This window comes from Mobula hypostoma, chromosome 21 (assembly GCF_963921235.1).
Source record: "Mobula hypostoma chromosome 21, sMobHyp1.1, whole genome shotgun sequence".
Lineage (NCBI taxonomy): Eukaryota > Metazoa > Chordata > Chondrichthyes > Myliobatiformes > Myliobatidae > Mobula > Mobula hypostoma.
The window spans coordinates 19,217,708-19,502,500 of NC_086117.1; the positions used below are offsets into that span (position 1 = coordinate 19,217,708).

General features: G+C 42.7%; 2 protein-coding genes and 2 long non-coding RNA genes across 7 annotated transcripts in view; 3 read left to right on the plus strand and 1 right to left on the minus strand.

The window, feature by feature from the left end:
* The first annotated feature begins 7,038 nt into the window (after nt 1-7,038).
* LOC134359840 (ral guanine nucleotide dissociation stimulator-like) lies at nt 7,039-164,607 on the plus strand. Of its 4 annotated transcripts, none has more exons than XM_063073568.1 (18): nt 7,039-7,722; nt 137,516-137,626; nt 138,960-139,153; nt 139,933-140,004; nt 141,979-142,172; nt 143,997-144,112; nt 145,212-145,427; nt 145,941-146,044; nt 147,065-147,149; nt 153,114-153,191; nt 154,681-154,767; nt 155,201-155,233; nt 156,035-156,156; nt 156,555-156,650; nt 158,765-158,963; nt 160,360-160,605; nt 162,266-162,380; nt 163,196-164,607. In XM_063073568.1, exons 1-18 carry the CDS (start codon nt 7,702-7,704, stop codon nt 163,369-163,371), a joined length of 2,265 nt encoding a protein of 754 aa, XP_062929638.1. In that variant the 5' UTR covers nt 7,039-7,701; the 3' UTR covers nt 163,372-164,607. The 4 variants fall into 4 exon arrangements, with proteins under 4 accessions (XP_062929638.1, XP_062929637.1, XP_062929636.1 ...); XM_063073567.1 differs by lacking the exon at nt 7,039-7,722 and adding an exon at nt 63,456-63,774; XM_063073566.1 differs by lacking the exon at nt 7,039-7,722 and adding an exon at nt 116,719-117,023.
* A 15,210-nt stretch (nt 164,608-179,817) lies between these two features.
* On the minus strand, nt 179,818-214,504 carry cfap157 (cilia and flagella associated protein 157). The gene is made up of 9 exons (XM_063073118.1): nt 214,267-214,504; nt 201,977-202,248; nt 199,753-199,906; nt 198,198-198,465; nt 196,582-196,712; nt 195,231-195,381; nt 183,886-184,100; nt 181,524-181,731; nt 179,818-180,070 (listed from the first exon to the last, which is right to left on the minus strand). Exons 1-9 carry the CDS (start codon nt 214,392-214,394, stop codon nt 179,972-179,974), a joined length of 1,626 nt encoding a protein of 541 aa, XP_062929188.1. The 5' UTR covers nt 214,395-214,504; the 3' UTR covers nt 179,818-179,971.
* A 31,099-nt stretch (nt 214,505-245,603) lies between these two features.
* LOC134359843 (uncharacterized) overlaps nt 245,604-284,793 on the plus strand; it is a 57,060-nt gene continuing 17,870 nt past the window's right edge. The window contains exon 1 of the long non-coding RNA XR_010021216.1: nt 245,604-245,674. This is a non-coding gene — a long non-coding RNA (uncharacterized LOC134359843). The remainder of the gene's footprint in view (nt 245,675-284,793) is intronic.
* Nucleotides 280,072-284,793, plus strand: part of LOC134359842 (uncharacterized) — a 6,361-nt gene continuing 1,639 nt past the window's right edge. Inside the window, exons 1-2 of the long non-coding RNA XR_010021215.1 lie at nt 280,072-280,120; nt 284,042-284,263. This is a non-coding gene — a long non-coding RNA (uncharacterized LOC134359842). The remainder of the gene's footprint in view (nt 280,121-284,041; nt 284,264-284,793) is intronic.

Genomic DNA, 284,793 nt, shown 5'->3' on the forward strand with positions numbered 1-284,793 from the left:
TCCAGCATTTCGTGTGTTGCTCTGGATTTGCAGCATCTGCAGAACCTCTTGTGTTTATATTTATGATATATTTGTGGTCATTCTCCTCTGAATATTTGGTGCTCCTTGACTGCCATCTGTTCTGTTGTATCCTACCTAAACAATTTTTTCCTTATTCTCAGAACTTGACAGAAAGGATTAGCTCATGATTCACCCACACTGATCATCACCACTTGATACCATTTCCCTTTTTGGAGAGAAACAAGCAGTTTTTAATTTTTAAAAAAACACAGGATGGCGATCAGGAGCAGCCATCAATTTAAGGGTCTTTCAGAGAAATTGTAAACAGGAACTTGCATTTCTAGAGCACTTGAGCACAAGTGACTAGTGAATTGTTGGGGCATTGGACTGGTGCGTCAGGGCTTTGGTGTTATGGTTTTTGAACCATGGGTTCAATTCTAATTTAATTACATAAATCTAAACGTAGGCAACTGCTGGATTGTGTTAAAAGTCTCATCAGGTTCACATGCGATATTTGGGGAAGGAAGGCTGCCCTCCTGTGAGATTAAAGACCCACAACAATGATAGCTATTCTCTGAAATACCCAATATGCCGCTCTGTTCAGGGAGAAGAATTAAATGCTGGTCTTCAAAATAAACAGATAACCCGAAGTGTGGTGCATCCAGCGAAGGTATAGCTATTGTTCTAACATAGGAGTGTTATGGCAGTGCTGGGCTAAAGCTTCTGGTCTGTATGATTTGAAAATGTGCACTCTGAGAAGAAAAATATCACAAACAGATTCAATTCCGAAACAGGTCAGTGATCTGATATTCAAAGCTGCCTTAACTGTTGACAGACCTGCTGTGTACTTCCAGTTATTTGTTGTTATTTCCCGATTACCAGTATCCATTTTCTTCATAGAGATGAAAGAATCTGTTCTTGTGCCATTACCTTGTTACAAAGCGACCTTCAGTTTTATTTCCCAGGTTCCCCACAGTGCTTATTCCCTGGAGGAGTTCATTACTGGGGATGCCCCAGAAGGGCCTGACGAAGATCCCTGGTGTGCAAGGAGCTGCAAGCATTATGCCTGGAAAAGCAACAATAATTCTCCCTTTTGCCAACCCCCCCTCCCAGCGTGGTGCAGCTACAGTCCTTTGTTGCCATGGTGACAGACGGCTAAAAGGGTTGTGACACATTTCCATGTCATCTCCTTGCCAGATGCAAACGCCAACGTGAACAAAGCAGTATCAGGGGTCGCTGACTGCTCCTGGAGATTTCTGAGCAATGTCTGATGGAAAGAATAAATTATTAAGAAGTCTGTTTACATTTGACCTACATTGCCGACTATTCAGTTTGATTGAAGACATCGTGACTGTCCATATCCTGCCCCTGCATGCAGACTTCAATCATGGGAAATGGAGTGTGTAAGGTAGATAAGGTATTTGGTTAACAAGGTTAAGTAAAATCAAGAGGTTATTAATTCCTGATGTGATAAGGGCTTATGTGTGTTTATAATACAAACAGAAAACTATCATTGCCTTCAATGTTTTTGAAAACATTCTCAGAATACGTCCACTACAAACATGTTGAGATTTATTGCCTACCCTTCCTTGCCCTTAGTGGTGATACCTGCACAGAAAGCTGTCAGCTGGGACGCTCACTCCCAAGGTCAAAGTTCGGGCCCCATTTCAGAGATATGAATATCAGGACTAGAGGCAAGAGCTCTCAGGGCCAGTTCTGCTCCGCGATGCTTACCCTGCTCTCCTTGGCACTGAGGCTGTGCCCTGCTCCTGCTGCTCTGGGCTTAGTGTCTGCGAGCTTGGCACTGATTGGCTCCGCTGTGTAATGAACTGAGACTGAGGCTGTGGGCCTGCTTCGGGGCAAGGGACTCAATTTCATTCTGAATGTTGTTGCTTGCTTTTATTGTTTGCATGATTTGTATTTTTTTTCTCTCTCTACACATTGGGTGTTGGTCTTTGTTTAAATTGGGTTCTTTCAGGTTTCTTGTTTTGTGGCTGCCTGTAAGCAAACAAATCTCAAGGTTTTATAATTGATACATACTTTTGATAATAAATGTACTTTAAACTTTGAACTAAATCTGGGGCTTTGATAAATAGTTATCAGTGTGTGGATTGACTGTTGTTTCTCCGTACATGTTGTCTGATATGCTGACTATTACTAATATTCAGTGCCATTTGCACTGGCTTCTGGTCTTACCAGGTTTGGGTAAGGCTTTGTCAACATTAATGAGCTAAGCTGCCAAGTTAAATACTAATATGATCCTGAAATGCCACAAATATGACAGATCAGAGCACTGCTCCCCCTACCATCGCTCAGTAACCGAAACGTTCCCGCGCACATAGCCCTTGTTGCTGCACAGTTGAAGTTTCCTTTTGTATAATGTTAATATAAAGTGCCGTGCAGTTTTCAGGCCTTGTAAAAATTTCCTGCTCAGAGCAATGGTTGGTCCATGCAGCTGTAAAACAAACTTAGAGGGAATGTTGGACCAGAGCTCAATGTAAGGTCTTTACTGCCACGTCCCTGTCAAGCTGCCTTGTGAGGTGACCCATTTCTTCCCCTATGTGTACCCAGTTTTCTTCCTGTATTAAGGCCCTCTTCATGTATCTGGATTACTGGACTTATTTCCCTACCCTGAGCCCAGTTATCAGGAAGATCTGCCAGATGTAATGGGAATTACCATTGAACGCCCATTGAAACCAGTACCTTACTGAAAGTCAACATGTTATTCTGAGACTCAAACTCAGATTTCCTGTTTATGGAGTCCGTAATTGGAGAGGAAGGAGTGCATTCCATTGCTATCAGACACATGAAAGGCAACCTAGTGCTCAGAGATTGGAATAACTAGACCCTAAATGACATTCAAACCAAAAGCTGTGAGCTCAGAGGTATGAATAGCACCACAAAACCTTGCTTGTGGTAAAAGGTACAGTGGAAAATGCATCACTCTGAATGAACAATGTTAAAATCCACACCAATCTAATCTTATTGAAATTGCTCGATTATGACCAGCCACTTTCCAAATGAAGACAGCTCTGATCCAAACTACATTGTACATATCAACATACTTCCATGCTCAAGGTTCCAAGTAAATTTATTATCAATGTACATGCACATCACCAAATGCAACCCTGAGGTTTGTTTTCCTGCAGGCATTCACAGTAAATACAAGAATCCAGTAGAACCAATGAAAGACTGTCCCCAACAGGACAAACAATCAATGTGCAAAAGATACCAAACTTGTTCAAATACATAAATAAATAAGCAATAAATATCAAGAACATGAGATGAAGAGTCCCTGAAAGTGAGTACAGAGGTTGTGGGTACAGTTCAGTGCTGATAAATCAGAATCAGAATCCTTTATTATCGCCAAGTATGTGGACACATACAGGGAATTTGATGCCGGTTTCCCTGAGCTCTCGCTGTACAGAATCAAAAAGCAAACAAAACAGTGCAAATAATGGTGAACTATATACAATGAGGTATACCTGTGTATGTACAGGTGGACTTGGTTTATAATAGACTAAAATTCAAGCGTTCATAAGACTGATGGCATATGGAAAGAAACTGTTCTTGTACCTATTTGTCCTGGCATCACACATCAAAGTTGCTGGTGAACGCAGCAGGCCAGGCAGCATCTCTAGGAAGAGGTACAGTCGACGTTTCGGGCCGAGACCCTTCGTTAGGACTAACTGAAGGAACAGCTAGTAAGAGTTTGAAAGTGGGAGGGGGAGGGGAGATCCAAAATGATAGGAGAAGACGGGAGGGTGAGGGATGGAGCCAAGAGCTGGACAGGTGATTGGCAAAAGGGATATGAGAGGGTCATGGGACAGGAGGCCCAGGGAGAAGGAAAAGGGGGAGGGGGGGAAAAACCCAGAGGATGGGCAAGGGGTATATTCAGAGGGACAGAGGGAGAAAAAGGAGAGTGAGAGAAAGAATGTGTGCATCAAAATGAGTAACAGATGGGGTACGAGGGGGAGGTGGGGCATTAGCGGAAGTTAGAGAAGTCAATGTTCATGCCATCAGGTTGGAGGCTACCCAGACGGAATATAAGGTGTTGTTCCTCCAAGTTGAGTGCGGCTTCATCTTTATAGTAGAGGAGGCCATGGATAGACATATCAGAATGGGAATGGGATGTGGAATTAAAATGTGTGGCCACTGGGAGATCATGCTTTCTCTGGAGGACAGAGAGTAGGTGTTCAGCAAAACGATCTCCCAGTCTGCGTCGGGTCTCGCCAATATATAAAAGGCCACATCGGGAGCACCGGACGCAGTATATCACCCCAGCCGACTCACAGGTGAAGTGTCGCCTCACCTGGAAGGACTGTCTGGGGCCCTGAATGGTGGTAAGGGAGGAAGTGTAAAGGTATGTGTAGCACTTCTTCCGCTTACAAGGATAAGTGCCAGGAGGGAGAACAGTGGGGAGGGATGGGGGGGACGAATGGACAAGGGAGTCGCGTAGGGAGCGACCCCTGTGGAAGGTGGGGGGGGAGGGAAAGATGTGCTTAGTGGTGGGATCCCGTTGGAGGTGGCGGAAGTTACGGAGAATAATATGTTGGACCTGGAGGCTGGTGGGGTGGTAGGTGAGGACCAGGGGAACCCTATTCCTAGTGGGGTGGCGGGAGGATGGAGTGAGAGCAGATGTGCGTGAAATGGGGCAGATGCATTTCAGAGCAGAGTTGATGGTGGAGGAAGGGAAGCCCCTTTCTTTAAAAAAGGAGGACATCTCCCTCGTCCTGGAACGAAAAGCCTCATCCTGGCATACAGTGATCTAAAGCGCCTACCAGAAGGAAGGAGTTGGAACAGGTGATGCCCAGTGTGTGATGGGTCTACAATGATGCTGCTTGCATCTTTGATGCATTTTTAACACAGAGCAGAGTACTAGAATACCCAATACCCACTAGGCTGAATACTGTACTAGAGGCACTGTCACACTTATCTGATCTTTACTTGGAGAAGCCGTTCACATCAGTGTTAATTTTGTTACTTCGATTGCAAAGATATTAATAAAGTCTGGGTGTAAGATCAAATGCAAAGCCTTGCTTGCCTGCCAATTCCACGTTCATGGCTGAGGATTTTGGAGAATGTTAACAATTTGAGGGACTTTTGCATCATTTTATGTACAAAGCTGTTTACTTTTATTTTTGCAAAATTGGACACTTGAAATTTAGAACGTTTTTCTGAAACCTTGTTTACCTAATGACAGCCATCAGTTTTCTCCAGTCTTTGTCTTTTGCCATTCCCTGATTTCTTTCATTCCACTATTGATGGATATGCTTTCACCGTGAAATTCTGCCCAGTATTCTGCACTACAACGGCTCACCCACGGTTATTCGGCAGCAACCCTCAAACTCTCATCTTCATCCATCTAGGAGGACTAGGACTGCATCTGTGTGGGAACACCCATTTTTAGCCATTCCTTTAGTTCTGGAAATTCCTAGATAAGACCACAGTGGGAGCTCCTTCACCATGTGTTTGCAGCCATTGAAGGAACCCTTGCCTAATATTTCCAAAGCAAAATCTTTGGACTGGTCTGGAGGCTTTCTGTGAGATCCCTTTGTAAGCACAGTATGTGTTCTAAAAGGGTAAATTGAGTCAACATTCTTTGTTCGCTGATAAACTTTAACTACTTTGCATGCTTCATTTATGAACACCGATCAATATCCATAGGCCCCCCACACCCCGAACTCCATCCCTGCCAATCTGAGAACCAATATGCCAGAAACACTTGGTACATTCTGTGGTGCCATTAATTCAGAATTAAACATCAAATTGCTTTCCATGCCATTCTGGAAGTCAAAAAAGGAAAATTCACCAAGCCAGTGATCATGATCAAAACAATAAAACCTTGAGTTAAAAAGAATTATCACCAAAAAGCCAAAGAGTGAGACACGAATTCCAACTTTGCCATGGCAACTGGAAAATTTATATCAATCAACTTGTGTAAATCAAACCCGAATAAAAAGACAATACAATCTCCAAATGGTGACTGAATTGTTCAAAACTAATCTGGTTCAGTAATATCTTGCAGAGCTAAAAATTTGCGGCATTAACCCAGTCTGACCAACGTAATAGTCTGAAATGGCTTAGCAAACTACTCATACACAGGGTAGTGAAAGATGGGTTCTAAATTGAGGGCTCAACAATGAAGCCCATATCCAGTAAGTGAATATCAAATATGACAATACTTTTTACAGGGCTAATTTCAGCAGCAATCCCCTTAATAAAATGTGGTTAAAATGCTCCGAGTGCATATTTGAAATTGCAACCATTACTATTCAGTAACCATGGAAATCGTACATTCACCATGATCATGAATGCAATTACATTCTCTGCTTTCCCATTTTACCAACCAGCGCACAACATGATTAAGCTCCACAGGCATACACGATGGGGACGCCGGTATTGAGATCACATGGCTATTACACATTAACAGTGCAATTAACCACATCTAGTTTCTGAATTGGCTACATATGGTTAATAGCTAATGGACTGGAGAGACAAATCCAATGCTGCCTGCGATGCCCTCATTGTCTAATAGCAGCTGATACTCACAGTTTGCCCACACATGAAGAGTGTTGATTGGCTTTGGAACTGTGGGACCCAAGGAATATTTGGACACATTGAGGTTGGATCTGGGAGAAATTACATACAAGTATATTTTTATTGAGTCAGAGAGTGAACAGTTCCTGGTTTTTAGAATCGGGACTACTTGAATTATCTTCCTCTAAATCCATTAGAGCCCAGTATTAATTTGAGATACAAGAGAGACACACAACATTAATTTATTAGTAAGGTTGAGTGGCCAGTAGCAGATTACATCTATTAATAGTGTTAATGGCGAGAGAGTACAAACAAAGACATTACATCGGATGAAATGTTTACTTTAAGGATTAGAGGAGCGGTTGTGCCTTGATTCGTTTTGCTACTCCCCTCCCCACGGGAGAACTGTGATGCGCTTGTTCGGCGTCAACCGACGTGGGATTATTTTGTATTGTTAAAACAAAACAGGAGCAAGAGGAGGGAGATTATGTGATGGTCGGAGGGATTGAGAGGGGGAGGGATGTGAAGGAGCCTCTGCGAATTTAATCTGAAACCGAGGACGCCGAGAATTTGCAATGTGAATGGTGAAACATTACAGAGCATCGCTGTACCTGCGGGAGAGGGAGAGAGAGCAAAAAATATATACAAGAGCCTTTGAAGAAACTCGACGCGTCAGGCAGAGGGAGAGAACAACGCCGAAACTAGGGGGCAACCCTCGATGAAACGGGGAAGGGGCCCGCACTCATTTGTACAACAGATTACCATTCCTTTGGATTTATCCGTATTGGGTTATTAGCGCATCCATTTTTAATCGCCTCCTCTTTCTTGTCCCTTTTAATGACTTAGGAAATTGTTCCTGAAGGCTGGATTTCTCCGCCCGACCTTCCTCAGTTGACAAACTGAAATTGTCGGCTTATTCCGCTCGTTTTAAAGATACATTGCACTGGCGCTAGATAACTCGTGGCTTGCATTCATTATTGTAGGTGCCTGCTTCATTCCTGGGACAGAAGTAATTTCGCCCAGGATGGAAAAGGCAGGGAAGACAAAGCGGGGGAAGAGCCTGTAGGACCAGCATCCCACACAGAGACCGTGGGTCCCAATCGTTCAGCGCTGGGGAGACAGAGGGCTGCAGAGGGACCCTGGAGAGACTATGATTCGGAGATGATGAGGTGGAATGCCCAGGTAAGGTGATCACCGGTCTTCCCCGGTTCCCACTGCGTCCAGAGGCTGGAAATCACACCCAGAGTGGGGAGGTTTGTTTACAAGTGATGTTAGTGGACGGTGCTAAACAACTGGTTTCAAGTGTCAGCTCTTTTATCGTTTCAGTAATTAATGTATTTAATTATAATTAGTATTTGTAGCCGTGTTTCCGTAAACGGATGCACAAATAAAAAGCCCGACTGGTTTGCTTCCCTACTCCTTCATGGTACAAGTCCGAGAAACAACCCTCCGAAGCCGAGAATGAAAAACAAAATCAAAGCCTCCGTGTTTGTTGCTGAGCGCCGCCCACTCTGCAATCGTGACGAAAGATTTTGCATGATGTAATGCTAATGAGCACAGTCGCGGCTGTTTCATCAAGTGGCAGTTCTTAAAACTCGGGAGCACGGCGGCATCTCTTTATCGCTCGCAATGGTAACGTTGGCTCTGAATGAACTCCATGCACAGAGTCGTTTTGGCTGTAATCTGGAGTATAGGCGTGGAATTCATTTGAATGTAAGCACAAGCAGATAGCGCCGGTAGTCATACTTTATTCAAGCCTCCCTCCTATCCTTAATAGCTCTCTATACCTGTCCCCACCCACACGCATTCACAAATCACTTTCTCTTCGCAATCGGAAGTTTCTTCTGAATTCCGATTTTATTGTTTTCTTTTTCCATTTATATTGACAGCCTTTTGCTCTTTCCCCCTAAGTGTATGTGCCCAAAACTTTATTTTATTTTATTGGTACGTCAGGCTTCACTTCTCATTGGACGTTATATCAAGCAGGTTCAGTAGATGTAACCTCCCATTTTTGTTCTCGTCCACTCTGTAACTTTCCTGAGCCCTTCTAACATTTCCGTGTTGTGCCCACAAATCTATTCCTTGGTCCAACTGAGGTGCAACCGAGATTAAAATCAAGCTTCAGTTTAACTTCTGAGTTTCAAAAGTCTTATTTAAAATCTAACAGTGGGGAAATATGAAAAATTCAGAAAACATTTAATTGGGTTTCCAGTAGAATTTGATAAGGACATCCCCTGAATAAAGTCTGTCTCGCTGTATGAAAATAAAATCCTAGTACTACACTTATTTGAAAGGCCCAGTTGACCTGCTTTTCTAGTTTTTTTTTCCCCATTGTAATTCCCAGATGCCACCTTCCTTGTTTAAACAAGACAATAAGGAGCAGAATTAAGCCACTTCCATTTGAGTCTGCTCCACCATTCCATGTCTGATTTTATTATTCCTCTCAACCCCATTCTCCAGCCTTCTCCCCATAACCTTTAATACCCTTATTAATCAAAAACCTATCGCCCTCCAGTTTAAATATACCCAATGAATTCCACAGATTCACCACCCTCTTGCAGAAGAAATTCTTCCTCATCCCTGTTCTAACGGATGTCCTTGTACTCTGACGCTGTTCCCTCTGGTACTAGACTCTCCCAATATAGGAAACATCCTAAAATAAGACCACTTGTAATTGGAGGCCTTATTTTATACCACTCTGTAATCTGTAAATTCACTCATTTTTCCACCTTGAAAATTGAAAGCAGCCTCATTGTCATCAGCCCTGCTAATCTGGTGCCATCTGCAAATTGAGACGTATTTTTGATTCCTAAGTTTAAATTGTAATTGTAAAATATGATTACTAGTGGGTACAGTTCCAATCCTGTGGACCACATCTCCACCATCTCTGCTCTTCGTCTTCAGCTATCCCTTTTATAGTTTACTCCCAACCTTGACCTTATTCAGGTAAATTACTTGCTGTTTTATCAAAGCATTATAGAAATCCAGATAAATTTCATCTTCTGAATTACTTTTATATGCTCTCCTTGTTTGAAGAATTGAATGAAGTTGAACAAACAAGACTTAGCTTGTGGTGTTGGAATGTGGTTCCAATGTCAACTGTAAGGAGTTTGTACGTCCTCCCCGTGACCATATGGATTTCATCCTGCAGTCCAAAGGCATACCAGTTGGAAGATTTATTGGTTATTGTAAATTGTCCTGTGATTAGGCTGCGGTTAATTTGGTGGGTTGCCGACACTGTGGCTAGAAGGGGGCTATTCCGCCTGTATTGCTGGAAAAAACTCACACTAACTATTCATTACTACGATTTAGTAAGGAGGCTATTATTATTGCTATGCCCAATTGTTCCAATTGGTGAGCTGTTTCTTTAACATCTTTTATCTCATTCCTAAATATGTAAATATTTATTATCTTTCAATGCTGCACCTTTCTTTAGCAATTTTTAAAAAAGTGTAACCATGTCTCTGCTGTCACTACTCAAGATTCTCCTAAACTGCAATCTGACAAACCCAAGGATTTTATTATTTTCAGTTTATTTAATATTTTGTTTTCAAATTCAGCTATATCCTCTCTAAACCCTGTTTCAGATGCATCTCCCCACCCAATCAGCTGTCCCTGTCGATAATGAAACAGTTGTTATTTAGTTTTTCTCCCATTTCATTGTGTGTTAAAGCAAAGCATTTACTCAAACCCATTACTACTTGTTCACTTTTAACTGTTGAAGTCCATTTCCTTTGTTCTTGGTGGGTCTGGAGTATGTTCACCTTCTTAGGCTAGGGTTGACATTAGTTGTAGATAATCAGATGGTGGACCGGTAGTTGTTTTAAATATATGCATTTTGGAAAATTGTTATGCAGAAGCAGAATATTTCAATGGACATAGATAAATATTGTATAGAGTAAAGTGTTACTCAGAGTAGACAGGAATGTGAAATTGAATTTACAATTAGAGCAGCCACACTCGTATTAAATGATCTAGGAAGCTTGAGGGATTGAGCAATCCACATGTTTGTATGTTTATCTAATCAAGTAACTCCTGCCGTGTGAGTCCTCGCTGAAAGATGAGCTACAATGTTGTCAATGGAAAACCAAGAAGTAGATTAAAGAAAGCAACGGTTTCCCTACGGTATGTAGGGTCTCGGTGGGGAGTTCATCCGATCAGGCTGTTTGGAGATTATTAAATAGCCCTTACTCAGAAAGCCTAGCTTTAGTTTGAGAAGACACGTCTGACCACTATTGTTTAAGTTAACCCTGTGGTGGACACAGAGCAGCCAACACTGATTCCATGCCTTGCAGCAATAGTTGTGCCATTGAAGTTAGAGTAGCACTGTAAGACTGCAGCTGTCTATAGAGTTGAGATCTATCAGGTGTGAAGTTAATCAAATCAGCCTCTGGACAGGGCAAGCCAAGTTGTTCGTCTCGTCTGTATAACTTCCTCCTGGGGTTTAAATATAAAAGGGAATGAGCTGACTATTCTCAATCCTACCACAGAAAGTGACCAGGACACCATGTCAATGGCTGGACATACAACCTCATCGCCTGTATGTTATTGAATGCTCTTACAAGTCTGACATGTGAAGGAAGTATCACAGATTGTACTTTTAGATACAACATGGTTCCTGGCATAAACATGAGGCAAAAGTACATCACTTGATGATTTACCTGATGGATGTGAGCAGTTCCTTTGATGCGTTGTTGATATTTTTTTCCACCAACAGATACATCCTGAGGTTCCCTGAAATTTCCAATCACTTCTTCCTTGCAGAACCCTTCACAGAATACAGTCACGATCTTCTTAATCCCTTGCTCCAAGCTGAAATTTTTCTGCAGTAGCAGAGCTTTTACAGTATGTCCTGAGCCTGGTGTAGATGCCACATGCCTGATAGTAAAAGAGCCTCAGTAACAAAGCATATGGGTATATTAGAGTCCATCTGTCCTGTGGAATTGCGGACCACAATCTCTTCAGTTCCTGGGCATGGGCACCTTTAGCGTCAAGCCAGGCTTGCTCATAATACACCTACGCCCATTGTAAATATTGGCCTTCCTTGTGGGGCATGATATTTGTGCTGTTAAACTGAAATATAAAGGGCAGGGCCTTAATATATTAATAAATGGCAAAGTAAAACAATGAGAGATTGTAATTGGACTTTGTGTGCAAGTGTGAGCAGGAGAGAGTTTGTGATGACCTGCTATTGCGAAGAGAAAATGAATTTGGACAATGCAACTTTAACTGTTGGTGTCAATTGATGTCCAAAATTAATGTCCATTGCAGAGAATGATAGCTGAACTATTGCCATTCACTTCAGGTCAGCTGGGTGGCCCTCTCCCTGCCTGGCTAACATGTATTCCCCTATTTACTGAAGCAACCAATCTGCTGAGGATCACTTTGCTGTTTATGGAATCTTGTAGTCAATTTCTTGCCTTTCTTACAGTGCAATGGCAATGCACCTTCTGCAACATCCTGACATGGTGAAATAATTCATCTCGTCCTCCTGCCATATTTGGTACAAGGAACACCGTGGCACACAATACCTCCTTTTTTTTTAATTAAAAAAAAGCACAAATGATGCTGTATCTTCTCCATGTCAGTTAAGCATCTTGATCTCCTTGTGTTCCTTGCCTTCTCTGGGGAGACCTGCTTTCTGGTGTCCAGTGTGGGGCCCTTCTGGGTGGCGTGTCTGTCAAATGGTTCTGGGCACAGCCACGTCTGAGCCACCTCCAACTCCCCTGTCACAGTTTTACAGAAGGTTCTGCCTCTGACCCCCTCTCTTCACCTGATGTTCTCAGCCACAAGATTCTGCCCCATGCAGTTGCTTTGGAAGGTCTCAAGCTCCTCTGCTGTTCTCATTTGTCAGCTTCCTCTACTGAGTCACAATTTTAAAAATGCACCAAGGATATCACAAACAAGGGATCTGCAGGTGCTGGAAAACTCAGCAACACATACAAAATGTTGGAGGAACTCAGCAGGTCAGGCAGCATCTATGGAAAAGGGTAAACAGTCGATGTTTCAGGTTGAGACCCTTCATCAGGACATCAAGAATATCGCTGTTGAAGATTGTAGCTTCACCTGCAGTCTTCCTCATATGTTACATCAAAGTCAAATCTCCCCCATTCTCCTCACCCCCTCTCTCTCCCCTCTCCCCTATAGAATTGACAGGATCATGGCACAGCCAGTACTCACTGCAACACAGCTCCAGTGACCTGGGTTCTACTCTTGCCTCTAATGCTGTCTGTGTGAAACTCGCACATTGTGACTCGGTGAGTTTTCTGCGAATGCTCCAGTTTCCTCCCACCTCCCAAAGATAAAGGGGGTCGTACATTGACTGCACACTGGGTCCTGCAGAAGGGTCTCGGCCCGAAACGTCATCTGTACTTTTTTCCATAGATGCTGCCTGGCCTGCTGAGTTCCTCTGACATTTTGTGGAAGTTGCTTATAGTGAGTAACAGAATTTATGAGACGTGGGAAGAACAAAAGTGGGATTAGTTTAGGACTAGTATAAATGGATGCTTGATGATCTGTGTCAAAGGTCCTGCTTACATATGTCCCTACGACTGGCTCCATGAAAAAGAATAATAACCTTAACTTTGAGCTTGATGTATCAAGTTACTGCTTAATTACACTTTGTCAGGCTGCTACAGATTGAATCAGGTTCCACTGCTTATTGTCTTAAAAGGTGCAATGTAAGGAGTGTATCTGCTGTTAGCAGTATGTTTTGATAATGAGATTAGACATGCCAACTTCCAGCTGATGTGGCAGCAGTTTTTAATAGCAGTCACAGATAGCTGTGGCTGTGGGGAGGAGTTCCTGAACCTAGGGTGGGGAATCAATGAGCACACTGATCTGAGCAGGAGCCTTTAGGAACTGCAGTCAACTACTGGTGATTGCATGGATTGTTCTCTGGCACTACGTTGTATCAGCTGGAACTGAATGAACACCATAAGACAGATGAGCAGAATTGGGCCATTCAACCCATCGAGTTTGTTCCACTATTCCTTCATGGTTGATTAGGTACCCCTCTCAACCCCATTCTCCTGCCTTATCCCAGCAACCTTTGGCACCCATGCTATCAATCTGCACTTTAAGTGTACCCATTGACTTGGCCTCCATAGCTGTCATTGGATTCCACAGATTCACCACCAACTGGCTAAGGAAATTCCTCCTTATCTCTGTTCTAAAGGAACATCCCTCTATTCTGAGGCTGAGCCCTCTAGTCCCAGACTTCCCCCATTATAGGAAACATCCACTCAAGGTCCACTCTGTCTAGGCCTTTCAATATTCAATAGGTTTTAATGAAACTCCCCCCTCAATCTTCTGAACTCCAGTCAGTACAGATCTACAGCCACCAAATGCTCCTCACACATTAACCCTTTCATTCCCAGAATCATTCTCATGTACCTTCTCTGTGATCTCTCCAATGCCAGAATGTCCTTTCTTTGATAAGGAGCCTAAAACTGCTCACTGTATCCTCAGTGAAGTTTGACCAATGCCTCATAAAGCCTCAGCATTACTACCATTCGAGCATCATTTTCCTGCCCGATATCCACTTTCATGTCTCTTTTTCTCTTTATAAGTCTGAAAAAAAAACTTGGTACCCTCTTGTGTTATTCACTATCTTGCCTTCATAATTTCATCTTTTCTCTCCAATGGCTTTTGATTTTTTTTAGTTAACTTTTGTTGGTTTTAAAGATTTCCAATCCTCTTAACTTTCCACTAATTTTGACTATATTATTTGCCTCCCTTTCTGCTTTAATGCTGACATTGACTTCTCTTGTCTGACCTCCCCTTCCTCCTGGGGATGTACTATCCTGTCTCCCAAACTGCTCCCAGATACTCGAGCCATTGTTGTTCTGCCATCATCCCTGCTAGTGTCCAATTTCAATCAACTTTGGACAACTCTCTCAAGCTTCTGTAATTCCCTTTACTCCACTGTAATACTGATACATCTGACTTCAGCTTCTTCCTCTCAAATTGCAGGGAGAATTCTATCATATTTTGATCACTGCCTTTTCAAGGTTCCTTTACGTTAAGCTCCCTGTTTCATTATGCCACATGTAATCCAGAATTGTCTTTCTCCTAGTGGGCTGAAGCACAAGCTGCTCTTAAAAAGCCATCTTGTGGGCATTCTGTGAATTCCCTCTCTTGGGACACAGCACCAACATGATTTTCCCAATCTACTTGCATATTAAACTTTCCCCCATGACTATCGTAACATTGCCCTTTTACCTGCCTTTTCTATCTTCCATTGTAATTTGTAGCCCTCATCCGGGCTACTGTTTGGAAGCCTGTATATATAATAACTCCCATCAAGGTCTTTTTAACCTTGAAGTTTCTTAACTCTACCGACAAGGTATCTATATATTCAGATTCTAGGTCACCTCTTTCTAAGAATTTGATTTCACCTTTTTTAACCCACAGACCTACCCTACCCTCTCTGCCTACCTGCCTGTCTTCTCAATATAACGAGTATCCTTAAGTGTTAAGCTCCCAGCCATGATCTTCTTTCAGCCACAGCTCAGTGATGCCCACAGCATCATGACTCTTCTCCAAGATCATCCACTTTATTCTGTTTACTGTGTGCTTTCAAAATAACACCTTCAGCCCTGTATTCATCTCTCTTCCAAATGAGCCACCCGCATGCCCAGGTAAGGGCAGCAGGCTCACAGGAATGTTGCCAGGGGTATAGCAAGTTCCTGGGAACACACATTCCCATGAACACAGCTGGTGAAGTAGGAATCAGTAAGCTCCCAGGAATGTCACAGAGACAGGTGTCAGTATGTTTTCAGGAATTCTGCTAGATGGTAACATTTTGGGAACATCACCAAGAGGGCACTGTATTGGATGGTGGCAAGGTCTTGGAGCTGTGTAGGATCTCTTTGAGACCTCATCAGGGATCTGATGGGATCGACCGTGCTCTCCATAGGAAAAAAAAAAGCAGTGATTCTGACTTCCCCATCGCTACTGTTACACAGATTGAGTCTGAGGAAAGTCTACATGAAGACGAGCCAGGCAAAAGAAACCAAGCAAGGTGAGGGTTGGTAAGGAGAAGGCAACACAGAATTTCACCCAATGCAACCCTCAACCCTGAGTACTTAACTGTGCGTGGCACCAATCTCGGCCTTTGCCTACTCCTGAAGCCAAATCTCCTTCTCCTGATCCCAGTCTCTGGATGCACAAAGCCAGAGTTTGCTCCCTCCAGTTCGGGCTGCTTCTGTCTCCACCCCGTCCTTCCCAATCCATGAGCCCTCTCCTACTTCCACAGTTACAAAATTACGAAACAGCATTGGAGACCATGCAGCTGAAGCTGACTCTCAAAGCAAGCCTGTTTTCCCATTTATTTCCCACAACCCTTCAATTCTCTCGTTCATGCAGCCAATAACCCATATATCCTGAACTCCTGAACTCCTCACTAATTGTCCTACAATATTGATTCCTGGGATGGCAGGACTTTCATATGATGAAAGACTGGATCGACTTGGCTTACACTCACTGGAATCTGGAAGATTGAGGGGGGATCTTATTGAGACGAATAAAATCCTAAAGGGATTGGACAGGCTAGATGCAGGAAGATTGTTCCCGATGTTGGGGAAGTCCAGAACGAGGAGTCACAGTTTGAGGATAAAGGGAAAGCCTTTTGGGACCGAGATGAGGAAAAACTTCTTCACACAAAGAGTGATGAATCTGTGGAATTCTCTGCCACAGGAAACAGTTGAGGCCAGTTCATTGGCTATATTTAAGAGGGAGTTAGATATGGCCCTTGTGGCTAGAGGGATCAGGGGGTATGGAGAGAAGGCAGGTACAGGGTTCTGAGTTGGATGATCAGCCATGATCATACTGAATGGCGGTGCAGGCTCAAAGGGCCGAATGGCCTACTCCTGCACCTATTTTCTATATTTCTAATATGGGTGATTTATACTAACAAAGTAATCTACCAATCAGCTCATCTTTGGTATGGGGAAGAGACCAGAATAAGTAGAATGAAAACACACAAACTGAACGTGCTAATCTCCATATAGAGGTCAGCAGCAGGTATAACATTACTTATTCCATTTAAAAACAATACTTAGAACACACAGACAGCACTGTTAAAGCTGATAAAGATCAGTATCTAGAATCAGGACATGTCCGAATGTCATTAGAAAATGTAGTTAGTGCTCAACAAGTTGAGCAGCATTTTGGAAAGCTGACATTTCAAGTCGATGGCTCTTCATCTGATGAGAAAGTCTGATCCTTTTTCCACAGATGTTGCCTGATCTGAGTGTGAAGAATGTGTTTTGTTTATTTTTAATTTCAGTTTTCCAATTGTCTGCAGTTTTTTTTATTATTATTATGATGTTTGAATGCCACTTGTACAAAACAACAAAGTTCTGTGTCATTTAGCTGAATGGACAAATTATTTCAAGCTGCTTCAGATGAAACAGAAAACCAGAAGTCCCACCTCCCAGACACACAAATAGATCCTGATGATGTGGCCTCAACCTGTCAGGGCACATCTGTGTCTGAGTCGTGTGTACACTTGTGGTTTGAGTCAGCACCAAATATCACTGAGGCCAGCCCTGCTAGCTGCTCTCCTGGGCTGTGTAGCAATCTGAAGATTCGATTTCCCTGTCCGCCCCCAACCTCCTGATCAGGTTGTGGTCGCACGATCCTGTGATCCCACGACGTGACTCATGTCATTTTATTTGGATAAAGGTGCTAAATAATTTCCAGTTGTTATGTAAAGCTTTAGAAAGTCAGCTTAATGAGTGATGTAAACACGAGGAATTCTGCAGATGCTGGAATTTCAAGCAACACACATACAAGTCGCTGGTGAATGCAGCAGGCCAGGCAGCATCTCTAGGAAGAGACACAGTCGACGTTTCGGGCCGAGACCCTTCGTCAGGACTAACTGAAGGAAGAGCTAGTAAGAGATATGAAAGTGGGAGGGGGAGATCCAAAATGATAGGAGAAGACAGGAGGGGGAGGGATGGAGCCAAGAGCTGGACAGGTGATTGGCAAAAGGGATATGAGAGGATCATGGGACAGGAGGCCCAGGGAGAAGGAAAAGGGGGAGGAGGGGGGAAAACCCCAGAGGTTGGGTTACTAGCTCTTACTAGCTCTTCCTTCAGTTAGTCCTGATGAAGGGTCTCGGCCCAAGAGATGCTGCCTGGCCTGCTGCGTTCACCAGCAACTTTGACGTGTGTTGCTTTAATGAGTGATGACTCTGAGCCTCAGTAGGTGGGAACCATCAAGGTGGCCTGCTTCTAATCCTGATCTAGGTCCTTCTGAATTGGGGGTCTTATATTCCATGAACTTGGTACCAGCTGAAAATGTGTAAGGGTGGGTGGGATGTTGGAAAATGGATGGCCTGGAGAATGTGTAATGTCTCAGCATGGTTTAATGTGCCCTGTAATTGGCCAATGCAAAGCAGGGGTGACTGTCCTGCAGAAATGACCCTGTAATGAACAGACCAGGTTTGGGGGTGGGGGGAGGGGAGGAGGGCTGAATTAGGGTCCACTTTATTCAAACAATCTGAGGGAACATATTTCAAAGCCTTCACTTGCCTTTTCCTCTCTCTATAGCCAGCCCTGATCGATCTCCTCCTTGGATCTCTGGGAAAGCCTAATCCTGATTTTACTTGTCCTTGGCATTTTGTACAGACACCTCTGCCGAACTGAGGCAGGTTCTGGGAAATGGTTGCAGTTCGATTGGTGTCTCTGGTCTGGGCTCTTCCTCAACTTTAGCTGGAGCAGAAAGTGAGCTCAATTCTTCTCTCCCCTCCAGACTCCAATCTGACTGAAAGACAATTTCCCTGATCACCTTGGTATGACAGATAATGGACATGCTGTATATAATTTAAGTATGGACATGTGGAACGAGTGGTTGAATAGCCTACCCTCCTCCCTACATCCTTTCAAGCCACTTCTCCCAGAACAGTTAACAAATTTCATGTCACATGTCGGTAATAATACATCTGATTCTGACACCCCAGGCTGCTGTGAGTACACTGAGCTGCTTCGAGATGTGATTCTTAGAGGCAAATATCCTGTGCTTGACCCTGCAGCTTCAGCTTGACAGTGCAATCTAGTGGTGTAATGAGGCACAAAGCCACAATCTTCTGACTCATAACCCTGGATGGGGCAATGAAAATAAGCAGATAACATGTTTGTCCTATGGATTTTCCCGTTCCTGTGTTGAAGTCAAAACATATTGCACAAACTTTTGCTTTGTTCTGCCACACACACACACACACACACACACACACACACACACACACACACGCACACACACACACACCCCTCTTCCTAGGAACTCAGTTCCTTCATCACTCCTATCTCTAAACTTAATCCGACTGTTGCTAAGCAACAGTGTGATTTTTGTTTGTTTGGTGCAGTTTGCCTTCTGCCCACCAGATGGAGACATCAATTCGCTCCCAAAACAACAAACCTCGGGCTATGAGTTCGCTCACATGACTCTGGAGTGGTGGAATGTGGTTAAGAACTGCATCAAGCATATCAGAGCAATATTTTACACCCGTCCTGAGTGTTCTAGCTGAGATACATCGCACTTTTTTGATTGATCTTCATTCTTGTTTTCCGGTGTAAAACTTTCTCCAAATTACATCAGTGTTGGTGCATCATGTACACTTCATCCAAAGTGAGATTTTTGACCTTGTGTGACAATTGATGGTTACTTATTCATAGGACAATCTGGTTTTACTAACTCAATTTTCCCTGAAATCAAAATATTGTAAAGATCAATGATCAATTGGCTTTCTCTGTCCTGGCTGAGATCTGTGACCTGCTGTAACTTCAAACAGTCTCCCACTTCTCTGAACTGGTTGTCAAGGAAACTCAAGGTTATGGTCTCATAGCAGCCTAACCCAAAGAGCATTCCAGGCTGTTGATGACCTTGGCTATGTTTTGGTATGCTCCTCGTGTCTGAGGCTGTTTGTTCAAACTTTCTCCTCACGGAGTGAGACTTCATTTATCTTTCCTTCAGCTACAGGAGCAGGAAGGAAGGCCACCGGGAACTGCCTGCATTGTAAGGATCTCCTGTGTGCAGGTATTCAGAGACTGCACTAGTGTTCTTACAGAAACGGCCGGTGAGGAGAACCAACCTATAGCCCTTCATGTGTAAAGAATGTTCTGCGGGTGGCACTGTTCATTAGAAATCTCATTATGGATGAAGTTTGAATTTCACTGGCATTTCTGGGCACCGTGCCCCCAGCCCTAACTTCGGTGTGGTGTTCATTCATCCAACTGTACTCTCCAGTGTTAAGAGTGCCGCTTGTATTGTGGTTCCTTTCAGAGCTGCCTGCGCAGATTACACTTGCTGATCTACATGTTGACAATTATAAGAACTTGCCGCACATCGATAGGGGATTGCACGGTAACTGCAATGCCTATCAGTCTCAGCACAGCAATTCACAGGGGAACCTGACCATGCTGTCCAACTGAAGTTTTCACTTTGTGCAACTTTCACTATCAGTGATGGGGAGACTCCAAAACAGACCTAACAACAGAAGAACTAGCATGGCACCATCTTGCCTTTTCTTTCTTCGCTCACATCTCAACAATTTGAACATGTATTCCCCTTTAGCCAAATCCCATAAAAACAATAAGGCAAGAAGGAAAAAAAACTTTGGTCAAAGAAATCATTTTTAAGGAGTAGCTGTGAACTTCTGGTTTAAGATGGCACTGCTGAGGACAAGTGACAACTTACTGGTGGTTCCCAAAACAAGAAATACAACTAAGTACTTTATTATTAACACTAAATCTGTTTTTTTTTTAAATTATGGTAAACAATCACCATGAACAACGAAGAGGAGAACAAAAGCAAGGCCGAGTCGAGGGTCAAAGTGTGTGGGTGCAAGGTGAAGCCAGAGTCAGGTCGAAGCATGTTTGAGATGGAATCAAGGCAAGCGGAGCAGAGAGAAGTTGGAGCATGGGAGAAGTAGATTCGAGGTCTGCCCACCTAAACGGGGAGCGAGGTTTGATCGATCTAAGCTCTGGGCCGATTTGGAAACATCAGGCTCGGGGCCAAAATGTGGTGGTGGAGTCCAGGCCCAGAGTATATCAATGAAACAGAGCCCAGGTCTTGCAGGGAGGAGCTACCCAATGGTTGTACGATTTAATCACCAAGCCAGATGGATTGAAATGGCAGGGTGTCGGGCCAGGACAAGAGGCAAGGGTTGGGCGGTTGTGCTTGCTGATCCATGATATTTACTATGCTCTTTGCTGTGCTGAGGCCGAGAGCCTACTCTGGTTCTGTGACGTTTACTCCACTAGGTGCTGAACTGAGGCTGTGGGCCAGCGCTGGGCTTCGTGTCTGAGAACTCATTTGCATTCTGAATGCTATTTGCTTGCACTATGAGTTTTTTTTTCCACTCTCTCCGCACCTTGGGAGTTTGTCAGTCTCTTTTTTTTAATGGGTTCTTTTGGGTTTCTTGTGTGGCTGCCTGTAAGGCGATGAGTCTCAAGATTGTATCATGTATACATACTTTGAAGAAGGGTTAAGAGTTATAGAAAGGACAGTTAGTATGTTGGATACTGTCAAAATTGGGATGACTTCTTGAATTAGAACTCAGCTGAGCAAGATCATGCTCATGCAAAAGGGAACTCTCATTCTGGGAATGAACAGACTGGTCATTTGACTGCTTCCAAGATGCTGTCCGAAATCTATTGATAAGGTAATAAAAGAACAAAACCATAATCATTCAAGCTTAAACTACATCCTAAACCAGTCCAACCCTCAAGATTGTGAGGAAACATGATGGGTTTTGATGAAATTCTTTCGTCTATAAAAGGTCCGTAACCAGAGGACATAGTTTTAAATGATTGGCAAAAGAAATGGAAGATGATGAGGATTTTTTAACTCTATGATCTATTTTGATCTGGAAAGCATTGCTGAAAGAGTTGGTGATGATAGAACCACGTAGCAAGCAGAAAGGTGGGGCTAATTGGATAGCTCTTTGAAAGTGAATTGATGGGGGATTTGATTGCTCCTGTGCTGAATCATGTTATGATTCCGTCCTAAAACACTTTTCTAAAATACCTTCTGATATCATCTTCTGTAATCATTTTGATGACAATCTGCAAACAGCTTACTCACTACTTTGAGGTGCTGTAGAATAAGGCGGTTTCTTGTGTGTCATAGTGTTTTATAAGGACTTTATCAGAATGCTGGGCCCACTGCTAATCACTATCTACGTATTTGTGATGCAAAACCATTTGTACTCATACATTTTTGGAAGGGATGGACAGCCGAGTGTTTTCTTCCTACTTCCTTAACATTAGCTTAAAAGGTCAATCCGGGTCAATCCGTGTACCCAGGCCTCTAAAATAAATGTTGGATTTCCAAAGCACCATTCTTAACTTTGGGACATCAAGTTCCCAGCCACTGATGTGCTTCTTGTGATGGTGTCACTGTTGTAATACACAAGGTATCCAGCAGTGGGCAGCAGTTGGTTTGTCAAAGGGACAAATCCTGAAACCCCAATGATTTAGAAGGCATTCCAAGAGTAATGGCGTTTATTTTATATATTCCCAGCCCATCAATTAAGGTTCAAAATAATTTTATTATTGGTGTACACGTATGTCACGTTGCAGAACCTTGACATTCACTTTCTTGTAGGCATTCACACTAAATACAAAGAGAAACAAGAGAATCAATGGAAACCTGCATAGAAGACAAACTACCAATGTGCAAAAGACAACAAGCTGTGTAAATACAAAAAAGAAAAATAAACACCCAAAATAATAATTAATAAATAAATAAATAAGCAATAAATATCAAGGACATGAGATAAAGAGTCCTTGAAAGTGAGTCCATAGGCTGTGGGAACCTGTGTTGGAATGAGTGAAGTTAACCCCTCTGGTTCAAGAATCTGATGGCTGAGGGGTAATAACTGTTCCTTTAAACTGGTGGTGTGGGCCCTGAGGCTCCGGTACCTCCTCCTGGTTTGTAGGAGCAAGAAGAAAGCATGGCCTGGATGAGGGTCCCTGGTGACGAATTCTGCTGTCTTGCAACAACAGTCCTTGTACATGAGTTCAGTGGTAGGGAGGACCTTCCCTGTGATGGACTGGGCAGTATCTGCTACTTTTTGCAGGCTTTTCCATTCAAGGGCATTGGTGTTTCCATACCAGACTGTGATGCAACTATTGGGTATACTCTCCACCACACACCTACAGTATATAGGTTTGTCAAAGTTTTAGATGACGTGCCGCATCTTCGCAAGGTTCTAAGAAAGGAAAGGCACTTCTGTGCCTTCTTTGTAATGGCGCACTTACCTGCTGGACTCCGCAGGTCTCCTGAAATGACAACAGGGAGGAACTTAAAGCTGCTGACCCTCTCCACCTCACATTCCCCTGATGACGACTGCCTCAAGGACCTTCAGTTTCCTCCTCTAGTAATTAATAATCAGCTGTTTGGTTTTGGTGACATTGAGTGAGAGGTGGTAGTTGTGGCACCATTCACCAGATTTTCAATCTCCCTCCGAGAGGCTGATTCATCACCACCTTTGATCACTGGTAATACATCCTGAATTGCCTATGATCTCTGAGGCAGTCAGGGTCAACTACTCTGGTAGGTCTGAAGTCACATATAGACTATATCAGGTGAGGGATGGCAGATTTCTTCCTCAAAAAAAAATTAGTGAACTCAATGTGTTTTACAACCATTTGATTTTTTTAAAAATTAAAATGCTTTGTTGTGGCTCGATCTGTGGCTTTTGGGCCAATTAATTAACTACTTGTAAATGTACCCAAATGCCATTTATTAGCTTATTGAGAACAAGATTGTCCTTGGGAGTGACGATTGTGGCTTTCCCTGATGCTCTACAATGCAGTTAATGGGTAGAGCTGTTATGATTGAACCAGAGCATCTCTGACTCAGGGGTGGCTGAGTGGAAAAGCACAGGGTTCTCCTGACTGCACTTGGCATTGTTCGCTCAGCCTGTAATAGAAGAGCTGATTTGTCATACTGTCTTTGTGGGATCTTCCTGTGCACATACCCCACTCTTTTAAACAAAAAGAGGCAGCTGTAATTAATGGAGATTTGACAGGCTTCCTTGTCAAATACATTCTGTTCTCAGTGTCACCCAAGTTCCTGCAAAAGGTCCATGAGCAACTGAGCCATGCCCACTGGGTTTGATCCTCATGACCTGCGCTGGAGGAAGTGTTAAACACATAACTCACTGTCTGCTGAAGTAACCGTAAACAGTCTCATGGTTATAAGTTAGATATCATTACCGAGGTTTCTCCTTTCGAACAGTTTGTTGATCCTTTCTGTGGGAACTTGCTGGGCAAATTTGGCTAGTGTGTTCGTGTATTACTAGACTTCAAAATTCTTGTGCTATGAATCATTTTGAGAGGTCCATAGGATATGAATGGCACAATTTAAACACCATATTCCCCTTTTATTATGTTTCCATTTCCCTTTCTCTGTCACAGTCACAGCCTCATTTTCCCCTCAGCCTTCCGAATGGAATGTAAGACTTTGTAGTCAAAGGGCTGAAATAAAAAGCAAATTTAGCTCCAGCAAAGCTCTGGTTGGAGCACATCTGGAATACTGTGGGCAGTTCTGACCTCAGGACGGATGTATATATTGGCTTTAGAATGAGATCAGCTGAAATTGACTGTAATGTTACCAGAGCTTTTGATAACAAAGCACTAAGAAAGTAGTTGAGGATATTCAGAAAATCATTATATGATCATGCAGAGTAAAGCGTGGTTTTGTGAAAGAAAACATGTCTGTGAACTTAGTAAAGTTCCTTGGGATATAATAAGCAAGGCAGATAAAATTCCTCTTTATCCACCCTGCTTATTACCAGAAAGTATTTGATAACCTACCATGTAGAAGATTACTGTTGAGGCAAGAGCTCAGGACATTGGGGGGGGGGGGTAGTATATTATTATGGCTAGAGGATTGGCAAAACAAGAAAAGAGAATCAGGATAAACATGTCATTTTCAGATTGGCATGTAGCTAGTGGAGACTGGAGCCCCAACTATTGAGAATCCATGTTAATGACTTGGATCATAATTATGTGACTGAATGTATTATTGCCTTAAAATGACATGCAAAGACAAGTGGAGGACATCATGTATGGAGGACGAAGTCTACAAGGATACCGTTAAGTGAACAAAAATGGATTGAAATTAATGTCAGACTGTGAGAACACCTACTCTTTGGTAGGAAGGATGGAAAGCCAGAATGAACTTTTACCTTACTGAAATGTAAAATTCTGAAATGTCTTTAGTCTGTGAATGCTCAGAGGATGTTAACCCTCATTTAGGAATCAAAAACAGTTTTAAAATAAGGTGTTGCCAATTTAATATGGGAACAAGAAGGTATTTATTTCTTCTTTTTGAGTGTAAATTGCTGCTAATTTCTTCCTGCCATAGAAAGTTGCGGAGGCAGAATCATTGAATATTAATCATGGCTGAGGAAACTTTTTGGTCTATGAGGAATTGGGAGTTATTGGGAGTTGGTAACAATACTTGCTTTTTTTTTGCTGGTGGGGGGAGGGGGGATTGTTTGCTCGCTGCCGCTTACAATGGGAGGGGGGAGCTGGGGGGGGCAACTTGGTTCTCATGTTTAACTTCTGTTTTCGTGGATGTTTTGCGAGGAAAAAGCATTTCAGGGTGTATATTGTATACATTTCTCTGACATTAAACTTGACCTTTTAACCTTTAGACCTAAATTAGCCCGGCTGGCTGGTGGTGCCATGACACCAGCGCTGCACTCGGGAAGGAAGGTTCCCGGGTTCGAATCCAGTCGGAGCCGCTCCCGAGTATGCTTTCCATCCGTACCGGTTTGAGTGTCAAGATCGCAACTCGACCTCGTTAAATAAGGGGAAAATACTGCGAAAATATCTGTGTGAGGAGTGACATGCCACACAGTCTCTCTCCCGCTCCGCGCCTTGTAACGGCATGGAAAAAAGACACTGTCCCGCCAACAACGCAGACGCACACGGCAAAAAAAAATCTAAATTAGCCAAAATCATATTGAATGGTAGAGCAGGCTGAGGAACAATTTGATAAATTTTCTTTCTATTCCTATGTCTACTGCTTAACGGATTAGGTTAGCTAGTCCTTCTGGCCCCAGAATTTTTCAACTTTGAGGCTTTTGTAGAATAGATTAAAAGGGACCTTTAGGAAAATCTAGAGCAACTTAATGTCAGAGCCCAGCTGTTAAGAAGGGAAAGTACAAAGTTGCAATCTGTAACTGTCTTCCACATAAAGCATCAGGGCGCTTGCTCAGTGAACAAATATTAATCCCCAGGGTGATGGTCTGTTGGTCTGTAATTGTTCTGTGAAATTGAACCAGTTCATTTAATTGGAATTGGTATTCTGATCAGGAGTGATCTCACTGAGTGGTGGGAAAGCCTCAAGGAATTGAATGGCCTCCACCTGTTCCCATAGTAACCCTTTCACAGGTGAACAGTCATACTGTTCATAGTTCTATGAGTTACCTGAATTTATAAGGTATCATTAATATTGTGAAATGGGCAGAGGCAATTACCAGAAACATTTTCAGACAAAAATTGATGGGAAAGAAATATTAGAACAGGTGAGGTAGGAGACGGGTTTTATAGTGGGTCTTAAAGGGAATGACGGGGGGAGAGAGAGAGAGATGGAAGGAATTATGGTACCCAAGCTGCTCTCTGTCTTTCTCCATCGATCTCTCCACACATTGCTAATACTTCATGTATGTAAGAAGAGCAATTGGTAGGTCAGGCAGCGTCTCTGAGAAGAGAAACAAAGTTAATATTTCTGTCAAAGACAAACATCCATTAAAAGCCCACATATACTTTCACTTCCTCCTACGCTGCCTAGTGTAAAAACATTGTGGTTACAAGGATAGGCTGGGTTTATTCTCACAGAAAAGCAGAAGGCTCAGGGGTGACTTTATACAGGTGTACAAAATTTAGAAGGGTCATAGATGGTTTAGATAGAATCTTTTTTACTCCCCCCCCCCACCAAGACAGGGAAGTTTAAAACTAGAGGGCACAAGTTTAAGGTGAGAGGGGAGAAATTTAAAGGAGATCTGAGGAATAAGTTCTACCATAGATGACAGAACCCTTGACTGTAACTCAGTTATTCCCCACACCTCTGCCTCACTTGCTTTCTTCCAGAATTGAGCAAGAGTTGACTTTCCCTAGTCAGCACCTTCCATCCCACCAGCCTTTATTTACATCTATAGAAGCTTCTTCCAATTTCAACTGTCTTCATCAAGGTTCCGCCACCAGACACTTTTTCCTCTTCACTCCTTTCATCGTTTCAAAGGAACTGTTTTCTTCATGGTTCTCTGGTTTGTTCTTCTATCCCCACCTACCACAACTCATCTATGACACTATTCTATGCAACAGCAGGAGGTAGAACACGTCCTTTTGTCTCCAGTGATTTGTTTGCACTTCTTCCAATCTGATTTACAGAATTTGATCTTCACAAGGGGAATTTTCCCCATACTGCAACGCCAAAATGCAGATTGGGTTACTATCTTGGGTACCTTGAGCTTCCTGTTGCTTGCTACTTTAGTTCTCCATTCGACACCCACTCTGTCTCATCTTACCCGTGATCTCCTACTCTGCTATACAAGGTTCAGCATAAGCCTGAGGAACTGTACCTCATTTTCTGATTGACACTTTGCAACCTTCCAGACCCAAAATATAAATTCTACAATTCAGTCTCTTTCCTAGAATATATCAGAATTAGTCAGTTCAGCAGCATCTCATCATTTGTAACATTGACCCAGTTTCTCTCTCTCCACTAGTATGGGTTGAACTTTTGTGCATCTTTTCTACACTCCTGTATAGAACAGCTTTCACGTTCCTTTGTTCTTTGTCTGTCTTCATTTAATAACTTTTATTTTCTTTTGAGCTCTCTCTGTCTCGCTCTTCCCTCATTAATGCATTAACCAATGCAATAATTCTCTTTATTCTATCCACCCTCCCTTGGCACTTTGCCAGTTCTTACCAAATGTTTTTGACCTGAAATATTAACATTCTGTCTCTTTCCACACTTGCAGCCTGAATGCTGTGGATTTTCAACATTATCTGTTCTTTTCATCTCAAACTTCCAGCAGCTACAGGTCCTTTTAATTTTCAATTATCACTGTTGTCTGGTGATAATGAAACTGTAACTCCACATGAGATACCTCCCTCAGGGGGAGAGTGGGTATGAACTATGCTTTGGTGCAACCTACAGCAACATTGGCTTGATTTGGAACTGTGCTTCGACTTTTGTACTCCTAATTGTGCACACATGTTGGTATTTTGAATATGTAGGTGTATAGAATTCTGGGTTGGGCCTGTTGTTGGAGGAGGGTCAGGAAACACAGTATATAATTGTTGTTCTTGTGTAACATGATCTAGGCTGTCCTGAGTGTCTGAAAAGAATTTAGAATGAGAAAGTAGTCATCAAACTTGCATCAGTTCAGGGCAATCTGTGTCAACGTATGAGCAAGCTCGAAAGATTGTAGCAACAAAGTGTGTTTATTTTATAAAGAGCCAGTTGGATGGTGGCATCAGTGACAGACAGATGTTTACCACTGTGTTAGCAAGTTCCAGAATCTATTTTTAAGAAATTCCCTCAAAAAAAAATTACTGTACAAATGATACCACCATTACCTTCAGCCTGGATCCCTCCAGCAACTATTTCTGAGAGGTTATAAGTGTGAACCTGGACAGCAAGTGTCGGCAACTGTTTTGACATCAGAGCTCAATGCATGTCTAGCCATCCAGCTTGAAAGTTGGCAAATGTTTGGTGAGGGTAGAGAGGGTTTTGGAGAGAATTATGTCACTCTGCTGATCAGAGAGGAGAAGCTAGGTATTTCTTTTTATTTCACCACCACCCCAGTCAAACCCTTTAGATTGTAGTCCCAGTATCAGTATGCTAGAGATTCACATCCTACCCCAGTCTTGGAAACTTGATCTCCAATGACACTAACAGTGGAGTGCTGAAAGAAGGTTTCACAATCAAATGTGCTATTGTTTAGATGAGAAATGAGCTCAGTCACCACTTACCCCTTGAATTTGCAAGTAAAAGATCCCATGGCATGACTTTGAAATTGAGCAGTGAGGTTTCCCCTGGCTTCGTATCAACATTTACATATTAATGTACAGTATTGAAATTTGACAATTAATTCCATAAGACCATAAAGAGTAGAATTAGGCCATTCAGCCCATTCAGTCTGCTCCATTATTCGATCATGGTTGATATATTATCCCTCTCAACCCCATTCTCCTGCCTCCCCCATAACCTTTGCCATAACTAATCAAAACCCTATCAACCTCCGCTTTAAATATATACCCAATGACTTGGCCTCCAAAGCCATACGTGGCAATGAATTCCACAGATTTACCATTTTCTGGGCCACCAGGCAACCAGTTCATATGTGGCAGGACTGCACGAACACAAAATGACGATCTCACGTGAGTAGCCCGCCGCTTTGGAAATGGTGGTTGGAGCTAGGTCGGTTGTTTTCCAGCAGTGAGTCAGCGCCCAGTGGTGGCGGTGTCTCCATCTTTTTTTTTGTCCCACCCCTTACTTTTAGTAACAACGTTGTGAAGAGGTGGGATTATTATAGTGCAAGCCGTTTCTGAGCTTCACCAGGCAGCATCCTGGTGAAGCCCCTTTTGGAAATGCAGCTCGTTAGCCCCTCTCTGACAGCCACTGGACTCCATGGTGAGAAACCCACCTTTCTCAAGCTTTGTCCGTCTCGGGTGTTTTCCGAATTTGGTCCTGCCAAATTCGTGAAGTTGGGATGTCTCGCCCACCCAAACCCCAGTTTGTTTGAAAGCTGTGTGATTTACTGCCCTCAGCAATTGCCCATCAGCAAGAAATAGCAGATCATAGACTGCATACAATTATAAAGAAGTATATTTTAGAAGTTAACTGAAGCAAATAGTTACTGAAGGAAAGAAGAAAAAATGAAAAAGGGCCCATTATTCAGAAACAGTCAAATGTGCATTTAAGTTGGAGCTCATCTTGAACTTGTCTGTAACTCACGCACTGGAGCCTCGGTCTGCTTGAAACTACACACCACTTTCCCAATGTTGCTCAAAAACCAACTTGAACAAATGGGTCTCCCATAGGAATATTGGTCCTGCTCCTTGAAGCTATTCATCTGCACAAAGCACCTTGTGCAACAGGGATGACATCCTCAGCCGTCTTCCCTCCCAGCTCCTGCCAAATGAGACTTCAGCCCGCACTAGTGTCCCTCACAAAAACTCCGCCCAGCGTTCTCAGAACCTTCTCCCAGTTCCACCATCCTGATTGGCTGACAGCACATTCCTAAATTGAACAACAAAGCCTCTATCTCAGTTCAAACCCAAACAGGCTGAAATCTTTGATGGTGACAAATAGGTGTACAGGAGTGAGACAGATTGGCTAGTTGAGTGGTGTTTCATCAATACCCTTGTACTTAATGTCCAAAAGACCAAGAACTTGACTGTGGACTTCAGGAAGGGGAAATTGGTAGAACAGAGTTCTCCTAAAGGGATCAGCAGTGGAAATGGTGAGTAACTTCAAGTTCCTGGCTGTTAACATCTTAAAAGATCTATCCTGGGCCCAATGCATTGATGCAAATACAAAAAAAGGCACCATTTTTCATAAGGCTATATTTATTAAGAGTTTCAGATTTGGTATATCATCAAAGACACTCTAGTTACATCACCATCTGGCATGGAGGTGCTTCTGCACAGGGTCAGAAAAAACAGCAGAGGGTTGAAAACTCAGCTAGCTCCATCATGGGCACTAGACTCGCTACCATCAAGGACATCTTCATGAGGTGGTGCCTCAAGAAAGTGGCATCCAGCATGAAGAACTCTCACCATCTGGCAAATGCAGCACTTCTCATTACTACCATCGGGAAGGAGGATCAGGAGCCTGAAGATACACACTCAACATTTTAGGAGCAGCTTCTTCCCTTCCACCTCCAGATTTCTGAACAGTCTATGAACTCATAAACACCACCTCACAAAAAAAAGGGTCTCGGCCTGAAACGTCAACTGCACCTCTTCCTACAGATGCTGCCTGGCCTGCTGCATTCACCGGCAACTGTGATGTGTGTTGCTTGAATTTCCAGCATCTGCAGAATTCCTGTTGTTTACCTCACAAATTTGTTCTCTTTGTACACTTTATTTTTTAATATCATATTGTAATGTATAGTAATTGTTATGTACTGTTCTGCTGCAGCAAAACCAGTTTCAGGACATCTGTAATAATAAATCTGATCCTGATTATCAACATTTCCTGTTTAAAATGAAAAAGCAAGCAAACAAGACTGCGATCTTCCCATTATACGTCTTTGTAAATCGTATCTGCGCAAACCTGTCCAACCACAAATATGAGGATCGTACAAAGGTTGCAGCTCCTTTGGGAATCGCAGTTGCAGTCAAAGGGTCAAATTGGCCCTGTTAACAGCTCTCCAACCCAAAGGCAAGTGCGGGTCAGTGCAGCCAGAGCAGAGTCCAGGACTTCAGCACGTACCCCGAGTTGGTGCAGGGGCAGTCCTGAACTTAAGACGTCGTTATCTTTTAGATGTACGTCAAGCCAAGACTAAGTTTGTTTGTTCAGATGGATGGTCTGTGAGACATCGTTCTTGGCGAACAGGGCAGGTCCCTCGCCCGCATCGGTGATGTAACATACTGATTTCATTTTGTGTTCGTGCAGTCCTGCCACATATGAACTGGTTGCCTGGTGACCCAGAACAATGAGCCAGAACCCCACCGTGACGCCAAACCCGTCCGCGCTTATCGCTCAACTCCGAGCCCGCCTAAACAGACTCAACCGGACGGCAGGGCACTCGACCAATCACTGGAGCGCGGGGCTGTCACCTGACCCTCCCGCGCGTGTACCGTGACGTAAGCAACCCCCAGCGGCTGACGATCTCACGTGAGTAGCCCGCCGCTTTGGAAATGGTGGTTGGAGCTAGGTCGGTTGTTTTCCAGCAGCGAGTCAGCGCCCAGTGGTGGCGGTGTCTCCATCTTTTTTTTTGTCCCACCCCTTACTTTTAGTAACAACGTTGTGAAGAGGTGGGATTATTATAGTGCAAGCCGTTTCTGAGCTTCATAATTCCTAAGCGCATAGGAGCAGTCCCTTCAATCTTCCATGTCTATATTGACCTTAAATCGCTCAATTTAAATTTAATCTCATCTGCTTACTCATATTAGCCCAGTCCCAGTCTGTTCATGTGTCTGCTTAAATAAGAATATAAGAAATAGAAGCTTGAGTAGGCCATCTGGCCATGGACTCAGTTCCATGTTACCTGCCTTATCCCTATAACCCTTAATTCCCCAGTTAGGTAAAAATCTATCTAAATGCCTTAAATGTATTTAATGAGGTGACCTCCAATGTTCCCCTGGGCAGAGAATGCCACAGATTAGCTACTCTGCAGAACCAAGTTAACACTAAGTTAGTTATCCAGTAATCAATGCATACAGGAAAAAAAAATGCTGCATTAGTCAGTCCTGATGAAGGTTCTCAGCCTGAAAGGTGGACTGTTTACTCTTTTCCATAGATGCTGCTTGCCCTACTGAGCTCCTCCAGTATTTTGTGTGTGTTGCTTTGGATTTCCAGCATCTGCAGATTTTCTTGTGTTTGCATTTATATAGGGCATTTTACTATCTTAGATCAGCTCAGAGCTTTTCAAGTCACTGAACCTTCCAACAGGAAACATGCACTTCTGTCCTCTGAGTCAATACTGGCCATCACTGATTTATTTTTTTTTACAAATACTTCTATTCTCCCCACATTCCCATCCACTACCTCCAGATTCTGCCATTCAACCACAATAGAGATAATATACAGTGACAAAATTAACAAACCCGTGGGATAGGAGAGGAAACTGAAGCTCCTACCCATCTCCATGAGATCACAGTGACAATGAGCAACTCCACACCGAGGGCATCAGAGGTCAGGAATGAACCAGTCACTGGAGGTGAAGACAGCAACTTTACTACTGTTCTATGGTGTGACCCATTTGTAGCCATCTCATAAAGGTGGGAAATTCAACTGTCAATTTATCCATAGCCAGTTCCCAAAACAAAACAAATGAAGTACATGGATAACTCACCAGCTTTTCTACAAAGTAGTACCATAAAATATTTTACATTTATACAAGGTAATGGACAAGAGGTTGCTTTAATGCACCTTTTGAAAAATGATATCTCCTTGACAGCAGCACTTCTCCCAGCATGGCATGGGATCATGTGTCCTAATATCTGGTACATGGAGCTTAGAAAAATAGAGGGCTATGGGTAACCCTAGGTAATTTCTAAGGTAAGTACATGTTCGGCACAGCATTGTGGGCCGAAGGGCCTGTAAACAACAGGAATTCTGCAGATGCTGGAAATTCAAGCAACATACATCAAAGTTGCCGGTGAACGCAGCAGGCCAGGCAGCATCTCTAGGAAGGGGTACAGTCGACGTTTCAGGCCAAGACCCTTCGTCAGGACTAACGAAGTCCTGATGTTAGTCCTGACGAAGGGTCTCGGCCTGAAACGTCAACTGTACCTCTTCCTAGCAATGCTGCCGAAGGGCCTGTATTGTGTTGTAGGTTTTCTATCTTTCTATCTAAAGTAGGATTTGAATGCACAGTGCTGAGTAACAAGTAGGCTCTGGCCTCACACAAAGAGGAATTGCTGTGGCGAGGATCTCTGGAATTGGCAATTTTCAGAAAGTCGTCACAACCCAAATATAGTCAGAAGATAGTGAGAATGCAAGAAGGCTCTGTTTTGAGCTCCTGTTTGAAATTTAGTATTTTCTTCGTCCCAGTCAACTATCCAATGAGCAATGCCATTTGTATAATGTCTTTACTTTTATCTGCTGACTGTGCAATTCCCAAAGCCCCTGTCCTTGGTCTCAGGAAATTGTAACTTCACTTTAAGGCATCTCTGTCCTAGGTCCTTGGATATTGGGATGGGAACAGTTCTTGGTTTCAGTTAGTCACTTTCCACGGTTCTGGGAGCATTGCTGCTGTGTACTATCAGCATTTTGAGGACATACCAGGGACTTCAGAACATAATGCTGACAAACAACAACTAATGTGGCTGAATCTGTCACACACATACACCACATGGCTTTCTTTTTATGGACAGTGTTTTACTTGTATGTGCATAGCAATAACAGGTTCAAAGGCAAAACCAAAAAATACTGGAAATACAAGTCTGGTGACATCCGGGGAAAGAGAAACTGAACTAATATTTCAGAATCATGACCATTTGTTCATTCAAAACTTGAATAGAAAACTGAAAAAAGTATATTCTTAATATTTCTTTTCCAACAGAACTAATACACACAGCTTTGACATTGTTGTCACCACTTGTAACATAATTAGAGTGAACTGGGAAACAGACTTGTAGTTCTGGTATGTATTATCTCCAATCACCTCTGGAGACACATGACTGTATATGGCTGTAATTTTATTACAGACTAACATCAATTAATGCACGCATATATCATATGGAAAATTGTCATTACATCACATGTACAAATAACTCACATATCCACACTACCTCTGCCAAAGTCTTTGATCAACAGCCTTAATGTCTACTTTTGATGGTCAGTGTCAATTTTTTTTAAACTTGTGAAGCACTTTGGGAAATTTTACTACTTTAAAGATACTATATATTTGCAGATTGTTACTGATTTGGATCTTGTTACATCTGAGTGTACAGAATGTTTGCTAACAGATGATTCTTCCTGTTGATTCTCCACAGTTTATTTCTTCCCATAATAGATGCGTACACATGAGATTAGCACATTGACATTATGATTGAAAGCCCCATTTGGGTTAAAAATTCCTTCCCTGACATGATGGGGGTGGGTGGGTGCGTATGTGGGGACAGTAATGAAGGCCAGCTATGTCTCTGCAATATGCTGTGAACAAAACAGTCAGTATTTAAGATGAAGGCACATTTCCCATCTGATTGAGATATACTTAGAAGATGGTGATGCAACTGGTTTTTAAACAAACAAAGGGGCAGGGTGTGTTGAGGGAGGAGAAAAAGTAATTGCAGGAAGATTTGTGATAAGTGGATACAAGACTGAGGAATTAAAGTAAATTAAAAACAAGCTGAAGCATGGGCAGAGAGTAGAACAAAGGAGAGTGGATCAAGATTTTGAACATAACCAAAATATGAAATTATTGAACTCAATGTTGAAGGTGAACCTCTGACTTTCAGCATATAAATCCACCTCATTGAGTAAATTTAAGAGTGTTTATTCACAGAATGCTGTGTGTGCTCTTCCATAGAGTAACATTGAAAGTAGCACAACATATGTTCCCATTCAAGAGCCCAGTTCAAGCATTCTTCATGGCTCTTCTGTCTTCTCTATGTGGTGGAAATTTGCAAAGGACAATTGGCGAATGTGAATGCTGCCATTTCTCTTCTGTGACCCTGGTCCCAATGTGGTCTGTTCTGGATTAGCCTGAAATAAATCACCCGGATTGGGAAGACCTAACAGCAATAAAATACAAATGGCACACAGGAACACCATAATTCTATCAATTGCAAAGAGTAATATTGCGCCCAAGGATTTTGGGATGAATTGGAATGGGAAACACAAACTTCTCCCTGCCCCTGACACAGCTATACTCAGATCACATCCAGACTAAGAATGAAGAGTATCATGAAGACCCATTGGCATGTGGTGCTGTTGGGTCTCAGGACACTGACATGTAGAGGTAGTTGTGTAACTGTGTGTAATCATAGTCTATGGAGCAGCAGTGATTCTGGCCCTCCAATATGCTTCTGAAACTTCACAGCCTTCAACACTTCATTCTTTCTAGCAGAAATATACAACGACATTATTTCCACAAAATCCTCAAAATTAGATGAACAGATTTGCGGAGTGATCCTATGCAATAAATTTTAAAACTAGTTCATGGGCTGTCAGTCCACCTGCTATTTCTACTTGCCTATATGGAATGAGAGCTGTCATACCTCTTGCTTGAACATTTGAAGAATCTGCTCCTCATGTTCTGGTTCACTTTAGCCCCACGCTTCCGATCTTCAAAGGTACATTTAATGTCAGAGAAATGTGAACAATATACATCCTGAAATGCTTTTTCTTCACAACCATCCCCAAAAACAGGAGTGCCCCAAAGAGTGAATGATAGTTAAATGTTAGAACCCCCAAAATCCCCCCCCACCAGCTCCCCCTCCTCCCGCACATAAGAGGCAGCAAGCAGCATCCTCCCTCCCCCCACCGGCAAAAAGAAAAGCATCAGCACCCGCCACCAAACACTCAAGCGTAAGCAAAGGCACAGACTTGTAGTACTCCAAAGATTACACGTTCACCTAGTGTTCAACATGCCACAGGTTCTCTCCCTAATAAGGGAGAAAGAAATGTCTCCTTTTCACAGTGAGAGGGGAGACATAACAAATAACTTGCTGGTTTACGATGTTAAAAGTCCATTGCATTGCTTTTTGAGCTCGGTGCCCAAAGGTCTCGGGTCTCTGGGCAGACAGCCAAAGATCTTCCAGCTCCCACGCCACAACATCCGGGGCACCAACTTTCAATCCGCCTGCCTCCAGAGTCCCTAGACCCTAGGCCTCCAAAGGTGAGCCGAACTCTTGGTTCGGACCCTTGACATGTCGGATAATGGCCAATCGTGACACCCCGAGAGTGGGTCCCATTCCCGGCACAGAAGGATGGGTGCAGGTTGATTTACTTTGAACTTAAACTTTGTGCATCTGCTCGTGGGCCTGGGCAAAGTGGCCATTCACAGATACAAATAGTGGGCAGTTCAGGGGATTCTCCAGGCAGACTATCTGCTCCTTTTCCAGTTAGATTTTGTGCCCAAGTACTGATGGAATAGAGGTAAGCAGCACCTGCTGGTTCGCTGGAGGCCTTTTTAGTCAATCAGTACTTCTGGAGCCGAACAACACGGATAACACTTCAAAAGTTATTTTAAATCAAATATTAACACCCACAAAATGGGGACCTGGAGTTAAAAGCCAAAAGAATGTCACAATGGTCACAGGGCACCATCTGTAGCATTGGAGCTCCTGTTACATTAAATCATATTTTTGTGGTCAGGTCACGTCACTCGCGTGCTTGACACCAAATTCCAGAAATGGACACTCTTCGAAATTCCATCTTTCAGAAAAATTGTCAGTACAGTGAGGAAAAGGCTCAAGGATGTGATCAAAGACCCCTGATATCATCCATCAGGTACATGCAGAAGGCCTACATTTCAGTGGAAAAAGTGTATCACCTCACAAAACTCACAATATCAGCCACTTTTTGCCTCATCGTTGGGAAAAGATAGTTTATGCACTACCCTCATGAGCCATTTCACATCCAACAAAACCAGAATGGAACCAATCATCCATAATCTTACGGACTGCCTAAGAAGAAAAAGAAAATATGTAGAAACCTAGTGGGAATGGAGGTGTTCAAAGAACAAGGAAACAATGCAGGGGAAGGGTATCGCTTCTTCACGGGAGTATTTTTGGGAAAAGTTAATCCTCCTTTACGGAGGTTGATAGTTCTGGAGCTTAGATGCTTAATGCAAGCTTGACCTATTTGTCTTGGATCAGCTCGCAGTTAAAACAAAAATCCTGGTATTCTTCAGGTTTGGATGGTGATGGTAAGATTTTGTTTTAATTTTATAGCTGAGTAGTTGTGTATCTTGTTCTATGAAGTTAATAACAACTTGCTGAGTGACTGTGAACTTTGTGAGAGCTACATATTAGTATGTGTTAGGTGTGCTCTGGGAATCCTGCGTTGCCAAACCTGACAGAATAATTGACAGTCTATGACAGCATTTGGAAAACTCATTGTTTCAATATTCCGACAATATAGTTTGATAACTACCTGCAGCTTCTTGGAGATTATAGTGGAGGTTAAAACTGGTACTACCTCCTGTCATTGCTTCCTAGTACCTGCAAACCTAGAAACAAACCCATTCCAGCCACATTTCTGTAGGACTTTGACCTTGTCATGTTCACTTGACCTCTAGTTATCGGAACATTGTTTACAGTGAGAGAAATACTTTGTGAAATAGAAAGCATGGCTGCCTTCAGACACATAGGAAACTTCCACAAACAGAAACAATACAAGTTCAAAGTAAATTAACTATCAAAGTCACCATATGTAACCCTAAGATTCATTTTCTTGCAGGCATTCATAGTAATACAAGAAACACAGTAGATTCAGTGAAAGACTGCACCCAACAGGCCAGACAAACAACCAATGACCAAAAAGCATCTGTGCAAATACAAAAATAAATAGTAATAATAAATAAACAATAAATATTGAGGACATAAGATGAAGAGTTGATTGAAAGTGAGTCTGTAGGTTGGGAGGAACAGTTCAGTGATGGGACGAGTGAAGTAGCTTGTATGATATTAGCCAGGAATCTACAGACAATAATCTACCAAGAGATTCTGTACCAAATGATATTGTTCCTGTTTAGTAAAGGCCTGAAGAGTTGAGAATTTAACCCTCACTATCCCCAACCAACAGTTATAACCGTTGTCCTCAGCTTTAGGATCTGGACAGTTCTAATTCCTTATGAGGTGTTTGTTGGGGCTGGAACCAAGACTTCCTTATGATGTTAGTATAAAACCACTGATCTAGATGTTTGTCTTCTGACAGAAATGCACAGTCAGTGACTTTAGGGGGATGGATTCCATACATGTGTCCCAGTACAGTAATAAAAACAGAAAGTGCAGGAAGGGCACTGTCTTCTGTTGTGTTACGTCAGTATTTGAAGTTTTAATGTAAGTCAGAATATCTGTGAATTTAGCATTAATGTTTGGAGTGTCTTGACTTTGCTGACCCAAGGGACTTCTCTGACAGCTTGCCAGATCAAAATTATTCTTGGCTGCATTTACTCAGTTTTTAGTGTGATTCTCTGTCTCATAATATTTTACATCCCACTGTAAATTTCCTCCAAGTTTAGATCTCATCCTTTGGAAAGTTATGACAACTTGCTGCTGCAATTAGCAGTACTTAACAAGTACGTGTCCTTTCTTCTCCCTCTTCTTTTACTGCCTTTTAGTACAATGTGTTCTTTTCAGAAGATTTTAACGGTAACTTCCTACTTCTGAACCACTCAAACTTGGCTTTGTGACCAAGTTTGCAGATGATATGAGGATAGGTGGAAGGCAGGTAGTGTTGAGGAAGCAAGGTGTCTGCAGAAGGACTTAGATTGGGGAAATGGGCAAAAAGTGGCAGATGGAATATAATGTAGGGAAGTACATGGTCATGCACTTTGGAAGAAAGAACAAAGGTATGGGCTATTTTGTAAATAGGGAGAAAATTTAAAAAATCAGAGGTGCAGATGGACTTAGGAGTTCTCATGCAGTATTCCCTAAGGTTAACTTGCAGGTTGAGTTGGTGGTAAGGAAGGCAAATGCAATGTTAGCATTTATTTCAAGAAGACTAGAATACAAAAGCAAGGATGTAATGCTGAGGCTTTATAAGATATTGGTCAGACTGCACTTGGAGTATTGTGAGCAGTTTTGGCCCCCTTATCTAAAAAAAGGTTATGCTAGCATTGGAGAAAGTCCCGAGGAAGTTCACAGAAATGATCCTAGAAATTCAAGGGTTAACATAAGAGGACTATTTGATGGCTCTGGACCATTTGCTGGTTTAGAAGAATGAAGGGGGGTTCTCATTGAAACCTAGTGAATATTGAAAGGTCTGGATAGAGTGGATGTGGAAACTTGTTTCCTATAGTGGGCGAGTCTAGGACCAGAGGGCACAGTCTCAGAATTGAGGGATGTCCATTTGGAATAGAGATGAGGAAAATTTTCTTTAGCTAGAAGGTGGTAAATCTGTGGAATTCTTTGTGATGGACATCTATACAAGACAAGTCATTGGGTATATTTAAGGCTGAGATTGATAGGTTCTTTACTAATCAGGGCATCAAAGGTTACAGGGAGAAGGCAGGAGAATGGAATTGAGAGAGATAATAAATCAGCCATAATGGCATAATGGAGCAGGAATGGTGGGCTGAATGGCCTAATTCTGCTCCTAAGTCTTATGATCTAAAATTACATCCTTTATCCCCTCAGTTTTGGTTCTTCCTACACATGTTGTGTCTTCTTGACAGCCAGTCTTGGCTTTGCTCTTCAAGTTCTGGGTTTTCCAGCTGTGTCTAAGTCTAGACTCTTCCTGATGGATGTTTTGTGGTTGACTTAGAGGTTGTGCACTGGAAATCTTTCCCAAATATTATAGAGGGTAGCAACTTGGTAGGAATCAGTGTCAGAAAACTAGGAAAGTGGAGAATGGAGGAGGTAAAAAGAATGGGCAAGAAATGGTCATCCCCTCTGTCCTTATTTTGGTTCCAATATCTTTGTGTAAACATTATTCTGCATAATTTTTATTTAAGAGGAAGATGTATAAAGAGAAGAAGGAATACTATCAAAATGTGCTTGACAGCTTCTGAGGCACTCTAGCATCAGACTGGGAATGCTCAGATTTAATGTCATTCCATCATGTCTTTTTCCACTTCTGCCTTTAAATGGGCCAGAAGCATTTCTCTGCCAGTTAACTGGGAGTCACTACCTGTATCACCCTGTAGTTCCTTTAGACTGCAGAGCCTTTCCATCACTCATCTGCTTCAGTATTTTCATCCTTCCTCAAGAGCTGTCCCACTTACAATACCAAGATAGGCAACAGGACACCCTTTAAATAAGAGTACTGTAAAGGCACATAATGGACATAATGATTCAGTATCCTGGATCTGGGCCATCCCACCCCAATCTATGGTAAATCCCTCTTTGCGATGCAACATATCAAAGTGTCATAATACCCTCATCTACGGTGTGCCAAGGTGCATCCAGTTGTTCCCAATCTACTGAAGAGGGATAACCCCTCAATACCGTATGTTGGACTTGCACAAACAAGTCTGTGGGCTTGTCATTCTCATTTTCATCTGCTGTATTAATATTACCTTTATGTAGCATGAGGAAACAAGTCATTAGCATCCTCCATAGTTAGATGCATTGTGCCGGAATCCATTTCCCCACAAAACAAAAGTTAACCCTCCATCAAGGGATTCCCCAGTCCTCCGCGTATATTAATCCTGCCTAGCCTTCCATCCGCTGGTCACTCTTTCCTCTTGTACTGTTTGTTCACCATCCAGAGCAGTTGTAGTTTTATGATTATGGACTGTCAGCGGACAGGCCTCTGCTCTCAGGTTCTCGTATGAAAATCTGCTCATACCCTGGTGGACATTCCTTCATTTCAAGCTAACATCATTTTGTCTTACAACCTCCATTTTGTGTTATACTTTTGCACATACCAAGGAGGAATCAAATATGCCTTCTGGCAGATAACAGATAGTGATGGGCTATATTTTTAAAATCAATATACACTCAATATACACAGGGGGGTGGGAACCGGAGTGAAGGGACTCGGGAAAGGATTGATGGTAAAAAAAGTAAAGATAGCATGCAGTCAGATAGTCAGGAAGGGCAGTCAGGTGTTGGGACTTAGTTGCAGCCAACAGGTTGAGTATCAAATCATTAGAGTTGCAGAGTCAGAAAGGACAGCAATACGGTACTCAAGGTGTTGTATCTAAATGCATGTAGTATAAAAAATAAGGTGGATGATCTTGTTGCAATATTACAGATTGCCAGGTATGATGTTGTGACCGTCCCTGAATGTGGCCGAAGGATGGTTGTAGTTGGGAGCTGAATGTCTAAGGTTATACGTTATATCAGAGAGATAGTAAGGTAGGCTGATGGAGTGGTGTGGCTCTACTGGTAAAGAATGGCATCAAATCAGTAGAAAGATGTGACATAGGATCAGAAGATGTTGAATCCTTGTGGGTTGAGTTAAGAAACTGCAAGGGTAAAAGGATGTTGGTGGCAGTTATATACAGGCCTCCCAACAGTGGCTGGAAGGTGGACCACAGGTTACAACAGGAAATAGAAAAGGTGAAGTCAAAAGGGCAGAGTTATGGTAGTCATGGGAGATTTTAACATGCAGGTTGATTGGGCAAATCAGGTTGGTAATGAATCTCAAGAGAGTGAGTTTGTTGAATGCCTAAGAGATGGCTTTCTAGAGCAGTTTGTCGTTGAGCCTACTAGGGATCAGCTATACTGGATTGGGTGTTATATGATGAACCGGAGCTTAAGGTAAAAGAGCCCTTAGGAACCAGTAATCACAATGATTGTGTTCAAATTAAAATTTAATAGGGAGAAAGTAAAGTCTGATGTAGCAGTATTTCAGTGGAGTAAGGGAAATTACAGTGGTATGAGAGAGGAGGTGGCCAAAGTTAATTGGAAGGAGCTGCTGGCAGGGATGTCAGCAGAGCAGCAATGCCGTGCGTTTCTGGGGTAAATGAGAAAGGTGCAGGAAATGTGTATTCCAAAAATGAAGAAATACTCAAATGGTAGAATAGTACAACTGTGGCTGACAAGGGAGGTCAAAGCTATTGTAAAAGCAAAAGAAAGGGCATACAACAAAGCAAAAATTAGTGAGAAGATAGAGGATTGGGAAGTTTTTAAAAACCTACAGGGAGCAACTAAAAAATTATTAGAAGGGAAAAGATGAAATATGATAGCAAGCTAGCAAATGATATCAAAGTAGATAGTAAAAGTTTTTTCAAGTGTATTTAAAAATAAAAGAAGAATGAGAGTGGCTATAGGACCGCGAGAAAATGAGGCAGGAGAAATGATAACGAGGGGGGGAGGGGAAAGAGATGGCTGATGAACTGAGTATTTTGCATCAGTCTTCACTGTGGAAGACACTAGCAGTATGCCTGATGATATAGTGTGTGTGAAGGAAAAGAAGTGGGTGCACTTACTGTTACAAGAGAGAAGGTGCTCAAAAAATGAAAGACCTAAAGGTACATAAGTCACCCAGATCAGAGAAACTGCACCCTAGGGTTCTGAAAGAGGTAGCGTTAGAGATTGTAGCATTAGAAATGATTTTTCAAAAATCATTGGACTTTGGCATGGTGCCAGAGGACTGGAAAACTGCAAATGTCACTCCACTCTTTCAGAAAGGAGGAAGGCAGCAGAAAGGAAATTATAGACCAGTTAGCCTGACCTCAACGGTAGGGAAGATGTTAGAGTCAATTATCAAGGATGAGGTGATGGAGTACTTGGTGACACAGGATAAGATAGTACGAAGTCAGCCTGGTTTCCTTCAGGGAAAATCCTGCCTGACAAACCTGGTGGAATTCTTTGAGGAGATTACAAGTAGGATAGATAAAGAGGATGTGGTGGATGTTATATATTTGGACTTTCAGCAGACCTTTGACAAGGTGCCACACATGAGGTTGCTTACCAAGTTAAGAGCCTATGGTATTACAGGAAAGTTACTAGCATGGTTAGAGCATTGGCTGATTGGTAGCAGGCAGCGAGTGGGAATAAAAGGATCCTTTTCTCATTGGCTGCCAGTGACTAGTGGTGTTCTGCAGGAGTCGGTGTTGGGATCACTTCTTTTTATGCTGTATATAAATAATTTAGATGATGGAATAGATGGCTTTGTTGCCAAGTTTGCAGATAATTCAAAGACTGGTGGAGGGGCAGATAGTGTTGAGGAAACAGGTAGGATGCAGGAGGACTTAGACAGATTAGGAGAATGGGCAAGAAATGAAATACAATGTTGGAAAATGCATGGTCATGCACTTTGGTAGTAGAAATAAATGTGCGGACTATTTTCTAAACGGGGAGAAAATCCAGAAATCTGAGATGCAGAGGGACTTGAGAGTCCTTGTGCAGAACACCCTGCGGGTTAACTTGCAGGTTGAGTCGGTGGAGAGGAAGGCAAATGCATTGTTAGAATTCATTTCAAGAGGTCTAGAATACAAGAGCAGGGGTGTGATGCTGAGGCTTTATAAGGCACTGGTGAGATCTCACTTTGCGTATTGTGAACAGTTTTGGGCCCCTCATCTTAGAAAGGATGTGCTGGCATTCGAAAGGGTTCAGGGGAGGTTCACAAGGGTGATTCCAGGAATGAGAGGGTTATTATACAAGGAATGTTTGATGGCTCTGGGTCTGTACTCACTGGAATTCAGAAGGATGGGGCGGGGGGGGTGGGGGTTGATCTCATTGAAACCTTTTGAATGTTGAAAGGCCTAGACAAAGTAGATGTGGAAAGGATGTTTCCCATGGTGGGAGAGTCTAGGACAAGAGGGAGTTGAATTTGTGGAACTTGTTGCCACATGCTGCTGTGAAGGCCAGGTCGTTGGGTGCATTTAAGGCAGAGATTGATAGGTCCTTGATTGGACATGGCATCAAAGGTTATGGGGAGAAGGCCAGGAACTGGGGTTGAGGAGGAGATAGAAAAAAGGATCAACCATGATTGAATGGCAGAGCAGGCTTGATGGGCCAGATGGCCTAATTCTGTTATGTCTTGTGGTCTAATATTATATAAGCCATATAAACGGTTTGTATGGCCAAAAGGGGCCATTAAGAGTCTTTGGCAAGTAGATGTAAAAAGAACCTAAGGCATTCTATACATATGTCAAGAGCAAAAGGATAATTGAGGAGCGAGTAAGATCACTTGAGGATAAAGGAGAGAATACTTTGCTGTCTACAAGAAGGGTCAGAGCCGTCTCTATTTCCTGAGAAGACTGAGGTCCTTTAACATCTGCTGGACGATGCTGAGGATGTTCTACGAGTCTGTGGTGGCCAGTGCTATCATGTTTGCTGTTGTATGCTGGGGCAGCAGGCTGAGGGTAGCAGACACCAACAGAATCAACAAACTCATTTGTAAGGCCAGTGATGTTGTGGGGATGGAACTGGACTCTCTCACGGTGGTGTCTGAAAAGAGAATGCTGTCTAAGTTGCATGCCATCTTGGACAATGTCTCCCATCCACTACATAATGTACTGGGTGGGCACAGGAGTACATTCAGCCAGAGACTCATTCCACCGAGATGCAACACAGAGCGTCATAGGAAGTCATTCCTGCCCGTGGCCATCAAACTTTACAACTCCTCCCTTGGAGGGTCAGACACCCTGAGCCAATAGGCTGGTCCTGGACTTATTTCATAATTTACTGGCATAATTTACATATTACTATTTAACTATTTATAGTTTTATTACTATTTATTATTTATGGTGCAACTGTAACAAAAACCAATTTCCCCCAGGATCAATAAAGTATGGCTATGAAAACCATGAAACTATATGCTTGGAGGCAGAGGATACAGGTGAGGTGCTAAATGATTACTTCACATCATTACTTACTAAGGAGGAAGAATAGGTATGGAGTATACTGATTTTCTAGGGCATTTGAGATAAAGAAGGAGGTGTCTCCACCTCTTTTTATCAAGTAAGCCTGTTCAGTGCATCAAATAGCCTTTCTGATCCTCTGATATGAGAAGCCCTATCATGCTCTGAGCTTGTATGATTCTGGTGTAGTGATGGAGTTAATCAAGTTATCATTGTCTGTATTTAGTGTCAGTCTGATCTGGGCTTTAACATCACTGTTGATCCAGTGCAAAGTGGTGGCAGATCTTTAGTACCCTTGTGGTAGTTGTTTACTACCTTCAGTTTTCTTGCTTACTACACTTTTTTTGCACTTATGATTAGAGTAACCTTTCTGTCACTCTGTCAAGTTCTAGTATAACTGCATTGTTCAACCTTTGAGCTGCTGGGTTGTGAAAGGTTAGCATGCCCAGTCAGTGTGAGTGCCAGTGATGATTTATCCTTTATCTTCACCATTTTCTGTGTCTTTCCTGTGCTATATGGAAAGTGAGATGATATTGTCCAGCAATCCCACTGCCAATCCTTTGAGAAGCTCTACGAACTTGCTATGAACTGTGGCCCCTTATCTGTGATGAGATCTTAGTTAGTTAGAGCTTTATTATCATTGCTGAGGACAATGAGATTGCAGTGTCTGACAAACTGTACCTTTTTGCTTCTGATCATGGATGATGGTGTGTTCTCTCAAAATCTATTCTCCAAAAAATGTATCCACCATCATGAGATACATTTTCCTAGTTAAGTATGTTGTGACTATGAACAAAGTCACCAGGGAGAAACTGAAACCAATCGATATAGAAGTCTTTTCAGCAAAGTGAGTGGCTGGCATCTTACTCAAGACACTCTTGGAGGAAGAGGCCTGCCTCAACCAATATTACATGACATTTTTAGATGCCAAAGATCAAAGGTAACAGCAGGACAATCCTATAGTCACAATGAATCCACAATACTTCCTTTGAATTACATATAATTTTCAAACACCTCCAACACTTCAGACACCCAAAGTGAGTGTTAATCCCCTTTGTGTGTGTGTGTGTGTGTCTCTCTCCCTCCCTCCCTCCCTCTCTCCCTCTCTCCCCCTCCCTCCCTCCCTCTCTCCCTCTCTCTCACCCTCCCCCTCCCTCCCTCGCTCCCTCCCTCCATTTATGCATATACAGACATCTCAGGCGATCGATCCCAGTTTGCCGCTCCAGGAAGACCATTGCTCGGAGCTGCATTTTAAATTCATCCTGCAATCCACATTCAAATCTGAAGACTGGCTGCTGTTCAAATTAATATTTGCTATACACCCTAACTCCAGAATACGTCTTAACAAGGTGAACCAGACCTGACCCATTTTGTTTTACTTGGAGTGTGTTTATAACATGATAAGAATGAAATGTTTACTTTAATTGGCACCTTTACAAAGTTCTGCAAGACTTACATTTCTATACATGGTCTGATCTCCCTGTTCATCCTCAGTCAGTACATACCGTCCTGGGGAGGCAACCTTTTGCCCCCAGATGTGAGGAGCAAAGGTGTTCAATCATGTCATTTTTTAAAAATGTTACTTGGAAACAGTTACTCCTCTAAAATTGACTGCTCAGCTTATCTTTCATGTGGAAAGATAGTCTGAAAACCAATTCAACTTCTCTTTCTGCTTGCTTCAGGTGCTCTATTGCCCCGACATTGCATCCTCAGAAGCATTCTCTTCAACATCATTGATGCGCCATGGAGGTGCTTAATACGGATCTCAGGTGTCAAATGATCACTATACACACATATAGTTCCCCTACATGTGCATTGTGAAACCTTTCCAGACCAAAGACTGGAATAACTCCTCAGTTCATTCCTCAGTAAATAGCTCCTCAGTTTATGCATCTTGAGATTCATAATATTATACACATGGAATTCTCTTTCTACAGAACTGTCTTCCTCTAGCATGTGGTATTGTGCTCAGGTGGAGCATTGAATGTGAATCTGACCCTGTCTTTGTCCCTGCACTGCTCAACCTGTCCACCCATGTACTTTGGATATCCTCTTCATTGTGCTTTGTTTGTAAAGTTGATTCTCCAATCTCCATTGCACCCATGTTTTACCTCATTCAGCCACTTACACAACTGTCAGAATCAGAATCTGGTTTAATATCACTGGCATATCTCATGAAATTTGTCTTTGTAATGCATAATAGAAAAAAAACTGAATTACTCTGTGTGTGTGTGTGTGTGTGTGTGTGTGTGTGTGTGTGTGTATTAGTTAAATAAGTCGTGCAAAAATAGAAGTAAAAAAGTAGTGAGGTAGTGTCCATGGGTTCAATGTCCAATCAGAAATCAGGTGGCAGAGCGGAAGAAGCTATTTCTGGATAGTTAAGTGTGTGTGCCTTCGGGCTCTGTACCTCTTTCCTGATGGTAGCAATGAGAACAAGGCATGACCTGGGCAGTGGGGATCCTTAATAATGGACGCCACCTTTTTGTGGCATCGCTCCTTGAAGATGTCCTGTGTACTATGGAGGCTAGTGCCCATGATGGCACTGTTTACAACTCTGCAGCTTAATTTGATCTTGCAACATCTAGACCACTTTAGCGTACTTTTCCCATTCGGCCTCTTGTATGTCACACCAAGCACTTCCAACATGTCCAGCCTAGCTTTAGATAGCTTCCTTGCTTGCATGTATAAATACACTTCTCGAATTAACCCGTCTCATTGTAATTGTTTCCACATAATCCTATCTCTGAGAACAAGTTCTATAAAATAGTGATATTACTATTATCTGCCAATAATCCATGAGGAAAATATCAAAGGATTTCCCCAAAGAGTGGTTACTAGCTAAAAGCAATTGTTTCACTTCTACAGTAATGAAAACCAAAAAAAACTGCAGAAGATGGAAATAAGAAATTGAGGAAATGAGAAAAACAAGTTGATTTTCAGTAACAGAGAATTGGGGAAAGTATGAGTAGAACAAACAATATTTCTGATTGTGTATCTTGAAGAGACCCAGCAATAATGAAGAATCATTGATATATTTCTAAGTTAGGATGGTCTATGACGTGGAAATAAATTTGCATCTGTTGGCATTTTCATGCCCCCACTTTCCATGTCCTTTCTGAAACCTGGAAATGCCAACATTTTAATCTCTTATGAGTGGAGATCTGTTTATTGTTTCAAAATTGGAAGTGTGGCAGCAATGATCAGATGCCAGACCATCAGCATGAGCCAATGTGGAAAAAAACTAATGATAATAACCAGGGCTGGCGCAGGGTGAATGGAAATAAGTGAATAGAGTGCGTCAGTGGTGTGCCGGCTGATTTCTATAGAAAACACAAGAAATGATTTAAGTTCCTATATTTGAGATACTGTTTCAGAACTGGAGAGATTGACAGAAGATTTCACAGTGTTCCTTATGAATAAAAATTTGTTGAGGAAGAGAAGCTTTCTCAGAGCTTTCTCTTACTTGTTATTCAGTTAAATGCAATAAACAATTAATTAATTTACTAACACTTGATGAATAATCTTTGGGGTTCCATTCTGACAAAGGGTCACAGCTTGATATGTTGGGGAAACTGGAAAAATGACCACAGGGAAGGACTGGCATAATGCAGCAATCAGCAGTAGTGTGGAGGTCCAATTACTATGCTGTTAGCTCTGTGTTACAGAAAATTCTGTTTCGGGAATTGTCCTTATTTTCCATTGGCCACGCAGCATGTGACATTAGGTTTTAAAGCTTGTTGTTTAAAGGGAGGAATGTCCTGTGGTAGGAGTTACTAGGGAAGTGTGCTTAAGGAGAATGCTTATTGTGTGCCTTCAGGCTTCTGTACCTCCTTCCTGATGGTAACAATGAGAACAAGGCATGACCTGGGTGATGGGGGTCCATAATGATGGACACTGCCTTTTTGAGATATCAGTCCTTGTAGATGACCTGGATCCTACGGAGGCTACTGCTCATGATGGAACTGATTAAGCTTACATCTCTCTGCAGCTTACTTCGATCCTGTGCAATAGCACCCCCCCCCCGCCATCTTCATACCAAACCGTAATGCAGCCAGTTGGAATGCTCTCCACGGAATATCTGCAGAAATTTTCAAGTGATTTTGGTGACATACCAAATCTTGTCAAACTTCTAATGAAGTACAGCCACTGCCATGCCTTCTTTGTTGCTGCATTGATATTAGGATGAAATCAAGCATTGGGGCAGAGATTAGCACTTTAGTTTCTAAAGATATTTCATTCAAGTTCCAGTTTAAATATTTCAGCACAAAATCCAGGCTGCCATTGCTGAGGGAGTGCTGCATTGTAGCAGTTGATGTCTTCTGGTGGGATTTGAAGTGTACTCCTGTCCAGCTGTCAGTGAGTTCTGTTTATCTTTGAAGATTGAGAAGTTGTCTTTGCAATTTTTAGCATTCTGTACTTTGCTATGTCATTAATGCTGAAGTGCTTCAGGGCATCCTGAAGTCATAAAGTGTACTTTAAGTTTAAATCTATAAAAATTATAGGGGATTGTCAGATGTTGCTGTGTTTTCATGGCAATATCACAACATGGAGCTCCTGTTTTTTAAGTTGTGTTCCTCTTACTAAAGTACCAAGATCTGCCACATCTTTGCTGAACATGTTTAGCATGATTTTTTAATATATGTATACTTTATACTTTATTGTCGCCAAACAATTGATACTAGAGCGTACAATCATCACAGCAATATTTGATTGTGCTCTTCGTGCTCCCTGGAGTACAAATCGCTAGTAAATATTAAATTTTTAAATTATAAATCATAATTAGAAAATAGAAAAGGGAAAGTAAGGTAGTGCAAAAAAAAATGAGCGGCAGGTCCGGATATTTGGAGGGTACGGCCCAGATCCGGGTCAGGATCCATTCAGCAGTCTTACCACAGTTGGAAAGAAGCTGTTCCCAAATCTGGCCATACGAGTCTTCAAACTCCTGAGCCTTCTCCTGGAGGGAAGAGGGACGAAATATACATGGTCCCATTAACACTGCAACTGTTGACTTGATTGCAAAACAAAGTAGTCAATATTGTAACGTTGGAAATGGACGAGCCAATCTGCACACATTTCCACCAACAGCAATGAGATTGGGGGATGGACATAGATTAGGGATCTTGTGTGGGTTTGTCATATCTATTCAGGAGAACAGACAGGCATAAGTACATGGAGTAGGACTCGTGTACACAGCTTTTAAAGCTGAACCCACTGAGCTAAAACTCAGAATCAGATCCAAGTATCTAGCCAATTATCTTTCATTGCTTTTAGGAATTAAGTATTTTTGTGAAAAAGTTTTTTGGTTTCCATATTGCAAAAGAAGCTTAATACCATTTTCAGTCAGGCATCTGTGTTTTCTGCAGCAGCAGCTAAAGAATGCTTCTGAGCTTTAACCTCAAATGTATCAGTCTACAATAAGGAAATGAGAGAACAAGCTGACATTTGTCATGAACAATTACTTTAATCAAGTGTTAACTGAATTAAATCTGCTTGTCCATTGATAAAAATCTGTGGTAAAAATCTTCGCTGGAATCCATGGCATTTTAAAGGGACAGTATTTCTCAGTTGTGGAATTAGGTTAATTCTTTAGTTTTTGAAAGAGACTGAGCTAAGAAGCACATTGCTAAGCTTCTAATCTTTTATTTATGTTACAGATATGTCATCTTTCACAATACTTGGCCTTATATGGTAACTCTCACATGATTTTCTTGGAACAGGAATTGCTCGTGGTGAATGCAAAGCACATTGTTTACCTGATTCAAACTCATCAGGACTCGGGTCAGGTCTGGTTTTTATATCATGTATATTTTGATAAAACATTTGGAGTTGGGTCAGAGCATACTATGCTATCCCAGCTAAACCTGTTATCCAGATCAAGATGGTAACACTCAACAGTAGATGTTTTGCCCTTAAACAAACCAAATAGCATGTTTCAAATTGCTGTATTTATTTAGCAAGGGGGGAGGGAAATCCTCAGAACTAAGTCGTGTTTTAAATTTTTCCCTGAGCAGACCTGCAGGTGACTGGGTTTACATTACCTTCCCAACTGTAGAGATGAGTATTTGCCATTGACTTCAAAAGTGAGAGGCTAAAACCTTGCAGGGAAAAATGGAGGTGGCTGAGTCTCCTTCCCCATGAAAGAAAGCCCTGCGCTCACTTAGCACCTTTCACATTCTCAGGACATCTGCTTTAAAGAGAAGACACAGAAGATGACAGAGGTTTTTAAATTGTGATTGGTAGATGCAGAGCTACCTGGACAGAAGGGACCCAAGAGAGGTCAGTGTTTCAATTAGTTTAATTTGAACTTTTTTACTGTGTCCATGGCCTGTTCTTCATCAAGTTATGGTATTGTTGCACTGTTGTAACTATATGTTATAATTATGTGGTTTTTGTTAGTTTTTCAGTCTTAGTCTGTCCTGTGTTTCTGTGATATCACACCGGAGGAATATTGAATAATTTCTTAATGCATGCATTACTAAATGACAATAAAAAAGGACTGCATGTCCTCATAATCTAATCTAATTAAAATTAATTAGTTGAAGAAATGGATGAGAGCTGGGGGGGGGATTAATTCACTCTAAAAGTATGAGGGTCTGGAACTCTGCCATGGCTTGTCGCAGCTGCAGAAAGGGAGGACTTCGTGGAGAGATTGCCCACTGAATCAGTATGTGTGTAAATTAGGAACAGGAAGAGAGCAGTCACTCTAATGGGAGAATTCTATAGGCCCCCAATAGCCACTGGGACACTGAAAGCAGATAAATAAGCAGATTCTCCGGACACACTATGTGGACAGGCCGACTAGAGGAGGGGCCATACTAAATCTAGCACTAGCCAGTGACTAGGCAGGTGACAGAACTCTTGACGGGTGAGCATTTTGGAGATAATGACCACAACTTTCAGACGCTTAGCATGGCCATGGACAAGGATAGGAGCAAATGAAGTGGGAAGGTATTTAACTGGGGGAAAGCTAATTACAGTGGTATTCGGCAGGAACTTCGGAGCACAGATTGTGAACCGATGTTCTCAGGGAAATTCCTAGCAGAAATGTAGGTGTTCTTTCGAGACCACATGCATGGGTTTCTAAATAGGTTTATCACAGGGAAACGGAAAAGATGGTAGAATAAAGAAACCATGGTTGAAGAGAGAGTTGATCATTTAGTTAAGGGGAAAAAGGAAGTGTACTTAATGTTTAGGAAACAAAAAACATGAGAAGTAAGATTAAGGAAAACCACCAAGTGTTCTGCATGAATGTAAAGAATAGAAGAATGATTAGAATGAGGAAGGACTGCCCAGGGGTAAAGGGGGAAATGTGCTGGAAGAGGAGGAAGGAGACCTTAATGAATGCTTCAGTGTTCACCAGGGAGAGGACTTTGACGAATGTGAGGTCAGCATATAGACTGGTTAAGCAAGAGATAGTATTGGAGCTTCTAAAAAACATTAAGATAGATAAGTCCTCCAGGACAGACATGATATAACCAGGTTACTACGGGAAGTGAGAGAAGAAATTGCTGGGGCATTGGCGATCATTTTTGCGTCCTCACTGGCCCCAAAGGCTGTGTGCTTAGCCTCCTGCATGACTTGCTCTATACTTACGTCTGTGACGTTAAGTACGGCGCTAATGCCATTTGTAAGTTTGCTGATGACACCATTGTCATTGGCCAAATCAAAGCTGGTGATGAATCAGCAAATAGGAGACAGATTGAAAATCTGGCTGAGTGTGCCACAACCACAATCTCTTACTTAATGTCAGCAAGACCAAGGAGCTGATGATTGACTTCAGTCGGAGGAAACCAGAGGTCCGTGAGCCGGTTCTCACTGGGGATCAGAGGTGATGAGGATCAGCAGCTTTACATTACCCAGTAGTATCATTTCAGAGGATCTGTCCTGAGCACAGTACACACTATTACACAAAAAGCACAGCAGCACCTCTACTTTCCGAGCGTGTCTCTAAAACTTTGACAAATTTCTATAGATGTGTGGTGGACAGTACATTGACTGGTTGCATTACAACTTGGTATGAAACACCAATACTCTTGACTGGGAAAGCCTACTAAAAGTAATGGATAGTGCCCAGTCCATCATGGGTAAAGACCTCCTCCCAAGTGAGCACATCTACATGGAACACTGTCACAGGAAAGCAGCATCCATTTATCAAGGAGCCTCACCATCCAGGCCATACTGTCTTCTTGCTGTGCCATCAGGAAGGAGATACAAGAGCCTCAAGACCCCCACCACCAGTTTCAGGAACAGTTATTACCCCAACCATCATGCTCTTGAACCAGAGAGGATAACTTCACTCACCCCAACACTGAACTGTTCCCACAACCTGTGGATTCACTTTCAATGATATATATATATATATATGTGTGTGTGTGTGTATATATATATATCTCTTATATCATGCTCTTGATATTTATTGTTTATTTATTGACTATTATTATTTTGTGTTTTTTATCATTTAGTATTTGTGCAGTTTGCTGTCCTTTGCACATTGGTTGTTTGTCTTATTGGGTGCAGTCTTTCATTGATTCTATTGTGCTTTTATGTATTTACTGTAAACACCCACAAGAAAATGAATCTCAGGGTTGTATGTGGTGACATATATATACTTTGGTAATAAATTTAGTTTGAACTTTGGAAGGATTGGAGGATGGCAAATGTCATTCTATTGTACAAGAAAGATCATGGGTATAATCTTGGAAATTATAGATCAGAAGGATTTGTAGCAGTGGTGAGCAAATTATTGGAGAGGATTCTTAGGGACAGGATTTATGAGCATTTGGAGATGCATTATCTTATTAGAGATGGTCAGCATGGCTTTGTGAGGGGCAGATCGTGCCTCACAAGCCTAATTGGGTTTCTCGAGGAGGTGACAAAACAAATCATTGAAGGTGAGCAACGCACACAAAATGCCGGAGGAATTCAGCAGGCCAGGCAGCATCTATGGAAAAGAGTATGGTTGATGTTTCAGGTTGAGACCCTTTGGCAGGACTGGAGCAAAAAAGCTGAGAAGTAGATTTTAAAAGGTGGGGGGAGGGCAGAGAGAAACGCCAGGTGATAGGTGAAACCTGGAGGGGGAGAGATGAAGTAAAGAGCTGGAAAGTTGATTGGTGAAAGAGACAGAAGGCCATGGAAGAAAGAAAAAGGGAGAAGGAGCATCAGAGGGAGGCAATGGGCATGCAAGGAAATAAGGTGAGAGAGGGAAAAGGGGATGGGAAATGGTGAAGGAGGTGGGGGCGGGAGCCATTACCAGAAGTTTGAGAAATAGATGTTCACTCCATCAGGTTGGAGGCTACCCAAATGGAATATAAGGTGTTGTTCCTCCTGCCCATGTCTGGCCTCGTCACGACAGGGGAGGAGGCCATGGATGGACGTATCAGAATGGGATTGGGAAGTGGAAGTAAAATGGGTGGCCACTGGGAGATCCCACTTGTTCTGGTGGATGGAGCATAGATGCTCGGCGAAGCAGTCTCCCAATCTACATTGGGTCTCATTGATATACAGGAGGCCACATCGGGAGCAACAAACACTGTAACTATCCCCAACATACTCACAGGTGAAGTGTCGCCTCACCTGGAAGGACTGTTTGGGGCTCTGAATGGTTGTGAGGGAGCCGGTGTAGGGGTGAGTGTAGCACTTGTTCTGCTTGTGAGGATAAGTGCCAGGCGGGAGGTCATTGGGAAGGGACAAATGGACAAGGGAGTTGCATAGGGAGCGATCCCTGTGGAAAGCAGAAAGTCAGGGGGAGGGAAAGATGTGCTTGGTGATGGGATCCCGTTGAAGGTAGCAGAAGTTTTGGAGAATTATGTGCTGGACACGGAGGCTGGTGGGGTGGTAGGTGTAGACGAGAGGAACCCTATTTCTAGTAGGTGGTGGGAGGATGGGGTAAAGACAGACATGTGTAAAGTGCAAGAGATGCAGTTGAGGGCAGCATTGATGGTGGAGGAAGGGAAGCTCCTTTCTTTGAAAAAGGAGGATCTCTCCTTCACTCTAGAATGAAAAGCCTCATCAAAAACAAGAGAAAATCTACAGATTCTGGAGATCCGAGCAACACACACCAACAAGAGAAAATCTGCAGATGCTTCTCCCAATTCCTCCGTCTCCGCCACATCTGTTCTCTGGATGAGTCTTTCATTCTAGAACGAAGGAGATGTCCTCCTTTTTCAAAGAAAGGGGCTTCCCTTCCTCCACCATCAACGCGGCCCTCAACTGCATCTCCTCCATTTTATGCACGTCTGCCTCTACTCCCATCCTCCCACCACCAAGCACATCTTTTCCTCTCTTCCCCGCCCCCCCCCCCACTTTCTGCTTTCCGCAGGGATCGCTCCTTACGCAATTCCCTTGGCCATTCATTCCTCCCCACTGATCTCCCTCCTGGCACTTATCCTTGCAAGCGAAATAGTGCTACACTTGCCCCTACGCCTCCTCCCTCACTACCGTTCAGGGCCCCAAACAGTTGTTCCAGGTGAGGCGACACTTCACCTGTGAGTCCGTTGGGGTCATTTACTGTGTTTGGTGTTCCCGGTGTGGGCTCCTGTATATCGGTGAGGTCCGATATAGATTGGGAGACCGTTTCACCGAGCATCTACTCTACATCCTCCAGAACAAGTTGGATCTCCCAGTGGCCACTTATTTTAATTCCACTTCCTATTCCGATATGTCGATCCATGGCCTCCTCCACTGTTGTGATGAGGCCACACTTAGGTTGGAGGAACAATACCTTTTATTCCGTTTGGGTAGCCTCCAATCAGATGGCATGAGCACTGATTTCTCTAACTTCTGGTAATGTCTTCTGCCCCCAACCCCAACTCCTTCACCATTTCCCATCCCCTTTTCCCTCTCTCACCTTATCTCCTTGCCTGTCCATCACCTCCCTCTGGTGCTCCTCCCCCTTTTTCTTTCTTCCATGGCCTTCTGTCTCTTTCACCAATCAACTTTCCAGCTCTTCATCCCTCCCCCTCCCGGTTTCACCTATCACCTTGTGTTTCTCTCTCTTCCCTCTTCCCATCTTTTAAAATCTATTCCTCAGCTTTTTTTCTCCAGTGCTCCGTAAGGTTTCAGCATGAAATGTCGACTGTACTTTTTTCCATGGATGCCGCCTGGCCTGCTGAGTTCCTCCAGCATTTTGTGTGTGTTGCTGGGATTTTCAGCATCTGCAGATTTTCTCTTTATTTGTAAATTAATTAAAGTAAAGCATTAGTACACGTGGATTTTAGTAGGTGGTAGTAGATGGAGCATCTTCTGTTCTTCCAGGATCTGTTCTGGGACCCCCTACTCTTTATGATGTTTATAAAATGAAGTTAAAGGGGTGGTTTCACAAGTTTGCAAAGACACAAAGATCGGAAGTGTTGTGGAAAGTGTAGATTGCAATAGGATATGGTTTGAGTACAAAGCTGGGTGGAGAAATGGCAGATGGAGTTCAATCCAATAAAATGTGGAGAGAGAATGACTTTGAAAGATCCAACTTGAAGGCGGAGTACAAGGTTATTGGCGGAATTCTTAGCAGTGTGGAGGAAAGAGAGACATTGGGGTCCAAGTCCATAAATTCCTCAAAGTTGCCATGCAATTTGATAGGGTGGTTGGCAAGGTATATTGTGTGCTAGCCTTCATCAGTCTGTGGATTTACTTCAAGAGCCATGTGGTAATATTGCAACTCGGTAAAATTCTGTCTAGTCCACACCTAGAGTATCGTACTCAGTTCTGGTCTCCTCACTATAGGAAGGCTGTGGACGCATTTGAAAGGGTGCCGAGGAGATTTACCAGAATCAGAAAACATATTTTACTTGATCCAGAGAGTGGTGAATCTCTGGAATTCATTGCCACAGATGGCTGTAGAGGCTAAGTCATTAGGTACATTTGAAAAGTTGGTAGGTTCTTGATTAGTAAGGGCACCAAAGTCTACGAGGAGGAGGCAGGAGAATGAGTTTGAGAAGGATAATAAATCAGCGATGATTGATTGTGGAGCAGACTTGATGGATCAAATGGCTTAATTCTGCTCCAATGTCTTATGCAGGGCCGGATTAAGCTAGTGCAGGGCCTGTAGCATATGTTATAAAGGGGACCTAAATTTTAAAAATGCACATAAGTATTAAAACATAAATTATTTACTTGCATAGTAAAGTAATTCAATTTTTTCATTTGCTATACAGCCAGATAATATGACAAATGTCTGACACTTCAGTAATAGTATTACTTACATGTAGGTATCAATTTCAAATGTCAAAAGTAATAAAACTACAATTTAAAAGTTAGATTTTCTAGATTTAGCATGAGCAAATTTGTTGATGATACTGGAAATGTCTATTTCACACAGAAGTTCATGTTCAATGCTCATTCGAGTGAGATTGTTCAATCTGTTTTGACCCATAGTGTTCCTTAGTTCATTTTTAATCCTTTTCAGTTTTGAAAATGAGCGTTCTCCACTGCAGTTGGTAACCATGAGTGACAAATAGATGCGCAAGGCATTTTCTACATTTAGAAAACATAACTCCAAAGAATTGTCAGTTATCAAAAGGTACAACTGTAACTCTACAAGGTCTTGTTTGGTGCCAATATGAGAAGCAAGATCAGTTTTCAACAGTTCAGTAAACTGCACAAATTCTTCATTAAGACTTTCTTCCAGATCTTCTGGATATGACTTAATAAGATTTGATGACCTCTTTACGATCTCTTCAGGTGTAAACGACTGTAACTGATGAAGGAATCCAAAAACACCATTCACCTTTAGATAAGCTTTCTGCCTTGTTGACAGGGCGGAAAGCAAGCTGTCAATAATGGCAGAAATGTTCCGCTTTTAAACTTCTGAGAAGGCGTTTGAGATTCAACAAGTGGATCAAGAGTGCTGGAACCACTGATATCATCATACACGTGATTTTGCCTGTGTTTGCTGCTGATAATCTTCACACTTAGTCAGATCCTTGGCTTTTTGCTCAATGTCTGAAAAAGTAGACCGTGTAGCTTGAATATATCCATGCAAGGATTCATAGAGTGCAGAAGCTGTGTTCAAGTCTTGACCAGAAGATTGCAAAGAAGCACTGGTCATTTGAAAACACTGTAATACTTGATCCCATAATATGACCATTATTCCTGTTTCCAACTTCATGGTTGAAAGTAGTCCATAAGCCTGTTGTCGACACTCTGCCTTCTAATCATTGTTAATTGAAATGTCATCCAAGACTTGTTTTATTGCAGAAAATTTGCAATAGAAGTGCTTTTGTTGCATATGCATGAGCTGACCACCTGGTATCTGACATTCTTTTCATAATGGGCAATTGAGCACCACCATCAGATAATGCAGCAGATAGGAGATCCCACTGATAAGTAGAAGCAGAAAAAAATGTGTACGGACTTTCTACAAATTGAAAGAAAATTAATGCTCCTTGACAACATTCAGCAGCACATTTTCCAGCCAAATTTAGTGAATGTGCAAAACATGGAATGTAATCTGCAAACTCATTCAGCTCTTTAATTCATGCTTGTAAGCCACTATACTTGCCACTCATGTTACTGGCATTATCATAACTTTGACCACGGCAGTCTTTTATATCAATGTAATTTTCCTTTAAAAAGTCAAGTAAACTTTGAGCAAGCTGTTCAGCACTATGACCTTCCATATCCAAAAACTTCACAAATCTTTCAACTGGTCCAGACGGCAAAACAAAGTCAGCTGGTCCATATTAGATATATCTGGAGTAGAATCCAATGAAACAGAATAATACTTGTATTTCTTCACTTCACCAATAATGTGATCCAGTATGTTGGATCCAATCAGACTGATGAATTCCTCACAAGTTGTTTTAGATGGGTATGATTTATGTCCCCTTCCTTGGTTTGCATGAGCGTTTATACTACGACACAGCAAAGAGCCAACACATGCCTGCACACACATACTGTACCATGCAGCATGCAGCTCCCCTGAGATGAAAACAACAGCATTGCCAAATCGTCGTTGTTGTGGCGTTGATGAAATCACAGAGCGTTGCGTTACTGGTAGGTACAAGGCAGCTTCTTTATTCGACAAAACAAGGTTACAGCACGCAGAGCAGGTCTAACCGCCTTGTGATTGAGGCTCGATATTTATTTGCTAAACACAAAGGACAGTTCATAGTTACAAGTAAAGACAATTCTTTGAAGTTTTCACATCTTTTGATTAAATTCATTCTACCGGCGCCAGTATGCCTAAGCCGGCATTCATGGCCTTTAGGAATGGAAGTTAAAATTCCATAATACATTATTTGGTATGTTACGTGCTAACATAGAGGACCATTCATATTCAAAAAGCATAGATATCGTGTCTTCGCAACTACCTGTAAATTTAGCATTCCTGTCTCAGAGGTGCCAGAGGTGCATTGTTACAAATGAAACTGGGTTCACAGCTTTTAGGAAATGCATTGTTATGAACTCAATCCACAGTACTTTGTCAAAGAACAGAAGACTGATGGCTGAAGTCATTTATTTAAGTGTAAATGAATCGTCTACCCAAAACTCACTGTAACAGTCGTGAGAATACGGTGAGATGCTGATTTCACCAGACTGCAGCTTGCAAGCATTTAGTGTGGGCAGGGCCCGTAGCATATGCTACTTTTGCTACTGGGTTAACCCAGCCCTGGTCTTGTGAGGAAAGCTTGAGCAAGCTAAGGCTTTCCTCTTTTGGGAGATGTCAGATATAGATTTTTACCCAGAGTGGCTGGTGCCTGGAGCACACTACTAGGGATAGTAGTAGAAGCTAATACAACAGGGACATTTAAAAGGCATGTGGATGTATGAAAAATGAAGGGTTATATGCCATGAAGGAGTGAAGGGGTCAATTGATCGTAGAGTAGGTTGGTATTGGTTGGAAACATTGTGGGCCAAAGGGACGGTAGTTTGCTATAGTGTTCTAGAAGTGAAGCAAGAGGTCAAGGTCCTCTCTTCGTTTAAAAAGTATTTTGACATGTACCTGAAGAGCTGTAATCTGCATGCAGGGCTGTTGACCAACAGTTGGGAAGTGAGACCAACATAAGCTCCATTTTTGGCCAGAATGGATGCAATTGTCTGAATGACTGCCTCCTGGGCTGTAGATCTCTGACTGTATGATTTAGGGAGTCCAGAACTAAGGGACATGAATAGAATAAAAGATTAATATTGCCTAAATGGATTTAGGAAGCACCTCCTCACCTTCCTACCTTTGGAATGATGCACTGCTGCAAGGAATAGATGATACAAATAGTACAGATGAATTTAATGATTTTAGTGAGATAAGCACAGGAGGAAGAAAAGATGAGAGGATATTCAAGAGGAGCATAAACATAGCAGTTATAGTCAGGCTAAATTGCCTTTTTATGTGGACTAATTCTATCCAGTAACCTGAGATTCAGATCTAAAGGGTTACACTAAATCTGTGAGGATTTTTCCTTCAGTGGGAATTTATTGAGCTAGGGGGCTGGTGCCAGCTGAGAATTTGGCAATTTGGATTCATGATGATGAGGAAGTGACTGTGAATATACTTGGGTGAGATTTATGAAAGATGAGTCATTAAATATAGTGGAATGTTTTGGGGGCCCAAGGTCAGATTTCTTGTTAGCATGTTCAGTGGCAGAATATGACCTACTCCTGCTCTTGTTTCTTATGTTCTAAGATGCATTCCAACAAGCCAGATGAATAGTAATAAAAAGAGGCCAGGGAAGTGCTGAGTATCCTGGAGGACTGTCACCTTTAGTGTTTCAGATGCATAGTAGTACACTAAATGTTAACCAGTCACTTCCTTTACAAATCCTGATACATTGGCTGCATTTTTTTGATCACTGACTATAGCTCTTCACCTTGTCTTAACCCACCCTGATACCAGTTACTGCCTGTGTCAATCCACTGCACTACTGCCTGGAGTAAACTATTTAATTCTCCTGACCATTGGAGCTGTTTTTCCCAGCCCAGTGAAGACACAAGGAGACACATCGTCAATACTGGATCGAAAATGTCTTGCAGTCAGGGTGAATTACATCACAGAGATGCACTGCTGTACCCATCAGCTGCTCATCCACATCCAGTCTGAACCTTGGCTTGGTTAAATTAATCAAAGACTACTTGTTAATCATCCAGTATTTTTATTTCTCAACTTTCTGGTGGTGTCCTTTAAAATGCCCAAGTACCATATGTATGTGTTACATCATATTTAAAACATCAATCTATGTGTCCTGACTTTGTTTGCTGTAAATCAACATGAATTAATTCCCCTGCAGCTGTCAAATCAAGTATATATTGCAATTATTCTGGATCTTTAATTTTGTTTCTTTTTCTTTCTTCTAAAACCAAAAGCAGAAAACATTGGAAATGCTATTTAATTTGAGGGAAATCAAAAGCTATATGAAAAAACCTGCCAATATATGTATTAGGTGTGTGATTGGCCAAAGTTAATTTATGACACGGGCTAAAATCTATCTCCCTGAAGTTTTTGTAAAGACCAATCCACTTACGCATCTGCTCTGCACTTACTAACATGCCTAGAATGGTGATGCATTGAGATATAATATCAGACAAGAAAAAAAGCACTGTTCAGTTGAAACACTGCCAAATGTTACTGACAGTGTAAGCCATTGTATTCTAGTTGTAAATAAAGGCAATTTTGATGGTTTGCTGGAAGCTCAATCAGCTTCCCTTGCAAATAAATTAACTGATTCAAGACACTTACAGAATCGTTTTATGGAATAAAAGGCTACAGTGCAAGATGGAATGTTGTGAAGGAAAATTCAGATTTTCTATTTGGAATGATGGACACGTATATTTCTAGGATTTTGTTTTGGGTGTTGAACTATTCAAAAAAAGTACAAGAGATATTGGGGAATGTTTGGTAAACTGGCATTTGCTTATTTGTTCTTCCAAAGAGTAGACATAGCCATGATGGATTGAATTCTGTCCTGTGCTCATTGTGATCTTGCATTACCTTTTTACTCAGTTTTCTGCTGTATGATGAGCAATGTTCTGTGGCCTAGCTGATGGCTGAAATTGGCCTGAATACCATTAGTTCATTAGCTCCTGCATGAAACAGGCATCACATGGAGGTTTGATACAAATTGGATTGAATTGTGATGGCCTATGAAACTGGATAGCTGACCAACACTCTAAGGTCAAATCTTGTCTGCAGCTCAGTCAAAGAAGAATGTCTTGCTTCTTTAATAAGCGACAATCTTGAAGCCACTGTTCACTGAGCATGAATACAGGCCTCAGATGAAACAAACCAAAAACCTGTTTGAGAACCTGTTGAATGCCTGCATAGTAATAATTCACTTTGTCCTTCCAAGTCTGACAGCTAGCTGTGTGGATCTTTTTAGTGTAAGTCAAACTCACTGAAAAGTGCCCTAATTATACACCTCACCTAGTGATTTTCATTGTAGTTGCAAATAGGAATGCTGCTTTGAAACATGGAATCCCAAAAGTAAGTCTTCTTGTCACCTAATTGTTTATTTCTGGTAGGAGTAAGTAGTTACCTGATTTCAGGCTCTTCTCCACCCATCTTAAGAACTAAGAGCAATAACAGTCTGTCCACTGAGACCAATTTAACACAGTCAGACCAAGGAATCTACACTCAGTGGCCATTTTATTAGGTACACCAGTAGAACTAAGTCTGGCCTTGTGCTGCTATAGCCCATCCACTTCAAGGTTCAACGTGTTGGGTGTTCAGAGATGCTCTTCAGCTTGAACTAGTCTGGTTATTCTCCTCTGACCTCTCTCATTAACAAGGTGTTTTCATCCAGAGAACTCACTGGATTTTTTTCTTTATTTTGCACCATTTTCTGTAAACTCTAGAGATGGTTGTGCATGAAAATTCCAAGAAATCAGTAGTTTCTGAGATGGTCAAAGCACTCTATCTGGCACCAGCTATCATTTCACAGTCAAAGTCACTTAGATCACATTTCTTCCCCATTCTGATGTTTGGTCTGAACAACAACTGAATCTCTAGACCATGCTTTTATGCATTGAGGTGCAGCTGCATGGTTGGCTGATTAGATATTTGCATTAACAAACAGCTGTACAGGGATGCCTAATAAAGTGGCCACTGAGTGTTTATGACCTTAATGATATGTGTGGCTCTATAACCAAGAGGAAAAAGGAGCTAGAGAGCTCAGCTCTGAAGTCCCAGAGGAATTTTCCCAGGCTCCTGCTGAAAGGAGATCACTGCAGCCTTGGGGACCCACAACAGACAGCTGCCATTTCCCCTTTGGCAAGCTGTAGCAGAGAACTGGGAAAAGCACCAGGAATTACAGGATTACTTTTTACGAGCACCCTCCAGTGCCAACACACTCAATGCAGTATTCAGGGAGATTGGCACAGCCAGAGATTCATTTTTAAGGATGGGATGTGAATCTGAGGCTCATCCACTGTCAGTTAATTGTAACAAATCCCATGACACTGTTCTGAAGAAAGTGTGAGCAGTTGGCAGAATCTTGTCCCGAGTCTCATCGACTAACCAAAACAGATAGCCTATGGGATCTTGCTGCCACTTTCCCTTATTGGGACAATGATTTCCCTTCCATAATACTAACACTGTTTGGACTGGCATGAGGCAATGAAAGGCGCTACAGAAATGCTGTTATTTTCTTTAGAGCCATGCTCGCAGGCATTGATCTTGCGGGGAACGCGTCATTTTACACAAATGCGATTGATCAGATCCGATTTTTGAGTTACAGAGAAATAAAGGGACGAGGCTGTGATGACTCCACAGCGGCGGTAGACTGCAGGCTGTTTGACTATCACATCTGGTGTGCCCTGACAATTAAATGCAAATCCAGGAGCGTGTTGCCGCACGTTGAGGGAGGGCGATACTCGCCACTGAGGATTTGAGGGAGGGCGATACTCGCTCGAGGACTGCGGAGGAAGGAAGCTTTGTTACAGCATCCTGTCATATATCGATAGAAAATAAAACCGAAGGGGAGTTTCCTAGTCTGTCCACGTCTGCAAGCCCCCCCCCCCCCCATATCTGAATGTGGTGCGGAGACAGCATGTGAAAGGTCCACTGTTTACAATACCACGAGAGGGGAGAAATGGAGACGAAATCGTTGTTTAATCTTCAGAAAGCTCTCGCACAGCCCGTCAAAGTCTGCATGCTTGACCTGCTGGACGATGCGGTAAGTCAGATGCCAAGATCTACCCATTGGCATTCGTTTGAAATTAGTGGCCCGCTGTGCAGCACCGCCCAGTGCAAACCTGCCTCGTGAGGAGAGGGGGGCAGGCGTGGAGCAGTTCTCCTTCGAGTTTATTTACTGATCGCTGCAAATTGGTGGTGGGGGGGCGGGGGTGGCGAGGAGGAAAAGAGCTGATCTGTACAATACTGTAAATAGCGCTGAACAACAGTTTACTTAACAGTTGCTCGCTTCAGTGGACCACGCGGTAGTTTACATTTATCACATCCTTGCAGTCAAATGGGGATTTACATAAAACTAAATAAATGCAGATACCAGAAATCTGAAGTGAAACATGAAATGCAGGAAATAGTGGGTCCACTTTGGCTCGCTCTTGGTCCATGGAAGCGGCCTGAACCACTCAGTATTACCAGAATCTCTTTTGTTTAAGGACTTGTCTAATCGCCATTCAGGCAGGAACTACGGTGACATCAGAGCAAAAGTTATTCATCATGATTATACTGTGTTTGATTTTCTCTGAGGTGCCTTGGGGGCATTTAATTAAAGGTGCTACAGAAATAAGCGCTGTAAATTCTATCACTGGAGAAGGTGAACTTTTCTGGGAGTCTGCTGTCTGTAGTTCTTGAGCATTGCCCTGTTTAGACCTTGTGAACCAGTGTCTGGCTTTCAGCCTAGCAGTTAAAAAGGAAGAGCAAATATTGTCCTCCACCCCCTGCCCTTTATAAACTGACCGCTAAAGCAACGAGGAACCACTCAAACTATTGTTATTTGAGCACCTCACTACCGTAGTTCCACGAGAAAGGAATGAACACTTTCTTTCCTGGTTCCTGGGATTTTTCCCTTCCTAAACTTCGCCAACTCTTCCACTTTAACACCAACCTCTTTCAACAAGTCTTTGGTCACCTGCTTACCTGCCCCGTCTGAACACAACCACGTGTGCACAAATACATGCAAAACTGGTTCTCCCAACAGATAAAAAGTGACCTAAAAGTTAGTTGGCAACACTTCTTCAGTGGAAAAATCCCTTGGGGCACAGCTCTCTGTTAAAGGTAGAATATCCATGCAAGCATACAGTTGTTTTAGACGAGGGAATGAAGAAACATGGCAATTCCACTGATTTTAAACAAAAGATTATATGAGTCAGTGCCAAATGTTCCCTTGAAATGCATTCAGGACAGTGTTTCTGTGACTTGCATCAGAGTTCTTGCTGGAATTCCATGCAAGGTTTTATTTTATTCATAAAGAATGCAATACTGTATCAACAATAAATCTATGTTACCTCTTGACTTTGCCACACATCAGCAGTTAGAAAAAAAAGCCTCCAATGCACGAGCATTGTTTTCCTCTTTTCCTCTTCCTCGGGGTATAATGGGGTATTAGGAATACAGTCTTAACCTATTCACATTTTCCTTTCACTTTTAACTCAGATCCTCCAGACCCGGCAACATCCTTGTAAATTTTCTCTGTACTTGGGGAAAGGCTGTTTTGGATTGGGTATTGTGTAATAACCCAGGTCTTATTAGGAAACTTAATGTAAAGGAACCCTTAGGAGGCAGTGATCTTAATATGGCTGAGTTCATACTGCAGTTTGAGAGGGAAAAGCAGAGGTCATGAGTATGATTCCAGGAGTGAAGAGATTGAGGAGCGTTTGACAGCTTTGGGCCTGTACTCACTGGAAATTGTAAAAATGAGGGAGGGATCTCACTGAAACCTACTGAATGTTGAAAGGACTTGATAGGGTGGATCTGGAGAGGATGTTTCCTGTGGTAGGGGTATCCAGAACTAGAGGACACAGCCTTAAAATCGAGGGGTGTCCTTTTAGAACAGAGATAAGGAAGAATTTTTTTAGCCAGAGTAGTGAACCTGTGGAATGTTCTGCCACAGACTGCGGTGGAGGCCAAGTCTGTGAGTATGGTTAAGACGGAAGTTGATAGTTTCCTGACCAGTCAGGGCATCAAAGAATACAGTGAGAAGGCAGGTGTATAGGGAGAGTGGAATCCAGGATCAGCCATGATGGAATGGCGGAGCGACTTGATGGGCTGAATGGCCTAATTCTGCTCCTATATCTTATGGTCTTATGAAGAACAGATTACATTCAGAATTGGGTCCTTAAAATGCTGACCATTTGCCTGCAGGCTCCTGTGTCGCCTCCCTGATGGTAGTGCATCTGGGTGATGGGGATTCTTTGTGCTGGATGCTGCCTTTCTGAGGCATCACCTTTTGAAGATGTCTTCAGTGCTGGGCTAGAAGGATTTTCAGGTCACTCAACACCCAGTACTCTTCTCATTCAATGACACTGTCTTTATGCCAATTGATAGGGTGGTTAGCTCTGTGGTGAAGAGTTTATTTGAAGTCATGCAGCTTTTGCAAGGAGGAGCATTATTTTGCCATGTGTTAACCAATAATTTAACTTTGGTGTTTCAGGATTCACAGATATATACATTGACTATTGTCACAATCTATATATTATACACTAAGTGCCGCTGATATTAAAATCATCACATTTGCATCCACTTGTGATGTCATGTTATAGCTTCTCTTGTCCGCTTGCTTGCTTGCTGCACCCCTTTACTATTTCCTTCAGAGAATGTTCTCCAGCTAACTTCTCAAGAAAAAATAAATCCCAGAGTACAGGGTAGTTTGATTTTGTAGAATCCATCCAATTGAATTTTGCACTGGCACATAACCGATAAGAAGGTGCCAATGAAAACGAACCTTCTGTAAGTGAATCAACTTCATAAGCCCTTCACTGTGGCATTTATTCAGCCAAACCACAATACCTACAGGTAAAGCAGTCCCTGGTACTTGCCTTTCTCCTGCCCCTCAGTTAATGTTCCAGTTTTTCCTCATTTAGAGATACAAAAAGTGGCACCACCCAATAATCCATTTACACTAGCCTAATCACAGGGCAATTTACAATGGCCAATTAACCTACTAACCGGTATGTCTTTGGACTGTGGGAGGAAACCAGAGCACTTGGAGGAAACCCATGTGGTTGCTGTGAGAATGTACAAATTCATTACAGACTGCACCGGAACTGAACAACGAACTCCGACGCCCTGAGCTATAATAACATCATGCTAACTGCAATGCTAATGTGGCAAACTTTTCTTCTACTTTTTCTTAGCCTGACATCGGTGGTGGGGAAAATGCTAGAGTTAGTTATCAAAGATATGATAACAGCACATTTGGAAAGCGGTGAAATCATCGGACAAAGTCAGCATGGATTTGTGAAAGCAAAATCATGTCTGATGAATGTCATAGAATTTTTTGAGGATGTAACTAGTAGAGTGGATAGGGGAGAACCAGTGGATGTGGTATATTTGGATTTTCAAAAGGCTTTTGACAAGGTCCCACACAGGAGATTAGTGTGCAAACTTAAAGCACACGGTATTGGGGGTAAGGTATTGATGTGGATAGAGAATTGGTTGGCAGACAAGAAGCAAAGCGTGGGAATAAACGGGACCTTTTCAGAATGGCAGGCAGTGACTAGTGGGGTACCGCAAGGCTCAGTGCTGGGACCCCAGTTGTTTACAATATATATTAATGACTTAGATGAGGGAATTAAATGCAGCATCTCCAAGTTTGCGGATGACACGAAGCTGGGCGGCAGTGTTAGCTGTGAGGAGGATGCTAAGAGGATGCAGGGTGACTTGGATAGGTTAGGTGAGTGGGCAAATTCATGGCAGATGCAATTTAATGTGGATAAATGTGAGGTTATCCACTTTGGTGGCAAAAACAGGAAAACAGATTATTATCTGAATGGTGGCCGATTAGGAAAAGGGGAGGTGCAACGAGACCTGGGTGTCATTATACACCAGTCATTGAAAGTGGGCATGCAAGTAACAGCAGGCGGTGAAAAAGGCAAATGGTATGCTGGCATTCATAGCAAGAGGATTCGAGTACAGGAGCAGGGAGGTACTACTGCAGTTGTACAAGGCCTTGGTGAGACCACACCTGGAGTATTGTGTGCAGTTTTGGTCCCCTAATCTGAGGAAAGACATCCTTGCCATAGAGGGAGTACAAAGAAGGTTCACCAGATTGATTCCTGGGATGGCAGGGGTGGCAGGACTTTCATATGATGAAAGACTGGATCGACTAGGCTTATACTCGTTGGAATTTAGAAGATTGAGGGGGGATCTTATTGAAACATATAAAATCCTAAAGGGATTGGACAGGCTAGATGCAGGAAGATTGTTCCCGATGTTGGGGAAGTCCAGAACGAGGGGTCACAGTTTGAGGATAAAGGGGAAGCCTTTTAGGACTGAGATTAGGAAAAACTTCTTCACACAGAGAGTGGTGAATCTGTGGAATTTTCTGCCACAGGAAACAGTTGAGGCCAGTTCATTGGCTATATTTAAGGGGGAGTTAGATATGGCCCTTGTGGCTACGGGGATCAGGGGGTATGGGGGGAAGGCTGGTACAGGGTTCTGAGTTGGATGATCAGCCATGATCATACTGAATGGCGGTGCAGGCACAAAGGGCCGAATGGCCTACTCCTGCACCTATTTTCTATGTTTCTATGTTTACTACTGCTTCTGTCTTTTTACATCCATTCCACAAATAGAATTCCTGCTCCTCCTCCATTTCCTGTCTCTGACCTCTGTTGAGTGGCATATACTGACTTGCACTATTGCTGTATTGAAATTGGTTTATTATTCTCACACTTACTGAGATACAGTGAATTGCTCGTCTTGCATACTATTTATACAGATCAAATACACAGTGCGTTGAGGCAGAACAAGGTAGAACAATAACAAAAGTTCAAAGTAAGCTTATTATCAAAGTACATATCACCATGTACAACCCCAAGATTCCTCCTCTTATGTAAATCCTAGGAACACAATGAAAGACTGCACCCAGCAGGACGGATAAACACCAATGTGCAAAAGACAACAATGTGTGAATGCTAAATAATAAATGACTAGTAAGTAAGCAAGCAATAAATATCGAGAACATTGAGATGAAAAGTCTTTGAAAGTGAGTCCATTGGTTGTGGGAACAGCTCAGTGATGTGGCAAGTGAGGTTGGGGAAATGTCCCCTCTGGTTCAAGAGCTTAATGGTTGAGGGCTAATAACCGTGCCTGAACCTGGTAGTGTGGGTTCTGAGGCTCCGGTACTGTCTTCCTGATGGCAGCAGAGAGAAGAGAGAATGGCCTGGGTGATGGGGATCCTTGCGACAGCGCTCCATGTAGATGTGCTCGATAGTGGGGAGGGCTTTACTTGTGATGGGCTAAGCTGTATGCAGTAATTTTTGTAGAATTTTCTGCTGAAGGGCATTGGTGTTTCCATACCAGGCCATGATTAAAAAAAAAGTCAATATACTCTCCACCACACATTTATAGAAGTTTGTCAATTTTAGATGTCATTCTGAATTTTCACAAACTTCTAGGGAAGTAGAGCGCGGCTGTGATTTCTTCATAATTGTACTTGCGTGCTGGGCCCAGGACAGGTCTTCTGAAATAATAACACTCAGGAAGTTAAAGTTGCTGACCCTGTCCACCTCTGATCCCCTGATGAGAACTGGCTCATGGTCCTCCGGTTTCCTCCGCCTGAAGTCAATAATCAGCTCCTTGGTTTTGCTGACAATGAGAGAGAGGTTGTTGTTGTGGCACCGCTCAGCCAGATTTTCAATCTCAATGTTGATTTGTCACCACTTTTGAATTGGTGTCATCAGCAAATTTAAATACGGCTGTACAGTCATAAGTCTAAACTGAGTAGAGTAAAGGACCTAAGCACATAGACTCGCGGTGCACCTCTGCTGATGGAGATTGTGGAGATGTTGGTGCCAATCCGAACTGACTGGGGACTGTAAGTGAGGAAATTGAGGATCCAATTGCACTAAGGAGATATTGAGGTCAAGGTTTTGAAGCTTATTGATTAGTTTTGGGGGGATGGTGGAATTGAGTGCCAAGCTGTTGACAATAAAGATCATCCTGATGTATGCATCTTTGCTGTCCAGATGTTGAGTGAAGAGCCAATGAAATACCATCTGCTGTGGACTTGTTGTGATGATAGGCAAATTGGAGTGAATTCAAGCCACTTCTCAGGCAGGATTTGGTATGTTTCATCATCAACCTCTCAAAACACTTCATCACTTGGATGTAAGTGCTACTGGACAATAAAATGCAGATAAATTATTACAGCTACGGAAAAAATGTGGTGCTGCTGGACGACAAGGTGCATGATCATAACACGGTAGTTTGTGAGATTAAGAGACTATCTTATCATACTACAGAACTATTTAATAGTCTAACAGTGCGGAAGGTGTCCTTGAACCTGGTGGTATGTGCTTTCACGGTTTTGTATCTTTGATGCAATGGAAGAGGGGAGTTCACATTATGTTTGCGGGGGGATCTTGGATTTTATTTGCTGATTTACTGAGGCAGTGATAAGTATAGACAGTGTCCATGGAGGGGAGGCTAGTTTGCGTAATGTCTACAATTCCCTGTGGTTTCTGCTGGTCACATGCAGAGAAGTTGCCATACCACACTGTTATGCATCCAGATAGGATGCTTTCTACTGAAGATTGTGGATTTGATGATGGTTCAGGGTTGTGTGGTGATTCTTGCAGCCTGCTCTCAGCACATCCTTGGATTGTGTTGCCCGTTAACACAAATAACACATTTATTTTGTTGTATATTTTGTACATGTGATAAATAAACTAATCTAAATCTGAATCTATGGTGCATCAATAAAAATTGGTAAGGGTTGATAGTGACATGCCAAATTTCTTTAGCCTCCTGAGGAGGTAGAGGCATTGGTGAGCTTCTTGGGCATGGACAAGCAGCTGGTGATGTTCACTCCTCGGAACTTGAGGCTCACAAACCTCTCAACCTCAACACCATTGATGTAGACAGAAGCATGTGCACTGCCTCTTCCTCCCCTCCACCCAAGAAAAAACGATAACCAACTCTTTGGCTTTGCTAACATCGAGGGAAATTTTGTTCTCATGACATGTTTAATTCTGTCTCTGCTTCTCTGCAAACTGGCTTAAATAAGCAATTTCCAAGCAAGAAGTGCCTGGCCATTCAGGAACACAAGTGTAAATATTTTTCCAAAGCATCTCCAATGGGGATGGCTGGCATAAATGTTGAAAGGATATGTGAGATTTCCAAGGAAATGAATGTTAACAGAGCTCAAGGGAGAAACTTTTGATGTTCCAGAAAAAGGAGATTTTTTTTTCATTCTCATCTCTTCAGTGTATTCTGTTGGACAGGAACAGAATGCAGTGGAAGGATTAGCATGCTCATTCAAGCACACAACCGTTCTGCCTAACCACTGGGCTAGTGCCACAAAGCATAAAGAAGCTCCTGCAATGAGAGGTTCCCTCAACTTATACAAGAATATTAGTGATTATCAGCCCCGCATTCTGGACTGGAATTACCGTTCTCTGATTGGGACTGAACAGAAGGGGTTTGAACTTTCAGCTGCTGGTTTAGGAACCAGAAGGCAATTAGAGGTTATATATTAAAATGGGAGCAGTGGATAATTTGTACAGTTGAATGTCATTTTGATCTTTTTATCCTGGAAGCCTATTAGCAGAGAGTAGAGAGGACATTTCATGTGAATATAATGGAAAAAGAAAAGGAGAGAACATCATTAGAAGTCAGTTCATTCTGGGTAGCATGTTTATACTCTGTTATCAAGGGGATTTTTCACTTACAACAGATTTGCATGTGCCATTGGTCCGTGTGGGTTTTATTTTCCAGTCTATCTACAGTATACCTGTTATGACTGCACCATAGTAATAGTGATATCGAAAGCTGCTTTTGGCACCATGTCTAAATTTATGCATTTTTTTTTCCCTTTGGCACATGTCTCTTCTAAAGAAATGCTGCTTACTGGCAGGTTTTTTTTCCATTTGTGAGGTAAATGCCAGTAAAAGATGAACTTCTGAATAGAGGCAGGAGCAGAATTGATGAACGAGAGGGCTGGAATTCTACAAACATAGTGGGATAGAAGAGCAGTTAGGAGTTTGTCTGAACCGCAGCTCCTTCTGAACTGAGAAAAGCGATTTGTTAAAAGGATGTATTGAAATCCTGAACACGAGGAGTTCGGCAGATGCTGGAAATTCAAGCAACACACATCGAAGTTGCTGGTGAATGCAGCAGTTGTAATGAAAGCCTGGGCTGGAATGTTCTGATGTCAACTCCTGGTGGGGAGAGATCACAAGCTTGTGTATGGGAGAGAAAATGAATGCAAGGGTGAAGGTGAGAAGCGCAAGTACTCTGTTTGGATAAATAGCATTGGTTCCTTTGTCTTTCGTACCCCTGAATGATGGTAGATGCCCAAAGATACAGCTTTTCAAGGGCTTGGCCGCCAGACAAAAGAGGAGAATTTCTTCCCTTGAAGCATAGTGAATCTTTGGAATTCTTTAGAGGAATGTGATGTTGAATCATCAGGCATAATCAAGGATTAGATAATTAGATTCTGGGAGAATAAAGTGTTATGAGAATTGGACATAAAAATGAATTTAAAATGAAATTTCTGTTCAGCCATGGTCTTATTGAATCACAGAGTTGGCTCGAGGAGCTGCCCAGTCAACTTCTACTCTTTCGTGGCAGCAGAACACAACACCTGACCTAAAGCAACCTCAACAGTCAAATGTTGCAGGCCACACCACTAGAGCTTTGTCAGATAGAATTTGTCACCAAGCCAAATAAGGTTAAATTAGGCTGGATTAATTTTAAAGAGAATCTTAAAGGAGGAGAGAGAGAGAAGTTTGGTGATTAAATTCTAGAGCTGCTGGTTCAGATTGCAGGAGCGATTGACAGCACTGAGCGATGAGGTCTGGACAGTAAGAATGCAGAGCTGTTTCCCAAGAAAGGTCTGTTTCTCTGAATAAGTCATAAATAAAATATGTTATACCAAAGGCATTGTAAAGAATGATAGGTGTGTTGAAGCTCTAAATAGCACACATTGTGCCAAAAGATCGGGACTAATATGCTAAATCAGGGAATTCCAGCGTTTTGACCCAACTAGAAAAAAATAGTTATGCATTCCTTGGCATGCATCACCATGAAGTGGATTTTGTAAACAAATGTACAACATCACCACTGTAATGTGGCACTGAGTTCTTAAAAAAAGACATGACTCCTTTTGTTTTAGCAAGCTTATCCATTTAACTGACAATCCAAACTGATACAGTTTTAGATTCAATTCCTGATGTGTGCTGTTAGTTGGTAAAGGAAGGACCAGCATATCTAAATAACATCTTTCAACATTGCTGAACATGCCAAAATGTTTTATAATCAAAACACTCTATCGTGTACAACCGATTTGTGAAAAGCAAGCTTCCAAAAATAAAGCTGAAATTAATGATAGGATCATCCAATTTTAATGCTGCTTGAGTCAGAGTCATACAAAAAAAGGGTCAGCCAGCCCCCAGAATCCACATAAACCATCGAGTACCCATTTATACAAATTCCATTTTTCTCCTTACATCTTTCAATTCCCACTGAGAGTTTAGCACTCAATACACTAACGGCAATTTACAATGCCTATAAAAATTCTTCAAACCCCCCCCCAGAAGTTTTCATGATTTAATTTGGCTTTTTTGACACTGATCAACAGAATAAGACTCTCAAGTCAAGGTGAAAACATCTCTACAAAGTGATCTAAATTAATTACAAATATAAAACAGAAAATAATTGATTGCATAAGTATTCACCCCCTTTAATATGATACAGCAAATCATCACTGGTGCAGCCAATTGGTTTTAAAAGTCACATAATTAGTTCAGTGGAGATCACCTGTGTGCAGTCAAGGTGTTTCAAAGGATTGTAGTAAAAATACACCTGTATCTGGAAGGTCCAACTGCTGGTGAGTCAGTACAGTATCCTGGTAAAAACTACACCATGAAGACAGAAGAACACTCTAAGCAACCTTACGAAAAGGTTATTGAAAAGCACAAGGCAGGAGTTTGATACAAGAAAATTTCCAAGTCACTGAATATCCATTGGAATACAGTTAAGTCAATCATCAAGAAATGGAAATAATATGGCACAGGTGTAAATCTGCCTAGAGCAGGCCGTCCTCAAAAACAGAGTGACTGTGCAAGAAGGGGACTAGTGAGGGAGGCCACCAAGAGACCTATGACAACTCTGGAGGTGTCACAAGCTTCAGTGGCTGAGATGGGAGAGACTGCGTATACAGCAACTGTTGTCCAGGTGCTTCACCAGTCACAGCTTTATGGGAGTCGCAAAGGGAAAGCCACTGTTGGGGGAAAGAAAAACCTGCATGAAATCTCGGCTGGAGTTTGCCAGAAGGCATGTGGGAGACTCTGAAATCATCTGGAAGAAGGTGAAACTAAAATTGAGCTTTTTGGGCACTAGACTAAATTTACATTTGGCATAAGGCAAACACCACACATCATCAAAAACACACCATCCCTACCATGAAGCGTGGTTGGTGGCTGCAACATGCTGTGGGAATGCTTCACTGCAGCAAGCCCTGGAAGGCTTGTGAAGGTAGAGGGTAAAATGAATGCAGCAAAATACAGGGACATCCTGGAGGTAAACCTGATGCAGTCTGCAAGAGAACTGTATCTTTGGAGAAGATTTGTTCTCCAGCAAGACAATGACCCCAAGCATAAAGCCAAAGCTACGCTGGAATGGCTTAAAAACAGCAAAGTTAATGTCCTGGAGCGGCCAAGTCAGAGTACAGACCTCAATCCAATTGAGAATTTGTGGCTGGACTTGAAAAGGGCTGTTCACTCCCAATCCCCATGCAATCTGACAGAGTTTGAGCAGTTTTGCTCAGAAGAATGAGGGAAATAAAACTGAAGTGCCCAGATGTGCAAAACTGATTGAGACCTATCCACACAGACTCAAGGCTGTTATTGTTGCCAGAAGTGCATCTACTAAATACTGGCTTGAAATGGGTGAGTAATTATGCAATCAATTATTTTGTGTTTAATAATTGTAATAAATTTAGACCAACTTGTAGAAATTTGTTTTCACTTTGACACGAAAGTCTCTTCCTATTGATCAATGTCAAAACCAAATTAAATCCACTGTGATTAAATGTTGTAAAACAATAGAACATGAAATCTTCGCCAGGGGGTGGGGAGTGGGTGAATACTTTTAATAGACACTGTATAGAAGCCAGTTATCCGAACTGCTTGCAGGGATGTGGAGGGAGAATGGAGCAGTCAGAATAAACCCACGTGGTCACAGGAAGAACATCAAAACTCTGTGCAGACAGCACCAAAGGTCAGGATTTGGAACAGTGAAACTTGGTACTCCACCATGCCACAGGGCCAGCTGCAGGAAAATGGGCTTAGTATGATGTTCAGCACAGACATAGTGGGCTGATAGTTGTGTTTTCATGCAGACTAGCCTGTTGTATTTGAAAAAATCCTTTTTACTCACTCCATGAGATGGAGACTCTGCCCGTTACACCAGTGTCATTTGGGGCAGGAATGAAGGTCCTCCATCTCTGGCAGTGTTCAGGGTTTCCTCTAAGTTTTCACAATTGTCAGTCCTGGGTGGAGTCTCAGGAGTACAGTTGCACTCAGATGTAGAAGGATTGTTCATTGTTGCTTCTGTAACAATTTTGTTTTTATCAGTTAGCGTTGTTAGCCCTGAGCCGAACACCTCATCCTGGAGGACCAGTGGACCACTCTTGGTATGTCCTCTACCTTTTACCCTGTTTGGCATGGGCGACACTGCCAAGAGCCAAAGCGTAAAGCCCTGACTCCAGCACGCAGACCTGCAGGCTATGACAAGATTGTGGTCCTCTTGGAGGTCCACTATTTGGATTTCGCTGATATTTGTTGCCTTTCTATAAATCGTCGTCGTGGCTATCCTTTGAGGTCGAGGATGATGGTCTTCGTTCTGTTGAGCTACTTATGGGCTCTCAAGTGGGCAATAATAGTTGGCTGCGTGACTATGCAGGAAATGGGTCATACTTGGGGAGAAGAGATTTAGTTTATTTTGGTCTTTAGCTTGGCTCAGACTTCCTGGACTGAAGGTCCTGTCCCTGTGCTATACTGTTCTGTGTTCCATCTACACTCTAACAATGAAGGGCCAAATATACATTTTCCCCAAGACTGAGTGGTGTGTGACTTGAAGGACCCCTGCCAACAGAACTGTTGACATGTGACTGTTATCCTTGAATTTCTAGGAAGAAAATGTCTTGAGTTTGGAAAGGACTCTTGAAGAAACCCAGTATCTTGCAGATTGCATCGTCTGCAGCAGCAGAGGCTCTGTCTCTTGCCCCTCTATTGTAGGGAGCAGATAATCAAACTATTCCTCTAACTAATTTAGAGCTTATTATTTATTTAGTGCATTATATCCCTCTGAAAATTAGCTAGATTAACTTCCAACCACGAGCTTTATAGGCAGCTGTTTCTGAGCTGAATTGGAGTCTTTTACAAACAGTGGGAGTGCTTTCCATATTACAGTGACTTAAATCTCTCATTTTCAATTCCTTTCTGTGTTGTTTTTGCCGATTCTCTTGAATCATTGTCCTCTCGTTCCTGACTCTCATGCTGAAAACAATTTCCCCATCAACACCCGCTATGATTTTAAATACAGTCGGCTCTCCATATCCACAGGGGTTTGGTTCCAGGACCCCCCTCGGATGCTCAAGTCCCATATATAAAATGGCGCAGTATTTGCATATAACCTACGCACATCCTCCCGTATACTTTAAGTCATCTCTAGATTACTTATAATACCTAATACAATGTAAATGCTATGTAAATAGTTGTTATACTGGATTGTTTCGGGAATAATGACAAGAAAAAAAAGTCTGTACATGTTCAGTACAGACGCAACCATCGTAGCTCTTCTGGGAACGCTGATGCTGCCTCGGCATCAGCCGATGCTGATTCTCCGGTGATCTTTAAGTTCTTGAGGCTGTAGTGCTTTACATAGCTAGCCAGCCATCCCTTACTAGCCTTAAACTCCTTTCTCTCGCTCACGACACAAGTAGCGAACGAACGAGACGCGAGGCGAACAATGCTCAAACAACGAGTAATACTCTTAATCATCTCTAGATTACAGTAGTTATAATACCTAGTACAATGGAAATGCTATGTAAATAGTTGTTACACTGTATTGTTCAGGGAATAAGGAGGCTTTGGAGGAGGCTCAATAATACTAATGCCAGGATCTGTGCTGAAACAACAAGTGCTGGAGGGAGAACTTACGGGTTTTTTTCTCAATCCTGATGTGCTGTTGGATGAATCCGCGGATATGGAGGGCCGACTGTACTTCCTTTAAAATCATCAGTTAAATGCCCTTGTCTGAGAGGATGAGTCTTAACATCTGTTGTCTCTACACACATCTGACAGCCCTCTACCCAAGGAGAACTCTTGTTAAATATCAGTAACCTCTGCAAGGTCTTGACATTCTAAGGCCTTAGATTACCATAACTCACTTAGTGTTTATTTATTTATTGACATACAGCGCAAAATAGGCCCATCCGGCCCTTCGAGCCACGCCACCCAGAGGACAATTTACAATGACCAGTTAACCTACCCAACCGGTATGTCTTTGGACTGTGGGAGGAAACAGGAGCATTAGGGTCACGGGGAGAACGTACAAACTCCTTACAGGCAGTAGCGGGGATCGTGAAGCTTCATGCTAACCATTACACTACTCTGCATCCTTGTTGAACTTAATGCTTTTATTTATAAACTCAATAGGGAAAATTAAAAACCGAGACACTGACAAACACAACATTCTCCTGTGGTGTATTTATGGCTCACAGATATTCCCATTAAATAACCTAAACAGGTTATTTTTTCCTTCCTGTCCACTTACCCCTCTTGTCCTGCATTGCAGTGACAAGGACAGCTGGTACAAGAGGTAAGCACAAAGAATTGGACTGATTGTACTTAGACAATGCCAAGTTTCACAGAGATACGGTGACTCATACTCACAGCACTGGGTTGCTTGCGTTGAGTTGAGGTTGTTTTGAAACAAGACAGTTTATCATAGACCAGAGAAAATCTGCAGGTGCTGGAAATCTAAGCAACATACACAGGATGCTGGAGGTCTCGGCCTGAAACGTCATCTGTACTCTTTTCCATAGGTGCTGCCTGGCCTCCTGAGCTCCCCCATCATTTTGTGTGTGTTGCTCAGTTTATCGTAGATATTGCTTTTCCGTAATGAAGCTTCTAAAATACCAAAAGAAATATTGATTCTGAACTGAGCATAATTTCACTTTAATGGACACTAGATTGATAACATAACTCTGGTGAAGCTGTGCAGCTAAGAAGTACACTATCAGCTCTGTTCAGTTGTTAACTCTCGACTGACAAGCCAAGTGTGGTACTGAGAGACAGAGCTGCACTGTTGGTGGTGACATCTTTGAGATGAAACTTTAAAATGAAGTAAACACGAGGAATTCTGCAGATGCTGGAAATTCAAGCAACACACATCAAATTTGCTGGTGAACGCAGCAGGCCAGACAGCATCTCTAGGAAGAGGTACAGTGGGCGTTTCGTGCCGAGACCCTTCGTCAGGACTAACTGAAGGAAGAGCTAGTAAGAGATTTGAAAGTGGGAGGGGGAGATCTAAAATAGCTAGTAAGAGATTTGAAAGGGGACGGGGGAGATCTAAAATAGCTAGTAAGAGATTTGAAAGTGGGAGGGTAGCTAGTAAGAGATTTGAAAGTGGGAGGTTTCTCCCCCTCCCCCTTCCACTTTCAAATCTCTTACTAGCTCTTCCTTCAGTTAGTCCTGACGAAGGGTTTCGGCCCGAAACGTCGACTGTACCTCTTCCTAGAGATGCTGCCTGGCCTGCTGCGTTCACCAGCAAATTTGATGTGTGTTGCATTAAAATGAAGGATTGTTTGTCTCTCAAATCATCAGAAAATATCCTATGATTCTATTTGAAATCTTATATGTAAGAAGAGCAGGTTTCTGGTGCATGCTATACAGTATATATTATATAGAGCAGCTCAATTTGTATAATTATAGAAAGTAGCACACTTACAGTATAATAGAAAGTGTACATCCCACACATTATAAATATCATTCCCTTTATAAACTGTTATAGGGAAGAGTGTAGGGAATAGCCCTTCAGCCCACAATGTTGTGCCAGCCTTTTAATCTACTCCATTAATCAACCCCTCTGTCCCACATAGCCTTCCATTTTTTTTTCTTTCATCCGTATACCTATCTAAGAGCACTGGCTGTACACTCTATCTATGCCTCCTATCATCTTATACACCTCTATCAAGTCACCTCACATGGTTCTTAGCTGCAAAGAGAAAAGCCCTATTTTGCTCAACCTTTCCTTGTAAGACATGCTCCCTAAAACAGACAGCATCCTTGTAAATTTCTTCTGTACCTTCTCTAAGGCTTCCGCATCATTCTTGTAATGAGGTGACCAAAACTGAACGTAAAAACGTTCCAGAGTTTTGCAGCACTGCAACACTATCTTGTGGCTCTTGAACTTAATCTCCCGACTAATAAAGACCAACACGCGATACATCTTCTTAGCCACCCTAATAAACTTGCACAGTAACTTTGAGGGACCTACGGACATGGACCCAAGATCCCTCTGCTCCTCCACGCTATTAAGAGTTCTGCCAGTAACCTTGTACTCTGTCTCCAAGTTTGACCTGCCAAAGAGAATCGCCACACTTTCCTGGATTGAACACCATTCGCCACTTCTCAGCCCAGCTCTGCATCCTATCAATGTCTCATTGTAACCAACAGCAACCTTCTGCACTACCCACAACACCACTGACCTTTGTATTTATAAAAATCCACAGAGGTCACAGAACAGGTCCAGGCAAAATACGCTGCATATACTACCACCCTCTATTAGCAAGCCAACTCTGAATCCACACAGCCAAGTTTCTCTGGATCCCATGCCTTCTGACTTTCCGAATGAGCCGACCATGCGGAATATTGTTGAATAATTTACGAAAATCCATATACTTGATAAGTATTTTGGGTTTCAAATGACACATACCCTGATCGAACTTCATTGATATCCTTAATCAGGCTGCTATTTTATCCCTGTTGTTTCATAATCCTGGCCTCATGTCCCATGGTTGCTTGTGATGCTCAGTTTGGGAGGAAAACAAAGAGAAAGAAACACCTCTTTAACAGCAGAATGTAGAATTCCCCCAGGAAATCAAACTGCCTTTTGCAATATGCAGTCATGGCTGTTACTCTTGACTTTAGCTCAGAAGAAGATCCATCATTTTTTAAAAAACATGCTGAATAATCTACTTGAAGTTATCCAATAGATGAAAATAACCACACAGTTAAACTAAATGCCTGTATTCTTTAGCGGTCTAAGCTATTTTCAGGGTTTGTGTTTCTATGTGTCATTATGGTAATTAGTACATCAGTATGAAAATTGCTTTTGGATATTGTATCGTTGCTCTGGTTCAAGCCTTCTGAAAATATAACATTGCCTGCAAATTTTCTCCTCCTTATCCGCTCATCCCCACTTCCTGTGCACCATCAAATCCCATGACACTGGGCAATGATAGTCATTACTGTGTAGCCCATAGGATCAGTGCAAATATTTTGGCCATAATTAGGCATTTCACGAGGCACAATTTAATTATTAATTTAAAAAACTAGAGAGAGGACTCTTGGAATTTAAAAGATTGGTTTCTACAGAAATATTACACCAACATATGGTAATGCATTGGAAAATATCCTGTTGTGTTTCAGGAAATGGACATATATTGGAAGGAAAATGAATAACTGGGAAATGGAAAAATTGGATGGGGATTAGAAAGAGTTAGCAAAGGCATGGTAGGTCAAATGGCCTTTTCCTTTGCATTATAATGAATAATAGAGCAGCGTTGTAGCATTTTGTCATAAGCTTGGCTGTCCTGTCATGAAGCAAAGTTACTGAAGATGCAACAAACTTCCGAGGCTAAGCATCATTCCCAGCCCTCAACCCTGGAGCCAAATCCTGTCTCTTTCACGCTGTGTCTAGAGCAGGAAATTGATTGTTGCTTCGAGGTCGATGGGACAAAGACAAAAATAAATTTCCAGAGCCTAAGTGGCACCTGTGAAATTGAAAGATGACTGCAAGCTGGCGGTGGGGAGAAGCCCCAGCAATCCTACAGAGCGGCGTCATTGTCATATCTCATTCCTTTGAAGTCTGATTGCGAGGCATACGCTTTTTTTCTGATAGCACAGCATAAAAGTCAACCAAGAGATGTCAGAGCAAGGAAAACGGAACAGGCTTTGACAGGAGGTGAGAATGGAATGCTTCTCTGTTCTGTCACAGTGCCGTTTCCTACAGCAACACGTCCAAGGTTGGAGCAGTAAAATGCAGTGCAACTGTATTGTGAAATAGATGGTGAGGCTTGCACCTGGCAAATTAGAGTATGACTTCTATAAATACAATGTTGTGATTCCACTGGTAATGTTTTCCTGAGTACGAAGTTATTGTGGGTTGTAAGTTTCACGTCAGGAACCTGAGCACAAAATGAGTGTGGGCCTTTCAGTGTAGTACTGAGAAACCAGGGCATGGTTGGAGGTATTGTACTGTCTTACAGATAAACTGTGAAACGAAGCCTTTGTCTGAACTTTCAGGTAAATGGACAAGACACCTAGAAGCACCAGGAGTTGTCCTTGGCGTCTGGCCAATATTTATCTCTCTGTCTATAAGCATAAAACAGATCATTTTTATATCATCCTGTTACTGTTTTGTGGGAGCTGGCTGTGCTCAAGTTTCGTGCTTCCTTTATTACGAATTGTCAATGCTGCAAATGTGTTTGATTGAATGTTAAACACTTTGAGCTGTTGTGGGTTTTCTTTCTTGGGACTGATGTATTACTATTTTGATCCTACACAAAAGGAGACATTAGATTTCATCAGGTTTGAGTTGCTACCGTGAAGGTGTTATGAGCCACCGTGGGCTTCTTGAACAAGATTTTGTGTGGAAGTACCTCAGTATTGATGTACTACTAGCTTCTTGCTCAATCTGGTGCTCCAGGTGATGGCATATAGGGAGAGGTGGGAGGAAAGGCTGAGGCTTTGACAGCCAGGTGCCATATATAAAAGATGAACCTGGATAATGTTTGGGCTTTGCCAGGACACTCGCTCTCCCCTCCCATAGTTGACCAGGATTTATGTTAACCATTGGACAAGTTACCTGGTGCTGCCATTGGTATTGTCATAGGACAGCACAATAAGTACACGGGGCTACTGTTTCTAGTCTAGAAAAGCCTTCAATTTATGAACTGGAAAATGAAAATTCTTGCCCAAGGACCAACCAAGCAAAATGAGATGGTATTTCCATAACATTGGCTGTGTAGGAGCACTCTTTCCAGTGGTCTACCTCAGTCTGGAGAACAAGTGGACACGCCAAGTGTCTTTCATGATTCTGGAGGCAGCATTGTGAACTCTGCCAGCGTTGCTTTCAGACATTACTGGCTTTGTACATTTATGAAATGCTCTTGGCTCACAACCCACGGGTCCCAGCTGCAGTTCAAAATTAATCAAGCTGATCAGTTGCCCCATGAGCAGGATACAGATGCTTTCCATGAGCAGAAAAATGCTAGGATTAACTGGGGTGAGAGGGGTGTTGGACTGACAGGGCAGTGTCTCGCCTGATCTGTTAATCAGCTGGCTTATAACCACAGTGAGTTATGGCTAATCTCTTTAACCAGCTCATTTACCTTCATCAGTCTGCAGCAGCCCTGGACATCTTCCTTTGGAATACACCCTCCCAATCTTGAGCACACTGATATCCTAACCACAATCTAGAACTATGTAACACTGTTTGCCAGTAGCTTGTCTTTTCTTAAGTAATGCACTTCTTATAAATTGTGTGGGCTCCTGATAACCCAGATTATAAAATTATTTCAGAACTACTTAAAAGACCATAGTGTGGTTGTCCTCCATCTTGCTAATACTCTCTGACCTGGAAATGCTAGCATTTGCTTAATTGTTTACGTCCTTTTAATATTTATTTAAGAGTGCTCCAGTAAACTGCAGTCAATTTACATGCATCACTTAATGTAGACACCCAAACTTTTATCTTAAGATTTTTCTAAGAAATTAATCTAATATGTATCTAACCTTGCATTATGTTCAGAAGATGTTTTATTTCTTTTGGCCATCACTGGTTGTTATTCTTTGTGGACTGATTGAGGTATAGTGTTCTTCCTCTGCAGGAAGAATTGAGGTGCATTCTCTATTGGCTGGCTATCAACTCTGGTTTCCTACATCTTCCTCAATGATACCTATTTCTCTAGTATGTAATACCTTCTTCATAAGATCTAAATTGTAGTGGAGTGTTCTGCATTATCTCCAATGTAGAGGAGATCACCGCACGAGCACTGAATTCAATACACTAAAATGAGGAAAAATTGTTTTACCTGGTAGTAGGCTTGGGAAGAAGTAAAAAGGTGGGTGTTGCATCCCATACTGTTACATAAAAAAGTGCCAAGAAGAGAAGTGTTGTGGTGGAATTGGAAGGCAAAGCCATGTTGCAGAAGGGATGGTTGCTTAAGATCATGAAAGAGGAGGGTAGGGGAAAACGTTTATGATGAGGCAATTCTGTTGGAGCTGGTGAAAATTACAGACCATGTTCTGTTGAAAGTGGAGGTAGGTGGGACGGAAGATGAACTTGAGAACTTTTTCCTCAATTGTTCCTTTTAAGGAGTCCTCCTCTTGCCTTAATCATGCCTTTCCCTCTTCCAATGTTGTTAGAGCTCTAGACATCATCTCCCCTAATTCCTGCTCTTCTTTTCTCACTCCTTTTCAATCCAACCAGAACGAGGAGCAACTCTTTCCCTTGCAATGATGCTGTCAAACATGATGAGTTCCACTGGCATATTTTGTTGATACTAGTATTAATATTGCACGTGAGTTACTTCCCTCTGTGCTTCATTTATCCATGTGTTAGTAATCCCAGTGTCTGCTCTAATGATCAAGAGTTCAAACCTACTGCAGTAGGTGGATAATTTGATTTAATTGATAAGGAAAATCTGTCCCTATTGATCTACCTTGGCTCTTAACAACCCTCTGAGATAACCTAACAAGCAATATATTCAAAGTAGTTTCGTTTTGGGCCATTTGTAATACCTAATAAATTTTGGTCTGGCTGGTGATGTCCTATATGGAGTTTTCTTCATGACCTAGAACTTGAGAAGTAAAATCTCACATGGCTATCCATTGCAGTGCACTGCTGAGAGGAGTACTGCATCTTTCTGATGAAATATTAAGCTGATACCCTGTTTGTTCTCTCAGTTATTAGTTTAAAAAAATCTCTCAGCGCTATGTCAAGTAATGAAATGTTCATCTTCCTGACTTTTATTTGTCCTTCTAACAACATTTACAAACAAAAAAACAGATTGTCCAATCATTATTGTATTGTTGTTTATGGCATCTTGCCTGCCATAGTGGCTGCTTCATTTCCTAGGTTACAGCAGCAATTATGCTTCAAATGCTCTTTAGACAGTGAGGAGTTTTGGAACATTCTGGAAGGAATGGGAAAGGTGCTATATTGAGCATCCAATGCATGAATTCCCAGTTTTCATTAAATGAGTCAGCACTGCTTTCTTTAAAACACTGTGTGGTGGTGTCTCCCACATGAACCTCACCAACTCAGTACATCTGTTGCACAAAGAGGAGAGATCTCTGCAGAGGACTTTAGGGTCCCAACCCAGACCAACTTACTGTATAACCATGTACTGAGTGCAGCTTACTTGAGTTTAAGTGACTTCAAAGGGTTAATAATAGTAGTTGTGAGTGGAATTGCCAATTTGATACTTGATGCTTTCATTACCGGAAGTTCACAACTTGCAGAATGAATGTAATGTTTTGTGGTTAACAAACTCTATATCCTACATTTGTGTTTGCAAATGCCCTTAAAGGTCAGTAATACACAATATGTGGAAAATCTGAGCTGCAGGAATTAATGGAGTGGATCACAAAATATCCTGTGCAGTCAGGGCAAGGAAGCTTCTACACAGTTTTATTACCATTAGCAATGTCAGAGCAGGAGACCCTGACCAGGATCAGAATTGATCTCACAGGAGGTTAAGCAAGACATCACCAGAACAAGGCAGAGAATGTAGGAGTTGAGCAACAGTTTGCTCACTGGATTAGGTTGACACCAAGCAAATAAAGTGAGTTTGGATGAAGATGCATCTTCTGGGGACAAGGCAAGGTCAAGCCAACTTGTGATGGGAGAGATAGAGAAATCTCACAAATTATTGTGGAGAATTGTTGCCCAAATGGTAAAAACCTGATGCACTAATGCTGTCTCACATGACTTAAGCATCAACATGGACACCATTGCAGAATAACATCACTGGCATGGTCTTTCTGCTCCTTGTTTTTCCCAAGCAATTTTCTATTATGCTTACATTGAAGCCAGTGTATTCTGAGACCAGTGAGTGACCCTCCTCAAGGACCCTCCTCAGAGCAGAGGCTGGTGTCAAAGGGATCTTCAGAGTAGCTCCAAAGTGACCACTCTTGGCAATGGAAGATCAGCAGTTTGTAAGTCTTTGCTGCTTGGCTAAGTAATCTGAAGATGGAATCAGAGAGCACTCCAGGGTTGATAACAACAATGTCCATTTAAACAGTATTTTTAATGTAGCAGAAATATTCCAAGGTGTTTCACAGAAGTGTGAACAAACAGGTCATTGACTATTAAGATGTGACGTTGCTTCAGGCCAAGTCCCTGACAAATTGGTTACAAATAGACGGATTGATGATTAGTGCTGTTCTATGTGTGGTTTGGTGTATGAAATCAGCAAAATATCAGTGGATCTGCTGTCTGGTACCAGGCAAATCAGTACAGCCATTGTAGGGTGACTAAACAACCCCAACCCAGGCTAGCTTAGGTGTAAAGGGTGTGCACGGTCCCAGTAGGTTTGACACCATCCTGTCAAAGTAAAATTGAGTGTCCCGTGAGTCCGAGACCATCTGTACCTGGAGAGAAAATGGGTGCTGATGAATCACAGCAGCTCAGAATTATTCATGCTGGGTCATTTGAGGAAGTAGTTGGTAAAACAAGAACTGGCATGGGTGGAGGAAGGTTATAACAGCATCCAACATATTCAGCGGTCACAGTGGCATCATGTTTTAGACACAGTAACATTGGCAATAGTCAGCTATCAACCTTCACACTTTGCACATTTCACCTGGTGTGAATGAAGTGGGTGCTTTTCTAACCCTTCAGTGACACCTCCAAAATCAGTGTGTCTGTGAAAGTTGAGAGTGTAACTCAGATAGATAAGAAAGGCAGTATATAATGGGCAGTGGTCAAACTGCTAACAAGCGTGTTCTGGAAGATTGGTCAAATAGAAGGGGAATGTTGGCATGGAAATTGCTGGCACTGCACAGCAGCCCATCCCTTTGAAGAGGAATGACACATCACAATGTGTCACCCAACAGATCTTCTATCCTAAACGAATGGGGTTCACCCACAGTACTGAGATGCTGAGCATTAGGTCCTGTCATTCCTCTTCCCGATTTGTCTACAAAGTCAAGTATTGTTCCTTAGGCTACACTCAGTGGCGACTTCATTAGGTGCCTCCTGTACTTAAAGTGGCCACTGAGCATTTGTTTGTGGTCTTCTGCTGCTGTAGCCCATCCACTTCAAGGTTTGAGATGTTGTTCATTCAGAGATGCTCTTCTCAACACCACTGTTGTAACATGTGGTTATTTGAATAACCATTGCCTTCCTGTCAGCTTGAACCAGTCTGGCCATTCTCCTCTAATCTCTCTCATTAACAAGGCAATTTCACTCAACTGCCACTCACTGGATGTTTGTATTTTTTGCACCATCCTCTGTAAACTCTAGACACTGTTGTGTGTGAAGATCCCAGGAGATCAGCATTTTCTGAGATACTCAAACCACCCCATCTGGCACCAATAATCATTCCACAGTCAAAATCGCTTAGGCCACATCTCTTCCCCCATTCTGATGTTTGGTCTGAATGACAACTGAACTTTTTGACTGGTCTGCATGGTTTTATGCACTGAGTTGCTGCCACATGATTGGCTGATTAGATATTTGCATTAACGAGCAGGAGTACAGCTGTACCTAATAAAGTGGCCACTGAGTGTAGGTCCATTCAGGATCACTGTGTACTTCATAGCCAGCAAATTAAAGCAGAGTTGTTGGTATCACACTAAAAGCATGGCCACCCCCACACCCGACAGCAGCAAGCAGACCAACTATTGGTTGGGGAATAAACATTGGACCAGAGAACACTGCAATCTAGAGAGACATGAGATTTTATATCCTGGGATCAGGGTCAGATTTATTATAACTGAAGTGTGTTGTTTTGCAACAGCAGTACTGTGCAAAGGTGTACAGTTACTGTAAATTCCAAACATGGTTAGTGCTGAAAAAAATAATAAGATAGTGTTCATGGATTTCACAGACCGTTCAAATGTTTGGTGAAGGAGATGATGTTGGAAAGCACTCCGAGGTCCTCTGAAGAGGATTCGGAAGACAAATTGCATTGCAGTGACAACCAAGATTACATCTTCAAATCCTGGACCAATGAATTTCTAGTTTTAAGCTGAGAATGCTACTTACTAATCCCTGTGTGATAAAGTACATAGAACTGGACAGGCCCTTCGGTCCACAATGTTGTGCCAACCTTTTAACCTAGTCTCAGCTCAATCTAATGCTTCCCTCCCACATAGACCTCCACTTTTGTTATATCCATGTACCTATCTAAGAGTCTCTTAAATATCCCTCATGCCTCTACCACCACCCTGGCAGTGCATTCCATGCACCTATCTCTATCTGTAATTTAAAAACAAACACCTCTGAGAACCCCCTATATTATCCACCAGTCACCTTAAAATTATGCCCTCTAGTATCAGCCGTTACAACCCTGGGAAGAGTCTTTGGCTGTCTACTCTCGTCATCTTGTACCAGAATATGATCCAATGACAAAGCTGGTGAAACGTCAACTAAAAATATTTAAAAAATACTTAACTTGCTGTAAATCTGAAATAAAAACAGAAACTACTGGAAATATTCAGCAGGTCAGGTGGCATATGTGGAAAGAGGAGCAGATTTAACATTCCAGCAGACCCTTCATCAGAACCTAAGAGTGTGATGGTAACCAAAACCAGGTAAGACTGGCATGTGAGCCTATGGAGCCAAGGTAAATTGCACGTCTTAGAATTAGGCAATGCGGAAGGACAGCCCATTATTCCTGGACTGTCTCTCAGAAGTACCTAAGCAATATGAGTTCCCACAAAAAGTAATGCTTTTTGAACAAAAGTAACGTTCAAATAATTTATTTTTAAATGTTGGTTGATAGATAAATATTTGGTCTAGTCTCCCACTTGATCACATTTTCTCCCCTCCAATTGAGATAGCTATGACTCAGTTGCTCACACTCTTGTTTCTGTGTCAGCGGGTTAAGGGCTCAGTACCTCTCTAGAGACTTGATTATAAAGGAATCTTGTCTGAATGAGGGAACGCTGCACTACCACTGAAGAAAGAATTTCAGGTGAAATGTTAATCTGAGGCTCTAGCGGCGTTTTCAAGTGGATGTGAAAGATCCCAAGGCACTGTTTCAAAGAAGAGCTGCAGAGCTGTCCCTTGGCCAGTATTTGCCCCTCACTTTAAAAAAACAGTTTATCCTTTTTTTTATCACGTTGTTTTTTGTAGAAACTTGTTCATTAATTTCCAAGAATACAGCCGTGATTACATTTCAGAAACAAGCCATTGACTATAAAGTGCTTAGGATATCCCTAGGGCATAAAATGCAATTCTTTCATTTTATTTCTGCCATATAATTCCAATCCTCCTCCACCCTTCCTCATAACACTTGCCAGATCATTACAATGCTTAATTTTTTAAAAAAGCTTTCATCTTGTCTTCTTCCCACCTCTTTAGGAAATTAATGTTTATTTTACTTCTGATTTACTAGTGTGAGAGAGCTTGTCTTGTTTGAGTGCTTATAGTGTTGAGAGGGGTAGTTCTGTGAAAATTACTGATAGATAAATTCCAGAGCAAAATTAATTAAAATTGTTGACGTTTGCTGATGGTGTTAATTAATAGGTGTGCACCTTTCAGAGGCATCATAATGCGCAGTTTGTTACACTATAGGCATGAATGTCCTGAGGGTAGTTTTTGAAGTGCGTTGTTGGATATGCCAACTTCTTAAACACCCAAATGCCCTTAGTTGGATGTCACTTAGCACCTGATCTTCTCATGCATTTGTTAATGAGTCAAGGAAGCTGGTAAATGGTAACCATGCGGGCTCAGATGATGAACACCAACAAGTACTTTTGCCAATATAACATGGCTGTATTAGTAGTCCTGAGATTTGCCATAATGATCTAAAGTCAAATCCCGTCACTTCATCATCCCTCTTTCTTAGGTGTATAAGATGATGAGAGGCATTGATCGTGTGGATAGTCAGAGGGTTTTTTTTCCCAGGGCTGAAATTGCTAACATGAGAGGGCACAGTTTTAAGGTGCTTGGAAGTAGGTACAGAGATGTCAGGGTAAGTTTTTTACGAAGAGAGTGGTGACTGCGTGGAATGGGCTGCCGGCGATGGTGGTGGAGGTGGATACAATAGGGTCTTTTAAGAGACTCTTGGATAGGTACATGGAGCTTAGAAAAATAGAGAGCTATGTGTAACTAGGTAATTTCTAAAGTAAGTACATGTTCAGCACAGCATGGCAGGCCGAAGGGCCTGTATTGTGCTGTAGGTTTTCTATGTTTCTATTTCAGTTGAGGAACTTCCATTCAGTTAATCTGGAATAATTTAGAGGTAAAGTGTTTATATGAACAATTACAACAATGAAACCATGGCTCTGTTAAGAGTAACCTCATCTATTTCATTTTAGAGAAGGAGGTCCTGACTATTTTGAAAAACTCAAAACTCAAAAACTTGACTTGTGTTCCAGTTGGCAAAAGAATTTTGGGAGTGGAAGAAATGCTGAAAGACCGTAAAACAAAACATTTGAAAGTGTCTGACATTTTACATCATATTTTTAAAAATGATTACAGATGAGAATTGGGTGTATATTTACTTAGAGCATTGGTTCAAAAAATTCCCAATAATAAAAACAGAACTTCTTCATGAGTTACAGCTGTGATTATAAACAGATGGGACAGCAGGATAGGATCCAAACAAAATACTGGTTTTAAAACAAAAAAAAAATTGTAATCTCCTATTCAAAACCAGAAATTGACTAATTCTTCATCCCTGCTGCATCTGATTCCAGCTGCCCTGCTGTAGTTCTTTCATTAAGATCCATTGGGTCATAACCTCCTTGAAAAGGATTCTGCCCTTTTGGTCAACTGTCCTAATAACTAGCTTTGAGTCAAGTTCTATTTGATGTTGCTCCTGCAAAGGTCCTTGGATTGTGTCACTGTTTTGGTGGTTACAGTGCAAGCGCTGTAAGCCAGTAGCTTCCCCTTCGGGATGTCAATGCACAGACAGGCCCTATCAAGACTTTTCTTACAAATAACAGTGTCCTTGTCAACAAAAATAATTCTTGCAAGTTGCCACATTTCTGTCTTGCCTATTAGTGGTGTTATGTAATTAGAGTTACTGCAAGCACTTCAGTACATTTGGAGTTGTTAATTGTTGCTCATTAGACAGAAATCTCAGAGTGCTGAATGAAAATGGTTAACAGGAGGTTAGTAATGCATTGAGTGTGGCTCCTGTTTGAGGAAAACAACACCAGCTTCTACCACACTATCTTCACCTCCCCCTGCCCTCTGCTAGTCACCTGCTCCCCCAGCCTTCCTTTGGTTTTCTGTCTTGCTTCTCTAAAGACAGGGGCTTTTGAGGGGGAACGTGACTCCTGAACCTGCTCCATTTATATGCAAGCAACACACATCAAAGTTGCTGGTGAACGCAACAGGCCAGGCAGCATTTCTAGGAAGAGGTACGATCGACGTTTCAGGCTGAGACCCTTCGTCAGGACTAACTGAAGGAAGAGCTAGTAAGAGATATGAAAGTGGGAGGGGGAGATCCAAAATGATAGGAGAAGACAGGAGGGGGAGGGATGGAGCCAAGAGCTGGACAGTTGATTGGCAAAAGGGATATGAGAGGATCATGGGACAGGAGGCCCAGGAAGAAGGAAGGGGGGGGGGAACCCAGAGGATGGGCAAGGGGTATAGTGAGAGGGACAGAGGGAGAAAAAGGAGAGAGAGAGAAAGAAAGAATATGTGTATATAAATAAATAACGGATGGGGTACGAGGGGGAGGTGGGGCATTAGCGGAAGTTAGAGAAGTCAATGTTCATGGCATCAGGTTGGAGGCTACCCAGACGGAATATAAGGTGTTGTTCCTCCAACCTGAGTGTCTAGAGAAAAATTACTCATGTTTACCATTTACATGCATCACGCTCTGAATCTGCAGTGCAAGCAGCTTATTCAGCCGTGATGGCTGCCCAGTCCAACAGTGTACCGTCCCTACTCCTCCCAACCCCCAAGCAAGCCCATAGCATTGAGGCTTACCAATGACATTGAGTTCAATTATAACGTGCAGTGTTTGTACACAATTTACAACAATATCGGGACATCCACGGCACCTCTCAGTGTTTTGATCCTGAGAGTACACTCCTTCCATCAATAAATACTTGGACATGTCTGATCAAGGTTAAATGAGTTAAGGGGCAATTGGTGAGTGGATTCAAAAGGCAGCACAGCAACAAGATACTATACATTACCTCAGTCTCCAGTCTTGTTATTGATATGAGACGTCATTGCAGGAACACATCTAATACTGATTTATCCTCCTGTTATACTTCCTTCATCAGATTTATTCCTGATATGGTGGATTAGTCAGGTGAGGAGAAATTTTTAGATTTTAGAGGTGATCGTGACACACACAATTCTAAAGAAGCTTGACAGGTTAAATGCAGGAATGCTCTTTTCCTGGCTTGACTTATGTAGAGCACAGTCTCGAGAAGACGGGCTCAGATTCAAGACAGGGTTAGGGAGGAGTTTGTTTGCTGAAGGGATAGTGACTTTTTGGAATTCTCTTCTCAAGCAGACAGCAGAGGCACATTTGCTGGGTAAGTTAAAGAAGAGATAATAGGTTTTTGGATATTGATGGAATATGGGGTTAGTGGAAGAGAGTGGCACAAATATAAAAGGTCAACCATGATTTTATTGATTGGCAGAGCAGGTGTGAGGAGCTCCTGTTTCTGTACCTTGGGTTTTTCTGATGAATGCAAAATGGAACAGAAGGCATAGTGAGCAGCTGAGCCAATACTACATGATGTTCCAAGTGGAAAATAAAACCCTTTCTCTCTTTGGGACATCCACTTTTGGCCTCGTACGATCCTCATGATTTAATGTACAGCTTGACTGAAGAAAGAATCATTCACCATTTATATCCCCTTTCAACAATGTTAATCTTTACGGGAGGATAGTACAGTGACTGAGGATAAGAAACAGATGAGGATAAAGGGGACGAATTGTGTAACCAAATTCTTTTTAAAAAGCAAAGGCCCAAATGGCCACCTGCTGTACTGTAAGTTTTATAATCTTGCAGCTCCAACATTTGACTTTATTGCCAATGCCACTTGACAGAATTTGACTGTGAAGTGAGGGCCATTTTTAACGACTAGCTGTGCTTATTACTTGATTCTTGATGTGGTGCTGGGATTTTGTGAATCACGTCACCTCTTGAATAGGGTACAAGAAAAATAATTGTAGTGAGCATTTTCCATTGTCTCACTTGGCTGAGATCACGCAAGATGTTTGGATGTAAAATGGTTGTCGATCAATTTTATTTAATTCTTCCAGAATGCCAACTCTTTGCTCCTGCCCTGATATAGCACTGAGCTGTTTCCCTAATGAGATCAGCGTTCTAGTCCTGACTACCCTTCCCGACAAAGAACTTCAGCTGTTGATTACTCTCTCTGTAAAATACTTACTGGCATCTGTCCCGTACTTGGCTTATCATAGTCATATGGTTTGTGCATCACCTCTTATTAAGGCAGTTCAGTGAGAGAAGTGCCACTAAACTACAGAAACCAAGCAGTGTTGGAGCTGCCAGTACAAAAGACAGTTTGAAGTAAACAAGCCATTTATAATCACAAGAGGGAAAGAAACGGCATATTGTGAAGAAACACATCTTTTTTAAGTCCATGAGGATGTTCAGGAAAAGCTGTGGTAATTTCTTTATCAAGCTTCCTTCAGACTGAGAGTTTGGATAAGGAATCAAGCTACAGTGTCATACAGCAGAGAAACAAGCCCACAGCCTAACATGTCCACACCAACCAAAAAGCATCCATTTTACTAACTATGCCTTCTGTGGATGACAGGCCACTGCTTTAATTTTTTTCATGGAACGTAGAAACCTACAGCACATTACAGGCCCTTCGGCCCACAAAACTGTGCCGACCATCTAACCTACTCTAGAAACTGCCTAGAATTATCCTGCCACATAGTCCTCTATTTTTCTAAGCTCCATGTACCTATCTTAGAATCTCTTAAAAGACCCTATTGTATCCGCCTCCACCACCGTTGCCAGCAGTGCATTCCACGCACTCACCACTCTCTGTGTGGAAAAACTTACCCGACATCCCCTCTGTACCTACCTCCAAGGACTTAAAACCATGCCCCCTCATGTTAGCCATTTCAGCCCTGGGAAAAAGACTTTGGCTATCCCCACGATCAATGCCTCTCATCTTGTACACCTCTATCAGGTCACCCTTCATCCTCTGTTGCTCCAAGGAGAAAAGGCCAAGTTCACTCAACCTATTCTCATAAGGCACTCTCTCCAATTTAGGCAACATCTTTGTAAATTTCCTCTGCACTCTTTCTGTAGTATCCACATCCTTCCTGTAGTGAGGTGATCAGAACTGAACACCGTACTCCAAGTGGGCTCTAAATAAGGTCTTGTATAGCTTTAACATTACCTCATACTCTTGAACTCAATCCCACGGTTGATGAATACCTTCTTAACAACATTATCAACCTGCGCAGCAGCTTTGAGTATCCTATGGACACGGACCCCACGATCTCTCTGATCCTCCATACTGCCAAGAGTCTTACCATTAATACTAAATTCTGTCTTTAAATTTGACCTATCAAAATGAACCACTTCACACTTACCTGGGTTGAACTCCATCTGCCACTCTCAGCCCAGTTTTGCACCCTAACGAAGTCCTGCTATAACCTCTGACAGCCCTCCACACTATCCACAACACCCCCAACCTTTGTGTCATCAGCAAACTTACTAACCCACCCTTCTACTTCTTCATCCAGGTCATTTATAAAGATCACAAGGAGAAGGGGTCACAGAATAGATCCCTGGGGAAGTGCCACTGGTCACCGACCTCCATGCAGAATATGAACTATCTACACCCTTTACCTTCTGTGGGCAAACCAATTCTGGATCCACAAAACAAGATCTCCTTAGATCCCATGCCTCCTTACTTGCAAAGGGAACCTTATCAAATGCCTTACCAAAATCCATATACACTACATCCACTGCTCTCCCTTCATCAATGTGTTTAGTCACATCCTCAAAAAATTCAATCTGGCTTGTAAGGCATGACCTGCCCCTGACAAAGCCATGCTGACTATCCCTAATCAGATTATGTCTCCCCAAATGTACATAAATGTTACCTGTCAGGATCTTCTCCAACAATTTGCCCAGCACAGAAAACATTTGCAACCTACCAGTCCTCTGGTACTTCTCCCATCCCTACTGATGATGCACAGATCATCACCAGAGGCTCAGCAATCTCCTCCCTCACTTCCCACTGTAGCCTGGGGTATATCTCATCTCATCCTGGCATCTTATCTAACTTAATGCTTTTCAAAACCTCCTGCATATCCTCTTTCTTAATGTCTATATGCTCAACCATTTCAGTCTGCTGTAAGTTATCCCCACAATTGCCAAGGTTCTTTTACCTGGGGAATTCTCTGCCCAGGGAAGCAGTTGAGGCTTCTTCACTAAATATATTTAAGATACAGTTTGATAGGTTTTTACATAGTAAGGGAATTAAGAGTTATGGGGAAAAGGCAAGTAGATGGAGTTGAGTTTACAGAGAGATCAGCCATTATCTTATTGAATGTCAGGGCAGACTCGATGGGCCGGATGGCCTGCTCCTGCTCCTATTTCTTATGTTCTTATGAATACTAAAGCAAAGTATTCATTAAGTACCACCTCTATCTCCTCTGTCTCCATGCACTCATTTCCACAATCACACCTGATTGGTCCTATTCTCACACGGCTCATCTTCTTGCTCTTTACATACTTGTAGAATGCCTTGGGGTTTTCCTTAATCCTGCTCAGTAAGGCCTTCTCATGGCCCCTTCTGGCTCTTCTAATTCTATTCTTAAGCTCCTTCCTGGCAACCTTGTAATTTTCTAGAGCTCTAACAGTACCTTGTTCTTTGAACCTTTCCCTGCCTTAATGGAACATACCTATACAGAACTCCATGCAAATGTTCCCTGTACATTTGCCACATTTCTGCCATGCATTTCCCTGAGAACATTTGCTCCCAATTTATGTTCCCAAGTTCCTGCCTAATAGCATCATATTTCCCCCTACCCCAATTAAATGTTTTCCCAAATTGTCTGCTCCTATCTCTCTCCAGTGCTATGGTGAAGGAGATAGAGTTGTGATCAGTACCTCCAAAATGCTCTTCCACAGAGAGATCTGGCACCTGACCAGGTTCATTTCCCAATATCAGATAAAGTACAGTCTCTCCTCTTTCCACAATCCTGGGCAATGATCAAATTGGTGATGTTTCTATTAACTGAGATAATTTCATTAACACTGTCCATGAAACTATAATAACTTCTGTATAAAAGGGAGGAGAGGAAAGAAATATCTATTACCATGTGCTCACAGACCCACCCTGTTCCGTGTTGAGTATTGTTTTTTCCCTGTTTTTCTGCTCTCCAACTCTCTTGGGTTTCTCCACGCCTCCATTTCTTATCTCCTGCTCTTCCCCTGGATTTAATCACAGTGGAAAGTCTGGAATTCTCTCCCTACAATGTTCCATCCCTGCCTGAAGATAGTCCTTAAAACCACCCTCCTTGATCAGGCTTCTGTTCCAATAATATCTCCAAATGGAGCTTTAATTTGATAAAAAAAACTCCTTTGAAATACCTTGGGGATGTTCACTGCAATAATGGCATATTGTTACCTATCTGTGTAAGATCTCACAGCTAGCGTGCTGTGGGAGGGAATCATTGTGGAGGTCATTTTGTCCAGAACACACAGTAAATGAATATGTATCTGGCTCCTCGCTTTATTTTACAGCTCAGGGCAGGCGTTAATCAGGATACCAGATAAAGATGCCAGCCTTCTTTCCATGCCATGCAGCACTTCCTCAATACTACACAAAGCAAAATTATACAAGCCCCATGTCAAGTTCAAGTTTATTGTCATTCAACCATACATATACAGCTAAATGAAACAGGCGCACTATGTTAAAACACTGTACACAGAGTCACACACAGCATATATGGGTATGACCCAGCACATGCTGTCACGAAATAACATTAGCACACGGCCCTGAGTGGAATGGCCTGAAGATTGCCAGGTTTATATAAAGTACAAAGTACATGTTTTTGTAAGGCGGTCTAATGTTACTAACACTTGTAGGCTCAAAGGTCAGTGTGCTACTAATATTAACCAGCTCACCTGACAATGCTGGATGAGCATGGGATGGAGCTTGGCCAAGATGCTACTGTGGTAACATGGCCCACATTTTTGTTGCCTCGTCTAAGCTATTGGAAGATGAATTTGGGACTGTACCTGTTACTTCATAGTTCAAGAACTAGGGTATCCAGGTATAACCTACAAGGCTGAATGTAAGGATAGACTTATTATTAACTCCAAACATATTAGTTATGATCTATAATTCACTTCCCGTTCAGAAATGGAAATTAACTCAATCAGAGCCTTCCAAAAGGGAATCATAAGCACAAGAGATTCTGCAGGTGCTGAAAACCCAAGTAATATACAAAATGCTGGAGGAACTCAGCAGGTCAGGCAGCATCTATGTAGAGGAATGAGGAGTCTACATTTTGGGCTGAGACCTTTTATCAGGAAGGTCTCGGCCCAAAACGTCGATTCTATACCTCTGTATAGATGCTGCCTGATCTGTCGAGTTCCTCCAGCATTTTATGTGACACTTTGTATTCCATCTGGGTAGCCTCCAACCTGATGGCATGAACATTGACTTCTCAAACTTCCGCTAATGCCCCACCTCCCCCTCGTACCCCATCCGTTATTTATTTATATACACATATTCTTTCTTTCTCTCTCTCTCCTTTTTCTCCCTCTGTCCCTCTCACTATACCCCTTGCCCATCCTCTGGGTTTCCCCCCCTTCCCCCTTTTCTTTCTCCTTGGGCCTTCTGTCCCATGATCCTCTCATATCCCTTTTGCCAATCAACCATCCAGCTCTTGGCTCCATCCCTCCCCTTCCTGTCTTCTCCTATCATTTTGGATCTTCCCCCTCCCCCTCCCACTTTCAAATCTCTTACTAGCTCTTCTTTGAGTTAGTCCTGACGAAGGGTCTCGGCTGGAAACGTCGACTGTACCTCTTCCTAGAGATGCTGCCTGGCCTGCTGCGTTCACCAGAAACTTTGATGTGTGTTGCTTGAATTTCCAGCATCTGCAGAATTCCTCGTGTTTGCCCCTTCAAAAGGGTTTTGATTTGGCAATCTGGAGAGAAGGATTTGCAGGGCTGTGGGGAAAGAGTAAAGCAATGGGATCAGTGGCATTTTTGAATGAGCCAGTATGAACTCAGTGGGCAGAATGGCTTCCTCCTTAATAAAAACGTTTCAATAAATATATGATTTTATACCTTTCTCGAACTTTATATTAAATCAGGTGAAACGTGTTCAACAGAGGAACAAAATGAAGTATGAAGAAAAGGTTCAATGGAGTTACAGAAGAAGACTAGATGACAAATGATTGTTATTTTCTCCTTGGTGAAAGTATGTGGAGCTTCTGATGTAATGCTGGTTCTCACCTTGTGGTCAAATAGTTTGCTGGACCAGACTCAAAGTATCATTCCTCTTCACAGATGCTGCCTGTGTGTGTTGTTTTACCCCTGGCAGCAGATTGCCCTGGGACTGCATTCAGCAATTCTCCAAGACTATCAGGATTGAGAGAGGAAAGGTAGAACAGAAAGAATTAATAATTTATTTTAGAAAAGAATGGGCCTAGATTGGGAACTTCTTAGTTGGGAATTGAAATTGTTAAACAGATTTTTTGGAGAGAGATTACATAGCCTAGGAGATTGTGCTATTTGTGAGAGTGAAATCTCCTTAACTGTTCAGTCCAAATCTTTGTTTCTCGTCTTGTTATACGCTGTTGAGTATTAATTCTACTGACAGGACTAGAAAGGATGTCTCTGAGACAGCATGCAAAGAAACAGGGCATCTGAACAGGAAAAAAGTGAAAAAGCACACAGAACAGAGCATGTAGCAGGGGTAGAGATGTTTGTTTTGCCTCCAGCTCACCTCTTATCAGCTGAGTGCTGACCATGTTTCAGTGGTTAGCCCTGTTGCCTCTGAATCAGAGGCCTGGGCGTTAAGCCACAATTCAACCATTTAAACACAAAATATAAGTGAAACACCCTGATTTCCTTGGCTGTGTAAGCCTAGGGAAGTAACCTCCGGCCTCGCCAAACTCATGAGATTGAAGCACGCTCAATCCCACCCCAAACCCCGGTTTGTGTGGATGCTGTCACTTGTTACCCTGTTACAAATTAATGCCACGAGATAACAGACAGTACACTGCATACGATTAAAGGAATTATATTTATGATTCTTAACTGAAGGGTCAGTGAAGAATAACAAAAAGAAAAGGGCCCATTCTAATTAAACAGTCAAATGTGCACAAGTTGGAGCTGATCTTGAACTTCTCTGTCACTCACGCGCTAGGCCTTCGGTCAACGTGAAAGCACACCCCACCTTCAGAACATCGCTGGCAATCCATCTCGCACAAACGGGTCTCCCACCGGATCGTATGTTACGACCAGCTCTCCCCAGCGTCTTCTCTCTTCATCTCCTCTCGAACAAAAGTCCCAAGCCCAACCTTGGTGCCCCTCACCAGAGTAACCTCCCCTTAATCCGACTATCCTAACTGGATGGCACACATTTCTCCTATTCTTATCTTCAACAGTAACCCAAACAAGCATGAAAACCGAACAGACTGCTCTTACAGAGCTGCCAAAGTGAAATCCATACAGCAGAACAGTAAAAATGTGAACCAGGGCATTACCTAAGTTAATTCTGTCACCAGAACAATATTGTAGATAACCTAAGTTGTCCTTTGTCTGAGAGGTTAAACTGATGCCTTCCCTGTTCTTTACAGTGAACGCATAGATACTTAAGCACCACAAGCCATATCTCTGTCTGAAGAGGAGCAGGATTGGGGGAACTGTTATAACCTGCCGGAATGTTTCCCTATTGATCCTCCTACACCCCACCTTGCCCCACCCCATAACACTGGTGTATATTTTAAGAGACGAGACCATATCACAAAGCTTTGAATAGTAAAGTTCAATTCCCCTTCTCTACCAAGTCAAGTCAAGTCATTTTTCATTGCCATTTCGACCATAACTGGTACAGTACACAGTAAAAACGAGACAATGTTTTTCAGGACCATGGTGCTACATGAACAATACAAAAACTACACTGAACTACGTAAAACAACACAAAAACTACACTAGACTACAGACCTATCGAGGACTGCATAAAGTGCACAAAACAGTGCTGGCATTACAATAAATAATAAACAAGACAACAGGCACAGTAGAGAGCAGTAGGTTGGTGTCAGTCCAGGCTCTGGGTATTGAGGAGTCTGATGGCTTGGGGGCAGAAACTGTTACATAGTCTGGTCGTGAGAGCCTGAATACTTCGGTGCCTTTTGCCAGATGGCAGGAGGGAGAAGAGTTTGTATGAGGGGTGCGTGGGGTCTTTCATAATGCTGTTTGCTTTACGGATGCAGTGTGTAGTGTAAATGTCTGTAATGGCAGGAAGAGAGATCCCGATGATCTTCTCAAATATTTCTCAAAAATTCACGTTGGATGTATGTGGAAAAATTGAGAAAGAACTTGTATTTACATAGTGTCTTTCAGTACCCTGAACCTCCCAAAGCTCACTGCTTATGAAAAACAGTTACCATGGTAATATGGGAAACTTGGAAATCATAGCAAGCTTCCAATCATGACTGATGATGACCAAGGAGTAAATATTGACTAGGACATCAGCTAATTCTATTAAGTATGATCTTTAAATCTAAGCAGGAGATGTTCTTTATAGAGCAAAGATGGTTGAGAAGAGATTTAATTTAAATGCTCAAAAACTGTGAGTAAATTTGAGAGTTGTTTATGAAAAATTGTTTCCAGGAGGAGTCACAGATTTTGGAAACTTGGCAAAAGAATCAGAAAATAGATCAGGATTCTTTTTTGCAGAGAAGTTGGTGAGCTAGATAAAATGTCTCAAAGAGTGGTGCAAATAAAATTGATTGTAAATTTCATAAAGAAATGGGATATAGTGTTATAAAATAAAAAATCATTGCAAGAGCAAGAGGTTCTTCAACACAAAAGGGATGAGTGCAAGCTAATGTGCTGGTTCTGTGATTCTTGACTGGTCTAGCTTTGGGCCAAGATAAGCAGGAAGTCAACTTTCTCTTCTGTTTGGCTGGAATTTGCCTAGTTCTTCTGCCTCTGCAACAGAATGATTTCAGTTTCCAGTAACTCATGATAGGAGATCTGAAAACCCCTTCACTGGAACCTCCCTAGAATTACTCGTTAATGTGTGTGCTGAAATGGCCCATAGCAATTATAATTGGCACAACATCTCAGTAAGAAAGCTGATTTAACACAGACATTTTGGGGAATTCCATTTAATCCTTGAGCATAACACACAAATGCTGGAAGAACCCAGCAGGCTTCAGTTCTGATGAAGGTTCTCTGCCTGAAACGTTGACTGTCTATTCTTTTCCATAGATACCTGGCCTGCTGAGTTCCTCTAGTATGTTATGTGTATTGCTTGGATTTCCGGCATTTGCAGATTTTCCCTTGTTTGTAATCCTTAAACATGAGATTTATGCAACATAGGAGGAGGGCAGGGTTCATTGTAGCAGAAAACAATTGGTATGTCTTGCTAAAGTGATCCAAAGGCAGTGGGTCATTGAAAAGAAGAGACTGGTGCAAAATTGGACGTAGTAGAACAGAAGGTAAGTCTCAGGTAAAATAAGTAAGCTCACAGCCTAAAGAATCGAATGCTGCAAGGAAGAGAGGGATTGCTTTCTGATGTTGATTTCCACAACCTTTGAATTTCAATCCTCTGAGGGTTGCTGTAGGTGCTGTCACTGGACATTGTCGACGTAAGAGAAGCTTCTGAACTATCGATGAGCTGAATGTTACAGGGCAAGACAGTGGAGCAAAGGCTAGTAGATCAACCATCTTATTGAATTACAAAGGGTTCAGGGTCGTTGTCTGCTCCATATTCTTTTATGTTATGATTCTGATTCTGATTATGAAGACACGTAGTCCTCTTTTATTGTCATTTAGTACTGCATGCATTAAGAAATGATATATTATTTCCTCCGGTGTGATATCACAAAACACAGGACAAACCAAGACTGAAAAAACTGACAAAACCACATAATTATAACATATAGTTACAACAGTGCACAATACCATAACTTGATGAAGAAGTCCGTGAGCGCAGTAAAGTTCAAAGTTTCTCAAAGCAGACAGGAGAAGGAAGAAAAACTCTCCCTGCCATGCTGACCACAATCCGACTCTGAGTCATCTGAAAACTTTGAGCTCTGATCAGCTCTCCGACACCGAGTACTGAGCGCCATCTCTGTCCGAACGATTCAACCTCCTTCTCGGTTGCCAAAAGCAGGCAAGGCCAGGGATTTTGAGGCCTACCCTCCAAAAGATTCACAACCACACAGTAACGACAACAGCGAACGGGCGTTTCAGAAATTTCTCCAGATGTTCCTCTGTGCTTTCATGTCCATTCTCCATCAAATCAGAATTGTCCACAGCCCCTATTTAACAGATACAATATCATTTTCACCGGAGAGCTGCGCACACGCGGCGCGTTGCCATCTTCTCCTCCCGCCAATTTTCTTATGCACGGAGTGATAGAATTATACTGCACACAAAACAGGTCATTTGGCCCATCAAGTATCCATTATACTGATTCTACAAATATTCCGTTTAATCCACCACACCCTCTGCATACCCATTAATAATCCCCAGATTCTACCACTGTCATAGAAAAGTACCACCCCCACTCCATACTCATTAATAATCCCTGGATTCTACCGCTGTCATAGTGTCATAGAAAAGTACTGCACGGAAACAGGCCTTTGGCCCATCTTCTCCATTTTGAAACCTTTTAAACTGCCTATTCCCATCGACCTGCACCGGGGCTATAGCACTCTATAGCCCTACCATCCATGTACCTATTCAAGCTTTGCTTAAACATTGAAATCAAGTTGAAATGCACCACTTTCGCCTGCTGCTCATTCCACTCTCTCACGATCCCCTAAGGGAAGAAGTTTCTCCTCATGGTCCCCTTAACTTTCACCCTTAACCCATGACCTCTAGTTGTAGTCCCACCCAACTGCAATGGAAAAAGCCTGCCTGTATTGACCCTGTCTATACCCCTTATAATTTTGTATACCTCTATCAAATTTCCTCTCAATCTTCGTTCCAAGGAATAAAGTCCTAACCTATTCAATCTTTCCTTATAACTCCGGTCCTCCAGTCCTGGCAACATCTTTGTAAATTTTCTGTGCACTCTTTCAACCTTATTTACATTTTTCCTTTAGGTAGGTGACCAAAACTGCCCACAATTCTTCTTCAGATTTGGCCTCACCAACATTTTATACCACTGTCTTAAATACCTAAATACCAAGGGCAATACAGCGGCTAACCTGCAAATGTTTGGGCTCTGGGAAGAAAGCTGAGCAATTGGGAGAAAATAATCAGAAGGAACACGGAGAATGTGTAACCACCACACTGATCCCAGGAGGCATGATTCTGCCGTTTTAACGTTTAGTTTTCAGTTATCCGAGAGAAACGACAGAACACTGTAGCTGTAAGGCAGCAGTCACCGTGGCGCTCTAAAGTGTTTTTATTAAATCAAAGATTTTCTCCAAAGGCTCTGAGAGAATAACAGGAAACCCTTCAGACCTTAAAGACTTCCAGTTTCATCAGTTACTCCTTACAGAGAAAGTGTTATGCTCCTGGCCCTCAGCCAAGCCCTTGCAGTATTTTTTCTATGCCTGACTTATTTGTCATTCACCGAGGGGCTGGCTTTCTCTAATGTCTAACGTGAGGTCGTGTGGCTGCCACACACTGAAGTTATTTTCCCCTGCACAGCAATAAACAAGCCACTTGGTTTAGCCAGCGTGTCAGAGGAGTATCCTCCTTTTCTCTTTGGAAACTTGCCTGTGCCCAACGAGCTGTTTCCTAGGTCGTATCTTATCTTGTAGCAAATATGAAGTTAGCAAGAATAATTGTGCTGTTTATCGCAGACTGTGGTGAGCCAGCTAAGCTCTTTGATATTCTTTCTGCCTCACACAGATACTTGTAAATATAGCAGTGGGGGAGGGGTGATGAAGCTGAACAATAACATCTGACTTGACGCCCCCACATCCTTCCAATCCTGAGCTCAGGAACCCCCAGAACCCCACCCTTTTCTAACTATGATAAGAAGAAGTAACAGATTGTGGAGAGCCTGTAATGACGGCATTTGTTGTGATATTTTCAGAGGATTCCGTTTATAATTGTGTAGATCCCGGAGGAATGGTTGTACTGGGTGAATGTTTAGTTTCCTGCTATCAGTGAGAGAGTCTACAGAACACTAAAGAGATGATAAGGCACAGCATGGTCATTCCTCCTGGGCACTGACTCTAAAGAGGGCTCCCACGCGCATGTTTCTGTCTCCCACTGTTTGTAGATATCAGCTGCAGGGTATCAAATATGGATATAGTTTCAATCACACCTTCAGAACACCTCAAAGCCAGAATGAAATACTTGTGGAGCAACAAAAGGGTAATTGCCAACTCTGGTGCTTAGAACATGCAAATAAGAAAAGAATAATTGACCGAGATACCAGGGAGTGTAGCAGCTTCCACTGAATTGCACTGTAGTGTCAGACTGCATTTGTAACTCTAGTCTCTCGGGAAGGATTTGGACACTTGGCTAACATTTGAGTGACACCACTGGTGCTTTGGAAGGGTTCAGAAACAATGTATGGCCATGGGCAGCTTATCAGAATAGAATAGCCCTTCTTCTTTTAGGACCCATATCAATGAAACATTAGAGCTAGGAGACAACATCAGTGATTAATGTCGGAATCTAATTACATTTATTGCACTTAAAGTAGGAAGTTTAATGGAAGAGCAACAGTTAAATCAGGGGTTTCCAACCTTTTTTATGCCATGGACCCCTGCCATTAACCGAGAGGTTCCATGGACCCCAGGTTGAGAACCCCTGAGTTAAAGGGAAGTGCCATAGTAGGTGGGAGAATGCCTGTGTGTTTTGTAAAGGTCCAAAAGACACCTCTGCCAATTAACAGACATTTCCAAGTGTGCTACGGGAGAACCCAATGAAAAGACTTGAGGGCCTTGTATAAGGCAGAATTTGAACAGTGATGCCATCCAGTAACTGGGAGTCAAAACCACAGTGGTACTGGCTGAATAAGGCGGCTGAGAGCAAGCGAGCCATCCTTAAACCTTGCCTGCAATATGCAGTTGGATGCCTGTAAGGTTGTGGAAGTAGGTTGGGAGCTGCCTCTGGCCACCTGTGATATGTTCATTAAGACAAGATAGAATGCCTCTGCCCCTCGCTCCTCACCCCTCATGCTGGCTCTTGTGGAAGTAATCCCAATGGTGCCATTCCCACTCTCTTTGATTTTTGTACTCATAAAATTTAAATATTTGTGAACCATCAACTCCCTTTTTGATTCTTTTGGCAGTAACCTACACCAACGGGTAATGTACTGTGGCCCAATGAACCTATCAGCATGTCTTTGGGACACGAAGTGAAAAAACTTAAAGTACCTGAAGAAAACTTGTGCAATCAAAGAGGGAATGTGCGAACAAGCAGAGACACTTAAAGTCCATATCGAACACATTAACAGCCCATCATGCCACCATCTTAAGTACAAAAACTTGAGAGAAGACAGCTTTTTGATGCTTTTATTTTGCCATCAGTGAATACAGTTTCAGCATGGCAGCCAAGGAGGATTTGTCTAATGGCTATTCAGGAGTATAGATTGAAATATTCAGACTATGGTTGCACCAGAGTCTCAATAGCTTCAAAGCAAAATCAATATCATGTCCATGAAGCCAATCCTCATTGGGTTCGGCTGAACCACAGACGATTCCAGCCTAAGTAATGAAAAAGTACCTTACAGGAATCTGTCTCAATATCTTGCTTGCATCCACTGACCCAAGACACTATAGGATAGCTGGTTATTTGAAATAATAAACAAAGACACTTTATTTATAGAAAATCTTAAGTAAAACAATATTTGAGTTCTCTGTTTCTCCCACATCCAAGAATTTTGGGGATTTTTTGTTAGCTGCTAAATTGCTTGGACTAGTAATCCATTGTGTATTCAACTCCCACCATGCTAATTATATTTGGTTTTATAAATCCAGTACTAGAAATAGTGACCATAAAACTTTGTGTACTTTTGAAAATTGTAGTATTTCCAAACATCCTTTAAGGAATGAAATTTGTTGGCTGTATCCAGTCCTCTACCTTAATTCAAGAGTCCATTTTTAGGTAAAAATGCTCTCAGTAGTTGGCTTGGTCACTTTAATAGGGCTAGTAAGATTACAGATGTTTGAATCTAGAGAGAGAGAAAAAAAGAAGTTGATTGCTAGAAGAATTCAGCAGGTCAAGCAGCATATGATGAGGCAAAGGTGTATGTTGATGTTTTGGATCAATACCCTGCTTCAGGGTTTCAACCTTAAACATCTCCATGCACCTTATGCCACCACAGATGCCGCTTGACCTACTGATTTCATCCAGTGTTCAGGTCTTTTTTCTGCCATTTTATGGTTTTGGAGTCGCACAAAATCTGTACTGGGCTAGACTGAAGATTTTCTCCAAAGGATTACTAGTGAACCAGATGGGTATTTATAAAGTTCTGTGCTTTCACAGTTTTAAACTTCTGAGATTACCCTTTTTCTTTTAAAATAAGATCTATTAAATTAATTGAATTAAATTCCCAAGTTGCCATTAGTAGGATTTGAATTTGTGACCCCAGATGAATTGTCCAAACCACCAGACATTAGGTTCATGATTTAACATCATACACCAACCACCATTGACCTTCGCATGTTGCTTCTTGTCATTAGCTCAATCTGCCACCATTGCTGACTCATCAAGATTATTTTCTAAAACAGTAATTAAGATTGCATTTTCAGAGAGAGGGCTAGTGCCAAGGGTGAATACAATGCTACTTCTCCTTGGGCTTGGATTGAATTCAGCCCAGAAAAAGTTGGGTATAAGAGTCCTGTGTGAAATGAGTTTCAGAAGCCTTAACTCATTAATTGCCAGCCAACAATGGAAAATTGCCCTAAATTTGAAAGTAAAGTCATGCAGTAGTGTTTGCCATTTTGTGCTAGTGGCCAAGGCATGTTGTTGGGTGAGAGCAGAAGGTTGACACTGAACTGATTACTCCTAATGATGTTGACACTGAATTTATGGAACAGAAATAGCTTTCATTCCCTAATAGAACATAGAACACTCCAGCACGATATTGTGCCAAACCTCTGATAGATTGACATGGAAGTATTTCAAGAGTTATCATATCACAGGATGGGTGTTTAACAAATTAAACTTTAATTTTTTACTTCATGTAAATCACTCCAGAGCAGAGTTCCCTACCTGGAGTCCATGGACCCCTCAGTTAATTGTAGGTGTCCATGGCATAAAAAAGGTTGGGAACCCCTGCTCTAGAGCTTGGGGTTACCTGCTACCTTTTTATTGGTCTCAGTGCAACATACACCCACATTTCTGTTGCCCTGCACATTACACATTGCCACCCTTGTCTTGCCTTGCTTATAACATAGTCCCATCATTTTAACCTACAAGGGACATATTTCCATCTATGTTGGCCACTATGTAATGTGTTGCCACTTCTGTGTTGTCCTGTCTGTAACATTACCCCTCAAATGTTGTCCTTTTGCATTACCATCGTGTTCAAAGTTCAAAGTAAATTTATTATCAAAGTACATGTATAAGATTCACGTTCTTACAGGCATACTCAATAAATCCATTAACCATAATAGAATCAATGAAAGACCACACCAACGGGGTGGACAACCAGTGTGCAAAAGACAACAAACTGCAAATACAGAAAGAAAAAAACAGAAATAATAATAATAGTAATAAATAAGTAACAAATATAGAGAACATGAGATGAAGATTCTTTGTAAGTGAGTCCATAGGTTGTGGGAACAGTTCAGTGACTGGGCAAGTGAAATGGAGTGAAATTATCATCTCTGGTTCAAGAACCTGGTAGTTGAGGCTGAAACTAGTGGTGTGAGTCCTGAGGCTCATGTATCACCTTCCTGATGACAGCAATGAGAAGAGAGCATAACCTTGGTGATGGGGTTCCTGATGATGGGTACTGCTTTCCTGCAATAAAGCTCCATGTCAATGCACTCAATGGTGAGGAGGGCTTTACCCATGATGGACTGGGCGGTATCCACTACTTTTTGTAGCATTTTCCATTCAAGGGTATTGGTGTCTCCATAACAGGCCATGATGCAACCAGTTAATATACTCTTCACCTATACTCTCTATTGAAATTTGTCAAAGTCTTAGAGGTCATGCTGAATCTTCGCAAACTTCTAAGTAGAGGTGCTGCTGTGCTTCGTTCGTAATTGCACTTACATGCTGGGAGGAGGACAGATCCTCTGAAATGGTAACGCTGAGGAATTTAAAATGCTGAAACCCTCCACCTCTGATCCCCCGATGAAGACTGGCCGATGAACCACCGGTTTCCTCCTCCTCGGCAATAATCAGCTTCTTGGTCTTGCTGACCTTGAGTGAGATGTTGTAGTTGTGGCACCACTCAGACAGATTTTCAATCCTTCCTGTAAGCTGATTCGTCACCACCTTTGATTCAGCCTAAAGATCAGCAAACTTGAATAAGGCATTGGAATTGTGCTTAGCCGTACAGTCATAAGTGCGAAGCAAGTCGAGCTGACAGTTCTAGGCATGCATTATCCTGTATTTTAGACATTAACACCAGCAGTGGTTTTACCACCACCGGTCTTTACCACCAGTCTCTTATATAACAACCTCCCGCCAATAGGTTTTCCTGATGTTGAATCGTCCCCAATATGTATGATCACTGATTTAGTGGTGTTTTTTAGTTCTAATCTCTTTTCATCAAGAATAAAGTAGGGAAGAGATGGCAAGCTGCTATGCTGTCAAATTGTTTATTTTATGTTCACAGACTGTTCGCTGGGAACTAATGCAGACCGAGCTGCCAAAGTCTCTTTCTGTGGTGATTGTTAACAATGTCCAAATGACCTTCTCTGTAATATCAATCAGAACACTTAAAGAGGCTGCAAAGGTGCACAAACCGTTTGTATCAACGTATTACTGTACAGGGAATTACAAATGGAACTTCAGATTTTGAATTAATGCCTCTAGGAAAAGTCATTATGAGAATCTTGGCTTTTTCTTGGTATTGCTGATGTATTTCTATTTAATCAGGAAAGTGCATGTGTTCTGCCGTGCATTATCTCAGGATATCAGAAGAGTATTGTTTTAAGTGTAATTACTGCAATAGCAGCAACATGTGATCATTATTGACCATATAGAAGGACTACACCTCCTGCATTATCACACTAATTTAATTCTTTCTTGGGATTTGAACCCTTAAGTGTTGGCCTGGCCTGGGGTGTTGGTGGGTGGGGGGTAGGGGAAGGGTTCTGTTTTGCTTACTCAGCTATCGTCGATACCCACTGCAGGACTAGGAAGTTCAAAGTAATGTCTTTTTATATCAAAGTCTTTATAAGTGACCATTTACAAACTTGAGATTCAATTTCTTGCAGCCATTCACAGTAGAACAAAGAAATGCAATAGAATCAATGAAAAAATTACACACTGACAAGCAACCAATGTGCAAGTAAAACAAACTGTGTAAACAAAAAAAACTAACAAATATATAGATAGTACCAGAAGCATGAAATGTACAGTTCATGAAACTGAGTTCATAGGTTGTGTTGGGGTGAGTGAAGTTACCCATGCTGAACTTTTAGCAAGGAATTGCAGTTGGCTTCTAGCTAGTGATCTCCTGCAAGGGTTACTGTACTGTACAGAGATCTATGTGGTCCCTGGCTGGCTTCCCATCTGGCTCAGGAAGGCTATGGCCATTTGTAGCACTTCCCGTAATTTCTCCATGTGATGTTATTGAAGGCATTATGTGTTAAACCTGAGACTGTTCCTGATTCTTCAGTTAGTTGGTTAGGGGAATCTTTGTGTTATTTTTTCTAATCTCTTGGGTTTATGGGAATCCCCTTCCTCTGCTTAGGGGATTTACTCATTGAAAATATCCCTAAAACATAATGCTAAGACTTCCTCCTGAATTGTAAAGTAGTTTATTGGAAAACTACTTAGTTGCGTTTTAGTTTTGCTCAGAATGAACTGAGGGAAATGATGCGTAAGCATCCAATCTTGTTTGTATCTCAAATGTTATATAGGCTTCCTTTGGAACGGCCCCAAGCAGCTAGTCTGTGGCCTGCTTGAGACTCAGTCATATGTCTTCATCTCCTTCTATTCTTCACCTTTTTTCCTGGGGATGATTCCTCCCTGATGTGTTGTGTTCTAAGCAGTGCAGCTGATAAAAATGGATCAGCCGTAATGGAATGGCGGAGCAGATTCGCTGGGCCAATGGCCTAATTCTGCTCGTATGTCTTATAGTCTTATGTTGTTGTCACAGCTGTTCCTTCATACCATTTTTATCTTTAATCCAACCCTAATTTTTGAGATTTTTCTCAGCCAGGAAATTCTGAGCTCCTCCTTGTACACTTGTTTTGGAAGATCTCAAACCTGTCAGCTTTTCCCATTTTGAGCAACATTTACAACACATTGAGAGCATTGCTGTGGAGGATCCATATCTTTTAGTACAGAACATATTTAGTCACCCAGCTGATGTTCAGCATGGCATACAACAGATTGGATTTTCCTGATTCTGAACATATCTCTCTTTGTCTTGGCCTCTTGCCATTTTGCATCCCAGGTAGATAATAGCTGTCAGGGTATTGTTGTCAAAGTTGGTCAGTCTTTCGACTTGTCTTTGATTCGTTGTCATCAACCATGTTTTGCTGGGACACTCTCTCAGCGTGATTAACTTTCCTTGTAACTTGTAATAGTTCTTGACAATTATCAATGCCAGTAACTAGCAAAGCATGGTCAATTTTGTCATCTGTCAATACACAGTAACCAGCCAAAACATTGCAAACACTTATAGGTTGCTAATAACCATAACTAGCAAAACATTATAAGTTTCTCTTAGAGATTGTAGCCAGATGAGCTGAGCACCAGCACCATCTCTCAGGTGAGTGAACATCAGCATGAGAAACAGGTGAACTACTGCTTCATCCCCTGTAATGAAGGTGCATGAGGAGTCTCCTAGTCAACTGTGAAGAGGTGCCGAATATTTGTAACATATTAGGAAACAATTCAGTCCCCTGCCTGTAGTAACTCTGTGTAAGAGAAATCCATCTGGTTCCCTCCTCCCTCTCCTCCATAGCTCCATAAATTATTAACCACTTAACGCAACAACTCAACCTGTCTTCATTACTATCCTGGCTCTAGAGGGGGGAAGAAATGGTTCCTCGTGTCACTTTTGACTCTGTTGACAATAACCTTCATTCTCTGATTCTTGACCCCTCTGCCAATGGGAACAGTTTCTCTCTGTCACGATTACATAAGGCTTTCCTTCCATCGCTGCCATTTACAGCATTTTCTGTTCACTCAGTTGATAGCTGGCCACAGGCCACAGTGATAGCACACTGGTGATTGATGATATGTGCTTGTAATAGAGGAGTGCTGCAGAGTGGTATTAGTCAAACACTTGTTCGAACTCACAGTTCCCCACGGATTAAAACTGATCGTGGCAGCTGTGGTAGGGGGAGGGGCTGGAAGCAGGCCAGTTACTGAGTTAGACCACAGAAGGAAGGTCATCAAGTCCCTGGGCCACTCTATACCCAGCTGACTCTTCAGCATAGTCTTTGCTGATCGGCTCCTCCTCAGGGCGGAGAAAGAGCGAGCGGGACAGAGATCAAAAATAATAAGGCGACTATTTTATATTTTAAACAGCATCGAAAGGGGGTCAAACAAAGTCATCCAGTCAGCATAATTCTGTGTAGGCGTATCAGCCACGACCATTTGACCCACTGCAACACACTCAGATTTATTGACTAAGCTTCAGATTTTAAGAGGGCAGTTGTTAGCATGGTGGTTCATAGTGAAAAGAGCAGCTCTGCTGTACAGTGAACCTGAGTGAAGCGTACTGAAACAAAGTGAACCACATTGAACCCTCATGAGCAGCACAGCACTGGCCCATACTGAACAGCTGTGAAAAATGATCAACAGTACTGGGAAATTCTGACTTGCGGTGGACACAGACCGTACTAGACCATTGTGAATCAGAGTGGGGGAAAAAAGAATTAAGTAGTTCCGGTCTACAGAAAACCATAGGAACCACACTGAACCATAGTGAAAAATAGTGAATCATCAATAGAGCAGCAGTGAAAACGGTGAACAGCAGTAGTTCCATCCGAAGCATCACAGACAAAATGCTGGAGGAACTCAGCAGGTCCCTGGACCGATCTGCACCAGCTGAGCTCGACGCCTCGGGCGGAGACCCTTCTCCAGGACTGGAAAGGAAGGGGGGGAAGAGGCCGGAATAAAAAGGTGAGGGAGGAGGAGGAGATAGCGAGAAGGCAATGGGCGAAGCGAGGTGGGTAGGAAATGCTGGAGAGGTAGGAAGTTAACTACTAAACTTCACTCACCCCCATCACTGAACTGTTCCCACAATCTATGGACTCAGTTTCAAGGATTCTACATCTCATCTTCTCAATACTAATTTCATTAATATCTGTCTCTACCCCCCTCCCCCTCCCCGAATGAGTCAGGCAGGATGCAGGTTCTGTTGGAGCTGTTGGTTGATCTTATTTAGTTGGCAGCAAAGGTGTCTCAGCATTCCCAGCTTCTGAAGGGTTATCTCACTGTACATTATTGTTCAGGGCATGTGCATCAAGTGATGACAGGACTGTATTTGTAACTGTGTACTAATAGCCTGCTGATGCTATTTTGACACCAATGAAAAATGACCACTTGAATGAAGTGCTTCAAGTTTTTTTTCCCTCCAACTGATGCTGCTCATCCCATTGAGTTCCTCCGGCAGACTGGGTGTTGTTCCAGATTCCAGCATCTCTAGTCTCTTACGTATCCAAGAAAGATATTGCTTTCGGCATTGTTGAGTCAGGTGATGTTACCAGTTGGGTGTTGCCCTTCCAGTCTGTCCTTTAGTCGTAGCATCACATAGCACTAAAGATTATTTGCCTCTTTCAGCGATGCCTGCTCTTTGAAAGAATTGGTCAAGCTAATTCCAGTTCCCCATCAAGTTCATTATGAATTCTTGATCGAAAATTGCCATTCAATTACTTACGTCACTCTCTCACACCACGCTTCCCAGATAATACACTCTGGCCACTTTATTAGATTCACTAGTACACATCGTTAATGCAAATATCTTATCAGCCAATCATGTGGCAGCAATTCCATGTATTAAAGCATACAGACATGATCATGGGGTTCAGACCAAGCATCAGAATGGGGAAGAAATATGATCTAAGTGACTTTGACTGTAGAAAGATCGTTGATGCCTGACCGAATGATGAGTTATCACAGAAGCTGCTGATCACCTGGGGTTTTCATGCACTACAGTCTCTAGAGTTTACAGAGAATGGTACAACAAACAAAACAGCCAGTGAGTGGATGAAAACGCATTGTAAATGGGAGAGGTCAGAGGAGAATGGCCAGAATGGTTCAAGCAAACTGGAAGTCGACAGTAACTCAAATAACAGTGGTGTGCAGAAGAGCGTCTCTGAACACACAACGCACCGAGCCTTGAGGTGGATGGGCATCCTCAGCTGAAGACCACACCACGTCCCACTCCTGTGCCAAATAGAGTGGCCACTGAGAGTAACTCAGCTCATGTAAAACATTTTGGATTTTACCACTTATCTGAGATCATTTTTCTGTGAATACAGACCTTCCTCCTTGTGAAAACAGCCCCAGTGCAAGCTATCCCCGATAAGCCTGAGGTTATCATTTGGCAGGGTCTTACACTGCACACTGCTGCAATTCCCTTCCTGCAGTGTACTGCTACTGCCAACTGCGACAGAAAACAATGTTAATCATTAAAAAACCTGCTGGACTGATGAGTGAATCTAATTAAGGACAGTCATCGCCAGGCTTCCATCGGAGGGCAGGCCATTTAGTGAACAAGGCAATGAAAAGCTGCCAGGTCTGAATTGGAAACATTCCAGAGCTTCCGATCACATGACTTCAGGGTAGGGCTAAATAGAGGGAGACCATTCTGATGATCTGATATTGTCATAATCTTGCACTTTAGCGTGTGCTGTAGCTGGCAGTCACACTTCTAGCTTGTCAGAATGTCAAAACACGTGGATTCCCACTCATTATTGAGTTTGACAGTTCCCTGTGAATCTGGTACACGCAGGAGAATTTACATTCTACCTAAAAATGCATACATCCTCAATGAGGCTCATGATTATTCAGGGTAAAAAATTGGTATCAGTCTCCCACCTTCTCAAAACACACGCCACTGCCATTGGCGATTTGCAGCAGGTCTGGGGTGATCAATCTTGCGTTACTGGAGGCTGCAGGGTAATACAGCAAGTTTGAAAATCCTGGCAACACATGAGGGGTTTGTGCTGCACTTGTGATTCCTCTGACTTGGTCCTCATGAGAACGGATGCAGGCTCCAACAATTCTAACTGCCTGTTTCACGTCCTTGTGCCCCAGCAGTGTTGGGGTTATGAGCAAACCAAGTGTGGAGAGTCTGGCCACACCAACTGATTGAATTTAGAGATAGAGGGAAGGAAAATAAAAGGGAGAAGAATTCTTACAGCACCTTCCCTGGCCCAGGATATTCCAGTACAACTTGGAGAATGTGACAACCAATTAATATACGTGTGGTGACAAACCAGATCTTTCATTTGAAGTCTCAACCAAAGATTAGCACCCCAACAGTGTGGCACTCCCTTGTTATTGCAGTGGAGTGCCAACCGATACCATGAAACTATTCCAGGATTCCTTGGGTTCCTTATCTCCTGTATCTCTTAAAGAAAGCTCAAGGTTCATCTGGTTTATAACACAATGCCTTTTTGGAGAGTTTTCTGGATGCATTTGGCTGTTGTGTCTTCAAAGAAAATTTATTATCAAAGTACGTATGTCAACATATGAGATTTGTTTTCTTGCGGGGCATACTCAGTAATTCCAGGAACCATAACAGAAACAATGAAAGACCCCACCCAACGGGGTGGACAAACAACCAATGTGCAGAAGACAGTAAACCGTGCAAATACAAAAGAAAAAATAATAACAATAAATAAGCAATAAATATCAAGTACATGAGATGAAGAGTCCTTGAAAGTGAGTCCATAGGTTGTGGGAACAGTTCAGTGATGGGTCAAGTGAAGTTGAATGGGGTTATCCCACTGGTTCAAGAACCTGATGGTTCCTGAGCCTGGTGGTGTGAGTCCTGAGGCTCCTCTACCACCTTCCTGATGGCAGCAGTGAGAAGAGAACATGGCCTGGGTGGTGGGGGTCCCCCATGCTGCTGTTCTGCAATGGGGAGGGCTTTACCTGTGATGGACTGGGCCTGTATCCACAACCTTCGGTAGGATTTTCCATTCAAGGGTATTGGTGTTTCCATACCAGGCTGTGATGTAACCTGTCAATATACTCTCCACCAGACATCCACAGAAGTTTGTCAAAGTACTAGATGCTAAGCCGAATCTTCATAAACTTTAAGGAAGCGGAGGCTTTGTAGTTGTACTTAAGTGCCGAGCCGAGAACAGGCCCTCTGAAATGATAACACCGAGGAATTTAAGGTCGCTGACCCTCTTCACCTTTAATTCCCCCGACAAGGACTGGCTCATGGGCCTCTGGTCTCCTCCACCTGAAGCCAATAATCAGCTCCTTGGTCTTGCTGATATTGAGTGTTGTGGCACCACTTTTTTTTTTCAGATTTTCAATCACCCTGTTAAGAGTTTCAATCTTCATATCAAAAGCACTTTATTGGATGGTATCCTTTTTATCTTTGCTTTGGATAATCAGACTATACAATACTACATGGGCTACACTAGCAACAAATTACCCAGTCAAAAAACTTAAAAGTTGCTGGTGAATGCAGCAGGCCAGGCAGCATCTCTAGGAAGGGGTATGGTCGATGTTTTGGGCCGAGACCCTGAGACCCTTTGTCAGGGTCCTGACCCGAAGCGTCAGCTGTACCTCTTCCTCGAGATGCTGCCTGGTTTGCTGCATTCACCAACAACTTTTATGTGTGTTGCTTGAAATTCCAGCATCTGCAGTTTTCCTCGTGTTTGCGAGACAAAAAACTTAATCTAGTCTGTGTCTCTGGATATCCACCATCTGCAGAATCTCGTTTCTTAATTTTAACTGCCACATTATTTAAAGCGTCAGAGAAATTTCCTTTGTTTCATGTATTAAATGTCTCCATATCGTCTCTGCTACTTTGATAGATTTGTTTCTTTCTTGAGTCTTTGTTTATATATTTCTCTGTTCTGGACCTGAAACGTTCATTCTTTCTACAGATGCTGTTTGACCTGCTCAGTTTTTTTTCCTGGTAGTTTCTGTTTTTATTTCAGTTTTCCAGCATCTACATGATGCGTTTCGTTTATTCTTCATTTAAAGTTGGAGCAATGCAGAGCAGAGCTCACATGGCAACATGGTCTCTGCTCTTGGGTTCCTCCTAGAGGCGTGGCACTGGCTGGAAGCTTCCTTTAACCCAGTCTGTATTTGCGTCGAAGACGGGGGGGGGGGGGTGCACTCATTGAGTCACAATGTTTTGCAGCATAGAAACAAGCCCAGAAGCAAATTAGTTTTTATTCCAAAAATATTTCAATAAGTATATTCAGGAAATATATAGCGACCAGTAAATATGCTTTTCAGCAATTGTGTCATCAAAACAGTACATTCTATTACCAAGGCTTTGAACAGCAGATATTTGCAGATCCGTTTCACTGGACCAGTCACTCATTGTCCATCGTCGGCAGCACCTTAAGATTGCATTCGTTTCCTACAAAGGCTTAATGATCTGCGGCTCCAGCTGGTGGCCCAAATGTTATCAAGCCTTTGTACTTGCCTGTTTGCAGCATTTAATTGCGATGCGGCACCAGATCATTCGGCCCTGACTTTACTATCTGTTTTTTATATCTGGCACTGGGACAACGGGCCAGTTGTATTGCTGGTTTGCCTAGTTCTGCAAACTACCTAAATTCTTCTCCCCGCCCCCCCTCCCCCCCCCCAGCTGCCCACTAAGATGAGGGGTTCACAGGAAAGTTTCGGAATTTCTTTAGGATATCACGTAGAGCTGTAGTTTGAATTCCACGGCCACTGAAGCTGCGATGGAAACGGAGTCTATGCTTGATTCAACTATTCGTAGCAGCTTATAGACAATTCATTATGTTTTCCAAATGAGAACTTTCCACTTTATTTGAATAGAACGGCTACTCTACTTTTATTCAATCAACATTAATTTTCATGTAAATTCTATTGTTAAATGTCTGATCCAATCCAATGTTGAGTAATCCAGTCCACTTTTGGAAGGCTGCAGAACAACGGTGACATCATGGCCTGCCCGAGTGGGCGGGTTCCATTGCCGTGACTGGCTGCCGCGTCCCATTTATGGTTTAGCCGCAGATTGGCATCGTCAGTGAGTGGAGAGAGTGCGGAAGGACCCTCGAGCCGTCGTGTTTACATTCGCCTCAGACACGCGAAGGGGGATGGCGTGTTTCTTGTCATGTTAAAAGGAGACGACACCAGCCTTTCCCATGGTTTACCTAATGTGGCCAGAGTTGCAAAATGACTATGCAGTCAGCGGGCAGAAGATGTTTGACAGTTCGAGGCGTCTGAAGAATATCTGGGATGCCGTGAGGTTGGAAGTGACTGGAGACCCTAGCTCCGTGGTCCTCAGCAGCTTCACACAGCTGGATCCCGATCTCCCACTGACCGAGGTAGGCTGGGTGGTTACTCCCCAGTACTCTTCCCATTAGTCGGTAGTTCAAGGTATTGCTGAGGCAGATGTAAAATCGGGGCAAAAAAGTCTAGAGAAAATACAACGACTTTTATTTTATTTGATATAATTATGATCAGGAATTCACTGGAATTGGTCTTGAGAGCGCTGGAAACAATTTCTCAGTGCGTCCAGAAAGGAATTGTTCGGGCATTTGAGAGAAGAATTTATAAGGAAAATCGAAGGAATGGGATTGAGCAGTTTGCTGTAACTAAAGTTGTTATAAAATCTACGGGCTGTGTGGCCCCCGCGCCTTAACAGCTCCGTGATCCCGGGAAAACTTTCCACTTGTTAACTCGCACATTCCAAACCATCTTCGCAGTTGCTATGAAGCTCTAAGTAATTTCTGCAATGTGTTTGTTTATGTAGTGGTATCCTGCTTGTGTCATGAGGTACTGTACTGCTACTTAGCACCATCCAGTCAGATGTTTAACTCTCTTTGCTGTAAACCGGTGTGCATTCGCAGGTGGGGGAAGGAAAGGGGGATTATCAACCGTGATCTCTGGTTTAGCGGGACGTGTATTTTCCCCCATCCTCGGACTTTGAACGGTTACTGATGAGAAAGTCAGATTTCTGAAGCGTTAACATCTCGAACACAATGAACTCGTAAATCGTACTGGGCAATTGGTTGTAACTAAATCAAATGCTACGTGTAATTATCCAGCTGTCCACTTACTGCATTTTCACACAGTAATTTAGTTCCGGAGCTCCGCGATTCTTATAGAGAAGATTCTCTTCTTATGAATTGTAGGTTCAATTTTCAGGGATAGTTTGGGATCAATTTAGATATAATGGCTGTTTTCAGTCATGAGTTTTATCCACATAGTTCACTGAGGATTTCTGACACTATAGGCAACTAGTTGAATGAGGGGAGAAAATGTAAGGATGTGGATGACCCATGTTCACATCTAGGGGTGAAATCAGCCACTGGTGTATGGCTACCTTAAGACCAGATGGAACATTATTAATTTTTGAGATGTGCTGAGTCCCCCAGCAGGAAAATCTAGCTGCACTCTCTGCAGTCTTGGCAGTGGGAGCAGTTGAAATGTAATCCCCTCTGCATTGTCTGTGTGTTTTCTTTTGAAAAGCTCAAGGACACTTGAATTAAAAATAAAAATGTGCATGAGGAAACCACAATGCACTGGAAATCAGCAGTCTTCAACAATACTGCTAGAGCAGCAGAGACAGTTTCTCCCTTTTCTAAAGATGTCCCTGGTTTTACTAGGAGGAAGGATTACTTGTCTGCTCTGTGCATTTAGCAGTAATAGTTGCCCCAAATTTGTGGGCTTTTTCTTTACTTTTCCCTTCTGCAGCCTTGAGTAGGAGTGGGTTTTGCCCACACTGCTGTTCATCGTGTGTGTCACTGGGTATTTGAGGCTTGGCACCTCTTCAGCCATGGTGGAGGGGCACAGCAAGGTGCTGCTGCTGGCCTTGGCCAGCAAACAGACACACTTGTTTCTTTTAGCTATTGGTCGAGGGAGCTCAAACCAGGGCATTGGAAGGATTGCAACCTCCACCTAGACTATTAATCTCCTTGCACTGGATGTTCAAACCTGAATCCCTCCTGGTTCAAAATTGTAAAAAGGAGATGAAAGCAAGTTTTGTATTTCATTTACTACCAAAAAAATACCCCAAAGTGCTTCAAAGCTAATGGAGTACTTTGAAGTACACTCACTGTCACACTCTAAGAAAGAGAGTAGCTAATTTGTGAACTAAAGCTCCCTTAAAGAACAATGGAGCATTGTCTTTCTGGTGTTGCTGGGTGATGGAGAAATCTTCATAGTTGGATATCTTGAAAATTGTGTCAATGGCATTTTCTTTTATATCTACCTGCAAGGAAATCTGTCTTACCGACAAAGGTAGTTGGTTCCATTGGAACTGACAGCCAGAAACTGTGTCCTGACGAAGGGTCTCGGCCTGAAACGTCGACTGTACCTCTTCCTAGAGATGCTGCCTGGCCTGCTGCGTTCACCAGCAACTCTGATGTGTGTTGCTTGAACTATCTCTTGGGTGGTATTGGATCCCATGACCTACAGAACTGTGGAGAACACTTCAGGGAAAGATAATGGAGGAAGGAAGTCTGAAAACATGTAAGAAACAACTGAGTTTGGTAGTGAGGGGTTAACTTTGTCCATATTTTGGGATTGTAGTTGATAGTTATCACTTAACCATTTGCATTGATTTGAAACCTTATAAATAATTTAGAAGCTCCCCTTCTCCCATTAACTCATAATTATTGCCAAAGGCAAGGAAGCATAGCCAATCACAGACACTGTAAAGGAAATGAATTATCTTGAATTTGTGAATTGACTATCTACCTCTAGCTATCACATTCAATATTGATGAGCTGGAACAGATTATAAATACAATAGCAAGATACTAATGAAAATGTGAAAACAGAAAATGCTGGAAACAGTCAGCAGATTGGGCAGCGTTGGTGGAGAGAAAAATAGAATCTCGTCAGATCGAGAACGTTTCGTCAGAATGTGCTTTAAATGAGAAGGAAAGCCAGTAAGGTAAATCAAAAGGAATGACATGAAAAGTGGAATGCAAGAGAAATGATAGGAGCACAAAGTCTAAATTTAGTGTTAGGAGCATGTATATGGAAATAGCCAAATCACTATCATCTGTTTCTGGATAGAAAAATGAGGTGATGGTCTGAAAAGTTGGAACTCAGTGTTGAACCAGTCACAATTGTATCTGTGCTCCATCTCCCATCTATGCTCACTTTTGGTCACTAGGCAAGAGATAAAACACACACTGGCTTCCAACAGGACCGCTGTCTCCAGGAGTCCAAGCACTGAGATAATATAGGCCTATTGCTGTTTCTTGGGAGCGGTTGTGTTTATTGTCAGCCAACACCCCTAATTCATATTGTTTTAACATTTGCTGATAGGGAGTATTTACTGTATGTAAATTATTTGCTATGCTTCTCTAAATTACAGGACTTCTGGAGTGTAAAGTTCTTTGGTGTATCCAAGGTCATGAAAGATGCTAATAAATACAAATTGTTTTCACATACCATAAATAATATTGAGATGAGGGATGTAAAACTACGCCGTCCAGGTCTCTGGTGGTGAGATCCATTATCAATCTATTGGACAATTTCCTTACACACTCCACGCCGTGCCCTGAGACAAGCCATGAAGAGCATCCATGCTCTGCCAGTGTGACATCTCCACACTTCTAAATCTAGCTGTCTTGGCTGAGTAATATTGCTAATTAGAACTTGCATTGCAGAACGAGCCCTAGAGTGCTGGAAGATGGAATGGGCTGTACAATTTCACACTACTGTAGACAAAGGGAGAGGGAAAAGTCTTGCCGAGGGCATTATCTATGAGGTTGTTTGTCTGTTAATAAGCCAATAAACTTGAGTTCACACTCAGTTGAACAATTCTTTATAATTGGGTGGAGAAGGACCACGGTGTAAGGTTCTTCCGCTACTGACAGGGAGGAGCTGGGTTGAGTGAGGAAGCCCCTCGATTACTGTAGTGGAGTACCACTTCGTGGGGCCACGTGTGCAGCAATAGTGCTATCGGTTTTAGGAAATATAATTGAACTCTATATAATCCATTGTCTAGGAGTATTAAAATGAAAGGGCTTATTCTTGTAATTTATTCTTGTAATTTTTAAAAATTATGAATAAAGTTTAAAAAATGTTTTTTAAAAAGTTCTTTAATGGGATATTTATGGGACTTGCACTCATTTAAGGTTTTGAATGTCTGACTGTGGAGATTAGCATTGATCCCTCTGATCATGGAGAATTTGCATTGCTCCTCCCTGCTCTTTGATCCGTGTAACAACAGCAACTGCTACACTCTGCTCCCCTTTTGTTTCCTGCCACATCAGCTGGAAAGAGAACAAGTAGAATCTTCACAGAAAAGAGGCTCAGCAAATGAACTGCCTCACCTCAACACAACATCTGAAATTGTTGGTTGCAATGGTATAGAGTGTGAAGGCAAGTCACCCATAGTGCAGGGTAGGGTGAGCCTTTAATAGCTTCGGTTCTACTGCTGTCACCTTAGAATGTGTAAAGAAGGCTGTGGTCCATTTTGAAATGAATTCGGCTGCCAGGAGGCTGTGTACTTTAATCTGCAGAGACATAATATAATGCGAGCATTTAGGCAGTGAATTAGGTTGGAGCAATCTAAAATCTGGGTGGGGCAATTTGGGCTTGGTTCTGATTCACAAGCCCACAGAAATGTGTACACAAGGCACCTAGAGACAACACAAATACAAAGCTGTTACTTACAGATACACATAATACAATTAATCTTGGATGACTTTTGATTAAGGTTATGTGCTTGCTTACCTCATTATCTCAGTCATCTATTCCAGTCCTCCAATAATCTTTTCCAATTCTGGTCTCAGGGAATTATGTCACCGTTTCTGAGGAGGCCATGACTTTAGCAGCTGGGGTCCTGAAAATTTCTGTCCTTAATCACATTATTTTCCTGTTCTTGTGTAAGGGGTTCCTTAAAGCCTACCTCTGTGATCACCTGCCCTCATCACATTGTGTTCGATACTTCTGTGAGGTAGATGAGAAAGGATGATTATTTCTGGACAGTAATGAAGGATGTGCACGTGTACGAGGGTATGACTGATGTGGATTGGTTAAGTGGAGGGAAACTGCTCCCATTAGAGTGATAGAACACTACAGCACAGGCCAGGCTTTTCGGCCTACCTAGTCTATGTCAAACTATGATTCTGCCTAGTCCCATCAACCTTACCTAGACCATACCCCTTCTGTCCCTGTACTTATCCAACCTTCTCTTAAATGTTAAAATTGAACCTGCAGCTACCACTTCCACTGGCAGCTCATTCCACATTCTCACCTCCCTCTGAGTGAAGAAGTTCCTCATCTTGTTCCGATTAAACATTTAACCTCTCACCCTTCAACCATGACCTTTGGTTGTAGTCTCACCCTGCCTCTGAGGGGAAAAAAGCCTGCTTGTATTTACCCTATCTATGCCCCTCATAATTTTGTATACCTCCATCAAATCTCTCATTCTTGTACGCTCCAGGGCATGAAGTCCTAATCTAGCTCCCTATAACTCCGGTCCTCAAGTCCTGGCAACGTGCTTGTAAATTTTCTCGATACTCTGTATTTTCTGTACTCTATATTAACGGTTCGGGGACCAGGCAACACAGAGAGCGCAAGGAAGAACTTTTTACACAGAGGTGGAACTTGTGATCTGCAAAGATGGTGGAAACAGAATTAATCAGGGAACTGATTTAATTGAAAGGCAGTTGAAGGGAAAGAACAAGGAAAAGACCCGGGGGAGTGGGGATAGTGATACTGTTCCTAAAGGGGGCGGCACTGATTCAGTTGCTGAATGGAGCACCGGTATCATAACAGTTCCATTTTCTGTTCTGGGGGGAGTATTAAGATAAAATGTTGTTGTTAAACAATCTCCAATATCATAGATCAGGAATATACAGGCACTGTCATTACTATTATGCACATTCATGGTGGGGGGAAAAAGGCAGATCTGTTCCTCCTAACACTGCAGTATTTATTGATAAATGGGCCACATTGTGGAAGCATTCCTTTCTTTCTCCTATCGTGCCTGTTCCATAGTGACCCAGGACTGCACCCCCGGTGGAGTGAGAATGGATAAAAACTGCAGCCCGTTTGTATTTCTTTCTATGTCGCTGCATTCATTTGAAACCTTCAACCTATTTGCCTGGCCTGTTCTGAGCAAGATAACAATACATTATTGAACAAAATGTGTTGCTGAAATTAGTTTTCATAGACCCAGCATTGTGCAAGGCTGCAATTGTTGGGACTGATGAATGCTGCTAGTCATACAGCCTGAGCAGGGAATATTGTAAGGTCTCTTGCCAGGCATTAACAGTGCAATTATGGCTGTGGCTCTGACTTGAAATAATTTAAGATTGAGCAACGGGAGGGGGTTCTCTGACTCTTCACAGCAATGCAGATGCATTTAGTTCTCAGTAAACGGTGCCCATCTCGAATCAGATGGAGTCAAAGTTACCTTTCAGTCATTTCAGGGTCTGTTATCTTGAAGGCAGCTGCAAGCATCATATTCTCCTCCTGTCTGCGGGATCCCAGAGCACAAACCCTCCTGTCTGCTGGTTTCCAGTGCATAGACAATCTAGGAGAATGAAGCATGAAGTTTTGACTCGGTGAGCTCACTGAGAGTTTAAAAAGCTCGATTTTGTAAAATCAGCTTTTTATTTTCTGTATTGTTTGGATGTCCTGCTCCAATAGAGGAGTGAAACTAGCATCTGACTTTAACAAGGCCAGGATGAGGTTGGGATATGGTGAATGAAGATTAGAGGTATCCCAGGTCTGCTAACAGTTCAGCCATACCATGTGTGGAACTGAGTTAGACTGATCACCAGGAGCAGTTAGCTGGAGAGGGAGGGAAGGTGCTCTAAGAAGTGGGTTCAACACTACCAGGTAAGTGGGTGATCTTGCTGAAGGTCTGGAGTTTGAATTGTGATCTGTCTTTTTGTTTGTGAGGATGGGTTTATGCATGGCTTTGAGTCTCGCCACCAAATAGCCCTTGAAGGTAATCAACTAATGGAGGAGTTTATTTGCTACAGGGCTCTTCACAAATTTACGATGTCTCCAGCACTGTACAAAATTGGTTGAAGTGTTGTATACACATAGCAAGATCCAACAGAGCAACATGGTAATGTAGGAGATGTAGGAGAGATAAATCACGGGCAGGACTCCCAGGGATGAGCCCTCTGCACAGCTTCAAGATAGTGACATGGGATCTTTTCCATTAGGTTAAGGCTTGGAGGCACTTCCTCCATACAGTGCCAAAATGTCTCCTTTGAGGTGCACACTCAGCTGTCAAAGACAGGAGTGTTACCCACTCTGCCAACGGGTGCCCAAATGAAAACTGTCTCATTATTAATACTGATCAAAATGTACTCCAACAGAACTAAATCATCTTGAGAGACACTAGACAGGAAATAAGAACCAAAATGTATTCAACAATGCACACACATTTGACTGGAGATAAGTGATACTTTAGATTTACTTGAGAGGATTCTTGAGGTGGTAACAGTTTCAACATACATAGTTTCTGCAAAGTTGTTGATCTGTTTGTCTGATGAATGTTGGGCAGCTCTTCCGTTTCGAGACTGGCCAGCTTCTTGTAACCAGGTATGCTGAGAATTCTCTGGTACCGAAACTCTGTTGTTTCTGTTTATTGTGCATTCCACAAATATTCAGAACTAAAATGATAGTGAACTAAATCAACATACACAGAATACTGGAGGAACTCAGCCTGTCAGGCAGTATCTATGGAAATGAATAAGCGGTTGATGTTTTGGGCAGAGACCCTTCCTCAGGACTAGAAATGAAGGGGGAAGATGTAAGAGTAAAAAAAGTAGAGGGAGGGGAAGGAGGCTAGCTGAAAGGTGATAGGAAAGGTCAAGGGCTGGAGAAGAAGGAATCTGACAAGGAGAGGAGAGTGGATCATAGGAGAAAGGGAAGAAGGAGGGGACCCCGAGAAGTAACAGACAGGTAAAAGGTCAGAGTGGGGAATAGAGGAAGGAAGAGTGGGGGGGGGGGATTTTTTTTTTACCAGGAGAAGAAATCAATGTTCATGCCATCAGGTTGGAGACTACCCAGACAGAATATAAGGTGTTGCTCCCCACCCTGAGTGTGGCTTCATCGTGGCACAAGAGGAGGCCATGAACGGACACGTTGGATGTCGGAATGGGAATCAGAAAGCTACTACCATAATGGAATACTTTGGTTCTTTGAATGACTCTTCGAAAAAGAGCCCTGTCTCAGCTGTCATAGGCACATATGCGTCAGCAGATGGGTTATCTGGCACACTGCACACGCTCTCATGAACCTGTTCTACTCCCTTTAATTTTTATTCCTAGCCCTCACCAGAGTGAAAGATTGCTTCTTTCCTTTGAGGCTCTTGCCTGTTATTCTCTGCCCTGAGAAGTTGGTCACCGGATTGAAATGGATTTGCTTCCCACTTCCCAACAGTGGGGGCATAATCATCCAAATTCAGATTGCCTCCAGTGCCATGGGTGGGGTGGATAGGTATGTGTGCATGTATGGGGTAGTTGGAAGCCTATGTGCATTCTTCGGCAGTCTAGTACCCCATCATGCTCACTGTTGAAACTCGCCAATCAAGATTGGATAATTGAGGGTTTCGGGGAGTAGCTGTATGACTGAGTCATCAACTTGAGGAAGGAAAAAAATCTGGTAGTGCAAGAAGGAGGTGTTCTAAGAATACCACTTGTATTTAGTTATCAATTCATATTGTAGCCAGCAGCTTTGACATTATAGTTATTCTGAGATGGGGAACAAAGCAGAGAAGGTTCCCTTTATGTTGCTAAAAGTCTTTTAGATCGCTAGCTTTGAAAATGACCTTGTAACTTCTGAAAAATTTATTTCTTAGTATTAATAATGCTGTGGGACACACAAACACTCTGTCCTGATAGTGTACTCTGAACGTATTATCTTAAAAAAATTAGTTCAACACTTTGACAGCTACAGTTGAATATGATGTTAAAGGGCGACAGTGCTTTCTTACATTTCTGACTGTGTCCTGAGTCAAAAACCCGACTTGCTGAATTTCTTGAGGTCCCCACTTTCATGATGTGACCTTGAACGTGAATCAGAAATGCACGGAGAACCTCGGCTGACAAAGGGGGGATCAGCTCATTTTTTTTATTCCAGTCTGTCCACCTCCTAGATTTCATTTTGACAAGAATTTTAAAACTAAATCATTAACTCAGTAATAAGGGTTGCCTTGTATCAGTGATAGCAGGATATGTGATCTCAATAAAATCCTTCGTTATCCAAATTGAACTTGGGAACAACTAGGTAACAAAGTTCATAACTTTGTGTCTCATTTGCAAGCATCCTTGAGTTGAAGTAGAAGGAAACATCCAGCAGGTCAGGCAGCAACAGTGGAAAGAGAACTACTTTCTGAAGATCTTACTTCAGAACTGAAACACTTAAGCAGAACCTGCGGAGCTAGGAATAGAATTAATGCTCAAATCTGAACAAGGATCTTTAACCTCAAATATTAACACTGGTTCCCCTTCCAAAGATGTAGCCTGATCTGAGCATTTCCAACATTTTTTGCCTTTTATTTCAGACTTGTAGCATTAGCACATTGTTAAAATTAGTTCTGGTGCAGTACTGTTGGAGTAGTGTATTGTTGTAGGTGATTTCTGGTTGGGTATGAAAGATCTTAAGATTATGTATTTTGACGAAGAGTAGCAGAGTTCTTTCTGCTGTCACTAAAATAATTTTTACGTGATTGCACGTTGGGAGCTTGCTGAGTGAAAATTGACACTGACTTCCTGCATCACACCAGGGTTCTGATCTGAAGTGTGTCATGCTCTGTAAGGCTCTTTAGAACAGCCTTGCATAATAAAGGGTGTGTTTGATCTGCCAATTTCTCTTGCTTAGCCAACCTGTTATGATGAACTGTGATGAAGTGGAAGATATGTGAAGGTCTTCCATTCTGGATAGAGTAGACGTGGAAGAGGACGTTTCCCATAGTGGGTGAGTCTAGGACCAGAGGACACAGCCTCAGAATGAAGGGCATCTATTTAGAATAGAGATGAGGAGGAATTTCTTTAGCCAACTGGGAGTGGAGCTGTAAAATTAAGTGCTGCAGCCATCTGTGGCACAGTTATTGGGTATATTTAAAGTGGAGGTTGATAGGTTGAGAGAAGGCAGGAGATTGGGGTTGAGAGGGATAATAAATCAATCATGTTGGAATGGCCGAGCAGACTCAATGGGCCTAATGGCCTAATTCTGCTCCTTTGTCTTATGATTGTATAGTCTGTTTATTGTTGAATGAATGAAGTAGGTCTTGGGTGTGGTCTGAATGATGCCTATTTTGGGTAAGTTCATCTCTGTGTTTCAGTACCTAATTTGTGAATGGTAGATGGGTTAACAGGCGGTTTGGGTGAGTGAGAAGTAACGCAGCTGATCTTGGCGTCATTGGGCAATAGAGGGGAAGTGCGTGACGGGGTTTCTGTTTCTCTCTTTTTTTTAAAACATTGAACTCATCTCCGGAGAAGCTCATAGTTGAAAATGTGTCCATGTTCGGGTAGAGGATATCGCTCACATTCTGTCACCCTGCCCATTCTCCCGACCCAGGTTTGCACACACAACTTGGATAAAATCCCCAAGACAGCTGGCACCCCAGATAACCAGAGTTACACTTGTCAGTTGATCTGGTTGCAACTCCTTGTCTCCATGTGTGCAAGCATTCAGTATAATGTTGTTGGAAAGGAGAACGTGTGGAAGTAAACGTGTGAGGGAGCATTTCTGAGTAATACTTTTCAATATGAATTCAGTAAATATTTATTGTAACCATGGTACTTTATCTGGCATGGCCTCTACAGGTACTAAGAGATGGGGAGCTTTAGAAGGAGATCCAATAAAGCTCCAAAGGAAAATAAGTCCAAAGTTTCCTTTTCACTGGTGTGGGATTAAAGTCATCAAGTGTGCAATGTGTTTGTATGTGTGTTTGCACTGTGCTGAACTGCACCATTGATGGAAATTCTCACCACAGGAACACTTCCATAAATCTGTGCGGGAAAAAATTCAGTAAATATAATCACAGACAATTTTTTCCAGGAAAAAAAAATGGGACAGTGATCACAGCTGACATCCACACAAAAAAAAACTCTTTTTGGTTGAGGGGAGAAAGTGCCCAGGCTCGTTGGAGTGTGTTAGTATGACCCTGGACAGACAAAGAACTGAGTTGCAACTCTGTGTCCATGTGTGCAAATATTCAGTGTGATGTTGTTGGAGAGGAGAATCCTGTAGTGTAATAATGACGTCAAACAATATATAGTCTCAATGCTCAATGTGGGAATGATGTGGCTTGTAGATAAAAATGTTGTAAACACGAGATTCTGCAGATGCTGGAAGTCCAGAGCAATACACACACTTGCTGGAGGACACTGCAGGTCAGGCAGCATCTATGGAGAAGAATAACCAGTCAACATTTTGGGCCGAGACCCTTCATCAGGACTGTAAAGGAAGGGGAAAGAAGCCAGAGTAAGAAGGTGTGGGAGAGGATGGAGCACAAGTTGGCAGGTGATAAGTGAGTGAAGGGGAATGAAGTGAGAAACTGGGAGGTAATAGATGGAACAGATAAAGGGCTGGAGGAGGAATCTGATGGAGAATAGTGGACCATGAGAGAAAGGGGAGGAAGAGGTTCAGTAGAGGGAGGTGAGGAGAAGAGAAATGGTAAGGGGGGGGTGCCAGAATGGGGAATGGATAAAGAGATTACTGGAAGTTAGTGAACCTCAAACTCTGGAATCATAGGTTAGATTCCTGTTTTGTAGTCTCCAGGTATTCGGGCAACATTTATGTCCCAGCTGCACTTTGCGACAAACAGGATGCTCTGCTTCTGTCCCAAGAAGCCAGCTTTGTCTGATATGTTTAGTTGACTATCTGCTCATCCATAAACGACTTTCAAAGTCTGGAACTGGAAGTCATCTGAACCATTGCTGTTCTCATCCAAACTCCAGATGCATTAGGGGGTAAGGTCAGTGGATTTTGTTTACTGACCATCGCTCACAGCTCCCGTGACACTCCAGCAACATGGACTCTCTTCAGTGGTAATCATCAATGACTTGGTTTGCAAGATCAAAACCTGCTCTCTGCAATGTAACATCTGGTCCTACCAGCAATGTAGAACCATTCCAACAGTATGTCACTCACTTGGTACTGCACTGGGAAGGTCGTTCTGGATTATGCGCATAATCAGTTTATCCATTGACGTTTTTAGATTAACCACTGTCTCATTCTCCCAGCCCATGTTATGTGGGTATTTGTGGAGAAATCAGTTTTTGTCTAAGCATCCTTGTGGCGCAAATGTCATTGTTTTACAGCGTGAAAGCCAATATATAAATGCAGTTTGTGGTTGGAGCTATCTTTGGGTTTAACCTAGATGCATCCTGAGCTAAACGTTGGGTAACATTTCTCAAAGTGGTGACAGCAGCTGCTGAGGGAGAACCAGTGTGATGTCACAGCAGGGAAACTCTAGCCACATGTGACTCAAGGGATTTTTTTTTAAAGCTAGGTGCACTAACTGCAAGTTGGTCAGAGTTGGGGAGGACTGTATTTGCATTGCTCCATCAACTCACCATGAAACAATTTGCAGAAGTTCTGCGGTTGTGGGTTCTTCAGAATTTACCCAAACACGAGAGACTCAGCAGACCTTAAATTAGTAACCACTCCCTTCTGAGTCATGGAAGATAGATTTTGTGGAACTGTTCTAAAACTGGCTGACATTGTAAAAACACAGGCATCACAAAGCGTGATATGAAAGTGTAAGTCTGGGTAGCCTCCAACCTGATGGCATGAACATCGACTTCTCTAACTTCCGCTAGGCCCCACCTCCCCCTCGTACCCCATCTGTTACTTATTTTTATGCACACATTCTTTCTCTCACTCTCCTTTTTCTCCCTCTGTCCCTCTGAATATACCGCTTGCCCATCCTCTGGGTCCCCCCCCCACCCGTCTTTCTTCCCGGACCTCCTGTCCCATGATCCTCTCGTATCCCCTTTTGCCTATTACCTGTCCAGCTCTTGGCTCTATCCCTCCCGCTCCTGTCTTCTCCTATCATTTTGGATCTCCCCCTCCCCCTCCAACTTTCAAATTCCTTACTCACTCTTCCTTCAGTTAGTCCTGACGAAGGGTCTCGGCCTGAAACATCGACTGCACCTCTTCCTACAGATGCTGCTTGGCCTGCTGCGTTCACCAGCAACTTTGATGTGTATTGCTTGAATTTCCAGCATCTGCAGAATTCCTATTGTTTGAGCTGAATAATTGGTCAGTTCTTTTTCTCACTTTCTACTAGAGATGTCCATAGGGGCTATTCCAAGCTCATTTCTTAAAAGGTGACCTATTTAAACTGAAACAAAAGTTAAAGTCCTGCACTTTCACTGCTTCTCATCAAAATGTCTCTCATTTTAATGTCAAACTTGTTCATTGTAAACCTAGCTTTCTTCACTCCCTCATCGATGGCTAGCCCGAACACCTTCCCTTTCTTGAGCCCTTTTAATATAGTGCTTCAAACCTGTACCTTTGCCAAACTTTTGGCTATCTTTCCCAATAGCTTTTGTTCCTGGAGGTCAAATTTCTTGATAGTGTTTTGGTTTGGTTATGCATTGAAACTATAAACACAGATGTTTAGTTTATATTGCGCTGTATGCTATCTACAGGGCCTTGCAAAACAATCCTTTGTTCATATAAATGAGTATTACAATTAGGGATTTTGATCAATTTAACCGAGAATTTTTATTTGAGAATCACATGCTCCCTTTTTCACAGTAGAGCCCAAAAAACAGGGAAAATTGTAAAGTATGAAAAATAAAAAATCAAATACTGAAATGCTAGCAGTTCAAAAGTATTCATCTCCCTTTGCTCAGTACTTAGTTGAACCACCTCTCATAGCTGTTACAGCCAGTAATCTTTTAGTATAGGTCACTATTAGCTTTGCACAATGCTATGGAGCAAGATTTGCCCATTCCTCCTTGCAAAATTGCTCACGCGGTGCCTGGTTAGTTGGGGAGCAGCGGTGGACAGCAATCCTGAGGTATTTCCAGAAGTGTTCAGGTTAAGGTCAGGACTCTGACTGGGCTACTCAAGGACATCAATTTTCTTCATTTGAAGCCACGCCATGGTTGCTCTGGCAGTGTGCTTTGGGTCGTTGTCCTGCTGAAAAGACAAACTTCCTCTCCAGTTTAAACTTCCTAGCAGAAACTAGCAGATTTTTATCCAGGATCTCTCTGTATTTAGCAGCATCCATCTTCCCATCAATCCTGACCAGATTAACCTCCACCATACATTACAGTAGGAATGGTGTTACCTGGCTAATGTGCAGTATTAGATTTGTGTGGCTGTAGTTTTATATTTTTTCACTTTTCCACAGTGGACTGCACTGAGCTCCAAGGTATATTCAGTGCCTTTGAGATGCTCTTGTACCCTGCCCCAGATTTGGGCTTCTCTGGTATCATTTCCCTGCTTGTTTTGAATGCTCTTTTGTCTTCATTTTGGTTTGGTCTGTTGAAAATTTACCACACTGTTGGACCTTACAGAGAGAGGGCGTATTTACTCTTATGAATTCATTGAAAACAGCTGATCCTTCAATTTTCTACATCAACAAATCAGGTGAATTGGTAAGGTGATGTACAGCAGGTTGCACATGAGGAAAGTTAGCGTAGTAATTGCAAAGGGGATGAATACTATTTCAGCCTTACAATTTGGCTTTTAATTTTTAGTAAATCATTGATAGGTTTTGTAATCCTTCTTTTGATTGGATATGATGCACAATGTTTTGTGGATTAGCTCAAAGATCCTACTTCAATATATTTTAAATTTAGAAACTGAGACAGTAAAATGTGAAAATAGTTGTGAGGGCTGAATACTTTTCAAGGCTGTGTATCTGATGTATCCCAGAGCAATGATAAAGCAAATTTAGACTCTGGTGGCAATAGATGAGGGACACTGTGACCTTCAGCAGGTTTGGGTTTTCCTTCAGTGGAAAAAAAAACTGCAGATGCCAAAATTCTGAAATAAATGCTGGAAATACTCAGCAGCTCAGGCAGCATCTGAGAAGAGAGGACAGTCATATTTTAGATTGACCCTTTCATGTTATTTAAGGGTTTCTTTTCAAGACGACGCGAGTACCGCAGTCAAGTCAAAATAAGGGAAGGATTTTTTCTGCTAATGCCTGACACAGATTCATCTCAGTGCTTGGAACGCAAGGGTGAAACCGTGCTTGACTCCATTGGACCCCAGTGGAGTCATGTTCAGTCCTGGGTGCTGCTCTTCACAAAGATAACATGGCCTTCAGAGTGCACCAGGATAGTTCTGTGGCCTAAAGGGTTAAACTCTGAGATCCAGATGCGTATATTTGGCTTGTACTCCCTTAGAAGGTGGACAGCAACAAGCAAATAGCTTGTGTATTGTAAGGAGTTGTTCGGAAATTTTAAATATGTTTATTTATACAATGCAGTAAACTGCAACAGTACAATTGCTGCTTTATCGAAAGTAACATCTGCTTCTTCCCCCACCAAGCAAATAAAACAAAAAAATCCATTGGCTGTTTCATCATGAGATTGAGCAGTTTTCTTTTCAACAGGAAGTTAAAACAAAGCCATATCTAGTTACTTGTTTTGATCTTCAGTAGTTGGAGCCGGAATTGGAACCTCAAAACTGCACCTGCATAGGGTCGTCAGGCCAGACAGAGGACCTGGGAATGGGAAGTGGAATCATCTCATTATCCCAACTGCTTTTTCTGATCAATGGATATGATGCTGGGTCAAATGTAGAATCTCACACTGTAGAAGGAGGTTCTTCCACCCGTCTGACTTGTGATGATTCATTGACAGAGCCACCTAACTAGTCCAAATGTTTCCCATTTCCGTGTAAATTATATCACTCCAGATAGTTATCTAATTCCTTCGTGGAGCTTAAGAGTAAATTTATTCTCAAAGTAACCATACACCACCGAGATTCATTGTCTTGTGGCTATTCACAGTCGAAGGAAGAAATACAACAGAATCGTTGAAAAATCACATACAAGCCAAATATGCACAAACAACTAATGAGCAAAAGATGACAAACTGTGCAAATACAAAAATAAATAATACCCAGAACATGAGCTGTAGAGTCCTTGAAAATGAGTGCATAGGTTGTGGAGGCAGTTCGGAGCTGAGATGAGTGAAGTTATCCACACTGGTTCAGGAGTCTGATGGTTGAAGGGTAATGATTGCTTCTATTACCCTTTCAAGAGGTATAGTCAAGGTCATATGAGCTCAAGGCAAATAACTATGGTTGCTTTGCCAATGTGATATTTAATAGCAATAGCTGGTTAGATGTTTATGGATCCAAAGGTTTCCCAGAGGCAAACAGAATAAGGGAGTTTTTTCTTGATTCCTTCCTTGGGTTAAGACGGAACGTTTATCTCATTCCTGATTGCGGTAAGCACTGGGCACAGAATGCCTGCCCTGTCTGCACATGCAATAGTCGTTGAACTTTAAACGTGAAGCACCTGCAGCAGTGTTGATATTGCAAATTAACGCAGTCTACAGTATGTGGTTCACCTCCTGCATAAATCCAGTTCTGGTTTTGTTATATACCTCCCAGAGATTGCATGGTAAGCTTTTTATTGTGTTGGGACAAAGCCAAACTAAAAAAGACATTGGTCTCAATACTGCATGGACGCTGTAATTCTCAAGGAACCAGTCTATTTAATTATTGACAGATTTCACGCACAACCTCCATTTTAATTAGAAGTTGGTCAGAACACTGATCGTAAGAGGTCACACCCTCACCAGGCTCTATCTGTGGATAGATCATTTCTACAAGGTAACATTAAGCACGGCACATGTATATATTTGCCTTCTGTAACACAATGAATCATCTCAGGAACAACTTCTTGGAGACATTTTTTAGTTAGAGGTGCATGGCCCAGCAGCCCCCAACAACCCAAACTTAACCCTAACCTAGAACAAGAGGAAATCTGCCAATGCTGGAAATCCAAACGACACACACAAAATGCTGGAGGAACTCAGCAGGCCAGGCAGCATCTATGGAAAAGAGTACAGTCAACGTTTCACACTGAGACCCTTCAGCAGGACTGGAGAAAAGGCTGAGGAGTAGATTTAAAAGGTAGGGGGGAGGGGTGAGAGAAACACATGGAGATAGGTGAAACCGGGAGGGGGAGGGATGAAGTAAAGAGCTGGGAAGTTGATTGATGAAAGAGATACAGGGCTGGAGAAGAGAGAGTCTGATAGGTGCGGATAGGAGGCCATGGAAGAAAGGAAAAGGGGGGCAAACCCCCCTTCTCCAGCCTTTTATCTCTTTCATCAATCAACTTCCCAGCTATTCATCCCTCCCCCTCCCACTTCACCTATCACCTGTTTTTTCTCTCTCCCTTCTCCACCTTTTAAAACTACTCATCTTTTTTCACTCCAGTCCTACCGCAGGGTCTCGCCCTGAAAAATCAGCTGTACCTTTTTCCATAGATGCTGCCTGGGCTGCTGAGTTCCTCCAGCATTTTGTGTGTGTGCGTGTGTTGCTTAACCCTAATCTAATCATGCGACTATCTACAATGACCAGTTCACCCACCAGGTACGTCTTTGAACAGTGCGAGGAAACTGGAGCACCCAGAGAAAACCCACACATGCCATGTTACCAAGCAAAATTGAACCTGGGCAACATGAGGGAGTTTGGGATAAATGATCACAAAGCAGTGAATTTTAAGTAGTTTAAAAAGTAGGAAGGAGAGTCGGAGGCTAGAGGAAGGTAAAGTCTGTAGTGCCGCAGGGGTATGCAGTCTAGAAATAGGCTCTTTGGCCCATTGAGTCCATGTTGACTATAAATACATTAAACTTCTTTTATTCTTTCTAAATTCCTGACAGCTTCTCTCTAGATTCTACCACGTACTACATGCTAGTGGGAATTTACAGTGGCAGGTTAACTTGCTAACTCAGAAGGTGAGGCTGCCAGTGATGGAGCGGAGAAACTCTGGGGTTTACAATGCCAACTTGAGGGGGCTTCTAAGACCTCTGAAGGTCTCTTGCAATCCAGTTCCACTTGTGGCAGAAAGTAATATTTTGTCCTCCAATCAATTATTAATTTTAGGAAGTGAATGGAAATTGATTTCAACCCAAGCCCAGCAAAGCAAGGATTTTAATGATTAATTGAGTGCATGCGTAAGAGAGCACCCACTGAGGGGGAAGCCATGTGCACAATAATGGGTTGTTAATATTTGACGAGTATTCACTCCTTCACTTCCAGCACCTTCCAGGCATGATTCAGGCACGTGACAGTAAACTCCCTGTGTTCAGCTCTAACAACAATCAAGCAGTCCTTTGCCGTCCAGGACTAAGCAATCATTTGATTGGGACTCCCATCAACCACCCTAATCATTAATGCCCTCCACATTCAGTTCAGTAACTTGATGGTGTCCTCCAAACCTGCAGTCTCTACATCCCCGGGGTGCAGGTAGAAGGGCCCACAGTAATGTGGTAACTGAGCTATGGGGCAGGCAGTAACCCCGATTTAGCATGGATAAAACAGCAGAAAAGTTCTCTTGCTGTGTTAAGGATTATCTCTAAATTTGATCTTTCCACCATAGATGTTGAGAGTCACACAACTTTTTACTTCCCTGGAATAAATTTCATAACAGCCTAAATGGGAAAATTGATCATTTGATATAACAAAGCAGGTGGAATGTGGTTGCCTTTTGAAGGGTCATCTTTGGATTCTTAGCTGGTCCCTTTTTAATGCAACCAGGTGCATGAAATGCGAGATGAGAGAGTAATTCATTATAGTTTATTTGAATAGGTTTCGGTACCCATTGATTGACACCGGCATATTGGTCACAGCTCTGTTCCTGCTGTTTGATAATGATACCTCAGGATTAGGTCCTCCTGAGAGCTGAGCACCCTTTGATTTGGTGTGGGTTTGAGGAAACAATGAGTCTCCTGGGAAGAGATCTCCAAAAAAACGGAGCAGTCTGTATCCAAGGGTTGCAAATGGCTCATTCTGAAGACTAGATGTGCTGCAGAAGCACTGGAGGGTTGTCTATGCAGAGCACCAGTGGGTAAGGTCACCTCCCCCACACTGAGGAAAAGGAAAGTTCCGGTGTCGCTGTTTCATGATAAAATGCTTGATATATGACTAACTGATTACTTCAACCTCCGGACGTTGGCCACTTTTCCTCTCACTGGTATATTGCTTCACGGTGGGCCCTCGAGCGCCATCCAGATAGCTAGTCTGTCAGTAGACTTTGTATTGTGAAAACCTGTCAGTAATTGCCAGTCCTGAGATCACCCTTTTCTCTGCAATCACCGTAACAAGTACCTGACTGAGATCTGCTCATTGTGTCCTAACATTGAACCAGCACTGAGGAATTGTCCTCTATACTGAGGACATGAAATGTCAGTAGTCCAACCCGATTATGGAACAGCCCTCTCTGCCATTTTAAAGCCATTGCCAGAGCAACTAATTTGCTTGGGCCAATTTTTATCAGTTTCTTCAGTATCCTTTTGAAATTTCAAGAAGGTCACTTCTTTCAGCAGCATATTATAGATGAGATGTCAAACTCAATTTGTCTGCAACAGCAAGCTTTTAATGGGTTGTCCAGAGAAATATTGTGCTTATATCACCATGGCAATGGCCTCTGTACTTTCCCGTGGCTGCCTCTCTGTTTGTTAATATTTAGGACGAGTCAAACTGCAGGCGACACGCTAATTATCCAGAAATCACTTTACTAAGCCAGTGGGAGAGGTGATGCTGAACACAATTGTTATGGAGGTTTTTATTTACTGGCTGTCTTTGTTACTGCTCCTTCCTTTTCTAAACTGGTGCATAGAACAAACTGTCAGACTGCAGTTTTCATTGTTAGCCACACTGACGTTGCTGCAGTACTCCTAGTTTTTCCTGAAAGTTCTAGGCCCGGATGCTAGCACAACGTTCAGTACCACGGTCACCCACCTTGTTGCTGTTCCACAGACTAGCGTGGTGGTCGTCCGTCATGTCCAACGATAACAGGAAACCTGCGCAGGAGAGTTGTGAAAGTCGAAAAGCCATTGTACTGGGGTAGTTCCACTCTCCCAACCTCGGACGTCCAGGTCCAGGGTTATGAACAAGTTAGGTCCAATTTGGTTGCAGTCGATGACCATGACGTCTTCTGTGCCTTGTCATGCCCTTCGCCCTCCGTGGAACGTCACAGTACCGCCTTTCTAGCCGTTGGACCTCGCTGCAGATCTCATCCACCTAGTCTGCCAGAGCTGACAGGCGTACCCCTATCTCATCGAGGTATGAGGCCACCAGCTACCCTCACCTGGTTTAGCCCACCTATCAAAGCGGTGTATTGGGGTGCACCAAGAATCTCCTTGAGAATATCCAGTATTGTCTCAATGTCTTTCTGTTGTATTGAAAAGCCTGAGAGATAGATGGCTGTGAAGTTTTAACCAAGGTGCCACTAATTTACCTTTAACTCAAGTTGAGAGTAGGTATTAAATCCTGTGGTGTTGAATTGAGGTCCAGTTTCAGAAAACGGCTCTCTCCAAGATGTTCAGAGCAAGGCACTAAGTAGAAAAATAGCTTGGCACAAATCTAACTCAGCTGCCTGGGTCTTGAGGGCCACTGTGTCCCAGTATTGGTCCACACTCTGTCCCGTTAACAGGTACACAGTCTACTTGGGGCTTAGCAGACTTAAAAATGAAATATGTGCAGGTGCTGGAAATCTGAAATGAAAACGGAGCTCAGTAGATCGAGTAGCCTGTCCAAAGAGCTTATCAACCTGAAATGCTGCATTTGCTGATACTGCCTGAGCCGCCGTGTGTTTGTAACCCGCTCTGTTTTTATTTACATGAGCAGATCCATTGGCTATTTGAGGCACCGTACTCACAGGTTACTTTCATTTACAGAGCACAGCGCAGGAGATTGGCGAGGAGACGGAAGATGGCGCCATCTATACGATAACGCTGAGGAGAGTGCAGGTGCACCACACGGCGAGCAAAGGACAGCGATGGCTCGGGGTAAGCAGTAATCCGACACATCAGTGCCCGAATTCCTACACCGCCAGGGGCACACTCCTCCATTCCCCTCAGTACCTTCTCAAGGCTGCTGTTAATCCCTTTTTGAAATAAGTCATCATTAACAATAAAGTCATCAAGAATAATGTTCTGAGCCATCATTAAGGTTAAAGCTGTGGAAAGAAAAGGAATATATTTGCATATCTAAAACAAGAGAAAATCTGCCAATGTTGGAAATCCAAGCAACACACACAAAATGCTGGAGGAACTCAGCAGGTCAGAGGCAGCATTTATGGAAAAGAGCGATAGATTATTGCATATCTATCACACATTTCATAACCTCTGGGCATCCCACAGCGTCCAACTACAATTGAGTAATTTTGAAGCCAGGGCAACTGGTGTGTATAGGAAACACAGCAGCTGGCTCTGGATTTTAGGTGTAGGCTGAAGAGTGATGGTCCCCACTTTCTGTGCAGTGTTATGAATTCCTTTATGCTCACCCGAGCAGGGAGCTGGGGCCCCGGTACAACATGGGGATTGGCAGCCATGTACCATTCAGGGGTGGGGTGGGGGCAGAGATTGATGTGGACCCACAGCTCCTGGCGTTCTTGAGCATGCACGTTCCCATCCACGCCCGTCTTTCTTCCCACATCGTAAGGATATGCAGGTAGATTAATTGGTTACTGTAAACGAGTATAAATTACTGAATTAATGATGCGTGGATGGGCATGTCTGTGAGTGAGTAAGGACTGGGATCAGGAGTAATGGATTGTTGACATTGCCGGGCTGAAGAGGAAGGGGGCTGAAAGGGCAACTGTTTATTTTTCTCCGTAGATGCTGCCTGACTTTCTGAATTCCTCCCGGCGTTTTGTCAATGCTGTTTATTTTCATGTTGTTTGTCAGGCTTTCGTGTTGCCTTGTGTGGGGTTTTACAGTGTACAAGTTGGCAGTCGCGTTCTGGCATTGCGATAATGGCTACACACCACAGGCACTGGCGCAGCGTGAGACGCCCTTTTCCCTTACCACTGACCCATGTGAGCCGAGCTTTGCCTGAACAGTCACTGGCTCATGTTACTCAGCCCCTCCCTTAATAACTTTGCCTGAGTCATTGAGGGAGCTGTATTTCGGGTTTTAATGGTGTGTTGCTGTTGTTAACGGAGTACCAAGCAGCAAAGAATAACAAGTTTACGTTGCCCTAACCTAAACAATATCCACAGCAGTGATAACTGAGGTCTCAATTTGCTTTACAGAGCTAGGAAGTCCTGTCCACAGTCTAATGTTTCTCACCCTAGCAGCTTTGCAGGCCAACATGACATGCCCGTCCTCTTCTCAACAGGTGGAGAGTGAGTCTGCCATGAACCTGTATGAAACGTGCAAAGTGCGAACCATCAAGGCCGGGACCCTGGAGAAACTTGTGGAATACCTGGTATCGGCCTTTAAAGGCAATGACTCCACCTACGTCACCATCTTCCTCTGCACCTACCGGGCCTTTGCATCAACCAAACAAGTGTTGGACCTACTGCTCAACAGGTAACTGCAGTGACAAGTGGTTGGAGCCGTTGAACAGGCTGAGGTTCTATTCATTGGAACCGGGAGGCTGGGGGTGGTGACCCGATAGAAGCTTTTAAGCTGCATAAAGACTTGATTGGTTCAATGTAAAAGATGTCTTTCTGCGTGAAAGAGACCAGACATCGAGGGCCCTAAATGTAAGCAGGAAATAACAGGAAAGCTCCTCTCCCATGGAGTAAATTTGATGTGGAACTCACTGTTATGAGTTGTAGCTGAAGCAAGTTCTTCATATGCAGTGAGGAGAAAGCAAAAGGTGTCGCAGGTTAATATGAGGAAAGGTGTGGAGCCCCAGTGTGAGTAGCACTGCCATATTTTTTTCATTGACAGATTCCATCAAGCTTTTCTTTGGCAAAAAGAAAACTAACAAAAGTCTCACTGGTGGGGTACAGGTGCCCTTTGGTATCCTTGAAGTGAAGAAGGTTGAATAAGAGGCCAGTGTTTTCATTCTGATAGTCTTAGTAACTCTACTAAAGCTGAAACCTGGCTTTTTTGCATGGCAAAAGTGTACCCCAGACTGAGTGATTTACCATTTGCCCTAGTCCAGCTAATCCAGATGAGACCTCTAGCCAAATTCTGCAACCCCTTGGGATCTGAATTGTACATCACCACACTGACCCAGCAGAGAGTTACAGATCAAATCTGATGAAGAAGACATTCTACCCAGACCTTAAAGCTTTCAAATCCTTCTCTCTCCCATAATCCTAACTCATTTGTTACAATCTCACTCATTTTTCTCACAGGTACGGAAACTTGCACCAAATGAATGGAGACGTTTCCAAGCTTACACCAGATGACAGGGTGGAACTGAAAAAGTAAGGTCTTTTGGTGCCTCTTACTGCATTGTGTTCTGACTGATTAATACATACCCGGATTGCGGAGAAATGTGCTTGCTAAAACATGTTGTATTCCTATGACAAGGATGCTGACAATTTTTTTAAAATTTCGCCATTTTATTTTAATGAAACAGGCCGTTCATTGTGGTTCACTTCAGGTCCTGTATTTTGTTGCTCTACACAATTGAGAGTGCTGAGGGGATTTCCATCTATTTGATGTAGGCTGCAAGTTCTCTGGAAGCCATTTTTATCTCATTGACCTTTGCTGATTAATAAAAGTAAACAGATGCTCTTAAGACTGGGGAACAAAAACATTTTCTCTGGTGGTATTTAGCCATGAATTTAATGCTAGAGAAATTACTTGTTGAAAAGGACCAAGTAAATTAGCTTGCTTTTCTTTTATCCTGTGCGCGTTCTGCTTGGCTACCCATGAGTGTTTACATTATTTATTCATCAGATGTGGGCATCATTGCCAGCATTTTTTCCACATCTCTCATTGCCCCTGAACCAAGAGACCTGTTCTGCTATTAGAATGTAATTGAGAGTAAGCCTCTTTAGTGGGTTAGAGTCGGGCATGGCTTCATGGCAACATTTATTCCACTTGAAGGACGTCAGTGAATCAGTTCGATTTTTACTTTATTGTTTTTATTATTTTAACTTTATGATTATTGTTGCTGATTAATCTCAAATATATTCAATTACTTGAATTTAAATTCTCTCCAGCTACCATGTGTTGTAGCGTGGATGAAATCACTGGAGAGACAGAGTTATTGGTAGATACAAAGCAGCTTCTTTATTCGATACAACAAGGTACTGCAGGCATCTTATGGACGGAGACATTTTCGGTAGAAAGGTCTGCTAGCCCAATGTGGGATTGATATTTATATGCTAAACACAAAGGCAATCGCTGCTTAAAAAGTTATAGACAATGCTTCCTATTGAAACTACATACAAAATATCACACCACCTAACTCCATCCTTCCGACGCCAACATGTCTGGGTTGGTATCCACAGCCTTTAGGAATGCAATTAAATCCAGAATACATTTATTTGGTATTTTACGTGCTAACATAGAAGACAATTAATATTTATAATGTATAGATAATACTGACTTCAAAACTACAGCATCTGGTCAAACTACGGTGCCAGAAGCATCTGGTATTCACACCTTTTTAGGAAGTGCATTGTTGTGGACTCAATCTACAGTACTTTGTCAAATAGTCAAATAGAGATCTGGTGGCCAAAGTCACTTAAGTGTAAACAAATCATTTTCCCAGAAAAACTCACTCTAACACCATGGTGGGACTTGAAGTCATGCCTCGGGGCAGCACTTTCCTAAACCCTTGAAGGCACCGGATTATTCCTGCCTGAAGCATCTATAAGTCTACATCGTTCAGATATCCCAAACATGAGAGCATCTGCAGATGCTGGAAATCCAAAGCAACACACAAAAGCTGGAGAAACTCAGCAGGCCAGGCAGCATCTATGGAAAAGAGTAAGCAGTCAACCTCACAGGCCAAGACCCTTCACAAGGGTCATAAAGATGTTTTCCAGTCCGTATGAAGGGTTCCAGCCTGAAACGTCGACTGTTTACTCTTTTCCGTGGATGTTGCCTGGCTTGCTGAGTTCCTCCTGTACGTGTGTGTGTGTGTGTGTTATATCCAATATTTCCAGATTTGGATCTGCAATACTGCACTCATGTCCTCCTTGTAATACTCCAAGAGGGAATTGAAGTCATGCCTTCGGATCAGTGATTCCAGTCTCTGGATGCTGATGCAGCACTCTTACCACATCTCCTCTGGAACAGGAGTCATGATACTCCGACTGTGTTGTTTGGCAGAGAGCATTGGTCATTCATTACCATGTGATTAGATTAGATTAGATTCAACTTTATTGTCATTGTGCCGAGTACAGATACAAAGCCTTTACATGCCTTTTGTTCTCTTCTTTCAGCACCATTTCATCCATTCTTGGAGCCTGGCTTGATCAGTATTCCGAAGACTTCAGGAAGCCACCAGATTATTCCTGTCTGAAGCATCTATACTCTTACATCCATCAGATGTTTCCGGGTTCGGATCTGCAACGCCGCGCTCATGTCCTCCTCGGTACATTCCAAAGACACAAAGAGCTGGACCTTGTTGAAGATGGTAGGTTCTTTCAGCACCGTGCCCGCAACTCTAAATCTGGCCCACCACATCGTCTCTGAGTCTTCATTCATCCTAGAGAAAGCTGTCACCGCCTATCCAATTCCTCTTTAATTAAAGCTTCTCACTTTTATTACGTCCCGTCAGTGAAGTATAAGATGGCCTCTGGCAGCTTCCACACTCATTCTTACAAGGCAGCCCCACCAGATGAAGAGAACTAACTGCGGGAAGTGTCGCTGCCTCACAGCTTCACCGGTCCCGGTTTGATCCTCGTCTCTGGTGCTGTCTGTGGAGTTTGAGTGTTCTCGCTAGGAGTTTCTTCCAGTTGCTCTGGTTTCCTCCTGCGTGCAGAGATTTGTTGGTTGGTGGATTCCTTACTACTTTAAATTACCACTGCTGTAGGTAAGTGGGGAGTTGATGGACGTAGGAAAGAATAGGTTACAGAATAAAGTTGGCAATTGGGATGATGAGATTGCCTGCAAGCCAGCACAAACTCATTAGGCTAATCAGCCTGGTTCAATGTCATAAGGAAATATGAAAATATGAAATAGAAGAGCTGGAGAGAGCAGGAGATGCAAATAATGATAAAAGTTATATTATTACTTCCCTTAATTTAAATAGTTTAAACATGAACCAACTATTGTGTGTTCCTATGATTCTAGTGCCCCACTGTAATGTGTTTGAACACAGTGGATCCATGCGGGTTGTGTTAGCAGTTAATGGTGACACAGTCTGTTTCCATCTTGTTTGCTTGTAATGGGTTGTAAAAATGTGAGTAACTACACCTGGTGTTTATGAAGTGCTTTTAACTTCCCAGGAATGGTATCAAACCAATTACACTGAGCAGTGTAAAGTAGATTTTAATGAAAAAAGATGCTGGACATCTGAAATAAAAACAGGAAAGGTTGGAGATACTCAGCAGGCCAGGCAGCTTCTGTGGAGTGTTTCTCATTCATGGTCTTTCCTGCCAAATCCAATGAAAGGTCTTCAATCATATTTACTCTGGGGTTCTATCTATGGATACTGCCTGAGCTGTATGGAATTGTGAAGAGTTTCAGTAGATATTTAAGAAGATTTCAAAGCATGCAAAGGCTATAAGGCTATAGTTGGCTAGCCGATGGTGCAATGGCATCTGCACTGGACTTTGAGGCGAATGGTGCTGGGTTCAAATCCAGCCGGCCCCTTGCATGCTTTCCATCCTTGCTTGGTTAAGCAACTCGACCTTGTTAAAAAATGGACAAAAGTGCTAAAGAAATGGTAAGGTTGCCGCCCGATGTGCCACAAGGTGCAGAAAGGAACAACAACAAAGGAGACGGTTCTCAAAGACTGTTTTAATGGAGGACAAATGGGAGATCCAGGAAGGATTGTGGAATGAATTCTAGAGTTGAGCAGCTGTAGGAATAGTGTCCAATGGTAGAGTGGTTAGAAGAAGAAGAGGCAGTTGACGACCTTGCATGTAATCCCAGATCTGACTGAGCTGTAGATAACTTTGATCATCAGACTCTTGAACCAGAGGGGATAACTTCACTCACCGCAACAATGAACTAATCCCACAATTTACTTTTAGGGACTCTACAACTTGTGTTCTCAACATTTATTGCTTATTTATTTTTATTATTATTATTATTTCTTTTTGTATTTGCACCGTTTGTTGTTTTTTGCATATTCGTTGTTGCCCATCTCTGTCGTGTGCAGTTTTTCATTGATTCTATTGAGTTTCTTTGTAGTTACTGTGAATGCCTGCAAGATCAATCTCAGGATAGTATAGGGTGACATATATGTACTTAGATAATAAACTTATTTTGACCTTTGATTGTGCGTTTACAGCGGCCGATCACTGCAGCTTCGCGATGGTCGAGGAGAACGGGTTTGAAGAGCCAAAGCCTGACTTCCTGTCCTTTCTCGCCAATGTGGTGGCTGAGCAGTTCACGTTAATGGACGCGGTGAGTGCGCTCAAGAGTGACAGCACATAAACACTTGGGTGACCTGTGACAAGAAATCAGCCCCATTTCCTCCTCTTCACTTAGGGGAACTTGTTGGTCTGAGTTTTAGTTTCATTATAGTGCACTGCCTTTCTATTCAGCGTCAGTATTTTTCCTCAGAAGCTAAGTGAATATTATTTAGACAGGCAGAAGGGTTGAATATCTTACAAATTAGAACTCTCTGGTTGATTTATTGAGATACAGTGCCATGTAGGCCCTTCTGGCCCATCCAGCCGTGCTACCCAGCAATTCCCCAATTTAATCCCAGCCTAATCGTGGGGCAATTTCCAATGACCAATTAACCTACCAGCTGGGAGGAAACCAGAGCACCCAGAGGAAACCCACGCGGTCACAGGGAGAACGTACACTTACAGGCAGCGGCAGGATTTGAACCCAGGCCGCCTGTACTGTAAAGCATTGTGCTGACCACTGTGCCACCATGCCACCTGTGGGTAGGTGCGTGTAACTCAAGGACCACACTTTAATTCCGAGGGCCCGGCTGGGCCTGTAGTTTAGGTGGTGTTATACATGTCCTCATCCATATCAAGTGCACCAAGTTGCGGCCTGTAGTGTGAATTCGATCGCTCGGGGTGGAACACGGAAGGCAGAGTCTGCCTCTCTGGTGTGCACTGACATTTAGTCAGAATGTTCATCATAATGACAATTACAGATCTAAAAGATTAGCTTTATTTGTCACACAAACATCGAAACGTACAGTGAAATAAGTCGTTCGCAACGACGAACACATCCAAGCGTGTGTTATGGTTAACCCCACAAGCGTTGCCGTACTTCAAAGAGGTGCCAACAGAGAATGTCCACAACTTACTAAACTTACCTTGCACATATTTTGAATGTGGGAGGAAACAGGAGCACCCAAGGAAGCTAATGCAGTCACTGGGAGAACGTACACACTCCCTACAGACAACGATGGGGATTGTACTCCGATCAATTTTACAGCTGCCGCTACTCTACCGTTCATCTGTACGGAGCACAGTCCGCTTTGTATAATTGTTCTGTTTTCCAGAGGTGCTGGTTATGAGATTCTATTTCTTTTCTCCAGGAGTTGTTCAAGAAAGTAGTCCCATATCATTGCCTAGGAAGCATCTGGTCGCAGAGGGATAAGAAGGGGAAGGAGCATGTGGCACCAACAATACGCGCCACTGTCACGCAGTTTAACAGGGTTACGAACTGTGTCATTGCAACTTGTTTGAGCGACAAGACCTTGAAGCCTCAACAGAGAGCCAAGATCATAGAACGATGGATTGAGGTGGCTCGGGTAAGTAAGAAAGAAGCTAAAGAGGTGTATTGAATAACATTACCTTTAGGATCTGAGGCCAAGTATAGCACTAGGATTATGTCAAAAAAGCACAGATTTGCCAACTCTGGGTGGGTATGTTCTTGGAGTTTTAGCCACATAACCTTCTGTCTCCAGTGTCACCTTCTCAGCCCTCATTTGCACTTTTCCATTGACTGGCCTTTACAGTAAACATTGGCTCTCTAAGAGAATGGGTTGAGGGCCGACGTGGCCAGTCCTGGCAGTCTGACTCCAGCAGGAGCTGAATACCTTCTGAACAGCTGGGGTGGAGAGCTACAATTTTGAAAACATAAAATGAGAGTTGGAAATCGGTGCTCTTCAGTCACCAGATGTGCTGATGTAGATAGAGGCAATTTTTGGGAGCAGAACATAACATACAGCTGTTACTAACCATGTATACTTGGAACAGCTGGCTGAGTCTTAAAAATAATTACTGCTTTATAAACCTTCTTCAATCCTTTCTCTTTACCACAGGAGTGCAGAATCTTCAAAAATTTCTCCTCACTACGAGCCATCCTCTCTGCTTTACAATGCAACTCTGTCCACAGACTCAAGAAAACTTGGGATGAAGTCTCGAGGTAAGATCAGGAGAAACAATATGTTTGTTTTATTTAATAGCCTGTTTATGATGGTTTTCTAATTCTTCCTTTGTTGTGGATTCAACTCATCTGTAGTTTTTTTTTACCTTTTAAACTTGATTCTCCAGCTTAATTTTCCATCTTTCCCCTCCTCAAACGTGTGGTCAGAACTCTCACTGCGCACGTCTAATTCCCAGTCATCCAGCACTTCCACTAGTCGATATTGATTTTGGGGCTGATGATAAACCTGTATATAAGTCTTCATCCTTTAAACCTCTCTTTGATATCATCCCTCCATAATTATCTTCAGCTCAAAGCATCATGTCTGTGCTTCTCCAAATCTGTCAGGTCAGGCAGCATCTATGGAAAAGAGGAAATAGTTGATGTTTCAGGCTGAGACCCTTCATCCGGACTGGGGAAAAAAAAGACGAGAAGTCAGAGGAAGAAGGCAGGGGGCAGGGAGGAAGAATTACAAGATGGTAGGTGAAACCAGGAGGGGGAGGGATGAAGTAAAGAGCTGGGAAATTGATAGGTGAAGTAGATAAAGAACTGGAGGAGGGGGAAATATGATTGGAGAGGGTAGAAGACCATGGAAGAAAGGGAAGGGGGAGGAGCACAGGAGGGAGGTGATGGGCAAGTAAGGAGATGCCATGTAAGCTGCCTGGCCTGCCGAGTTCCTCCAGTATTTTGTTTGTGCTGCTTGGATTTCCAGCATCTGCAGATTTTCTCATGCAGTGAACAGGATTGATAATGTCGTCTGCTTGCTTCTCAATAACACACACTCAATGAGCTCAGCAAGTTCATTGTCAGGAAAACCTTGCAGGCTAGGTTTCCTGGAATTGTGCACAGGTCAATTCTCACTCCAGTTTTTAGTTTCCCCTCATTCTGCCTGCAGTGGGATCCTGGTGTTCTGAATTATGGGTGTTATTCAATATGCTGTGGTTATCAGTTTTCCTGTGGATATCAAATAGTGTTGTATTAACATTCTAACATTCTACACCTTTGGTTGGAATTTTTCAGAGAGAACTTTCGGATATTCCAAGAACTATCAGAAATATTCTCTGACGATAATAACCACTCCCTGAGTCGTGAGCTGCTCATCAAGGTAAGTGTTTGCTGCTACTTTTTAAAAAAAAACCTTAAAGGTTTCCCTGTCCTCCTCTTGGCGATGTCTAATTGTCTGGTCACACTTTCCACAAATGTGAGCTAAGTTGAATGGAAGGACACTGCTTGGACTTAGACCATAAAGCATAGGAGTAGAATTAAACTGTTCGGCCCATCAAGTCTGTTCTGTCATTCGAACATGGCTGATTTATTAACCACCTTACCCCCCCCATTCTCATGCATTCTTCCTATAATCTTTGACACCCTCACTAATCAAGATCCTGTCAACCTCCGGTTTAAATATACCCAAATACTTGGCCTACACAGCCAAATTCCACAGATTCATCACCCTCTCGCAAAAGAAATTCTTCCTTATCTTTGTTCTAAAGAGACATTCTTGTATTCTGAGACTGTGCCCTCTGGTCCTAGACTTACCCCATAGTAGAAAACATCCCTTCCACATCCATTCTATCTTTCAATATACTTGATCACTGTCCATACTGTTTCACCTCCCAGCAAAGCTGGACCGAGCTTGGATATGGCAATCCTGGCCAAACTGCTCCACTCCTCGACCCAGGACAATGAGATCAGTTGAGTTATCCTGGTCAACTCTCAATTACCTCAGCTAGTGGACCATGCAGTGGATCAGAGTTCTGGTACTCCAGTGCCTTTAATGCTGCACCATCAGCTCTCCTATTGTTGATAGCTGTTGTGTTTGGGGATTGTTAGCACGTAACACTTAAGAGAAATATCTGCCACCAAGCTTTATATAAAATTAGGGTCTCTGAGCTGATGGCTGTTTGAAACACAGCTGACTGGGCTTCCCTCAAAGGCTCTCAACAATAAGTCATTATAATGGTGCTTTGGTAATCCATACCTGCTGACCTCTGCTAGACAGTGGTTCTGGACCCTTCCAGGGTTATTAATAGCATGAAGAAAATCAGAGCTTTTTCACACTGAACGATGCAAGGAATAATTGATGTAAGAATGTCGTCAAATCCTATTTGGGATTTTTCTGGGTTCTAGCAGCAGCCTCTGGTAATGGATGAAACTGTGTACCTGGCCGCACTTTGTAGAGAGGGAACCTGTGACCTTGAGGTCACTTCCCCAGAAACATTCCAGAACGCAAGAAATAGCGAGTCACTGTAACTTGCTCTGTTCAGATTGGAGGAAACATTGTGGATATGCCCTGCGTTTGTTATTCTCTTGTTCTATCAGCAAATTTGGTCTTAAGTCTACATCCCTGTGCTGTGAAGTACCACAGTTTGTCGATTCAAATCAAGCTTGGTCCCTGCAAATTCTTGCTCTTAACTTCCTTGGAGGTTGGAGAAACAACCTTACATACAATATGAATATCCAATTCAAATTACTATTAACCTAAAAATAATTCTGGGAATCAGCAATAAAAGCAGGCCATGCTTAAACCACTCAGCAGGGCAGGAAGATGTGGGAAGTTAAAAAGAGTTAACATTTTAGGTCAGTTTTTTTGAAGAGTCTTGGACCTGAATCATTTCTACAAATGCTGCCTGATCTACTGAGTGCTTCCAGCAAAGTCTGTTTTTAATCATCTTTCATTATGATGTCTATTGAAACGGAAGCAGACCAGGTCAGGTAAATGATGTTTATGGGACTGGCAGACTCTACTCATATCTGACAGTAGCCAAGCCCATCCCAATCCCTGTTAATGACAGAGTCCAAAATCTCTGTCCATCCTCCATTTCCACTACGACCGACAGTGCTTTGGGCTGAACAGGCCTGAAGTTTTGTGTTTTCCCTCTCTGAACCTCCCCGCCTCCTCCTCCCCTACGCAATGTACATCTATGGCCAATTCTGTTCTTAGGACGTTCTTCTGTGTTAAAGGGACTATATAGAAGCAAGTTTTCATTATTGTTGGACCCTACATGGTTTTTCAAGCAGAACCAAATTCATAACAATGTGATTTGTTATAACCCTGTATTACTGATTTGGTGCGAAAGGGGAAAAAAATAACAGCATTCGGCACTCTTAACACCAAAAGAATCTTGCAGAAAGTGTGAATCTATGAGCTGCTCGATTACCCTATTGTACAAGACCCGCATTGTGGTTAGAGTAAAGGTTGTAACCTTCAGGCTTCCTGGAAGCTGCTGTAGGGTCAACTTTTTTCAGGCGTGTAGTAGATGCAGTGGTGATCTTCTGGCAGGATGTGGTTTTATAACCAGTAATTGGTGAGCAGGGCTTACAGTTCTGTCACCATGTTCTTGCAGGAGTCCTGGACTCTGCTCTCTGAACCTAGCTAGCAGATCGGTCGTCAAGTTTTTAAATGGGTTTGCCACCAGTAGCGGAGTCTACAACAGGACCTGATCTGTGATAAAGCCCTGGTGGCTCGATGAAGGGAAAGTTCACACCACAGCACTTCTGTTTTAAGTAGTGACTGGGTCTGAGCTTCCATTCCATTCCTAGCAACCCACAGTTCTCTCCCTCCCTCGATTAGCTTCTCTTACAGTAAGTGTGTAAAGTCCTCGGCAGGAGGGTGTGCAGCTGCCGCGTCTGACTCACTGGGTTGGTGAATCACTTGGAGCTGCCTGCTGATTCAGGATGGAGGATGGCAGCTGGTGGGTCTTTCACACTCTCATCCTATAACTGAAATGAATCCAAAGTTCAGCATACAGAAAGCGCTTTCAGCAGCGTCTGAAGAAAGGGAAGCTGAATAAGCATCCAAAACTGACGCTATGTTTCACTTTCCACAGATGCTGCGTGACCTGCTGAGCCAGCAGCTTTTATTTTTGTTTCGGACTTTCAGGGTCCACTCAGTCCCTTCTGTAGGCTGATGCCGGTAGGATGTGGCGGCACAGTAATGTAGCAGTTAGTGCAAACATTTTACAGTGCCAGCAACCCCCATCAGGGCTTTGATTCCTACGGCCATCTGTAAGGAGTTTGTACCTTCTCCCTGTGACCACGTGGATTTCCTCCAGATGCTCTGGTTTCCTCCCAAATTCCAAATTTGTACAGTTAGGGTTAGCGAAATGCTATATTAGTGCCGGAAGTGTGGCCTCCAGCACAATCCTTGAGATGTGTTGGTCGTTTAAGCACACGTTTCACTGCATGTTTCGATGTACATGTGACAAATAAAGCTAATCTTTAAACTTTATAAAAGGTAGTCATATTTGTATGGCTAAGGAATGTGGCCCTCAGTTGGACAACTCTTTCAAAGAGACGGGAGAGAATGGATGGGCTGACAGGCCACCTTCCAGACTGGAAAGTTCCTGGACACGATGATGGTGTCCATGTCAGTTTCAGTATCCAGGACTGGGAACAAATTAAAAACAATTAGCGGAGTTTCCCAATCCAGTGAGTGATGTCTCCCGAAAAGGATTAACTATCCTGTGTCCTGCTATCATCCTCTGCATTCAGTAGAGGAAATTTGGGGAAGGGAAGATTGAAAATGGAACAAGGCGAAATTATTCTTGTTGGAAAGACTTTTTTTTAAAGGCTGCTGCCCCCTGGGAGGGACGTAGTACTGTATTGCGAAGGTCCAAATAGCTCAGTGACATGATGTGTAGCCAAAGGTCCGGAGCACAATGAAGAGCTGGTGCAATGAAGGTTTTGTATGGTTCCCCAGAGCGGAAGGGACAGAGGAAAGGAAGTGTGACACAGTGCAGAGGAATAAATTAAATTGATTGCACAGTAAAACAAACTTTACCCCGGGAAATGGCAGGAGGGCACCTTGTGTGTAGGAATCTCTCAAGCAGATGTGGAAGGTTACTCCTGGTTGCCATCTGCAACTCTGTGTTTCGGTATCTGTATGGACAAGAAACGACTCTGTTTCAGCATCTGTACGGACAAGATAGAAAGACTGAGGGATGTACCAGAGTTATTGGTCTATCTTCCTTGACTGACATATGAATGGTCATCAATAAGCATTCAATTCATTTTTGACCTTTAATTCAGGTCAGTCACTTAGATCAGCGGTCCCCAACCACTGGGCCATGGACCGGTGCCGGGCCGCAAAGCATGTGCTACTGGGCTGCGAGGAAACGATATGATTTGGCAATATGAGTCAGCTGCACCTTTCCTCATTCCCTGTCACGCCCACTGTTGAGCTTGAATGCACGCGTCATCCATGTCAGTGCGGGAAGGAGATCAACTCCTCGAGCTTACAAATGACGGTGGGCTGAAAAATATGTTTTACATAACATCTCTGCCGGCATTCTGGATCAAAGTCGAGGCTAATTATCCTGAGACAGCCACGAAAGCACTGAAAACGTTGCTTCCATTTCCAACATACCTGCAATGAATGCAACAAAAACTAAATTGCAGAATAGACTGGACACAAGGAACCCCCTTCGAGTATCGATGTCTCCCATCACCCCTCGATAGGACCGTGTTGTTGCAGGAAAACAAGCCCAGGGCTCCCACTATTTAGCGATATTGGTGTGTTGCAATGATTTTATATGTTCATACAGGGAAAATTTATGCTGTGTGTTTAATATCCAGACGTTACTTAAAATGTTATGATGCTATTGACTTATATAACCATATAACAATTACAGCATGGAAACGGGCGATCTCGGCCCTTCTAGTCTGTGCCAAACGCCACTCTCACCTAGTTCCACCGACCTGTACTCAGCCCACAACCCTCCATTCCTTTCCTGTCCATATACCTATCCAATTTTTTGTTAAATGATAATATTGAACCTGTCTCTACCACTTCCACTGGAAGTTCTTTCAGCACTTACTTCAAGCTCCCCTGTCCTCCCCTGATAATTGACTTATCACTATATTCATGTGAGGAAAATGTGTGCTGTGTGTTTAATATTAAATTCGTTAGATAAACCCTTTTAGAAACAAAATTAGTGTATTAGCCACTTATCACCCATATTCTGGTCGTGATTAACACCCCCGCTGCGCCCCCCCCAAATAGAATAGCCAAAAACTATTTGGAGAAAAAAAATCGGCATGTACACACATGCGCACTGGTGCCCACGCAAGGCTTCATGGTCATTGTAGTCTTTCTCTGGGTAAACTCAAGGTACTTGACTGCTACTCTTGTCCGTTGGCAACCCTACCACCACCCCCCCCCCCCCCCCCCCCCCGGGTCGGCTGGTCCGCAAGAATATTGTCAATATTAAACCAGTCTGCAGTGCAAAAAAAGGTTGGGGACCCCTGACCTAGATACTGTAACTGAGTGGAGGACTCCTAGTGAAGAGAGGGGATCCCTCCTCCTAGTAATGACCACCTATTTGCTAACGTTGGCAAGAGACTGTGTGTGTGTGTGTGTGTGTGTGGTGAAGTCTGCATCATAGATTGGATATTGTGCTCAGATGGGCTTTGTCATGTGCTGGAATTGGTCAGAACTTCCTCTTAGCTAAATGCCGCACCCAGCATGGGCCGCTGAAAAGGGATCAGCAACAGGAACCTAGGCCATTACTCCCTCTGAAGCACTAACAACGGCTTCCAGCTAGTGCACAGGTGATGCCTTTGCAAAACTGTAAAAGCACACAGTGGGTTAACACAAAACCCATCTTGGCCCTCTTGCTTTTGGCACCGTCTTCTGTGGTCTATTTTCCCTGAGCAGCCCATGAAATAGATCAGGCCCTCTTTTCAGGTGTGGCTCCCAGAGATCCAAAGAACTGTAGGGGAGCTATCCCCAGCAGCCCAAGCAATACCCACCCCACACTCAACACCACCACCAAGACTGCCTGGTCATTATCACATTGCTGTCTCGGTTCATGGGATCTTGCTTTGTTCAAAATGCCAGGTAAAGTCACTTCACTTTAAAAAGAAACTACCTCGGCTCACCTTCTCTCCGGAGGATGTTTGCTTTATGTCTTTGTCAAGCGCAGAGTCACCACCTGCTGGAAAGACAGGGTTTAGCACCCAGTTTATGCTGAAGTCTGAATCTTAACACGTGTTCTTTGGCCTGTTGTGAGATACTCACTCTGTGTCTGTTTATGTCTCTTTTTCTTTTCCATTTCTGGAACTCCAGGAGGGGACCTCAAAGTTTGCTACACTTGACATCAATCCAAAACGGGCTCAGAAAAGACAACAGCAACAAAAGGACCTGGTAGGTTTGCTCTTGAGATCTGTTTGATGTACTCTAATAAACAGGTGGTTTTAATTTATCCACTATAATCAAGCCCTTGGACAATAAAATCTGAGGAAAGAGTCCATTCCCTCTTATGATTCTGTGCTGCTGTCCCGTATCTTTGCCATCGACATGGATTCGAGCCTCTCCTACCAACTCTTGGAAATTGGAGGATATCTAGATAGTTAATGTTAGCAATAAAAAGAAATCAAGAAGTTTGAATCAAACAAAGTGCTGTAGTGATTGGGAAAGACAAATTTGTTTTGAGCAGCTTTGAGTTCAGAGGAAATGGTTATAATTTGGAGAGGAGAATGTGACCATAGCTAATCAAGAGTCTGTTAATCTAATATATCTCCGCACATCTTTATTGTATTGGGTCCCTGCAGCAGTTTTTTTTTCTCTATAACTCCATGTGCTGTGGATGGGAGCAGCAGTCCATCTCCTGAAATAACTGGACTGCAGGGAATAAGATGAGGTTTAAAGTGGAAGATGGGTTCTTGAGTAGTAAGCTTCCGATGTTATGGGGAGATGACAGGAGAATGGAGTTGAGGGGAATATGAATCAGCCATGATGGAATGGGTGGAAATACGTCTCTACCAAAGAAGGTATAAAGTGCTCCTTCCCTCCACTAGCCTGCAGGTCACCCTTGGGCAAGGTGTAATACCTGCTTAGTACTCCCCCCCCCCCCACCTGATCAGGGTCACATGAAGCCATGGGAGCAGCTGGTGCATATCACAGGTCCCGGCTATGCAACCATTGGCGCCAGCCATACAATCTCTGAAGAATGCTGATAATGGCTGGGGTCACCTGCCTTAGAAAGAGCACTGCCCAGAAAAAGGCGATGGCAAACCACTGCTGACCATGATCACCTACGTCATACGACACGGCACGTAACGAACGAGAGAACGGCGATGGAAAGGTGGAACAGACTCGATGGGCCACGTGGCCTAATTCTGCTCCTGTGTCCTGATGGTCTTGTGTTAGATTTTGAGCTAGCGTCCATCCGTTGAAAGGGAAAAAGAGAACCGGCGAATGGGAAGAGAAATAAGAGAAAAAGAATTAAAGTAATTTTGTGGATTCCATCCTAATCTATTAACTGCACTGTTCTGCTGGCCTGTAATGGCACACCCCCTCTGAGGCTGCGGCTCTCGTTCTGCATTCCCCGGCCTCCAGACTGTCGCTCCTGGATCTTGCCTGTCCAGTTCGCTTGGGATTACTGAGCTGCCTGAGAATCTTTCCCCCCTAGATAGCCTTGCCGATGCAGCTAGAAACCTATAACTAACACAGGAATGTGAGTGAGATTGGGAATGTTCGCAACAACATGTGAATTGTTAATGGTGACAAGCCCATCTATTGTCATATTCTTTTCTGCTCTGACACACTGCTTTACTGTTACTGCAGTCCAGGCTGCTTATTAGTCATTTATTCCAGTGACTAACCCTAACCAGTAATATTGTTTTTCCTCCAGGGAGTCATGCAAGGCACAATCCCATACTTGGGAACTTTTTTGACTGACCTGGTTATGTTGGACACTGCAGTGAAAGACCACTTAGACGTAAGTGAGAAATAGTCTGGGGTCTGCTTCCAGATAGAGCATTCACTTGACTTCAGTCCAGAAAGCACTGTTTGCGATGTTTGATTGTCACGGCAAATGTGTTCTTCACTGGGGGAAGCAAGTAGTTAAGTGGTGATCTTCAAAGAGTGGGTTTCTCTGTTCATGCGTCATCTAACTGTGTGAAGTCACAAGTCTCAGTCGCAGGTTGCTCTGGTCTGTGGTGGTGATATGGTATCCGGCTCTGTTCTTCGGGAGATTAGCACGGTCCATCCACAGCCTGCGCTGTTAGTTGATCCCACTTTGCGGTGGAGACACTGCAATAGCTTCTCTGTCCCTGCGCAAGAGAGAGAGCGAAGGGCCGTTTCATTGAAGGGGGAGCAAATGTAGCCCAGCTGTTTGACCTTGGTTAAATCTGTTCCTTTCCAATCCACAGGGCGGTCTGATCAACTTTGAAAAAAGGAGAAAGGTAAGACATTTTAATGGCTTCTTTCATAACTGCGGGTCACTTTCAGAATCTGCCTGAGAAAGTGAGTCTCCCATGAAGGACCTCTGTGCCTATTCGCAGGGAGAGCTCGTATCCCAGATGGCACCCAGAGCTGATCACCCACTTCCAGACACTCTGGCCCCTTAACCTCATAACTGAGCCCACACTCACATAGTTTACTTTACTGGACTTGTATTCAGAGACCTGGACTTGTTGGCCCTGGTAGTATGGGTTTGAATCCCGCTGGGAGAGCGAGATTTCAGTGATAGGACATACTGTACTCAGGGGTCCTTATCCTAACGGCCTGTAGGCAGTTAGGGATGGACAAAAAGTAGTGGTATCACCAGTGCATTCCTATCTGGGCACAAATATTAAAGCAGAATCTTTAATTATAAATATAATGGCAGCACGCCAGCTGACAGGCTGGGTTCTACCTGCCCTCAGATACAGAGTGATGGCCACAGATAATAGCAGATGGAGTTAGGGGGCTTCTGTCTGTTTAGCTAGACTACAGTGGGATGTTCAGATTGCATTCAGTGCTCTAATGCTGCTGCTTCCAGGATTCAGGGATCGCCCCCTCACCCCACAGTGTGAATTAGCCTTCCATACACACATTTGCTTCCAAAGTGTTGAGTAGCTCCCGTGTGTGGCTAATAGTGCAGACTGAGGACAAAGTCTGGATTGGGAGCACAACAGACAGGAAAAGAGTCATTGAGAAGAGTGTGATATGGCTGTATCTTGTCCTGCATGCTCCATTAACACCAATGAATGTTTCTCTGTCAGGAGTTCGAAGTGATTGCCCAGATCAAGTTGCTGCAGTCTGCCTGCAACAATTACTCGTTCACACCGGACCGTCGGTTTGTGGAGTGGTTTCGGAGCGTGGGCAGGCTGACGGAGGCAGAAAGGTGAGTGGTCTCTTGTGCTGATGGGGGAAGGATTAAGTGTGGATTGGTAAATAGTGCTGTCAGTCCACGCCCCAGAGAGAAAACCAGGTGTTTCACTGACCTGGGTAAAGCCCATATCCCTGCTTGGTGCTCACATCTTGTACCCACCTGACCAACAGAGCAAACATTTCTCTAGATTAGCTTTAATAAAATTGCTCTCGGTGGTTGATTTTGATGTCTTTTCAACTGAGGTTGTGGACTACCCTATCCCAGTAAGAAGCAAGAGCCGAGACCCAGTGACTGGGTGAGGCCTGGCTAGGATTTTAAAGCTTGCCCTCTGAATGAAGGAGTCTGAAAGGGTGAGAGCTATTGGAAGATCATGTCCTATCTTGACTTTGTTGCTGTTTTTACAATTCCAGTTATAATCTGTCTTGTGAAATTGAGCCGCTGGCAGAGTCTGCAAGCAACACTCTGAAGGCAAAGAAGAACACGGGCATCATTAAGCGTTGGAGCGAGTGAGTGTTCTGTGCTGCTTGGCCTTGATCAGCTGGGTCTACCGCAGAATGTAATGATATAGAAGGGAGGCCCCTGGGCCCGAGTTGGCTCTTTGAAAAAAACATGCAATTAGTGCATTACCTTGAACTTGCCAAATTGTTTTTATCCAAATCCTTTTTGGAAAATTACTATTGAATTTATTCTATTTTATATAACTGGATTCCAGTTAATTGGGCCATCAGTTAAAGAGCAAAAGCTAATCAAGAAAATTGCTGGGATTCCCTTTAACACAGACAAAACGCTGGAGGAACTCAGCAGGCCAGGCAGCATCAATAGAATAGAGTATTGTCAGCGTTTTGGGCCAAAGCCCTTTGGCAGGACTATCTAGCTGAAGGGTTTTGGCCCAGAATGTTGACTATATTTTTTCCATTGATGCTGCCTGGCCTGCTGAGTGCCTCCAGCATTCTGTGTGTGTTGCTCAGATTTCCAGCATCCGCAAATTTTCTCTTCTTTGAGATTTCCTTTATTTGGGATGCTACGCCACTTAATTTGGACAGGAGATTATTCCGGAACAGTTTTTAACTAGCATCAGTTGCGTACACTTGTGTGGCCATTAGACGCTACACTGTGCTTAGATCGAGCAGGTTTTAAATAGCGTCAGTAGCGTGTGTTCAAAAAAACAGTAAATTTTGTCACTGATAGTTGGTGAGAAATAAACAGTAAGACAATTCAGAACCCACTGCTGTTCCAAGCATTCAGGCTTAGAGATGCCAGAAACAGCCAAGAGTGAAAATGAAGCAACTTCATTACTTCAACAAGTTAGGAACTATGAAGAATTTGAAGGTATCAATAACCAGCTTGAATGTTACAATGAAAATGAAGATTTGGAGGATGCGATCATTGAAAACATTGTATGAAGACTGTCCATTATCTACACCAGGTGTCTACGCTGATTTTGTTCATTTATAGTCAATCCAAAGAACATGGCACCATACACTGGATGAATTCCTCCATTGATAACTATTAGGAACTATAGTACCGAAGTAATATTGGTAGTGTTCTAATTTGTTCTGTATTTCATTTAAATAGATAATTTCTTACTCAGTTTGCCTTTTTTATACCTTTTTAACTATTTTCATGAAACTTCAGCTGATTGGAGCAGCCACTTAATTGAGCCAAAATGTACTGGTCCACTTTAGTGTATTCCTGCCCACAATGCACAGTGGGAAAAGAAATTCTCAGCTCACCTTTTGCCTTTAACCGAGCCCCTTCCATACAAAATCACCAAACTCACCACCACTTCCTTTATAATTGGGATATAGGGACTTAAGAAATAGAAGCACAAGCAGGTCCTAATTCCAGTATCTCCCGGTTAGTCTCTAAGAATTTTGAATGTTTCAATTAGATTCTTCTATGCTCAAATGAGTCTTGGCTTAGTTTGCTAAATCCCTGTTTGTAGGACAATGCCCCAGTAGCAGGAATCCTCATTGCATTCTCCTTCATTGGGGAGACCAGACCTGCAGGGTCCTACAGTGAAATGAATTTCCGTATGTGCTCAAATCCTCTTACAGCACCGGCTAGCTATTTACCTTCCTAATTTCATTCTGTAGGAGTGAATAGTCATTAGTGTTGCTGAATGATCACCCCCTAAAAAAACAGTGCAGGAACTTCTTATTGCGAAAGCATTTTAAAGCTTCCCTTGGTGTTGGAATAGTTTGGTGTGCTGCAAGCTGAGAGGTAAGCCCCATGTTCATTTCTGAGGTTGGGGTAAGCTGGTTGATCAGAGGTCAATATCTGGAGACAATTGGCCTCTGTGTTCCTGGGGATGAGGACAAGACAGGCAGGAGTTTCTGCTGCAGGTGGAGAGCGCATGATATTGGGAGGTGAGGATGGTGGGGGCACTCCCACAGTATTCGTTCATCATTAGGTTAAGGGAGAACCTGCTCAAGAAAGAAAAACAAATATATAGAATAGTTGAGTATTCTACGTTACTAGAGTTTATATTGATATCAGTGAAGTAAACATTGAGGGAAGAGAATAGGGACTGTTGCTGATAACCCCAAAACAGGGTGACTGCTCAGTTTGTCACTGGATTATTCGGCTTGTTAACTCCTTTCCCCATTGACACTTGCAGCCGACAGACGCCAGCCACGGATGCACCTAGTACGGGTGCCCAGTCCCGATCCTGCGAGCAGCTCAAGTACGGGCCGTACCTGGGTGGCGGGGACGCAGCAGACTCGGTCAGTGTCACGTCCGCCGGCTCCAGCAGCTCTGACGTGGAGGAAATCAACATCAGCTTCATCTCCGAGTCACCGGATTCCCAGGAGAAGAAGGTAGGGAAGAGGTTGTGCAAACATTCACAAGCTTTAACTGTGAGGCCTGGTGCCACAGGCTTGAGTGTCAGCTATCCCAGCAGTTAAACTGGCCTCAGGAAGCCTGGTGTAACTAAAGAGACTTGAATGGAATATGAGACCCACTCTTTTTATGTTGCCACAAGACCTATTAGAATGAGCTAAGTTGTTCCTGTTCCCAGTTGTAGATTGTTCCAGGGGTGATCACTGCTTTCTCCTCCTCCCCTGTCCCAAAATGTCTTATCACCCTGTTAAAGCCCCATCCATTGGGGTTTCCAACTCTTCATCATTATTCTGAAGTCCCCAAGAGTAGAAGGTTAATCTCCCGAACAAGGCTCAGAGCAGAACTAAAACCAGCAGCAAGTTAAAAGGAAATAGAACTCAACGGGTCTGTTAGTTTGTTAGAAACGTGCTGAAGTTGCCAAGGAAAGGCTGGTTGTTTGACAGCCAAGAGCCACCAGACTGTGTAAAAAGAGTCCGTTTGCCTTCCTTTAGCCCCGCAAGGGAGTGTTGTCTCCCACAATGGCTGACCACTGACAGCTTTCCGGTATAGGGGGTTGCTTGTCCAAGCAGCCTAGAGTTGGGACCCTCCCATCCACAAACACATGTCTGTTAGATCCCGCTGAATGTTTTCTTCATCAGCCCACAGTCCTTCCTGGGGTTTAAAGAGAAATTCCAGGTTGCCAACTTTGTACATACTTGCAATATTTTAAAGGGACACAAAATATTAAGAAATCAATGACCATAACCCACAACCTCTCCTATCCTGTGCCCATGACCTCTTCTGCCCTGCAACCCAATGAAATATTTATGTTCCTCCAACTCAAACCTCTTGAGCCCTGCTGAACTTAAATCCTCCACCGGTGATGATGGTGCCCTTAGCTACCCAGAGCTTCCTCATCGCTGAGGTTTGCTCCCTGACCCCTCTGCCTCTCAATCCACTTTTAAGATGCTGGTTAATACACTGTTTAAATTCCATAATGTCTCTTGAATAATTGCAAGTTTAGTTTTGTACACCAGTCTTACTGTGAAGTGCTTGGGCTGTGGTGCTGCTTTAAAGGTGCTATTGTGAATGAAGCTGTGGTTGTAAGGGAGGTGGACATGAATTGAGCTTGGCGCTGGTGTAGGTAAAACACAAGGGTGCTGGTGGCAATGCTGGGGTTAAAGGTGGATATACACTGTAAACCTCTGCACAATTTAGAAGCTCAAGTTTTATTTCAGTCCCTGTGATTTTTTTTTGCTGAACTCTGGGTTACTGTACCAGCTTTTAACTGGCAGGTACAACATTCCAAGCTGGGCCAGACTGGGCGATCTTAGTACCAGTCTGTCCCGATGGTAAACCTTTATATTTTGTTCCCTATATTTTATTTTCTTTTAGTTCTGGGAATCAACATCGCTGTCCTCATTGGACACGTCCGGAATCGGCTCAGGGTCAAGCAGTGCCTCCTCTTCCTCAGTGTCCTCCACACCCATAACGTCCTCCAGGACGCACAAGCGCTCTGTCTCTGGAATATCCAGCTACTCTACACTATCTCTGCCACTTTATAACCAGCAGGTGGACGACTGCTGTATCATTCGGGTCAGTCTGGACGTCGACAATGGGAACATGTACAAGAGCATTTTGGTAAGTGTCACGTACTGCTGTTCCTGATGTATTTCATTGTGCATTGGGGGAAGATTGGGGGGTGGGGGTAGCCCGTGGCGAGCAAGGGGTTGATATAATCAAACACGAGGAAGTCTGCGGATGCTAGAAGTCCAAAGTTCTACACACAAAATGCTTGGAGGGACTCAGCGGGCCAGGCGGCCTCTTTGGAAAAGAGTAAGCAGTCGACGTTCTGGGCTGAGACCCTTCATCAGGACTGGGGGGAGAAAAAAACTGAGAAATCCGAGCAAGAAGGTGGGAGGAGGGGAGAAAGAAGCATAGGGTGGTTGGTGATAGGTGAAACCAGGAGAGAAAGAGCAGTGAAGTAAAGAGCCAGGAAGCTGATTGGTGAAAAAGGTAGAAGTCCTGATGAAGGGCCTTAGTCCAAAATGTTGACTGTTTACTTTTTTCCATAGATGCTGCCTGGCCTATGGAATTCCTCTAGCATTTTGTGTGTGTTGCTTGATTTAAGCAAAACTGCCTCACACTCCTGGGCAACATGTTTAGCTATCTTTTGGATAAGATGTTAAATTCACTCCCATGCACCATCTCACCCATTGCAAGGCAGATAACAAAAAAAAAGGCGGCCATTACTATTCTGAAGGAAAGCGCAGGCCCCAGGAACGGTGGTAAATTGAGTAGAGTACAGCCTCATAGTGCCGGCGCCTGAGTCCAATTCTGACTTCGGGTGCTGTCTGTGTAGAGTTTGCACACTGTCCCTGTGACTGTACATGTCTTTTCCCACATCCCAGGTCAGTAAGTAATTCGCCATTGGTGAGTGGTAGAATATGTGTGGTTGATTGGAATGTGGGGGAAATAAATTGTGATCAGTGAGCAATTAGTGGAAATGGGTGCTGGATGGTTAATGGGTGAAGGGTAAATTTCAACACTATCCATCTGTAACTCAGTATTTATACCCTGCCACTAGACGGTCATGATTAATGGCTGATGTTGTAGCCTTGACTGTGGCCTTCAAGAGGGAAGTGGACAAGTGGTCCAGAAAGTCTTTCAGGGCTGCAGAGCCAGGAGGTAGAGATGGAATTGGAGTGTTGCTCTGAGAAAGAGTGGGTGCGAACCACTTTTGGTGCTGTAGCCCATCTAGGATATAAACCTGTTCATGTCTCACTGGTGTAGGTGGGGCTGCTGCATGCAGCTGGCCTGTTTGGTTCCAAAATGACTGCAGTTACCATACTTCAGAAAATAGACTACAAATGCACAGTTTCAACTAGAAACATTGATGATTCCTTCCCCCCCCCCCCAAAAGAGGTTTCTCAATCCACTGAGTTCCTCCAGCAGATATTACTCCCCATTCCAGTGTCTGCAGTCTTGTTATGTTTCCTTGGCCCTGAACAACAAGGGTATCTAATGCATGGGCTTGAACGTAGCCTTGGTTGTGATGCCTTCTCTAAGATAAGATGGCTTGATGAGCTCCAGGGTCACTCAAGAGGTGCACACCACTGTTCATGCACTCTTCACGGACGTAGGTGTCCCACGGAGAGGATTAAAGGACATTTGTAGAGACAAAGGGGAAGTGATGAGGAAAGGTGCAAACTATTTGTGGTAGGTATTCTCATTTACTGAATGAACAACAGGGCAATGAATTCTGAGACTGGTCTTTGAAAGGTTTAAACCTCTGTTCTAGGTGACAAGCCAGGATAAAACACCTGTAGTCATTCGAAAGGCCATGGCCAAACATAATCTGGATGGGGACAGGCCTGAGGATTACCAGTTGGTGCAAATCATTGCTGAAGACAGAGGTATGCATGTCATTTAAGTGTGTGGGTACACAGGACACAGTAGAATCATATGGGTCATTCACACTGTCCCGGGGTGAACTTCATTCTGGGTCATTTGCACTATCCCATGAGAGCTCCCTTGAGGGTTGCTGTCACTGTCCCAGGAAAATCCCAAAGTGGATCAGTAACTGACCAAACAAAGGAGCCTGGGCAAAATATATCACTTTAAATAATAATGGCTTGACCGTTGGCATGGTTGGGCAAAATCCAAATAGTTTTGATCAAGGTCAAGGTTTCTCTTCACAGACTCGTATGATTTGTTGAGTATTTAAAGCACTCTCTGCTTATTTCAGATTACAAACAGCTTCATAATGCCTGGCTAATGCATCCATTAGGGAGATGAAGTTATTGAACTTCCTTAGTGAAGACACCGCACAATGCAGCATAGATAGATAATGTAATTTCCAAGCTAACTTGAAGTCACATTATCCATCTACCAATATAGTGTCTTCACTGAATAAGCCTGTGCTACTTTTCCTAAACACAGTTCCATGACTGGCTTTAGTTGCCTCCATGCCAGGGAAGACCATAATTGGCCAGGATTATCTTCCCAATTACATTCTGGATGTACTGAGGTTGCAGTCCTTCAATGCGTCTAGGGTCAGCCCTCAACCACCCTCAGTGACACATAGATAGTAGTCACCAAGTGAGGACTCATCATGTGTGTTAAATTACTTGCAGCAAGAATGAATATTTCCATAGAAAAAGGGATAAAACTAAGTGCTGAAGGGGTTCGATTGGGAGCTTAACATATTTGCTGTGACTTTGTTTAACAGAACTGAAAATCCCTGACAATGCCAACGTATTCTATGCCATGAACTCATCTGTCAACTATGACTTTATGCTGAAAAAAAGAGGACACTCAAAACCAGGAAAACCAAAACATGTTTCAAGCTCAACTCTCCCCAGAATGAAACAGAAGGGACTGAAGATAACAAAAAGCATCTTCTAGCTTCTCTGAGTGGACCTGTTGCCTGTGTTCGCTGGGCTCATCCTAATATTAGAGATATATATAAAAATTCAGTGTTATCGATAAATGTGCAATATTTTCTGTGACTAGGACTACTGAAAGGCATTAAACTTGAATGGATATTGGAATTATGAAGGTTCAGTACAAGGCAGGCTTGGGATCTATCCTGTTCCTCAGAATTGGGTGAGGGTTAAGTGCCCTTCACTGTTATGGTACGTCAAAGAGCACGTGATCAGTTGTGACTTGGAGCGATGGTGGGAATATAAGAAGCTGGAACTGCCTTTCCATGAAGTGGCTGATCGAAGTGTAAGCTGCAGAGACACTAGTTCTCCATGAAGACTGTAGCATTGTCCTTCAGCACCTGGCTTTGCCCAGAGTGGGCATTAAACACTATTAAAACACTAAATCTATCATCAAAATATCTGAACTGTTGGTTCTTCAGTTATGGAACACTTGCCCCTGTGGCTTGCCAATGAACTGCAGTCATAGTGAATCACAAGGTCCAACCTGAACTACAGTGAGCAAAGCTTAAGAGTTGTTTGCTCCATGATGGGTACGAGTGATGAGTGATTTTTAATCCTGTGAGGAGAGATCCCCACTTTAAAGGCTGTTTGGCACCAAAAGAGGCTGGTTTCACAATAAATATAACAAACAGCCTTCTTGAGGTTTATCCAATAAGATGTTGTGGGGAATTCCAAGGATTTCAATCCCACATCTCTTTCCTGGATGTTACCAATCGGACCAAAGACTGAAGACATCTGGTGTACGATATGGTGCAGAAATACATGGCCAAGAGTAGATGAATCATTGTTACAAATAAGAAATGATTCTATCTTACTGGTTAGTTAAGCTGGAACTGACAGAATTGTACAGTTATAATTTGAGCCATTCTTCGGCTGTTACAGAAAGACATTTGTTTTTTATTTGCAAATACTATGATTCAATTTCAAATGAATTCTTGATTTTTTTTAAAGTTTGTTTTGTACAAAAAAAGCACTTGAATCTTTTTTGGGACAATATTTATTCATTGTACAGACAATATATTGAGTGGAATTGTAAATTTCTTACTGTTGAATATGATCTAATATATTGACTTGTTACTTGTATGCAGTTGCTGTTTGCGCAATGGGTCTTTTGTTTTGGTGAGATGTGTTGTCTTTGTTACATTTTTGTATATTGTAAAAAGAAAGAAGATCATGAATACAGCTTCAAACATGATGTGTTCTTTGGGCTGTTTATACGTGGCTTTTAGTCATGGCACGTGGCCAGTATTGTTTGCCACTAGCCTTTGTCATTGCATCCTGCTGGTAGCTAGCCTGCACACCATTCTAACAAATGGACACCCTTTCATTCAACACAGTGCCCATCACTTCAACTCAGACACAGAGTGCCAACCCTACACTGCCCTTACCTCCTCGTTGTGTTTGTGTGCTCCTGTTTTGAGTTTGGACAGGAGTCATTTCAGAGCTTGCAAGATATCACCTTCAGCTGATTTATAGTGGTTCAGGATCCAGGTCCTAATACAAACAATGTTTGTATTACTACAAGCTGTTATCAAAATCAAGTTCCCTGTTGTTTCTGTACTGGAGGAGACTATGGTAGTTGGTCTTTATATTTTCACAACACGCTGGAGGATCTTAGCAGGTCGGGCAGCATCCGTGGAAACGAACAGTCAACATTTCGGGCCGGAACCCTTCGTCAGGACTGTAGAGGGAGGGGGCAGAGGCCCTATAAAGAAGGTGGGGGGAGGGTGGGAAGGAGAAGGCTGGTAGGTGCCAGGTGAAAAACCAGTAAGGGGAAAGATAAAGGGGTGGGGGAGGGGATAGGGGAAAGTGCAATGGGTAGTAGGAGGAGGCAGAACCATGAGGGAGGTGATAGGCAGCTGGAGGAGGAGGCAGAGTGAAACTGGGAGGGGGGGAATTACCGGATGTTGGAGAGTTCAATGTTCATACCAAGGGGCTGGAGGCTACTTAGACGGTATATGAGATGTTGCTCCTCCAACATGGGTTTAGCCTCATCATGGCAGTAGAGGAGGCCATGTATGGAAACTCCTCCAACCTGAGTTTAGCCTCATCATGCTGAGTTCCTCCAGCGTGTTGTGAGTGTTGCTTTGACCCCAGCATCTGCAGAGTATTTTGTCTTCATATTTTATTATTTTATCTGGTCACAGCCTTCCAGGAGTATTAAGCAGCGAGCCTCATGACTTGCTCTGTAAGTCTTCCATCCTAATATCAAGCAAACTGCATCCAAACTGGAAATATATTTAAGCCACACCCTGCCATTCCACATTCAGTTCAGTAACCATTTAACAAAGCTCACCACTATATTGTAACTTCTGCTGTAAATATACTTAATAGTGACGACAAGAATTTCAGTCTAAGCCTGCTGTTTGGATTATCTATTCCCCCCAGCAGAAAGGCTCCATGTGCCTGCTATTCCCACTAGTTTCATCCCAAGAATTGACCAGGCCCGAATTTGCACTCCTTCCACCCTATTGCCAGCCAATTATGTCTGAGCTTAAGTCTCCAGCGTGATCTGAACCAATAACATCACGGTCCATAAGCAAGGGCTTTCCCCTGTTCAATAGCCGAGATCTAATCTGTAGCCCTCCAGAATTACCCAGTTCTAGTCATTGAAACAGACTAAGGGTTAAGCCAGCACAACAGCCCTTAATGACAGGAGCATTCTAAAATGTTCATTTTCCTTCCCAGCATGCAGTACGACTTGGATGGCGTTCAAACTTGGCATTATCTGCACATCAACCAAGGTTGGCAGCATCAGTAACTTCCGCTCATTAACGAAGAGTAGCAAAGGAAGAAACAAACCTCTTTCAGTTTAGAGCAGGTTCTGATATTGAAGAAAGTGATGGAAAATCAATAAAGCAAATGGCAAGACTTTTATCACTGCATTTATTTTAATGCTAGTATATGGCATAATCTGCATTGCTAAATAGAGAATCATAGCCTCCATTAGCAGAGTGGAGTGCTTTGTGTTTTCCAAGATGCAGTACTTCAAGATACTATTTAAATGCAGAGACTAAATTGCACAACATCCATTGCCATGGAAACATTGATCGGTTCTGAATCTTGCTGCGTCATTTGCTCTGAATATCTTCATTACGTCAGCTTTAATTAGTCCACAACAAAACAAAAGCCATCTTCTTCAGGGGCGCATGGTGGACAGGAGATCAACCAGGGTACCACGGTAGCCTGGCAGTTAGCACAACGCTATTACAGATAGGGTGGCAGAGTTTGGAGTTCAATCCTGGTGGCATCTGTAGGGAATTTGTACGTCCTCCCCGTGGAATGCATGGGGTTTTCTCTGGGTGCTCCAGTTTCCTCCCCAAGTCCAAAGACTTACTAGTTAGTAGGTTAATTGGTCATTGTGAGTTAACCCATCATTAGGTTGGAGTTAAACTGTGGGTTGTCAGGAGTTACTTGGTGGCACATCTTGAAGGGCCGGAAAGGCCTATTCCATGTGGTATCTCTAAATAAATAAATAATGCTCACATCACATGATCACACACACCGCCACATTTCACAATATTCCAAATCTACACATATTCCATTCCCTTTCAGCATTTTGAAGGGATTGTTCCCCATGACATTCTCTGTCACCAACTGCCTATGCCCCTATTGGAGATGCAGTCGCTATCTGTTCATCTCTTCCCTACTCATTATCCAGCTACCGCCACAGTCCTTCCAGCTGAAGCAGCAATTCACTTAAACTTCCAACTGGGGGTATTGCATTTACAATCTAATCTACCCAAAGAAACAAAATGGGCAGGTGACAGACTTGGCACTCTGTCCAAAAGGGCAACTCACAAGTTCCTCTAACTTGCTACTTTCACTTTCCGTTCACTCCCACTCTGACTAATCTGTCGGCGACCCCTGCACTGTTATACTGAGGCCCAACGTAAGCTCGAGGAACCATAGTTGATCTGGGTACTCTGCAGTTTTCTAGCCTCAATGTCAACATGATTATAACTTCAGGTAGCACGCACTGGCTGGTTGCATTTTAAGTCATCCATCCATCTGTGACATTGGCTCAGTTTCTCTCTCTTCATTCAGCCTACCCTGCTGGGTATATCCAAAGATCTGGATTTTTACAACCTTTTTACATTCCTTTTTCTGTGTTATCATCCTCATTTCCTGCATTCAGATACTCTCTAAGTGGATCCTCTATATTAACCACACAATGTCTGTTACTATCTTACAGCACAGCCTTGGCACTCAAACCCTCTTGCTTGAGTGACTGGTACCTAGAGGTAATGCCTCTGTTCTTTGCTAAATGTCTACTTACATGCACAGGAAAACAAAGCAGCTGGGTCCTCACATTTCTTATGGCACAGTGACCCCTGAATTTTGAGTTGTCTGCCTGGCCTTCAGAGTTAAAGTCTCGCAGCTTAGAGTCTACAGGTAGCAAAACAACACAGGCTTCTCGGAAAACACACTTTTACAATCACCTCACCCACTCTAAGGGAGCAGGAAATCGTACCTGCTCTAGATGAAGAAATTTCTCCTGAATTGGAGACAAGCCCTAGCTCGCTCAGCCTTTTTCTTCGGCGTGAAGGAGGATGAGAGATGATTTGATAGGTGTCCAAGGTAATAAAGGACATAGACAGAGTGTATAGTCAGAGACTTTTTCCCATGGCAGAAATGGCTAATATAAGGAGGCATCATTTTTAAGTGAATAGAGGAAACTATAGTGGTGGGGGGGGGTGGGGGGAGGAATGTCAGAGGCAGGTGCTTTACACAGAGAGTGATGGGTGTGCAGAATGCCCTGCCACGGGTGGTGGTTAAGGTAGATACATTGGAGGCACTTAGGAAATTCCTAGATAGACATATGGATGATAGAAATATGGAGGGATCTGTACAGGTAAGGGTTAGCTCGATCTTCGTCCAAAGGGCCTGTGCTGTGATGTCCTATGTACTAATTGCATATTTAATTTTTGGTGACTGACTTGCATGATTCTCTATGAAACAATTTGAAAGGGGCTCAGAATTCATGCCTACAGGAAGGGTAAGGGTAAAACAAATAGGTGAGGAAGGGTGGCCCGCAGTAACCACACAGGGTCTGATTGGACCATCCTTACCAGCACTAAGGTTTAAACCAAACAACAAATGTAAGCAGGGAGCTGCTGCCATCTACTGGTGAAAACTAGAACAAAGAATCCAGCTTATTTTCACACTGCAAGAAAACTTTCCCATGCAGTTTCAGGAGGGTCTGAGAGCTGATGACTGGATGATGTAGTCAGCCCCAGCACCATGAGCATTAGGATATCTGGGCTACTTACTGTACATGGAGTCCACTCAGAACATGATGTAGTCAGGAGTTGTGTTAGGCTGTTCCCGGGAACAGACACTGAAGTGGACATAGAGTACTGGAGAAAGATCATCAACTCAGTGAAAGGTCATCAACACACTTCAGTCTGCCTGGAACTTACTGGTTGGTCCTGATGTACACTGACCGTCCATAAGGGAATGCTGCTGCTTGGCATATTCCAGGTTGCAGGACGACATGATAAGAAAGAAACTGAAGCTCGGTACAGCCAACGCTGAGGCATTGCGGGGAAACACTGCTATGTAACATCCAGCTACCATTAGACGTTGAGGGACTATGCTTTATGTAAAAGCTCTACTAACACATTAGCAATTGCACAACCCTCAGATGATTCAATCAGATCATCAGCAGCCTTCATATAATTAATTGGAGGATAAATGCGTGGCTGAGGGATTGGAGCAGGGGGCAGGGATTCAAGTTTTTGGATCATTGGGACCTCTTTTGGCGCAGGCTTGACCTGTACAAAAAGGACGGGTTACACTTGAATCCTAGGGGGACCAATATCCTGGCAGGGAGATTAGCGGGAGCCACTGAGGTGACTTTAAGCTAGAATGGTTGGGGGGTGGGAATCAAATTAAAGAGGCTAGGCGTGAGGAGGTTAGTTCACAACAGGGGGATGGGAACCAGTGCAGAGAGACAGAGGGGTGTAAAGTGAGGGTAGAAGCAAAAAGTACTAAGGAGAAAAGTGAAAGTGGCAGGCCAACAAATCCAGGGCAAGCATTAAAAAGGGCCACTTTTCAGCATAATTGTATAAGGGCTAAGAGAGTTGTAAAAGAGCGCCTGAGGGCTTTGTGTGTCAATGCAGGGAGCATTCGTAATAAGGTGGATGAATTGAAAGTGCAGATTGTTATTAATGATTATGATATAGTTGGGATCACAGAGACATGGCTCCAGGGTGACCAGGGATGGGAGCTCAATGTTCAGGGATATTCAATATTCAGGAGGGATAGACATGAAGGAAGGGGAGGTGAGGTGGCGTTGCTGGTTAAAGAAGAGATTAACGCAATAGAAAGGAAGGACATAAGCCGGGAAGATGTGGAATCGATATGGGTAGAGCTGCGTAACACTAAGGGGCAGAAGACGCTGGTGGGAGTTGTGTACAGGCCACCTAACAGTAGTAGTGAGGTCGGAGATGGTATTAAACAGGAAATTAGAAATGTGTGCAATAAAGGAACAGCAGTTATGATGGGTGACTTCAATCTACATGTAGATTGGGTGAACCAAATTGGTAAAGATGCTGAGGAAGAGGATTTCTTGGAATGTATGCGGGATAGTTTTTTGAACCAACATGTCGAGGAACCAACTAGAGAGCAGGCTATTCTGGACTGGGTTTTGAGCAATGAGGAAGGGTTAATTAGCGATCTTGTCGTGAGAGGCCCCTTGGGTAAGAGTGACCATAATATGGTGGAATTCTTCATTAAGATGGAGAGTGACATAGTTAATTCAGAAACAAAGGTTCTGAACTTAAAGAGGGGTAACTTTGAAGGTATGAGACTTGAATTAGCTAAGATAGACTGGCAAATGACACTTAAAGGATTGACAGTGGATATGCAATGGCAAGCATTTAAAGGTTGCATGGATGAACTAGAACAATTGTTCATCCCAGTTTGGCAAAAGAATAAATCAAGGAAGGTAGTGCACCCGTGGCTGACAAGAGAAATTAGGGATAGTATCAATTCCAAAGAAGAAGCATACAAATTAGCCAGAGAAAGTGGCTCACCTGAGGACTGGGAGAAATTCAGAGTTCAGCAGAGGAGGACAAAGGGCTTAATTAGGAAGGGGAAAAAAGATTATGAGAGAAAACTGGCAGGGAACATAAAAACAGACTGTAAAAGCTTTTATAGATATGTAAAAAGGAAAAGACTGGTAAAGACAAATGTAGGTCCCCTGCAGACAGAAACAGGTGAATTGATTATGGGGAGCAAGGACATGGCAGACCAATTGAATAATTACTTTGGTTCTGTCTTCACTAAGGAGGACATAAATAATCTTCCAGAAATAGTAAGGGACAGACGGTCCAGTGAGATGGAGGAACTGAGCGAAATACATGTTAGTAGGGAAGTGGTGTTAGGTAAATTGAAGGGATTGAAGGCAGATAAATCCCCAGGGCCAGATGGTCTGCATCCTAGAGTGCTTAAGGAAGTAGCCCAAGAAATAGTGGATGCATTAGTGATAATTTTTCAAAACTCGTTAGATTCTGGACTAGTTCCTGAGGATTGGAGGGTGGCTAATGTAACCCCACTTTTTAAAAAAGGAGGGAGAGAGAAACCGGGGAATTATAGACCGGTTAGCCTGACGTCGGTGGTGGGGAAACTGCTGGAGTCAGTTATCAAGGATGTGATAACAGCACATTTGGAAAGCGGTGAAATGATCGGACAAAGTCAGCATGGATTTGTGAAAGGAAAATCATGTCTGACGAATCTCATAGAATTTTTTGAGGATGTAACTAGTAGAGTGGATAGGGGAGAACCAGTGGATGTGGTATATTTGGATTTTCAAAAGGCTTTTGACAAGGTCCCACACAGGAGATTAGTGTGCAAACTTAAAGCACACGGTATTGGGGGTAAGGTATTGGTGTGGGTGGAGAATTGGTTAGCAGACAGGAAGCAAAGAGTGGGAATAAACGGGACCTTTTCAGAATGGCAGGCGGTGACTAGTGGGGTACCGCAAGGCTCAGTGCTGGGACCCCAGTTGTTTACAATATATATTAATGACTTGGATGAGGGAATTAAATGCAGCATCTCCAAGTCTGCGGATGACACGAAGCTGGGTGGCAGTGTTAGCAGTGAGGAGGATGCTAAGAGGATGCAGGGTGACTTGGATAGGTTGGGTGAGTGGGCAAATTCATGGCAGATGCAATTTAATGTCGATAAATGTGAAGTTATCCACTTTGGTGGCAAAAATAGGAAAACAGATTATTATCTGAATGGTGGCCGATTAGGAAAAGGGGAGGTGCAACGAGACCTGGGTGTCATTATACACCAGTCATTGAAAGTGGGCATGCAGGTACAGCAGGTGGTGAAAAAGGCGAATGGTATGCTGGCATTTGTAGCGACAGGATTCGAGTACAGGAGCAGGGAGGTACTACTGCAGTTGTACAAGGCCTTGGTGAGACCACACCTGGAGTATTGTGTGCAGTTTTGGTCCCCTAATCTGAGGAAAGACATCCTTGCCATAGAGGGAGTACAAAGAAGGTTCACCAGATTGATTCCTGGGATGGCAGGACTTTCATATGAAGAAAGACTGGATGAACTCGGCTTGTACTCATTGGAATTTAGAAGATTGAGGGGGGATCTGATTGAAACGTATAAGATCCTAAAGGGATTGGACAGGCTAGATGCAGGAAGATTGTTCCCGATGTTGGGGAAGTCCAGAATGAGGGGCCACAGTTTGAGGATAGAGGGGAAGCCTTTTAGGACCGAGATTAGGAAAAACTTCTTCACACAGAGAGTGGTGAATCTGTGGAATTCTCTGCCACAGGAAACAGTTGAGGCCAGTTCATTGGCTATACTTAAGAGGGAGTTAGATATGGCCCTTGTGGCTACGGGGGTCAGGGGGTATGGAGGGAAGGCTGGGGCGGGGTTCTGAGTTGGATGATCAGCCATGATCATAATAAATGGTGGTGCAGGCTTGAAGGGCCGAATGGCCTACTCCTGCACCTATTTTCTATGTTTCTATGTAATTCCTAGTTGATTGCAGTCTACTGTGTCTGACATGAATGGAACATCCAGTTCCATTCAAGTTTAATTGTCATTCAACCATACATGAATACAGCCAACCGAGACAGTGTTACTCTGGGGCCAAGGTGCAAAACACAGTACCAACAGTCACACATGGCACAAAGCACACATAGCACATACAAGACAGTAAGCACATAAGATATCAGTAAGGTACAGCCACACAATAAAAAAAAGTCCAGACTTGAGCTACATTAGAGCTCATCTTCTGCCAAGCGAATTCTGGGGGGGGCGGGGGGGGTTGGGGGAGGCACTGACTTGGCGCCACAACGCCCCCAGTAGAGTTTACCAATTCCAACACCTCTCTCCTGGCGGCTGTAAACAGGCAAAACTGCGGCTTGAGACCTAGACCTCACGCATACAAGACAGCAAGCAAATATAGGATATCAGTAAAATACAACCACACAAAATATAGGCATATAGTATACATGCTTTAAAAGGTGAAGCACAGTGTGTGTGTGTGTGTTGTTGTGTGTGTGGGGTGTGTGTGTGTGTGTGTGTGTGTGTGTGTGTGTGTGTGTGTGTGGGGTGTGTGTGGGGTGTGTGTGTGTGTGGGGTGTGTGTGTGTGTGGGGTGTGTGTGTGCGTGCGTGTGTGTGTGTGCGTGTGTGTGTGCGTGTGCGTTGTGTGTGTGTGTGTTGTGTGTGTGTGTGTGTGGGGTGTGTGTGTGTGTGTGTGTGTGTGTGGGGTGTGTGTGTGTGTGTGTGTGTGTGTGTGTGTGTGTGTGTGTGGGGTGTGTGTGTGGGGTGTGTGTGTGCCCGAAAAGTCCTGGGTCGAGGAACCAGAGTTGTGGAAATGGAAAGTGTGCTCACAATAATCAACTGATTTGTCTTAGACCTGACCCCGGCAGCATAAATGAAATAAGAACCAAATGTATATCTGTTTCTTGGAACAAGCAGTAACCTTCTTCGTGACACAGTCAATATCTTTTCTATTGCCATGATCACTTGGCAAGTATTCCTGGCAATTCTTTTTTGAAAGAGGTCATGACATGGAGGGATGCAGCAAGTTCATGTCACATAGACCTTTTTGTGTGGGTGAAAAAGGGACAGTTTGACAAATCCACAGACATGTGGACCAGACTGTGTTTTGTATTTACTCTTCTTCTCTCCTTTTAACTGAACAACATTCCAGTGGCGCATTGAAGACAAGCTCCTAAACCAGCCTCAATTGTAACTGTTCCAATCTATGTGCAAGTCTGCTCTCTGCCTGGAAATGCCAAAAAAATGCAGAGATATGATCTATCCACAAAAGACCAAACACATCTAATCAATCTATTGGCTATCGTCCCAACTGATTACATAGAACCAGGGGAGCCCACAGATTACTACTGGGGCCAAATTTTGTACTCTTATTCTACCTAGCCACAGAAAAATGAAATTAAAAAACATACCTAATTCTGGGCCTCGTAGCTGTGGTCCCTCTTGTGCCAAATAGGCTTGTCTGTGACATCAGTGTATATTTAAATATGTTCTTTTAGCTTCTGATGGAGACCTACACCACTTCCTCAGTTTATGCTCAAAAACTTCATTAAGACAATGGAATTAGATCACCATATGAGCCATTTTATCTGGCTTCCTGCTCACTTTCAAGGCAGGTAGAGTTTAATATTAGAAAACTGCCTTAATCGACTACAGACATGAACAACAGAGGACTGCCGATTAGTGTGGTCAAACCAAGGGAAAGTCTGGCTGAGCAGTTATCCCGATCTGCTTGGGAAATAGTAAGATAACTGAGAAAGCAGGGGATGGGAGGAGGACGAGAGAAGGATATTAGAAAGAGACTGTGAGTTCTCCAAAGACAGCCCTCACCTCCTCCAGAAGAGCCATAAGGTTTGGCTAAGTTTAAAAGTGTTAATAAACTAAACGGAAGAAAAAATAGACAATGATATACCTATCTCAAGAAATACATATTATAATATGGATTTTATATTACTCAATTTATTTTATTCATTCATTCACTCCTATTCCCCCACCTAAATGAGAATATATGTATGGGAGGAATACACAGGGAAATCATTTCTGTGTAATGGACAGATTTTTTTTTACTTACTTTTATAGGTACTGCAGCGGGGGCCCTCAACTCACAGGTAGGAGGGGCTATCCCCCACGGCTAGACGTTTCCCCTAGCTCAACCCAGGGTCATCTAGAGACCCCAGCCTTGGAATCACACCTTTGTTACCTTTTTTTATTATTCGCGTTTCTTGGTTCTTATTTGTTCAGGGGGTAGATCGATTAAGTTATATTCTGCAAATTTCAATGATATACTAACAGATAAATACATATGGCTAAGGACAAAGTAAAATTCATTTCTTTTAATGTCAATGGGTTGTTAAATCCAATCAAAGTAAAATTCTATCAAAAATGAAAAAAAAGAACAAGCCCATGTAGTATATTTACAGGAAACTCACAAGTGATAATAAGCATGGAAAATTAAAGAAAATGGGCTTCACTAATTTGTTTTTCTCCTCATATAAATCAGGACATAGAAGAAGAGTTGCTATTCTCATCTCAAGCAAGCTAAATTTTGAAAAAGTATTCCAAATGGGAGGCAAGGAGGGCAGATATATTCTGGTAAGGGGGAATATAGATGGAAATCCAGTTACTTTATTGAATATATATGCACCACCAGGAAGTGATATTAGTTTCTTCCAGAAAATTACTAATATTATGGTAATGGAAACAGAAGGTCTCTTGATGTGTGGGGGAGACTTAACTTTACAATTACAACCAAAGTTAGACTCTTCCAATAGAAAAACTTATGAAACAAAGTCCTTACATAAGAAAGTTAACACCCTTTTTGAGGATGTTGGTCTAATTGATATATGGAGGGATCTTTCCCCCGATAGAAGGGATTACACTCATTATTCTCCCCCCCCCCCATTCTGTATATACAGGAATAGACTATTTCATAACATTTGGAAAAGATAAAGACAAAATAAACACCTGTGGAATTGGCACAGTAAATGTAAGTGACCATGCACCTATATATTTATCTGTTGATTTTGACCTACAAAGAAAGAATACTATTTGGAAACTAAATTCAAGTCTACTCAATGATCCCTATTTTAAGGAACAAATTAAAAAAGAAATTGGTCTTTACTTACTATTCAATGATAAAGGACAGGTTTCATTCCCTCCGCCCACCCCCCCCCCCGCCTCCATTCTATGGGATACTCTGAAGGCTGTCTTAAGAGGAAAAATTATAGCGATATCTTCATATAAGGAATAAAACATTAGAGGAATTACAAAATAAGCTGAAGGAACTAGAAAAAAAAGTGAGTTTGACACAGGATACACTAGAGGAAATTTAAAAAATTAGGTATGAAATTAGTAGTTGGGCTACACAAGAAATTAGGAAAAATTCAATGTTTCTGAAACAGAGACACTATGAAAGTGGATCTAAATCAATGAAAATACTGGCGTGGAAACTGGAAAAAAAGATAGCAGAAAATACAATTCATAGAATTAGGGATCCAAGAACAAGAGTGATAAAAAAATAAGCCAAGTGAAATTCAGGAAGCTTTTGAAATGTTGTACAAAACTCTATATTCCAAAGTTCAATGGGGAAGCATAACCCAAACTGACACCTTCCTGAATTCTTTAGAATTACCCACTTTAAGCAAAGAACAAAATAGAACGATGACTGCTGACATAATAGAAGCTGAACTAAAAACTGCAATTAGTAGGCTTAAATTAAGCAAGTCACCAGGATCAGATGAATATATAGCAGAGTGGTATAAAGAGTTTAGAAGTGAGTTAATTCCTGTTTTACTCCCCACACTGAACTGGGCCCTAAGAAAGGTGCAAATGCCCCCCCAGCTGGAAGGAGGTGATAATCTCAGCTATACCAAAAGAAGGCAAGGATAAAATGGAATGTGGGTCATTTAGACCATTATCTGTTCTTAATGTGGATTATAGAATATTTACCTCCATCATGGCCAAACGATTAGAAGAGTTTCTATCCATACTGATACATAATGATCACACAGGTTTTATACAACAACGCCATACACAAGACAATATACGAAGGACGCTTCACATTATGGATCATATATAAAAAAATGAAATTGAAGCAATAGTGATAAGCGTGGACACTGAAAAGGCATTTGATTCAGTTAATTGGAACTTTCTATACAGAGTTTTACATAGATTTGGTCTACATGACACAATTATTAAAACTATACAGGCACTATACGACAATCCTACTGCCAGGATTAAAATCAATGGATATCAGTTAGTCCTGACGAAGGGTCTCGGCCTGAAACGTCGACTGCACCTCTTCCTAGAGATGCTGCCTGGCCTGCTGCGTTCACCAGCAACTTTGATGTGTGTTGCTTGAATTTCCAGCATCTGCAGAATTCCTGTTGTTTGGATATTTATCTAATAGTTTTACCCTAGAAAGGGGCATGAGACAGGGTTGTGCATGGTCACCGCTACTCTTCGCATTATATCTGGAACCATTAGCTCAACACATCAGACAAAATAAAAATATCAGGGGAATTACTATTAAAGGGACAGAGCATAAATTGGCCTGTTACACAGTTGACATTTTGATCAATCTAGGGCAACCAACAGACTCTTTACCTAAATTGATGGAGTCCTTTGAGCAATATGGCCAATTATCAGGATACAAAATCAACATAGATAAAACCCAACTACTTTCTTATAACTATAGCCCACCAAGAGAAATTGAAAGTAGATATCCTTGGGCATGGCAAACAGAGTCTGTCAAATATTTGGGCATCATTATACCAAAAGATTTGGCAAAATTATCAGAATGCAATCATCAGCCTATATATAAAAAAATTAAGAAAGATATAACAAGATGGAACCTAATTCCTTTTCTTGGTCTCTGTTCAAGGATTGAATCTATTAAAATCAATATACTGCCCAGAATACTATATCTCTTTCAGACCCTACCAATAGAGATTAACCAAAATCAATTCAATGAATAGAACAAGATGCTATCAAGATATATATGGCAAGGTAAAAGGCCAGGGTTTGTCTCAAAACTTTGCAATTAGCCAAGGAAAAGCGGGGGATGGGGCCTACCTTCTCTTAGAGATTACTATTTTGCAGCACAGTTGAGAGCCGTGATATGCTGGAGCAACCCATCTTATGATGCTCAATGGAAAAACATTGAGGAGAGGATACCTTCCGTCCCCATACAGGCAATTTTGGCTGATAACAAACTACAAAGTTACATAAATACTATTGATAACCCGTGGGTGAAATGGACTCTTAAAATATGGAAAACTATTATAAAAGAATATAAACTAGAGAGAGACATTGCAATTCTTAAATAGTGTGCATATGACTCAGATTTTATGCTGAATAAACTGGATGCTGGATTTAAGGACTGGACAGCTAAAGGAATAACAGCTATTTGCAATATAATGAAAGAAGGAACACTGTTCAGTTTTGAAATGCTCAAAGAGAAGCACTTATTAGAAAAACAATACTTTTACTGGTACTTACAGATGTGACAATATGTTAATAGGACAGTTAAAAATGTAAGTACAAGGCGAGTACATGTTTGATAGAGCTATTTAGAAAAGCACATAATTTAGACAACGGTAGTAGAATAATTTCAAGCGTGTATAAGGGTTTGTCAAATCTTAAAACATATTCGACTTCATACATTAAAACAAAGTGGGAGAAGGAAGGACAGCAAGACCATATATTTTGGGTATATACCTCAAGAATGGTTGAAAAGAGATAAATATTTAATGAATGTACTGCTGGTGGCTGGTAAAAAGACCCTTACCAGGAAATGGTTATCACAGGAGAGCCCAACTTTAAATTATGGATGGAAATTACAATGGACATTTACAAAATGGAGAAGGTAACAGCGTCTGTTAATCATAAGTTGGAACAATTTTATTCATACTGGAAAAAATGGTTTAACTACATAACACCTCATAGGCCTGATTTTATTCTCACAAGTCAATGAATGTGTTGTAAAAAAAAATCACTCCCTACTTTGTACATAGTTTTCTTCTTTTGATTGTTCTTTCTTTCCTCTCCTTTCCATAAGTGTATACCTCAGATAAATATTATGTGGAGATTTGTGACAAATCTGACTACATGATATATATGTACAGTATCTGAAATACATCTTATAGAAAGTTTTGTTTGATGATGAACTTCAATAAAAAATAAATTACAAAAAAAAAAGAAAACTCTCTTAATCTGTGGAAGCTGTCCATTTGTACTGCTACCAATATTGGTTATACAAATAGATTTCTGTGCAATCTTTCAGAACTGCTCACTGAAGCCAATTACAATAACGTATTGTCCATGGAGCTGCTGCCTTGCCAGTTACAGTCTGAATAAATGGCATTTCCTGTCAATGCCTGCAAGAAAGTGAATCTCGAGGTGGTCTATGGTAACATAGACACTCAGTGGCCACTTTGTTAGTTACAGGAGTGTATCTAATAAAGTGGCCACAGGAATGGAACCTGGTGTGCTTCTGCGGCTACAGCCCTTCCACATCAAGGTTTAATATGTTGTTTGTTCTGTGATGCTCTTCTGCACACCACTGTTGTAATGCGTGGTTACGTAGCGGTGTGCTACACACAGCGCTAGAATAACCACACGGAGTTGGTGAGTTGGAGTTGCGATGAAAGAGATGTATTCAAACTTAGCGGCCTGCTTTAAAGCCTTCCTGTTCGCGCCCTCCCTGGGGCGGGATTGCTGTGGGGAATGCATATTCCCAGACCCTTTCTGCGCGCGGGATTTTCCCCCTGCTGGTGAAGATGGCCCGGCGCCCTTTTTGGGGCCGGCCCTCTGCCTGCGCGCGCATTTGTGAGCCGGTTCCTGTGTGCTAGAAAGTGGGTTGCCACAGTTATTTGAATTACTGTTGCCTTCCTATCAGCTTGAACCATTCTGACTATTCTCCTCTGACCCTTCTCATTATCAAGGCATTTTCACTCATAGAACTGTCAGTTACTGGATTTTTTTTTTTTGTTTTTCACATCATTGTTTGTAAGCTCTAGAGACTGTTATGTAATGAAAATCCAGGAAGCCTGCAGTTTCTGAAATACTCAAACCACCCTGTCTGGCACTAACAACATTCCATAGTCAGTCACTTAGATCACATTTCTTCCCCATTCTGACGTTTGGGTCTGAACAACAACCGAACCTCTTGACCATGTCTGCATGTTTTTATGTATTGAGTTGCTGTCAAATGATTGTCCAAGTAGATTTTTGCATTAACAAGCAATTTTAGCTAATAACATGGCCACTAAATACTATAATAAATTTTACTTTCACTTTGAGCATTTTACTTAAAAATCAGCTCTTGTAGTCACTGTCACAATGAAGACTACAGCAATTATTTATTTTCTTAAAATAACTTTTCCCCCAAAATATTTAACCAAATTCATAAATTCATTGGCCTGGAAAGAATAAGTTTATTACAAAGCATTGAATGTTTAAAGTCCAAGATTAACTACAAAATAAATGCCTCCTCCCCCCATCCACTAAGTCTCTGCAAGATCTAAGTAGCTGGTTTGCAAACTTGGTCTTGGAGGCAGTATGCTGCAGTGATTTTGGGCAGGATTGAGTTCTGTACTCCTTGATCTTCAGTGGCCAAATCCTGCAAATAACAGGTGGGAGGAAAATAAAACATGTTTAAAATGCAATTTATTTAGAACTTTGATGAATGGTGCAGTTCCCATATAGTAGAACACTGTAATAACACACACAAGAATTTAGCCTTAAAAGAAACACATGCATAACAACCAGCTGCTGAGGGTCCTGGCTGACTGCTCCTGTGGAATCAATATGCAAATGTATTCCAAAGACATTGAGTACAAAAGCATGGAGATTACAGTAAATTATATAACAATCAATAAGCCACAAAAACATCATTGCACTCAGTCTGGTTCTAATCCTCTAGCAAAAGGGTGTAGAAGAAATACCAGGAAGGAGAAAACTCAGCTACCAGGTTGGACTGGAGAAGGTCTCTTTGTAGAAAGACAATGAGAACGTACAATAGTGTGCAAGACCACAATGAGTCCAGATGGGGTAAGTAAACAGAAGCTGTTCCGGCTGCTGGGTGGTTTAATGTCCCCTGGTCATACTCAAGCTGATGCTTTCTCAGGTTACCACCCTTATGCCAGTAGAAATTATGCAAGTCCTACCCTGGTTTGTCCTTCTAAAGTGCATCACCTCACACTTGTCTTCATTAAATTCCATCTGCCATTTTTCCAGCTGGCTTTGATAGCCTTTCTCACTGTCCACTACACCCCCAATCTTGTGTCATCCACTAGTCACCTCACTAGGTATAGGTCTCCAGTCAGTGTCCCATTAACATGGTTATCTCTTTCTTTTCCTCAGTTCTTTCTCACTTGAATAAAATAGCTCAGTCTGTTTTCTGTCTCCTAACCAATTTTGTATCCTGGCAATTATTTTGATTATGCAAATAAAATGTATTTTGTACCTTATCAAGCACCTGTTGTAAGATAACATTTTTCACATTTGCACACAAATTGTACTTCCTTCTTCACAATACTTATTTCATGAAATTTGTTTAAGATATTTGTTTTAAGATAATTTCTAAAGTATATGTTCAGCACAGCATTGTGGGCCGAAGGGCCTGTACTGTGCTGTAGGTTTTCTATGTTTCTATATTTTAAAAGTAGCTTTAACTAATCAGTCCTGCCCCTAAATTGTAGCCCACACTGTTTCTAAATGTTAATTCACTTTGTCCTGAGTTCATACGAAAGATTTTTAAGCCATTATTAAAGGTTGACCACTACATAATTGGAGTTTGTTCCTCTTTTTGCTTTTTGGAAAACGTGTAAACAGTTGCACTCTTCCAGTACTCTGGGCCCTATCTCCACATGTAAAGGTGATTGGACAACTGTATTTAGAGCAGCACCAGCTTTATTTGTAAAATGTCATTTTATCTGAGACTTCTAGAATGCAGAGGCACTCTTCCACTGACACATTCTGGAAATGAACCTGTATCCTAGAAATGAAAGATTATTATTCCTGCAGCAGCCTCAATTCCACTTTACATCTTTCCAAAACAAGCTGAAACTTACCTTGGGCAAACAATTAATTTGGGTTGGAGTTGGTCTCGGTCTTGGAAATGGCCTGAGCAAACAAAGACGTGTTGTTTTCGATAGCTGGCCCACTTGGTCGGAAAGGTTGGGAGTAATTTGTTGTTTTGGTCGTGGAACCAGACCCAGGTCACCTACTTTATAGTGGGACAAAATGCCTGAACCTTTGGCAGAAGAGGCAGAACCATGCCTGTGAAGAAAAGGGGGTTGTAAGGGTGGAGAGGTAGACAAGGCAAGAATTACAATTTGTACTGCTATAGTCCTTTGCGAATTACTGCCAGCTAAATATACCAACCTTCAATGATAGAGTGCAGGCCTAAAGCTAAGGATGGAAACAAAACCTGGGTTAAACGTCTTGGATTTGATTCCTGAAATTACCAGATTACTTAAAACTAATGGTCTTCAGCGTAATGACTAAAGGCAACAGGATAAAATCAGCAGGACTTCTGATTCCAGATTGCTGTTTGTGTCTCTCTATAAAAATTCCATGGCTCCACTAAACCCATCATAAAGTGGCAAAAAAGAATTATTCTGTTGAATTGCAGGATTGAATTCTAAATGTACCAATTGGGATGAATGTTATTACAAGTTAGTCCAGCTCTCAGCACCCCATATGATTGTGTTTCCATTCTCAGCAAAGTAAGCCATTATTGTGGGAATAGGCAGCAGCTGTTTAGTCAGATCAATATTGGAGAAAATGGAGCAGAAAGATCAGAAATGGACTGAATGGCCTACTGGTGCCCCTTTTCCTTGGATTCTTATGCCATCCTGATTTCCCGATCATAATGGACTCGCAGTAAAGACAATGGGGAACCTGACTGGACAGAGTGCGAATGTCAAGCTTTCCAGACAGTCCTGTATAGTGAACTGAGTGAAAGTGACTTTTATGATACATAGCAGTCAAGATGTCTGCTTGGAGAGAAGCGCTCAAGATCATGCAGAGCCCACACAATGCAACTCAAGATAAACCAGAAGGGCTCAACTTATAAATAAAAACAATTACTTGGATCCAAGGAATATAATGAAAGACATAGCAATTACTCAAGACTCTGGAAGATTTACACAATGTCATGCAGTGATTTGCGCTGTTACAGAGATTTGTGCTCTTGCTGGGAATTCACTTGAAAAATCCCAGAGATCAGAACTACCCGAGATTTAATCCCCATTCATCCCAAACGAGTTGATCTCAGGTAAAATGTAGATGGGTATAAAATACCAATTAGAGCCAAATCAAATGAGTGCATAGGACATAGAACAATAGAACAATACCGGCCCTTGGCCCATGATGCTGTGCCAACTTTTTAAACCTTACTCCAAGATCAATCTAACCCTTCCCTCTCACATAGCTTTCTTTCAGCTTAAGAGTCTCTGACAGATCTACCTCTACCTCTGTAAAGAAAACCTACCTCTAACATTCTCTCCCACCCCCCAACCCCACCTCATACCTTTCTCCAATCACCTTAAAAATATGCCTTCTCACCATTAGCCATTGCCGCACTGGGGAAAAGGCACTGGCTGATCACCTGACCTATGCCGCATATATTATATATACACACATCTTTATCAAATTGCCTCATCTTCCTTTGCTCCAAAAAGAAAAACCCTAGCTCACTCAATCTCTCCTCATAAGACATGATCTCTCATCAAAGCAAAATCTCCTCTGTACTCTCTCTAAAGCTTCTACATTCTGAGGAGACCAGAATTGAACACAATACTCCAAGTAGGGTTTCACCAGAGTTTTATAGAACTACAACAGTTCCTTGAGGTTCCTGAACTCACTCCCTGACTAATGAAAGCCAACGTACCATACACCTGCTTAACCATCTTATCAACTTGAGCGTCAACTTTGAAGGATCTATGGGCATGAACCCCAAGATCCCCCATTCCCCCAAACTGCTAAGAATCCTGTCACTAACCTTGTGCTCTGCCTTTATATTTAACCTTCCAAAGGGCATCACTTCACACTTTTCTGGATTGAACTCCATCTGCCATTTCTCCAGCCAACTCTGCATCCTATCAATGGTCCATTGTAACCTATGACAACCTTTTACACTACCCACAACACCTCCAACCTTTGTGTCATCTGCAAATTTACTAACCCACCCTTTCACTCCCTAATCCAAATTATTTATAAACACAAAGAGCCATAGTCCAAAACAGATTCTTGCAGAACGCTACTAGTCATGGACAGAGGCTTCATGACAAGGAAGCTAAGAGATGGAATTAGGAAGCTTTAAAATGAGGATACACTGCAAAAACAAAAAATACACAACAAATGCAGTTTGAAAAACCTAGCAGAATAAACCTAGCTAAACCTGGATTAAGTGTTAGGTCCAGGTAATACCTTTCTGCTATTTTCCCTGGTTGATGTTCTATGATCTGCAGCTCACTGTTCATGAATTCCTCTGGTGAAGGCCCAAGTCCCAGTACAGCTGCATTGTTCAGTAAGAGCAGCAGTTTCTGCATCATTAGACTTCGATGAGTATACACTGCCATCTCAGAATCCGTCTTGTCTACACTGATGATAGGGGAGCTTTCATCTGCACATTCTGTGCTATCCTAGAGAAAAGGACCAGTAAAATCAGATTATACTCAAATGTACGTTTCCAATCCTTGAAAATTTTTAAGCATCATTTGCTGGTGTTTCACAATTCCATCCAAGAAACTTGCAGCTTATACCATAATAAGAATATTAAAGACATCAGTTAAACCCTTGGCTAATTATTACCAGCAACAATGTTGTGAACTAACTTTTTAAGAACAAAATTCTGGTATCATTGAATAAGTGAAGTTGGTGGATAGGATTAATTGGTAAAATAAAATAGGCTGTTTGGTTATAGCTATTAAACATTGCCAACTAAGCTTACATTTGAAATAAGTGACAGAAATTGTATAAATTTAGGGAGATTAATTTACGCTTACACTGTTAAAATAAGAAAGAATGTACTCTGGATAAGTGATTTCAATTTCTCTCTCCAGCAGAACACTGACCAGGCTGGTCAAGTACAAAGGGACATAACAGTTGCCCTGGGTCTTTATCATGTGATGTGTAGATCAATAGAAGGAGTAAACACACCTGAACTAATCTTCATTAATTTGTCTGTTGCCAAAGTGGTCAAACAGGTGGAGCTCCAACTTCAAAACCTTCATCAAAATTTAAGATATCAACACCATGCTGAATGAGGCAGATTTAAAATACATCTGGTTACTCAAATTTGGCATCTGTATGGGCCAATAGTCTCAGTCTAAGAATATATTCCAGAGTGATCTGAAACCTACTGAAACTCATGTCCCCCACAAGGGGACCAAACATAATTCAATAATTAAGTGTAGCAAGGCAAGATGGGAACATCATCAAGCATTACCAAAAAACAGGGAGGGAGAACACAATATGGCAAAGCTGTAACACATAATTACACTGAAAGTTACACAGCTAAGGGTAGCATGCAAAAGGCAGTCAAGGATCACCTAAGCCAGAGTTTGTTATGTTCAGATGAAAGCCTCACGATTCTACAAGACCCACTTAGGAACAGAGGTGGATTAGAAGGAGTGGCAACATTAAGAACATCTCCCATTCCCAGGGATCCGCATTTGGGCCTTGCTCTATTTTACCGAGTTATATGAAAATACAGAGAAGCTAAAGACAGATGGCTAAATGAGAAATGCTCAGAGATAGAAATGCTACAAACCCATAACCCTGGAACAAAGTTGATGCACAATAAGATTAAAGAACTAATGGGTAAATTACCTTGCTCAGCAAGTGGATGCATCAAGGCAAAAGAAGGCAGCTTAATTACGAACAAAGAGGAAATCCTAAACAGATGGACAGAATATATAGAAGAACTTTTTGAAGACCAAAGAGGAGAAAAACCGAACATAAAGAAGAATCTTGAAGGACCTAGCATCCTAAAATCAGAAATTCAAGCAGCCATAAATAAAACAAAACATAACAGAGCAACTGGTCCAGACAACATTGCTGTTGAAATGATACTGGGATTAGAAGATTTTGGAATAGAGAAAATAACAGAAATAGCAAATGAAATGTATGATCATAGGGAGATACCTGATGATTTAAGTAAATCAGTGTTCATCACACTTCCAAAGAAAGAGGGAGCAACAGAATGTGAGTTGCATCGTACAATAAGCCTGATGAGCCACATGACAAAAATTATTCTCAGAGTAATCATGATGAGAGCAAGATGCTGTATAAAACCAGAAATCAGTAAAGAACAATGCGGCTTTGTGGAAAACACTGGAACCAGAAATGCAATTTTCATGCTATGGATGATCTGTGAACGAGCCATCCAGGTACAAAAAGCTATCTACCTGTGTTTCATTACAAAGCTTTTGACACTGTCAGACAGCAAGATCTTCTGGAAAACCTTCAAGATCTTGACTTAAATGGGAAAGATATACGTTTCTTATACTGGGACCTGACAGCATCCATCAGAATAGAAGGAGAAGTGAGTGAGTATGTGAATAACATGAGAGGAGTCAGGCAAGGTTGTGTCTTTTCACCAGACTTATTCAACCTGTATAGTGAAAATATCTTGAGAAGTATCAAAGACATCAAAGGATTCACAGTTGGAGGCCATAATATAAATAACATCAGATATGCTGATGACATCGTACTAATAGCTGACTCAGAAACAAAACTTCAACAACTACTCACTATACTGGCAGCAAAAAGTAATGGATGATAGAGGTGTATAAGATGATGAGAGGCATTGATCGTGTGGATAGTCAGAGGCTTTTTCCCAGGGCTGAAATGGCTGCCACAAGAGGGCACAGGTTTAAGGTGCTTGGGAGTAGGTACAGAGGAGATGTCAGGGCTAAGTTTTTTTATGCAGAGAGTGATGAGTGTGTGCAACGGGCTGCCGGCAATGGTGGTGGAGGCAGATATGAAAGGGTCTTTTAAGAGACTTTTGGATAGGTACATGGCTTAGAAAAATCGAGGGCTATGGGTAACCCTAGTAATTTCTAAGGTAGTGACATTGTTCAGCACAACTTTGTGTGCCGAAGGGTCTGTATTGTGCTGTAGGTTTTTTTCTATGCCTTCTATGTTTTCAATGAAAACTACAATGTTGTCCATGAATTGAAAGAGAGTTAGAAAAAATCTTGCAAAGTGCCTTTTAAAAAAAGCCAATCCATATACTAGTGGGTCAGATAAACAGCGTCACTAATTGCCCTCATCATCTGATAAGGAGACAGCCAGCCCAAATCAAATTTATTTGGAACATCAAATACGTCACCACTATCATGGACTTTATCAACAAGTAGGTTGAGGACTGTATACAGCAGACAACAATGTGGGTGTCTCTAAACCACAAACTATGGATGAACTGGGAGATTTACTCCATACTGAAATCAGGCACTGCAGCGTTCAAATCAGGTGACTCTGACCTTTACAAGAAATCAAGATACCACCTCCATAAAGCTATCAGAGATACCAAGGATCAATACCAGTCCAGAGTAGAGTCCCAGACCAGCCATAAGTTTTTTTAAATTTCAAAATATACTTTATTCAAAAATAAATATATACAATAAACCATTCAATAACTTTTCATCCTTTACATACGTTTCCATTATACTCAGTACATATCCGTATTTATAGCCACCCACGTGGCACACCAGTAGTTCAGCTTACCAGATCATTGTTGAGGGGTATACTCCCCGCCCCCCCCACCCCTCCCACTCCCACGGGTGGAGAAACCTATACTGTGGTCCTTCCCCACCGGGACCTTGCGGTTGGTGCACCGAGTTTCAGTGCGTCCCTCAGCACGTACTCCTGCAGCCGAGAATGTGCCAGTCGGCAGCATTCTCCCACGGACATCTCCATGTGCTGGTAGATCATCAAGTTTCGGGCCGACAAAAGAGCGTCTTTCACCGAGTTGATGATCTGCCAGCAGCACCGGATGTTGGTCTCCGTGTGCATCCCCGGGAACAGCCGTAGATCAGAGAGTCCTCTGTTACGCAGCTGCTGGGGATAAAACGTGACACTAGCCCGTCCATCCTCCTCCACACTCTCTTTGCGAACTGGCAGTATGCAAAGAGGTGGGTCACAGACTCCTCCCCACTGCAGTCCTCCTGTGGGCAGTGGGGTGCGGAGACGACGTTCCGGGCGTACAGGAGGGCTCTGACTGGGAGGGCCCCTCTCACCGCCATCCAGGCGAGGTCTTGGTGCCTGTTGGTGAGATCTGGCGATGAGGCATTTTGCCAGATGAACTGGACGGTCTGCTCAGGGAAGCACCCCACTGTGTCCATCACGTCCTTCTCCTGCAGTGCCTGCAGGGCACTACGTGCCGACCACTGCCTGATGGCCCTGTGGTCAAAGGCGTTCTCCTGGAAGAACTTTGCTACGTAGGACAGGTATGCCGGCAACGACCAGCTGACTGGGGCGTTGCGCGGGAGTGGGGCCAGACCCATCCTTCGTAGCCAGGGCGACAGGTAGAACCTGGGCACATAGTGGTACTTGGTGCCCACATACCTGGGTTCTACACACAACCTGATGCAGCCAGATACGAAGCTGGCCATCAGGGTGAGGGCGACATTGGGGACGTTCTTGCCCCCGTTGTCCAGGGACTTGGGCATGACGGTCCATCTCACCCGCTCCATCTTGGATCCCCAGACGAATCTGAAGACAGCCCGGGTGATTTCCGAGCTGTAGGAGCGGGGGACGGGCCAGACCTGCGCCAAGTACAGCAGCCCTGAGAGCACCTCACACCTGATGACCAGGTTCTTGCCCGTTATCGACAGGGAGCGCCCTCCCCACAGTCCCAGTTTCTGTTTCACCTTGGCAGTCCGCTCCTGCCAGTTCTTGTTGCACGCCTCAGCCCCTCCGAACCAGATCCCCAACACCTTCACGTGGTCAGACCTGATGGTGAAGGGGACGCTGGATCAGTCGGGCCAGTTGCCGAAGAGCATGGCTTCGCTCTTCGTGCGGTTGACCCTGGCCCCCGACACTAGCTCGAACTGTTCGCAGGTGCCAATCAACCTGCGAACTGACCTCGGATCAGAGCAGAAGACGGTGACGTCGTCCATGTACAGGGAGGTTTTCACTTGGGTCCCTCCACTGCCTGGCAGCGTCACCCCTCTTATGCCCTCATCCCTCCTGATGGCTTTCACAAAGGGTTCTAATGCATCAGACAAACAAGACAGGGGAGAGGGGATAGCCCTGCCTGACTCCAGACCTGATGGGGAAGCTGTCTGTTTCCCACCCGTTGACCTGCACTGCACTACGGATGTCTGTGTAGAGCAGTCTAATCCAATTCCGGATTCCCTCCCCAAATCCCATTTTGGAGAGCACGTCAGCCATGTACGTGTGCGATATCCTGTCGAAGGCTTTCTCCTGGTCCAAGCTGACCAGGCAGGCGTTCACCCCCCTGTCCTGCACGTAGGCGATGGTGTCCCTCAGCAGCGCGAGGCTGTCTGAGATCTTCCTGCCCGGTACAGCACAGGTTTGGTCTGGGTGGATCACCTGTCCCAGAGCAGACTTGACCCTGTTGGCGATCGCCTTGGACAGGATCTTGTAATCCACATTCAGGAGAGAGATGGGTCTCCAATTTCTAATGTCCTCCCTTTCCCCCTTCTGCTTGTAGATGAGGGTGATGATGCCCTTCCTCATGGACTCAGACATACTGCCGGCCAGAAGCATAGCATTGTACACTTCCAGCAGGTCTGGGCCCATCCAGTTCCACAGAGCCGAGTACAACTCAGGCGGTAAGCCATCGCTTCCGGGAGTCTTACCCGACCCAAAGGAACGGATGGAGCCTGTCAGCTCGTCCAGGGTCAGTGGCTGATCCAGACTCCCCCGCTTGCCGTCGTCTAAGGCCTGCGTGATAGACGACAGGAAGTTGCGGGAGGCTGTGGATTCTGTGGGCTTTTCCTCGTACAGACCGGCATAGAAGGACTTGCAGATCCTCAGTATGTCGGTCCGCGAGGACGCGACTGAGCCGTCCTCTTCCTTAAGGTTGTGGATCACAGAGCTCCCCCTGTACTCCTTCTGGAAGAAGAAACGTGAGCACGTCTCGTCCTGCTCCACGGTTTGGACCCTTGATCGGAAGATGATCTTGGAGGATTCGGCGGTGAGGTGCTGGGCTTGCCGGCCCTTCACCTCTCGCAATTCCTCCCTGACATCCACCCCCTTCGACTGCAGAAGGAGAAGTTGCTGCAACTCTGTCTGGAGTTTACGCAGTTCCCTCTGCTCCTGCCTTGCCTTCTGGATACCCTTGCGGATGAAGAACCTCTTAATATTCTCCTTGGTGGCTTCCCACCAGTGAACCGGGGAATCAAAGAAGGCTTTCAAGGTTCTCCAACCTGTGTACTCCCTCTCTAGTTCCTCGATGTTCTCTGGGGTCAGCAGCTTTACGTTCAGCTTCCAAGTCCCCCTGCCTGCCTTCTGGTCCTCCCATAAGCAACAGGTGGCTCTCAGAAGGCAGTGGTCAGAGAAGAACACCGGCGTGACGTCGATGGACCTGACCGTGAGGGACTCAGACAGGAAGAGGAAGTCGATCCGGGATCGGGCTGAGCCGTCCGATCGTGTCCAGGTGGTTTGCGGCTGTGCTCCACCTGTGGGGGTGCCAAAGGCGTCGCGCAGCTTGGCTGTCATCACTGTTTCCCTCAGGAGACTAGAGGTACTGTCCAGCCTGTCGTCGGCGCTGCTGGGTCCTCCAGCCGCATCAATGGTGCAGTTGAAGTCTCCGGCTCCGCACGGGGGAGGCGTACACGTTGATCAGCCGGAGCGGAGTGCCCCGGTATTTGACGTCTGCTACCAGGAGGCGCCCCGCAACCACCTCTTTAACTTGGGTGATTGAGAAGTTGCCTCCCCGCAGCAGAATGCCCAGGCTGGAAGCGCGACAATCGTTGCCCCCCGACCACACCGACAAACCTTTTTTCCACCACCATGACCACCTCCGGTAGTTCCGCACTCCTGGAGGAAGGTCACGTCGGTCTTTACAGTGTCCAGGTACTGGAGCGTGCTGACGCATCGCCCAGTACTCTTCAAACTTCGCACGTTCAAGCACACCAATTTAAGGTCTGCCATCATTGTAAGTCTTTTATTTTGGCTGCTCTCGGTCCTCACCCTTGCCATCCTGAGCCTTCATTCCCACCGCCTTTGTGAAGTTTTCCACCTTCTGTGGGCTCAGGTACTGCTGGTAGTACTCCTCCGGGTGTGGCCGTTCTGGTTCTGGGCCCGGGGGGGGGGGGTGGGGGAGGTTGTTGACTTACTGGGCTGCTTCCCCTTCCGGCTGCTGGGTACCAGCCGTGGCTCTGCTCTCGGATTCCCGGAGCTGTGTGTGTCTACTGCTCTCCGCCTCCTGTACTTGGGGGGTGGCCAGCAGGCCTTCTCCCTCCCATAAGTTGTAGCAGAGCTTACATACTATGATGGACTACAAAATGAAGTCAGACTCCAGCACTCCCCTTCCTGATGAGATTAACACATTCTATGTACTTTTTGAATGAAAGGGGTTGGGTATGTCCTGACACCCTCCAATCTACCTGAACTCACAGTCACCATTGTAGATGCAAGATCAGTCTTCTGAAGAGTGAACCCATGGTCCAGATGGTGTCCCCAGTTGCATCCATAGATCCTATGCAGATTAACTGTCAGGGGTGTTTGCAGACATTTTTAACCTGTCTTTGCTTTCAGAAAATCTCTATCACCCTGATACCTAAGAAAAACAATATAATGTACCTAATGGCGACCCTCCAGTGGCTCTGGCGTCCACCACCATGAAGTACTTCGAGAGGCTGATCATGGCATGCATTAAGTCCAGCCTCCCAGGCAACCTCAATCCTCTACAATTCACCTACTGCCCAAAGCAGGTCTATGCAGATGTCATCTCCTTGGCCCAACAATCATCTCTGAAGCATCTAGATACTAAAGCCTATAAGTATTATACTATTGTTTATTGATGACAGCTTCATCTTTAATGTTATAGTTCCAAGCAAACTCATCAGCAAACTCCAAGACCTGGTAGTGAACGTCTTCCTCTCCTAATGGATCCTTGAGTTCCTGACCAACAGACCAAAAGTCAGTAAGGATAGGCAGCAGCACTTCCACCACCATTATTTGATCTGTATAAACAGTTATACAAGACAAAATTTACTGTACTTCACTGCACATGGCAATAATAAACGTGAACATCAGATTTTTATTGAAAACCCTAAACAAACAACATCCACTTAGGACCAATCCTCACCTAAGGCGCTGCCAAAGTTATACCAACATGTCTCCTGCCCCACTAGAGGCCCGAATATACTTGACCACTGCTACACAGCAGTCAAGGATGCCTACCGTTCCGTCCCACGACCTAACTTCAGAAAAATCTGACCATCAGGCCATACTCCTCCTCCCGGCTTACAAACAGAAACTGAAGCGGGAGGTCACGGTGTCAAAAGTAGTGTCACGTTGGACAGAGGAAACGGATGAGGTCCTCCGTGACTGCTTTGAATCGGTGGACTGGTTAGTATTCAAGGACTCTGCAGCTAACCTCGATGAGTATGCCTCAGCTGTCACGGACTTTATTTGGAAATGCACGGAGGACTGTGTGTCTCGCAAGACGATCCGGGTATTCCCTAACTGGAAACCTTGGATGAATTATGAGGTCCAGTCCCTTTTAAAGGCTAGAGCTGTGGCTTTTAGGTCCAGGGATACCAGTCGCTACACGGAATCCAGGCATGAACTCCGGAAAGCCATTAAGGGCACCAAGAGGCAATATCGAGCCAAGTTGGAAGCCCAGGCTAACCAGAGGGATGCCAGTAGACTATGGCAGGGTCTAAATGAGATCACTGGGCTCAAGGAAAAGGCTGGGAATATCAACAACTGTGGCGCTCCTCTTCCTGACGAACTAAACGTATTCTATGCAAGATTCGAACAGAAGAGGAGCATCCCGCTCCCTCCGGATGAACCGGACCTGGTGGCATCGAGATTCATCGTTACTGAGGAGGACGTTAGAAGGGCCTTCCTGAAGATAAATCCACGGAAGGCGACGGGCCCAGATGGCATCCCAGAACGGGCTCTCCGGTCCTGTGCAAGCGAGCTAGCTGGAGAGTTTGCTGACATCTTCAACTGCTCCTTGCTTCAGTCTAAGATCCCCTCGTGTTTTAGGAAGGCAACGATAATCCCAGTGCCGAAGAAGAGCAAGGTGGCATGCCTGAATGACTATCCACCTGTGACTCTGACATCAATTGCTACCTCGACGCTTTGCAATTCACCTACCGGAGCAACAGGTCAACGGCAGATGTCATCTCTCTGGCCCTACCTTCCTCCTTAGAACACCTGGAGAATAAAGACGCATACGTAAGGCTCCTTTTCATTGCCTAAGCTCTGCCTTTAATACCATCATTCCAAATAAACTGATTCCTAAGCTCCGGGAACTGGGCCTTAGCACTCAGATCTGCAGCTGGATCCTCAACTTCCTCACAGACAGGACCCAGGCTGTAAAAATAGGGGACAAGCTCTCCTCTACAATCACTCTGAGCACCAGTTCCCCACAAGGCTATGTACTCAGTCCCCTGCTGTACTCACTGTACACCCATGATTGTGTAGCCAAGTTTCCATCAAACTCAATATATAAGTTTGCTGATGACACAACAATTGTAGGCCATATCTCGGATAATGATGAGTTTGAGTACAGAGAGGAAATTAAGAACCTGGTGGCATGGTGCGAAGACAATAACCTATCCCTCAACATCAGCAAGACGAGGGAATTGGTTGTTGACTTCAGAAGGAGTAGCGGACCCCACGACCCAATTTACATTGGTGGTGTGCAAGTGGAACAGGTCAAAAGCTTTAAATTCCTCGGGGTCAATATCACAAATGACCTGACTTGGTCCAACCAAGCAGAGTTCACTGCCAAGAAGGCCCACCAGTGTCTTTACTTCCTGAGAAAACTAAAGAAATTTGGCCTATCCTCTAAAACCCTTACTAATTTTTATAGATGCACCGTAGAAAGCATTCTCCTAGGGTGCATCACAACCTGGTATGGAAGTTGTCCTGCCCAAGACGGAAAGAAGCTGCAGAAGATTGTGAACACGGCGCAGCACATCACACAAACTAATCTTCCGTCCTTGGACTCACTTTACACCGTACGCTGTCGGAGCAGTGCTGCCAGGATAATCAAGGACACGACCCACCCAGCCAACACACTTTTCGTCCCTCTTCCCTCCGGGAGAAGGTTCAGGAGCTTGAAGACTCGTACGGCCAGATTTGTGAACAGCTTCTTTCCAACTGTGATAAGACTGCTGATTTGTAATCCAGGGAGTGGGAAGCGCAGAATTAAATATCGCTGTGATGATTGTACATTCTAGTATCAATTGTTTGGCGACAATAAAGTATAAAGTAAGTAAGTAAGTAAGTAAGTAGTATAACCATTGTACTAGATTGACAACATATTGCCACAAAAGATCAGCTTTACACAAATCCCTAGCTCTTAAAAAAAATTCAGCTTATTTCAACTGAAACTTATCATAAAAACAGAATTCATCATTAATATTAGGAGAGTTTGTCTGCCATTCCAAAAATTGAGTATTTTGAGTCTAAACTGCACTTCAGAAAATAGTTCTCAAATATGTGACAGATGGTGGTTATTTTCAAAAACAAACATAAGGATAGTAAGTTAAATGCCTCCTTATTGGGATGGATGTGGGGCAATGAGGGTGGGGCAAATTATAGACCAACCAAATGTTGGCCTCTCTTCTTCAGTCTCCCAAAGGGATTTAAAAACGGAATCCAAGGACGGAAATTGGTCTCTTCCAAACAGCTGCAACCCATTTCATATTACTGCAAAGTATGGGCTCTGATTCCAGTCGACACAAAATTCTAGAAACAGATGTGGAAACAGTCAATCTCAAGAATCAAGAAACCACAATGTTTCTTCACAGTTGGGCAAAGAGAAGTACACTAAAACAAGCTTGAAAGGCTGGTGTGGGGTGGGTGGGGGGGGGGGACTCAAATTATGCACAGTGCAAACAACTACATTGACAATGAGTACATAAAATAAACAGTTATATTGCTTTGCACAGCTTGTGCAAGTTTGCAAGGAACAATAAGCTAGCTCCAGCTGTTCCAGCCTTTAATCTCAAATTAAGATACAAAATTACATATGGTTCTCATTTAAACTAATCCGAGCAAGTATTTGAGTTGAAGAGATTCCTGGTTTAATTCCAAAGGAAGAGCAACTTAATTAAAGGTACATTTTTCAGCAAGCACTTCAGTTCTAAGGTCACGGACAGCTAAATCCAAGCAACTCCATGAAATACAAATGTTAGCAGGCTATTTGTTCATGGGTGCTGAATTGCCAAGAACAAACACATCTTCCTTGGACATCCATATATACTTAAGCAGGAATCAGCAAGCATCATTCTTTCTCCTGAATCGATCACAGGTAAAGCATGCCACATTTTTTAAGAATAAAATTTTGATCAAAGGCAATTAAATGGACTAATTCTGATATTCCCACAATTCTCAGTTGCACCTATGCCATGCCACCAAAATCAGAAGCCTGAGATAAAGACAAACTATAGGAGTATTAGTGACTGCATGACTGAATGAAACCAAATATCCTGAAAGGGGTAAAGGCAGAAAAAAACCACCAGCCATGCCATACATTTGTCATTCAAAAGGTAATAAGGTTAGAAACAGTACTGCACAGGAACAGGTCTTTTGAATAGGAGCAGATTTCTTACCAGCAGAGCATCCTTCAAAGCATAGGCAGCATCAGAGAGGACCTTCTCCATCTGTTTCGTGCGCTTTTCTTGATGCTCCATGGACGTCTTCTGATTCTCTAGTTGAGATTGTTTTGTCTCCAGTTCCTTCTTAAGAGATGCGACTTCATTCCTGAAGAACATATGATGGAGATCACCAGCTTCTTGAAGAAAGTTACTCAATAACAAGTTTCAGTTACTCCAATGTCCTGCGGTTAGTAAGATTAAAACTACCTCAGATACTCCATGATAATCCTCCTTCAAGTATTAAAGTTTAACTCTCCCCATAACCCTTAGGTTGATCAGTTTGGTCCTTGAACTGTACAGAAATTAATGACCAAATTTAAGACCTCGCTACTGAAATGTCAGCTTATGTTTTCGACCACAGCAGCCACGGAGGAATAATGGGGCAGCACAGTGGGTAGCATAACACTTTTCAGTACCAACAACCTGGGGTCAATTCCCGCTGCTGCCTGTAAGGAGTTTGTACCTTTTCCCCGTGACCACATAGGTTTCCTCCAGGTGCTCCAGTGCTCCAGTTTCCTCCCACAGTCCAAAGACTTACTAGTTGGTAGGGTAATTGGTCATTGTAAATTGTCCTGTGATTAGACTAGGGTTAAAATTGGGGAGTTACTGTATGGTGTGGCTTGAAGGGCCAGAAGAGCCTATTCAATACTGTATCTCAATAAATAAATAAATATAAATAATGCCGTGCAATGAATTACGTATGCATTTTTTGTTCATTGCAACATTCCCACTGACATCTCCCTGGCCCTACATTCATCTCTAGGGCATCTGAACAGTAGAGCCAATATACATTAGACTATTGTTTATTGCCCTCAATACTATAGTTCCAAGCAAACTCATCACCAAACTCCAAGACATGGGAGTCAACATCTCCCACTGCGACTTCTGAAATAAAAGCAAAAGAACATTGGCAAACATTCAGGAAGCACAGATAGGTTTCTTAACCGATGAAAATATTCTTCATTTTGTTATGGTGTTAAACCATTTGACCTCTGGGTTTAATGCAAGAGGTTCTCAAAGAATGAATGACTAGAGGAAACCGCCATTTTATCCATGATTTAGTGTTTGTTCTCTTAGTGTCAAATACGAATTTGCTCAATAATTCTGCCTTTTGTTTAATTCCTGTTTGTTATCTGTATATTAAATAATGAGTCACTATTGGAGGGAGGAATCTTGCTTGTGGATGGGATTTTTGGGAGTAACTTGAATTGAAATTTAAGGAAGGAGGTAAATCAAACATGTTAAACTCATAATGAAGTTGACTTTATAAAATCTCTTGATGTTTAATTACCAGAAAGCCACATACCTTAGAGATTCATTCTGAGCCTCAAGATCTTTTATTGTCAACTCCAATTGTTGAGCCATCTTCTTTCTCTGCATACAGCCTTCCAGGGACTTCTGCTGCTGTTTGCATTTTTCAGTCAGCATTTGAATAACCTGAAATTCAATTTGTAATATATTCTGATTAGACATGGAGAAAAACTCTTTTCATGATTAGACCAATATTAACATAAGAGAAGTAGACATCTTCATGACCTCAACCATACAGAATGAAGGTAGAAAATATTTTCCTAGGTACACTGCTTTGGTCTTACTGACGTTGAATGCAAGGTTGTTGTTGTGACACCACCCAACCAGCTGATCTATCTCCCTCCTGTACGCCTTCTTGTCACCATCTGAAATTCTGCCAACAATAGTTGTGTTGTCAACAAACTTATAGATGGCAAACACAAAATAATCTGCCAATGCTGGGGTCAAAGCAACACTCACAACACGCTGGAGGAACTCAGCAGGTCGGGCAGCATCCGTGGAAACGATCAGTCAACATTTCCCTTCCCCTATCCCTATTTCACTCACATTTGAGCTGTGCCTTGCCACACAGTCGTAGGTGTAGAGCAGAGCAGAGCAATGGCAAAGCACACATCCTGGAGGTGTGCCAGTGTTGGTTGTCAGCAAATAGGAGATGTTATTTCTGATCTGCACAGACTGTCGTCTCCTGGTGAGAAAGTTGTCGAGGGAAGTACAGGGGCTCTGGTTTTAGAGCATTTTGATTAGAATTGAGGGCAATGATTGTGTTGAATACAGAGCTATAGTCAATAAACAGCAGCCTGACAAAAATATTACTATCGTGCCCAGGTGATCCAAGGCCAAGTGAGTTTATATCCGCTGCAGACCTATTGTGACAATAGGCAAATTGCAGCAGGTCCAGCCCTTGCTTAGGCAGGAATTGACTCTTGCTATGACCAACCTCTCAAAATATTTTGTCACAGTAGATAAGAGAGCCACTGGACAATAGTCATTGAGACAGCTCATCCTGCTCTTCTGGGATGATGGTTGCCCTTTGTTCTCTGCTAAGTTGCTTCAGAAATCAGCTAGGAGTCCACCACATAGGTCTGAAATCATGTAGAGGTCATTACTGCTTGGCAGATTTCTTTTCCATTTTTTTAAAACAACAATCCAGAACATCTTTATTTATTTATATAAATCACCAGCTACTATCATGGGATTTGAACTAATTTCTCCAGATCATGTCAACCTCTGGATTACTAAGCTAGTAATATAATCATGCAGCTACCATAAACAAGGTTTCTGATTGCCATGATTGTAAAATTGAATAAGGAGAGAACAATTCAGTTTTATGAAGGGTGGAGTCAAATAACTGGATTGCTTTTAAAGCATGATAAGCCTGTCTTGCTGCAGGATTCTAGAATTTCTCTTCTAAATGAAACACCCAAAAAGCCACCCATCATGACCCTGCTTCTGCTCACACTTGTTTACATCTTTTTTTGGCCCACCTTCACAAAACTTTAATAGTTTCTACAAGAAGTGCTGTAGAAATACAAGATGTTATTACAAAGAAATCCTTCCCACACTGCATTCACTAAAAGTATCTCCTCCCAGATTTTTTTTAAAAGAACAAACCTTCAAGTTGCTGAGATTCTTTCTGACCAGCTCCTTCTGACTTTCCTCTAAGATATTAATGTTCCTCCACTGCTTCATTGCTTCCGCTTTAAGTTCATCATTTTCTTTGATTATTTTCATGCTTTTATCCGACATCTTTCCCAGCTGGTTGCTGATGGATACATACTCACGTATGGCTCTTTTTGTCGTTTCTGCCACTTGCTTCTTTGAAATGCGATGGAACTCTGCAGCCACAGCATTCACCCGTGTAATCATCTCCTTCTTTAACCTAAAGGAATGATGACATACAGACAACCTGCTTTCTGTACATCCGATAAGAATCATTTTAGTGAGGATAGAAATAAAAACAAGAATATCCCTCCTCCCACTGGCTAGTAACTCATTGATTCACACTTGATCGGGCACAGATAAGGATCAGTTTTAACTGTATTGCTTTGCTATACCTGCTCCATCTTTTCCCCTTGTACTACAAAATATTTTGCAGTCAGGTCCCAAGCAAAAAATTTGAAACTTTGCTGCAAATAGGACCTCTGAGACATTATGGAAACAAACTTTAAATGAGCCACATGCCTTGAAACTAGTTGGCTTGTAATGCAAAAATGATAAACTTACAGTTCTAATTGGCAGGCAAGGTGTATACGTTCACACTTTCCTGAAATTAAACTATTTAGCTGAGTTCCTCTAATGCCTATGCATCCAAAGTTAACATTAAACACTTTGATCATGCACATGGAGACACAGAACTGGCTTACAGTCTACTTGGTAAATATCGCCTTTGATTAGCTATAGCAAAGGGATCTACACATGCAACATGAACTTAATGGATGCAAATTATTTTGTCAGGGGGCATTCTGTGGTAAGATAAAGAGTCAATGTTTCAATTCTGTAATCCATCATCCATTTGCTGCATATCTGGCTGAGTTCCCCCCGTCCCCCAAGTATTTTCTGGAAATTTATAATAAAAAACAGAATATGCAGTTTTAATTTTCAGGTATGCAAAATGCAATGGCAAGTTTCTTCAGACCTTTAGCAATCAATCCAGCAGTTTTGGAGGTACTGGGGTTCTGCAAGATTGATCAGATTTGACAATGATCCAATTTTTAGGCCAATGTTTTAGTGCAGTTATGGAAAACTTAAGGAAACACAAAATGAATATCCAGGAATTGCACGAACACTATGTTTTAATTGTATCAAACTGTTCAAATAGGAATTTAAATTTTATGTTTCAGGCAACCAGTCACAGCAGCAAATTTCAGACTGGGTAGATAAAATACACGCAAGAAAAACGTCATACATCACCCTGCCACCACGATAATTTATTACCCATTTCCAAGTAATGAGAAGGTGTTACAATATGCTTCAACTCATCGTGTACCTGTTTCCACTCCTAGTCCCTGATGGCAAGTGTCTAAGTACAATCAACCAGTATCCAACTAATTGCAATATCCTACAATCAATAAGCTGCCTGTCACCATTCCGTTTGTGCCCAAATACACTGTGCCACATTGTGCAACTTGCAGAGACATCCTGTTAGCTACAAGATGAAAGCTTTTACCTGTCTTTATCTATCACTGCCCTCCTCTCCAATTTGTAAATAATATCATTGTGCTCTTCCTCCTGTTGTTTCAACCGCAGTTCAAGTGCAGCAAACTTTGCCATCAATTCATCCTTTTGAACTCGAAACTCCTCCAGAGCATCAAGCTTTCCAGCTGTAAAAAAAGAACTAAAATCAGCATTTTTGTTAAAAATCACATTACAACCCAATTCAGTGGCACTTCGACCATGAATTAGTTAGGAAACTACTTTAAGTCCATTTTCCAATATCCTTGAAGTATAGGAGTTTAAGGTTAAAAAAAAAACACACACACACAACTTCCCTTCAGAAAAGTTACTATTTTACATGCCTTTACCCAAATGTTGGGAGAGATTTCTCACCTGCCATGCTGGTTAGGAATAGTGCAAATGCAGACTTCAGAACCAGGGAGTATTAGAGATAGGTCAAGGGTTACAGGTTGCCCACCCAGGCAGGCAGTTCTAAAAGGATGAAATTCTCTACTTTGCTTGGCTGTAGATGCTTAGACACTATAAAATGCTTATATTGATAGTTTTTGTGCACAAATAACTCAAGGAACATGTGTGACCATGAAATGGTAAAAGAGAAGACACAAAGGAAGTGAGGTACCAAACTCAGCCATGATCTTGCTGAATGAATGGCAGAGCAAACTCAAGGGGCCACATGACCTATTCATGCTCATGGTCAGTAATGTACACCTTAAGGAATGCAAGGCAATGAAGCGGTTTAAACAGCAAGATCTATGATGGGCTTAGGGAGAAGACTATTCTGGTCAAGTTTAAAGGAACTATTTAATGGCAGGAGAGAGAGGAATGTGGAGCTCTGGGAGCATGTCTACTTCAGGATGTGGCTCCAAAGTTAGGGAGAAGGAATGGAAAGGGTTTTTAAATGTTGTATTATAGGGAGCAGAAGGAGGCAAAGATATAGAGACTGTGCAAGGACAGTAAGGTATAGTCAACACTAAAGATGATAAAAGGCATGGATGGAGAAGTTTAAAACTGCAAAAGACTTTGGGAAGCAAAAAGGATAGCAATAGTGCAAGAGATAGAACATATATGTTGTTTGGTGATGATGTGAGTTTTGAAAGGCAATGAGTGTTGAGAAAAGATAAACTTCTGCAATGTCAGCCAGCATGAGAGGGAAAAAAAGACAGAATTTGAGCAATATCAGTGACACCAAAAAGAGACCAAGGTATTGTTAAAGAGTAATAGAATACAGCACAGTTACAGGCCCTTTGGCCCATTGAGTCCATGCCGACCATGGTGCCCATCTATCTAGTCCCTATTGCCTGCATTGGCCATATCCTACTAGGTCTTGCTCTTGCACGTACCTACCTGTGGGCGATACGGTAGTGTAGTGGTTAGCACAACACTTTACAGCACAGGCAACGCGGGTTCAATGCCTGGTGTTGTCTGTAAGGAGTCTGTACGTTCTCCCTGTGACAACATGGGTTTCCTCCGGGTGCTCCGGTTTCCTCCCACAGTCTAAAGTTGGTAAGTTAATTGGTCATTGTAAATTGTCCTGTGATTAGGCTAGGGTTAAAATGGGGGTTGCTGGGCAGCAGGGCTCAAAGGGCTGAAAGGGCCTATTCTGCACTGTAGCTCAGTAAAGTAAAATAACAGTGATATTATTGTACCTGCCTCAAACACTTCCTCTGGCAGTTTATTTCATATACTTACCACACTTGGAGTGAAAAAGTTGTCCCTCAGATCCCTTTCAAATCTTTCTCCACTCACCCCATCTGTGCCCCTAGTTTTTGATTCCACTACCCTGAAAAAAAGACTGCCACCACCCACCTTATGCTGAGCTTCATTGCAAGTTAGATCACTGGTCAATGATATAATGTCAGGAACTTTGCTGATTTCTTTACAAGTCAGTGAGCAGAAACAGGAATCTCAGCTGATTCCTTTCCACAGGCTGAAAGTATGAATGTTATTTTCTTTGTCCTACGAATTGAAACCAGGCACGGAACAAGTTTGGTTAGGAATAATATACCCTTAATTTAGTACTACAAAAGGAAAACAAAATTACAAGAGGGTACAAGGTGGGCAAGAGCTTTTCATTCAGATTGCAATCCTGAAAATAACTGCAATGACAAAAATATTCTCTACTTCAGCTCTTAAACATTAACACAACTAAAGGTTATTCATCAAAACATCCACAAAATGTTTTTCCTAATAAAGATAAAACCTCTTATATTCTGTACCTAAAATCATGTTCTCTGACGTGAGCTGATCCTTAGCTTCCTGAAACTCTCGACGCATCTGTGATAACTGAGTTTCGTATCGCTGCTTCTCAGTCTCCTTGGACTGTATCAAATCATCTACCTTGTCATTCAGATCAGCGATCTCATCAATTCTCTCATTCAGGCCCTTCTTCAGATAGGCAATAACATCTTGCAAGTCTTTGCTAAGTTGCTCGTGCTTTTCTTCAGAATCGGCCTTTGTAACTTCCAACTCGTCTAGTCTCCGTTGGTACCTTAACAGTATCATGTTAATGTGCATTATTGAAATAGATAGGAAGAATGCATATTATATAATCACAGTAACTTTTATTATTTATAAATATTTGAAAAAGTTTAGTTTTCTGGTACACAAAAGTACTGTGATAATTACAGCAGAACCATTTGTCCTACAATACAGGTGGCGTAGGAACCATCATCAAGCTGTTTTACAAGAAATTCTCTGATTTACAAGTACATGCAGGGGTACAGTTCCATTGTTACTAATCAATACCTACTGGTCTTCCAGGCTAATAATAAGCTTCAGGCATAAGACTAAGTATTAATATTAGTGAATACTACACCCAAGTCTGGTTTCCACTCAACACTCACAAATTGCAGTGTTCAGACTAAGAAGCAGTGTGGCACTGCACAGAACAGAAACTGATTGAAATATTTTTTGGGTCATAATGTCCTGCGGCCATTTAAGGGCAATCAAATTAAACCTGTTAGCTCAGCAAAGTTTGTCATCAAAATAAAGTCTTTATTCATTAACAGCTAGCCAGCTTCTTTTTAAAAGTCCATGAGTACCTACTGTTAAAAAGAAGCATCTAGCATAACTGCTTGTAGCAGGTCCTAAGCTTACAGACCATCAAATGAAAACATCAAAAAGGCCTTGTTAGTACATTCTCAAGATCAAAATGCAGTCACTCCAGCCAACCCTGCATTTCTTAAGCATCCCTCAGCAAATCTGCTATTTACACTATATTCCTCAAATGTACTGACATCTAAACACCCTATAATCTTTGATAACTGGCAGCAACTGCAGGGAACAACCAACACTGCCCTATCTGTTGAGCACTTCCTGATTATATTTCAAATTTACAGCTTCTACTATTAAGATGAAAAAAAATCAAAAAGTCTTCCATTGTTTAAAGCACTAATCCCATTTGAAGGATCCAATTCAGATGGGAGTGGAGGGGAGGGTACGCAAAGGTCCAAAGAAAATGACGTGAGAAACCAATTATCACTATTCAGTCAAAATAATCCTGGCAATATTCAGCAGGTCACCCAGCATCTGTGGGATGAGGATGAGTCAACATTTCAGGTTGATGTTTTAGAGGATGGAGAAGGCCTTTCAATCACAACTGATCTTTCTGGAGATGCAAATTAGATAACAACCACACAGGGGGGAAAAGATCAACCAACAATGTTGAAACTGTACAAAACAATATTGAGAACTGAAACACTGCAGATGCTGGAAATCTGAAAATAAAACAGAATACTCACCATGTCTTACAGCACATATGTCCAGAGAAAAGCTGTAATGTATTAAGTTAGAAAGTGAGATGCTGTTCCTCATGTGTGCCATGGCTGCAGACAGACACACCCAGCCCTGAGTCTGAGCCACCAGTCAAGGTCATTTGATTCCAAATAATTGGTTTATTGATCATTACAAAATGTCTCTTCAGTGTTTCTTATTCGCTCCCCTCTCCCTTCCCCTTTTTTCCAACCATGATTCCCTTCTGCCCCCTTCCCACTCTCAGTCCACAATAGAGCCCATATCAAAATCAGGTTTATCATCACTCACACATCATGAAATTTGTTCTTTTTGCAGCAGCAGTACAGGGCAATACATAAAGTCATTACAGAACTGTGCAAATGTCTTAGGCACACTATATATATATATATATATATACACCCCCAAGATTTTTGCACAGTACAGTATATATACATATCAAAAGTGATAGGTAACAGGAAGCTCAGTATCACACTTGCCAACAGAATGGAAGCATCCTGACAGACAAGTCATTCTACCTGTATTTGGTTTCTCCAGAACAGTACACCAAATAGGAAGAGGCACAAGTGATTTCCATTTCACCTGGCAGTGGTATTTGGGCCCCAGGTAAGATTAAATACCCAGGTGTTGGTGTTCTTCATAGTCATAGTCACACTTTATTGATCCCGAGGGAAATTGGGTTTCGTTACAGTTGCACCAACCAAGAATAGAGTATACATACTAGATACACGAGTAATACAATGAGAAGGGAGTGTAAACATTATTTTCCATTCAAGAACACAAGTTATAGAGTCCTTAAGAGCGAGTCCACAGATTGTGAAATCAGTTCAGTGTTGGGGTAAATGAAGTTATCCCCTCTAGTTCAAGAGCCTGATGATTGAAGGGTAATAACTGTTCTGGAATCTGGCGCTGTGGATCCCAAGGCTCCTGTACCTCCTTCCCGATAGCAGCAGTGAGAAGAGAGGATGGTATGGATGGTGTTTTTCTTTTGATACCACTCCTTGTAGATGTGCTCAATGGTGGGGAGGATTTTCTCTGTGAAGGACTGGGCCCATCCACTACTCTTAGTAGGTTTTTTCCTCCCGTTCAAGGGAATTGATGTTCCCGTACCAGGTCGTGATGCAACCAATCATGGCAGAAGTAGGTAACTCCTTTTCAGCAAAGGATAAAGGAGGAAGTTAAGAGGCTTCAAAGCAACTAACATACAGTGAACAGGAAGTCCAAAAATACTCTAACACAGTATAACATTGGATAAGTAGGTTACCCATTATCGAAAACTGAAAAGCACTGATGTATGAAGAGACTTTGTGCTCTTATACACTAGTCAATGCAAGGAGAAATGCAGGTGCAACAGGTAGTTAAAGCAGGAAAAATTACTTACTGTGATAGCAAAAAGATTTGAACATGAGAGCTTACTGCAATGTTGTGGAGCCCTCCACAGAGCCATACAGCATGCGAACAGGCCTTTTGCCCCAAATGGTCCACGTCAACCAAGATTCCACATCCAAGCTCATCCAATTTGCCACCACTTGGCCCATAATCTTCTAAACCTTTCCAATTCAACTGTATCTTAAAGGTTGTTGTTATACCTGCCTCACCCACTTCCTCTGGCAGCTGACTCCACAAAGATACCACCTATGTGTAAAAAAAAGTTATGTCTCAAGTTCCTCTTAAATCTTTTCCCTATGACCATAAAACTATACCCTCTAGTTCTTCATACCTCAGATCTGGGCAAAAAACTGAGTGCATTCACCCCACCTATGCCACTCAATTTTATACATGGCTATGATTACCTCTCAGTCTCCTACACTCTAAAAAATAAAGTCCTAGCTTGTCCAAGCTCTTCCTATAATTCAGTCCCTCAAGTCTTAGAAGTATCCTTGTAATTAAACCGGAAGAAGTGTAAAACAGATTACATCTTTCCTACAGCAGGGAAAGCAAAACTGAACAGAATACTCAAACTGCAGACTCGCCAGCATCCCTGTATAACCATAACCAGGGAGGGTGATGTTCTGGAGCATGCTGATATTAAGGGAGAGGAGGTGTTGGAGTTGTTAAAATACATTAGGACAGATAAGTCCCCGGGGCTTGACGGAATATTCCCCTGGCTGCTCCACGAGGCGAGAGAAGAGATTGCTGAGTCTCTGGCTAGGATCTTTATGTCCTCGTTGTCCACGGGAATGGTACCGGAGGATTGGAGGGAGGCGAGTGTTGTTCCCTTGTTCAAAAAAGGTAGTCGGGATAGTCCGGGTAATTATAGACCAGTGAGCCTTACATCTGTGGTGGGAAAGCTGTTGGAAAAGATTCTTAGAGATAGGATCTATAGGCATTTAGAGAATCATGGTCTGATCAGGGACAGTCAGCATGGCTTTGTGAAGGGCAGATCAGGTCTAACAAGCCTGATAGAGTTCTTTGAGGAGGTGACCAGGCATATAGATGAGGGTAGTGCACTGGATGTGATCTATATGGATTTTAGTAAGGCATTTGACAAGGTTCCACATGGTAGGCTTATTCAGAAAGTTAGAAGGCGTGGGATCCAGGGAAGTTTGGCCAGGTGGATTCAGAATTGGCTTGCCTGCAGAAGGCAGAGGGTGCTGGTGGAGGGAGTACATTCAGATTGGAGGATTGTGACTAGTGGTGTCCCACGAGGATCTGTTCTGGGACCTCTACTTTTCGTGATTTTTATTAACGACCTGGATGTGGGGGTAGAAGGGTGGGTTGGCAAGTTTGCAGACGACACAAAGGTTGGTGGTGTTGTAGATAGTGTAGAGGATTGTCATAGATTGCAGAGAGACATTGATAGGATGCAGAAGTGGGCTGAAAAGTGGCAGATGGTGTTCAACCCGGAGAAGTGTGAGGTAGTACACTTTGGAAGGACAAACTCCAAGACAGAGTACAAAGTAAATGGCAGGATACTTGGTAGTGTGGAGGAGCAGAGGGATCTCAGGGTACATGTCCACAGATCCCTGAAAGTTGCCTTACAGGTGGATAGGGTAGTTAAGAAAGCTTATGGGGTGTTAGCTTTCATAAGTCGAGGGATAGAGTTTAAGAGTCGCGATGTAATGATGCAGCTCTATAAAACTCTGGTTAGGCCACACTTGGAGTATTGTGTCCAGTTCTGGTCACCTCACTATAGGAAGGATGTGGAAGCATTGGAAAGGGTACAGAGGAGATTTACCAGGATGCTGCCTGGTTTAGAAAGTAGGCATTATGATCAGAGATTAAGGGAGCTAGGGCTTTACTCTTTGGAGAGAAGGAGGATGAGAGGAGACATGATCTAAGATAGACTGGCAAATGACACTTCAAGGATTGACGGTGGATATGCAATGGCAGGCATTTAAAGGTTGCATGGATGAACTACAACAATTGTTCATCCCAGTTTGGCAAAAGAATAAATCAAGGAAGGTAGTGCACCCGTGGCTGACAAGAGAAATTAGGGATAGTATCAATTCCAAAGAAGTAGCATACAAATTAGCCAGAGAAAGTGGCTCACCTGAGGACTGGGAGAAATTCAGAGTTCAGCAGAGGAGGACAAAGGGCTTAATTAGGAAGGGGAAAAAAGATTATGAGAGAAAACTGGCAGAGAACATAAAAACGGACTGTAAAAGCTTTTATAGATATGTAAAAAGGAAAAGACTGATAAAGACAAATGTAGGTCCCCTGCAAACAGAAACAGGTGAATTGATTATGGGGAGCAAGGACATGGCAGACCAATTGAATAATTACTTTGGTTCTGTCTTCACTAAGGAGCACATAAATAATCTTCCAGAAATAGTAAGGGACAGAGGGTCCAGTGAGATGGAGGAACTGAGCGAAATACATGTTAGTAGGGAAGTGGTGTTAGGTAAATTGAAGGGATTGAAGGCAGATAAATCCCCAGGGCCAGATGGTCTGCATCCCAGAGTGCTTAAGGAAGTGGCCCAAGAAATAGTGGATGCATTAGTGATAATTTTTCAAAACTCGTTAGATTCTGGACTAGTTCCTGAGGATTGGAGGGTGGCTAATGTAACCCCACTTTTTAAAAAAGGAGGGAGAGAGAAACCGGGGAATTATAGGCCGGTTAGCCTAACGTCGGTGGTGGGGAAACTGCTGGAGTCAGTTATCAAGGATGTGATAACAGCACATTTGGAAAGCGGTGAAATGATCGGACAAAGTCAGCATGGATTTGTGAAAGGAAAATCATGTCTGACGAATCTCATAGAATTTTTTGAGGATGTAACTAGTAGAGTGGATAGGGGAGAACCAGTGGATGTGGTATATTTGGATTTTCAAAAGGCTTTTGACAAGGTCCCACATAGGAGATTAGTGTGCAAACTTAAAGCACACGGTATTGGGGGTAAGGTATTGGTGTGGGTGGAGAATTGGTTAGCAGACAGGAAGCAAAGAGTGGGAATAAACGGGACCTTTTCAGAATGGCAGGCGGTGACTAGTGGGGTACCGCAAGGCTCAGTGCTGGGACCCCAGTTGTTTACAATATATATTAATGACTTGGATGAGGGAATTAAATGCAGCATCTCCAAGTTTGCGGATGACACGAAGCTGGGTGGCAGTGTTAGCAGTGAGGAGGATGCTAAGAGGATGCAGGGTGACTTGGATAGGTTGGGTGAGTGGGCAAACTCATGGCAGATGCAATTTAATGTCGATAAATGTGAAGTTATCCACTTTGGTGGCAAAAATAGGAAAACAGATTATTATCTGAATGGTGGCCGATTAGGAAAAGGGGAGGTGCAACGAGACCTGGGTGTCATTATACACCAGTCATTGAAAGTGGGCATGCAGGTACAGCAGGCGGTGAAAAAGGCGAACGGTATGCTGGCATTTATAGCGAGAGGATTCGAGTACAGGAGCAGGGAGGTACTACTGCAGTTGTACAAGGCCTTGGTGAGACCACACCTGGAGTATTGTGTGCAGTTTTGGTCCCCTAATCTGAGGAAAGACATCTTTGCCATAGAGGGAGTACAAAGAAGGTTCACCAGATTGATTCCTGGGATGGCAGGTCTTTCATATGAAGAAAGACTGGATGAACTGGGCTTGTACTCGTTGGAATTTAGAAGATTGAGGGGGGATCTGATTGAAACGTATAAGATCCTAAAGGGATTGGACAGGCTAGATGCAGGAAGATTGTTCCCGATGTTGGGGAGGTCTAGAACGAGGGGTCACAGTTTGAGGATAGAGGGGAAGCCTTTTAGGACCGAGGTTAGGAAAAACTTCTTCACACAGAGAGTGGTGAATCTGTGGAATTCTCTGCCACAGCAAACTGTTGAGGCCAGTTCATTAGCTATGTTTAAAAGGAAGTTAGATATGGCCCTTGTGGCTACAGGGGTCAGGGGGTATGGAGGGAAGGCTGGGTTCTGAGTTGGATGATCAGCCATGATCATAATAAATGGCGGTGCAGGCTCGAAGGGCCGAATGGCCTACTCCTGCACCTATTTTCTATGTTTCTATGTTTCTATGATAGAGGTGTACGAGCTAATAAGAGGAATAGATAGAGTGGATAGCCAGCGCCTCTTCCCCAGGGCACCACTGCTCAATACAAGAGGACATGGCTTTAAGGTAAGGGGTGGGAAGTTCAAGGGGGATATTAGAGGAAGGTTTTTTACTCAGAGAGTGGTTGGTGCGTGGAATGCACTGCCTGAGTCAGTGGTGGAGGCAGATACACTAGTGAAGTTTAAGAGACTACTAGACAGGTATATGGAGGAATCTAAGGTGGGGGCTGATATGGGAGGCAGGGTTTGAGGGTCGGCACAACATTGTGGGCCAAAGGGCCTGTACTGTGCTGTACTATTCTATGTTCTATGTTCTATAACTGCACCATGATCTCACAACTTTTATTATACAACTTATGAAGGTTAACATGCCGAAATCATTCTTCCCCATTGTCTACCTACAACTCCACTTTCAGTGAACCGTGCACTTACACTCCAAGCTCCCTCTGTTCCCAGTGCCCTACTGTTCACTCTGAAGGATCTACCTGGATTTGACTTGCCAAAATGCAATACCTCACACGTATCCTAATTAAACTCCATTTGCTATTCCCTGGTCCACTCAAGATCTCCCTGTAATTCTTGATAACCTTCTTCAGTGTTTACTATACCCCTATTTTAGTGTCTTTTTGCAAACTTACAACCATACCTTGAACATCCTTATCCATATTATTGACATAGATGACAATCAACAATGAGCCCATCACCAAATCCTGAGGCACACCATTAGCCATGGGACTCGAGTACACAAAGCAACTTTCTACCATTACCTTTGCTTTCTACCATCAAGCCCAATCAAGCCAATTGCGTATCCAATTAGCCAGATGTCCCTGGATTTCTTGTGATCTAGCCTTCCCAAGCAACCTACCATATGGACTTTAATATCAACTATTTGAACCACATCTGCCGCCCTACCCATTATCAACTTTCTTGGTCACCTCATTGAAAAACTCAGTCAAGTTCACAAGACATGATCTTCCATGCACAAAGCCATACTAACAACTCCTAGCCAACCCTTGTCTTCCCAAACAGGCAAAGATCTTATCCCTCAAAATCTTCTCCAGTATCGCTCCTACCACACATTAAATTGAGAGGCCTATAGTCTCCAAGTTTTTCTTTGCTACCCTTCTTAAATAAAAGCACAACTTTCACTACCCTCCAGTCTACTAGCACTTCATCCCGGGCTGCAGATACCTCAGCCAGGACCCTCATGATTCATTCTCCAGCCTCCCACAGTGTTGTTGGATAAACCTGGTCAGACCTTGGAGATTTGTGTGATCACACAGGGTACTCTGCATAATCCTGATGCCCTAACTCAAGGATAAGTGAGAGTGCAAAGGTTAATTGAATTAATTCCTGGGATAGAGGGCCTGCTGAATGAGATTAGGTTTAAATTTATTTGAGCTATCTTTAACCTCTTGCACCACAGTCTGAGGCACCCAACTGCTCCAAATGGGCTTCAATTATACTGGTGTCTGAGAAGAATATGGTAACCTGCCTCAGTGATAATCATCCAATAGCACTTACATCCACTGTGATGAAGTGCTTTGAGAGGTTAGTGATGAAATATTATCTCTTGCACAACAGGTCCACAGCAGATGCCATTTCATTGGCTTTTCTCTCAACCCTGGGATATCTGGACAGCAAAGATGCATCCATCAGGATGCTCTTTATTGACTACAACTCAGTAGTCAACCCAATACCACCATCCCCTCAAAACTAATCAATAAGCTTCAAGATCTTGACCCCAAAACCTCTTGAACAATTGGATCCTCAATTTCCACAGTTGCAGACTCCAGTCACTTCAGATAGGCAACAACATCTCCTCCATAATCTCCATCAGCACAAATGCACAAAGCTCTGTGTTTAGCCCACACCAACCCCCTCCCCCACTCTACTCACTCATTACCGTGAGGTTAAACATATCGCCAATGCCTTACTTAACTTTGCTAACAACACAACTATGAGCGCTGGCCAAATCAAAGGTAGTGACAAAACAGCATATAAGAGAACCATTGAAAATCTGGCCGAGTGGTGCCATAACAACAACCTCTCAATGTCAGCAAGACCAAGGAATTGATTACTGACTTCAGGAGGATGAAATCAGAGGTTCATAAATCAGTCTTTATCAGGGGATCAGAGCTGGAGAGGGACTTGCTGTTGTTGTTCAGTCGTTAGGTCAAGTCTGACTCTTTTGTGAACTCACAGACCATGGGGTTTTCATGGCAAGGTACGGAAGTAGTTCTTTCTTCCACTCAAATACTGCTGCTGCCCAGGTTAGGACCCAGCTGGGTTTGAACTCAGGAGAATCTGCCTTGAAGTCCAGTGCTGATGCCACTACACCACCAGCTGGAGAGGGACAGCAACTTTAAATGACCTGGTTACCTTTTTAGAGGACCTGTCCTGGACCTAGCACATGTGTACAATTATGAAGAAAACACAGCAGCACCTCTACTTCCTTAGAAGTTTGTGAAGATTTGGCATAACATCTAAAACTTTGACAAACTTCTATAGATGTGTGGTAGAGAGTATATTGACTGGTTGCATCACAGCCTGATATGGAAACAACAATGTCCAAGATCCTACAAAAAGTAGTGGATAGAGCCCAATGCATCACGGGTCAATCACTCTCCACCACCTGCACATCTACAAGGAGAGTTGTCGCAGGAAAGCAGCATCCATCGTCAAGGACCATCACCACACAGGTGTTGCCTTCAGGAAAAAGGTACAGGAATCTCAGGACCCACACCAGCAGATTCAAGAACAGTTATAACTCCTCAACCATTAGGCTCTTGAAACAGTGGGGATAACTTTACTCAATTTTACTCACCCCATCACTGAACTGTTCCCACAACCTACGGACTCACTTCCAAGGACTCTTCATCTCATGTTCTTGATATTTATTGCTTATTTATATATTATTATTTCTTTTTGTATTTGCATAGTTTGTTGTCTTTTGCACATTGCTTGTCTGTCCCTCCTGTTGGGTGCGATCTTTCATTGATTCTATTATGCTTCTTGGATTTTCTGTGTATGCCTGCAAGAAATCAAATCTCAATGTTGTATATGGTGACATACATGTAATTTGATAAATAAATTTACTTTGAACGTTGCATGAAAATGGATCTAACTGATGCTTACAAGATAATGACAGAGATAGGCAGAATAGATATGAGGAGGAGGCCGACAATAGAACAGGGGTCAGAGTCTTGGGTTTCAAGGCAGTAAATTTAGGACGAAGATAATTAAAACATCTTCAGGCAAGATAGTCGTGTGGAGGGGAGCAGGATAGCGGAGCTTGAACCTATTGACTTCAATACCAGATGGTTTGAAGAGGAACACAGAATGTATTTAAGTCAGATAAATGCAAATTGTATTAAGGGATTGAAAATAGGAATTCAGCATTGAGCTAGATGATCAACCATGGTTGCCTTGAATGATGGAGACCCTCCACAGGCTGAACAACCTACTCTTGCTCCTACTTAACATATTTCAAAATTACCATGAGTAGACAGGAATGCAGAATTAAGGTGGCAATCAGATCACCAATAGTCTTGTTGAACGGAAAGACAACCTTGAGGGTTTTTTTTCTTTATATTAATATTACTAGAGGTATAAAAAGGTTTTCATTTGAATCTCCTCATAGAAAAGCACAACATTTTCTAACAGTCACATTAAATGTTCTGCTCCAAATTGGCACTGTTGTCTTTAGATAGTTTGCTCCATTTTGGAGCAACAATGCCAGTGAGGTGTTCGGTGGTGGTGGTTATATTTGTTACAACTTCAAAGTTTAAAGTAAAACTTAGTATCAGAGTATATACATGTCACCACTTACAACCTTAAGATTCTTCTTCTGTGGGCATACTTAGCAAATCTATAGAACACTAACTGTAAATAGGATCAATGGACAATGGACTGTGCAAATGCAGATATAAATAAATATCAATAAACAGCAAACATGAAATAACAAGATAAAGAGTCCTTAAAGTGAGAACATCAGTCGTGGGAAGTAGAATGAGCGTATTATCCTCTTCTGTTCAAGAGTCTGATGATTGAGGGGTAGTACCTGTTCTTGAACTTGGTGCTCTGAGTCCTGAGGTACCTGTACCTTCTACCTGATGGCAGCAGTGAGAAAAGAGCATGGTCTAGGTGGCGAGGATCTTTGATGATGGATGCTGCGTTCCTATGACAACATTTCACGTAGATGTTTTCAATGGTTGGGAGGGTTTTACCTGTGATGTACTGGGCTGAGCAGTCTACATTTTGTAAGATTTTCCGTTCAAAGGCATTGGTGTTCCCAGCCAGCACACTTTCCACAACACATCTATAGAAGTGTGCCAAGGCTTTTGATAACATGTTGAATCTCTGCAGACTCCTCAGGAGGTAGATGGGCTGTCATTCCTTCTTCATAATTATATTTATATTATGGGTTCAGGACAGGTCCTGGGAGATAGTGACACCCAGGAATGTAAGAATACTGACCTTCTCCACCTCTGATCCTCAGATGATTACTAATTCATGGAACTCTGGTTTCCCTTTCAGGAAGTCTACTATCAGCTCCTTGGTCTTATTGACATTGAGTGAGAGGTTGTTATTACACCAATCAGCCAAATTTTCCATCTCCCTCTTGTATGCTGATTTATCATCCCCTTTGATACAGCCCACAGTAGTGGTGACATCAGCAAACTTATTCATCTTGTGATCTCTGCTGGTCCAACTGTGAAAGATACTCATTTGTAACCCCATAGGCATGAGATTCCGTTAACTCTTCTACATGATCCTGGATTACGCCATCAAACTCAACCCCATTTTCCAATTGAATGTCTGTTCAGCGTTTTATTTTAAGTTCATCAACTTGTGGGAGTTCTGCCAGTATTTCTGCAGAAACCTCTGATTTATAATTTAGTTGCAATTTTCCAGCTTTAAAACTATAATGCAGCCAATACCTATATTTCTGTTACCGTTAGTATTTAGTTTAAACTGTATATCTGAATCCAGCGTTTATTTCAGCATTATAGTATTTTTTGCATTGTGCCAGTTCCTAATACGCTTCAGTTTATGTGCCTATTATATATTTAACATCAATCCTCACCACCCACAATCCCAGCACCAGCTGCAAATCTCTGCAGATTTACAATATGTTTACATTCCATGCCGATAGCCCTTCAGAGGTCCCGTGGTTATTCTGTCCTTCATACGATATCCCGCATCGCCTGTCCGTATTCGGACCCTGCTTCACCGTGACCTGTGTGCCGCTGCCCTCTGCCACTGACCTGCTCACTTGACTCTCCAGGTCCTTCACTTGGATGATGTAGAGCTCCCTCTCCATGACGGTGAACGGCTCCCCTTTCTCCTCGCCCACGGCCGGGGTGACGGGCCTCTCTTTCTTTTTGGGCGGCATGTTTGCGCTGTTAGCGTCTCCGCGGCCGCCACCGTTTCCAGCAGGATCACTCGCCCAGTGCCAGTTCCGCGTCTCGTTGCTAACACCCGCCAGGCCATGGCAACCGGGCTATTTCTGACGCGTGCGCACATCACACGAGGCAGAAACTCGCGAGATTTAATCTCCGTCCTTCCCGCTCCCGCCTTCGAGTGCCACCGTGTCCCGGCCTACGTGCAATTGATTAACGAGTTTTATTGCTTCCGCTTGCAGTGGGAGTTAAAGTTTTCTTGTGTATTTCAGCACTGTCAATTTTGAGCAAATGTCTGCAAGCTTCATGTCCTCAGCAGAAGGACATCGAGCAATATTTTATTCTTCCTTCTGCACACTTTGAAAGAGAAAATATAAAAAAGATTGAAGGTGCCCTGCAATTTTCAATGTTTTTAATCCAGTAGCCACAAGGTAGAACACAAATTGGAGTGGGATTAAATATAATAATAATATCAAAGAAGATACGAAAAGCTTTTTCAAGTATATAAATAGTAAAAGATAGGTGAGAGTAGATATAGAACCGATAGAAAATTATGCTGGAGAAATTGCAATGGAAGATAAAGAGATAGCGGAGGAGCTGAGCGAGTATTTTGCATGTGTCTTCACTGAGGAAGGCATCAGCAGTATACCGGACACTCAAGGGAGAAGTGTGCGCAGTCACAATTACAACAGAGAATGTATTCTAGGAAGCTGAGTAGTCTAATGGTAGATAAATCTCCTAGACCAGATGGAATGCACCCTCTTATTCTGAAGGAAGTAGCTGTGGAGATTGCGGAGGCGTTAGCAATGATCTTTCAAAAGTCAATAGATTCTGGCATGGTTCCTGAGGACTGAAAGATTGCAAATGTCACTCCACTATTTAAGAAGGGGGCAAGGAAGCAAAAAGGAAATTATAGACCTGTTAGCTTGATATCGGTGGTTGGGAAGTTGTTGGAGTCGATCGTCAAGGATGAGGTTACGGAGTACCTGGAGGCATATGACATGATAGGCAAAACTCAGCATGGATTCCTTAAAGGAAAATCCTGCCTGACAAACCTATTGCAATTTTTTGAGGAAATTACAAGTAGGCTAGACAAGGGAGATGCAGTGGATGTTGTGTATTTGGATTTTCAGAAGGCCTTTGACAAGATGCCGCACATGAGGCTGCTAAACAAGATAAGAGCCCATGGAATTACAGGAAAGTTACATACGTGGATAAAGCGTTGGCTGATTGGCAGGAAACAGAGAGTGGAAATAAAGGGATCCCATTCTGGTTGGCTGCTGGTTACCATTGGTGTTCCACAGGGTCCGTGTTGGAGCCGCTTCTTTTTACGTTGTATATCAATGATTTAGATTATGGAATAGATGGCTTTGTTTGCTGATGTTACAAAGATAGGTGGAGGGGCCAGTAGTGCTGAGGAAACAGGGAGTCTGCAGAGAGACTTGGATAGATTGGGAAAATAGGCAAAGAAGTGGCAAATGAAATACAATGTTGGAAAGTGTATGGTCATGCACTTTGGTAGAAGAAATAAACGGGGGGAGACTGTGCCTGTCTGTTAATGCAATTTAACTGTAACTGCAATTTTGTGCTGCTTTTAGTTTTGTTTCTCTCCCCCTAGTTTAAACTTCGAACTTAAGATTTTTAATTGCTGATTCTTGAGGGGGAACAATATGTCTATGTCTATGAGGAGTGGGAAGAACTTGTCTGAACCTAGTGATAAAGGTAACGGGAAAGGAAAGATCTGATGAAATGCCACCATGGGCTGAAGATATGGTCCGGACACTGAATTCAATTAAAGATCAAAATGGATCAATTAAAGATCAACTGGAAAAGAATAGTAAGGAAATGAAGTCATTTCTGGGAAAACTTAAAGACTTGGAAACTCAAGTTGTTACACACGAAGAGGAATTGAAGATAACTAAGCAAAAATAGTCATAGTCATAGTCATACTTTATTGATCCCGGGGGAAATTGGTTTTCATTACAGTTGCACCACAAATAATAAATAGTAATAAAACCATAAATAGTTAAATAGTAATATGTAAATTATGCCAGAGAATAAGTCCAGGACCAGCCTATTGGCTCAGGGTGTCTGACCCTCCAAGGGAGGAGTTGTAAAGTTTGATGGCCACAGTCAGGAATGACTTCCTATGACGCTCTGTGTTGCATCTCGGTGGAATGAGTCTCTAGCTGAATGTACTCCTGTGCCTAACCAGTACATAACCTTTCTCTGTAACTTAGGAGATGAAACCCAGGCAACATTTTAGTAAACCTCCTCTGTACTCTCTCAATTTTATTGACATCCTTCCTATAATTCGGTGACCAGAACTGTACACAATACTCCAGATTTGGCTTTACCAATGCCTTATACAAATTCAACATTACATCCCAACTCCTATACTCAATGCTCTGGTTAATAAAGGCCAGCAAACCAAAAGCTTTCTTCATCACCCTATCCACATGAGATTCCATCTTCAGGGAACTATGCACCATTATTCCTAGATCCCTCTGTTCTAAAGCATTCTTTAATGCCCTACCATTTACCGTGTATGTCCTATTTTGATTAGTTCTGCCAAAATGTAGCACCTCACATTTTTCAGCATTAAACTCCATCTGCCATCTATCAGCCCACTCTTCTAACTGTCCTAAATCTCACTGCAAGTTTTGAAAACCTACCTCATCATCCACAACACCACCTATCTTAGTATCATCTGCATACTTACTAATCTAATTTACCACCTCATCATCTAGATCATTAATATATATTACAAACAACATTGGACCCAGTACAGATCCTTGAGGCACACCGCTACACACCAACCTCCAATCTGACACACAGTTATCCACCACTACTCTCTGGCGTCTCCCATCTAGCCACTGCTGAATCCACTTTACTACTTCCATATTATGCCTAACGATTGAACCTTCCTAACTAACCTTCCGTGTGGAACCTTGTCAAAGGCCTTACTGAAGTCCATATAGACAACATCCACCGTTTTATCCTTGTCAACTTTCTTAGTAACCTCATCAAAAAATTCAATAAGATTTGTCAAACATGACCTTCCACGCACAAATCCATGTTGACTGTTCCTACTCAGACCCTGTCTATCCAGGAAATTATATATACCATCTCTAAGAATACTTTCCATCAATTTACCCACCACTGACGTCAAACTCACAGGCCGATAATTGCCAGGTTTACTCTTAGAACCCTTTTTAAACAATGGAACCACATGAGCAATACGCCAATCCTCCGGCACCATTCCCGTTTCTAATGACATTTGAAATACTTCTGTCAGAGCCCCTGTTATTTCTACACTAACTTCCCTCAAAGTCCTTGGGAATATCTTGTCTGGACCCGGAGACTTATCCACTTCTATATTCCTTAAAAGTGTCAGTAGTTCCTCTTCTTTAATTGTCATACTTTCCATAACTACCCTACTTGTTTCCTTTACCTTACACAATTCAATATCCTTCTCCTTAGTGAATACCAAAGAAAAGAAATTGTTCAAAATCCCCCCCATCTCTTTTGGCTCCGCACATAGCCGTCCACTCTGATTCTCCAAGGGACCAATTTTATCCCTCACTATCCTTTTGCCACTAATATAAATGTAGAAACCCTTTGGATTTACTTTCACCTTACTTGCTAAAGCAGCCTCGTATCTTCTTTTAGCTTTTCTAATTTCTTTCTTAAGATTCTTTTTACATTCTTTATATTCCTCAAGTACCTCAATAACTCCAAGCTGCCTATATTTATTGAAGATCTCTCTCTTTTTCTGAACCAAGTTTCTAATATCTCTTGAAAACCATGGCTCTCTCAAACTTTTAACCTTTCCTTTCAACCTAACAGGAACATAAAGATTCTGAACCCTCAAAATTTCACCTTTAAATGACCTCCATTTCTCTGTTACATCCTTCCCATAAAACAAATTTTCCCAATCCACTCCTTCTAAATCCTTTCACATCTCCTCAAAGTTAGCCTTTCTCCAATCAAAAATCTCAATCCTAGGTCCAGTCCTATCCTTCTCCATAATTACACTGAAACTAATTGTATTGTGATCACTGGACCCGAAGTTTGTCTGAACTATCTCTCCTCAGTGCTATGGTGAAGTAGATAGAGTTATGGTCACCATCTCCAAAATGCTGTCCCACCGAGAGATCTGGCAGCTGACCAGGTTCATTTCCAAATACCAGATCAAGTACAGTCTCTCCTCTAGTTGGCCTATCTACATATTGTGTCAGAAAACCTTCCTGAACACACCTAACAAACTCCACCCCATCTAAACCCCTTGCGCTAAGGAGATGCCAATCAATATTAGTGTTCTATGAAGATCAGACACACTTGGGTCTTGCAAATGCAGTTCAACACTAGTGCACCAAGTCTCATAATCCGTTTCATTAGTTGGAGGAGGGGTTCTACCAGAAAAAGTTTGAAGCCTTACTGGTTGATTGTCATGAGCCATCAAGTTGTTACTGCGCACAATGTGCTCTACTACAACTCTTTGAATATCGGGGGGCGGGGGGTTTAGATCATTGGGAGAGAGGGATGGGTTCACTGCAACTCTGTTAGTTTGTATTACAGGGATTGAGTTATTCTGCATAGCAGCTAGTGCTGTTTCTGGCTGGTTAGTATCAGAGGCGTCTGCTTTAAATTGAAGAGTTGTGGTCTTGTTACGTACATCTTCAGAAGTTTCAATGGCGATAGTTTCCCTACCCTTGATAGTAAGGGTTTCTCTGATCTCTCTCAGGATTTAATAATAACCTTTCCCACTGCACTTCACTAAGGTTTTCAACTCACCAAAGTAAGCTTGAGTAATGTCTTTTCCAACTTTCTGAGTGTAAACACTGGCTAAAGTAATGAGATGGTAGAAAACTTGTGTTCTTCGCTTGCCTGTTGAGTGTATGATAGCAAGGGCTGCTGATCTTGCACAGCAGAATCAAAATTGTACTCTACTATGAGGGATTTAGGAAATTCTGCAGAATAATTCTGGCAGCTGAGCCATATTCTCTTAGAAAGTCTCGTATTTCCTTATTTTTTTCAGTTCATAAGAACATAAGAAATAGGAGCAGGAGTAGGCCATCTGGCCCATTGAGCCTGACCCGCCATTCAATAAGATCATGGCTGATCTGTCCGTAAACTCAGCTCCATCTACCTGCCTTTTCCCCATAACCCCTAGTTCCTGTTATGCCACTGACTAAAACAGCGTGTGGGATTTTGACACCCTTTTCCTCCAAAACTTCCATTTTCTTTCACTGTAGGTCTTAATTGAACAAGTGAGTTTGAACAATAAGATTATTTTAGTATTTTGTATACTAACCAGTGTGTTACTGGTTATCTAGTACACTGCCCCCTGGAGGGTCTCGCCAAGTTTTATGTAACACCTGTGAAGCGCTTGTCTTATCTTATGTGATTAGTCGCCGCACTCCTTATGAGAAAAATCAAATTACATAGTAATACACTAGGTGCTAGTAGGCCTTCAGAAGCTCTAGATAGCAGAAGGAGGCAGTGAATAGAAAACGCACAATTCTGGAGGTAAGGTTTGTTTATTTAAATAAACAAGATATACAAAATATTTACATGAGTAAGAACAATTCAAAATTCCAACATTCTGTTTAGGTTCCAAATCTCAGCTATCAAACAAAAAACAAATTCCTGTTTAGTTAGAATCAGTGATATTTATTAGAATACTCTTTGTTACTCTAATTCCTCTAACTAATTAGATCTAGTGTTATTCCCTATTTAAAGGTTTACGGACTAACCTTTCCTTTTCTTCCCCTAGTTAGTTAGAAAACTAATTGAATTCCTATTCTTAAGTATTATGGTTAACTTCAGTTTCAGTTCAAGTCAGTATGTCTATAAATTGAAACTGAAATTCAAAAATTATATATCTATACAGCTTAACTCCTTTCACAATAATTCTTCAACATCACAACTTTTAAACAAAGTAAATCTTGTTCAGTAATTTATCAAAGTCTTTGCAAGAGTAATAATTTCTTGCAGAAAATCAAATTCAGATCCTTAGAACGAAAATAAACGTATACATCCAACTGTATTAAATCCTCTACGTCATGAAACATTTTGTTCCCGCGCTGGTTCATCTTGGGTGGGTCACCATCTTGTTTCTTGGTTCGTTGGATGAAATAGTTGATCATCCATGGAAAGTTGGTTCACAAACTTATAGGCAAAAAACCCTAACCAAATCCTTTGGTGTGATTTAACAGAACTAATTCCCAGTGAGACGGTAGAGACTCTCTCTGCCAATATTGGCTCATTATAACTGCTGCTCGACGTGGGCATGTGGCCAAGTGGTTAAGGCATTCGACTAGCGATCTGAAGGTCATGAGTTCGAGCACCAGCCAAAGCAGCGTGTTGTGTCCTTGTGCAAGGCACTTAATCACACATTGCTCTGTGGCGACACTGGTGCCAAGCTGTATGGGTCCTAATGCCCTTCCCTTGGACAACATCGGTGGCGTGGAGAGGGAGACTTGCAGCATGGACAACTGCCGGTCTTCCATACAACCTTGCCCAGGCCTGCGCCCTGGAGAGTGAAGACTTTGCAGGCGCAGATCATGGTCTCGCAAGACTAATGGATGCCTTTACTTATAACTGCTGCTTGTTATAGCTGTAGATCTTTTATCACTATTGTCTCTCCTCCAGGGGTTTCACTCTAAGGTTTTCAAGTAGGTAGGGTAGAGATATTCACTACTAATTCCACTTTTAACGATTTTATACCTTTAGTTTCTAATAGTTTGCTGTGTTTCTCTCACTTTCCCTGGCTGCATTAGCCACGCTTTGTTCTCGCATAGCTTCCCCCCTCCCCCAAACTTCTTTTTTTAAAATTCGGTAAAGCTCGTTTTCATTCCTTCACAGGTGGAGCTTTCTAATATTACATCTTCGAATGAGGTTGGAGGCAACATCGGATGCGTGACAACTCTAGCAGGGCTTGCAAGACATTATTTCCTAGAAAGTAAAATCCAATAGTATGAATGGCAGCAATGCTTCACTACCAGATGAACTCAACACCTTCTATGCCCGCTTTGAAAGGGAGAACACAACTACAGCTGCGAAGATCCCTGCTGCACCCAGTGATCCTGTGATCTCTGTCTCAGAGGCCGATTTTAGGCTGTCTTTAAAGAGAGTGAACCCTTGCACGGCAGAAGGTCCCAATGGAGTACCTGGTAAGGCTCTGAAAACCTGTGCCAACCAACCGGCGGGAGTATTCAAGGACATTTTCAACCTCTCACTGCTACAGGCGGAAGTTCCCACTTGCTTCAAAAAGGCAACAATTATACCAGTGCCTAAGAAGAATACTCTGAGCTGCCTTAATGACTATTGCCAGGTAGCACTCACATCGACAGTGATAAAATGCTTTGAGAGGTTGGTCATGACTAGACTGAACTCCCGCCTCAGCAAGGACCTGGACCCATTGCAATTTGCCTATTGTCACAATAGGTCAATGGCAGACACAATCTCAATGGCTCTCCGCACGGCTTTAGACCACCTGGACAACACAAACACCTATGTCAGGACGCTGTTCATCGATTATAGCTCAGCATTTAATACCATCGTTCCCACAATCCTGATTGAGAAGTTGCAGAACCTGGGCCTCTATACCTCCCTCTGCAATTGGATCCTTGACTTCCGAACTGGAAGACCACAATCTGTGTGGATTGGTGATAACATCTCCTCCTTGCTGACGATCAACACTGGTGCACCTCAGGGGTGTGTCCTTAGCCCACTACTCTACTCTCTATATAAACATGACTGTGTGGCTAGGCATAGCTCAAATACCACCTATAAATTTGCTGACAGTACAACCATTGTTGGTAAAATCCCAGGTGGTGACGAGAGGGCATACAGGAGTGAAATATGCCAACTAATGGAGTGGTGCCATAGCAACAATCTGGCACTCAATATCGGTAAGACGAAAGAGCTGATTGTGGACTTCTGGAAGGGTAAGACAAAGGAACACATAACAATCCTTATAGAGGAATCAGAAGTGGAGAGAGTGAGCAGTTTCAAGTTCCTGGGTGTCAAGATCTCCGAGGATCTAACCTGGTCCCAACGTATTGATGTAGTTATAAAGAATGCAAGACAGCGGCTATATTTCATTAGGAGTTTGGAGAGACTTGGTATGTCAAAAACTTCTATAGATGTAGTGTGGAGAGCATTCTGACAGGCTGCATCACTGTCTGGTATTGGGGAGGGGGGCTACTGGACAGGACCAAAAGAAGTTGCAGAGGGTGGTAAATTTAGTCAGCTTCATCTTGGGTACTAGCCTACAAAGTATCCAGGACATCTTCAAGGAGTGGTGTCTCAGAAAGGCAGCATCCATTAATAAGGGCCTCCAGCGCCCAGGGCATGCCCTTTTCTCACTGTTACTATCAGGTGGGAGGTACAGAAGCCTGAAGGCACACACTCAGCGATTCAGGAACTTTCCCCTCTGCCATCCGATTCCTAAATAGACATTGAATCCTTGGATACTACCTCACTTTTTTTTAATATATAGTATTTCTGTTTTTGCATGATTTTTTATTATTCAATATTTGTATACTGTATAAAGTATACTGAATAAGATTTATTTTGTTAGTTATTTAATTTTTTCTTCTATATTATGTATTGCATTGAACTGCTGCTACTAAGTTGACAAATTTCACATCATATTCTGGTGATAATAACCCTGATTCTGATTCTGATTCTTTGGGGTTAATTAACCTGGGTTACATGTGGTTTCTGATTCACCTCAAGCAATCTGACTTCTATGTCAGATTATCTAAAAGCTCTTTTCCGTAACCTGCCACAAACATGACCCATTGCTTTCCACAGGGTGCATGGCACTTTCAAACTTCCAAATACTTGGCTAGTTGCCTCCCATTTTCCACAACATTTGTCATCTGCTCTGCTTGTCCCTTGATTTCACCGGTGTTTCTGCATTACACTCCTCCGCAAAAAAAACTTCAGGCAATCCATAGAGTTTACATGAGAGACAAATCAGACATTAAAGATTAAAGGTTTATTTGTCAATGTGCATTGAAACATACAGTGGAATGCTTCATTTGCATTAATGACCAACACAGTCTGAGGATTGTGCTGTGGACAGACCACAAGTGTCACCAGCTTCCAGTGGCCCCTCTTTGAAATTTCCCCCTCTCACCTTAAATGCATGGCCTCTGGTATTAGCCATTTCAACCCTGGAAAAAAGATTCTGTCTATCTATCTATCCCCCTCATAATTTTATAAACCTCTATCAGATTTAACCTCAGCCTCTGCCACTCCAGGGAAAACAACCCAGGTTTGTCCAACCTCTCATTTTAGCACATGCACTCTAATCCAGGCAGCATCCCGGTAAACCTCTCTCGACATGCTTCCAATAGTGGGGTGACTAGACCTGTACACAATGCTCCGGATATGGGCTAACTAGAGTTTTATAAAGTTGCAACATACCTATCTTTTGAACACAAAATGATGGAATAAGCAAGAAAGGTAGAATCAAGAGATTGAGAAGATTTGCAGCACCTCTGGGAAGGGAGGTGCAAAGGAGGTCATCGGTTTGGAAGTCCAATAAGGAGAGAGAATTCTAATGCAGCTGCAAGATGCATGCAGTATACAAACTCGAATTTTTAAATACCCATTGACATCACAAGAGTCCCAGCACACAGCATTTCACACAGCTCTTGCCCCACCCCTTCCTTTCACTTTCTTGTATTGGCTATCTCCTCTCTATCGATCGGTCCAGATGAAGGGTCTCGGCCCGAACATGGAAGCTAATGAAACGGGTGAACATGCTTTCCATCAAGACTGGTTACATTTACAGAGCGTTTTAAAGGAAGCTTCATAGGGTAGCCCATTCCACACACTCGCCACTCTCTGCATAAAAAGCTTACCTCTGACATCTCCTCTGTACCTACTTCCACACACCTTAAAACTGTGCCCTCTCATGCTAGCCACCTCAGCCCTGGGAAAAAGCCTCTGACTATCCACACAATCAATGCCTCTCATCATCTTATACACCCCTATCAGGTCACCTCTCATCCTCTGTCGCTCCAAGGAGAAAAGGCCGAGTTCTCTCAACCTATTCTCATAAGGCATGCTCCCCAATCCAGGCAACATCCATATACAACCCTGAGATTAATTTTTTGCAGGCATTCACAGTAAATGCAAAGAAATAAAAATAAACAGGCAAAATAATAATAAATACATAAGCATAAAATATCGGGAACATGAGATGAAGAGTTCTTGAAAGTGAGTTCACAGGTTATGAAGTAGTTCAGTGTTTGGGTAAGTGATGATATCCTCTCTGGTTCAAAGGCCTGGTGGCTGAGGGATAATAACTGTTTCTTAACCTGGTGATGCGGGTCCTGAGTCTCCTGTGCCTCCTTCAGGGTTTCAGCAGGCTGGATGTAGGAGGAGTAGGGTAGGTGAGTAGGAGAGACTTGGAATCCAGAAACCCACATTAATAATCAAGTTCAAATCTTGCCAATGCAAGGAATTTAAATTCTATCAAAGTAATCAATTTAAAAATTGATGGTAGCCATCTAGTTATCTCATGGCCATAGGAGAAAGAAACATTCTCTCCCAATTCATCGCAGACTTTTTGTGACTCCAGGTCAAAATCAATGTGGTTTTCATGTCACCACTTGGCAAGCCTTTTGTTTCTTACTTACTGCCTGTTACAGCACTGGCGTTTAGGTTAGCAGTGATGGTCCTCTATCTCTGGCAGTATTCAGGGCTTCCTTCATTGTGTCAGTGGCTTCCTCTGTTTTCACTACTGTCTGTCATGCAAGTTCCAGGTGGAGACTCAGGAATACCATCAGACTCAGAAGTAGAAGAATCTTCATTACTGTTTCTGTAACAATTTTGACCAGTGGACCACTCTCAGTCTGCCCTCTACCCTTTGACCTGTTTGGCATGGGAGATCATACCAAGAGCTAAAGCATAAAGCCCTGACTCCAGCCTCATAGCTCTCTGGGTCATTGAGGCAAGCAAGGCTCCAAACCCAACGACAAGGCTGTGATCCTCTTGGAGGAAACCACAGGATGTGCAACAATAATTTAAAGATATTGGGCTTAACAGTGTACTGCACTTCATTACGGAAATGGTTACTGACACAGAACTAAGGAGCGCTATCTTTTTACATTATTATTGTACAAATCAGAAATTACCTGACTGAATTAATGATTTTGCATCTGTTTTTTCACTCATCTGCTCTCAATTAAGTGAGCAAATAGCATGAATAACTACGTATTTTATCAAACTGATTTCTACATGTACACACTGAGGTACAACTTGCAGGGTAGTTGTAGTGTTAGCAGCAGTGTGGCTTGAGGGAGATGCAGAGAGGCTTCAAGGGATATAGACTGGCTAAGGGAAGGGGCAAGGACAAGCAGACATACTGTAATGTGGAAAAGTGCAAGGTTATCAACCATAATTGTGGCTAGTGGTGTCCCAAAAGGATCTGTTCTGGAACCTCTACTTTTTGTAATTTTTATTAACGATCTGGATGTGGGGGTAGAGGGGTGGGTTGGCAAGTTTGCAGACGATACAAAGTTTGGTGGTGTTGTAGATAGTGTAGAGGATTGTCGAAGATTGCAAAGAGACATTGATAAGATGCAGAAGTGGGCTGAGAAGTGGCAGATGGAGTTCAACCCGGAGAAGTGTGAGGTGGTACACTTTGGAAGGACAAACTCCAAGGCAGAGTACAAAGTTAATGGCAGGATATTTGGTAGTGTGGAGGAGCAGAGGGATCTGGGGGTACATGTCCACAGATCCCTGAAAGTTGCCTCACAGGTAGATAGGGTAGTTAAGAAAGCTTATGGGGTGTTAGCTTTCACAAGTTGAGGGATAGTGTTTAAGAGTCACGATGTAACAATGCAGCTCTAAAAAACTCTGGTTAGGCCACAATTGGAGTACTGTGTCCAGTTCTGGTCGCCTCACTATAGGAAGGATGTGGAAGCATTGGAAAGGGTACAGAGGAGATTTACCAGGATGCTGCCTGGTTTAGAGAGTATGCATTATGATCAGAGATTAAGGGAGCTAGGGCTTTACTCTTTGAAGAGAAGGAGGATGAGAGGAGACATGATAGAGGTGTACAAGATAATAAGAGGAATAGATAGATTGGATAGCCAGCACCTCTTCCCCAGGGCACCACTGCTCAATACAAGAGGACATGGCTTTAAGGTAAGGGGTGGGAAGTTCAAGGGGGATATTAGAGGAAGGTTTTTTACTCAGAGAGTGGTTGGTGTGTGGAATGCACTGCCTGAGTCAGTGGTGGAGGCAGATACACTCGTGAAGTTTAAGAGACTACTAGACAGGTATATGGAGGAATTTAAGGTGGGAGGTTATATGGAAGGCAGGGTTTGAGGGTCGGCACAACATTGTGGGCCGAAGGGCCTGTAATCTGCTGTACTACTCTATGATCTATGATAGCCAGAAAGGCAATGTCATTTTGATGGGGGGACAGATTGAAAGGTGTTGATGTTCAGAGAGATCTGACAGTCCTTGTATATGAATCATTAAAAGTAACAGTACAGAATGAGCATGCAGTTTGGAAAAGCATCTTGTCCACATCTATAGATCTCTCAAAGTTGCCAAGCAAGTTGATAGGGTTGATAAAGAAGGCGTATGGTGCGTTGACATTCATTGGTTGTGGAATTGAATTCAGGAACTGCAATGTAATATTACACCTCTATAAAGCTCTGGGTTAGACCACACTTGGAGTATTGTATTCAGTTCTGGTCACCTAATTATAGGAAGGGTGTGGAGGCTTTAGAGTGGGTGTTGAGGAGACTTATCAGGATGTTTCCTGGATTAGAAGGCATGTCTTATAAGGAAAGAAAAAGGGATCTAGGGCTTTTTTTTCTTTGGAGTGGAGGATGAGATGACGATAGAGGTGTATAAGACAATAAGAAGCATAAATTAAATGGACAGGGAGTGCCCTTTTCCCAGGGTGAAAATGGAAGGGAGTGGTGAGATTGATCTTCAATGATTTTAAAGGGTTGGTGACTGAAGGGTCTGTACTGAGCTGTACTGTTCGATGTTCTACCTTAGGGTGTCAGCTTGTGGGCAGTGGGATAATTTCCCCTCTTGAGTTTGTTGTGCTCTTCAGTGGAGATTCAGCCTCACTAGACACTGTCACATTAATAAGGCCCACGCTATCATTCCCTACTCCTGCCCCACCAGGCTTTATTGAGGTCCACACTTTACCATTTATTTCATTTTTATTAGTGTTGGATAGGGGGTCACGTGTTGTGCAGCGTGGGAGAGGTTGGTAAAGCAAGGATGTAATGCTAAGGCTTTATAAGGCATTGGTCAGACCACACTTGGAGTATTGTGAGTGGTTTTTGGCCCCTGATCTAAGATAGGATGTGCTGGCATCGGAGTCCTGAAGAGATTGACAGGGATGATCTCAGGAATGAAAAGCTTATCGCATGAGGAGCGTTTGATGGATCTGAGCCTGAAATGATTAGAGTTTCGAAGAATGAGAGGGGATCTCATTGAAACCCATAAAATATTGGAAGGCCAAGATGGAGTGGATGTGGAGAGAATGTTTCCTTTGGTGGGGAGTGTAGCACCAGAGGGCACAGCCACAGAACTGAAATGAAAAATCTCTTTCGCCGGAAGGTAGTGAATCTGGAATTCAGAGGTTTTTGATTAATCAAAGGTTTCAGTGAGAAGGCAGGAAAATAGGGTTGAGAGAGATAATAAATCAGACACTATGAAATGGCAGAGCAGACGATAGGCCAAATGGCCTAATCCTGCTCCTGTGTTATGGTCTAAGATTGGGACCAGGGGTATGTGTGCATTCATGTTTGTGGTGATTGACCTATGGACTTTTGAATGTGCAGAGAATGTACGAATGTGAATATTGTGAAGTGATTAGTTTTGCTAGGCACTTAATGACCAGTTTAATTAGTTCATCGTCAGCCAGCAGGCTAGTTCCTGTGCTGTACTATATTATATCTTCTCTCCTCCTCTCTCTGTCCTAGAACTATCCCCTTCCATCTCCCCATCACTCTTTCTTTTCCATTTCCCATCCCCCCTCTCTGCCTCCCCCCATAATTCCCATTCCTCCCTCTATCTCTGGGACATCCATTGGATAGGAGTCCTGTTCTGGGGCCAGGTGTCTGGATCTTCAACTCTGTTCATTTCTCCAACAAGCCTTCTCCACCCATCAGGAACACCCTGCTGTTAGGGTGATTTTTAGGTTTAGGTCATTTACTTTTAGCAAATGGCTTTGGCTACCAGTGTTCTGTTTCTAAGATAATGTATTGTGGATTTAATTTGGAACAATGCATTTCCTAAAAGACAATACTGGCGCCTGGGGGATGGATGCAAATCAGAAGGTGTGAAGTTTGTATGTAGCTTCAAAATAAAGCATTGTCTGTACTTTGTCAATATTGGAACTGTCATTTGTGTTTACCAAATAAATATCGAGCCCTACGTTGGGCCAGCAGACCTTTCCACTGAAAGTTTCACCGTATGATACCTGCTGTACCTTGTTTCGTTGAATAAAGAAGCTGCTTTGTATCTACCAGTAACTCTCTTCGGTGATTTCATTCATGCAACACCTGCAGTGCCGACATTTCTGTACACAATGCCTCTCCGTTAGGTATCCGATTCCTTTTGAAGATATATATTTTGTTTCACTGCAATTCTACTTATCATGGGACATCTCCTCCTCGATTTCAGCCTGCCACATCTTTCCAGTCCCCTTGGGGATGGGTGGTGAAAGAATTGTCCACTTCCTACTCTCACAATGCTCATTCCCGAGAGAGCAGGAGAGAAATTTGGAGAAGCAGCGAGAGGGAGTGGGTGCCAGAGGACTGTTGGAGAGAAAGATGAGGGTGCAGTAGGAGGGAGGGACTGCTGTGGAAGGGACAGAGAACTTCAAGCCCACTCAACTCAGACACAAGGCAAGGTCATTTCTTTTATTGTTTAATACTCCCTCTCCCCTTTCCTTCCCCCTCCTGCTTCCTCTCCCTTCTCCTCTCTTCATCCCCACTTCCAACTCCTACCCCCACAGAGTCACAGAGAAAAGAAAGGAGCCTTGTACTAGGCTGTGCTATGGACTCAGTTGCCTCTGAACTCAGATAGGGCCTGATGCTTCGCTCCAAAGATCCCTCTAATTTTTTGTTGATGTATTTATTTATTTTAAAAAGAGCTCTGTGGAGCTCTGAAATTTTCACACGGCTTAACAGCTGGAGGAACTCATCAGACCAGGCAGCATCTATGGAAAAGAGTAGAGTCGACTTTTTGGGCCAAGACCCTTCTCCAGGACTGCAGAACAAAAAAGATCTTTTAAATGCACGTTAAATGCTTTTTTATATAAAAAAATATATGCATACAATGAACATACAGAATGAAAATTGACAAATCCCATATCTTTGATTTTATTGTCTTAATTGAAAAGTACAAGGAAATACAGAAAATCTTTCCCATTTCCTAAACTTTTGCATATCAGACAGCCTCAGCATTCAGCGGGCTGATGGTTTATTATTAATGAGCTACCAACTTCCCTTCTGTATTTTATTGTTACAATTTGTAAGTGCTTGTGACTTAAAACATTGATATTGTAAATACATTGAAACACTAAAGTATTTCAAAGTAAAGGTTGTATTATGTTTATTATTTAGAAAATTTATGGATTATATTCATTAATGAATATTGAAATACAGGGTATTTCACAATTGTATTAACATAGATTTCAAAATTAGATTAGAAAAACTTCAAAATTATATTAAAGAAAATTCCAGCTGTGCTGAAACAAAGGCTATGTGGGAGCAGTTCAGTTCCTGTGCTGCTGCACATCTGCACAAATGAGAGGGAACAGTTCTTTGCTCCCCGTTCCACATTAACTCCATACGCTGCCCGATTCTTTTTGAGGAACAGACCTCCGTGACCCAGCCCCATGGGACCGTCTGGTCTTGAGGGCCTGATAGGGGTCTGTAGCCTTCAGCTGGTGCTCCCTCAGCAATACCTCCATTCTGAGGGAGGTGGTCTAGTAATTTGGACTGTTGCGGAGCACACAGACTAACAGACTACCTGGGAGCAGGGAGGGAGGAGAGGCCTGCCCGGTCTACAGCCAACTCAGAGGCTGTCCTTGCGACTGGAATCCTTGAGGCAAACTTGGCCCAGGTTGTTTGCCCACCTTGTTGCTTGCTTGGATCACCTCTTCAATTGGGGCTGGGTTTAAGTCCTCCCCTTTATGTCACAGTGGATCCACTTCCATTGGACAGAAAGCGCCCATGGAGAGGGTTATTGCGGGCTCCGATGTGGAGGGGCCTGCCTCACCATTGACCAGTGGCCCTGTCAAAGGCAGTCAAGTATAAGCCTGACAGGGCCTGAAGGACAGCTGCTGATATCCCAGGATTCTGGAACTCCTGCAGGATCAGCAGCTGCAGGGCATGTCAGTGAGTGGCAAGACACAGCTGGTGGCATACGGAGGTTGGGACTCTACCATCGCCAGTGTTGTCAGGCGGTGTGGAGAGGTATCCTCCTCACCAACAGGACATGGGACCCCAACAGCCACCACAATACTATCCAAAAGTAGGTCTTGGATGCACTGAGATAAAATGGCTACCCAACAACAGCCAAAAGGGAACATCAGGCACATTTGGAGAAGAGTCCACCATTGCCGGGTACCATCCTGAGGACTGGCCAAGGTTGACAGCAGGTCGTAGATCATATCCTAGGAGAGGAGGGAGAGGAGAAAGAAGTGAGAATGTTTGAATACGAAGAAATTATTCCAGAATTCTCTTATGTGAATGATGGCCCCAGTGTGGTTTTGACCCGGGTGTTATGGAGACAGGATTTGTGCACAGTGCTCCAAGTGTGGTTCTGATTTAGGAGTGCTGAGTTGGGAACTATGCATGGTGCTCTCATGGTATCATGCTCTCATATAAAGAGGCTGGAACTGTGCACTATCAGTGTTGGGGTGTCCGAAGGATTCAGAGGTTGGAACTGTACATAGTTCTCCTGGTGTTAAATCTGGAAAAAGCTGGATCAGACTAACCCATATTCCAGAATTCCACTGCCCCACCCTCAGTACCTGTAGCAGGTATTCCGTAGGCATGTGCATTGTTTCCATTATCCATGCTGGTGGGTAGGCGATTAGTCTTCTGGCATGGAATAATGACAAGTTTCAGCTCCCTGCTGCTTGCCCTCAGGAACTGAAGATGTTCTACAGTGGCATCAGGAAGCCTGTGGTAAGGGGTCACACAGTTCTTGAGTCATTATACTGACCGTGACAACGCTCCTGGTGTGTTTTGACCCAGGGATACAGGAAACAGAACTGTGCACAGTGTTTTCAGAAGCAGAGGTTTTACATTGGTCAGAGAGTTGCCATTATCCCAAGTTATACAAGGGATGATTATGGGGAAAAAAATTAACGAATTATATAAACATAGAATACAGCAACAGTGCAGCAAAGCAGGGTGAATTTACTGAGTTACTTCCCACTGGTCTTATGAGAGAGGGGCAGAATTTCTTACCTCAGGGTGTGTTGAATCTTTGGATAATTCAATTCGAGTCTCTTTGGGGGACATTGAATGGGAACAAACCCTTCAGCTGACAATGCTGTGCTGAACTAATTAGACTTGCAGCTCTATAGCAAACTAAACTAATCCTTTCTGCCTTTACAGTGTCCATATCCCTCCATATTCTGCACATTCATATGCATATCTAGGAGACTCTTAAAAACCTCTATTGTACCTGCCTCCAGCACCACCCCGGCTGTACATTCCAGACACCCACTATTCTATGTGTAGGAAACATGCTCTGCAGATCTCCTGCAAACTTGCTCCTCTCAGTTGAAATGCAGAAATATCTTCTATTAACACTTCCACCCAATAGGTTACAGCTGCCTACTCTCTGCCTCTCATAATCTTTTAAATTTCTATTAGGTCTCCCCTGAGCCTTCATCACTCCAGAGAAAACAACCCAAGATGTCGAACTTCTTCGTGACAAATACCCTCCAATCCAAACAGCACCCCGGTGAACCTCTTCTGTACCCTCCATACCTTACTATAATGGGGCAACCAAATGAATGCTCTAGATGTGTCCAAGCAGAACCTTATACAGCTGCACTGTAACGTCTTGACTCTTGAACTCAAAGGCATAATAAAGGCAAGCATGTTGTTCATCTTCTTTATCGCCCTCAATCTGTGCACCCAACTTCACAGTGACTTTGAGAGTGGAACTTAGGTAAGCCTCTAGTAAATGCAGGTTTGTATTGAGGGTTCCTATGTGGGGTGGAGGTAATTTTCTGGACGTGGTGGTTACATAGGGGCGGCGGGGGACTGGGGTGGTGGATGATCAGAATCGCAGAGAGTGCATGAGAGGGATCGGGCTTGGTACTTCCTCCCACTCTTATTTCCCACAGTGTTTAGTCTTGGCAGAGAACTCACCGACAAACATGAACAGCAACAAAGAAGGTTTTTTCGGTGCATCAAACAATGAAGCAACAGCAGAACAGATTCGTCGTCTTCTTGACTGATTGGATCAACGTGGTGTCATGTTCTCTATAGTGAGACAGGAATAGATTAAGAGCTTCACTCTGTGCTTGACCCTGGTAGGGTGTAATAGGATGTTGTGGAGAGAGCTTCCATCAGTATTTGACCCCAGGAGGGGTGATGGGATAGTACAGAACACAGGGGTTCCCAACTGGAGATCCACGAACCCCTTGGTCAATGGTAGGGGTCCATGGTATAATAAAGGTTGGAAATCCTGGTGTGGAGGAAGCTGCACTCTTTGACTGACCCAGGGAACGTGTATATGTCAGTTTTAATCACATCTACTTGCCGCAAAAACAAAACACCACAATGTTATGGGCAAGGACTGTGTGTCCCAGAGTTCTGGTAAGTGGACAGAACGTCCCAAGACTGTTCACAGAGATGGGGAAGAAAATGGCGTCTTCAGAGACCATTCCCAGAGGGGGAGGTGGCAGTGTGCTTGCTGCATGCTCCCAGAAGGGGAGGGGACAGCATGTCTACGCAGTCCTGGGAGAGGGAGAGTACATTGTATCTGACAGCTAGTCTCAGGAAGGAAGGACACACAGAGATTGCCATATTTGACCACTTCTCTTCCTGCTGCCATCAGGAAAGCGGTATAGGACCTCCCACTATCAGGTTCAGGAACAGTTATTATCCCTCAACCCTCAGACCCATGAACCAGAGGGGATAACTTCACTCACCCCATAACTGAATTGTTCCCACAAACTATGGACTTAAATTTAAGGAATCTTGATCTTGTGCTCTTGATATTTATTATTTATTTATTGTTGTTATTTTTATTTTTTCCTCAGCTCAAGCTGGTAAAACTTGAGATACAGACATGGCCAAGCTTACTCATTTCTCAGTTGCTGGGACCTTTTGGACTATTCTAGTAGAATTTAGTAATGTGGCTTTTTGAAGATTTACATGAATATTGCTGTGTAGGACTGATTATTTAATGCTGTGTCATGTCTTTAGAATGATACCAATTGTAGATATTACTATTGGAACAATGTATACCCTGTTTACGTTCCATAGTCTTTCAATTTCCTCTTTTTAGTCAGCATACGTCTGATGTTTTTCTTGGATATTTCTGTATGTTATGTATGTTTGGAACAGCTATATCTATTAAGTAAGTTGTTCATGCTAGTTTATCCTGTAATATTATATCCCAGCGGTTATTTTAGATTCGCCTATCTGTATTAATGAATACTTTATAGTCACCATACAATTGGTACTAGAACGTACAATCATCACAGCAATATTTGATTCTGCGCTTCACACTCCCTGGATTACAAATATTAAAGATATTAAAAATAGTTAAAATTAGTAAATATTAAACATTTAACTTATTAATCATAAATAGAAAATAGAAAATGGGAAGTAAGGTAATACAAAAAAAACCGAGAGACAGGTCTGGATATTTGGAGGGTACGGCCCAGATCCGGGTCAGGATCCATTCAGCAGTCTTATCACAGTTGGAAAGAAGCTGTTCCCAAATCTGGCCATATGAGTCTTCAAGCTCCTGAACCTTCTCCCGGAGGGAAGAGGGACGAAAATTGCGCTGCCTGGGTGGGTCGTGCCCTTGATTATCCTGGCAGCACTTCTCCGACAGCGTGCGGTGTAAAGTGAGTCCATGGATGGAAGACTGGTTTGTGTGATGTGCTGCGCCGTGTTCACAATCTTCTGCAGCTTCTTTCGGTCTTGGACAGGACAACTTCCATACCAGGTTGTGATGCACCCTAGAAGAATGCTTTCTACGGTGCATCTATAAAAATTACTGAGAGCTTTAGGGGACAGGCCAAATTTCTTTAGTTTTCTCAGGAAGTAAAAGCGCTGGTGGGCCTTCTTGGCATTGAACTGTGCTCGGTTGGGCCAGGTCAGGTCATTTGTGATATTGACCCCGAGGAACTTAAGGCTTTTGACCTGTTCCACTTGCGCACCACCGATGTAAATCGGGTCGTGCTGTCTGCTACTCCTTCTGAAGTCAACAACCAACTAATGATCGGTCAAGGTATAATTTGTGGGACTCTAGACTCTAAACTCTAAAGCTAGATCAAACTTGTACTTATAGTAAGCTATGGAGTCCTTATTGAGTTAATATTTTAAAGCAAGATTTTGGTGAATGATGTCTGCCACTTGATTGTGCCTGTGTAAGCAATCAGATTGAGTTAACCTGCTGCAGGATCCTGTAATGTGTTAGACTGTTTCTGGTTTCTGCATTTATCATCTTAAATTTGTTGGTCTTTTATGATATATTTTTGAAATTTTCTTTGTGTTGACCATCCTGGAGATGTCTTCCATGGAGGTTTATGCTTTTCCCATTGGTTATCTTTCTCTTCATTCTTCTAGGTTGTGCTTTCATTTAAGTTTAAGTGGTGTGTACATATCAGAACTGCAAACACTCATGTGGAGTGCTGAATCCTGTTTCTATGATGAAAATATATCCTTAGAAGTCTTATCTGACTCTTGTATAAACGTTTATGTCTCCTACTCTCCTCCATCCTTCTGTCCCAGGTAGTATTAATCTAAGTGTGTTTGAGTGTACATAGTGTTGTCTAAAATTTGTCATTTCCGTTCTTAATTTTCTTTGTAAATTCTGCAAATCAGTTTTGGACCCAGATGTTATGCCAAAAGAATGCATTAATAGGGGTATAGCAAAATAGTTTATTATCTTTGTCATATTTTCACAACTGAGCTTTGCTTGACAGATTTTCCTGAGCCTCAAGTAATCAGACTGAGTTAAACTGCTGCAGGATCCTGTGATGTGTTGGATTGTTTCTGATTTCTCTTGGCATTTTCTGTATTTATCATCTTAAATTTGTTGGTCTTTTATGGTGTATTTTTGATAATTTTTGTGTTGACCACCTGGTCCTGTATTGTCACAACAAACCCCTCTGTTTCTGTCATCGCTGAGTCAAGCATTCAACTCTTCTTTGTCAATGTGTAGTGTGTCAGATCATGGGGATGTCTTCCATGGAGGGCCATAATTTTCCATTGGCTATCTTTTACTTCTCTGGTGATAATTTCTTCATTTTTCTGGGTTGTGCTTTTATTTAAGTTTAGTGATGTGTACCTATCAGAATTGCATCTGCTCATGTGGAGTGCTGCATTCTGTTTTCATTGATGAAAATATATCCTTAGAAGTTTTATCTGACTTGTGTAAATTTTTATGTCTCTTACTCTTCTTCCTCCTTCCATCCCAGGTAGTGTTAATCTAAGTGTGTTTGAGTGTACGTAGTGTTTTCTAAAATGTATCATTTCCGTTCTTATTTTTCTTTGTAAATATTCCAAATCAGTTTTGGACCCAGATGTTAAGCCAAAAGAAAACGTTAATAGGGGTATAGTGTAATAATCTATTATTTTTGTCATATTTTTACAATTAAGTTTTGTTTGGCAGATTTTCAGAAGTCACAAAGTAAATTCTGCCAAAGGTTTTCCCTTTATCGCACTATGTTTCTTTGCTGGTTCATATCCCAGATGCTTATATGTTTAATATGCCTCCCTCAGTTGTATTGTATCCGGCTGTTCTGTTTTATATTCCCCTTGTTCCACTGCACTTTTCCTTATGTTTAATGTTCTGCACTTATCTAGTCCAAGATTCATGTTTATGTCTTTAGAAGATAGTGCTGCTATTTAAATGAATTGCTTTAGCTTTACTGATGGAGTGTATAATTTCAAATCATCCATGTATAGAATGTATGTCAATCTACAATTTCTCTGGTTGTTTCTGATCTGATGTCCTATTTTCATACAATTCAGTGAATTACAGAGCAGGTTTAAGCTGGACAAGTTGATGGTGGGCTTAGAGTCATCCAGAAAAATGCCTCTGTTTACTTTGATAACTGTGTTTGTTCTTTTTGGGTTATTAATAGATAGGGTGATTATAAGGACTAATGCTCCATCATACGTTACGGGAATTTGATAAGTATTGGGTGTAGTTTATATATATTCAGTGCTTCTATTAACTGCCTGTCCTTTCCCAGTTTTCAGCATTATTATTATTCCTTTCATTCTGAATTTGCAGGTTTTTTTTGCATATTGGTTGTTTGTTCGCCCTGTTGGATGTGATCCTTCATTGATCCCATTGTGTTTCTTGCCCTCAAATGAATTTGTGATGCATACGGTAACATACATGTACTTTAATAATAAATTTACTTTGAACTTTGAATTCTGCCCCCAATCCTTTTTCCCTCACCGCTGGCCTAACTGAAAAGTTACACTGCGACTCCCCATTCGCATTTGTCTACAATAGCATTTGTTCCGCCTCCAGGGGGAAATTACCCTCTCCTCATCATTGAGAATCACCCTCCTAGCCCTTCAACACTTCCTCCCCTCAAAATAATTCCCCACCCCCTCCTCTCTCCAGCTCCCTCATCTTACCTCTAAGCCCTGGAATGCAGGTTTGTCTAAACTAAGGCGTTTGTTTACCGTAGAAGGTGGCAAGTTCTAACCTGAATAGTCTGTGTGCTGGACAATGAGAGGCTCTGAGATGCTTCTCACTCTGTGGGCTCACCTGGGATATACCTGTCCCAATGCACACCTCACTGACTGCTGCCAGTCCGGAGAAGTAGGTGTCCCTTTGTGAGCTCATCAGAGTGGGGCTGGCTTGTGTAGGTGAGAGAGGGTATTGAAGTAGCTGCCCCAATACCTGTCCCTCACCTTAAAACATTGTCTTGACTTGCCCTTTGCCCCATTATAGCATCTCCCAGCTCCTCTTGATGTTGTCCACCTCATTCAGTATGGAAAAAGGCACGTCATTCTCTTCTCCACCCGCCCATCAGACAAAATCCTGAAAACACACATACTATCAGGCTCAAGGACAGTTTTCACCCTGCTGTTATAAAAATTATTGAATGCTCCACTGTACAATAAGATCAACCTGACCTCACAATCTATTTCATGATAGACCTTCCACCTCACAGTGCAGCGCAGGCAGACAATCTCTGTAACTGGAACACTTTATTCTTCATTCTTCTTAACTTTTTCCTTTGTACTACTTTAATTCACTGTTGTAATAAAATGATCTGTATGGATGGTATGCCAAAGAATTTTGCTGAACCTCAGTACACGGAACAATAATAAATCATTTATATGGTTATTGTGTAGACAGAAGGAACCAGCTTAGTGAGATAACTGATTAGCTCAGCACAGCATTGTGGACCAAAGGGCCTGTTCCTGCATGATAATTTCTATGTTCTCTAATTTGTATTATAATTCTGTTTTACACGTGAAAACGTATGAGACACGTGAGACAATAAACTCGACTTTGAGACTGGCAATTGTCTGAACAGCTGGAATGGATATTCAAACTCATGCACTCCATCCTCAGGAGGCATATTAGGGAGTGAAGTCTCTCCAGTGTCCCAGAAGAAGGGATCACCCCTGGAGCAAGACAACCCAGAAAATTCCTGAGTAGATCTTGCCCCCGATTACCCTGCTCTTCACTGGAATGTTCTATCTGGATGGTGCATGAACTGAAGTTTGTCCCTGTCCCTTGGGACAGTCGGGTAACAATAATAAGCCGATTAAACGCGATGTTTGTCACTCCTGGTTCCCTCCTCTGCCATCACTTGTGTTTCTTTGAGACTGACGGTCCTGGGTGTGAGGGGTGGGGAGACAGGATGGACAGGGAGGTGGGAATGATGGACAAGGAGATGAGAAAAGCACGTGACTGGCAGATCAGAATCTCAAGATTCTGCAGACCCTGGATATCTTGAGTAACACATATATACAGTGCTGGAATAATGTAGCAGGTCAGGCAGCATCTACGGAAGGGAATAAACAAACAACGTTTCAGACTGAGATGCTTCCTCAGGACTGGAGAGAAAGGGGGAAGAAGCCAGAATAAGCTGGAGGGATTGGGAAGGGGGGAGGAGAACAAGCTGACAGGTGATAGGTGAGAGTAAATGCAAAGGGAAACTGGGTGGATACAAATGGCATGTTAGTGTTCATTTTGAGAAAAGTAGAATACAAAAGCAAGGATGTAATGCTGAGGCTCTATGAGGTATTGGTCAGACCCCACTTTGAATATTGTGAGTAGTTTTGGGCCCCTTATCTAAGAAAGCAGGTGCCGGCATTGGAGAAGGTCCAGAAGAGTTTCACGAGAATAATCCTGAGGATGACATGAGGATAGTTTGATGGCTTGGGGCCTGAACTCACTGGAGTTTAGAAGAATGGGGGTGGGGATCTTATTCAAACCTATTGAATATTGAAATGCTTTGATAAAGTGAATGTGGAGAGGTTTCCATTAGTGGGTGAAACAAGGACCAAAGGGCACAGCCTCCAAATAGAGAAGGGTGTCGTTTAGAACTGATATGAGGAAGAATTTATCGAGAGGGTGGTGTATCTGTGGAATTCATTGTGACAGACATCTGTGGAGCCACTGGGGATATTACATGTGAAGGTTAATAGTTTCTTGATTAGTAAGGGTGTGAAAGGTTTTGGGGAGAAGGGAGGAGAATGAGGTTGAGAGGGATAATAAATCAGCCATGATGGAATGGTGGCGCCGACTCAATGGGACAACTAGCCTAATTCTGCTCCTATGTCTCATGATCTTGAATGATATGAAATTTTGCTCTTTGGAAGCAGCATTACAGTGCAAAACAAAAATTACAGTATGTCACAAAAATAAGTCGTACAAAAGGGAAATAATGAGGTAGGGCTCATAGACCTTTCAGAAATCTGATGGCAGAGGGAAAACAGCTGTCCTTGAAACACTGCATGTTGGTCTTCAGGCTACTATTGCTCCACCTTAGTGGTAGAGATGCAAAGAGGGCATATCCCAGTGGTGAGGGTCTTTAATGACGAATGCTGTGATGCAGTCAGAATGAAGAAATTTGCAAGAGTTGTTGGTGACATGCCAAATCTTCACAAACATCCAGTGAAGTAGAGCAACAGGGGTGCCTTCTTTGTGAATGCATCAATGTGTTGGTATCAGGATAAATCCTCTGGGATGTTGATACGCACACAGAAACTTGAAGCTGCTCACACTTTCTACTGTTTACCCTTTGATGAGGATTGGTGTCTATTCCCTTGACTTACCCTTCCTGAAGCCAACAATCAATTCCTGGGTCTTACTGACATTGTGTGTCCTTATAATGTTGTAAACTGGCTATCAGCCTACCATATGGAATTTAATATCAAAGGCCTTACTCAATTGCATTAGAACCATGTCTACCACCCTGCCCTTAGCAACTTTCCTGGTCACCTCAAACAAGTTCTCAAGACACAAATCCATGCTGATAACTCCATGCCAATTCTTGTCTTTCCCGATAGGCACGGATCTTATCCCTCAGAATCTTCTCCACTAATTTACGTACCACATGCATTAAATTTAGAGGCCTAATAGTCCCCAGGTTTTTCTTTGCCACCCTTCATTATTAAAGACACTACTTTCACTACCCTCCATTCTACCAGCATCTCATCCTTGGCTAATGGCCTCTCAGCCAGAACCCCCATGATTTGTTCTCCAGCCTCCCACAGTGCTATTGGGAGAAACCTGGTCAGGCCTTGGAGATCTGTGTGATCACACAGAGTACTCTGCACAATTTGATGCCCAAACCCAAGGAAAAGTAAGATTGCAAAGGTTAATCAAATTAATTCCTGTGATAGGAGGCCTCCTGTATGAGATTAGGCTTAAATTTATTTGAATTGCAAAAAATATCTTTAACCTCTCACTTCTGCGGTCTGAGGTACCCACCTGCATCAAGTAGGGTGTTTGGAGAGGTTGGTGATGAAACATATCAACTCCTGCCTGGAAGCAATTTGGATCTGCTCCACTTTGTATACTGGCACAACAGGTCCACAGCACATGCCATTTCACTGGCTATTCACTCAATCCTGGAACATATGGACAGCAAAGATGCATACCTCACTGACTAGAGCTTGAAATCAATAACATCATCCCCTCAGAACTAATCAATAAGTTTCAAGATTTTGGCCTAAAAACCTCTATTTCCTCACTTTCACACTGCAGTCAGTTCAGAGTGGCTGATTCCTCCCCAATCTCCATCAGCACTGGCGCACCACAAGGATGTGTGCTTACCCCCTTGCTCTACTCATTTTATACTTGTGACTGTGAAGCTAAGCACAGCTTCAGTGCTATAATTTATTTTGACGATGTTCCCACTGTCGTCGGCCAAATCAAAGATAGTGATGAATTAACATATAGGAGGATGACTGAAAATCCGGCTGAGTGGTGCCATTTCATCCAATGCCAGCAAGAAAAACAGAGCTGATTATTTATTTCAGGAGGATGAAAGTAAAGTCCATGAGCCAATCCTTATCAGGAGATCACAGTTGGAGAGGGTCAGCAAATTTAAATTTCTCAGTTAGCATTTCAGAGGACCTGTACTGGGTGCAGCTCTTAAGTGCAATTATGAAAAGAGGCAGTGCCTCTATTTCCTTCAAAGTTTGTGAAAATTCGGAAGGCATCTAAAACATTGAAAAACTTAGACAGCTGTGTGGCAGAGAGCATATTGACTGGATTTATCAAGGCCTTACTTGAAATCACCAATGCCCTTGAATGAAAAACCCTACAAAAAGTAGTGGATATGGCCCAGTCCATCAAGGGTAATACCCTCCCCATCACTGAGCACACTTATATGGAAAACAGTCACAGAAAAGCAATATCCATCATCAAAGACCTCAATTACAGAGGATTGCTCTCTTCTCACTACTTCCATCATGGAGGTGGCATGGGAGCTTAAGGACCCATAGCACCAAGTTACGGAAAAGTTAATTACCCCTCAACAATCTGGCTCTTCAACCACTGGGAATCACTTCATTCAACTTCCCTCACCCCATCTTGAACTGTTCACACAAACTATGGACTCACTGTCAAGGACTCCTCATTGCATGTTCTCAATATTTTCTACTTATTTATTTACAGGTTTCCCCCACCATCCGAAGGTAGAGCGTTCCTATGAAACAGTTCGTAAGCTGGAACGTCGTAAAGTGAAGAAGCAATTACCATTTATTTATATGGGAAAAATTTGTGAGCGTTTGCAGACCCAAAAAATAACCTACCAAATCATGCCAAATAACACATAAAACCTAAAATAACAGTAACATATAGTAAAAGCAGGAATGATATGATAAATACACAGCCTATATAAAGTAGAAATACTTTTCCACAATCATTGCCGCACTGTCCACCGTAGCGAAAATCTCACGCAAGCACTCTCGGCAGAAACACGGCACAAGTGCTGTTGGCAAAAGCACTCTCTCCAGTAACCTTTAAGTTATGAAGCTGCCAAATCATACCAAATAACGCATAAAAAATACACAGCCTATATAAAGTAGAAATAATGTATGTACAGTGTGGTATCACTTACCGGAGTTTGGAACACAGCGCCCAGCACACTGATGATGGTGTGTTAGGCTGAGTTGTCGGAGGTTGAGGTGGTGCAGTGACCCCCCACCCTCCAGGCCGCCGACTGATACCGATCCGTGAAGCGTGCAGGGGGACAGCAGTGGTTGGAGCGCACCCAGCACATCTTTAAGAAAAAAGCCGAAATAAACAAGCTAGTTAATTAGGTGCTGCCCGGCATGTAAATGTCGGCCCAGATCAGAGGCGACGCAATCGGCAATTGGCTCTGATCTGGGCTGACATTTACGTGCCGGGCGGCACCTAATTAATTAGCTTGTTTATTTCAGCTTTTTTCTTAAAGATGTGCTGGGTGCGTCCCGGCTACTGCTGCATTCTCCGTGGCAATGTATTGGTCCGCGGCCCGGGGGTTGGGGTGGTGGGACACTGGGGTGTCATCTCGTCGTCTGTTTCCATCAGGGAGGCAGGTCATCTTCTTCTATGTCTGCCTGCCTCGATGTCGAAGGTCGAGGTTCGTCATCTGCTGTGGCTGATTGGAAGGCTTGAAAAACGACAGTATGCTTGACTGCTTAGCCTCGCGCATTTTTCTACCATACAGTTCTTTGTAAGCACTCAAACCATCTAGCAAATATGCCCTAAAGCTACGTACCCTTTCAAAATTAAAGTCGTACTTTTCTGCAGTCATTGTTGTTGATTGCAGTGAAAATCTCATGCAGTTGCTTCACATTCAGTTCCTGGACGACTTCACTTTTGGTCCGTTCGTTAGTGTATTCGGTTTTGATTGTTATCCTTTCCTCTTCCAATTGCATCAGCTCTTCATCTATCAGTTCTTGGTCATGAGATGCCAAAACCTCTTCAACATCATCTTCGTCAACTTCCACAAGCCAAACTCACTTTGTCCTTGCTTCGTTCACCACGATCGAATCGCTTAATTATGTCTAGTTTTACGTTAAGTGTAACACCCTTACGGGCTCTTTTAGGCTTTTCCGATACCTTAGAACTCATCTTGCTAAAGGCTGCTCACAAGCACGTGTTTAAGCAATGCCGGCGAGAATGCCGTTCCGAATCCGGGGGAGGAGCAGCTGCTCGGGGCACACGCTGCTTTTTTCGCGCACTGCCTTTTTTTCGTAATAGTGAAAACACCTTCTGTTAGTGAAAACAGGTAACTAATGTAGGTCTTTTGTAACAGTGAGGTTTCGTAAAGGGAACGTTCGAAAAGTGGGGGACACCTGTATTTATTATTGTTTTGTTTTGTTGCTGTATTAGCAACTTGTTTCCTTTGCACTGGTTGTCTGTCTGTCCAGTTGGGTGCGGTCTTTCATTCATTCTATTGTGTTTCTTGGAGCTACTGATTATGCCTGTAAGAAATCAAATCTCAGGGTTGTATATGGTGACATATATGTACTTTGATAATAAACTTACTTTAAATGAGAGGTGATCTCACTGATGTTTTCAAAATAATGACAGGGATAGATGTAGAGAGAAAGACCATAATAGCTCGAAAAAGATTCAGAGTCTTTGGTTACAAGGCAGGAGATTTCAAACTATGATAATTAAAACATCGTCAGGCGAGACAGAGGTGTGGAGGGCAACAGGTTGAAGTTTTAACCTTTTGAATTTCCTACCAGGCGTTTTGAAGAGTGATACTGGAAGTATTTAAGTCAGATAGTGCAAATGGTATCAAGGGATTTAGAAAAGGAATACAGTACTTTACTGAGCTAGATGATCAACCATGGTTGTCTTGAATGATGGAGACACTCCACAGGCTGAACAACCTACTCTTGCCTCTGTTTAGCATGTTTGAACATTACCATGTGTAGACAGTATTAATACAAGTATAAATAGGTTTTGATTTGAAGCTTCTCATAGAAAAGCACAATATTTTCTAACAGTCTCTTTAAATGTTCTGCTCCAAATTGGCACTGTTGTCTTTAGATAGCTTGCTCCGTTTTGGAGCAACACCGCCAGTGAGCTGCTTCAGTGGTTGCGGTAATATTGGTGACTTCTTATCATCTTGTGATCTCTGCTGGTCTAACTGTTAAAGATCCTCATTTGTAACCCCATAGGGGCAGGACATTCTACTAACTCTTCCACATCATCCTGGTTTACGCCATTAAACCCAACCCCATTTTCCAATTTAATGTCCGTTCAGAGTTATGCTGAATTTTTCCATACACCAGTAGTTTCTACTTTAGTTGCAGCTTTCAAACTATAATGCACCGAATGCCTATATTTCTGATACCGTTCGTATTTAGTTTAATCCGTATATATCTGAAGCCAGCGTTTATTTCAGCATTATAGTATTTTGCATTGTGTCAGATCCTAATCCGTTATAGTTTCTGTGCCTGTTATACATTTGCGACGACACCGGTGCCAAGCCGTTTCGGCCCTAGTGCCCTTCCCTTGGACAACACCGGTGGTGTGGAGAGGGGAGACTTGCTGCATGGGCAACTGCCCGTCTTCCATACAACCTTGCCCAGGCCTGCGCCCTGGAAACCTTCCAAGGCACAAATCCATGGTCTCAGAGACTAACAGATGCCTATAAAAATATATATATTTGTGTTTAATATCAATCCCCACCACCCGTATCGCCTGCCCCTATTCGGACCCTGCTCCACCGCCGCTCTCTGCCACAGACCTGCTCACTCGACTCTCCAGGTCCTTCACTTGGATGCTGTCCAGCTCCCTCTCCATGGCGGGGAGCGGCTCCACGCTCTCCTCGCCCACGACGGGGTGACGGGCATCTCTCCCTCTTTTCGGGCGGGATGTGAGCGTCTCCGATGCCGCCCGCGTTTCCAGAAGGATCGTTACCGACACGCGCCGGGCGCTGGAGACCGCGCTCTCTCTGACGCGTGCGCACTCCGTCTCCACACGAGGCGCAGCTCCGTGCGGTGGGGTGGCCGTTCCGCTGTCCCTCCCTCGCCGTCGCGTACCATTGTGATTAAAGGGTTTTATTTCTTCCATTTGCTGTTGGGGGGCTCGGGGGCGTTTGTCTGGCTCGAGCAGTGGCGGTTGGCGGTGCTGGCTGTCAACGCTGTGGCGATTTTGGGAAATGGCGTCGGTTCAGGTAGCGGGGAAGGATCTGGAAAAGGAACCGCAAGTGGAGGGTTGGTGAGACCCTGTCTGACTGCTCCCCCTCTGTGACCTCTGCCTCTCTCCGACTCTTCGACCACATCCTGACTCAAATTACTGTTTTTTTTCAACTACCGGCATTCTTCAAACCCTCCCCAAAGTTCTTCCTTCAGTCCTGACGAAGGGTTTCGCCCGAAACGTCGACTAATCTTTTCAACTGATGCTGACTGACCTGCTGAGTTCCTCCAGCGCATTGTGAGTGTTGGAATGAAGTTAAATTCAGATCTGGAAAACGGAAAAAGAAACATAATATTGGAATGATTTCAAGTGATGGAGAGGAAGGGATGGATCTTTTTAAAAAGAAACGAAAGAAGACTTCAAGGTATTGTTTAAATTTGACCGAAACAGCCGCCCTCCATCAATCCAATTAAATTAACTGCAGAGCTAAAGGGGCCATCGGGAATATAAATATAAATTGTTGTCGTACTTTAAGAGGAGTGCAAGTGTTAATTGTGTGTAAGGATAAAAAAGCAGTGTGAGAAGGCATTGCGATTGAACACTTGGCAAAAAGATAGTACCTATTTTGTCCAATGACAATAGAGGCAATATTGGGGTTATGACAGGAGATCCGGTGGAGATTTCGATCGAAGGGGTGAAATCTCAATAATTGAAAGGCAAGGTTAAGGAGGTAAAGAGATTGCAAGTACTCAGCAATGGGGAAAGGATGGATAGTGTATGTGTGTGTAAAATATATAATATATGTGGAGAGAGAGATAAATATATATTTGTATGTATGTATAGAAATAGATATACAGTATAGCTATGTTTTGATAGTGAAGCTCCCTGATAAAATTAGTTTGAGGTCTGTTAGCTATAATGTTCAAGAAGATGCTCCAACCCGCCCCCGCTTAGATGTGAAATGTCAGAGGTTTGGGCATGTTGCAGCTGTGTGTCATGGAAAACTAAGATATAGTAAGTGCAATGGGGAACGTAAATATGAAGATTGTGAAGGCATAAAGTTGAATTGTAATTGCGGAGGAGAACAAAGTATAGCTTATAGAGGATGTGAGGTGCTTAAGAAGGCAGCAGAAGCTCAAAAGGATAAAGTACAGTTGGTGTGTCTTATGCAGAGGCTTCGCGAAAAGTTAAACCAAACATTGATAAAGTATTACCAGTCAGAGAACAGACTGAAGACAGAGGCTATATATTGGCATCATACTTTTCTTACTAAAGATACTTTAGTTGATAAAATGAAGTTTGTGATGTTCATAATGGATGTAATGAATTGTACTGCTCAGACATCTAGTTGTACTGAGAAAATTAAAATTATTGTGAAAGGTGCTGAAGAGTATCTAGGTATAACAGGTGTTATGTGGGAAGCTGTAAATGAAGCTGTAATGGGTGGGGTGTTTGTATTTCAGTCTCCTTGTGAATGGGCATAAAAATATTGCAGTAAGAAGCCTGATTTCTAATGGTCAAGACTTTAAGAAGTTTGTTTCTGATTTATCAAATCTATCTGATGTTATATGTATTCAGGAGAGCTGGTTGTTACCACATTTAAATATTTCTTTGCAGGATTATATTGTAATTAGGTGTGATAAATTAGTTGGTAGATGGGTGGTGTTGCAAGCTTTATAAGAAAAGCAACAGGACATAAAGTTGTGGATGTAAATGAAGTATGTGAGGCACTTGTAGTAGAAGTATTTGATTCAACAGGTAGGTGTATTAAAGTGGTAATTTTTTTAATAACCCTTGTGGAAATCTCTCAATTGATCTGTTGAAAAGCATATATGTCTCCAGCTCACTCAGGATTGTATGGTGTGGGGATTTTAACGCACATAGTTCATTATAGGATTGTTTGCAGAATGATGGTAATAGTTTGCTAGAGAGTATGATACTTGGAGATGTTTGGGGAATGGTTAAAAAGGATGGGGTGGGTTGGATTTCCTAGGGCTAATAACATTCCAGTATTGATTAAAGAAGGTAATACAATTGTTACTGAAACATAAGGTGGAGTTACCGGCTCAGTCATTTGCTGCAATTCATCATCAAGATAATTGAAGTGACGAGACTAAACAGTGTAGGGGTAAGGTTCGAAGTGAATACCTTGATGTGTTGGAAGCTAGCTGTAGCCATGACAGTATTAGTGATGTGGAGTTTTCTTGTTATAAATTTATGAAAGCTAGTAACTACCCTTCAGTTCCATGTGCTGTTATCTTGCGAAGCAGCCTCCTGTGCGGCACCTTGTCAAAGGCCTTCTGAAAATCCAAGTACACCACATCCACTGCATCTCCTTTGTCTACTCTGCTTGTATTTCTTCAAAAAATTGCAGTAGGTTAATCAGGTAGGATTTTCCTTTCAGGAACTCCTGAAATGTCTGGTAATAGAGCAGTTGAATTAAGTTTTGGAAAAACTGAGGTGACATAGCGTTTTATCAGAGCAGATTTCGGAAGGGTAGAATGACATTAGATTCAGTTTTATTTTTGCAGGATATTAGGAAAGCACATGAAAATAAGTTGTAATGGCAGTATTTTTTGATATAGAAAAAAGCATATCGTGTTTTGGAGGGAGGGTCTTTTGATTAAATTATAGAAAATAGGAGTGGGAGGAAGGCTGTATAACTTTTTTCCTGAGTTTCTTACTTGGACAGTTTATGCAGGTGAGGGGAGGAAAAGTATATTCGAACTTCTATGAGATAGAGAATGGGACTCCACAAGGCAGTATTTTCAGCCGTTTATGGTTTAATATTATGGTTAATGATATTTTTTTCAGAGATGAGCACTGGGGTGGGTAAATCACTTTTTGCAGATAATGGAGCTTTATAAATCGGGGGGAAAAATTCAACTTAATTGAATGTAGGGTGCATTTAGCAATTAATAAGGTTGAACAGTGGACAAATAGATGGGGTTGAAGCTTTCAGTAGCTAAAACATAAGTTGCATATCCTACAAAGAGAATCAATAGACCTGCACTCAATATGAAATTGTATAGTCAAACTCTTCAGTGGTAAGAATTCTTGGCATGTGGCTGGATAATAAGCTGACATGGAAGCACCATATCAGTAAGATGATTGACAAATGTAAACTGACATTAAATATTCTTGGTTATCTATGTGGGTATTCTTGGGGAGCTACATGAAAATCTCTGACTTTATATACTGTATTTAATTAGATCGGTACTTGATTATGGCTGTGTTTCATGGATCAGCTTCATCTTCAAATTTAAAACTTTAAGACTGTGTTGTGGTGCAGTAAGGTCATCTGTTTCAGTTTACTGGTTGAAATGGGGCAATTACCCTTACAGTTGCAGAGGATGAAGTTGTTGTTAACATAATGGGTTAATTTGAGGGGGCAGAGCAATGATCACCCTGTTAAAAGTGTGTTGGAAGACTGTTGGGAATGTCACAAGAAGAGTGCTTTTAGCTTTGGATGGTTGGGTGCTCATCACGTTAGTGTTTGCTGGAATATGTAGTTTGTCCCACTATAGCTATTTTGGTAACCCCACCATGGTTTTTTCCAATGGCTTTAGTTGATTTTGGGTTCCATGATGAAATGAAATCCAAGGATCCTGATATGTCTGAGAGGATGTTGGTTCATCAGTATGTTGAGAATTATTGTAATATGTCAACCATTTAAAATGATGGATCAAAAGATAATTTAACTGGAAATGTCATTGTTGCTGTTTTTGTGCCTGAATTACAGGTAACAATAAAGAAACATCTTACTAACTTTTTATCAGTGTGTACTGCAGAACTGGTTGCCACCACTTTAGGCTTACAGTGGGTGGAGGAAATCTGTCCTTACAAAGTTATAATTTGTTCAGATTCTTTTATGGTTTTGACTAGTCTTCAAACAGGCCGTTCTAATAGTAGGTTTGATTGACTGCTGGAAGCTCTCCAAATCTTATTTTAAGTTCAAAGTATTGGTGTACGTGTCCTCTTCCTATGGGTTCCTGCACATAGAGGTGTTGAGGGAAATGAGCAGATTGATTGTTTGACCAAAAAAGCTGTTAAAAGTTTATCTGTGGATATAGATTTTCCACTTAGAAACTAAGGAGTTGATGGGGCTCAGAATTGGGGGATTATGGCAAGACCTGTGGGGTAATGGGCATAAGGGGAGACCCCTTGACAGAATAAATAAAACTGTTGGGTTGATGGGAGAAAGGGGCAGACAACTAGACAAGGAATTATATTGACTTGACTTAGAGTTGGGCACACTATACTTGATTATTTCTAATACTTTGTTTGAAAGCATCAGTCTGGGGTGAGTAGGTATTGCCATCATTATGAAACAGTTGAGCATATTCTTTTACAATAGGAAGCGTGCAAGGTTGAAAGAAAGCAAATGCAGGCTGCACTATTAGCTTTGGGGGTTGACAGTTTTCATTTTAAAACTTTACAAAGTTATGGAAGTGAGTTTCATTCATAATATTGTCTTCCACTATTTAAAATATATCGGGCTTTTTGGGGTAATTTAGATTTCAGTTGATAAAGAACTAATTAAGGTTTTATTTCCCCAATTAAAGTCAGAGAAGAAGATTTGCAGTTGGGTTTGAAGTTTTGACGTGTCTTTCAGAACTGTCAATGTGGAGGAAATGTTATAATGTGGTTTGCATGCTTCACATGTCCTGAGCAGAGGACATCATGCAATGTTTTATTCTCTGTTATGCACACTGTCAAAGAGAAAATAAAACATTGCTTGAAGGTGCTCGACAGCGCTGGAAGCCATCAGTTTCGATCCAGTAGCCGCATGGAAAGGACACAAATTGGGGTGAGATGAAGGGCAAGTTAACATGCTGTGGTGTTCTTGGCGCCAGGATAGGAACTGGCTGAGCTGAGTTCCTTCATGTCTATGTACAAACTTGCATTGTAAATTCCGGTTGACAACACAATGGTGCTAGAAGACAATACTTCACACAGCTCTTGTCGTAACCCTTCGTTTCACTTTTTGTAATGGCTATCTCCTCTCTATCATTCAGTCCAGATGAAGGGTTCCACCCTGAACATGGAAATTAATGAAACAGATGGACACGCTTTCCATCAAGGCAGGTGGCATTTACGGAACGTTTAAAGAAAAGATTATAGGGAGGAAATGACACAGCTGCAGAGGATATGATGGGGGCATAGTTGGGCCATTCAGCCCATTAGTCCACTCTACAATTCCATGATGGCTGATTTATTATCCTGTTCAATCTCATTCCCCAACCTCCTCCCCGTAACTTTTGATACCGTGACTAATCAAGAACCCATAAACCTCCAATTTAAATATACCCTATGACTTGGCCTTCACAGCCATCTGCTGCAACAAATTCCAGATTCATAACTCTCTGAAAGCCACATCTCTGTTCAAAATTCTCTGTCCTAACTAATGCTGGGGTTCTGGTGATTAATAGATTCTTCTTGCATGCTGCTCACAGGTATTATGTCCTGGAGGGACACAGTGGAAGCAATGCTCCAGGTCCAGTCTGCTGTTGGGCAGCCTGCGATGCAACTCATCCATCAAGTGCTCAGATGCATCTTGCAAGAGCCTGTCTGAACGTCTGCCTGTCCAGGAGGATTGGTGTTGGTTATGAGGACTAGGAACGAAAGAAGCAGGAAATAATGTCAAAGCAATTTTATCTACAGAGATCCCTACTCACTGTATGTTATTACTTTTTTGTTTTAATATTAGTTATAGTATGACCTTGAACTTCCACCTATTCAAAGAAAAACATGAGTAAACTATGAATCAGATTTTTAAAAAGGTTCAAGTTATAAAATTACATGCCCGTAATCTTTTTATTAAGTTGGTTGGTGGTTCATCAAATGTATTTTCAAAGAACATATATGTTACCATATACTATACTGAGATATTTTTGCGGGCATTCATAATAATCACAAAAAACAAAAAAGGACAAATAGATTAGATTAGATTATGAGGACACGCAGTCCTCTTTTATTGTCGTTTAGTAATGCATGCATTAAGAAATGATACAAGGTTCCTCCAGTATGATATCACAGAAACACAAGACAAAACAAGACTGAAAAACTGACAAAAACCACATCATAATAACATATAGTTACAACAGTGCAAAGCAATACCGTAATTTGATAAAGAACAGATCATGGGCATGGTAAAAAACAGTCTCAAAGTCTCTAGAAAGTCCCATCATCTCACACAGACGGTAGAAGGAAGAAAAACTCTCCCTGCCATGAGCTTCCAGCGCCGCAACCTTGCCGGTGCAGCACCCTGGAAGCACCTGACCACAGCCAACTTGAGTCCGTCCGAAAACTTCGAGCATCCGACTAGCCCTCCGAAAACGAGCACCGAGCACCATCTCTGCCGAGCGCTATGACCCCGGCCATGGCAATAGGCAAAGCCGAGGATTAGGGGCTTTCCCCTTCGGAGATTCTCGATCGCACAGTAGCAGCAGCAGCGAAGCAGGCATTTCAGAAGTTTCTCCAGATGTTCCTCTGTGCTTCTCAGGTCTGTCTCCATCAAATCAGGATTGTGCATGGTACCTGCTTACAAATACGATATCATTTTGGAGCAGCTGCGCACGCTGCGTCGCGTCGCCATCTTCTCCTCCCCTCCAGTAGGATTATAATAATAAATTAATAAACAATAAATATCACCAGCATGAGAGGATAAGTCCTTAAAGTGAGTCTGTAGGTTGTGGGAACAGTGCAGTACTGGGGAAAGTGAAGTTAAGTTATCCTCTCTGGTTCAGGAGCATAATGGTTGAGGGGCAATAACTGTCCTTAACCAGGTGTTGTGGGTTCTGAGGCCCCTGTATCTTCCAGATTGTACTGCAGGAGAGGGTGTAACCGGTATCTAACCACCTCATAATCAGTGGTCCCAGTTTTCGGCTACAGCTTATCTTTCAAATTCATGTATAGTAGTTACCACAAGTACATCGAGACATGCCGTAAATTAAGGGCAGATCCCATTGAAACCTATCAAATATAGAAGGGTTAGACAGAGTGGATATGGAGAGGATATTTCCTACAGTGCTGTAATCTAGGACCAGAGGGCACAGCCTCAGAATAGAAGGATGTCTGTTGAGAACAACAGAACAACAGCAACAAAATAACAGCAGCAAAGCACTAGCCCCATCCACCCACCCACACACTCACAGACTCAGACAGATCTTTTCCATTTGGATGGTTGGAAGATGGGGCTGAGTGTGAGGGTGTAACAAGAATCTAACTGCCTCATAGTCAGTGCTTCATATCTTTCTGTGAAAGTGGAGTTTATTTATTTTAGAGATTAAATACTGAATGGCCCTTCCAGCCCACTGAGTCATGCCACCCAGCAACCCACCGATTTAACCCCAGTCTAACCACAGGACAACTTATAATGGCCAGTTACCCGACTAACCAGCATTCTGTACACTGAAGAACTGTGTAACTTGCTGGTAAAGTGCTGTGGACTACCACTGCAATTGTTCTCACTGTGAGTGATGAGGAAGTTCCAATCCTGCCAAAGCAGTGAGCTCAAATTCTATGAAATAAATCAATTTTGAAATTGATGGTGGCCATTTGGTTAACCCATGGCTATTGGAAAAAGACATTTTCTCTCCTGATTCATCCTAGACTTCATATGACTCTAGGTCAAAGTGGAGGTGGTTAGACCATAAGACCACAAGACATAGGAGCTGAATTAGGCCATTCAGCCCATCAAGTCTGTTCAGCTATTCCAGCATGGCTGATACCAGATCCCACTCAACCCCATATACCTGCCGTCTCGCCATATTCTTTGATGCCCTGACCGATCAGGAAATGACCAACTTCTGCCTTAAATAGTCACAGTCATACTTTATTGATCCCAGGGGAAATTGGTTTTCGTTACAGTTGCACCATAAATAATAAATAGTAATAGAACCGTAAATAATTAAATAGTAATATGTAAATTAAGCCAGTAAATTATGAAATAAATGCAGGACCAGCCTATTGGCTCAGGGTGTCTGACCCTCCAAGGGAGGAGTTGTGAAGTTTGATGGCCACAGGCAGGAATGACTTCCAATGATGCTCTGTGTTGCATCTCGGTGGAATGAGTCTCTGGCTGAATGTACTCCTGTGCCCACCCAGTACATTATGTAGTGGATGGGAGACATTGACCAAGATGGCATGCAACTTAGACAGCATCCTCTTTTCAGACACCACTGTGAGAGAATCCAGTTCCATCCCCACAACATCACTGGCCTTACGAATGAGTTTGTTGATTCTGTTGGTGTCTGCTAACCTCAGCCTGCTGCCCCAGCACACAACAGCAAACATGATAGCACTAGCCACCACAGACTCGTAGAACATCCTCAGCATCATCCGGCAGATGTTAAAGGATCTCAGTCTCCTCAGGAAATAGAGACGGCTCTGACTCTTGTAGACAGCCTCAGTGTTCTTTGACCAGTCCAGTTTATTGTCAATTCGTATCCCCAGGTATTTGTAATCCTCCACCATGTCCACACTGACCCCCTGGATGGAAACAGGGGTCACTGGTATCTTAGCTCTCCTCAGGTCTACCACCAGCTCCTTAGTCTTTTCCACATTAAGCTGCAGATAATTCTGCTCACACCATGTGACAAAGTTTCCTACCGTAGCCCTGTACTCAGCCTCATCTCCCTTGCTGATGTATCCAACTATGGCAGAGTCATCTGAATACTTCTGAAGATGACAAGACTCTGTGCAGTAGTTGAAGTCCGAGGTGTAAATGGTGAAGGGAAAGGGAGACAAGACAGTCCCCTGTGGAGCCCCAGTGCTGCTGATCACTCTGTCGGACACACAGTGTTGCAAGGACACATACTGTGGTCTGCCAGTCAGGTAATCAAGAATCCATGACACCAGGGAAGCATCCACCTGCATCGTTGTCAGCTTCTCCCCCAGCAGAGCAGGACGGATGGTGTTGAACGCACTGGAGAAGTCAAAAAACATGACCCTCACAGTGCTCGCTGGCTTGTCCAGGTGGGCGTAGACACGGTTCAGCAGGTAGACGATGGCATCCTCAACTCCTAGTCGGGGCTGGTAGGCGAACTAGAGGGGATCTAAGTGTGGCCTGACCATAGGCCGGAGCAGCTCCAGAACAAGTCTCTCCAGGGTCTTCATGATGTGGAAGGTCAATGCCACCGGTCTGTAGTCATTGAGGCCGCTGGAGCGCATTGTGTTCGGCACAGGGACGATGACATGGCCCCGTGGGGCCGGCTGCTCTTGACGGCCTGCCAGGAGGCTGTGGCCTTCAGCTGATGCTGCCTCTGTTATGCCTCTTTTCTTGCGGTGAGGGCAGAGGTAACCCGGTAATCTGGACTGTTCCGGGGCATGTGGTCCCGTAGACTGCCTGGAAGCGGGGAGGGAGGTGAGGGCTGCCCTGTCTGCAGCCGTCTCCGAGATAGGCCCAGTAACTACAATTCTTAGGGCAGACATGGCCCAGCTCGCTTCTATCCTGTTGCTGGCCTGGGTCACCTCTTCATTTGGGAGGGAGGTGAGGTCTGTCCTGTCTGCAGCCGTCTCAGAGGTAGACCCAGCAACTGCAATCCTTGGGGCAGACCTGGCCCAGATCGCTTCTCCTATCCTGTTGCTGGCCTGGGTCACCTCTTCATTTGGGATTGGGGTTGGGCCACCCACTTCGCACCGCAGTGCATCCACTTCCATCGGACGGGAGATGCCAATGGAGAGTGCTATCCCGGGCTCAAATGCAGAAGGGCCTGCCTTGCTCTTGACCAGTGGCCCTGTCAAAGGCGGTCTAGTGTAAGCCTGACAAGGCCTGAAGCACGGCTGCTGATATCCCAGGATTATGGAACTCCTGCGGGATGAGCAGCTGTAGTGGATGTTGGTGAGGATTAAGGAACAGCTCATGGCGTATGGAGGTTGGGACTCGACCGTCGCCAGTATTGTCCTCACCACCAAGACATGGGAGGCAGTATGGAGAGCTATCCTCTTCACCAGCAGGTAATGGGACCCTATCCAAAATCAGGACTTGGATGTGTTCTGAGATAAAATGGTGACCCGACAACAGCCAAAAGGGAATGTCAAGCACAGTTGGAGAATAACCCATTGCCGGGTACCATCTTGAGGTCTGGCCAAGGTTGACAGCAACTGGTGGAGCAGGGTGTAGGTCATATCCTGGGAGAGAAGAGAGAGGTTACAATGTCCAAGCAAAAAATATTATTCCAGAATTCCCATATGTGAATGGTGGCCCTGGTGTAGTTTTGACCCAGGGGACACGGAGGCAGGATCTGTGCATAGTGCTCCCAATGTGGTTCTGATTTAGGGATGCTGAGTTGGGAACTGTGCATGGTGTGCCTAAACCTATACAAAGAGGCTGGAACTGTGCATGGTACTCCTGGTGTTAGTCTGGTCCAGCTTTTTCCAGATTTAACCCACATTTCACAATCCCACTGCCCCACCTCAGTACCTGTAGCCGGTGTTCCGTGGGCATTTGCAATGCTTCCATTATCCATGCTGATAGGTGGGCTATGAGAGTCTTCTGGCATGGAATAGTCACAAGTTTCAGCTTCCTGATGCTCATCCTTGGGAACTGAAGATGTTCCACAGCAGCATTGAGAAGCCTGTGGGAAGAGGTCACAGAGTTCTTGAATCATTATACTGACCATGACTGTGTTCTTTGCGGTTTGACCCAGGGTTACAGGAACCGGAATTGTACTCGATATTTTTAGATGCAGAGGTTTAGCATTGGTCAGAGAGCTGCCATTATCTCATCTCAGAAGGGAAGATTATGGAAATAAATTTACAAATATATAAATGCAGAATGCGGCAATGGTGCAGCAAAGCAGGGTGAATTTACTGAGTTACTTTCAACTGGTCGGACGAGCGTGGGGCAGAATTTCCTACCTCAGGGTGTGGTGAATTTTTGGATAAACCAATCCCAGTGTCTTCTTGAAGGGCATTGAATGGGAATAGACTCTTCAGCCAACGATGCTGTGTTCAACTAATTAGTCTTGTAGCTATATGGCAAACTAAATTAATCCTTTCTGTCTTTACTGTGTCCATATCCCTCCATATTCTGCACATTCATGTGCATATCTAAGTGTCTCGTAATGGCCTCTATCGCACCTGCCTCCATCTCCACCCCTGGCTGTGCATTTCAGACACCCACTATTCTAAGTGTAGGAAACATGCTCTGCACATACTCCTACAAACTTGCCCCTCTCACTTGAAATGCAGAAATATCTTTTACTAACTTTTTCACCCAAGGGGAAATGGGTTACAGCTGCCTACTCTCTGCCTCTCATAATCTGAAGAATTTCTATTAGGTCTGCCCTCAGCCTTCTTCACTCCAGAGGAAAAAAAAACCAAGTTATTGAACTTCTCTTTGTGAAATATTCCCTCTTGTCCAGACAGTACCTCGGTGAGCCTCTTCTCTACCCTCTATAAAGCCTCCACATCCTCCCTATAATGGGGTAACTATGACTGAAAGCTCCAGATGTATCCTAAGGAGAACTTTATACAGCTGCACTGTGAAGTTTTGACTCATGAATTCAAAGACACAGCTTATAAAGGCAAGCATGTTGTTCATGTTCTTTACAGCCCACAATCTGTGTACCTACCTTCACAGCGAAATGCATTTGGTCCTCAAGATACTTTTTGCCCCTTTATGAGAGCAGAACTCAGGTAAGCCTGTTGTAATTGCAAGATTGTTTAGAGAGGGTGCAAATCAGTCAAGATGTGTTGATGGTTCCTGTGTGGGGTGTAGTTAATTTATTGGACACGTAGTGGTTACATAGTGGTGGATGATCAGAATTGTAGCGAGTGCATGAGAGGGAACGGGCATGGTCAGAGGGTTGAATTACTTCCTCCCACTCTTACTTCTCAGTGTTTAGTCTTGGGGAACTCACCAACAAACATGAATAGTAACAAAGAAGGTTTTTCAAAGCGTCAAGCACTGAAGCGACAGCAGAAGAGATCCGTTGTCATCTTGATTGTTGGGATCGACGCAGTGTCATGTTCTCTACAATGGGACAAGAATAGAAAGAGCTTCGCTCTGTGTTTGACCCTGGTAGAGTGTGATAGGATGGAGGGAGCTTCAATCTGTAGCTGACACCAAAAGGATGTGATGAGATGGTGTAGACCACAGGGGTTCCCAAACAGGGATCCACAAACCTCTTGGTCAATAGTAGGGGTCCATGGCATAAAAACGGTTGGGAATCCCTGATGTGGAGGAAGCTGCACTCTTTGTCTCACCCAGGGAGCATGTGTGTGTCAGTTTTCATCACATCTACTCGCCGTACAAACAAAAAAAACATTCTTATGTGCGATGAATGTGTGCCCCATAGTCCTGGTATGACTGTTCCTAGAGATGGGGGAGAAAACTAAGTCTTCAGAGTCCATTCAGGTTCAGCAACAGTTATGACCCCTCAGCCATCAAGGCCAATGAACCAGAAGGGATAACTTCACTCAACTTCAGTCACTCCATTACCTAATTGTTCACACAAACTGTGGATTCAAAGTCAAGGATTCTTCATCTAATGTTCATAATATTTAACCCTTATTTATTTGTTATTATTTTTATTTTTTTCTCAGCTCAAACTGAGGGACAGGCACAGCTAAGCGCACTCATTTCTCAATTGCTAGAAACTTTCGAACTATTCTAGTGGTCTATTATTATAAACTTTTTGAAGATTTACGTAAATATTGCTGTGTAGGACAAGTTGTTTGATGCTATTGTATAGTTACTATGGGATGATACTAGTTGTAGATATTAATATTGGGACAATGTTTACCCGGTTCATGTTCCATTGTTTTACAATTTCCTCTTAAGTCAGTATGTCTGATGTTTTTCACTTATTGATTTCTGTATGTTATGTGCGTTTGGAATGGCTATATCAATTAATTAAGTTGTTCTTGCTAGTTCAACCTGTAATATTATATCCAGATGGTTATTGTAGATTGTCCTATCTGTGTTAATAATCAGTCATGGTATAATTTGTGGGACTGTGACTCTAAAGCTAGATCAGTCTTGCGCTTATATTAAGCTATGGTGTCTTTGTTGAGTTTATATTTTAAAGCAAGATTTTGGTGAATGAGTTCTGCCAGTTAAACTGCTGCAGACTCCTGTAATGTGTTGGATTGTTTCTGATTTCTCTTGGCATTTTCTGTATTTATTGTTTTAAATGTGTTGGTCTTTTATTATGTATTTTGATAATTTTTTGTGTTGACACCTGGTCCTGTAATGCCACAACAAACCCCTCTTTTTCTGTCATCTCTGAGCCAGGCATTCAACAATTATTTGTCAATGCGTAGTCTATCAAATCACAGAGATGTCTTCCATGGAGGATCATGATTTTCCATTGGTTACTTCTGTCGTTTGTTCACAATTTCTTCATTTTTCTGTGTTGTACTTCCAGTTAGTTTAGTGGTTTAGTTAGGTTTAGGTTCAGAATTGCATATGCTCATGTGGAGTGCTGATTCCTATTTTCACTGATGAAAATATATCCTTAGAAGTTTTAACCTGACTTGTGTAAGTTTTTATGTCTCTTGTTCCTCTTCCTCCTTCTGTCCAAAGTAATGTTAAACTAAGTGTGTTTGAGTGTATGTAGGGCTTTCTAAAATTTGTCATTTCCGTTCTTATTTTTCTTTGTAAATTTTCAAATCCATTTCGAACCCAGATGTTAAGCCAAAAAAATATGTTAATAGGGGTATAGTGAAAGTGTTTATTATTTTTGTCATACTTCTACAATTGAGTTTGTTTGGCAGATTTTCCTGAGCCTCAAAGTAAATTCTGCCAAAGGTTTTCCCTTTATCGCATTATGATCCATTTTCTTTGCTTGTTCATATCCCAGATACTTGTGTTTAAATTTCATCCCTAGTTGTATTGTGTCCTGCTGCTGTTTTATATTCTACTTGCTCCATTCCATTTTTCCTTATGTTTAATGTTCTGCACTATTCTAGTCCAAGATTCATGTTTATATCTTTAGAAGATAGTTCTACTATTTGAATTAATTGCTTTAGCTTCACTGATGGAGCGTATAATTTCAAATCATCCATGGATAGAATGTATGTCAATCTACAATTTCTTTGGTTCTTCCTGATCTGATGTCCTATTTTCTTCTGATTCAGTAGTTTAGAGAGCAGGTTTTAAGCTGGACAAATTGATAGTGGGCTAATAGAGTTGCCCAGAGTGTGCTCTGTTTATTTTGATAACAGTGATTGTGTGTTCTTTTTGAGCTGTTAATAGATGGGGTGATTATAATAGCTAATGCTCCATCAGATGTTGCAGGAATTTCACAACTTTTGGGTGTAGTTTATATATACATATTCAGAACTTCTATTAACTGCCTCTACTTTCACAGTTTTCAGTATTTTTAGTATTTCTTTTTCCGTATTTACAGTTTGTTTTCTTTTGTACATTGGTTTGGGTGTGATCTTTCATTGATTCTATGTGTTTCTTAGATTTACTGTTAATGCCCTCGAGAAAATGAATTTGTGTTGTATACGGTGACATACATATACTTTGATAATAAATTTACTTTGAGCTTTGAATTCTGCCTCTGACCCTTTGTCCCTCACTGGTGGCCTGACTCCCCATTTGCATCTGTCTAGAACAGCACACATTCCACCTCCAGGGGGAAATTACCCTGAATTCCCTCTCCCCATCAGTAAGAATCACCCTCCTAGCCCTGCAACACTCTTCCCCCCCCCCCCAGTAATTCCTCACCCCCTTCTCTCTCTAGATCCCTCTATGGCCTGGAATGCAGGTTCATCTAAATTGAGGCGTTTGTTTGCTGTAGAAGGTGGCAAGTTCCAACCCGAATAGTCTGTATGCTGGACAGAGCGAGGCTCTGAGCTGCTCCTCACTCTGTGGGCTCACCTGGGATATACCTGGCCCAGTCGACACCTCACTGCTGCCAGCATGTTGCTGCTGTGTGACATCATGGAGAGGTAGGTGTCCCATTGTGAGCTCACCAGAGTGGGGCTGGCTTGTGTGGGGGAAGGAGGGTATTGAGTAGTTTTTTTTCCCAAAAATACTTTATTCAAAAGTATTACAAAATAAAGTTATTTACATATAAGAAAAAAACATTCGTCGACTCTGAGTCCTTATTCAATAAAGTTATTTACAATAAAATTATGCGTTGACTCTCTGTTCATTTACAAATGAAAGATGTTTACAATAAACCGTTCATTTACTTTCAACCCTTGGTCAAGAGTTAAGACTTATTAACAATAAAATTATCAACAATAAAGGCAGGCGTTGGCTCTAATGCTTTTCCCAAATTAACAATTCCACTCACTCCTTGGGCACCATGTTGATTATCTGTCCCACCACTGATGAGGGTTAGTCTCCTCCCCACCCAACCCCTCCCACTCCCACGGGTGATGAACCTTAAACTGTGGTCCTTCCCCACTGGGCCTTCGTGGTGGCCGCACCAAGTTTGAGTGCATCCCTCAGCACGTACTCCTGCAGGTGAGACTGAGCCAGTTGGTAGCATTCAGTCACAGACATCTCCATGTGCTGGCAGACCATCAAGTTTCAGGCAGACCAAAGTGCGTCTTTCACCGAATTGATGATCTGCCAGCAGCACCGGATGTTTGTCTCCGTGTGCGTCCCCGGGAACAGCCCGTAGATCACGGAGTCCTCGGTAACGAAGCTGCTGGGCATGAATCTTAGTACTGTCCTTTCCATTCTCCTCCACACCTTCTTTGCGAACCCACAGTGTGCAAAGAGGTGAGCCACCGACTCCACCCCATTACATTCCTCCCTTGGGCAGTGGGGTGCGGAGACGACATTCCGGGCGTACAGGAGGGATCTGACTGGGAGGGCCCCTCTCACTGCCAACCAGGCGAGGTCTTTGTGCCTGTCGGTGAGATCTGGCGATGAGGCATTTTGCCAGATGAACTGGACGGTCTGCTCAGGGAACCACCCCACTGGGTCCATCTCGTCCTCCTGCAGGACAGTATGTGCCGACCACTGTCAAATGGCCTTGTGGTCAAATGCGTTGGCCTTGAAGAATTTTTCTATGAAGGACAGGTAAGGAGGCAACGGCCTCCTTATAGTAGTAGTAGTACTTTGTGCCCACGTATCTGGGATCCACGCACAGCCTGATGCAGCCACACACGAAGCTGGCCATCAGGGTGAGGGCGACATTGGGGACGTTCTTGCCCCCGTTGTCCAGGGACTTGTGCATGATGGTCCGTCTCACCCACGCCTCCTCATCGTTAAAACATAGTCTAGACCTGCCCTTTGCTCCCCTACAGCATCTCCCAGTCCCCCTTGATGTTGTCTACCCCATTCAGTTCTGGAAAAGGCACATCATTCTCTCTTCTCCCTCCACTCAAAATCCCGAAAAAAAACACACACTATCAGAATCAAGGACAGCTGCTACCCTGCTGTTATAAGATTATTGAACTGTCCCCTGTATGAGAAGATGAACTTGGCGTCGCGATCTATCTTATGATCGACCGTCCACGTCATTGTCTGCACTGTGTTTTCTCGGTAACTGGAACACTTTATTCTGCATTCTATTATTATTTTCCTTTGTACTACCTCAATTCACTGTTGTAATAAAATGATCTGTATGGATGGTATGCCAAACAAAGAGTTTTACTCAACCTCAGTACATGGAACAGTAATAAAGCATTTTATACGGTTATTGTGTGGACAATAGGAACTAACTTAGTGAGATAACTGAGTAGTTCAGCACAGCATTGTGGGCCGAAGGGCCTGTTCCTGTATGATACTCTTCTCTCAGTGAATGAGCATCTGGGGGACAGTGACCACCGCTCCCTGGCCTTTAGCATTATCATGGAAAAGGATAGAATCAGAGAGAACAGGAAAATTTTTAGTTGGGGAAGGGCAAATTATGAGGCTCTAAGGCTAGAACTTGCGGGTGTGAATTGGGATGATGTTTTTGCAGGGAAATGTACTATAGACATGTGGTCGATGTTCAGAGATCTCTTGCAGCATGTTAGGGATAAATTTGTCCCAGTGAGGAAGATAAGGAATGCTAGGGTGAAGGAACCATGGGTGACAAGTGAGGTGGAAAATCTAGTCAGGTGGAAGAAGGCAGCTTAAGGGGCTGAGAAGAGCAAGAAGGGGGCATGAGAAGGCCTTGGCGAGTAGGGTAAAGGAAAACCCCAAGGCATTCTTCAATTATGTGAAGAAAATAGGATGACAGGAGTGAAGGTAGGACCGATTAGAGATAAAGGTGGGAAGATGTGCCTGGAGGCTGTGGAAGTGAGCGAGGTCCTCAATGAATACTTCTCTTCGGTATTCACCAATGAGAGGGAACTTGATGATGGTGAGGACAATATGAGTGAGGTTGATGTTCTAGAGCATGTTGATATTAAGGGAGAGGAGGTATTGGAGTTGTTAAAATACATTAGGACGGATAAGTTCCCGGGGCCTGAGGGAATATTCCCCAGGCTGCTCATGAGGCGAGGGAAGAGATTGCTGAGCCTCTGGCTAGAATCTTTATGTCCTCGTTGTCCACGGGAATGGTACCGGAGGATTGGGGGGAGGTGAATGTTGTCCCCTTGTTCAAAAAAGGTAGTAGGGATAGTCCAAGTAATTATAGACCAGTGAGCCTTATGTCTGTGGTGGGAAAGCTGTTGGAAAAGATTCTTGGAGATAGGATCTCTGGGCATTTAGAGAATCATGGTCTGATCAGGGGCAGTCAGCATGGCTTTGCAAAGGGCATATCGTGTCTAACAAGCCTGATAGAGTTCTTTGAGGAGGTGACCAGGCATATAGACGAGGGTAGTGCAGTGGATGTGATCTATATGGATTTTAGTAAGGCATTTGACAAGGTTCCACACGGTAGGCTTATTCAGAAAGTTAGAAGGCATGGGATCCAGGGAAGTTTGGCCAGGTGGATTCAGAAGTGGCTTGCCTGCAGAAGGCAGAGGGTGGTGGTGGAGAGAGTACATTCAGATTGGAGGATTGTAACTAGTGGTGTCCTACAAGGATCTGTTCTGGGACCTCTACTTTTCGTGATTTTTATTAACGACCTGGATGTGGGGGTAGAAAGGTGGGTTGGCAAGTTTGCAGATGACACAAGGATTGGTGGTGTTGTAGATAGTGTAGAGGATTGTCAAAGATTGCAGAGACGTTGATAGGATGCAGAAGTGGGCTGAGAAGTGGCAGATGGAGTTCAACCCGGAGAAGTGTGAGGTGGTACACTTTGGAAGGACAAACTCCAAGGCAGAGTACAAAGTAAATGTCAGGATACTTGGTAGTGTGGAGGAGCAGAGGGATCTGGGGATACATGTCCACAGATCCCTGAAAGTTGCCTCACAGGTGGATAGCGTACTTAAGAAAGCTTATGGGGTGTTAGCTTTCATAAGTCGAGGGATAGAGTTTAAGAGTCACGATGTAATGATGCAGCTCTATAAAACACTCGTTGGGCCACACTTGGACTACTGTGTCCAGTTCTGGTCACCTCACTATAGGAAGGATGTGGAAGCATTGGAAAGGGTACAGATGAGATTTACCAGGATGCTGCCTGGTTTAGAAAGCATGCATTATGATCAGCGATTAAGGGAGCTAGGGCTTTACTCTTTGGAGAGAAGGAGGATGAGAGGAGACATGATAGAGGTGTACAAGATAATAAGAGGAATAGATGGAGTGGATAGCCAGCGCCTCGTCCCCAGGGCACCACTGCTCAATACAAGAGGACATGGCTTTAAGGTAAGGGGTGGGAAGTTCAAGGGGGATATTAGAAGAAGGTTTTTTACTCAGAGAGTGGTTGGTGCGTGGAAAGCACTGTCTGAGTCAGTGGTGGAGGCAGATACACTACTGAAGTTTAAGAGACTACTAGACAGGTATATGGAGGAATCTAAGGTGGGGGCTTATATGGGAGGCAGGGTTTGAGGGTCGGCACAACATTGTGGGCCAAAGGGCCTGTACTGTGCTGTACTATTCTATGTGAATCTCTCTATGTAAAGCCTACGGTGTTCCCTGGGGGTCAGATTTAAAGGACCATCCCATTTTAAATTGGATACAGAGTGCTCCAGGACAGATAGTGTCATATATTTATGATAAATTAAATTCCCAAAATTATTTGCCCACATCGGGAATGAAAGCTTGGGATAGGGATATATCTGAATTGGGACAAGACTTAGACTGGGATGCGATTTGGGATAATGCTACCGGTGCTTCAGAAAACCCAAATCATCAGTATATACACTTGAAATTTTGTCATAGAGCATATTTAACACCTAGAATTAGGCATCAAATGGGACTGGTTCCTGACCCTTATTGCTCATTTTGCCCCAGTGGAGCCATTGGCTCTTTTATGCATGTTGTATGGGAATATCCAGGGGTTTTTGATTTGTGGGGGAAGGTTATCAGCACTCTTACAGAACTAACAGGGGTACAATTACCAATCGTCCCCGCTGTACATCTTCTAAATGATGACTCCCACCTTTCCCTTACAAAAAAAACATGCAAAATCTGGCTGAGAGGCCTGACTGCAGCTAAGAAGATTGTAGTCCAGCGTTGGAAAACTCCCCATATTTCAAACACTCACTGGCTCCGGAGCTTTTTGGACATTCCTTACCTGGAACTTTCATGAGCAAGAGTAAATGATGCACGACCAAACACAATCATAATGTGGACAAATTTAATATCTAACTTAAAAGATCTTTTGTTAAAATAGGAATGCTTTGTCTGTGTATGTACTACTATTCAGTTGATTGGTGAAGGGGAGAGGGATGGGGGAGAGAGGGGTGGAGGGGATGGTGATGAAGGTTGGGGGTTCGCTGGGTAAAACAGTCAAATGTAATTGGCAACTGGTTGTATTGAATGTAATTTGTTGCTGTTGCAATAAATAATTAATAATAATAAAAAAAACCTTTCAATATCAAACAGGTTTGAATGAAATTCCTTCCACCATTCTTCTAAACTCTCGCACCATAAAATGCTCCCATACAGTAATTGTGTCATTTCCAGGATCATTCTCGTGAACCTCCTCTGGACCCTCTCCAAAGCCAGCGCATACTTTCATAGAATAGGTGCTCAAAACTGCTCACAATACTCAAAGTGGGGTCTGACCAATAGCTTATAGAGACTCAGCATTACATCTTTGCTTTTATGTTCTAATTTTCTCAAAATGAATGCGAACATACCATTTGCATCCAACCAGCTTTCCCCCACACCAGGTCTCCCCATCACCTGTCAGCTTGTACTCTGCTCACACATCCCTCCTCTTCCCAGTCCCTCCACCTTCTATCTTAGTATCATGCCTTCTTCCCCCTTTCTCTCCAGTCTTGAGGAGGCGTCTTGCTCCGAAATGTTGGGTGTTTATTCCCTTCCGCAGATGCTGCCTGAACTGCTAAGTAATTCCAACACTTTATAAGTGTTGCTCAAGATATCCAGTGTCCACAGAATCTCTTGAGATGATGATCTGCCAGTCATGCGCTGTTGTCATCTCCTTGTCCATCATTCCCACCTCCCTGTCCATCCCAACTCCCCACCCTTCAGACCCAGAACCATCAGTCTCCCAGAAAGACAAGTGATGGCAGAGCAGGGAAGCTGGAGTGACAAACATCTTGTTTAATTGGCTTATTATTGTTACCCAACTGTCCCAAAGGACAGGGACAAACTTCAATTCATGTGCCATCCAGATAGAACATTCCAATCAGGAGCAGGGTAACCTGGGGCATGATCTGCTCAGGAATTTCATGGGATGCCTGCGGTGATTCCTTCTTCTGGGACACTGGAGAGACTGCGCCCTCTAGTGTGTTTCCTGATGCAAGGGGGGCACTGGGGATGGAGTGCACGTTAAGATATCCTGTTTCAGCTGCCCAGGCTATTGGCAATCCTAAAGTTGAGTTTACTGTCTATGCCAGGTCTATGCATGCACAGGTGCAAAGAAAATATTACCTGCAGAAACATTGCAGGCACATAACATCATACAAATAGTATTTATATGTAAAACAGAAATATAAAATAGAGAATATAGAACATATAGAACAGTACAGCACAGTACAGGCCCTTCGGCCCACATTGTTGTGCCAACCTTCAAACTTTTTTAGTCAGAGTGGTTGGTGTGTGGAATGCACTGCCTGAGTCAGTGGTGGAGGCAGATACACTCATGAAGTTTAAGAGACTACTAGACAGGTATATGGAGGAATTTAAGGTGGGGGCTTATATGGGAGGCAGGGTTTGAAGGTTGGCACAACAATGTGGGCCGAAGGGCCTGTGCTGTGCTGTACTGTTCTATATGTTCTATATTCTCTATTTTATATTTCTGTTTTACATATAAATACTATTTGTATGATGTTATGTGCCTGCAATGTTTCTGCAGGTAATATTTTCTTTGCACCTGTGCATGCATAGACCTGGCATAGACAGTAAACTCAACTTTAGGATTGCCAATAGCCTGGGCAGCTGAAACAGGATATCTTAACGTGCACTCCATCCCCAGTGCCCCCCTTGCATCAGGAAACACACTAGAGGGCGCAGTCTCTCCAGTGTCCCAGAAGAAGGAATCACCGCAGGCATCCCATGAAATTCCTGAGTAGATCATGCCCCAGGTTACCCTGCTCCTGATTGGAATGTTCTATCTGGATGGCACATGAATTGAAGTTTGTCCCTGTCCTTTGGGACAGTTGGGTAACAATAATAAGCCAATTAAACAAGATGTTTGTCACTCCAGCTTCCCTGCTCTGCCATCACTTGTCTTTCTGGGAGACTGATGGTTCTGGGTCTGAAGGGTGGGGAGTTGGGATGGACAGGGAGGTGGGAATGATGGACAAGGAGATGACAACAGCGCATGACTGGCAGATCATCATCTCAAGAGATTCTGTGGACACTGGATATCTTGAGCAACACTTATAAAGTGTTGGAATTACTTAGCAGTTCAGGCAGCATCTGCGGAAGGGAATAAACACCCAACATTTCGGAGCAAGACGCCTCCTCAAGACTGGAGAGAAAGGGGGAAGAAGGCATGATACTAAGATGGAAGGTGGAGGGACTGGGAAGAGGAGGGATGTGTGAGCAGAGTACAAGCTGACAGGTGATGGGGAGACCTGGTGTGGGGGAAAGCTGGTTGGATGCAAATGGTATGTTCGCATTCATTTTGAGAAAATTAGAACATAAAAGCAAAGATGTAATGCTGAGTCTCTATAAGCTATTGGTCAGACCCCACTTTGAGTATTGTGAGCAGTTTTGAGCACCTATTCTATGAAAGTATGCGCTGGCTTTGGAGAGGGTCCAGAGGAGGTTCACGAGAATGATCCTGGAAATGACACAATTACTGTATGGGAGCATTTTATGGTGCGAGAGTTTAGAAGAATGGTGGAAGGAATTTCATTCAAACCTGTTTGATATTGAAAGGTTTTTTTTATTATTATTAATTATTTATTGCAACAGCAACAAATTACATTCAATACAACCAGTTGCCAATTACATTTGACTGTTTTACCCAGCGAACCCCCAACCTTCATCACCATCCCCTCCACCCCTCTCTCCCCCATCCCTCTCCCCTTCACCAATCAACTGAATAGTAGTACATACACAGACAAAGCATTCCTATTTTAACAAAAGATCTTTTAAGTTAGATATTAAATTTGTCCACATTATGATTGTGTTTGGTCGTGCATCATTTACTCTTGCTCATGAAAGTTCCAGGTAAGGAATGTCCAAAAAGCTCCGGAGCCAGTGAGTGTTTGAAATATGGGGAGTTTTCCAACGCTGGACTACAATCTTCTTAGCTGCAGTCAGGCCTCTCAGCCAGATTTTGCATGTTTTTTTTGTAAGGGAAAGGTGGGAGTCATCATTTAGAAGATGTACAGCGGGGACGATTGGTAATTGTACCCCTGTTAGTTCTGTAAGAGTGCTGATAACCTTCCCCCACAAATCAAAAACCCCTGGATATTCCCATACAACATGCATAAAAGAGCCAATGGCTCCACTGGGGCAAAATGAGCAATAAGGGTCAGGAACCAGTCCCATTTGATGCCTAATTCTAGGTGTTAAATATGCTCTATGACAAAATTTCAAGTGTATATACTGATGATTTGGGTTTTCTGAAGCACCGGTAGCATTATCCCAAATCGCATCCCAGTCTAAGTCTTGTCCCAATTCAGATATATCCCTATCCCAAGCTTTCATTCCCGATGTGGGCATATAATTTTGGGAATTTAATTTATCATAAATATATGACACTATCTGTCCTGGAGCACTCTGTATCCAATTTAAAATGGGATGGTCCTTTAAATCTGACCCCCAGGGAACACCGTAGGCTTTACATAGAGAGATTCACATAGAATAGTACAGCACAGTACAGGCCCTTTGGCCCACAATGTTGTGCCGACCCTCAAACCCTGCCTCCCATATAAGCCCCCACCTTAGATTCCTCCATATACCTGTCTAGTAGTCTCTTAAACTTCAGTAGTGTATCTGCCTCCACCACTGACTCAGACAGTGCTTTCCACGCACCAACCACTCTCTGAGTAAAAAACCTTCTTCTAATATCCCCCTTGAACTTCCCACCCCTTACCTTAAAGCCATGTCCTCTTGTATTGAGCAGTGGTGCCCTGGGGACGAGGCGCTGGCTATCCACTCCATCTATTCCTCTTATTATCTTGTACACCTCTATCATGTCTCCTCTCATCCTCCTTCTCTCCAAAGAGTAAAGCCCTAGCTCCCTTAATCGCTGATCATAATGCATGCTTTCTAAACCAGGCAGCATCCTGGTAAATCTCATCTGTACCCTTTCCAATGCTTCCACATCCTTCCTATAGTGAGGTGACCAGAACTGGACACAATACTCCAAGTGTGGCCTAACCAGAGTTTTATAGAGCTGCATCATTACATCACGACTCTTAAACTCTATCCCTCGACTTATGAAAGCTAACACCCCATAAGCTTTCTTAACTACCTTATCCACCTGTGAGGCAACTTTCAGGGATCTGTGGACATGTACCCCGAGATCCCTCTGCTCCTCCACACTACCAAGTATCCTGCCATTTACTTTGTACTCTGCCTTGGAGTTTGTCCTCCCAAAGTATACCACCTCACACTTCTCCGGGTAAAACTCCATCTGCCACTTCTCAGCTCACTTCTGCATCCTATCAATGTCTCTCTGCAATCTTTGACAATCCTCTACACTATCTACAACACCACCAACCTTTGTGTCATCTGCAAACTTGCCAACCCACCTTTCTACCCCCACATCCAGGTCCTTAATAAAAATCACGAAAAGTAGAGGTCCCAGAACAGATCCTTGTAGGACACCACTAGTCACAATCCTCCAATCTGAATGTACTCCCTCCACCACCACCCTCTGCCTTCTGCAGGCAAGCTAATTCTGAATCCACCTGGCCAAACTTCCCTGGATCCCATGCCTTCTAACTTTCTGAATAAGCCTACCGTGTGGAACCTTGTCAAATGCCTTACTAAAATCCATATAGATCACATCCACTGCACTACCCTCATCTATATGCCTGGTCACCTCCTCAAAGAACTCTATCAGGCTTGTTAGACCTGATCTGCCCTTCACAAAGCCATGCTGACTGTCCCTGATCAGACCATGATTCTCTAAATGCCTATAGATCCTATCTCTAAGAATCTTTTCCAACAGCTTTCCCACCACAGACGTAAGGCTCACTGGTCTATAATTACCCGGACTATCCCTACTACCTTTTTTCAACAAGGGAACAACATTCGCCTCCCTCCAATCCTCCAGTACCATTCCCGTGGACAACGAGGACATAAAGATCCTAGCCAGAGACTCAGCAATCTCTTCTCTCGCCTCGTGGAGCAGCCTGGGGAATATTCCGTCAGGCCCCGGGGACTTATCCGTCCTAATGTATTTTAACAAATCCAACACCTCCTCTCCCTTAACATCAGCATGCTCCAGAACGTCAACCTTACTCATATTGTCCTCACCATCATCTCATTGGTGAATACTGAAGAGAAGTATTCACTGAGGACCTCGCTCACTTCCACAGCCTCCAGGCACATCTTCCCACCTTTATCTCTAATTGGTCCTATCTTCACTCCTGTCATCCTTTTTTTCTTCACATAATTGAAGAATGCCTTGGAGTTTTCCTTTAGCCTACTCGCCAAGGCCTTCTCATGCCCCCTTCTTGCTCTTCTCAGCCCCTTCTTAAGCTCCTTTCTTGCTTCCCTATTTTCCTCAATAGACCCATCTGATCCTTGCTTCCTAAACCTGCCTTCTTCCTCCTGACTAGATTTTCCACCTCACTTGTCACCTATGGTTCCTTCACCCTACCATTCTTTATCTTCCTCACCGGGACAAATTTATCCCTTACATCCCGTAAGAGATCTCTAACCATCGACCACATGTCCATAGTACATTTCCCAGCAAAAACATCATCCCAATTCACACCCGCAAGTTCTAGCCTTATAGCCCCATAATTTGCCTTTCCCCAATTAAAAATTTTCCTGGCCTCTTTGATTCTATCCTTTTCCATGATACTTATAAAGGCCAGAGAGCAGTGGTCACTGTCCTCCAGATGCTCACCCACTGAGAGATCTGTGACCTGACTCGGTTCATTACCTAGTACTAGATCTAGTATGGCATTCTCCCTGGTCGGCCTGTCCACATACTGTGACAGGAATCCATCCTGGACACACTTAACAAATTCTGCCCCATCTAAACCCTTGGAACTAATCAGGTGCCAATCAATATTAGGGAAGTTAAAGTCACCCATGATAACAACCCTGTTATTTTTGCACCTTTCCAAAATATGCCTCCCAATCTGCTCCTCTGTATCTCTGCTGCTACCAGGGGGCCTATAGAATACCCCCAGTAGAGTAACTGCTCCCTTCCTGTTCCTGACTTCCACCCATATTGACTCAAAAGAGGATCCTGCTACATTATCCACCCTTCCTGTAGCTGTAATAGTATCCCTGACCAGTAATGCCACCCCTCCTCCCCTTTTTCCGCCCTCTCTATCCCTTTTAAAGCACTGAAATCCAGGAATATTGAGAATCCATTCCTGCCCTGGTGCCAGCCAAGTCTCTGTAATGGCCACTACATCATAATTCCATGTATGTATCCAAGCTCTCAGTTCATCACCTTTGTTCCTGATGCTTCTTGCAATGAGGTACACACATTTCAGCCCTTCTACCTTACTGTCTTTACGCTGTTTATTCTGCTTCTCTTTCCTCAAAGCCTCTCTGTATGTTAGATCTGGCTTTACTCCATGCACTTCTTTCACTGCTCTATCGCTTTGGGTCCCATCCCCCTTTTAGTTTAAACCCTCCCGAACCATGCTAGCAAACCTACCTGCAAGGATATTGCTCCCCCTCGAGTTCAGGTGCAACCCATCCAATCTGTACAGGTCCCACCTTCCCCAGAAGAGATCCCAATGATCTAAAAATCTAAAACCCTGCTCCCTGCACCAACTCCTCAGCCACGCATTCAACTGCCATCTCCTCCAATTCTTACCATCTCTGTCACGTAGCACTGATCTTACAAGCTGATCTTACTCGAAAGTAGAAGAAAAGAGAATGTTTATCAATATTATATCGAGATATCAGTTCTTGAAAGCTAAGGATAGTACTTGCCCCATTAATATCTTGAAGGTAGTAATACCTTTATCCTCCCAAGTTCTGTTAATGAATGATTCCCCCCCCCGATAGAAAACGATTATTGTTTCATAATGGAGATGATTTACACCATACGCTTTTAAATTTTAGGAATTTTTCTGCTACTCTAAACACTTGTAATGTATGGGTTAAAACTGGAACGTAAAACAAATCACATTTTTTGGTAGACATACCTATAAGGAGAAAGTCCTTCAACCTTATTGGTGCTATTAGCTCCTGTTCTATATTTTTCCAGGACGAAACTTTATCCTCCTCCATCCAATAGCTAAGACTTTTTAATACAAATGCCCAGTGATACAATTTAAAATTTGGACATGCCAATCCCCCATTCGACTTTTTGAATTGTAGAGCTGACCATTTTATATTGGGTTGTTTACCACTCCAAACATAGCATCGTAGTAAGGAGTCCAGTTTTTGCCAATATCCTGCTGGAGGTGCAAGTGGGATCATTGAGCTGATAAAATTAATGCGGGGTAAGATGTTCATTTTAATGACTGAAATACGGGCCGGGACTGATGCTGGCAGGTGTCTCCATCTATTAATATCTTCCTCTATTTTTTTCAGAATTAATGAGTAATTTGTTTTAGCCACAGACGATAGGGAAGTATTAACTCTAATACCCAAGTAGAGGACTTGATTTGTAACTTTAATCTGGGGAGGAAGAGACACCTTACTTTTATCCGTATTAATCAGCATCAGTGCTGATTTTAACAAATTAACTTTGTATCCTTTTTATTAATATAACTTTTATTGAGTTTTCAAAGTGAATACATGAAAAGATAATGTCTACCCTCCCCCCTCCCCTTAACCCTCCCCCCCCCCGATATATACACCTACCTGAAAAAAAAAGAAAGAAGCAAAAAGAGAAGAACTGCCTGGATATTGGAAGGTTTCCACATGCTCCATGGGATTCAAAATAAATTTAGTATATTTATTTATTACTTTCTCCAAGGGACCAAGATCTTTATCATCGGAGCAACTAAATATGCCATCCTATCTTTTGTAAATAAGGGCGCCAAATATTCAAAAATGTTTCATATTTATCTCTTAAATTATAAGTAATTTTTTCGAGTGGAATAGAACTAGCCACTTCATTGTTCCAACGATTCATACTTAAATACAAATCGGATTTCCAAGTAACTGCTATAGCCTTCTTAGCTACTGCCAATGCAATTTTTATGAATTCTTTCTGATATTTATTCAATTTAAGTTTCGGTTTTATCCCTTCAATATCACCTAATAGAAATAATACAGCGTTATGTGGAAGTTGAGTTCCAGTAATTTGTTCCAATAAGACTCTTAAATTTATCCAAAAAGGTTGAATTTTAGAACAAGAAAAAGTAGAATGTAAGAAAGTACCAATTTCTTGATTACACCGAAAGCATTGATCAGATAAATTTGAATTTAATCTATTTATTTTTTGTGGAGTAATATATAATTGGTGTAAAAAATTATATTGTACTAATCTAAGTTGAACGTTTATTGTATTTGTCATACTGTCAAGACACAGTCTTGACCAATTTGTTTCATCAATATTAATATTCAGATCCGTTTCCCATTTTTGTTTTGACTTGTGGATTCCTTGTTTAATTGTCTGTTTTTGAATCAAATTATATTAACTTTGTATACTGAAAGAAATCCAAATTGCTCCAGTGTTTTTAAAACATAGGGGAGAGTTTGTTGAACATTCGCCATATAAACTAGTGTGTCGTCCGCGTAAAGTGATATTGAATGCGATGTACCTATTGTAATAGGGGAGATCTGAGGAGAGTTTCTAATTAAATGTGCAAGCGGTTCAATAGATATATTAAAAATTAAAGGAGACAAAGGATCCCCTTGACATGTGCCCCATCTTATGTCAAATAACTCTGAGAAACCTCCTCCCACATATACCCAGGCTGAAGGATTAGCATACAGTGTTTGAATCATATTGATAAATTTATCGCTGAACTTAAATTCTTCTAGAACTCTCCAAAGATATGGCCATTCAAGGCGATCGAATGCTTTTTCAGCATCTAGAAATAGCAGGCCACAGGCAGGTGGGATTTTACGTGTTGCACTCAGTACGTGTAAGAGCCGGCGAATATTATCAGATGCGAGATGCCCCTTGATAAAGCCCGTTTGATCTGGGCTAATTCTTTTCCCAACTACTGTCTCAAGTCTACTGGCTAAGACTTTGGAAAATATCTTGAGGTCGGCATTTTTCAAGAAGATTGGACGGTAATTGGCACACTCCACGGGGTCCTTACCGGGCTTAGGTATAACTGTGATCAGGGCTGTGTTTAGAGCTCTATGGAAAGTGTCATTTCCAAAAGCATAATTTAATGTTTCTAACCATACTGGTCCAAGAATATCCCAAAGTGCTAGGTAAAGTTCCACAGGTATGCCATCTATGCCTGGCGTACGGCCCTTATTTGTAGCTTTGACTGCTTTGAGTAGCTCATCCAGTGTAATAGGAGAGTCTAGAGTTTTGGTGTCCTCTAACGACAACGTAGGGAGGTCTAATCCACTAAAAAAATCCGTGAAGTCATTCTCAGAAGGAACTGAGCCACTTGTATACAATTCTTTAAAGTAATTCTTGAATGTCTCGTTTATTTCCTCTGTTGAAAATACTACTCCACGTTTAGCACATCTAATCGCTGGTATAGACCTTTTAGTTTCCTGTTGTTTGAACGTTAGAGCTAAAAGGTGGCTCAGTCTGCTGCCTTCTGCGTAATACTTATGTTTGGTTATATGGATCATATATTCTGCCCTCCCTCTTCATAAATCATTTAATTCTGCTTGTTTTGTTTTGAGCTCGTTTTCTTTTGTTATGGTGTATATCCCTTTGAGATCATTTTCTAAAATCTTACATTTGGCTTCTAAGGTGGAAATCTTTTGAAGCCGGCTTTTATGTAGGTAAGAACTGAACCATATAGCGTTATTTCGTAAGATACCCTTGATGGAGGCCCAAATCACTGTCACATCTGAGACACTATTTTTATTTACATTTATAAATTCTGTCAGTTTTGTTCTCAGTTGTGATAGAAATTCGTCGTTTTTTTAGAACGGTGGAGTTAAACCTCCACCTAGTAGCCTTATTTTTAATTTTGCCATAATTAAAAGTAGATATGACTGGGTTGTGATCAGATAGATGTCTGGGCAAAAATTCTATTGAGTGTACTAAAGGCAGCAGACCGGAGGATATAAGAATGTAATTTATCCGAGAGAAAGTTTTATGTCTTGTGGAGAAGAAGGTATAGTCTTTAGCAGATGGATTATGCACCCTCCACACATCAGTTAAATTTAAACCCGTTAGAAAAAGGTTAAGTGCTTTGGAAGCAGATTCTTGAGAGCTTGCTATAGTTGAAGATTTATCGAGGTTAATATTTACCAAAGCATTCATGTCCGAACCAACATATAGTTGGTAGTCACTTAACTTCAGTAATTGTGAGGTAATTGAGGGAAAAAATTCAACCTTGAATATAGTTGGGGCATATAGGCTAATGATGCAACCTTTTTACCCTGAATGGATGTGCAGCAAAAAGCTAGGCATCCTTTATTGTCGGCGCCCGTCCTTTTAATTGATACATTAATATTATGTCTCTTTACTATCATAACTCCTTTCGAACGAGTACCATCAGCTGATGCCACAACGGGTTTATAAAAACGGTTTTGAACCCTGGGAATGTCATTAGGTTTAAGATGTGTTTCCTGTAACAGCGCAATATCTATTTTCTTTCTACGTAAGAAATCTAAAACCTTTGAACGCTTGTAGGGAGAGTTTAATCCTCTAACATTAAATGATACAATAGTAAGATTTTCTAATTTATCTGTGTTGCTCATCTTCCCCTGAATCTGTTGTTGTAAGTTGGTGGTGGAGCCCTGAGTTACCCCCTTCCCACCCCCCCATCACCCCTCCTATTCAACCCTTTACTTTGTAACATCTGTGAGTGTCACTTAGCAATGTCAGACACTGAACACTGACATCAACCGCCCTCCTTCCAGCACCAACAAATTAGAAAGGCAAAGCAGTTCTCATCGACAATCACATCAAAGAGACAAGAAAAAGAAACCTGGGCAAACCCGTTAACCTATATAAGTAAAACCGTTTCCATCTCACATATATTATAGCACATGATCAAGATCCCAACAGCTATCTTGCAAGAAACTGTCACTTCAATAGACCGTCGCTTAGCGATGGTGCTAATGACGTCTTATCTGGTGCCCAGAAATATAAACGAGTCTACTGGAGATATAACGTTCTAAAGTTAGTCAGAACAAACAGCTGTTTCTCAGCTTCATTCCTGATGAAGTATTACATTTGGATATATTGACTATTACCTTAAAACTCTGACCTGCAATAGTCAGAAACAAATTGCCCCCTTAATTAACTAAATACAAGGGTGCAACGAATGACTTTCCGATAAAAGAATGACCAGAAAACTTCACACTTAGAATGTTAACTTGTCCGTGCCTGATGGATTGCGCATACAGGCAAGTCTGAGCTCTTAATGCAGTTCCATCTCCTCCCGAGCGGCATGTGGACTTTGCCCAGGGTCTTCTTCCATATCTCCCAGCACTGATAATTTCAGAACTTCTTTCGCTTCCTCTGCCGAGTTAAACAACATCTTCATGCCCTTGATATTCACTTTCAAGTTCGCTGGGTATATGAGGAACAAGTCAATCCCCTTCTGTCGAAGTTTAGCGCGGATCTCCTTGTATCCCTGCTGTTCCTGCATCGTGCCGGGGCTGTAGTCAGTGAAGAACTGCAGCTGGCTGCCATCAGGGAGAGCAGGTTTGGCTTTCCTCGCACCCTCCAGGATAGCCTTCCGGTTGGAGTACCGTAGAAGCTTAAAAATCATGGTCCGCTGTCTTGAGGAGTTCTTGGAAAAGATCCTATGAGCTCTATCGATCTCCAAAGGAGTGCTGTGGGAATTCTTGAGCGCTGGAATCCAATTAGGCAGCATCTTCTGGAGGTAACTTCTTGGATCGTCGCCCTCAGCGCCTGACGGTAAGTTGACCAGCCGCATGTTGTTTCTCCTGGATCTGTCCTCCAAGTCGTTTAACTTCTTCCATATCTTAGGCACCTTCGCGAGACAGCAGTTAGTAACTTCCTCATTTTTGCGTAAGCAAACCTGAATGTTCTCTATTTTGTTGAAGACCGTGTTAAATTTTTTAGCGTGAATGTCCGCTTGCTCCTTTAACGACCGGAGAATATTGCCATTCTCTGCCATATGCTTCCGTATGGGGTCGAGAGCCTTTTCCAGCAACTCCTTTAGCATGTGTGCTACCATTTCTTGCAGTGATTCCATCTCCGTTGCCATTGTTTGTTTAATTAGCATAGCTCTTTCTTCAGATGAATCGCTAGCTTGGTGTCGTCTGTGGTATCTTGTTTCCTGGTTGACTTCATATCTTTTTTTGAAGCCGTGTCTTTAGTTAGATCTTCCTCCAACTCAACCTTATATTAAGACTGTCTATGAGCCCTGAAGAACTTGAAAAAGGAGGGTTGTATGTCAGCGGTCAGTGCCGTGCTGCCATCTTGCCTCGTCCCTCACCGGAAGTCCGCAAAGGTTTTTGACAGAGTGAATGTGGAAAGGATGTTTCCAATAATGGAGACAAGGACCAGAGGGCACAGCCTCTGAATAGAGGGGTTAGTTTTAGAACAGCTGAGAGGAATAATTTCTTTCTCCAGAGGGTGTTGAACTGTGGAATTCATTGTGACAGACATCTGTTGAACCATTGGGGATATTTAAAGTGAAGGTTAATAGTTTCTTGATTATTAAGTGCGTGAAAGGTTATGAGGAGAAGGCAAGGGAAAGAGGTTGAGAGGGATAAAAGACAGCCATGATGGAATGGTGGAGCCGACTCAATAGGACAAATATCTTGGTTCTCATGATCTTATATGTCATGAAACTTTGTTCTTTGGAATCAGCATTACAATGCAAAACATAAAAATTACAATATATCACAAAATAAATAAATAAATAGTACAAAGGCGTATAACGAGGTAGGGCTCAAGGACTGTTCAGAAATCTGATGGCAGAGGTTGAAGGAGCTTTTCTTAAAACACTGCAGGTTGGGCTTCAGGCTCCCGTCACTCCTCTCTAATGGTAGAGATGCAAAGAGGGCCTGTCCCAGATGGTGAGGGTCTTTAATGATGAATGCTATGAGATGTTGACATGCATGCAGGAACTTGAAGCTGCTCACACTTTCTACTGATCCTGCGATGAGGAATAGTGTCTGTTCCCTTGACTTGCCCTTCCTGAAGCCAACAATCAATTCCTTGGTCTTATTGACATTGTGTGTTCTTACAAAGTTGTAAACTGGCTAGCAGCATAACATATGTGCTTTAATATCAAAGGCCTTACTCAACTGCATTTGAACCACATCTACCACCTTGCCCTTATCAACTTTCCTGGTCACCAAAATCAAGTTCCCAAGACACAAGCTCCCATGCATAAAGCCATACTGACAACTCCTAGCCAACTCATATTTCTAGACAGGCATAGAGCTTATCCTTCAAAATCTTCCCCAGTAACTTACCTACCACATACATTAAATTTAGAGGCCTAATAGTCCCCAGGTTTTCTTTGCCACCCTTCATTATTAAACAACACTTTTTTCACTACCCTCCATTCTACCATCATCTTATCCATGGATAATGATGTCTCAGCCAGGACCCTCATGATTTATTCTCCAGCCTCCTGCAGTGATGTTGGATAAACCTGATCAGGCCTTGGAGATCTGTGTGATCACACAGAATACTCTGCACAGTTTGATGCCCAGACCCAAGGAAAAGTGAGATTGCCAAGGTTAAATTAATTTCTGGTATAAGAGGGTCTGTTGTCTGAGATTAGGTTTAAATTCAATTGAATTGAGAAAAATATCTTTAACCTCTTGCTTTGGCAGTCTAAGGAGGTACCCACCCGCTTCAAGTAGGCTTTAATTATACCACTCCCCAAGGAGATCGTGGTAACCTGTCTCAATGACTATTGTCCAGGAGCATTTACATTCACTGCGATGAAGTGCTTTGAGAGGTTGGTGATGAAACCTATGAGCTCCTGCTCGAGAAATGACTTGGATCCGCTCCAATCTGCATAATGGCACAACAGGTCCACAGCATATCATTGGCTATTCATTCAACCCTGCAGTATCTGGACAGCAAAGATGTATACCTCATTGGCTGGAGCTCTGCAATCAATACTATCATCCCCTCAGAACTAACCATATTAGCTTCAAGTCTTTAACCTCAAAACTACCTGATCCGACTGGATCCTCTATTTCCTCACTTTCACACTGCAGTCAGTTCAGAGTGGTTGATTCATCCCCAATCTCCATCAGCATAGGTCACCACAGAGCTGTTTTAGTCCCCTGCTCAACTCACTTTATACTTGTGACTGTGAGGCTAAGCACACTTCCAGTGCTATATTTTACTTTGACAACAGCCCCACTGTTGTTGGCCGAATCAAAGGTGGTGATGAGTCGGCATATAGGTGGATGATTGAAAATCTGGCTGAATGGTGCCATCTCACTCAGTGGCAGCAAGAAAAACAGCTGATTATTTATTTCAGGAGGATAAAACTAGAGGTCCATGAGCCAATCCTCATCAGGGGATCGGAGTTGGAAAGGGTCAGCAACTTTGAATTCCTGAGTTAGCATTTCAGAGGATCTGTACTGGCACTTAAGTGCAATTATGAAGAGAGGCAGTTCTCAATTTTTTGCTTTATGTATTACTATTGTTTTGTTTTTGTATTTGCGATTTGTTGTCGTTTGCACTGTGGTTGTCTATCTGTCCGGTTGGGCGCGGTCTTTCATTCATTCTATTATGTTTCTCGCGTTTACTGTTTATGCCTGCAAGAAATCAAATCATAGGGTTGTGTATGGTGACATATATGTACTCTGATAATAAATTTACTTTAAATGAAAGGTGATCTCACTGATGTTTTCAAAATAATGACAGGGACAGACAGAGCAGATGTGGAGAGGAGGACGACAATAGCTCGAACAGGAGTCAAGTCATCGAGTCTGTGGTTTCAAGGCAGGACATTTCAGACTAATTAAAACATCCTCAGGCACGACTGAGGTGTGGAGAGCAGCAGATTTGTGTGGTTTTAGCATTTTGAATTTTGAAGAGTGATACTGGAAGTATTTGAGTGAGATGACGAGCCTCTCTTTCCTTTCATGCCGCCCGGTTTCCAGAAGGATCGTTACCGACACGCGCCGGGCGCTGGAGACCGCGCTCTCTCTGACGCGTGCGCACTCCGTCTCCACACGAGGCGCCGCTTCGTGCGGTTGCGTGGCCGTTCCGCCGTCCCTCCCTCGCCGTCGAGTCCCATTGTGATTAAAGGGTTTTATTTCTTCCATTTGCTGTTGGGGGGCTCGGGGGCGTTTGTCTGGCTCGAGCAGTGGCGGTTGGCGGTGCTGGCTGTCAACGCTGTGGCGATTTTGGGAAATGGCGTCGGTTCAGGTAGCGGGGAAGGATCTGGAAAAGGAACCGCAAGTGGAGGGTTGGTGGGAGGAGGTTAGAATGAAGTTAAATTCAGATCTGGAAAACGGATTTCAAGTGATGGAGAGGAAGGGATGGATTTTTTAAAAAAAACGAAAGAAGACTTCAAGGTATTGTTTAAATTTGACCGAAACAGCCGCCCTCCATCAATCCAATTAAATTAACTGCCGAGCTAAAGGGACTATCGGGAATATAAATATAAATCGTTGTCGTACTTTAAGAGGAGTGAAGGTGTTAATTGTGTGTAAGGATAAAAAAGCAGTGTGAGAAGGCATTGCGATTGAACACTTGGCAAAAAGATAGTACCTATTTTGTCTAATGAAAATAGAGATATTAGTAGTGTTATAACAGGTGTTTTGGTGGAGATTTCGATAGAAGAGGTGGAGTTATATATATATATATATATATATATATATATGCACACACACACCCACCCACCCACCCCCCTGGAGGTTAACCTTTAGGGTATCCTGCACAAGGACTCCCAAGTCCCTTTGCATCTCTGTTTTGAATTCTTTCTCCATCGAAATAATAGTCTGCCCGTTTATTTCTTCCACCAAAGAGCATGACTGTACACTTTCCAACATTGTATTTCATTTGCCACTTCTTTGCCCATTCCCCTAAACTGTCTAAGTCACTCTGCAGGCTCTCTGTTTTGTCATCACCTGCTGCTCCACCTATCTTTTTATAATTGGCAAATTATTGGGAAAAGTTTAGGGGGAACATTAGGGAGAACTTCTTCACTCAGAGAGTGGGGAGAGTGTGGAATGAGCTGCCATCTGATGTGGTAAATGCAGGCTCACTCTTAAGTTTTAAGAATAAATTGGATAAGTATATGGATGGGAGAGGTCTGGAGAGTTATGGACTGGGTGCAGGTCAATGGGACTAGGGGAATAAAGTTTAGGCACAGACTAGAAGGGCCAAATAGCCTGTTTTCTGTGCTGTAGTGTTCTATGGTTTTAGGTATATTCGAACTTCTATGAGATAGAGAATGGGACTCCAGTAGGCAGTATTTTCAGCCCTTTATGGTTTAATATTATGATTAATGATATTTTTTCTGTGATACGTACTGGGGTGGGTAAATTACTTTTTGCAGATAATGGAGCTTTATAAATCGGAGGAAAAAAATTCAATTTAACTGAATGTAGGATGCAATTAATAAGGTTGAACAGTGGGCAAATAGATGGGGTTGAAGCTTTCAGTAGCTAAACCATAAGTTGCATGTTCTACAAAGAGAATCAATAGACCTGCACTCTTGAAGAAGTTTCAGTGGTATGAATTCTTGGCATGTGGCTGGATAATAAGCTGACATGGAAGCACCATATCAATAAGATAATTGACAAATGTAAAGGGACATTAAATATCCTTGGGTATCTATGTGGGTATTCTTGGGGAGCTACATGAAAATCTGACTTTATATATTTGTTTAATTAGATCGGTACTTGATTATGGCTGTGTTTCATGGATCAGCTTCATCTTCAAATTTAAAATGTTTGGATATGATGCAAACTCAGACTTTTTAAGACTGTGTTGTGGTGCAGTAAGGTCATCTGGTTCAGTTTTACTGGTTGAAATGGGACAATTACCCTTACAGTTGCAGAGGATGAAGTTGTTGTTAACATACTGGGTTAATTTGAGGGGGCAGAGCAATGATCACCCTGTTAAAAGTGTGTTGGAAGACTGTTGGGAACGTCACAAGAAGGGTGTTTTTAGTTTTGGATGGTTGGGTGCTCATCACGTTAGAGTTTGCTGGAATATGTAGTTTGTCCCACTATAGCTATTTTGGTAACCCCACCATAGTTTTTTCCCCCAATGGCTTTAGTTGATTTTGGGTTCTATGATGAAATGAAATCCAAGGATCCTGATATGTCTGAGAGGATGTTGGTTCATCAGTATGTTGAGAATTATTGTAATATGTCAACCATTTAAAATGATGGATCAAAAGATAAGTTAACTGGAAATGTCAGTGTTGCTGTTTTTGTGCCTGAATTACAGGTAACAATAAAGAAACATCTTACTAACTTTTTATCAGTGTGTACTGCAGAACTGGTTGCCACCACTTTAGGCTTACAGTGGGTGGAGGAAATCTGTCCTTCCAAAGTTACAATTTGTTCAGATTATTTTACGGTTTTGACTAGTCTTCAAACAGGCCGTTCTAATAGTAGGTTTGATTTACTGCTGGAAGCTCTCCAAATTTTATTTTAAATTCAAAGTATTGGTGTACATGTCCTCTTCCTATGGGTTCCTGCAAATAGAGGTGTTGAGGGAAATGGGCAGATTGATTGTTTGACCAGAAAAGCTGTTAAAAGTTTATCTGTGGATATAGATCTTCCACTTAGAAACTAAGGAGTTGATGGGGCTCAGAATTAGGGGATTATGGCAAGACCTGTGGGGTAATAGGCATAAGGGGAGACCCCTTGACAGAATAAATAAAACTGTTGGGTTGATGGGAGAAAGGGGCAGACAACTAGACAAGGAATTATATTGACTTGACTTAGAGTTGGGCATACTATACTTGATTATTTCTAATATTTTGTTTGAAAGCATCAGTCTGGGGTGAGTAGGTATTGCCATCATTATGAAACAGTTGAGCATATTCTTTTACAATAGGAAGCATGCGAGGTTGAAAGAAAGCAAATGCAGGCTGCACTATTAGCTTTGAGGGTTGACAGTTTTCATTTTAAAACTTTACAAAGTTATGGAAGTGATTTTCATTCATAATATTGTCTTCCACTATTTAAAATATATTGGGCTTTTTGGGGTAATTTAGATTTCAGTTGATAAAGAACTAATTAGGGTTTTATTTCCCAATTCTCTGCACCATACTCCAGTGAAGTTGGACTGCCAACTGCCATTAAAAGTCAGAGAAGAAGATTTGCAGTTGGGTTTGAAATTTTGATGTGGCTTTCAGAATTGTCAATGTGGAGGAAATGTTATAATGCGGTTTGCATGCTTCACATGTCCTGAGCAGAGGACATCATGCAATGTTTTATTCTCTGTTATGCACACTGTCAAAGAGAAAATAAAACATTGCTTGAAGGTGCTCGACAGCGCTGGAAGCCATCAGTTTCGATCCAGTAGCCGCATGGAAAGAAGACAAATCGGAGTGAGATTAAGAGCAAGTTAACATGCTGTAGTGTTTTAGGCTCCAGGTTAGGAACTGGCTGAGCTGAGTTCCTTCATGTGCATGTACAAACTTGCATTGTAAATTCCAGTTGATATCACAATGGTGCTAGAAGACAATACTTCACACAGCTCTTATCGTAACCCTTCGTTACACTTTTTGTAATGGCTATCTCCTCTCTATCATTCAGTCCAGACGAAGGGTCTCACCCTCAACATGGAAATTAATGAAACAGGTGAACATGCTTTCCATCAAGGCAAGTGGCATTTACGGAGCATTTAAAGAAAGCATTATAAGGAGGAAATGACACAGCTGCAGAGGATATGATGGGGGCATAGTTGGGCCATTCAGCCCATTAGTCCACTCTGCAATTCCATCATGGCTGATTTATTATCCTGTCAAATCTCATTCCCCAGCAATCTCCCCATAACTTTTGATACCATGACAAATCAAGAACCCATAAACCTCCAATTTAAATATACCCAATGACTTGGCCTTCACACCCATCTGCAGCAACAAATTCCAGATTTACAACTCTCTGAAAGCCACATCTCTGTTCAAAATTCTTTGTCCTAACTAATGCTGGGGTTCTGGTGATTAATAGATTCTTCTTGCATGCTGCTCACAGGTATTATGTCCTGGAGGGACACAGTGGAAGCAATGCTCCAGGTCCAGTCTGCTGTTGGGCAGCCTGCGATGCAACTCATCCATCAAGTGCTCAGATGCATCTTGCAAGAGCCTGTCTGAACGTCTGCCTGTGCAGGAGGATTGGTGTTGTTATGGGGACCAGGAACGAAAGAAGCAGGAATTAATGTCAAAGCAATTTTATCTACAGAGATCCCTACACACTGTACGTTATTACCTACCTTTTTTGTTTTAATATTAATTATCGGTACGACCTTGAACTTCCAGCTATTCAAAGAAAGACATGAGTATGCTGTGAATTAGATTTTAAGAAAGTTTGAAGTTATAAAATTATGTCTAATCTTTTTATTAAGCTGGTGGATGGTTCATCAAATTTATTTTCAAAGAACATATATGTCACCATATGCTCTCCTGAGATATTTTTGCAGGCATTCATAATAAGTACAGAAAACAAAAAAGGACAAGTAGGATTATAATAATAAATTAATAAACAATAAATATTACCAGCATGAGAGGAAAAGTCCTTACAGTGAGTCCGTAGGTTGTGGGAACAGTGCAGTGCTGGGGCAAGTGAAGTTGAGTTAAGTTATCCTCTCTGGTTCAGGAGCAGAATGGTTGAGGGGTAATAACTGTCCTTAACCAGGTGTTGTGGGTCCTGAGGCCCCTGTATCTTCCAGATTGTACTGCAGGAGAGGGTGTAACTGGTATCTAACCGCCTCATAATTAGTGGTCCCA

Excerpts from the sequence above, each read along its gene's own strand:
- cfap157 (XM_063073118.1), bottom strand. The coding sequence starts at position 214,394 with ATGCCGCCCAAAAAGAAAGAGAGGCCCGTCACCCCGGCCGTGGGCGAG. Across the intron at positions 199,907-201,976 it reads GTCAGAGAACATGATTTTAG|CTGGAAAGCTTGATGCTCTG; the intron begins GTACAGAATATA and ends CTTTTTTTACAG. Across the intron at positions 195,382-196,581 it reads GCTCAGAATGAATCTCTAAG|GAATGAAGTCGCATCTCTTA; the intron begins GTATGTGGCTTT and ends TATGTTCTTCAG.
- LOC134359840 (XM_063073566.1), top strand. The coding sequence starts at position 116,841 with ATGGTTTACCTAATGTGGCCAGAGTTGCAAAATGACTATGCAGTCAGC. Across the intron at positions 137,627-138,959 it reads AAGGACAGCGATGGCTCGGG|GTGGAGAGTGAGTCTGCCAT; the intron begins GTAAGCAGTAAT and ends TCTTCTCAACAG. Across the intron at positions 147,150-153,113 it reads GTCGTGAGCTGCTCATCAAG|GAGGGGACCTCAAAGTTTGC; the intron begins GTAAGTGTTTGC and ends CTGGAACTCCAG.